At 46.5% G+C, this 241418-nt stretch overlaps 2 protein-coding genes and 3 long non-coding RNA genes across 14 annotated transcripts; 4 read left to right on the forward strand and 1 right to left on the reverse strand.

Annotated features, from left to right (window-relative positions):
* Positions 1-1617: 1617 nt before the first annotated feature.
* Positions 1618-45922, forward strand: LOC142055926 (uncharacterized). Its single transcript, XR_012660134.1, has 3 exons — positions 1618-2022; positions 2116-2230; positions 45809-45922. It is a non-coding gene; the product is annotated as an uncharacterized LOC142055926 (long non-coding RNA).
* A 6420-nt stretch (positions 45923-52342) lies between these two features.
* LOC142055925 (uncharacterized) lies at positions 52343-67899 on the forward strand. Of its 4 annotated transcripts, none has more exons than XR_012660132.1 (4): positions 52343-56159; positions 59329-63266; positions 63361-63522; positions 64286-67899. It is a non-coding gene; the product is annotated as an uncharacterized LOC142055925 (long non-coding RNA). The 4 variants fall into 4 exon arrangements; XR_012660133.1 differs by having other exon boundaries at positions 59329-62980; positions 63117-63266; positions 63361-67899; XR_012660131.1 differs by having other exon boundaries at positions 59329-59606; positions 60691-63266; positions 63361-67899.
* A 1516-nt stretch (positions 67900-69415) lies between these two features.
* On the forward strand, positions 69416-202924 carry ADAMTS3 (ADAM metallopeptidase with thrombospondin type 1 motif 3). Of its 4 annotated transcripts, XM_075089955.1 has the most exons (24): positions 69416-69512; positions 70808-71058; positions 73587-73648; positions 77508-77535; positions 85722-86122; positions 118112-118268; positions 166227-166426; positions 175840-175923; positions 177097-177253; positions 178448-178553; positions 179502-179645; positions 181174-181306; positions 181779-181892; positions 182994-183139; positions 183697-183872; positions 185056-185189; positions 185724-185847; positions 189576-189656; positions 191242-191405; positions 192000-192165; positions 192914-193046; positions 193315-193522; positions 194247-194364; positions 200082-202924. In XM_075089955.1, the coding sequence occupies exons 3-24, from the start codon at positions 73625-73627 to the stop codon at positions 200657-200659; spliced, it is 3576 nt and encodes a 1191-aa protein (XP_074946056.1). In that variant the 5' UTR covers positions 69416-69512; positions 70808-71058; positions 73587-73624; the 3' UTR covers positions 200660-202924. The 4 variants fall into 4 exon arrangements, with proteins under 4 accessions (XP_074946056.1, XP_074946058.1, XP_074946055.1 ...); XM_075089957.1 differs by lacking the exons at positions 69416-69512; positions 70808-71058 and adding an exon at positions 71942-72214; XM_075089954.1 differs by lacking the exons at positions 69416-69512; positions 70808-71058; positions 73587-73648 and adding an exon at positions 74387-74520.
* A 6714-nt stretch (positions 202925-209638) lies between these two features.
* On the forward strand, positions 209639-211108 carry LOC142056896 (uncharacterized). Its single transcript, XR_012660458.1, has 3 exons — positions 209639-210314; positions 210409-210588; positions 210923-211108. It is a non-coding gene; the product is annotated as an uncharacterized LOC142056896 (long non-coding RNA).
* An 8504-nt stretch (positions 211109-219612) lies between these two features.
* Positions 219613-224665, reverse strand: LOC142055924 (uncharacterized). 4 transcript variants are annotated; one of them, XR_012660128.1, is made up of 12 exons: positions 224597-224647; positions 223805-224051; positions 223500-223654; positions 222983-223277; positions 222710-222873; positions 222285-222384; positions 222075-222206; positions 221172-221305; positions 220934-221072; positions 220682-220849; positions 220285-220414; positions 219613-220053 (listed from the first exon to the last, which is right to left on the reverse strand). XR_012660128.1 is itself a non-coding variant. In XM_075089965.1 (10 exons), exons 6-10 carry the CDS (start codon positions 222099-222101, stop codon positions 219838-219840), a joined length of 675 nt encoding a protein of 224 aa, XP_074946066.1. In that variant the 5' UTR covers positions 222102-222384; positions 222710-222873; positions 222983-223277; positions 223500-223654; positions 223805-224051; positions 224597-224647; the 3' UTR covers positions 219613-219837. The 4 variants fall into 4 exon arrangements, 1 of the variants encoding a protein (XP_074946066.1); XR_012660127.1 differs by having other exon boundaries at positions 222075-222384; positions 224597-224665; XM_075089965.1 differs by lacking the exon at positions 220934-221072 and having other exon boundaries at positions 222075-222384.
* Positions 224666-241418: the final 16753 nt, after the last annotated feature.

The raw sequence follows: 241418 nt of genomic DNA on the forward strand, positions 1-241418 counted from the left end.
TCAAAGAAACATTTGGAAAAGTTCTCTGCAGCATTTTTATTGTGTTTTTCTTCATCAGTTTCATTGCCAAAATAATTTAATGTGGGCTGAATACTTGCTCTCATTCTCTTCAAGTATTTTTGACATAAGCATCTCATCTCAAAAAAAAAAAAAAAAAAGGCAACTTTTATCTGTTAGACAATTCAGGGCCTTTATTTGGAGCACAATGGCAGCAACTGTAATGTGCTGTAATCCAGACAGATTTCTGAGGGATCCAGACCAAGGCTCTACATCCCGTGGCCCAGGAATCCTTTTGCTGCTTCAACGTGGTAAGGAGAGACGGCTGTTCCCTAGTTAGGCAGTAGTGGTTAGCGAGGGTGGTAGAAGGCGTCCTGACTTTGAGCTCTCCCAGGAGCTACAGAATATAGTAAAACCACTTAAATATCAGTGGTTAAAGTGGTTAGTGATTCGTAAGGCACCAAACCCGGTAATAATTTGGAATTTCTGTTGAGCAAAGGCGTATTTTTTAAGAGTGGAAAAGTTGCATTAGCAGAACAGATAATTGTCCATCTGGCCTAATATCCCAGTTGTGGCTGCTTTGAAGCAAGGTGTTAATCTTCCTTTCCTCAATATACTGCTAATTATCTAACACTATAGCCATGGTGGGGTTGGAGCGGAGGGGATTTCTTTCAGATCCCAGCTGGTGATCAGCTTATGCCTTGATAAGGATTGATAGCCCCAATAATTCTTATATAAGATAACAGCAGTTGATACTTATTCCTTTTCATAATGGAAATTATGTTTGTGTCTTGCAGACATCAAGCAGATGAGGTGGAATCTTACAAATATTCCAGCAGCTTTTTGAAATTTGCTAACCAGTTGGTCTCAGTAGTCTAATTCACTCTTCTTTAAGTGTTGTAAAATTGCTTAAAGCACAGCTGAACTGATCCTCTTGCCATAACAGTAAGATCTGAATCTTTTCATCCATAATGAATAAAGTCCTATTATGTCTAACAAGATTGACCCCAATCCTCCCACACATGACATGCAGCACTCCATCTGTACAAATTTCAGTAAGTAATATCCCTCTTCACTCTAAAAAGTCTCTAATTCTGAGTATACCCAGCTCTGCAATTTTTTTGCAGATAATGCGAGCAGGCACCATAAGCACAAGCACTTATTTTATTTGCTGGTTCAATTCAAGAAGGACACAGAAAAGTAGTGATGGCCCTTTGCGGAGCTACAGAGTCTCCAGGTGTTTTTTGGTAGGTGCCTTCCATGGTTCTAGAAGAGTCACTGGTAGCTGGGGTCAAATATTTTGGATTTCAAGGCTGGGATTTCTTTACAGAAGCAAGATCTTGATCTACCCTTGTAATTTACTAATGCTCTTGCTTCCTCCTGTTTTTCGGATTCCTTCCGATATAGTCTCAGCAGCAGCTGTGACCAAATATGTATCTTCATTAAGCTCATTTTACAAATAATTTGTGCCGTATCCCTTTTTGAGTACTGACATGACATCTGATCACAGTTGTCTGTTCCGGGCAGCATGGCTGGATGCGGCGGTTTCTTGTGCTGGGATGTGAATGAGCAAACAGAATTCAGTTCTGTCCCATTTGTGCTTTCTCCCTCACAGTGCCTTTGGCTGAAGCGTCTGGGCTGTTCCATCTGTATGGTTTGAAAGCCAAAGTCAATGCCTTCCTTATCTCTGAGGGAATGTAAGGTTGGACGAGGCCACATGTCATTGGAATCTAGCCTTGCTTCGACTACGCAAGAGGGAAACAAGTTCAAGATGTTGTTTTGTAGCATTGGCAGCACCCACTTCAATCTTGCCTTAGGTCTTCAAGATCAAAAGAAAGAACTGTCAGGGGCAACCATATCGTAAGCGTCATTACACTTCACAGGCAGGCTTCCATCTGTCTGAAGGAGATCAGAGATACGAGAGAAATCTGGCTGTCCACATCCTGGAAACTCAACACAACCGAGGCGACACGGCTGCAGCGTTTGAGAGGCAGCCATATGGCACTCCTGTGCCTGGCCTTAGGGGTAAGTATTGAGTTTAACGTAGAGATGCTACAAGCATACCTGGAGAGGAACTGCGTTGTGTGGCACGTGTTAGTGTGACATTTATTTCCACAGCAAGGTGGCTGACTGCGGGAGGCTCATGGGGAATACTCGCGTTAAAACAGAGACAGAGGAATGGCTTAGAAGAATGAAATGCCAGGACTGGCAGCATGCGCTCTTCTAGCTCATGGTAAGCGCAAATTAAAATGTATTTGCTTAAACCACGCTCTAGAGAATGAAGAGGCTTAGACTATGAAATGGTTTTAGTTTGTTTTGGGTTGGTTTGTCTTTTTTTAAGTTGACATTTGTAATTAAATGAGACTGTCCCTATTGACCATTACCACGCCTCACCTGCATGCAATACCTTCTTAGGATGTCCTCATGGAGTTCCTTACAAATATGCAGTAATCCCTCCAGGCTTCTGTCTGTAAATCTCATGTGTATCATTCTCCATCAGGTGTTTGTTTCTTTCTTGTAAGTAGTTGCAAATGGACGTGATTTTCATTGCTGTACAAGTCGACAATCTCAAGCTCTTACAACAGGCGTTGGTTGGCTTTCTGATAGTAAAGAGCAGTTACCGTTTCTCACACCTGCTCTTCATTTTCTAGGGGTCGCTTTCATATATGGCAAACTGAATCCCAGAAGCCTAATCCAAAGTGTAGCAGGATTTCCATCAGGCCCCAAGTCCCTATCGTATTCTTCTCTTTCTGTGCTTCTCGTGAAACCGATGTTCACCAGGAACTGAAATACATTGTGCGTTGGTACCATGGCTGTATGAAGAAGTCTCTAACACTGCATGTAGCCACCCAGGTGGGCAGTGATGAGTAGTTCTTCCTTGCAGTACCTCACCCACTCCGCTACCCCCTGGTAACAAACTGCATGGCTGCTTCAGTCATTGCCTGTATGATGCCAGTGAAATGACATAAACGTAAGTACTAGCTGACGTAGCCATATGCTTTTCATATCTGCAAAATACTCAATTTCTAAATCCGTTACTTACACTCAAAATGGGCCCCAGTACTGTTTGTACCTCGTTTTTTTCAGTCCTTCGCCTTCCCTCCTACCTTTTCAAATAAGAGCAACATGGGAGGCCTTTCATTTTCTACATCAGAACTGGAGATGGCATAAAATGTAAACTGGTTTGCCTTTTTCCAGCATGTGTTGCATTCACAGACCATGAAGAAGCCTGTGTTCTACCAGGGCCATGGTAACCACTGCCAGATTTTGACTTGATGGACCAATTTTCATTTTCACTGTGGCGCTATTATCGGACTGAAAAACAATCCTTTTATATGCCAAAGCTGGCCCTCACTCGGGTTGCTACTAGGATTGGCAAACATTCCAGGAATCTCATGTTCTGACTTAATTCCAGCATTCCCCAGTGACTCAGTGATTTCTTAGAAAAAATATGTTCCATTTGAAATTAAGCACTGGCCATGGTAGTGTGCATTTGTGCAGCAACTTTCCCTCTGAAAGATCCCGACTTCTCTTTCTGACTGCATATACTGGATCGCATTCTCGCTGGCACAGCAATCACGATGTGACCAGGGGGATTTCCACCTCTGCTGCCCGTGCTCAGCACCCACTTCTCCAATGCAGCCGTTAGGGCTGGAACGCAGCAGAAAGGCAAGGCTGCTTAGCGCTTTGGGAGAGGAAGTAGAAATCTGCTGAAAGCAAAGATGGGGGAGTCCGAGGGTGACCTCTCCCTCCCCTCTCTGTTTGAGAAATGCAAGATGTTCTTTGGCAATTAAACGTGATGAAAACTGCTGTTCTATCTCGCCCTATGTCAGCAATCTCCCATCCTCTTTAAATAGGATGTATGGCAGTTTTTTAAGCACTGTTTAAAATCAAAACCAAAGCTTCCTGAACTTAGTACCCTCCAAAAAGTCAAGTCAACCAGAACGTCAAGGTTTGTTGGGAATGTGACCTGTAGACGGTAGAGTCAGCTGTAAAGGGATAGGATGGCCTTTCCCCGTGAGTGGAGCCATGCTTATCAGTGTGCTGCCTTCCAACATCAGGCGGTCGTTATCCCGCCTAGTAGGCTTGGAGAGTCAGTGCGCTAACTTCATGTTTGGGGAACAACTCTCTTGTTTACAAACCCAAGTTAGGGTGCCTCTGAATAGCACTATTTAGCAATTCAGGTCACTGCTAAGTGAATATTGGACCAAATGATTTTGGGATTGTTGTTTATTTTGTTATTCGCATGATTGGAAGTTTGCCCTCGTGAAAACTCAAGGCAACCTTTTTGGGTTGCGTAATGCTTTGTGAAAAACTTACAGATACGGCCAGGGCTGGAGATAAGGCAAGTGTTTTGTCTGGGCTTTTGTTTGGTTTTTTTTGTTGTTGGGGTTTTTTGTTTTCTTTTTTTTTTTTTTATAGTTTGCTTTGTTTTTTTGGTTTGTTTTTTTATTAAAGATTTAATTCTCATATGTGGGTCTGTTAGGAAGCTTTGTTCCTTTTTTTTTTAGTTTGAGGCCATATTTCCGTTCTGTTTCCTGGTATGTCTCAGCATATTCACTTGATTGTGGCACACGGACTAAATTCTGCACAGCAGCTAAAGAGGCAGACTGACAGAAACTATACCTGTGTATCTTATTTTTGGTCTGTGCCTACATAGGATGGGCACATACTAATAGTATGCTACAGGGCTTGTCTGTATTTCTTCATACTGGTTTCTCTCAGGTATACAGGGAAAACGCCTCTTGTCGTATTATAAAGAGTAACTTCCTTGTCAGCCTTCAGCTATAAAAGAATGCAAGATTCTTTCATTCAAACTATTTGTATATTTAGGCAGATTGATGGATCTGTTTGTCTTGACACCAACACCAACATGAGGTAAAACATTAAAAGGTTTACAGCAAATCGTGCCTTTCTCCTTCTCGGATTTAGATGAATGGCTCTCTATGGCTTGTACAACTGCAAGCATAAGTGTTTAATTTGCAAGGACTGGCAGTATACAAAGAAAAAGTACCATTTGTTTTATGTGGAAACTTAACTGCTCTTAGAATCAGCTATAGTAAAGCTGGAAAATATGATAATGATATTTTCATAACACAGTTAAAACTGGGGCCAGCCCAGGTGGCACTATGCTTTCATACACAGTGCCCGGAAGCACCCATTGCCAAATTGTACAGAGCCTGATCTTGCTGGGGGGAAAATCAGGGCAGCGCTAATTCCGGTTCTGTTAATATGTCTATAGCCTCTCCACACATGCCGGCGCTGGGTCAAAGAGTGCCTTTTATTTGTGATCAGTCATGAAGCGAGAACAGAGCTGTGAACTGGTGAGGATCTCCAAAAAGGTTTCAACACCAAAGGGAGTTAAGATGGGTCACTTTTTGACAATCACACTCATGTTATATCCATAAGGGGGTTATGGAGTTTAAATACAAGTTAATACAAATATTTTGTTTCTCTGCTACTTTAGAAATTCGCTGTGGTTATTCACGAAGTGAATTAATAATTTCCCATAAAGCTACAGAGTGGCATTTGGAGACTTTGCATATTCATGTTCGTTACACGAAGCAAAGGCGGTGGGAGTTTTGTCGGAGGGCTGCAGAAGTGAGGCGTTGTGCACCCGAGTCCAAGCAGCTGACAGATGGACACTTGTGGACAAAGCTGCACAGCAGTCAGTATAGCAAGCTCTACACCAGCAGGAATATTTGACCAATGACAATGATGTTGCTGTCTTTGCTGGCCTATGAAGCATATGCTTAGTATGGTTTCCATCTCCTTTCCCTACATCCAAAGTCTTCGGGTTTTGCTAGGCTTGGGAGAGATTTCTACACAGCAGTCCCTTTATTTGTATTTTATTTGGACTGGGTAACTGGAAGGAGGCTTGCTTCTGAGTACGGTGAGCCATGCTAGAGAGACATGTTAGCTTCCAGCACCTACAAACATGTTGCTTGTCTTTGCTAAAACCACATCCCCAGCCACTCGCTAAAAGGCCCTTTTTATCAAAAGTATTGCAAACATGTGAGCTGTCAACAATCCTGCTTCTCTCTAACGTTCTTCCTATCAGTCCAGGAGAACCAGGAGCTGGAATGGCAAAACAAATATAGACGAAAGAGTTTCTACGCCTCTCTTGTGTGTGCTGCTATTGTTCTCAGGCCCAGTACCTCCTCCCAGCCTTAGAATATTTTACAAAGATGCCCTCTGAAACATAGCCATCACATGTCCCCTGTGGTGGACTGTATGGTGTTGAGTAAAGAAGATGTGGCCAAAATATGCACAAAATTCTACAGGGCTGGAAATTTTGATATTTTTTGTTGTGATTGCCATTTTTGGTGAGCTGTGAAGTAGATGGTTACTATCTTTAAAGCTTTTGTGGAATGTTATAGTTACAGCTTTTGGTTGTCTTCTGTCTTTTGTGGGAGGTTGAAAAGCATTTTCTGGGGCTTGTAGCAGACTAGATGTCTCTTGAGGTGTCCTTTGGAGGTATCTTCTTGTTGCACAAGATCATCAAATTAGACATTACTTGTTCACAGAACGTGATAGTGAAGAAGGCTCAGACTCCTCTCTGTGATTCTTTCTGTGTGCTCATGCCAGAGGCCAGGGACAGGTGATACAGTTGTAGGGGTAGGTAGGCTGGCCTTGTTACTCTTTTGTATCTCATTAAAACCATTGTGTTTATCACGTAAACATTGTGGCTGAATTTAAACTGACCAGAGCTCCCTGTGATGAGAGCAGCATTTGAAACAGAGCCGGGGAACTAAGTTCCTGCTAGTGAGATATTGGCAGTACAGTATCCACGTGCGATAGAAGCTGCAGACTCCTTGCTTCCTGTTCTTCAAAGGCAGCGCTAGTTACACCCAGCTGCCACTGTCCAATGACCTGCTGAGACCAAGTTAAAGGATCCGCCGAAGGGTATGTGACTCGTATGGACAGCTGCTGCAGCGGGGCACAGCATCCCTGCACACGAGGAGGCGGCCTCATTTATCTCACTGCAACCATTGCAGCTTCCACCATCTGTAAGACAGCGAGTGTCTCGCCAAAAGCAGTTGCCGAAAGGAGACAGAACGGGGAATGAGCTGCTCAGGGCCACTGGCTTCGCTATGAAACGGCAACCATAGTGGATGCTCTTGCTCCTGTAACTGCCTATAAAGCTACTTTGATAGCTTCTCATTTTCTTTAGACCTCACAAAGGAGTTTGTAAAGTAAGTTTACAGTATCATCCTCCCTAAGAAATGGCATTACCTCAGTTTATAACGTTTTTCCGTATGGATTCTTTTTCTGGCGTTGAGAGAAATTGATAACCTTTCCCTCATGTGGTCATTGCTGGAGCAAATTCAGTAGAAACTGAGAGCCTTAGGATAAGGTTTTGTAGAATGGTATTCCAACCTGGCACAATCTTACTCATTACGTGATTCATCAAGGTTTTATAATTTCTACAGGGCTTTATTAAATCCCATTAACAACATCTTGCTTTCATTCCTCTTAGACTGCATAGGTCTGTTGAAAAGGTTTCTGGTCCTACTGTGCATTTCTAATAATGATAAATTGAGTTGATCTCTTAGGACTGTTGGATTAACAGACAACTTACAGTGATGTTGACATTTGAAGGCAACAATTTGACAAAAAATCTGATATTTCAAAGTTCAAGCAACACATTTTCAGGTTTTTAGCCTGATTTTTTTTGCACGTTTTATCCAGATCTGTCTACATTTTACTATTACAAAGTACGTTTCAGTTTAAAAATTGCTTAAAAATAATTGTGAGAAACAGCTGGAGCAACTTTGATTAACCAGATGTAAACGTATTTCTGAAAAGTTGAAAATTACAAACCTAGGATTTGTCCATGCTTCCTTACTAGAAAAAGACCCGTTCTAATGCTTCTCTAAGTGACAATGGACCCACGTGTCAAAAGGGGTGCCTGCTTTATGAGCTCCCTGGCTGCAGCCACCTCTGAGCTGGATCTCATGGAGCACAGTGACAGCCAGAATAGGGCAACACCTGAGGGAAGAACAGGGTTTTGGCTTGTGCCGTGTGGCCAGTGTGCTGCCGGGGAAACTTTTGCTACCACAGAATATTAAACAGTCTCAAAATGAGACTGGCGGGGCAGGTGAGGAGCAGCTTTAGACTTCTCAGAACAAACATGTCCCCGATAGGAATTTGCACTGGGCATTATTGTATCTTCTGTCGAAAGGTGTAGCACCTTCAACAGCCGTGTGCGTGCGTAGTCACTGACTGAGCTCTGCCTGAGAGGAAGAAGCTGCTTCTTCCATTTTTCTGTCTTATTTGCATGCATGTTTTCTTAGGATTTACTCATCAGCTGTACTAGATAGACCCAAAATAGCTCATGCCAGGTGAGTGAGAGCAGAGTTTTCAATCCCTTTATGTTTACATGTTTTGGTGACGGGCAAACTTAAAAACATGCGGGTTGAGTTTGGCTTCGGAGTCACTTCCCTGCAATTTGGCTGCGTGAGCAGCATGGCGTGAATTGAAATACCTAAGAACCCACCTTTGGTGCGTTTGTGGCGAGTTACTGCACGCTCTGCTGCGTTGATTATGCAGTGCTGTGAATCTTAATGTCATGTTCAGAAAGCACTTCTAAGCTGCTATTCTGTGTGGCTGACCAAGGAAGGGCTCAGGAAAACAAGAAGCAGAGTTTTTAGCAAGGAGAATTTTAACAAGTTCATAATGATTCAGGTTAATCTATCCAGTATTTGGTCTCTTTTGCTGCTGGGGAGTCTTCTCTATAAGCAGCTAAGGTAGAACAGAACAGTGTTGCCTGGAGATTAAAGCATACCCAGAAGACATGAGATTTTTAGGTGACTTCATTAAAAACCATAGAGAGCTAGGGTTTTCGAGTTCTTTTTTAAATGCATTACATCCATCTGCATCCTCCCCAGCAATGACAGTGGAACATTCCTTTAGCTATTACATGAGGCAGAATCTCCTTTCAAAAGTGTTAGAATGTGCAGTCAGTCCAGACATCTGAACTGCTGGAAAAAAAAGCAGGGGCACTGTGCGATGTTTATTATTCTTTTTTTTTTTTTTTTAATCAAAATACTCCGGATTTGTGGGGTCAAAAGCATCTGGCCTCTCTGCAACGAGCAGATAATTTGCAATTAATGAACGAGATCAACGCAGGTGCCAATAGAATGAAAACACTGACCCCAATGTTTTGATGGAGATAGCAAGAACACTTTCCAGCCCATATAACGCTCTTGTGAAATATTGCAGTAAAAATCCTTTCCGTTGTGCTCGTGGAGTGTGCCAGCAACCAATGGGTTGATACACTGTAATATGTTAACACAGAGAAATCGAGTTATTAAAACAGGATTAAAGATACTCTGGCTTGAAGGCTGAAGCATTCTGCTTTGGTTTTTCGATCATCGGACAGTTCCAGGGTTTCAGGGTTAATTCTAAATGCCATATTTTACCACTATTCATTGACGGTTGCAAATAGCTACGTTTTAAGGGGGGGGGAACAAAAGAGGTTTCAGATATCACAGCCTGTTCCAGAAAAGCCTGCCAAGTCTCCAGAAAACTGAACTTAGTAACTGAAACTATTAAAATCATAAAGTTTTATAGATTTTTCATTTTATTATCCTTTCATCCTAAGGTATTTAATAGAAGACATTGCACATAGGATGTCATACGCTTTTCAGGCTTTATCTGCAAGGTCACTGTTCGTATGACTAACAGCAATTTTTGCAGCAGATTCCGCTATCAAGGTACAGGGGTGCAGCCCTCTGACACGTTCACTGTGCGACTCGGGAATCTGTGATGTGCACTAGGTCGGTGCAGCCACGTATTTTCACTCCCTCCATCGTCAGGAAACTCCTCTGCTCTCGCAGTGATGTTCCTCATTGTACACAACCTGGGGGAGGGTAACAAAGAAATAAACCAGCTTCTTGGGGGACTGCAGATGGAGTGTGCCACACATTTTTTTAGTAGTAGTTAAACAAAAGGAACGAAATAGTTTTTCGGAACGTTAGTCTTACTGCTAGGGCTTCAATTAATGCTTGCCTTCTCAGGAAGAAGAGTGTGGGACACAAAAGGAAACAGTGTCCCTAGGCACAGTAAACTTTGCCCATTATATCTGATAGTTAAGGGTAAAGGAACAGGTGTTATTTCGTAACAAATCCAAAAGCAGTAGTGTAATAACAAGAGGGGCAAGCTAGGTGATCAGGGCATTGCACAGAGACTCCGAGTTTTTTGATTCTTTTCTCTCTCGGGGTAGGTCAGTTAGACCAAATCCTTTCCTTACTGCGTTACCCATGTGAAAAGAGCTGCGGGGGTACTAATCTGGGTTGAAGCACAAGCTCTCCTGGGCCTTAGTTTCACTGATATGCTTTTCTGTCCTCCTCGACTGGGTGTGAGAAGTTGGCTATTGCTCCCTTCCAGTGCAGAGACAGGCGTTCCTGTGACAAACTGTGTCATAAGAGCAGAAAGGAGGGAATCTGGTAGTGGACATTTAGCTCCTGGCAGCACCACGGGAATACAACTATATATGTCCAGAGGCAAAAATGGCATTGGCCTGTTTGCTCTGGGCAAACCTCGCTATCGCTGTGACCATGTAAGTATTTGGGAGTGTTGCTCGCAAGCGGCTATTGGCATCACCGTGTTGTTCCCGTCTCCGCGCATCTTCTCACAGACGTTCATGGGAAACACTTCACGTGGATCAGGTTTAACTTGCAGTTGCCAGTACCTGGATCTATGTGGTGAAGAGGATGCAAAAGGAGAGGGTCTGAGCAATATTAATGGGGGTCACTTAATCTGGCGTGTCTAAAAATGAGAGCGGAGCCACGTGTTACACCCTACTATGCTATGCTGTATCCAACTTCTGTATGAGCAATTTGAAAGCAATGTCCTTCATTAGCCCTAGGATTGTGGCATGGTGTGATTCCCCCCCCCACCCCGTTTCCCAAGTGCCACTGTCCTAAACAGTCTGGTAGAGTCTGCAGCTGTGGCACGCTAGCTTTTCCTTGCAGTGATGAGTGCCTCAAGCGAGGGGGGACTTGCTTACAACTCTGGGCAACCCTGAAAATGTGGAACTCGTTCCCTCTGGAGTTATGAAATGTGGACGGACTCCTCTTTTTCTTTATTTTACAGTGGAAAAGCATGAAATCATAGCCACATTGGCTAGCGTTATTATTCATTTAACAGTTAAACTTCCATTATGTTTTACTGTTTGCTACATGCCATTTTTATGTGCTTCAGTTTTATGTATTTTGCAGTTAACTGTTTGAAAGGAGAAGTGATTTACCAGGACTGCGCCTTTCTCGACACTAGCTCTGTGCTTTTCTTGTTGCTAGGATGATATTTGTTTCAGAAGGCATGTGGGCATATTGGAAAATGTAAATGTGTAAAGCTTTACTGTCTCATTGTTCATAAAAGACTCCTAGAAAAAAATAACTCTACATAGATTGTGGTGAAGCATCCCTATCTGTGGGTATAACCATTGCTGTAAGTACTGTTGCTTGTTGGTTTGGAAGACAAATCGCTGAGGGTGATGTTGTGTCTCACAGTTACTGTTCAAAAATGCTCCAGGCATGGTGTTTGCTTTTTAAATTAGTAACTTTCGTGTCTTAGTCTGGAGAACTGGAAAAAAAAAAGAAAGCAGCTGATACTTGTCATTCTTTGAAATCAATAGCAGCCTTTCTGTTAACTTAATTAACCTTGGCTTATGCCTATTATCTCCTATTTATTAAGCTGAAAAAGTTTCCTTAATGATATTTGCTTTGGTTTAACTGGAAAATTTGTGCTTTTTTGCAGTAGTTGCATGCTGCTTGGTGAAATTATTCTCTGAGAAACCCCTTTTCTGAACGAAGATCCGTAAAAGCAGGTGGGTGTGACACCATTACTTTGAACATTAGCTTGAGTCTGCCAGTTGAACGTGAGCTCCCACTGAAGTAAGAGGATTCTCCTTACAGGAACCACTGGCCCATCTGGTAGGGGCCCTCATTTCAAATTCGTAGCAGTGGCATTTAGTTAGGTAAATTAAGACTGCCTGAGGGGCAGTGCCAAGCAGGGAGGAAGGGCATGGGGCACTTCTTCCTCAGCCCATCCATGCAGGTGGCACACATGGTGTGGATGGCTTTGTTCCCAGAACCCCCCCAAACACCTGGAAGAGGAGCCTGGTTTATGCAGTGGCTACTCTGCAAGTAACAGAGGAAAAATGTCCGGGTCGTGGCTACGGATGCGTTCCCCCTGCCCTTCTCAGGCACCAATGTGACGCTGTAAGCAGAAGGAGGTGGAGAAGTCTACCTAGAAGTCTGTGGGTGAAATATCTCTGTGGTGTACCTCCACAGGGACTGGATAGGTACTAAGGATAGGTTATTAGAGGCGCTTAAGGCAGCTTTCGCTGCAGTAACGCAACTGTAGCAAACCAAAAATTGAGACTATATGCATGCTACCGTAATATGGTCACAACTGATAGAATCTGGTGTATCGATGGGATTGGTATACAGTTACAGCACTTAAAAAAGATGCTTGCAACAGGGACCTAAAGCCACAAGCTACAGAGGCTGCAGTTAATTCCAGCATACTGGAATTAGCACTTGTCTTGTATTTGTGCAGTTTTTGTGTCATGAAAATGTAACCAGACTGACCTCCTCTTACATAACATATGCTCCATGGGTATTATTTTACATATGTAAAAATATTTTTAAAAAGGTGGTAGAAACTCTGCTTGGTTTTTTGTCTTGCTTCCTTCCTGTGAAGTTTGTTTTGCTCCTGTGAGGAGTCTGTCTGCTGGGCTACTACAGTGAAATCATACCATAGTCACACACTTTTGTAGGAGCAGCAACTTATTTTTAGATCTCTGTTTTTGAGATTCTAGTTTGGGAGTTAACCTGAAGGTAACTGGTGTTTCCCCAGTTGAAATAGGGACGTGGTGCCCCTAAAAATTGGGCAGTTCAAATTCACACTGATAAATTACATGCAAAAATAACCAAAGTATTTTATTAGAGCCTGTATTAAAATGTTCATTGATCTCCAGGATAATTCACAATCAGGGGTCCCAGAGAACAGTGAGCTGAACTTGAGCCAGGAATGCACACCCGCAGCAGAGAAGGGCCAGCAGGATCCTGGGCTGTATTAGGAGAAGCATCACCAGCAGGTTGAGGGAGGTGATCCTACCCACCTACTCGGCCCTGGGAGACACGCCTGGGTGTTGTTTCCTGACCTGGGCTCTCCGGTACGAGAGGGACATGGACATGCTGGAAAGGCTCCACTCACAAAGATGATGGTCTGGAGCATCTGTGATATGAGGAGAGACTGAGAGAGCTGGGTCTATTCACCCTAGAAGAGAAGGGTCAGGAGGATCCTATCGTTGCATATAAATACCTGATGGGGCAAGTGAAGAAGATGGAGCTCTTCTCAGCCGTGCCCAGAGACAGGACCGGGGCAACAGGCACAAACTGAAATACAGGAAATTGTGTTTAAATATAAGAAAAAAATACCGTGAGAGTGGTTGAGCACTCTCGCAACAGGTTAGTTAGAGTTGTGGAGGGTCCGTTGTGGGAGATAATTCAAAACCCAACTGGTCGCAGTCCTGAGCAACATGCTCTGGTGGACCCTGCTTTGAGCAGAGGGGTTGGAATGGATCATCCCCACCGGTCCCTTCCAGCCCCGGTGACTCTGTGAGTCTGTTTGCCAGTCTGGCTTGTGCCGTGATACGCTCATCTGATATTAATGAAGGTTTGTGTTGAAGTTCCTAGCTGTTCTTTAAAGCATTTTGCTTAATGAATGTTTTGTGAAGTACAGTATACATTGCAATACTCTTCTAGTGGGTTTTGGTGTTACACAAACTTCCATTTATGTCTGTTTTTTTGTGTTTGACTGTTTTGGGGTTTGGGGGTTTTTTATATCACTGTCCCTAACATAAGTTAAATAGAAATTAGTAGGAACTGGGCTTTCAGAAAACCATGTGACACAGCTTGTTATAAAGCCTGTCTTGGAATTAGCTGTCTTTTACCCACAATTGTACCTCTCAAATGATTCGGGGTTTAGTCTCTGAAAAGAAAAACAGAGATGGCATAATAGTTTTGTTTTTTTTTTTTTTTTTTTTCATTAAATGGCTAGCAGGCTGACCCTGCTTGCCCAGAAGTCAAGAAAGTATTTGGGGTTCCAGCAATACTTTCTCGTTGAACACCTAACAGTCTTAGTAGTTTTTGAATAAATAGGGAATGCAACATTTGGCTAAAAGGTAAGGAGGAGCCCAGACAATAAAACGTGTATCTGGGCTTAAACTTTCCAAATATGCACGGTTTCCAGTTATGGCCGTCTCTGCTGTGAAGGAGCATTTCAAGAATGCAGGGTTTTATCAGGGTTGGTTTCATTGCTGATGCACGCAGAGCTCGAATTTCAGCTCTGGGTTGGCAGTGCCTCGTCAAGACTCAGTGTTTCATCTGCTAGCATGACCTCACCACTGTAGTAGTGCTGCTGAAATAGAAATGCAGGATAGGTTTCTGAAGCGGGGCAGGTTTGCAGAACCCTCTCGCCTGGAGCCGCTGCAGAGGGCGAGGACCAAGCCTGATGGAGGAAAGGAGTGGTGCTTGCAGTGCCAGCTGGGAGATGGGGCGCTTCGCTGAAAGGTTTAGGGGATGATGGTGTAAACCATGGAGCGTAGCTCAGCCCAGCCCATTGTGCTTCGCGGGCGTGGGATGTGACCCGAGGAGCAGCATGGTGTGTCTCTGCTGTGGTGGCGGTAACGTGCTCTGCCGGCTGGGTGTTCTTTGGGGTCACGGAGGTGGCTTGTAGGTGCCCAGCTGTCAGTGGTGGTTGCTGGGGTTTAGTTGTCTCATTTTCCGTAAGCTGCTTGGAAAATCACAGTCTGAGAAGTCGGACCCTGAATTCCAAAATGGCAGCACATATTGTAACCACCTTATTTGAAAATATTCCCTGTCATGAAAAAGAAGTGTTGCCCACCACCTTCCCTTTGCGCTTTTAGACAGAGTTGGTGCATAACTGAAACTTCGTGCTGAATGACAGCCACGGTCTGCAGTTTGGGACAATCCTAAACCATGGTGCAGGAAAATACAGAGGAGACTACGAGTGTCCTGGAGCACCGTTAAGTAATGTTATTCTAAGGGCAACCGGCCGTTCATGGACTGGGAATGAAGGGAGAGAGCAGGAATTTGGGCAGGTTTGATTTAAATGTCAGATTGTTTTGAAACATAGTCTATGCAGTATGTAGGTCAGTGCTAAAGGGATAGACTGTATCTGCAGAGGTGCTGAGAATGATTAATTTCCCTGGACAGAGTTCTAGGGGTTTGGGTTTTGTGTTGGTTTTGGTTTGGTTTTTTTTTTTCAGTGTGCGCTCAAGTAAAGCTGCACATTCTCATTCATGATGGGCTCAGGTTTCCGACCGTCTGCCCAAAGGGGAAATTTGTCCTGGCAACTGCTGAAAGGGGAACTCTTGTGGACTGGCACCAGTTTGTGCTTAAAAAAAATTAAATTTTTTTTGCCACATTTAGGGTAGCTTTTCAAGGATGGTTTATTTACATTTCCTTCTGTGTTCTCTAACCATTTGCATCGTCCAGAGTTGATATTTGCGTTCTTTCCAGCAGCTGCCAAGCACCACGTGAGATGCATATTAGCCTCCTTTCGCTGCTGCGAGCAAGCAATATCTGTATTCCTGTGCAAAACTGCGCCCGCAGTGCTAGCCGAGCCCTGCTTCTGTGTGGGTAGCCCGACTAAGCCCTTACTCTGAAGGGCCCTGTTGCTTGGCAGAGGCAGTATTTTACTAGTCAAATTCTTGCTGGTGATTTTGTTCCTTATAGCTGTCAAATGACATGGGAGGGAAGGCCTCCTCTTGTGAGTGGAGAAGCTTGGGCCCCATCTTCTCTGAAGCACAAGGGATGGATCACGTAAAATCTCCGTGGCAGTCCTGACCGGGGAAAGCTGGGTACCTGTGCCGGGCTTTGTCAGTCATTAGCTCTTTATATGATGCCTAGCCTAGCTAAAGTCTGTATTGCTGACCAACAGATACTAGTGTGTGGTATTATTTTAAACACAATAAAAGGCAGCCTAATGGAGTATTTAGGGAAGACTTAACAAAATCTCATTAACAGTCCTTTAAATGAGCATGAGCCTTGTATCCCTTCTCCCTCTTGATCTCAAGCAGTCTGGACTCTTGTCAGGGCCCTTGCAGCCTCAAACAAAACACTTAAGACTTGGCTGATAAATGACAGTAGAACAAAGTCTGGAAACATCATACAATATTCTAAAATATTAATTTTAAATAGTACTTTATTACTTATTTTCTGTTACTTTGGCACTTGTATATGCAGGAATAGATATTTTAAAATGGACTCTGTCATTGTTGTGCAATCCCTCTTCTCATGGTTTGCAGATTAATACTGGTCCTCAAGTTGTAATGAAGGAACGCATCTTGAGGGCCTGAGCTTCTACTGTGATTGCCAAGGCGCCTGAAAACAAGGCCTGCGTTAGCTCCTAGTCGTGCTTTCCTATACTGTCAGATATGCAGAGTCCCCGATAGACGAGAAGCAGGTGGAGGGATTATGCACGGAGAAGGCACTGTCTGTATTCTATGCAGTATGCTGCCAAGATTGCTTAAAGATGGTTTTGCTCAATAATTATGTCAGCCAAATTTTCTAGCACAATTTGGCGTTTGGTTCCTCCAAACACTTCTCCTGGTACATGCAGGCGCAGCTTGTATGTGCTACGTATCTTCAGAGTGCAACTTCATAATTTAAAAGGAGGCTTGCAGAAGGTGCTATTGACGGAGTAAAATGTATCTTTCTGGAATCCTGATGGATCGATTTATTGCTTCTGCATTTTTTTCCGGAAGCTGCGACATCGTGGAATTGTGCCTTCTGGGTCAGAGATGAAAGGAGTTGGCCAGTAACTCTGTGGAACTGAAACAATTTTTCCGAAAATACAGTAAAATTTTAGCCGTTGTGTTCAAATGCACTGTTTTGCCTGGTCAGTAAAGGCTACTAATTCATACTTTCACAGCAAAGAGAATACTTGGATTCTTTGTTGCAGGACATACTTGGTTGCTGCTGAATTTTTTTGAGGAGTCTGAGTCAAAAAACACTCTTCATTTTGATCTCTTTTTCATGAATCGTGGAAAAAAAACCAAACATGGTCTGGGGTTTGGGTTGTGTGTAAGTGTCCACTAAAGAGCTTGGGTGTATATGATTGTCCAAAATTTGTTCGGGAGCTAGTCAAAACTGACAAATTCTTCAGCATGGGAGACCGGCCATGTGGTTGCTTTTGGACGGCTGGAATTAAAAAAATATAAATAATGCTTATATCTTAACATTATGTCACCTCTGAAGTTTGTGAATATCATTAGAAATCCCTTTGCTAAGCTGAATGTTCCAGAGAATTAGAAGCATTAGCACATCAAATCAACAGCTCTCCTACTGCAGCGTGACTGTTTCATTACTATAATGCTCAGTGTTGAAATCATTCCCAGAGCTCGCAGTCTTGAATAGGTGAGGGAAGTAAACAGGGGAAGGAAGTGCAATGGAAGTAATTCTCTGTGGTATCAGTTTAGGAGATGGTTTAGTTTCACATTCCTCTGCAGTGCTGTGTTACCTCTAACAGTATTTTTATCTTGGCTCAGCTAGTGGCAGGCGCTGCCCTAGGGAGGGGGAACATTGCAGAAAGCTTCCGCTGCATTTGAATGCAGTCTGCTGGACTTGGCTTAAGCAAAAAGCAGGCGTGCTAGGTTTTTTTAGGCATGCTAGTAACAGCATAGGCAGAGAAGAAAGAAAATTTGCCAAGTAAGGAACCATTATGGACCATCAGCAAATCAATAAATGAATGTTCTGTACAGGTGTATTTATTGCTACTTATAAAGATCTGAGGCTGTTCTGCTCTTGCATTGTAACGTCAACCAACACAGAGTGGAAGGTGTGTTCAGAAGTGTGCAAGAGTTTAAAATTCTCCTCTTCGTATTTAACTCACTGAAATGTATGCATTTTTTTGAAATTTCTCACCTTCCCACAGATGCTTCAATGTGTTCGATTCCACTAAGTCACATATTTTCTTACAGGGGAAGAGTACAAATGAAGTAGCTCAGATAGTAGCTGTGTCTCTTGGTGGTACTCCTTAGGTACAAAACAAGGGCTAAACCGCCCTTTTGAGCTGTGGATCGGTAAGTCAGTTCTGGCGCTGTCAGTGCTCCATGCACGTGGCCGTAAAAAAAACTTTACATCTGTTGGTTTGTCCACCGAGGTAACTTTGCAATTCTAAAAGCAAGGCCAATTGTTTCTGAGTTTCTCTTATATTTTTAAGCTATTTTGTAGACATCTTTATCACTGACGTGGTTTTGCTGAAGCAAGGGCTGTTATTCTAGTAATTATCTTTACCTAATTTTGCGTATAGGGATTGTATCAGTAAGAATAATAGACCTTAAACATCTTTCCTCTAGAATTCAGTTAGGTAAAAATATTTCTTGGTAAATATTCTCTTATATTCTATTGTTCTTGCTGTCTTAAAGTATTATGAAAAATAAAGGAAAACCAAAATGAAGTTATAGGTTAAAAATCCTAGGGCATTCATACTACTTAACCAGAACTTTTTCACAGATGTAGAACTGTGACACTGAGACAGTGGCCCCTCTCGGAAGCCTAGGCTTTTCTTGGGATGTGCTGTTTAAAATCCCAGCTCTCTTCAAAGCCTGGCACCCGTCTGGTAGCTCAGCAGGCAGAGGGAGGGAAGGCAGGCGTTAGCAGGGCCAAAGGAGCTACGCATGCACTCTGACGTTGGAAGGCTCCTTATCGTCTGACAGCTGCGACAAGGAGCGGTATAGAAAAAGTGTAGGGACAGGTCAGTGTCAGGAAGCGTGTTCTTCCTTTCTTAGGTTTTGCAGCTTTGCAGTGTTTTGGTTTATAAACAAGCAACAAAAAGTTATTAATTACTAGGAAACGATGCAATCAAATGCAGTATGTGATCTAAGTCTTCATTGTGGACAGGAAGTTTTAACTTCCTGAAGAGATGATTTCTATGTCCACTGAAATGGAGGTTTTAATGGGGACGACTCCAGAAATGCCGCATTGGACATTGAGAACTTACAAAACATTGCAGTCCAGACACCCCACGGAACTACTGCAGATGCTAGTTCTAATAAAATGTAAATTGGCTGGAAATCCTAATAAAATCAAGATACTGATTCCAATGTTTAAATGGCAGCATTTGTAAGAATCAAGTGAAAGGAAGAGGGGAAAAAGCACTGGTTCTCCTGTCTCCCTTCCCTGCAGCAGTTCTTGGGCATCTTCCTAGTTGTCGTTTGGCCAAGGAGTCACACTCGGCCCTTCAGGCGATTTGTGAGAGCGGAAAATGTGGTCAACTTCCAGAAGGTTTTGGGATAACATATACCACGAGGTCACCAGCCCCAAGCTACATCTGTGCCGCAAGCAGGAGTGTGATGGAAGTGCTGGAGGCACGGCGGCGAAGTTGGTGCCTTTGTTGCTGGCGCTGTCAGCGCTAGCTGCAGGTGTGAGAGCAAACAAGGGTGTTTGCCCTCTTTTCAGCAGTCCTCTCTTCAGGTGTGCGCTTTTAAATTTCTGTAGGACAGCTGAAGAAAAATAAAATAAAAATTCCATGTTCCACTGTCCCATGTTTCTTAAAAGGCTTAGGGAAAGACCTGGATTCAGATAATCTCTCTGCAGTTTTGCCAAACTAGCATTGTGGAGTGGCATTGTCAAGAGCCTTAAGCATCCGTAGTTTGTTCCAGGATTTTGAAATGGACTTACGTGGGACAGCTAAATAAGATTCAGCTTTTAGAAAATGAGTTGTAGCAGCCCTTAGCTTCCCGGGCAGTGCTCATTGCAATATCTTGAAAGGAAAGCTCTTGAAAACCTTTACACTTAATGAGGATTCTAGGTAAGGGTCGAGCACTTTGGGGACAGTTGCAGGTACTAAACTCAGAGTGCAGGACAGCACGTCTCAGAAAGCAACAGCAGTGCCTTTGAAGCGGTACATTTCGAATGCAGTGGTAACAGCTGGTGGTCCCAACTGTGAGTGCTAACAGTTAAATCCTGATCTCTGGGATGGCGCGTTGCTATTTTCTGCCAAGCATTCGTTGTTATTAAAGAACCTCTTCTGGCCCAGCCAATAACATTTTTCCAACATATGAATATTTCTACTTTCGTAAGTGTAGAGCCCCTTAAAAAAAAAATCACCTTCACATCAAAGCTGTTGGAAAATAGAAGTTCTTCTCTCGAAGGTCATTAGTTTCTTTAATAATTAGTGTTTTAGTCTGGGCAATATATTCAGTGACATAAGCAGTTTTTGCCATGGAGATTTTGTAATGTGAGCACACTGTAAATTGTGTTGGGTTTTTTTAATCATGGTTGCTTTGCAATACTGGAGCCCCCCCATGCTGTCTGTCTTTGTGCCTCCCTCTGGTGCCTTTCTGTACCTGCCACACTTCTTCTGGTAGGCTCGGCTGCGCCTCAGCTGAGTTTTTGTTGTGTAACGCAGGTTTACACACCGTATTCCCAACCGCTCTAATCCTGCCCCAGATAACCTTGTTCTCTCCTACGCCTCTCTGATTAGTGACAGAAAATCTTCCTTTGTTCTTAATTGTTGTCTGCTTAAGTTTCAAAAAATGAAGAGTAGTTAGCAGCCATGTCCTATGCAAGAATGCTGTTGAAATGGGTGACTATCAAAATCCTCAAATGTAAGAAAGCAGCTGAGCCCATTTCACAGGGAACTTCTCTTCAGTACAGAAAGAAAGAGCCCAACACCAAAAAGAGGTTACAAGAGGTATGTAAACAGCTGCCTTAGTTCATCACAATTCTTAGGTCAGTTCGTATAAAATACTACTTCCATTGACTAGAAATCACTTCACAAGAAACTCTGCATCTAATCAGAAGGTAAAGAAATGAGGGCTTTCAGTTTGACCAGTCTATAATCTGCAGAGGATGTACAGGAAGTATATTATTGGAATTAAATATTTTAATATGAGAGCATATAATTTCCTCTAACCCAATAGAATCCTTTTTGTATGGAAAAAAATTATTCGCTGTTAAGGATGCTTAAAGTGGTTTTACATTGAGGACTGTCAATTTTTATCAGCCCTGCCTTCAAAGGTTTTTCATTCAGGTCTTGGAGTCTGATATATTTTCAGCTTGTTGAAAGTATTTATGGTGGGAAATGGCATTCCAGTGTTAGGATGAATGCTTCAGTCCTGCAGCATGGCTTGGAAGTTAAGTGACAGCGACAGGAAAAAGTACTGGTAAAGAGTTGAGTTTTGTACGTGTTTTGTAACCGCTCAAATCACACCCAAATCCAAGTGCTTTATGATTTTAAAGGGGAATTTTAAAAAGTCTGCATATGCTTTTAAAATTCCAGATTTCAGCTGAAACTCAAACTATTAAAACAGTATAAAAGAATCTGTGCTGGAGAGATTTCCAGCCAGGTTGAAACACAACCAGTACTGGAATTTTCATTTGAAAAATCTGATCTTGCAAAGCTGCTTTGTGTATTTCCAGGCCATTAAAGTCTGGACGATCTAAGATAAGCAACTAAACGACATGTATTTCTTACAGCTAAATCTAACTAGCGGAGACTCACTCACAGCACAGACAAACCTCCGTGTTAAGAGGCGTGTACAGACTTGGAGTCCGCAGTGTTTGATCACGATTCCTGCGTGTTACACATGTCACAGAGATGTTCTTCCACAATCTTAAGTGACCCAGAGATGTACTTGAACAATCACTCTGTATGGTGGAGCAGTTCCTGACTCCTGCAGGGGACAATGGCTTGAACTAAGAGGATTAGCTATACGTATAAATTCATAAGTATACACGAATGTTTGTAAGGCTGGAGCCAAAAATATTAAGAGTGTATTCGTATACTCCGTTTCCTGCATCTTGATTAAAATGACATTTTTAATATCCAGGACACATGGCTGGTTTAGCTGAAACTGATATAAGTTTAAATCAGGTTGCATTGAAAAGGCTGTTGGCAATTCATATACAAAGATCTCTAACAAAAAAACCCCCAGCCCACAAAGTTGTTTAAAAGCCCTTCACCTGTTTTTAAATCATGAGGTTTTTTTTCAATTAAGAATTTACCTATTTTTTTCTGTTGTTTGGATAGAGGAGTTATGTTGTTCTTAACAGTATCTGTACATCAATTTAACAGCAATAGACTCCAGAATTTTTTGTAGAAACCACAAAATAAGTGCAGCTTTATTAATTTCAAAAATTTCAGAATTTCTGGAACTGTGTTCAGCAATATAAAACTGGTTCATTTTTTCCTGAATTTGAGTATCCTCCTACCAAACTGTAAAGGAAAGAATTCTACCAGAAAGTGCAGACGTGTCCATTTTTCGAGGACAGCAGGGAGGTGCAGACCTACAATCACATCAGGGACGGAGTGCAGCCATCAGTGAGGAAATGAGCTTTTTTCTTTTCTTTTCTTAGCAGCGAGTAACATTCCCAAGAAGTGTCCAGGTTTTTTTTTTTTCCATTTTCAGTGAAAGAAGCTGAAAGGCAACCTTGTGAAAATATGTTCTGATCTGCTATTTCATTAAAAGAGAGGAAAGTGCTTTGCTGCATAGTGGTCGTGGATCTCACAATTTGGGAGACAGAAGCGCTTCAGGAAGAGGATGCAGTGCCATGTGCCGGCTGCTTGCTTATGTAATGGTCGGGACAAGCAGCAGGAAGACTGTTCTTCCAGTGTGTCAGCGTGGGTACAGTGAGCCTAGAAACCCTCAGTTCCCTACAGATCGGTACAGCAGTCGTCTGAGGCAGAGGAGCACGTGCGGTTGCAGTATACCCCTGACCCTTTTCCACGAAAGCGTCAGTAGTCGAGGCGGTGGTTCTGCATTTGCAGAACTATGAGCAGATACTGAAGTGTCACGGCTGTCCATGGCAAGTACCGGTACACAGAATATTTTCAGTGTATTTCATAATCAAACTGCAGCTTGGTTTGGTTCAGGTTTTTTTGAATTCATCAAGGTGTTTCCTCCTTCTCCTTCCCTTACAGTCAGTTAAAGTTTCTTGGAAGCCGTAGCAGTGTGGAGGCACAGCTAGCAAACCTGAGCTAAACTGGTTTCATTTGGTACCTTCTGCCATCTCCCTTAGTCTCTCCGTACAGAAACTTCAGCATTTCACAATTAGGGAACATATTTGCCCATGTTTTGGGTTTTGAATGGGAACATTCAGAGTATCTTCTGAATGAACACAATGACTTGGAAACGCCCCAGTTTTAGGGAGATGAGTGCTTCTGCAGGTATGCTAGTTGTTTTGTCTGCCAGCAGTCATAACAGCAAATCAAACAGATTTGAACCTGATTCTTCTCTTGCTTGGAAATCAGAAGTCATTTCTCTGCAACGTATGAAGAGCTGCACAAATGCACAACAAGTAGCTTTGGCACTAAAGCTTCAGTCAACATTGCTGCTTAGAGAATCCCTGAGAGGCAGGGCAGGGCCAGGCCCCATGCTGAGCAACTCTGCGTTGTGCGCTTGAATCTTTCTGAAGGTCATGGTCATGGGAACATTGCTGCTTTCTTACACCCATGTAAATGAAGAATGGAGGAATCAATAGGGTCTTTGCTGCATCAGCTGCTAATTTTTATGAAATGTGTCAGAACTTTGAGACTTCGATTCCGACTCTAAATTTGACTAAGATTAACCAGTGGTTTCAAAAGGGGAGTGGGAATAGGAGTGCAGACAGAGCAGCATACACGATCCACAAGTGTAATTTCTGTCGGGAAGCGGACTAGAAATAATGCATGACTGGTTGTCTCCTTTTTTGGGGGTAAAATGAACTGGAAGTTAAACGGGCGATTGAGCTCTTTTATGAATAGGGAAGAATTGATGTTGAAAGAGCAGACGGTGAGCATTGCCAGTGGATCTGGGACCGTTTGCTGGAACTCAGGAGAATTTAGGGATTCATTGTTGCAAGAAGAGATCGGTCCATGGGGATGATTTCTGAGCTCTAAGTGTGTCCTGCAAGGATGCCTTTTTCTCACTTCTTGCCACAAAGAGAATCCTGATTTCATCTTTGCTGGCTTGTTTTAAATTAAATCCTCCCTCTGCAGGGAATCCGTATTGTAAGTTCACCCTGTGTGAATTAAATTTGAGTTCTGAGGAAGCAAAGCATGGTAGTTTAGTTCTTGCTCCCTTAGTGAGTAATCAGACACCATCTTCAGGGCTGAAGCAAAACCATGTGAGCAAACTGGGTTACCTCGTGGCCAGTGCATGGTAATTTAGCAAGGCTTAGCATTAAGTGAAAGACATGAGTTAAGCGTGCTGGCGACCTTGCATTTCCTTGCATGGGAAATCCTGCAAATAATGAGGTTATTTAGTCCAGCAGAGATTAAGTATTTATTTTGCATTCTTTGCTTTAAAAGAAGAAAAGTTAGTGTGAAAAAAGATCTCGTTTTGAGTGATGGATCTCACAGTCTGCAAAAGAGTAACCACTTAAGTTTAGCCAGAAGAAAATTATGTTTTCCTCCTAAGGATTAGATTCTTGAGATACTCATCAACGCGTGCAAGACTATTACATTGCTGCCATCTGGGAATAACCATTTCAATCTTCTGCCCCATTCTGTAAAACGCTCTGTGAGAATGAACCAATTCCCTGAATGGAATCTCATTTTCTCTGGCCTTTTCCCTGCTGAAGCACTCTATAAAGACAAAAGAGAATTAAACAGAATATAGGAAACAAAAGTTATACTTTTTTATTTAAATAAATCAGTTAATCCATGACTTGCTGTTTCCATGGCGCTCAGTCAGAAATCTCATTTCTTGTTATCAGCCGATCTATAATAAGCGAACTGACATTCCTGTTTTGTAGCGCAAAAAAAGGTTAAAAAAATGCTGCTGGCATTTTCCACTGGCACCCATGAGAAGAGCAGTTAGCCTTGCACTGGCAAACACAAGTAGTACACGCAATTGTAAAGATGGTTAATTGCGTCGCTACACTGTTCTGTGGATGTTGAAGGCTATTCTGTGTGTTGCTCCACTGTGTGTGTTTGCGAAGAGACCTCAGTGGGGGCCTTGGTTTGTTTGCTTCGCGTTCCTTGTAGTATTGTGTGAGGCTTCTGCATCTGGGAATGGTTATTACATGGAGTCTGGGCAGCGGCGCTCATTTTTAGAGGCACCATATGTCAGGTTTCCATATGCACAGCAGATGGCTCGCAGACAGGAGGGAGCTTTGTGTTTCGATACCTCGAAGGAGACGCTTGCCCATAGGCTGCCTAGTAGTTCGGCACTTCCGCAGCATTCAAGGGAAACAGAAAACCCTGCTGGCACAGAGCACGGGTTACACCCCACTTCTGCTGGGTTTATATAGGCAATAATGAAATAGTCTGTTAGAGAAGGGAGAGAGTCCTCAGTCCTGCAACTCTCAGTGCACGGGTGGCTCACTGCGCTTGCTGTTCCATCCTGATGCCTGTTGGATCAGTTTATCAAAAGAGGGGGTGGTTTGGGCTTGTTTTCCCAAGAGATACGCTACAGCTCAGACAGGGTTGCTGAGTGGGTTCCTGTCATGTAGGTGATAGGTAACTCTGTTTAACTGTTAAAAATGCATGACCAAGACTAGACTCCTAAGGAAGTAACCATTATATGTTACAGTGAGCAGTCGTCGCAGTTAGCCATTACTGGTCGTTTCACGGAGGTGCAAACGTCATGCGCTGACGTGTATCACCACCTTGGTCTGCATCACCAGAATCATTGCGAGTCTGCAGCCTGCTTTAAATTACCCGTAGACTCCAGCCTCTGCAAATATTTTAAATATACCAAGAAGGTTAATGGCTGTCGTGCAGGATCTGAGCCTGTCATTGCTTGGATTCAAATTGGGAATCTTATTCAGAGGCCGCTGAAGTTTTTGGGAAGCCCGAGGCCTTGATTGGCAGCGTGAGCTCCTGTTGTTCTACCTGCAGTAATAGCTAGTGATGGAGATGAGTGGCCTTGTGAAATTTGTTTGAAGCCTCAAACTGTTTTCCTGTTAGTAGAGCGTGCACATCAAGGAAACCACCCATCATGTTTGGCCATTGGAAGAGGGAAAAAAAAAAAGAGAAGAATGATTTGGCATGTAATGCAAGTTATCCTCCCTCTGTTGGTCTTTTTGGTAAGCGTGGGGTGGGATGTAGCAGCAACGACAAGGGTCAGGTTCATGCTGTCACCTTGGAAGGCGCCCAGTTTAAGAGGGGTAAATCTGCCAAATTTTATAAGCATCAGCAAGAATTTTGAAGTGCCTTCAAACGTGAGAGACTAATACTACAGTCTTAAAAAATGCAAATGAAGAACTGCATGTTCTTATGGAGCTTGTGAGCATCCCCGGACACGATTTTGACTGGGATGAACTTACTGATGAACTAATTCCCCTGTTGATACCAGGGATGTTCATGGTGCCGAGGATGATGTCTCTAGGCACGATACGCATCGAGGCTTTCTGAGTGAATGTAGCCACAATGCTGCAAAGTCTGCGTAGAAGCATCATACCGTAGGTTGCTTTGTTTTAAATGACTTTTTGTTAACATTTCCTTGTAAATGAACGGGATCTAGCAGATACATAAAAGGTGGTGTTTCTTTCCCCATAGTGTCTGTATTATCTCATGCTATCAATAGGTTTATAGTAACACCAGGGGAAAGCTCTCTTGGAAGTGAAACTTTCAACATTTTATTCAGCAGCAGAGTAAAGTTTGATCAACAATATGCTCTGGACATCCAAATATGTATTTCGTGTGCTGATTATACCCACTGGCTGGAATCTTCATTTTAGAAAGAAAAGCTATACAAAACCTATTGAAAGGAAATGTGATGTAGTCTGGAAGGGTAGTTCCTTCACACACCTATCTGTTGGGGGTCACTCTTCCCTCTGATTTGTAGATGACGTAAATTGAAAAGCTGTGAGATTTCACTTTGCTTAGCTGCTAAGAAGGAAATGCTGCTGGGTTTTCTGGGGTGTGTGCTATTGAGTAGTGTTGATTAGAGTTACTAGTACTGGGAATAGTAAAAGAAATGAGAATGCGTAGTGGAAGTAGAAGAAATCATGACCAGCTGTTGCTTTCTACCAGTCAGTCCCATTAACCTTTCCAGAGACAGCATCCTCATGTCTATGGTTGATGAGTTTTGCATCAGAACTAGGCTGCAGTACTAGATGAGATATGATGTTTGGGGAAGGAGCTGTCATAGAAGTTAGATCTGAAAATTCAGAGAAGAGTATTCAGTAGCTCCCTTAGATTCCAGAAGATGACAGTATAGATCCTTTAAGGTATATATCTTAAAGCCGCAACTCTTTGCTTCAAAGCCAGGCTGGCTGAAGTCAGAAATAGAGAGCTTAAAGCATTGGTTTCACTGGACTTCATGAGGCTCTCCATTATCAACTTGAAACTAGTAGCGCTACCGTGGTGTAGTACTCATTTTCTGCATTGTTGGCACAAAAATACCATTTTATAAAGGGCAGGCGCTCTTGGTATTAAGATGCACATTTTCAAAATGTTCAGCATTCAGTATGTTCTTACAGTTATAGTCAGATAATGGTGGTTCTTTTTTTTCTTTTTTAAATTTTTTTTTAAAGTCTGGAAGTACTGGCCTTTAACCGAACCTCACAGGGAGAATGTTTCTGTACTTGATGGAGAGAGGCGTAAGTCAGGCCCTTTGTCTACTCTTATTTGTATGTTTGGAAGCATTATGGGAATACAGTAGTAAGTTGTTACCGTTGATGTCTGAATGTAGGTGCCCTGTGGATGCGGTAGGTCCGATTGTGAGTGGATCACGTGGGCACAACAGCTGCTCCAGGACTATACAGAAAATCTATGCTTGCTTTGCTATTTTACAAGCTCCATGTTAGGCACAAAAAGGTAACTGTTATTTCCATGGGTTTGAATAGATTCGTTTTACTAAAAGAATGGTTGCATGATTTTTTGCTGTACGAAGTAAAAGAGAGGTATAAGAATAACACCCTAGTTAATATGCTATGCTGGTCTTTCCATTCCACTGTTCCGGCAGCCTTGTCTTGCTGTCAAGACACTGATAATGGAAATAGTATTCCAGTGACATTACTAGAGTATATGCTAGGCGTAGACTATGCTAACATTGTTAAAGAATCTGTGCCAAGGTACAGTACTGAAAGAGGAGAAACTTAAACTCATGCACATTGTTAAGTGCAAGTAGAAACTAATAAGGCTTTTCCCAGACCTGTTGAAATGCCAGAGGTGCTGTCCTAGGAGCAGCCGAAGGGGAAGGAGGATGGTTACCCTCAAATAGGAAATGATAGTCCAAGAATGTGTGAGAGAGAAATTACCGAATCATCGTTTATTCACTTATATACCCCAGTGGAGTTGTTTATGTGTGTATCTGTCGATACCTATACGCATGTTAAAACAGAAAACTCTCCCGTAGTACTCTGATTTTTGGTAATATGGCTGTCTTCTTGTTCCTGATATTACTGCATAGATGTAAAAAAGTCATGAAGCCTGACTAAAGAATGCATGGCCAGTTTTAGCTGATCTTTGATCAAATTTACAGATACACCAAAAGGCAGTGCATTCATGTGGCCCTGGACATTCAGACCGCTCCGTGGAAAACATAGTTCTAAAGCTTATGGCAGATTTTAAGCTATTTTTTATTTTTGTTACAGATACTTTATAAAGCTGTAATTTAGTAGTTGACTCTGGATTGAATTTATATGCATCTATTCAGTGAGAAATCAGGCCTGGAAATTGCTGGTGAACAAGATTTCTAACAACTCCAGGTTTTGACAGGCTTGGAAGCGTAACAGGAGTAGCCTTTCTGGTTTCCTAAATTCCTTTGGACTTCAAAAGAGCTTTCTGTCATTTTGGTTTGGCTTTTCAGGCTAACACGAACTCCGGTTCTTCATTTATTTGAACTTTGTGTGCATCCTCAGAGTTGGTTCTGTTGTTTTGTTTTCTTCACAGTGCAGAAGATGAGAAGTCAGGCAAGGCCAGCTTGCGCAGAAAGTGGTGTAGGAAGTTTGTTTCTTCGCTTGGCAGTCAAAGGCATTATGTGCTGGTAACTGGTGCTTTAGAGGCTTAGGGCAGGCCATGTTGTATGTGGCGGTGGGTGGGAGCGAAGGCCAGCGCACAAAAAAGAAGGCAGTGTCTATCCTAAACCCGTGAGAACAGCGGGTCTATAGAAGCTGTCTGTTCTGGCGTAGGGCAAGTGGGTAAGCGTCTAAGAAAACTAGGTATTGTTTCCTTAGGAAAGTTTGCTTAACTAATATAAATAATTTGCCAACGGTTATCTTTGAATTAGAGTTACAATCCTTTGACTGATTGCTTCAAGATGTATTTTTTTTGCCTGCAAGGACTCTTAAATCCCAAGAGAATCCCTTTAAACATCTGTTCCGGCTTCACTAGAGACACTGATGGGCAACTGCTGTGATACTGTAATTAGAGATGGCTGCTCTGTTAGCCAGGATTCTGGTGCCCACCTGGTGCCATCTTTTTAATGTGAGCAGTTAAACGCATCCGTTCAACAATCTGAAATGGGATTCAGGGCTTGTTTTCCCAGCAAATTTTATAATTCATCAAAGTCTCAATTTGAAAAGCTTAGAATGCGCATACGAGTATTGAGCTTTCCAAAATGGTCACGTTCAGAGTACAAACATAACCTTTAAGACAAAGCATATATACACTTTTATGTATATACTTTTTATGTTAGATATGTATACTTTTTATGTTAGCTACCCTCATACGTTAAGTAAGTTAAGGTGTAAGCGAAGCGCACAGTGCCAGTCGATTTTACAACAGTAAATCCAAAATGCTCTTTGAAATTATTACTGGTGGTTCACGTGGTTGTAACTAAGAATGGGAATGTGGTAGACGTTTTCACAGTTTGTCTCTTGGAATTTTCTAGAGAAGTATCTGACAGTGAAATAGTAACCAGAAGATCTCACCAATTCTGTGTTATTCAGTCTCAACAGCTAAAAATCACAAGTAACTTTCTCATCTGTGCAAACGCAGTGGTATATTTTATTATTGTACTGGGCTTAACGTTCCCTACTACTTCCAGTCAGAGCTTGTTTAGCTTGCAGGTTAGTTATATGTCTGAAAAATGGAAAGAAATAGAAACAAAAAATTAAAAGCCACTCTTGCAGTAGTGTCTTAGCATGCTTGAGTCAAAGACGTTTTATTTTTGGCAAATCCTTTACTACTAGTAATAAAGGTTCTGCAGTTGGGACTTGGTTACCCATTCCATTAATGATCCGTCATGAGCCAGGATAACCCAACTCATTGTTGTGAAGGCTGTATTATCTCCGTGTTTTCCTGGCTGAGCTGAAGACATCTTAAAATAACAATATCTGAAACATAGATCTTTCAGAAAATGTACCTGATTTGTGTCAAAAGAAAGATTTGTAAGTCAGAAGCTACCATTAGTCATACCCCATGGTGCTGCTAGGGGGTTGGTTGGTTTGGGTTTGTTGTTGTTTTTTTTTTTAAAGAACCCAACAGATTCCATCACAAAGGTCTACATTGTCTTACCCAGAAACTGTAGACTTATAAACAGATTTCACCTGGATGCAAATAAGAATACCTCCTATCCAGTGTAATTCAATCCATAGTGTCTCTGGAAAATTAAATTAGCCCAAGGAAATCAGATCGAGAATGATGGGCAGCATTACGCTGCTGTCACCACAGCTGGTTCATTTCAGTTAAAGCCAGTTTCACTTGTTAGGTCACCGAAGCTGCCTTGCTGAAGCAGTGCAGAAACATAACGATCCGTTCACCCCATCTCTGCTTCATCTGTCACAAGGCTGTGGCCGTAATGCCATTCGGGGGACAGTGGGGATGTTCGTGTTTTGTGCAGCTTGGGGGGGAAAAAAAAAAAAAAGCCACCACCAAAAAAACCCAAACCAAATCTATCTGCTTTAACCCCTGCTGTTTTGGTGCTTAAAACAATTTAATTTATTTCTGAGAATGTAAAACTCATACTTGTAGGAGCTATGTTTTGTACTTCTTGAAACATACAGACTGTTAAGGGCCTACTGTTACCTTAGTTTATGTTTTAACATCTAACTTCTTTTATGTAGAGACATGAGAAATCATCACAGACTAAGTTCATGGTTTGGTGCAAGTGCATCCAGAGAAAATGTTTTTACCTGCCTCATAAAGGATAAAATTCCAAAATACTCAGTTTTGATCTAATACTAGTCTACTAAAATTGCCAGCCTGTTTGCCACGTGTTTAAGGGATAGTTCTTGTGGTAAAATTGTGTGACGTTGTGTATTACTTCTTCCTTGCATCTTTTACAAGAAGGTTCTGACCGCTGCATTTTGAGAAGCGTGTGATCTTGCTGATGTGTAAAGCACCAGCCTGGGATTATTCAGCAGACTGAGCTCTTCTTGGAATTTAGAGGAAAAATATTTTTCTGAATCCTGAATAATTATAGAGGAGAGTTGGATATAGCAGCTCGTCTCTGGGCGGGCAGGTTTGCGTCTCAGACCCCTCAGTTCTGGCCAAGTAATTTGGAGCCAGTCCTATGTCTTGATGTATAGCTTGATCTAAATGTCTGTTCTTTTTGACCTACCTGGTTGGTCTCAGTAGAAGGGAAAAAATGAGCTCTTGTTCCTGCCTTTGCATTGGGATTGTTCACAAAGGACCCGTTAGATTTCCAGCATGCAGGCATTTCAGTGGAGACAGTTGGCTTTCCAGAAACCTCCTTGCTCCATACCTCCCACTGGATGTCATTCCAGTGTTTACGTGGGACTGAGCACTCCGGGATATCTGGCTGAGGAGTCTTTTCTGTATGGCTGGCGAGACCGGGGCGGGGAAATGTTCTTTCTTCCTTTGCATTTTGGATGCCTTTTGAGTATAAGCTTTACCAAAAGCTGTGTTTTGAAGCGACTCTTCCTTTCTGCTTTCCAGATGTCCTTTCTCTGCCCTCTCCTCTTTCTCGTGTTTTGTGAATGCTTTTCAAGGATCAGCCAGGATGGCCCTCCAATAATACAAATGCAGGGACTGGACAACAAGATCATCTAATTATTTACCTTTCTGTTTCTTTCATTCTTAAATTTATGCGCCTGGTGGCAAGAGTTAAGTAAGAGGGATAAGCAAGCGTAGATGTTTCTTTTATGAAAACGTGTTGGTGGTGGACTTCTGCCGTGGATTTCAGATCTGGGCCTGAATCAAACTGAACTCCTCCGGTGTTTGGTGATCATTAAATTGGCTTGGAGTCATGAGAAAATGCGCTGGAAAACTTGGAGCTGTGTCTGAATTCTTCCAAAGAGGTGCAATTCAAGCAATACATGTAGGTAAAGGCTACCCCGTATTCACATTTGATAGTCACTTATTTGCTTCGCTGGAGGAATGGGCGCAGCTCCCTGGCTTAAATGGAAGTAGGCTGTTTGTGCCAGGTTATCTCTGCTAACACCAGAGGCCAATTTCTAATATAAAGAAACAAAAATAACACACTGGCATTGTTGCCGCAGGTAGATATCAGGCTAAGTGGCAAAACCTGTCACTGAGACAGCAAGTAAGGGAGAGTAGGGATAGCAGACTGCACTGCTGTGCTCTGAGGGGTCTGAAAGGCTAACTTGGCTTCTAGTCCAGGCCCAGCTGTTCTAAACTGGGGATTAAAGGAGCCTGCCTGGTCCCGCGGAGCCACAAGCAAGTCCTCCCTGTGGATTCTGCAGAGTCACAGTAGTGTCCGTGAGGAGCGCATCACTGTGGGGATGGTGGCAGAGTTGTTCTTCAGCTAGTGACCATCTTTTCTGTTGAAGAGACTCAGCTTAGGAATGCATTTGAGAAAGGAGGAAATTCTTAACTACTGGCTGAATCCTTTGCGCAGGAAAACTAGGTTTGTAGATGAAAGGACTGAGTTTATATTCAGACCCTCTCAATAAGATGTTAAATACACAAGAGGAGCCGTGGCATATGGGCCATATTCCACGTTTTCAGAGCATATTTCAGAATTAATTGTGCCGACAAAATTTTATAAAGAGCAGCTCCAGACTCTCTTCTCTTTGGCAACAGTCAGTTCTGGCTGCTGTCTAGCAGATGAACATGTTTTTCTGGTTTTATTATTTTGGGCTTGGCTCTCGTGCTTACTGTACAGATGACTGGGGGGGGTGGTGGGGGGAGAATTACCTACATTCATTAACCAGACTTAAAATACTTGCAACAGTCAACAGCTTTTGAACATGTTGCCCTGAGTGCCTGGGGAGTCAGGAGGGGGAATAGCAACAGGGCTAGATAAGGAGAGGTGGGAGCGAAGCCTGGAATAGGATCCAGGCTGTGTTGTTGTTTGCAGCCAATATAGATGGCTGTCCGGGATCCAGAGGGCTGAGGTCTAGTCTGTGGAGAATTCCAGCGTGGTTTAGTCTAGACTAAACATTCTTGGATGCACTGAGTCTATCACTCTTGCTGAGACTCCTCTGCCAGGGACTAATAGGAGCTGATGATCACCTACCCACGAGAACTGTGAATTCCATTTGGAAGGTGCTTTTTTTTCTTTTTGGTTTTTTTTAAAAAGCATTTTACAGGTTTTGGCAGGAGGATATTTTTGGCTCTAAAATTAGAAAAATTCTTTTAGCCTAGATCCAGGTATAAATGTTAATATTCTCCAGATTCTTTCATTTTAAAATGATGCCAATTACAAACAAACAAAAATCCACCCCTCTTTCCAATTTGGTTAACCAAATTTCCTTTCTGTTCCTTTCTTTTCAGACTTAAAAAGCTCTTTCCTTCAGGCCTTGTGATACAGAATGCATTCGTTTTTGCTTTGATAGGCTTTCGTTACAGGTTTCTCCCACAAAATTTGCATGTCATGGTATAGCAATATGGGTGGAATTTCCAAAGCACTTACTCTCAGCCTGATGTTTCTCTCGTTTCAGTCAGTGAGCTGGCTCTAGGCACATTTGAAATCTCCTTGTTGCTTAGGCAGTTTGTGTTTGTTCCTTCATTTCTTATAATACACTTTACATGGATGGACCTTGAATGCTTTTACTTCATACTGAGTTTTTAGCATATATTGCCTGACGCTGTGAACAAAAGGAAGGCAACATGTAGTGTAATATAATGAGTATTAGGAATTATTGTAGATTTTCTTTCAAATTTTATGAGGAGAATTGAAGCATCTTCTCACCCCATCTTTAACGTTGTCAGGAAAGGTATAGGAAGAAACCGTGAAGGCACATATTTTAATGGTTGCCAGCCTAACAAAAGGGGTGGGTTTTTTTTTTTTTGGAGATGTCAAAAGGCAATCATTGTTAAAATTAAGGGGGGGGTTTAATTAGTTCTTTTGGGTATGTTTACATAATGCTAAATCAGAAACAATGAGATTTTGTAAAAGCCATGAAGTTTTTAATAATGCAATTTTAATCAATGCGCATTTCCAAATCCTTTTGAAATCAAAACCAGATCCAGAAGTAGCAGCGAGGGAGCTGCAGAGCGGGTGAAATGTGAACAACAGAAGCTTTGCAAAGGAAGACTACTTATTGCATGAAGATCTTCAGGCTCTTGCCTCAAGATACAGTATTTATAAGCATAAGGCAACCTTGCTGTGATTGGGATGAGATGAGAGGTTGCTGTGAGATGAGGTGTTAGTGTAACAATCGTATTAAAGTTAATAGGAAATCACTTGCTTTTAGTAAAGGAACTGGTGGGCACGTGTGATGCGGTATTTGGGACTCAGTAGCCCTTGCATCTGATGAAATCCAGTGTTGCTATTTTAGGCCTGAATAGTTGTCTTTGAGATGACCGGTCGGACTTCTCAATGTACGGATCCCTCTGGTTGCAAAGATCCACCTGAAGCTGGTAGAAGTTTAAGGACTTGGAGTTAAAAGATCTGATAATCACGATCGCATATGTTACTATGAGAGTCATAAAACTATTGTCTTCTCTTTGTGTGGTGAAGTCCGTTTCAATGCTGTTTCTGAAAGTCGTAGCTCAACTGTCTGGCATGGGAAGAAATGCGGACTCCAAGGAAAGTTCTCCTCACTTACTCATGGTTTCATAATTTCTGTGGTAAAGCCTATTTTGTCATCAGTTGGTTAGTTCTGGCTCCCATTTTGTTACAGCTGTCAAACAGCTCTATACTCAACTTGTCTGTCCTTCTGACCGGAGCAGAGGCTCCCTGAGGGGCGCTGCAGCAGGTCTCCTCGCAGGCACAGGCAGTCTCCCCTGGAGGACACGAGGTAGCACTGGCAGGGATTTTGTCGGCAGTCTGATCAGCCTTGCCAGTAAGAACCCTGCTGCGTTGCTTGTTTGCGGTTTTTTGTTCAGATCCATGCTCCTCCGCTATAGGATCTACAGACCAGTCCTCCAGCGCTGCCAGTCAGTTTCAGAGGAGGATGCTCACTGCTTCTGAGGAAATTTCTATATGCTTCGTATTAATTGTGAAGAAGCTTTTAGGAGCAGTTATAGCAAGACTTCAAATGACAGGGAGATAAAACTCCCAACATCCTGTATTCCTCTTGTCACAGTTGGAGCCTCTAGAAGTCTTGAAATCTTACAAGGAGACCTTTCAGATATCTGAAAAAAATTCTCCTATAGAGATTTCTACAGGGGTCTTTGGAGAAGTCTGGCTCTTGCAGAGAGATCTCCTGGAGGGGTAATATTCCTGCTTACTCCTGCCTTGTCTGTGACCTTCTCATTTCTTGGAAAGGCTTCTGAGAAAGTGGCAGCTGACTGACTCTAACAGGATCAGCCATCCTCCAGTTCTGTAACCATCAGCTAGTTGGTTTTTTTGGAAATTATTTGAGGAGAGGTGGATGAGGACTTGCGAGCAGCGTGTGGTGTTCTCTGAGAGGGCTACTAGATTTTTTGTGTAGTCTTCAGCAATGCTGACTATATGATGCTGTTGAACAGGCTGTGGGATCTGGCAGGAATCATTTTTTTCAACAAGCTGAGGGAATTGCTGTCAGTGAGCCCCCAGACAGATGTGACGGTTGGTTGCTCTGTCTCCTGTAAGGTCTTTTAAGGGCTGAGTTTCATGAAACTTAAACCTGTCTGCTCTCTTTGTTCAGTTTCTTTCCTAATTCTCCAACAGTGAACCTGAAGTTGTAACGCTAACAGTATTGGCTGTGCTTAACAACCTGTCTTCTTTTACCCTGCATCTTCATATAGGAATTTAACTCTTTGTTCCTTCTACACATGAGGGAAATTATTGAATGTAAGTACACACAAAAAAGAAGTGAGGTACAGTGAGGATTTTGTGAAAACAAATGCTAAATCCAGTTTCTAGACTGTCATCTGTCAGTCCAGACAGCAGTTCCTCTTGAGTCAACATGTCTCAGTCTTGTGGTCTTTTGACTCGCTTTCTGTGGACAGATTTCAAATGCCTGCACTGAACATGAAAGCCGAGTAAACAGTTGAGATTTGCTTGCAAGACTGTCTCGGCTGTTTCATCTGCCTTCCTCTGCCGCGAGGATTTCTGCTGTCCTTTCTGCATCCGACCAATGTCAGCTCCACAGGTCAGTAGAAAGAAGGATGCTGTTTAGTGTGGTTTGACAGAGGCCTTCACTGTGAGGCTGTGGCAGGTGCTGTTCTGTTGTCAGGCCTTTATTGCTCACTAGGAAAGGGGTTACATGGTGGTCCCACAGATGCTTGCAACTCCCTTTCTCTGGGATTAGGGCAACGCAAAAGTTCTGCGTAGTGTAAAATTTGGCCATTTACTTTAGTGAAGGAGAGCACCTGGCTTTTCACTGAACACCAGATGAAAGTCAAGGTAAAAGGCCGCTGTTGTAATTGAACTTTTGTTTTTTTTAAGAGTCCAGGGTCCATCTTTAAATAGAACATTTGCGCTCACTTGTAAGAGCTTGTGCCAGAGTGTGCCCTCTAATTACATTAGCCCAGGAACTGAGGTGTTAGGAACAGCACCAGATATTACAGGAGCTGCCAAGAGTGATTTCTTCCAAGCATTGATGCATAATCTCAGCCTGTGCTAAAGTCAAGCTGTATTTTAACAGTAATTCTTCCCCACTCCTGCTATGGTGTTATTTCAGTCATGTCCTTTTAACAAGAAAACTAGAAAATGCTGGAGAAATGCCACGTTATAAAATACATAATGCCAGGATGAAGAATATTGGGGTCTTACATTATTGTAAAAATGAGGATATGAGAGACCTAAAACAATAATCCAACGAGAATTTCTTCTCAAATAGTAGAAACAGCAACCTAAATAATATATATTAGCATCACTCGTTTGAAATCAGTGATGAATTTGTTTTGATTTATATCAGCTAAGCGTCTTAAGAGTAGTACCAATTCAGTATTGTAAGGTTTTATGGAGAGAGGGCTGTCAAAAATGCAATCATGTTGAATTTTTTGCTCATCTTAACTCATGTGCATAATTCCAGTTCATCAATTAATCATAATCAAACCATTAATCATAGTTTATAAAATTAAATATAATTTAATATAGTAATAGATAATAATAAACTAATTCCTAATTTAAAGATGACCTTTTCTGGTGAACTATGCTGATGAAAAAACATATTTTCTACCAAGGCAAGCTGTACTTGGGAGATACGCAAAGTTTTTTTTTTTTAAATAAACCTGGGGTTAAAAAAAAAAAAGAAGCAATAAAATGTAGACGAGGCCTTGTCACATGGTTTGAATTTACCTGGCCCATAGCCAGCAACCATAGATTTGATTTGTATAGCAGCAGGTCACTGGAGACGATAGCATTTGTGTTAAAATGCACTTAACTTTGTTGAAAGGCACATACACAGATAGTGTGTGATCGGTTACCAGTTTTAATAGAATTACCCTACAGAAAACTGGCAGGAAAACTGCTGCATGCATCGATGTGTCCTGTTTTGCTATTTCTTCTGACCTTTATTCTCTTGATTTTTTTGATCTACTTGAATGCATTGCCTATTCTTGATTCTTCCAAAATAGAAAAAAAGATGACATTTTACATCATTGTAATAAAACCTGAAATGCACTGCAACAGAAATAGTCTAGTTATTAGGAAAAGGTTTTAAGGAATCAATAAATACAATTATTTCAACTAATTCCATAAAGGAAAAAGACCAACATGCTGGAGACTATTCATTGGCTCATGCTTTTGACTGACTTCATTACATTTTGCGCTGGAGGAATATACAACTAATTTTAATAGAAAACACACGAGGACATACTTTTGTTGGAGAAAATGTTGTAATTGGTTAAAACAGACAAAAACAGATTTCCCAAACCAAACATGAAATTCAGTATATTATATTTACTCATAATAGAGAGATGCTTTAAACTTTAACAGACAGTTTATGAGCAATACTCTTGCTGTGAAGTGGTGGGGGAGGCAGTGGGAGGACAGAAGGAATGAAGTCGAAAGGAGGATTGCCAGGTGTAGGAATGAGGTGGGGAAACTGTAAAGGGCTGCTTTCTTTTCTTCTCTTTTACACAACAACTGCCAAGTAGTTTCTTGACAAGTATTCTGCAGGGCCCGGGTGAGACGTTTCGGGTATATCCTCGCCTCAGTCCGTGGAGTAAGATTTAAGTACAAAGCTGTGCTCAGCAAACTAAAAATATACTGCTATGTCTACGAGATGCTTATGTTGAAGAATTGTGTGAGTTTTAGTACATGGACCAGGCTTTATTTTTTGTGGGTGGAAATATAAGGGATTGAACTAGATGGAATCTGAGAGCCCAGCCTCCCACCGTGGGACTTGAGGATGTCATTGTCACTGGTGGGAAGGAAAGACCGTGTGGCGGGGGAAGGTGGTCGCCCTCTGGGCATGCAGGCTTGCAGTACCTGCACCAGTAGGTATCTTCAGAAACGGACAAGAGAGCAGTCACACGTACATGGCTTCCACGGTTCTGCCCCTCGCACCCCGGGTCAAGCAGGGAGCCCTGGAGCCCTTGGCTGAGCGTCCTGGGGCTGTGACCAAGCTGCAGTTACTGGTTTGGGTCAGCTCTAGCTTTGTGTTTTCTGTTCGCTGCCTTGGATTTTCTTTATTTTCTCTGCTACAGCATTTGTGTGCATTATAATAGTTTTATTTGCACAAGCACTGAATTAACCTTATAATCTACTTGGATGATTTCCAGTTACCCATGTTCCCTTCTACCTTGCTATCCCAGGAATTGATTTCTCTTGTTGGGGCAGTGGCGTGAGAACGTCAACTGTTGTCCCTCGTAAGTCAGAGAGGCTTTACGTATCCAGAAGCCAACATTCCCTTTTTTATTTTTCATAATCTCCCTGAACATATTGCCAGCGTGTACATCATTTCCATCGGCTGACACTTCCCTACTGCATGTTTCCATTTAGATAATGTGAAGGAAAACAAAGCAAGCAGGCACCGCTGAAAGCGCTGCTTTATCTGTGCGAAGTGATCGTGCTCGCTCTGAGCTGTCTAAATGTGAAGGCGTTTCTGCCTGGCTTCAAAGCCGCCCAAATACCACGCATTTGGAACATTGATTGCCGGTTCAGACGGGGTATTAGATTTCACTTAAGAGGATGACTACAGGGACAGAGGTTGGGAGGGGAAGAGTCTAATGGGAGAATTTCATACCAGAGTTTAGAAGCGTAGAAGAGAGGAGAATGACCAAGCCTAGAAAAAGATGGATGGACTGCGAGGGGAAGAAGAGTGTAGGGGCCGTCAGAGGAAGCACGAGGATAATCAGAGGCTGCAAGAAAGGAATGGGAAAGGGAGAAGCATGGATGGGGAAATAGTAACTTGGCAATAGTAAAAATTCTAGAAATGGTGCTTATATATGATCCCTTGTATTATGGTAATTCTCCCTTTGTTATTGTCACGGGCTTCTCCCACGTTAAACCATCCCTCTTTTCTGTGTCTTTTTTTTTATTTTTAATTTGAAAGCCAGTATGGTGAAGAGTCTTCCAAATCTAACAAACTAATCTCTTTCCTCAGAATAAGTCAGAGAGAGTACTCGCTTTTTAAAAAAAGTGCTTAGCACGTTAGTAATTTATTAGTGTTCCTTATTTTGCCCATGTCTTGAGTGTTAGAAATCCATCAGGGTTTTGACCTGGCTTTCCATAGAAGCAGGATTAAACCTGCTAAAAGAAAGCAGTGGTATAAAAAAGAGTAACAGGCAGGCACTAGCCTCTTGGGAAAAGGAGTTCCAGTAAGGAGCGCTGAATTTCAGAATATCATAAAGCCTTCCTTTAAATTGGAAAGTTCTAAGTTTAAACTGCTGAAACTGATGAACATCTTGGCCCCGTCTCAGCTGATCAGCTCCCCGGGGGCTCTTTTTTATCCTTCCTGCCCATGATTTTATTACATCGTATGATTCTGGAGGGAAACCTGAGAAAACTACCTTTTTAGGTACATTTATAGATAGGTAGCGTAATATTTTTCCGGAAACCAATTGATGATAATGAACAGGTAGCAGCAGCAGCAGCAGCACACTTCATTGTACCGAGCAATAACTCATTTCAGGAGCAGTCAAAATTTACGGCTGATGATAGGATTATTATGGTGGAAAAATGTAGGTGTCAGTGCTGTTATGCCTATCAGATGGGGAGTGAAATTCTTGGTACTAACAGCAATCAGGACAGAGTCATTAATGTATTAACAGAGAAATAATATTTTCCTGTCTCCCCGCCCAGCTCTGTCCCTGGCTGTGTTTTGATGCTCAGACCACCCAGGCTCAGAGATGATTACTGCAGCTGAAGTCTCAATTCAGTCCCAAAGCATGGCCAACAGCAGTAAGAGTGACAGAACGAGTTACAAAATCAAAAAAACAATGAAACCTGAAGAGGCCACTAGTGTTTTGTATTGCTGGGATGCAGCCAGGAGGACGGGATTCAAATACTGAGGGAGAGTGGGTGAAGGAGAGTATAAACCCAGAGTTCACCTACCTCGTCTGGAAAGGCTAAATACTAGATGGGATGCAAATAGATAGAGTGATCAATGCTTACGCTTTTCTTCCATCCGTTCACAGGCGATGAGAACAAAGACATACCTGATAAATAAAAGGGCAATGGGCTTTGAACAGATGCTGACTTAAACATCTGTGGGATGTTTAGGAGCTGACTTAAGCATCATATAATAAAAGGAAACACTGAGGTTAGGTTTTCTAGTGGGCTACATATTTTGATGATTACTAACCATGTCTGTAACACTGTGATGCGGAGGACAGCCCAATCTCAGCGCTGGGGAATGCCTAAGTGACTTCTGCGGTGCGTGGGTTGAAGAGTGGTTGCCGCCTTTGTCTGGAGCATGTAGTGCTCAGTTTTACCACCAGCCAATGTTAGTAGGGGACTAGGAAAATAAGTTATGTGATTCAGCTTGGCAAATTCTGAGTTTCTATTAATCAAGGGTAAAAATTGTTTAATATAAGTGATTTTGTGTTATTAGTGGGATGGCAGTAATGTCTGGGATACGAGATGTTTGCATACAGCTGCTGTGGGAGAGGCATAGAGATATGTTACCTTGGGACGGAAAGCCCTGTGCATGATATGTTGCAGGGTATTTATGGCATGTGTGGGACAGCTAGAGTGTGTTAATCTTCACCCCTTTTCCATCCTCTGGCTTCAGCCCGTTCTTGCAAAGGGAGACTGCTATTGGCATCGTCCTGGGCTCTGTGCAGGAGTCGTCGTCTCGCGTCCCTCCCCAACAGAAAACAACCAGTTTTCTCGTTTGTGCCTTCTTACGGGAAGAACAGATCCTGTGGGACTGTCACTGGTTCCTTTTGTTCTGACGTGACGGGAGTTGAGACTTCTCTTTTAAAAGAATAACCAAAGAGAAGAAATCATTGCTGGCCACAGAAACGAGAGAAAATCGATGACTCTATCTTGTGTAAAGTGAAGAGGCAGGAGCAGCAAAGCTGTGTCAGCAGCTCTACCCAATGTTAGTCTATAGCGCAGTGCTGTATTGATTGTGCTGTCTTTGTCCTGTGGCTGGGGCTGGCTTCCTTTGCTGTATGGAAGCGTGAATACTACTTTACCAATGCATGGGTACTAAGATTGACCTCAGTGGGGGCGGAGGAGGCGAGTGGATTTGAAAAAAAAAAAAATCCAGAACTTATTGCAGTTTACTGGATTGAGGCCATCAGGTTCAACTACCAGTGTGTGTCAGGAAACAGGAGTGCCTTGGTGGGGAAAAAGGGGATGGGAGTTGCTCAAAATGTTGTCCTCTTGAATTTTTAAAAACAGTATCTAATCTAGTTTTGTAGAGGTAAGGCAAGGATTTCTGAAACAATCACCCCAGTGGGGGTGGGACCCCAAAACCTAGTGTACAGTGGGAGCAGTCTGGGATCCATTCTTTGATGGTGTACAATCAAAACTGATAGAAATATCTGCTCGTATCTGAGTCACCTAGTACATTAGCGTATAGCTCTGAGTGTTTGCACGCGCTTGCAGGTGAGCTTGGAGAAGAATTAGTTGCTTTCAGTTAGTTAGAGCGAATTATCAAAAACACGAGCACTGATATCCTTTACAGAAATAGCAACACCATTGCCAACCTCCTTTTGCTGCTGTATCACAGCCTCAAATTGTCTTGTGATTTCACGCAGCCTTGCATGTACAACCCTTTTATTGCTGAAAAGTCAGGGCTGCTTAGTGAGTGGAGATTGTGACAGTACTGTGAATTTTTTTGAGTGACATCCAATTTGAATGACGTGAATTTTTCATTAAATGTTCCCTTCACTCTGGATTAGCTAAACACAACATAATATATCCCTAAGAGCAGGCAAGCCTTTTCCAGTTCGATGAGAACGAAGAAAGTCCACTATTGCCATTTACGGTCCAATCTTTCAGTAGTCTAATATTGCCCTAAGCAGACCCTGAGAAAAGTATCCCGTATTTCAGAGTCTTCAGCTCTCGTGGTACAGGAGCACCCAAGTTGCTTCTGCCTTCTCTATTTTCTTTTGGTTTGTAGTTGCTGAGACAATGTCTCTGTGTTAGTGGAATCTGAATGAAGTCAGATGGTGAAGCCTTAAGAAAATCCTGCCCAAGAATCACAGAGTGTGCTGCAGGGGCTGCTCAGACATTTTGAATATAGTCACTTCTAATATTTTCAGTAGGAGTACTTTGAGAAATACCAGCTGTCTCTGACTTAATTTTTATTTTTCTATTGATTTTTTTCTTTTTATATTCGTGTTTAGATTTTTACCTTCTAAGTAAGTATCTCTGCCTTTTTCATATGTCCCTCTCAGTTTTGAGATTTCTGTTCCCCTTGCTGTTCTCTCCTCTTATACTCCCTTCCTAGGGAAGGACGAAAATTCAGGTGTTAATACTGGAATGGTTTTTAGTACGACAGTTTCAGCTCTTAAACTCACAGCTTTCCCTTGCTTTCCTCAAGCTGATGAAACCTTCTGTGTTGATCACAGGGGAAGCAATTGTTTAACATGACAACAGTGGAACTGAGTCTTAAATTTTTTCATTAATCTAGTCATAGCTGAACTGGGCAAGGTGCTGAGCAACTGTTCTGAGTTAGACTAGAAATCTCCGGAGGTTCCTTCCAGCCTCAGTTATGCTGTGATTTTGTGGTGATCTACTTTTGCACCCAGCAGACAGTGAGAAGGTGGAATATGTGAAGCTTTTCAACCTGCTAAGATACTTCTCTTCTCTAAAAACCGATATTAAAAACCAGACTTCTCTGCCATGGACCTCCACAGAAGTCAGTATTTGATGCGACCTTTTTCTTCCAAATACATCCCTCCTCAGCCAAGCCTTTTGAGATTTATTGTCAGTCAAATGTTTGGTCAAATTCTTCCCTGAATGCTTTTGGTCAGCATGTGTTCTTCATATATCCAGAGTAAAATCCACAGTTGTATCACTTCAGCACAGCTCCCCATCGTTCTAGTAGAAACATCCATCTGAAACAGATGACACTTAGACAGGATGTAAAAGAAATCTTCCTTAGGACAATACTTATCCTTCTTCATTTGAAGTTGTTATCTTTTTCAGTATGATAGTACAGGCTTTTCAGCTGCTTGTTTTAATAAATGCTGGTTTGTGGTTTTTTTTCTGAAGATTAGCAAGATTTCTGTATGGTGTTTTTATTTAAAATATTTTAAGATGTAAGACACAGATCCAACTTCAAGCCTCATTACAAGAACTTAGCCAAAAATGGAAAGCCTTCAGAGGCCTATTATAGTGAATTACAGTAATTAGAAGCATGAATTCTGTCTAACAGCTCAAACTGCTTCAGTTGATCTGGAATTTTTCCCAAAACCTGCAGAAATTTAAGGACCGCCGCCTGTCCAGATAAAACACACTGTCTTGGCTCAGCAGTCAATACGGTTAATAAGTACTCTGGGTTCAGGTTCAGGCGTGCAGCACCTCTGTCAACAGCAGAAGCGGCAGTATCAGGTTGGTCCAGCTCTGCTTAGGTTTCTGTGGATAAGTTGTTCATAAGCGCAGATGTATCATCGTTGTGACAATGCCGATGTCTTTCACGGCTGGAACTGCTGTTACAGAAGTGTCCTATGGAGCCACCCGCTATCGAGACCCCTCTGTTGTCAGTTCTCTATGCATGCAGAACAAGGATTCCCTGCCTGGCTTCCACGTGTCTTCTAACGCGGACAGAGAGCAGCGAAGGGACAGCAGAGGTGTCTGCGCTAGCTGTATATTCAGAATAACATTTAAACAGAATGCTTAGCGAACAGCAGAACCTTCTTTTTGGCTTTGCCGAGCACACGTATGATGTTTTAGTTGTGTATGTCTGAAGCGGTGGCTTGAATTCTCATTATCATTGCTTACAGAAAAGACCTGCTGAACTTTCCAAGGATGAAACAGAGTTCACAGGGTCCATTCCTATAAAGACAATTTTTTTTGTGGTGTGTTCTTTCGGGTGACTCCCTTTTAAGGACAAATAAGCTAGGGAATTCTCAAGGAGAAGGTAACATTGCTTTTAGAAAGAAGTTATTTAAGTATTTGAAGGCATACAGAGAAGCCCAATTAAATGTGTTAAATGCTTGTCTTGTCATGATTGTGTGTTACTCTTTGCAGTAATCCCAGTCTGCTTTCTGCAGGAGAAGCCATTCTGTTGAGAGTAAGGCGACAGTTTGTAAAGCTACAAACAAATGGCTAGTTAGATTAGCATTGGTAGAAAATGTTTCTGTTAAATCTGGTTCCTTCAAGAGGATAAAGAGCAGAATTTCACTTTGTGCTTGCGTGGTAAGAGACAAATTTCATCTTTGTGCTTGGCCGGAATCAAACTCAGCTTTGTCTCACGGGCCCAAGTAGCGGCATGTGGTTTTCCGACACGTTCAGTTAGATTTTCTAAAGAACTTGTGGCTATGCTTTCAAGGACTCGGCAACTACTGTCGGGGCCAGACGGTACTTGTGCATGAAGCAGCTTCCACTGGGACGGTTCAGCCTGGCTTGTCTGACCTCCCCCGGAGGCACGGCCCTTGCTGTGTTGCTAACTTCCTCTGAACCTCCAGCTGTAAGATGCAATTACCAAAGATGTGAAACGTTTCATATTCCTTCAGTAAATCAGCCTCCACGGATGTATGCTCTCAGAAACCTTTGTCCTCGTTACTCCTTCTGAAAAAACCCTTTTCTTCCTGTAATAACTTCATACAGGTGAGCAGTGGGAATTTAAAATCGTATCTTAGTCTCTGCTGTGAACCATTCAGGATAATGAAAAGCACAGAACTGAAGGTCCAAAGCAATCTGTATTGTTATTTTGAATGTAGTCTCTCCACTGTTCCTGGCACAAGGTTTTAGGTAAATGTTTCCAAAGAAAACGGTCGCTTTGTGTAAACTATCTATATATTGTCTGCTTTAATTATAAAAGCATCAAGTGGCATTTCCTTCCCCATAAAATTTCCTAGCCTTTTATTGCCAGATGTGGCAATAAGTCATAGTGCTGTAAATCAAACCAGTCCCTTTCTTGGTAATACTAAAAGCTACGATTCTCAAATGCCCTTTGCTATTGCATCCCCTCAAAATTAGAAGGTATTGCTACAAGATGATCTGTAAAATTATTTTCTGGTTCTTTCTCAGTTTCTCAGAGGCTGATAAGAAATTGGAAATGGTGGTGTGTTACTGGTATTGCGCAGTGCTCATTTGGAGTCGGAACGGCCTGGAACGGTGCCCTGGAACCGATTTCTGATGTACCGGAACCGTGTCCCTGGCCGTATGTATTAAGTCTTCTGGCACCGCCTTCCTTGCAAAATTAGCTAGGTTTTTGCATCTCTGTTTCATGATGTTTTACATACTGCGTACGTTGATGACATCCATCTGTTGATTTACTGTGATTCTGAGACCAATAAAGAGCTGAATATAAAAGCTGGAAAGGTAACTAATCCTTTTGAAACCAGGCACCCACTTGCAAATTCAAGTGACTTTCCATGTAGGATTATTGGACAGAGCAATTTTTCAATTCAAAATTTAACATGGAAGTTGTATTTCTTACTTAAGAAAGTAAGGAAGCTATTTTTTACTTCTTGTAAGTTTGATTTTCTCGTTCTGTGCAGAATAACATTGTTTCTTGCTGCTTCTTTGTGTTTTCTTTTGGTAGTAATTCGCAAATTCCTGGGTAGCAATTCGCAAAGCGCTCATTTTAAAACAAAACTTACTTTCACCTCTGAGTTGCTGGAGTCTTCAAGAGACGTCTAGCTCTTCGTAAGGTATAAGCCAAAGCAGATTTTCTCTTTAATTCCGCGCATTCACATCTGTGTACGCCAGCTGAGGATATTTTGATTCTCGGTCCTTCCTGAAGAAAACAAAATCTGTAGAGTCGGAAGTATTCAATTCAGGATACCCCAACGGTTTGTTTCCTAGAAAGAGCTGATGTTTAAATGACCTCCAGGAGAGGCTGAAAGATTTAGCTTGTACTCTGTTAGCACACAAGTACACGAAAACCAAAGGGTTGTTCCTGTTCATCTTGCACATCAGCCTGAAATGTTGTCTTTTGACCAACAGGAAAACAACACCAAAATTGTTAAACATCCAAATAATCAGTTTCTTGCAGTGGGAAACTGTAGCAAGTATTAGGCCCTTATCAGCTGGTGCTCTCTTGTCAAAGCCGGTTGCGCAATGTTTGCTGATCAGGAGGCAGTATTTAAATGTTTCCCTTTCCATCTTAGATCCATTGGTGTCAGCAGGCCAGCAGGAAAGGAAAAGGGAAGACTCTTGGTACAGAGTTCAGAGAGGTATTTTGAGTACCAGCTTGAAGTCAGTGTGTCTCCTGACTTAGAACAAAGTCCATGTTTAATATCAGTGGATATTTATAAGCATAAAATCAAACAATGGAGTACTTAAATCCATTGCAAAGTGGACCCAACCAAGCTGCCAAGGCAGCTGGGGTACTCAGGGTGTATCTTTTTTTGGTGGAACTGGAAGAGTTCTTGCTCCAGTATGGACTGATGAATTCCTTTTTCTGTGGAAGGTGTAATCTGTATCATTGTATCCCACTATGGTTTGTATCTTTCTGATACTCTGCATGTTTTATTATTCTACTCTGCCAATGTTATGGTTTTGGGTTTCACTTTGACTAGACGTAGTAATAAAAATGCAACTATGTAAAGCTTTTTGTGCATTAGCCAGGCGTTATTTTGTCTTAATCTGGGATCAGGTAGAAGGCCCTTTTTGAAGGACACTATTGGTTTTGTTTGTTTTCTTGTACAATTTTTACTAATAATAATATTTCTGCTCAGTAGGGATGTTATAGTAAATATTTAGGGTTTTTTCCCCTCTGGGACTAACATTTGCATACATTTGTTTATATCTCTAGTTGCATAGTGGCAGGCTTGAACGGATTTTCAAATAATTGGGTGCACTGTTTTTAAAGGATATCGTACATCCATCGTGACCGAAAGAGTGCTTCGTGGAACTGTGAAATGGCTCTTAGAGCTCATTTGCATGAGCAGACACCTGGTTTCAGGGCCGAATTGTGACGCTGCAATATCAGTAGTAAAGCGGGAAAAAGACGGACTGTAAGAGCAGGGAACTGCTGCAGATGTTCGGAACTGTTGGTCAGATACGTGTCAGGAATTGCTTCAGTGATTATCATGTAGGTGGTTTAAAAACTGCCTTGGGAAAAGGGGTGCAGCTACAGGTGACCGCTGCAGCTTTGTCTAACCCTACCTTCTATCTGTTCTAGGGTAATTGAGATGGTTGCACGTGTGTTTATGCTGAACAGAAACCCACCTTTTTCATTGCCTTTTGCTCACACTGGGTTCTGCCTCTGTCCGAGAAGACTTTGTTCCATGAATGAACCAGTCAGAGCCTGGAACTTGAAACTCAAACAGAATAAAAAGGTGGGCACGATCTCTTCATACCGGTGGAATAACTGCCCTGAATTTAGTGGGGTTAAAGTGATGTGAAATTGTGTTAATGAGATCAGAATGCAGTTTTAAACATTTCAAGTTGAGTGGATTTTAAGTGGCTGCCTTTAAGTCATTCGGCAAGGGCCTTTTTACTACACAGTTGCTTTGCACAATTTTGACGCTTTAAGGCTAGCTAGAAAAACGTGGTTTTTCCATTTTCTGCAAATAGTGTTTTATACAGAACCTATGTATTTGTTAAACCATAATGAGTTAATGGGGGAATTTCTTCAGTTAAATTTTGTACGGGAAATGCTGTCCTGAAAAATGGTGTCCCTTGAAGGGATTCAATCAAGTAATGTACAGAAATATGGGAAGGAACAAAGGTGCAGATAAATGTAGTAATGTCTTTAGATTACTATGGCTCAATGTCGGATGCTGCCAAGTAGGTTAAGTACCATAGTCTTGCAATGAAAAAGCTGCTTGAAGCTGATAATTGTCATGCCTTTGAGAAAGCAAAGTCCATTCATTATAGAATAAATGGTTTATGAGCTGAGTCTCTCTATCTCATGCAACACTATTTTAGATTAAATCTCTTTCCAATTTGTATTGTTCAAATAATTATGTTTAGCTGGGGTCAGAGTTTGGATAATGCATTCCCAGCCCTTGGGTTTATTAACTGGCTCCGGGACCAGACCACAATGTCAAACAGCCCAAAGAGGTTTCATATTTACTCTGTTTTGGCTATTTTCAGTGGTGCTGCTCCTTCCTGCTGCAGTCTAATCAATGTAGTCATTTGATAAGTGTTTCTCTATTATGCGACTTGCCTTATTTGCTGAAGCTTTGCTTTCCAAACAGAAACGTCCATTTAAAATGCAGTGTCTTCATTTAAGGCTACATTCTTCAGAATGAACCACTTCCTGGTTCCAAGTAGTAAACCACAGTTAAAACAGTAACAGAAAGATGGTGTACACAGCAAGGATCAAATCTGAGAGTAACATCTGGATTTGTTAGTATGAGCAGTCAAAGTATGCTCAAGTGTTGCTTTTAGAGCAGGATTTTCTCAGTGTTTGGCATTTTGGTCACCATGTGTACGTGCTTCATCCCATTAACTGTGACGGGACGTCCAGGCAGAGCAGGGTAAGATGGCAACAGAGCTGAAGTCTGTTGAGGGATTAAAAAGGATTAACTTTGCAAATGCAGTTATCTCCATATCATAGCCAGCATCCTGATGAAGCCCAAGGCCGTTGCCTTACTGTGAAGTCAGGCGTGCTCTGTGAAATGCCGGATAGTTTCGGTTTTGTCGATGTGAGCCCACGTTTCACCTGAAGACCGCTTCCTCGAACAGGGTATCTTTCAATGTCCTCTGAAATATGTGGAAGTTTTAAAAGAACTTCCTCAACTCATTTCAGTCGGGAGGAGAGGCTGTTTTCCTCTCCAGAGCTTTACAGCCATGAGCCGCAACGTCACCGTTCCTCTGCTCAGTGCTGGCAGTCTGGAGCTCTGCTTTCAGAAGGAACAAGGATGCGTCAGCAGTTCCTTCACTGCCAGTTTCTGTGGGCGCTGAGTCACTTAAGCAAGTGGTGTGACCTCTTAAGGGTCACCTCCCTTTAGTCGGTGTGATGCTGCAAAAGTTTGAAGTGTCAGGCAGTGCTGCTTTTACTGACCATACCCTCAGCTCTTCCTGGCGCCTGCGTTGTCAGTCCATTGTCAGTAGTCGCAGAGAATGAGCTGCCCACATGTTTCTGGAAATGTAACTTGAACTGGATGCAATTTGCTTTTATTCAGCCAATAGAAAGAAAGAAAGAAACAAACAAAAAATGCAAACCAAAACCAAAAAACCCATCAAATGGTCATTTTCCCTACTGATGAGACACCTTTCTGGAGGCAGACGAATCAGAAAACAGGACAGATGTGGAGTGTGATTTGGGCTGTTCTGCAAAATGCCTGGTGCTGGATGACATACTTAAATTCTGTGCACCTCTAATTCCATTTTCTTTCTTTTCCTGAATTTTACTTGCAAATTTTGCAGGGTTGTCTCTTGTCATGTGTGTACATACAGTACCTTGCGCAATAGAGGCATAGCCTTGGCTAGCAGCTCTAGCCACAGTGCTGATGAGGCTGAAAAATCATGGATTACTTGCCTCAGATGTGGTTTAATGTCAGCTCATGTATCTTTGAGATGTTAAAGTAGATTGCTGAACATGAGTTAATTTCCTCTCTTCTGCTAAATGAGTTGGAGCTTTTGAGAATCACGCAGACTGTCTTATTTATGAGAAGATGATAAGATAGGCATTGTTTGAGAGTTCTTGTTTAAATCTGCTTCATAATAGCATTCCCCCTGCCGCCATGAAGATGCTACCATCAGTTGCAATAGTCATGTAAAACAGCTCTGTAGTACTGAATAAGGCCTTTATGTCTGGAAACATGCATGTTTCCTCTTCCTAGAAAAACAGAATTCACAGCTTACGCTGCTAAGTGGCATTTTTTACAGATGTTTTCGCTGTTGAACAACTTGTGTCTTTTCTCTGTAGCTTGAGGAAAGGACGTAAAATGAGACAAAAGCATCGCATAAGTCAAGACACGCAGAAGTGCTGCCACGCAGAGATCCCACAGTGATAGGGCTTCTCTGGTGGGGAACTGCGAAGAAATGGCTCTGCCGGTGTAATGCTGGAACGGGCTGCAGCAGGAAAGTCACACACAGAAAGGAGTAAGTCATCGGGTAAGCGTCTCAACCTCTCATTAATTCACCCAGACACTCTGTGGTTTTCTCGTCTGTGGTGCAGGGGAGCACGTCAGCAGGTTGTCACTGGAACACTTGGGCTGCTGAGCAAAGTAGGGAAGAAGGTGAGAGTGAGGAACAGAGAGAGGGTGAGTTACTGATTTGGGACTGGAGCCATAAAAAGGGAGCCAGGCATCTGACTTCACATTTTTTTGCCATGTTCACAGAAATTAATAACCTGAGCTACAAAATTTTTAACACATTTGGCATTTTTTTGTGCAGAATTATAATGAGATATTTCTTTGTCCTCTCTTGGCTTCTTTCAGTTCTAAACAACTATCCCCATCTTGATCAAATTCATTCCTGCCCCCACTGCTGCTGCATTTGGCACTGCCCGCTTGTTACAGCCTATCAATGGCTGTGTACGCTCTGATAATCGAGCGCCTTTACGGCCACGATTCGCAGAAGCAGCTGCATCACCTCCCCATTTGAAATGAGGTACTTGCAATAATCTTCAGTTTGGTGAGAATAAAGTGTACTTAATTCCAATAAAGTTAGGCTCTGATTTTTTAAGCTTTCCTAAGTCAGTGCTGTCCCCATAAGTTTGTATGCATCCCTTCAAAAGCCTGATGCAAGCCAGGAAACCCTAGCCTTGTGTCAGATCTTCCTGAAGGATGCCTGCCTTGAGTCAGCGTAAGGGTCGTGCTGTGGCAGCAGTGTAAACTGGCAACATCAACATTCAAGAAGGCCCTACCAAGACTCCCTTGTTCGACTGCCACAGCCATTAGCTACTTGTCAAAATACAGTGTGTTCAACTCAGGATTTTCATAAGTCACAGTCTTGGCACCAAATATGTTGTGGAAAAATCTCATTTCATAGATTGGAGTGCACCCAACTGTGTGATTATACCTAGAGTATCCGACACATCCTGCTTCAAAGTGCAGAGCATATTATAGTGCATATAGGTGAAGAACCAGCAGGCCAGCTTTGCTCTTAAGTGATGAAAACTCATTTCCTGGAAAGGTAGCTGTAAATTTTCTCAGAACTTTAGGCAGTGGAATATTAAAACGTATCACTTCTGGACATGCAGGTTCATATTTGCATTTTTGTTTCAACTCCTTCGTATAGAATCACTTAGGTTGGACAAGATTGTAATCCTAAAATAGGATTTAATTCGAAATAAGAATTTTAACCAGTATTGAAACTGAAAAAAAAGCCGACTTCTTTTTAAAAATGATTTGATCAGTTTGGAGCCGCAGTTGAATTAGGAAAGCCCTAGGACAGGATTTAAAATCAGTAAGACTTCATTGGGTGTTTTTTCCATATTCTTAGAAAAAATGCAGGATGGTTAATAGTACTCATCTTGCTTTCTCTCATCTAGAGAGCTGATGGAGGAGTGCCCTTTTCCTTTCAGTGCAGGCAGATCAGTCCTGAAACACCTAGGCAGGAGCAGAGCAAGGACTGTCAGCGTTTCCCCAGATCCAGTCCCCTCCTGCGTTCCTCCTGCTGCCTATTTCCTACACCCACCTCTGGGGAGTGCGGGGCGGTTGGAAATTCTGCCTTTTCCTCTGCACTCTTGAAGTAATCACAAAACAGGGTCAGGAGCTGAAATTGGTAAGGAACAATGAGCAGCTTAATGACAGGACATTGTAAAATGGAGGAAAAATATTTAAAAGCCTGTGATCTGAGAAAAATCGAGAACTAACAGAGATTTACTGAGTCATGAATAAACATCCCCTACTTGAAGTTACAGGGAGCTTGCTAGACTTGAAGAAGCAAACACCTTTAACCTGCCATTAAAGGAAGCACAGGCACATAAGCTATTGCTTTTACACATAGGGATTTTGATCCTGTGCTGACATTTAAGCTTCCAGTCTAGGACCATCGCTCGGCCGAGTTCTGTCTGCAGCAGCCTATGTCGTACTTCATACCATTGTGGATGCTGGATTTGGCAGTATTGTTTGCAGGTCTAGCTCGGCTCTTCCAGGTCTTGCACGTGTCAGCTGCTAGGCACAAATCTGGAATACTGTTGACTTTGTTTGATCTCTGAAACAACATTATGTCTTTAAGGCAGCATCTTTTAAGATGATTAATAGTTAAATAATTTATTTTTCTCGCTTCCTGCTTTTACACATTGAATTCAAATGATTTGTACCGAATGGGGTTAGGCCTGCCCTTGCAGAGCACTCAAGAAGCTGCAAAAATGAAAGCACTTATGGGATTATATATATTTCAGGTTCTTCATGTGCTGAAGTTTTTTACTGTAGCATGGGACTTCATAGATTCCCAAGCAAAACTTGTGACAAGTATTTTAGGGGTAATCTGGTTTATCTACATCTCTGTGAGTACTTCTAGCATTTAATCCAGAATTATTAGTCACTGTGTACCTGTGTAGTCAAGACTCAATCTCTGTAGTTTTCAATTAGGAGCTGTTCTTGTGCATGTGATGACATTGTTTCAAAGAAATATAAGCGTTTAGCTGAAATTTATCATAGAAGTGTTAAGCATGTCTCCCAAGACTCTCAGAAGTGACTTCTGATTTTAGATGCCTATTTTGAAACACAGTGTATGGTCAAGAGCTTGGTTTTAAGCTTTCTTTCGTGTGCCCCAAACTGTAATTATGAATAATCATTTAAATTTATCACTCCAGAAAGGAGGCCTGCCTTCTGGGCACCTGTACGCATTCCGTTAGTGAACACGTTATCCTGTTGTCATCTGAACCTCAGATGAAGTTCTTCAAGCCGGCGTTCTGAGGAGTGGAGTTAAATTCCTCTTGCTGTGGGAGGCTCCAGAACAACGCCAGCTCTGCGCTCCAGTCGCGCAGTTACTGCGTGAATTATGGCAAAGTCCAGAAGAATCTGCTGATGTGTCCTGTGCGGGCGCTGTCTGCTGAGGGGTTCACCCTCAAAATCGCCACCTTGCCACCTGTGTAAGCCAGCACATTTCGATTCGTCCATCAGAAAGGATCCCTTTAAAAAAATGGAGTCTGTTTGGAAAGGCCCGTCTCCTGCCACGGAGTGGGGTAAAAATGCTGCTTTCTGACTGCCAGCATTTCAAGGTTTCAGCTCAGCCTTTTTTTACAAAGCTAACCTTCACTGCTGTCTAATAAAGTGAAATAAGAGTGAAAAGTTCAAATATTAGACTTTCCTGTGGAGCTGGTTTCATGGTAGCCTGACAGCCAACATCAACAGCATGACAGTATGGGGTTCGTGTTTCTGTCTAGTCTGTGGTGGCCTGCTGAGATGGCATATGCCTGGGAGCGAATAAAAACCCTCATGGGAAAATGGAGCATGTACCTCACGGAGACCACTAGCTCAGTGACTGGATGGGATTTTTCTTTTCCTCCTCAGTATCTCAGAGGAGGTGTCATTTATATGTCTGCATGGGGGAAGAATGGGAGAGCCCATCATGGCACCAAAAGAAAAGTATTTTGATTTGTTTGAATAGCTACAGAAACCTCAGTCTTGGATCCTAAATTCACTTCTTGGTCAGATTCAGGCGATTGCCCTGAAACGCAGAGCTGGCTGGGAGAACTGAGAACAGAAGCTCACGCAGGTAGTGCCGGTGAGGGAGCAGCCTTTGTTGTTGTTAAGGTTGTGCATACGTGTGTTGAGGCAATAATAAAACCTAATTATTTTACCTCTTTAAAGGCATAGATTTCTGCCCTGGAAAAGCAAGTAAATTGGATACATTGGAGCTGGCAAAATTGCATGTGGCTTGGCTTTGCTATCTGGAGGAGAAGAAACTCAAATCAAGATTTTGGAATAGAGGGGGAAAAAAAACCCTCAATAGGGAGAAATCGTTGTAGCAGCAGTCAATTAGAAAGCTTCCACGGGGCCTTTTTACCTGTTTGCTGTTTGGTTTTTGGTTGGTTGGGTTTTTTTAAAGTGAGATTAACTACATTTTCAGTGCGTCTGCTAAAAGTGGTATGTGTTATTCCAAGGGAGGAAAGTATCGGGACAAGCACCTTCTGAAGATCAATGAGAAACTGCAAGCTTGCCAACTTTTTAAAGTGTTTGACTCCAGTGCTTGCATTATTTATGGCTATTGTCTTTTTCATAAGCAAGATTTGGCCTCATTGCATGTGCTGTGGGAATGCAGAAAGACCCCAAACCCGTGCACATAGTGCATGAAGGTAATTGTGCGTGTCTTTTATCAACAGAACCTAACGCACAGGTTTTGTGAAAATGATAGTTAAGGGGAGAAGCTTGTCCTTGCTTTTTGTTAGGTGTGAAATGCAGAAGAAACGTGAAGGAATGCAAATCCATGGGCATCGTTCTGAGGAGGCACCTGTGGGGTATGAGAGGCGGATCTGTAGAGTCGTTCCTGTTCATCAGCCTTCTCCTCTGGCAGTGATGAGCTAAATTAAGTGGACAGTGATTTCTCTTATTTGGCTACATAGACAAAACATAACTGTTCCAGAGCAAAGCAGGCAGATACCTCACTTGGCAGCAGACACACTTCTTTTTCAGCTCCCTCCTGAGATTTTCCTTTAAGCAACTAAAAGCAAAAATCCAAAGGTTAGATTTTGTTACAGGTGATCAGTAATTCAGCTATTTTCTTGATCATTTTGGAGAAAAAGATTCTATTTCTTGCAAGGAAGATAAATCACTTTTATTTAAAAAATCGAGATCATGGTTTTCTAAACTCCCGTTATAAACCTACACTGTACGGTCAGGGCATACAGTGAGGGGGGGATGTAATCAGTAATTACTGAAGTTTAAAATTACCCGTGTGCTCCTGAACCCAGTTAGAGGGTTTCCAAAGGCTGCATCTGGATCTACATTAAGCAACCACACCAGTTTAGTTCAGTGATTTCTTTTCCTTGAAGGAGGTTGTTCTTGGGCTCAGAAAAAGGTTATAACTATATCTGTAAGTAAAAAATAAAAAGAGAGATTGATGTATATGTTAAAAATCAGGCTGCAGTAAGATTTCAGTGTGGTGTTTACCTCGAAGCATCCTCCCTATCAGTGAGGTGCAGCCATATGCTGGAAGATAGGCCCAGGAATCATAACCGCAGGAAAATTTGGCTCACCAGTTGTGCTCTCCGTGAAGTTATCATTGAATGTGTCGTTGTGTGAGCACCACAAGCCAGATCTCTAACGGATTTGTGTCTCACTGGTGACTGGCTTTGGAGGCTAAGGTGACAATGCTTGAATTGAGGCTTTTTCAGCAGATATGGCATTTTCAGGACTTCTTTCCCTGTGAGGCTGGTGTTGCAGCTTTTCTTCTAGGTCACTTGGACAGTGTTCTTTATCTCTGCCTATATTGCGGAATTTGCAGGAACCTGGTCATCTCGGAGATCTCCACCTGTTGGACAAATTCTGTGAAAATTGGACAGCAGGACCAAAGCTTAAGGAAGCACGTATGTATACACAGTGGTAAAAGAAGTCTTGTTTCTGTAGTAAGTTAGCAAAAAATATGTTTGCTCTTTTCAATCGTTGAGCTTCCATTTAATCAATTTTCAAGAGGTCTTAGTAGCCTGTGTGTTGATTTCTAATAACAGAATGCTGCTTCTGCATGATGTGAGTCTGCCCTGATAACTCCAATGAAAAAGAAGAAAAAAATATCTAGAAAACTATTTTGTGTGTCTGTGTTGTCTCTGATTTAATGCCCCTACAGGAGCCCACATGAATGTGAAATACAGTGGAAAAGAGGACCAGGAAAAGGAATGAAGAATTAATGTTGGCAATGGCGTATGGAAAGAGATTAATAGGAATGCAAAAACAGCCACCCTTAATGTGAGACAGAGACCTCTCCAATTCAAAATAATGAACAGAAGCGAGTTTCCCCCTTAAAAGATGTTGAAGGCAAAAATTGTTAACTTAGACAAATACTGGAGCTCTGGCGTTTCAGTACATATGTTTTGAAGTTTTCCAGTCACTGGGAGATATTGGAAAAACATTTTCCTAGATATTAATATTGTCCTTGTTGTAAAATGTAGTCCTAGGCCAAGTATCCATTTTAGAGGACCCTAGCAAGTCTATTTTTATTAAAAAGCCAAACAAACAAACACCTTCTTTCTATTAATGGCAGATGGTAGGCAAAACGTGAATCTGCAAGAATAGGAGCGCCCCGGGCTCTGCTGTTATAGTTGCAGAAAAATGGACCTTGAGTTGTACTCTAACTGGCAGGAAAGCTACTTAGTTCAAAAAGAGATCTTTTTAATAAGAAGTGAAAGGCTGCTTATCTTATCAGTAAGAACAAGAAGGCCAAGAGTCCTTTAATAAGGAGCTGTACCGATCAGCAGAAGGTTTTCCAGATGTGTTAGCTTGGGCTCTGTCTTTTTTAACTGTCTAAGAAGTCTCCTTTCCTACCGTACTTCTTTTAATGCAGGGCCTCTTTTCCTTTTCCTTTTCTTTCGTCTTGCTGCAACAACATCCTTTACTGACCTTTTTTCTAGGGCCCTTTGATGTACTGACCCCTTGGTGAGGTCAGATACCCGCCTGGTTGCAATCCATTGTTTTCTAAGGAACTGCCCTAGTTTATACTAACTGAGGATCTGTCCTTCTCCTAGATCATTGTATAAAAAACATGAATCCTTTGGTCTAGGTAGAGTAGAATTAATCTAAATAACTACACTGATATTTGGAAAAGTAGTCTGAAATAGAGCAGTATGCAACTGATGAGTTGCTGACTCATGCGGGGTGGGCAGTCAGAGTTATCGCGGGCCAGCTGGATGCAAGCAAAAGTGCAGATGGAGAACATCAGTGAAAGCTGAGATGAAAAAAATGCGAGGATGCTGGGCTGGGACAAGAGAAGGACTGTGAATGATATTATAGCACAAATAAAAATGAGAATAAAACTTCACTGCGCTGTCAGCACTTAAAAGCAATCGAGAGCGCTAAGTCTAAGTCCAGGGAAGTTAACAGCCCCCTGTTGCCGGCTACGGTCTTTGGACCGGGCCCGCCAAGTGGACTCAATTTTTGTTTCCAAAGACTATGTAGAAAGGCAGCTCTTATCCTTCAGCTATTTTAGAGCCTATTTTGGGCAAAAAGACAAATATTTCATTGGACAAATGTGATTGTCAGTCCAGAATATTTCAGGATATTTTCAATGCTGGCTGCTTTTTTTCACTGCAGCTGGTTGAAAGGATAGTGTTTCTGCACACTGTCACAGGGCTGGCGTTTGGGCTTGGGTTTTTTATGTTCACCACTTACCTTGATGCCAAACCATAACTTGGTTTCTTTGGGTTTGGACAGGCAGCTGAGTAATTTGCTGCAGTTGAACAGAGTATCTGTGTATAATGCAGGTGGAGGCTGAACACGTCCAAACAAGCAGGCCAGTCAAATCCTCAGTGCAAGGGAAGGAACCACGGAGCTCTCTTCCGAAACAGTCAGATATATTTGCCTACTGGAAGATTTGAGCAGGGAGAGGAAAATCAGTGCTCTTAAGAAGTGGGGAGTGGGGTACGTTTCCAGGAAGATGTAAGGTAGAATTTAATTTTACACGGAGCCTCCCATACTTGAGGTACAGCAAAGTGTTTTATACAGCAATGTGTTAAATATAGAAGGGTGACTCGGTAGGCAAAACAGAGCAACCACTAAATCCGTTCACACGTATAACGTTGGACAGTAAATGAAGGGCTTCAGCAGTAGCAGGGCCGTGAGTCCTGACCTCTAGCAGCTCCTGCTGGGGTGCTTTTAAGGCGTCGCTGTTTATCGCTTTCCGCTCTGCCCCTTATCAGAGGGGAACAGCTCACTTCTGGCAAAGATGGCTGAGGAAGGTAACCCCATGTGCCTAGCCAGAGCTAAGTCATCCCCATGTGCCGAGCCAGAGCTTCTGACTGTAGGAGCCGTGTGGTACCTAAGAACCGAAACATTAAGAAAAGACATCAGCTCCTTTTGGAGGGAAGCAGCTGCAACACGGGCCAGTCAGGTTATGCGCAAGCTGCGATGATGTTGTTGTGGGGTTAGTTCCAGCCTGTGTCTCGTTAAACAGCTTGCATTGCTGCATCCTTGGTAAAACAGCCAAAACGTGAAGAGGCAGAGTTGGTAAATAAAAAACTGTTTAGCCTCAAGAGAAGGCTCTGAGGGGATCTTACCAATGTACATAAATATCTGAAGTGAGGGTGCAAAGCAGATGGAGCCAGGCTCTTTTCGGTGGCACCCAGTGACAGGACCAGTGGCGGTAGGTGCAAACTGAAACACAGGAGTCCCTCTTGAACATCAGGAAATGCATTTTTTCTTTGAGGGTGACTGACCGCGGAACAGGTTCTGCAGAGAGGTTGTGGAGTCCCCCACCTTGGAGACAGTCAAAAGCTGTCTGGGCATGGTCCTGGGCAACAGGAGGCTCTAGGTGGCCCTGCTTGGGGGGCGGGCACGGTGGACAAGATGACCTCTAGAGGTCCCTTCCAATCCCAACCCTTCTGCGATTCTTCTGATGGCCACGTTTTGTTAAACTTAAATCTGTTAACAAGGAGACTGTAATGTCTTTCTTGGATTTGGTTGAAATTGGAGTCAGGAAGCAGTAACTGGGTCTACTGCTTATCGTTTTCACAAAGCTGATGTACTTTCTTTTCCTATCATCTTAAGGATTGGTGCTCTCCTCCAGCCCCAGAAAGGTACCATCAGTGTTGTACAAGCCCACTGACACAGAGCAGCCACTTGAGAGGAAAGAAACATCTGCCTCGAGATGCGTATGAGGATTTCCTTGCTCTCATTCCCTGACCCCTTAAACTACAGGTTTCTGCTTTCTCAGTTGTGCAGAGTGCAAAGCTGATGCTTGTGGGGGTATTTAATTACATACGAAAAGGAAAGAGAGCCTGGGGAAGGACACTCGTTCAATCTATGCTGTTCTCCTTGCTAACAAGGTAAAATTAACAGTCCCGTTACAATTTACCTCTAGGATTCAAAAGACGTGAGAGACAATTCCAAATTCACAAAGTATGCTCCTCATTATACACTTGGTTCCTGTAAGAAAACAGAGAAAACACACGGATGAAAATGAGGAAATGCGGTGGGAGAGTGTGCTCTGAACTGGGCCGGGGGCGGGCTGGTGGCTTCACTTGCCCCAGTTCTTGCTGTGACAGCTGAGAACCTGGCTGGTGTGTGGGAGTGGAGAAGGAAGGGGAAGGAGGCTACGCTTTCCTTCCAGGCTTATGCAAAACCACTTAAAACTTCAGGCAGAGCCCAAGAAATGGCGATTTAGCCAGCATTGAGGGAGGGATCCTGGCCTGCGCCTGCCTGTGCCTGAGGTTGGGTGCAATGGGCGTTGCGTATTCAGTGAGCAGCTGTGCACAAAGCTGTCTGCTGATTTTGTACTCTTCATGCGTATGGAACCCACAATTTCATTATCTGTTATTCAGCCAGTTCTCAACACTAATATCTGGGCAATCTTCTCGAAGAGCTAGTGTCTAGGGTAACTCTGGAGGTGTTTGCTTCTTGTATTTTCAGTGATCAGCTGAGCAAGTAGCATTTTTTGTGTGGGCATGTGACAAATTTGCACATGTGCCATTTTTTTATGCTAGTAAAAATTGTATATCAAATAGACATTCACGGAATCAATTTGCTACACAGGCAGTGGCTGAGGAGGCTGTGTGTGCAGCTGCAAGCTTGTCTGCGCATAACAAGTTTTTTGAACGTTTGTCTCTTCATATCTGTGCAGAATCTGGTTTACGTGAAATGAAATGTTGTCCTGCACCGCTTGTTGGTAGTAACGAGAACTACACAAAATACTCACAATTAAACCACAGACCGTATATACTTCATTCAGATTTCATTATGGTCTCAATTTAGGAAAGCTTTTCTAGAAGCTCTGTCTGATACTTGAAAACCTTTAAAATTACCTGAGCTGATGAGCGGTTTTGCTGTTTAAATCGTATGAAATACATAGCTTTATAGAGTTGTAAAGAAAAATAGATAAAATCCTGCGCTTCTTATTATATTTGTCTTCAGGTGTCAGATTCAGTAAAACCTGAGATTGAAAGGAAACTCGGGGCGTGCCAGCCCGTGTGGATCACCACCAAAAGTCATTTGTGCATGACTTCTGCACACTGTAGCAATCTGTAAGGCACGAGGGGCTGCTTAGTAGTCTGTTTCCCTGGACTCCTGTAAGAAGAAATTCCTTGTTCGTCTAGAAGGGAATGCTGATACTGTGGTCACAGAATTGCCTGCAAGGTATTGCAAAGATTCCTGAGCTAGTCTGAAGCTGGATAACTGCGATTCCGTGAGCAGTCTAGGCGTCACAGTCTGAACCTCAGCTCAGACTAATTTATCTAGTCTTTACATTGCTACAGCTGGTCTTCTAGCTAAAACTGAGTTAACATGAAGGTACCTTGGATGCAGTGCTGCATTGCATTCATTCCTGTGCATTGAAAAGAGGAGGCATCTTCCCAGTTGAGGAGGAGTACTCACGAGGCTTAGAAACAGTAACTTAGCATTTGCAAAAGACAAGAAGTCATTGTACTGCGAAAGATAGGAGTTACTAGAACATGCTACTGCTAGCCCAAAGGGTTTGAGAAGCGAGCTAAAAATGACTGAGAATCACCAAAAAGTACTGAGATTTCCAGTCATATCTCAGTATTTGGTGTGTTTGCTTTTTAGGCTTTCCACTTATAAGGTTTAAAAACTCAAGTTGTAACACGTGAGTCTGAAATTCAGGAAGTCTTTAGATTTTTGTCTAAGGAAAGTTGAAAGTCTATGTGCCTGTGCTTCATCTAGGGCAAATAGAAACACCGTGTCCTATGAGACTTGCCAATACTGAGGATGGCTGAAAGGCACTTTATTTGCTGTTTGGTACATGTCGGGGAAGATTTACAGCAACTGCTCCTGTCGTATTTCCAATAAAGATCACTGCTCTGATGGAGAGTGAAAAGGATGCATCGGGTAGCAGTGCTCTGTCCCTCAGAATGGGTGACTTCTCTTGCTTTTCCTGCTGAGAGAGTATCTAACCTTGCCTCCTACTAGAAGTAGTCAAATATTTATGTCTTTTGCTTCCTCCTTCACGTACCTGCCTGTCTGTAACCCCTAGCTCCTTGCTCCTTGTTCCATTACCTCCTGTCTTTCTTTGCAATGCCCCTGCTTGGCTACTCTTAAACCTGCTCCTGCAGCTGGAGCTGGACAATGTCGTTCAGCAAAGTTTGCTCTGATGCTCTTACGTTGGAAGACCAAGAGTGAAGGGCTCACCTATTTGGCTGATGTATCTTAATCAGTAGTTTGTGTAAGTAATAAGTGAAAAGGATCAGCCAATGTCCTGGTGCTGGTAGAATTAATTTTCCACATCTGGCTAAAACAGGTGGGGGAAGCAACAGTGAAACATGATTTCTAATTTTTACAGTATTTTTGTGCCGGGGACTCTGTCTAGGTCTGTAATTTGTGTCTGATTTGTAAGCCCATCCCCTGCCCTTGCCAGGTTTACGAGTTAGTTTTATTTCTGTTTGAATGAATGGAAACACAGCAAAGATGAAAAACTATTCCCCTAAATGAAGACGACTGTTGAGAGACCTTAAGCGTTTGTTAGTTCACTGCAGCAGCATTTGTTGCGCTTTGAATGTGGAACCAGCGAGCTGTAAGCTGGCACTTAAACGTTGCCCAGCGGACTGAATTCCCTCTTTCTCCTGTGCTGAATTCAAAGATCCAGCTGGGCATAGAATGAAACCTCTGAAAAGACCGTGGTATCGAGTGTCTCTTCCAACAAAGCAGCAAGGGAGCAAATAGCCAATTAACAGAATAAGGATCATCTTGCATGTTTCGTGCTACCTGGCACTCTAGAAGAATTATTAGATCAGAACTTTCCTAAGGCATTTCATATTGAATGGTATTCACCATTGAAAGGGTAATCAAAGGCTAAGCCCTTCTCCTCCTCTGAGATTTTAAATATATTTTTTTCTTTGATGCAGTTCTCTGCTGATAAGAATCCAAGTTTACAAATTCTAGTTATTTGGATATTTTAATGAAGGGCATTGTGCTATTGCTCAGGATCTGACAAGGGAAAGCTGGGTGAATGATGATGGCAGCGAGTGAAACAAAGGGGTGGTAGCAGTTGCCGGTATTTTAAATTTGTCTTGAATTTCCTTAGACAGTTAACTTGCCCATTAGAGGCTGAATGCTACACTCGAGTTTTGGACCTCTTCCTGTAACTTGTCCTGAAGTCAAAACCTGTTCTGCTGAATGGGGTGCTGGGGGGAAGCTGAAGGCAGACACTGGGAAAGATAAGAATTCAAAGTCAAGTTGGAAAAACTGTCAGGTACGGAATATGCTTTAATCATCCTTGCTTCATTAACACTTAAAGCCCATTAAAACCAGCAGAATGCTCGGGCCCCTCATGAGCTCATGGTTATTCACGTTCCTCCACAACTTGTGAATTCATTGGCTCAACTCAGCTGAATCTGATAAATGAGCACAGGTATCAGAGGAAATGAATTTCCTACAAACAACATGCGTGGTGTGAGTTCGCACGTTTCCGCCCACAACTTGAGAGAGAGCCTTTTTGCGTTTCCAACCAAAGGAGAAGCTGCCGTCGGAGCTCAGCGGTAAGCACGCGATACGAACCTGCAGGAGATCAGGCTCGATTAGTTCCAGTGCTCGGGCAGTCGCGTTACCTCCCTTCTTTCCTGCTTTTCTCAGGCTCCCTCAGCAGAGTGGAGAAATAAGATCAGAAGACAGCAAAGTTCTGAGGCTAGAGCTACACGGAAAAATGAGGTCTCCTGTTTCTACTTAGTGTAGTAGCTCTCTGAATTTAAACTCAACTTAAACGCGACTGCTAGGAAGAAAGGCAGATAAGGCCTAGTAAGTTATAAGCCTAATGTACCAGTCTTTGGCATCAGGTGAAAATGGCGTACTGTTTGGAAATTGCAAAACGTACTGTGGTTTCGTTTGTGAAATATTTAAAATCTGAATGGGTTTTGTGGAGAAATGCTCATGGGGTAAGGGGTTAGGATCCAGAGAGACTTTTGTGTCTTAGTTCGTGATGGGTATGTGTTTGCTTTTCATCACCTGGCATTCCCCTGAGGACTAAGTGTCCCTGGTTTGTAATAATTTCCTGCTGTCTGAGTACTGTTTGTGAAACAAAGATGGGAAGGCGAGCGACTGATATCCCTTAATTATGCTGCTATTGACAGCGTGAGGTCCTATTAGGAATTACATTGGACATGAGTAAACCTGGGAGCTTTCTTAGCCTTCAGATGCTTTGCCATTTTCAATTGTTTTTAAAACTAAGTGCTGTAAATTTCTTACTGTAACTGGGCACCAGTGAAACCATCCAGTCTGGATAAAGGTGTGCAAACCAAAGACATTGAGTAAATAACTACATTTTAAAAGTATTTTTCCATATAGTTATCATACAAAAGTGAAACTGCTATGCTTTAAAAACCCAGAAAGAGGGGGGAAAAAACCCAACTTGCATAAGTCTGCATATAGCACTTCTCTTATTTGAAAAGGGTGCCTCAGGATGTATTTGTACTACTTGACTATAGGCACAGAGCTGCTTTTATGAGATCTAACTTTGATGGTGAAGCTGTACTGGAGTTCATGGCTCCTACTTTTCCCTCAGGCACTCGTTTTCCCCTTGAGCTGTGCTGGAAAACCTGTGGGTAATCTGCACTTCCAAATCGGTGATGGGATTGATCTGAGCTGAACATAATCTTCACAGAAAAAAAAAAGATAAGTGGAGGAGTTAGAAGGGTCTGCCTTCTCCCTCCAGATGACTCTGAGCTGAATGTCTGTCCGGTATGAGTTCAGGGCAATGCTGCTGCAGCGAGGGATTTTAGTAGAGAGTAACTTTTCACCGTTGAAACTCAGTGCTTAGCTTTTAAAATTTATTTTAAAATGTTGTATGCAATTATGCGTGTCCATTGTGTTTTATGTGATAAACAGCGATGGGCTTGACTAACAGAAAAGGAACAATAAGCCACAAAGAGGCGCTCTGTTTATACGTGTTTTCCCGTATATTTGCATGCGTGTATATCTATGCGTATCTGTGTGTAACTACACTATTAACTTGAGGTGAATTTTCAGATATTATCCTGCCATTTGTTGCAAACAGACTGGAATATAAATGAAATCGGCCCTGAACAGTCCTTAACGAAGACCCTATTTAGTATTCTAATCCTTTTTAAAATGCAGATAAGAACATTCAGCCATCCTGTGCTGTCCTGGGGACTTCTGGGCAAGCATGAGAGGGAGAAAATACTGCTGTTGCAGGCCTTGTGCGATAGCATAGTGCTGCAGAATGCTGAGGTGATGACAAACTCCGTCACACGTGTGAGCTGAAGCTGGCAGAGTAGCCTGCTCTAAGTTCACCGGGGCTGATCTACTTGAAGCTGGCCGTATGCATCCCCATTGCAGCCCCCTCTGCCAGAGGTCTCCCCTTCTGCCCTCCTCTTCGGTGCATGGGGTTGGAAGATGCTGCTACTTCTCCTTTCATTAAAAGCTGCCTAAATTTGAGCAGAAATATGGGCTTCTAAGCTAGGGAGCGTGCTTTGCACGTGAGCTGCTGCCTGCCGCTGCCTGAGCGTGGCACTCCCACCAGAGAGGGGGTGTTCCTGCGGGTGGGTTCATGCAAAGGCTGTTTTGAAACCACTGCTCTCTTTTTCCCACTCGCTGTTCAGCCTTTCCGCAGCCTGGCAGCTGGGAAAGCATTCTCGGTTAGACACTTGTTCCGTTTTTTAAATCTTCCTTGGCTATTGGCCACCTGCGGAGGCACGATACTGGGTTGGACGGATGTTTGGTCTGATGTGTTCGGCCGTTCTCATGTTGCCATAGCCTTACCTGCCATTTCTGTGGGTGACTGCGTGGTGAATCGTATTGCCTTCACCTTGTCAGTTTCTTTTTCATGGTACCTCTTTACAGATACGAGGTTCAGGAAACTGAATTTTGCAGGGAGCCCTGCTTTTCCTAGGAACCCGGAGTACATCTCCATTTCCTTTGAGCCTGGAATTTGCTCAGAACTCCTTGAGTGAAAAAGTATTCACTGGATAGAGGTTTGAAAGGAGAAGGCCAGTGATGAAGGAAGAGGTTTGTCTTCTAAAAAGCTGCTTCCCCCTCTCACTTGAGTGTTTCCTTGGCTTAAATGCCGGTAAGAACAGCACAAGTCCTTTGCTTTACATCTGTTCAGCCCTTGCTTATGACATACTTTAACGCTGCTTGGTCCGTGTTGGATTTACTCTTTCCTCTGGCCCATGTAAATTCATCAGCTACAGATTGCCGTGGTAGTTTCCCCGTCATAAACAGTATACAAGTTACTGTTTCCTCTTGCAAAAACCCTTCTTTTCCTTTTCCCAGAAACAGCGAGCAACTATGTTGAATGGATTTCTCTACAAGGTTACTTTACAGGTCAGGAGGTTAGCTTACTTTTGTCTTTTTACTTGAACTGTTTCCGAAGAAATCCTCTGTGTGTTCTCCTGAATTGTAAAGGCTGGTGAGAATGAGAAGCCTAAGTCATCCATTAATCCACAGGCAAAGTACTATTCAAGCAGGTGCAGTGAAAGCTCTCACATGCTGCCCTGGAAATAACCCCAGCCTTGACGTGGTAAGATGACCCCAGGTAAGGTCAGATGCTCACTTCTCATTTTCAGTTAAGCTTCTGGCTTTTAAACAGTATTTGGAGTTGTCCCTTGTGGTTGTGTTGATCTCTGAAAGCAGATGCATCTTCACAGGGAGAGAGCGGACAAGTGGAGTCCAGAGAGGCAGAGGTTTATCTGCTGAACATTGCTGCTCTCTCATCTCAACTTAGTGTTGTTTTGGCTTAAATATTTAATGGCCATGACCCCATGTGAGAGCAGCAAGTGGCATCAGGATTTTAGCTTAAGCTGCTTTGCAGAGACAAGCACCTGTTTTAATTCCTTCTGGAAATGGAAGTGATTTGGAAGTGTCCCCACAAATTCAAGTCAAAGGGGTAACACTTGCCTGCTTGCATACTTTCCCATGAAGTGCGTGAATTTGAATGATCTGTGACACGGTGTAAGAGATTAAAGCTCATGGCTGGGATTTTCAGGAGGGCATAAGAAAGCTGGATGTCTCTGTCCTGATGGCCTGAACACTAACTGAGTGTGGCACTTAAATGAGCCTTGGGTCAAACCTCTTTCAAGTTCTTTGAAAATCCTGCCTGTGCTAGCCTTCCATGTGCATTGGGGTCAATGTGCGGCGCAGAAGGCGAACCAGCCTGAGTTCAGTGGGTTTGTGCATAAGGCTGACTGTTTAGATAAAACACAAGGGACAGTGCTGGAGTTAGACTGTGACTTCGCCATCTGGTCCAAGTAAGGACCAGTGCAGCATGTGCGCTGGCACAAAAGCGGCGATGACGCAAAAAATCCACAAGTAGCAATTTTTTTCCCTATTACAGCCCACCTCTTTCTGGGGTGGTGGTGGGGGAATCGCAAAGCTCAACCAACAGTATAGCCAGTACTTCTGGCTTAATTCTGATATTACTACAAATAGACCATTAAGGTTTCTGGAGATGGTAGATATGAACGCTCATTCCATCCCTAAATAATGATGATTCCAAAAGAAAAAGTTTCAAAAAGAGCTGTCCCCACCCCCAGTTGAAAAGTAAAGCTCTCTAACGTGTAAGTTAGCTGCACTTAAGCAGTCTTATCTAAGTATCTGTAGTAGCAACATCCAGGAAGTTCCAGCAGTGCTATAGCCTGCCTGTGGGGCTTTCTAAATAACAGTGATCTCTTTCCAGCTTAGTCACATATGTTCCATACTGAAAATAGAGGCTTAATAATGTCTCCTGTCAATTAAAAGAGTTAAGAAGGAAGTGATTGCATAGGTGCGTATATGCAGCACGTGCATATCCTACAGTAATATTAGCATTTCAACTGTCTGGTTGCATGTAACTGTAAAGTTACTGAAGGTTCTCGTATGCCATCAGTATTTTCATAATTACTTACTTTTACCTGATGTTTCTAATTTATGCCTAGATAAGTCTGCTCGGAGTGGTCACATCTGCTAGCAGCTCTGGAAGCTTTCTTCTCATTTTCGTTTTCATCCAGGAGTCGTTTTACGTGAAACCTATTGAATAGGTCAGTATCCGTAAGATTTACCGAAAGCACTTTGTACCATGGTTCTGGTACGTTTATTCATGTCAGATAACTTTCCTGCTTTCATCCAGAATTGGGGTTGTCCAGAAACAGCAGTGCTCAGCCTGCTCCTGCCATTGCGTCTATAGTGACAGCTCCTTCATGGTGCACGCTCCTCACTGCAGAATCTCAGTTCAGCTTTTTACTCTTGGTGTTGACTTAAGTGTATTGACTTTATTTGTGATATTTGAGTGAATGAAATGTTAATTCCATATTATCTTAATTATTCCTTCTGGGGAATCCCAGATCAAATATATGTAGCAGATAAGCATAGTTTGCACTGACCTCTGTGAGATGGATGGCCCATCAGTCTGCAGCAACACGGCTCCCACATGTTGTGCGCAAGGAAGAAGTGGGTGGTTCTTTAATGGAGAGTAACCTAAAGCATTTAAAGCACCTGATGAGAAAGCTGGCCCTGCCCTAAGTATAGATTTACAGACTTTCCCGCTCGTCCAGGCGTCAGCTACGCAACACTGCCAGCACGCGGGGAGCGGACCGATGTCCGAGTTGCGTTAACGCTGAAAATGTGGTAGCCCTCCCAGAACTGCTCCCCATTCTGCTTTGGCTCTAGGTGAGTCATTTGCATGCTGAGTCTGCCTGGAGGTTAAAAGGGTGGGATGCATCCTTAAATTAGAGATGCCCATCCCAACTGTGGGGGGGTCTTAATAGAAGAGAGTTAAAATTGACTTGGTGCTTAAAATAATCTAGCTTTCTTTTCACTTAGGAGAGAACCACCACAAAGGTGGTGCGCAGGGATCGCAGTTAGTCTACATTCCTAATAAAAGCCCAGTTTTCTCTTGGCTGGTTTTACGTCTTTCAGCTTAAGAGCATAACAGAAACGAGGCTATGTGTGCTGGAGGTTGAGCATCCGCTTATTCTTTGCTAGGTTGCAGCTGTAATGCCAGATGCATTTAATGCAAAGATAGCGGCATAGACTGTTTGCCTCTTTTCTTTATTGCCACTGACGTCATGTAATGCAAAGCTGTGTGTAGGGGGTGGGAAGCAGCCTGCAGCTTCCCATGGGCCCGGTTAACATGCCCTTTGAGCCACTGGCCGCTTACAGGAACAGTGGTGTCTCTTGGGTTCCAACTGCGGTCGTTATTAAAATGCTTACAAAAGGGGCTACTGGCAACCGTCCTCAAGTTGCTGGTTTTACCCTTGTGACATGGAATGACCTTTTGTAATAGAATCAAGGAAATGGAAGTAACAAAAACTACTGACATGATTGACTTGAAGAATTTTGTGAGGTAATCAGGAAACATCATAACCCCTTTGGGGTAGGCAGATTCAAACTGGAGCGGAATCAGACATTCTCATTGGCTTGCTTAAGGAACAGTCTTCCAACAGGATAGTATTGATTTCTACATTTAATTTCTCATTTCTGTGGTGCAGTTTCAGTCTTTTCTCATTTTAGGGAGTCAGTCCAGGAGGGTTGATTTGCATCATGTTTGAGAGGTAAGGGAATACTTAAGTATGCAACCTCCCTCCCTCCTAATGGGAACATCATTTTTGGGTTTTTTATGTGCGAATCAATGGCGGAAAAGGAATCAGTGTGCTGAAAAAATATGGATTTTTTCTCTCTGCAGTCACCCCCCCCTCCCCAGAAGTTTCTGCAAGAAAGTGACTAAAATGAAAGCACTTGTTACAAAGCAGAAGTGTCCAGCTGGTGAAGCCGACGGGAGGTGTACACCTGATAGGGTAAGGTGCTGCTGCAGTTCGTACTCCATTCTGTCTGATCTTACAGCTTTATGGGATTACTCATGAGTCAAACTACTTCATGGAGGGCATTGCCTTTATGAGAAGGCTTTACAGTATCTTTGTTGTCAATCAACAGCTTGTCTAGGCGGCCACAGGTTAAATTTACGTAGCCTGTGCTTTGGAGTAGGTTGATTCAAGGCAGACGTTACACTGATGTGCACCAATGATAAATAAAAAGCTGCAGACAGCAAGAAGCTGCAGCCGGCAGCATGGGGTGTGAATAGCTGTCGTCCTCACTGGGAACAAGTCTTTTGTTGATTGGTGGTGGCTAGGGGAGGGTCAGCCACGCATTCAGCACGGTGGTTTCGGCCGACCACAAACTACTTCAAAAAAGGAGTTATTTGAAGGGTTTCTCTATAAACCTCCTGACTAGGAGGAGACTTGAAATTATGTGGTGTATCTCTGTTCTGTGACAGGCTGGCCGTTACACTAAAACCCCATCGTTTCCCAGTGTAATTTTCCTCTACAGTAAGCTGACATGGATGGCACTGCTTTCCACAGAAGAATTCCTAGAGGGGGCTTCAGACCTTCTGGTACCTTCCTCTTCTCTGTCCCTTCTGTCCTGCTTATGACAAGTTTAATTTTACGAGCTAATATGTGAATTCATTCCCTGTTCTTTCCAGTAACTGTTTTACGTGCTATTTTTGTAAAATGCAACTGATCACCTTTGCATAAGAATGCTAGTGTTCTAGCATATTCACGGCTGTCTGGTCGGGCAGTACTTGGCTACAGAAGGAATGAATGTTTGCACCCAAACGGTTATCTTAGGTCATGAGCAGCGCTGCAACATTTGTCACACTTCCATTACTTATGCCCTTCATTGGTTATGAAGTCCTGGGAATTAAATGTTAGTGCAATCCAGTTCCCTGGGCAGCTGCCCTAACAGAAAGGTGTACTTTGACAATTCCAGAAGTTCAAACATGCTGTCACGCTTTAGCTTACAATAAATGCTCCAGAAAGAACAGCCGCTCTGTGGTCATAATAGTTATAGCATCTCTCCCACTTTGCATAACTGGGAGGAGATTTCCATTTCAAAGAGAGTCCTGGGCAGCATTTTCTGCGTTACTTAAGTCCTCAGATTGAGTACTTCCTGGCGGAGGGTACTGTTCTGCCCAGACCGTGGAATATAAATGGGGAAATGGAAAGTAAAAAAAAATCCCTTGCAAACATAATCCCTGGTTAAGACCTCTGAGTGCAGATTCCCAGAAGCCAATAATTGCTCTTTCTTTTGTCAGCGGAAAAAATCATTGAAGAGTGTGAGAGCAGCCACTTCTGTGTATCCAGCAGGTGCTCAGCCTCACCAGTTACCTACAGGTGTCTGTCTTCTGTCTGTGAGTCCAAGGAGATTGCACAGCTCCCCGCTGTCCAGAAGGACGTACGTATAAAAGCGTAAATCCACAATGTTTACAACAGCAAAACGCTCGCAACAATGAGCGTGGATAGCGCACGACAGCGCCCATCCCTGCAGTGCACAGGTGTCATTCAAGTAAGTCTATCCCTCGCATAGAGGCAATTCTCTATTTCAGGACGGAGCATGTGCCCGCCACGTGCTGGCCGTGCAGGATGAGAAGGATGTTCTCCGTCTGTATTTTCTTGTGAGGGCTTAAGGCAACCACGGGCATTGAAACGGGCCTTCGGTGCTGTCACAGTCTGTGCAGCGCGTTGGGGTCGCTGCCTCGGCAGTTCCAGGAACCTCTTGCAACACACGAACCGCTGATTTCTGTATCAGTACCGCAGGCCTTTACGAGCTTGGTCTTACTGGATCTTATTTTTAGAATGATTTATGGGTATTTGTTTATTCATTTCTTTTGAGGATTCAGAGTGGTTTTAATTGCATTTTATTTGGCACACATTGTTTCAAAATTAACCACCTTAAAATAGCAACGATTTTATGGAATGTATCTAGTATACAGAAGCGCTGCCTCTTTCCATTACTTTTCATTTTTCATAACGTACTTTACAACTATAATTTTCATGTCTCGCATTTTTTTTCTCCCGTTTCCTATGTCCCGTGGTTAAATCCTGACCGTAAATCTTAATGCTGCTTTGTTAAAAATAATAGGTCTACTATGCTTCTTCATTTAACAATCTGCTAGATTAATGGTGTCTTTAAAACAATTAAATATGGTTGTGTGGTTTAATATTCCCAGTTTTAATGCACCGTGAAGGAGAAACTATAGCCGTTTTCATTTATAGAGTGCCTGCATTTCCCGTGCTGTCTGGCAGTTCTTGTCTGACACCTTGGTACTCAAATCCCTCTCTTGCACCGCTGTGGTAAACGCACAAGGAGGGTAATATCAAAGAAATCTTCTTGGGCAATTTTGGAAACGAAACGACAGATGTCATTGGATGGCAAGTAAGACTGAGATTTTAAAGGTGGCATCTCGGCAAGAAAGGCCTTTGCAGGTTCGGAATGCACGGCTCGCGTTGCCATATGTCGGAGCCAGAGAGGAGGCAGCCTTTCGGACTGTCAGGGCGCTATTAATACGCCTGCGTGACCACAGTGCCAAGGTCTGGAGCTGGTGGTGGCGCCTTCGTTACCTGTGATGCTGACAAAGTGCCCGGCGAGCAGGGGAGACGCTTCGGCTGCAGCTGAGACTCTGTGTGTGTGGACGGCTGTACAACGAGCAGTGCAGGAAGGGGTGGGTTTCCATTTAAGAACATAAAGTTTGGTTCTTGTACATCCAGGCTTTTTGGAGTTTGGGTGGTTTGGGTTTTCTTTCAGTAGTATGACTACAGCCCTTCAACTGAAAGGTCTTTGTGCGTGGCCTTTTTATTGTGTGCACTCACAATGCCCGCTACAATGGGGCTCCGGTCCGTGAATGGGACCTCAGGCATTACTGAAATGCAAATAGTAACGAATTTTAAAAATGAGGCGCAGGCGTTCTTTTCAGCTGTATCCTGTGATAAGAAACCAATTTATATTGCCTTAGGTTTAACGATCACGCTGTAGGCCTCCTGCATCTCTAATTACTTGGAAAAAAGATATTTCTACTTTTCATTAAGCCAACAGTTAGCAGGCTGGAAACCTGACCGGGTCGTGTACGCGTACTCTGGTTTCACCGGAACAAGAGCTGGGTCTCCAGTCTCCCTGCCTCACGGAGGATCCTGCCCTTCAGTTGTATTCAGATAAGGGCACGCTTCATTGAGAAGGAGAACCTGAGGCCCAGTGTATCAATCATTAAAGGAAGTTAGGCTTTGACACCAAAGCAGAGCTGGTATCTGGAAGTAAATAGCAAACTGTGGTTTTAATGGTAAAGATTAAAAGAGCAAAAAAAAGGGAGGGGGGGAGGTGGAAAGCCCAAGCATGGTGTAAGGGATGTGCTCTTCAGTTTGTGGAAGTGGCAAGGAAAGTAAATTAATCACGAACTAGCTTATCTGGGCTGTCCTGTACCGCTTTCTGAGCCAGCCTGGATGATCTTTTCTTAAAGATAGATGTCCTCCGGGGTCCACTGCTACAGCCGTTCCATGAAAACAGGCAACCATCTGCAGGATGCTTATAAAATATTTCTAGTTTTCTAAAACAGGCACTCAAAGTGGCTATCTCTGCCATCTTATATAGGCAGTGTGGTTTGCCCCGGCTAGTTTTCAGTGATATGTCTGTTTTGGAAAGGCAGAATTAATGCTTTCCAAACTGGTCGCTATTAAGAAAGGTCATCGAATGTGGACTGGCAAAGAATGGAGTGGATCAGAAACTCAGTAAATTCTAATGATATCTAAATATTGGGAAATGTCACTGAATATTAAAACTGAATATTGAACCATGTGTGTGCGTACATGATTGGTGAAGACTGCGATTTGTCTAGACTGTAGATATTATTCCTGTATGTTAAGTTTACAAGTGCTCTTGTCAAAAAAATGTGAATATTTGAAAGCTTGTATTAAATCGTACTGCAAAAACTCCTGTTCCGTTAATTTCTCTTGGTTCCGTAGAGGGAATATTCTTCTTTAAAGTTTCTCAGTTTGAATTCTTGTTCCAGTTAAAACTTGCTTTGATTTTTTTCTGTGTTGCAGGCACTTCTGCTGTGAGAGAACTTGAGGCTTCAGAGACCATGTTCCAGAGCCTTTCTCATCAGGTAATCGTACATTTTACTCACAGCATTGAGTGTTTAACTCCCCTAAGTAATTATTCTTGCCATGCAAATAGTGCGGCAGCTTCACAGCCCAGAAGCTGGCCCTATGCAGGAGTTTTAGAGCTCAGTGCCTCTTTGCGTCAGGGCTTAGCCTCAGGTTCGTAAAATAGTTGTAGCTGTCGGTCTAGTGCATCAACAGAAACTGCACAGATGCAGAAAGCCTATCGGATGCGGTGTTAGCAAGAGTCATTTTAGAATTGCAAATACTTAACAACTTTTTAATAGATACACATATATAGATATGTGTGCGTGCATATGTAAAAATTATATATATACATATGTATATACATCAGACTTGAAATACGTACAAGAAAATCTATGATTTCTTTGACAATAGTATGTCCCAGCTTGGCTGTTAGAGGTGAGAAACCTCTTCGAACTTTCAAATACTGTCTTGAGTTATGTTTGTTACAGGTATGGTACTCAGCCTTGTTTCTTACAGCTGAGGAGGCATCTAATTCTCACACTTGTTTTTGCTCCCTTTTGATATTCCCCTCAAAGCTGTGTTCAGCAGTGCTCCGTGCTGCGCCCGGATGACAGGGGGCCATCAGAATGGCTTTTTCCACAGAGTTCCTGTGAGGTGCCGAGTGAATCGCTTGAACCAGCTCCTCCCGTTGCGGGGAGCCTGACCCTGTACGTTTGCAAAATTCTGGAGTGGAATCAGAAAGAGCCTGGCTTGGAAATTTGCTAGGTAAAACGGAAGGAAATTAAATTCAAATAATGAATTGCACCTATAATTAGCCAGCATGAAGCACCAGAGATTGTGCTGGTCCATCATTCCACCACAGAAAATGGATGGTTGGCAAAGCACACAGGTATGTCCTATTACGGAAAAGCCCACAAGGAAATCGATGTTGTTGTTTTCAGGATTTGAATGATGTGCAATAAATAAGGTCTGAGGTCACCTAATGAACATCAGTGAGGGAAATAAAATGTGCAATAGCTGCATGTTGTGAATGGTACCGGGTTTGTGCTCTGGGTGAGGGAAGAGCCCTGTGGGAGAAGCGGCCTGCTGTCAATCAATACCGGTCGGCGTCTTCATTAACACACGGACGAAAGAAAGCTTAGGCTGGTATCCCAAGTTTGACAGTTCTGAATCGACAATTCTGACTCCGTGGCTTTGCAAACTTACTGTCCTCGACTTGCCTTGCGCTGTGTAATTATGTAGCTAACAATTTACAGAGCCTCAGCCATTCTGACTCCGGGCTTTCTAGAAAGTGGCTCTTGCGCAGCGGGCAAGTGCCCGCTGTTAGAGCCTGCTGAGTGCAACAGCCCGCTTGTGTATTTTACGTACAGAAGTGGTCTTACACTTGTAAAAACAGAGACCTGTCCAGGCATTCCCGCTTTCTCAGAAAAAAAATCCTTTTCACGTAGATACAGTGGCTTCTGGCAGGCAGTTCAACTTGAAAGATGATTATAGTTAGGCTTCCACACGTTTATTCTGAAATGTTGTGTAGCAATGATCTGCTTGTCTGTGCTAGCTGGAGGCCAACAGAAAGTTATTGACGTGGGTCATGACGTATCCCATGAGCGGCGATCCAAAAGGTAGGCCAGAATGGCATGATTTTAAACTGGGATCCAGGCGTTCCCATATTAACCATCTCTCGTAACACTAGATAATCCTCACCCTAACAAAAATCAGTTCTTGCCTGGAATACTGCTGAACTGTTCCGAGGATGGACTGTTTTATCTCTGGGTGCTAAAAGTGTTTGTGAATTGTTTTGTTTCCCCCTTGGGGATACCCCTGGAGGTATCTGTTACCAACTCGTCGTTGCGCACCCTCAACTTCGTAACATTTTCTAGGCAAATATAAGGGACCAAGAACATACAGAGCATGGTCTTCAAGATTTTTGTCTGTGGAAGGCCCTGTACGAGTGGATTTTGGTCCCTGTCCGGGCCAGGCAACATTGCCTGTTGCGCAGCGGGGATTTGGTTGCGGGCTGAGCCCCCAGCTGGGGGGAAGAGAAGCGGCATTGCGACCGGGCTGCAGTCCCGCTGGAGCCTCAGGGCCTCTGCAGCATCTGCTGCGCTGCCCTGGGTTGAGAGGCGATGCGGGAATCTGGGGCTCAGAGCTCTGGATCTCTTCCCGGAGCTGCCACCACGGTGCAGAGGCAGGAAGGGTGGGCAAGTTTTGTATTCGGAGGTAGCCTGTGGATTAAAGCAAATGCACGGTCGGGCAGGAGGGTGACGAGGTGGGGAGCCTCGAGGGGCAAGTTGGGGAGCACTGAGGGTGTAATAGGAAGGAGCTCCAAGCGGGGAGTTGGGGAGCACGGAGCATATAGTGGCGGGGAGTGGGGAGCCCTGAGCATGTAGCGGAGAGCACAGCGACGGGTCGGTCGGTGGACGAGAGCTTTTCTCAGCGTTGCGTGGGCGATGTTAGAAGTTTCCACGCCGACGCCCTCGCGGCCGGGCCGGACCGCCTGAGCCAAGCCCGGCCGGGCCGGGGGCGGCGGCGGCGGCCCCTGACGTCGGTGTGCCGGGCCCTGCCGAAGGCGGAGCCGCGCCCGGGGGCCGGTGCGGCTTTATTAGCGGCGCAGGTCGGGATGCGCGGCGCAGGCAGGGCGCAGGCAGCAGCAGGAGGCGGCGGCGCCGCGGTGACTCGCCGCCCCACCGCCGCCACCCGCACCCGGCCCGCCCGGCTGCCGCCGGCCCCGGGGCCCCGCCGCTAAGCCGGGGCGGGGGGGGCCGCCACCCGCGCTCCCCACGGACGGCCCCGGGGGCTGGGGCGGCGGCGGCGGGAAGGACCGCCGGCGGAGGGGACAGCAGGAGCGCGGCGGGGCGGCGGTCCGCGGGCGGGCGGCCGGCTCGGGATGGTGCTCCTGCCCCTCTGGGTAGCGGCAGCCGCGCTCCTGGGGCTCCGCGCCGCGGCCGGCCGGCAGGTGAGTGCGGGGGGCCGGGACCCCCGCCCCGCTCCCCTCCCTTGCCCTCCTCTCCCGGGGCGCGGGGCAAGCCTGGCCGGCCCGCGGGGACTCTCCGCCAGCGGCCCCGGGGAGCTGCGCCCCCTTCCCCGCTCCCCCCGGGGGCCGGTCCCAGCCAGGCGCCCCCGGCGGGACGAGCGGCCCCGCGCTGCGGATGGGCTTTTGACAGCTCGCAGGGGGCGGCTGCGGGGCGCTTCCCCCCGCCCGCTGCTGCTCCCCGGAGCCTTGCTTCCCTTCCTCCGCTCCACGCGCCTCCGCGTCCGGCTCTCCCCGCTCCGCCGGGGCCGCAGCAGCCTTCAGCCGGGCCCGCAGCATCCCGCAGGATGCCCGGGAGTTTCGCCTCCCCGTACCATCGCCCTGGCGAGACCTGGCGCCGGGCCGGGGCTGAGCTGGCGTTGGCGTGGGACTGCTGCCTCTGTGCCTGGGGACTCCGGTTGACTTTGCTGCTCCCTGGCACGGAGGCGAAGGGGAGCTGTCAGCGCTCCCCTTCCCCTCTCAATTTAAGGAGTGCCTCCGTACTGCCCTGCACCCGCATGCATCAGAACTCCTCGCCCTCATGGACCTTAAGGCCTTTTGTCAGCTGCCGAACTTAATTTTTGGCACGGCGTCACAATATGTAGAGTGGGTCATTCAGAATCAGGATTTCTTAGCAGCTCTATTTGTGTTAAGCTTACTCTGGACACCGGCAGTATATTGGTGGGTGGGAACTGCTGTTTATTCAGTTAAGGAAAAATGCCATCCCTGGAAACCAAAAGCAGAAATGTAAAAAATGGAGCAATACAGACCAAGTGATGTTTCAGCCTTTTAGAAGCGCTGGGCTGTCACGAGTTGCATAGTAATTAACACTCACAACTTTGTGCATGTGTTTCTTTTTTCTTCTGCAGGCTGGTAAAGAGCAACAGATCCAAATAGGTAAGTCTTTTTAACTACTATTGCTGCTGTCAAAGCTGAAACGAAAGATGCAATCTCAACAAACTAGTTTATTTGCTGGAAAAATGATCTGTATGCAGGCAAGCACTCCCTTGTGTACCCCCATGCTGCTACCACCCCGGAGCATGTGTCATTTCACGGTGCTGTGGCATGACCTGAATTTGCATGCCCTCGCATTATGTGTTTTTGCATCCTGATACATCTGTGCTTCCTTTCTTAAATGTAAACCACCAAAAGTTAAAATAGCAGTGCGCTTAAACTAGTCCTCTGAATATCACTGCAGATGAGCTCTGGGTCGGACTTCTGAATTGCGGAAATGTCTACTCCATTTGGCTAGGGCAAACCATGTCTTCGTGCCGTTCCTCTCCCGCGCCGGAAGTGTTCAACCTTTGCTTTTAGCTGGAAAAAATTTGTCTGACGCCGAGGCCTCTTGGCATTCCGTCGATGGCCCAGCGTGCTCGCCGCACGCCTAACGAGAGCTGCTGGCCATGGCCGTGTAGGCTGCCATGCTCACGTAAGAAAGGGCAGTGCAGGAAGGTTGCTGTCTGGGATGAACAAGGGCAACGAGGTGCAAGGGACTTGGTGGTGCCCACGGGGTACTTCACTTGGAAACTCAAGCCTCGCTGACTCTTTTCTGAAGACGGGAAGCTTTGTATAATTGAGAGCAAGCACACAGTTTAGTTTCAGAAGATCCGCGTTCATTGAAATTAATGGATAATTTAGTGCTCCGCAGGATGGAAGAGGCTGCAGAAAGGCGCGGAAGCTGACGGCCTCTCTCCCAGGGCGTCGGTGCGAGGGCCTGCTGTCTTACGCGCTCCTTAGCTTACCCCGGTGTGAAATGAGCCTTTTAACAGTTTGCTGTCGAGGGCGAGCGTCTGCGCGCTGGAGTGTGCTCGAGAGCTTTTCAGTGAGAGGGGCAGTACCGGTGGGGATGGACCCTGGGCAATTCCATTTCCAGTTGCCGTTAGACCTCCAGTTTTGAGGTTTTTGGTTCAGGTTTTGATCTGAGGTTTTGTTGAGAAAAGAATTTCAAGTATTTCTCTAAATTTTGGAGTTCTTGTCTCAGTTTCAGGTCTGGCACTGCATTCTGCTGGGCTTAGGTTGATTTCCACTGCGATCGGTGAATAACGGGAATTGAGGCAGTTGGGTACATTGAAACCTAGCTGGCAAACAGGCTTTTTTTTCCAGCAGTATGCTGATCAAGTGCTTTATTTCTAGTTGTTTCCATGAGAAATGGATTGTATCTGATTTTCAGAAACCATAAGCTATACAGGAATGCGTGTTTTAGATCATACAGTACGTGAGGCAAAACTCCTTACCCTGGAAAATAACTCTTTTCCTATAACTTTTTCCTTTCTTTCACGGTCCCAGCGTTGCTGTAGTCAGGACGGCCTGAGGCGCGCAGGAGCGAGATGATATCGCGTGGCAGAGCGTGAATCGGGCAGCCCAGGCAAAGCCCCCGGCGCCAGGTCTGCGTGCGCAGTGGGGGACAGGCTCTCTGCCTGCCTCTCCCGGCACCTTGGCAGCTCATCTCGCCCTCCCCTCCCTGGGAAGGCGAAGAGGATGCTGGCTGGTGGGCCTGCCCGCTCACGGCTCCGTGGTCCCCGATGTCCCGCTGTGCGGCTGGGCAGTGCAGGACCCCCGTGGGATGGGACTGGGTGTTGGCTGGTGCCCAGCGAGAGGGAGCTGCTGCCCCGTCCATGTCTCCTCGGCGCAACCACCACGGCATTGCGCAGGTTTTGGTTCAGGCTATCAGGGCTGAGGGTCTGATGGCTACCAAGACCAGGCCGTCTGTGAGTAGCTCTGGCTTTCAGGGACTGATGCTGTTTCATTGGGGGAAAATCTGTGTTATCAAAGCACGAATAGCTAGTTAACAGAGTCATCGGGATTTGCCCTACACTTTCTGTTTTTAAACTGTTAATATTTAAAATAATGTTTGATCCTGAACATTCTGATTCAAAAAGCATGACTTACTCAGCGTGGTGTTCTAATGACGACAGTAAAACCTGCATTAGGATTGCCTCCAAATGGGCTGTCCAACTTTTAAGTCTCTCTTAAGCGTCACTTTGCATTCGTGGTGTATATTTTGATTTGGTCCAGGGCTGGCTGCTGTCAGCAGCTAATCTTTTCTTGTCGCCTGCAAAGTCACTTAGGACAAATTAAAGCATATAGGATTTTATTTAAAAAAAAAAAATTATCAGTACAGAATGCGTTATAGAGATAGGGAGTTACCCAAGCTTAACTACTTGCATTAATGCATAACGTACTGCAAATGCCTGGAAACCGCCAGGCAGAAATCATACCGTTGTCACTTGTGACATAGGAAGGCTGAAGGTGCTGGCACTCGGGGCGCTGCTCCATCATCACTTCTCCTGCCTCAGCCTCCCACACAGCAGAGCTTCGGTGCTGCTCCGTGCTACTTCTGGAAGAGAACTGGGATGTCCAAGCTGCAGAACGGCAGTGCCGGGCTGCCCCACAGCCGGGGTAAGACGCGCTCACCTGCAGTTTGGCAGAGGCTGGGGAGGTACCGCAAAGAATTTCTGGAGCTGTCTGTATCCCTGGGTCAAGTTGACAGCGCAGTAAAGGAATGAGGACACCAGAGAGAGGCATAGCACGCGAGCCTCCCTTCTTGCCGTCCCTTATTTTATTCATCCAGCTTGCAGTTTCTCTCGCTGCATCCCTGTTCAGGTGCACAGCTGTGTGGGAATTGTCACCAAATCCATCCCCCTTCTGTCTTGTCTTTCTCTCTGGGCATTTCTGCCACCTAAAGGCAGCCCAGTACAGAGTGATGGTAGTTCTGAAGCCATCCAGTGTGTTGAAAGAGAGGGACCGAAACTTAACTTCCTTGTTCTGGAAGCCACCAGCAGAACGGTGAAGGCAGAAAGCAGTGACGACGAAACCCTGCTAGGGCTGTCTCTTTGTCGCTGCACCACCTTCTCGCGTTACTGAGCGGTGCTTTGCCAGGTGACTGGAGCAGCTCTGTGCCCAGCCCGTTGTGGTTGCCTGTGGGATGGAAGGGTAGTCTCTCAGAACACGGGACAGCCTTTTTATCGAAGTGCTGTCCTCCTAATTCCTGCAGCAGCAGGTAATGATTTGTTGCCCGGTACTTCACTGCAAAGCTGGGTGCCTGCCGTCCAGCAATCTGGCTGTACCTTAGCTCGTGCAGCCCGTCCTGAAGACAGAGGCACAGCCATGCTCTGGAGGCGCTGCATTAGATCCAGTCCTTCTGCCGAGGTAGCTGAGCTTCCTGACCCCACACGCCCCTCGCAGGTACCACCTCCAGGAGAGGTGAGGGAGCTCTGGGGGCTGACCACAGCTCACTGCTCATCCCACCGTGTGGTGTGGGGCAGCCTGGGACTCAGCGTGCAGCCCCACGTGGGGCGACTTGGTATCAGGAGTTCCCACCCAATAGTTTCTTCGCACATTACCAGCCAAAAGGGTTGTGCTTTTGCTATAATTTTGATAGGTTTCCACATCCCATCTTCCTAATTGAAATATTTGCTAGCAGTATAGAGAGACAGGCGTGGTTGCTGCACACAGTGATTAATCTGCAGCTCATTGCCATGGCTCAGAAGAGCGGCCGCTGCCGACGCTTTCACGCAGTGGACGTGATTTCACACATCACAGTGATTGTCAGAGGAACTCCTGTGATCAGAAAATGAATTTGTTCACAAAAGCTGGTCCTTCGGCTGCAACGCAGAAGCTTGGAAAAAAGAGAGTCCCGTTATCAAAATTTATTTCCGTGCAGTGTGAGCAAAAAAAAATAATCAGAATACTGAACGCTAAATGAGGTTCAAAATTTTTTTAAAAGAAGAAAAAGAAGGTAATGTCTTTGAACTTGGGTAGCTTGGATATAGCCGTAGCAATATTTTTATTTCTAATAAATATGTAAATATTTAAAAAGTTTCTAGAACTATGGAAATATTTTGTCTGAACTTTGAGAAATTTCTCCTTTTACACCGATTTCAATTTCAACTGTGCTTTTGGAATCTTCTTGCTTAAGTAGATGTTTGTGCATTTGAAGTTCTGCTGTGGACAACTACCTGAAGAATTTTTGACCCATGTATTTCAGACACTCTTATGCCTAAAAAAACCTAATGCTCTTCCAAATGCAGGTGATTAAAAAAAATTAGTTGTTGAGGATTTTTGAAGCGGCATTGTGCTGCACAGTTGTTGTACAGTGCAAAGACAACTGCTGTGAGCCAGTGGTGTTAATTCTTCAGTGTGTTTGAGGGGAAGAAAGTCCGGACAGCCCTCTTCAGAGGCATTCTCCAGCTAATTGTGTTTTGGCACACCATGAAAGAATGTGATGTTCTTTAAGTGCTTCCTTTCAACTTAAACATTGTGCAACTGGAGCAGCTGTTTAAAGCCAGATTAAAAAAAAAAATTAAGAAAATTAGAAGCTAAGTGCTTTTTCTATTGCTCTGTACTACTTTTCTGATCGTTACTGTAAGCTTTGAATTATCAGAACAGATCAACGCTGAAATTTTAGCAGCGGAAAGAGAACATCTACAGCTGGAATAGCATTTCCTAAGACCATACAGTCCATGGAAAAAGGGTAATATAAGTCAGTGGAGGAGTTTAGATGTCTTCAGTGTTCAGTCATGTCACATTTAATTTTAATTGCCTTTGAACAAAAGGCATTTCCTCTTCTAGCTCAGCATTTAGAGACTCTGGAAAAGGCTTTTGCTGACTCAAAAACTTGACAGTTCTTATTTTCCACCCTTTGTTCCTACCTTCTTGTGGCTAGCTGGCTGTTCTTGTTATTAGCAAAATAACCTTTTTTTTTTTTTTTCTCTTGCCCCCGCAAGCAGAAGTCTGGGAATGCTGCTGCAAGATGTGCAAAGCAGTTTCTCAGTTGTGCGGTGAACACAGAATTTGATCACCAGACTGTGGTCTCTGGCACTGAACGTCCCGCTTCAAAAAAAACCCCCAAAGCCTTGAAGAATCTCGGCGAGGTAAAAGGAGGGACCTCAGCCTGTGAATGAAATCTCATCGCTGACGCGCAGGGAGCGTGAGGATCTAGGTTTTCACTTTGACCCCGTTAGGATATACAACCCGGCAGCCCCGGCTCTTGTGCGTGGCCTGGTGTCTTATTAGTAAAAATGAGTTTAGAGTTTTAATTCGGTCCCTTCTCTGAGGAGAGGGATTAGCAATTCTCACTCAGAATTCCCACTGTTTTAGATGGGAGTTATCCTAAGGATAATGTCCTAATTAGGATACCAGTTTTAGAACCTGATCCTGTAGGTGTACAGCAAAATAGGTTGACTTGGCTGCTGCTGCAAAACTGGCTGTGACTGCTGGCTCTAGGGCGTGGGGTACGTTTTCTTAACAGTGAACTTGAAAATGATAAGGAACCTTTCACTCACCCAAATGCTATAGCCCAGGCATGATGTAAAGCTATTTATAGTGCAAGAATATAAATGTCCCTGTATGTCCTACCAGTACCATACGTTGTTTTTCTGTTAAATCCCTCAGTAACTGGCATAAAGGAAAACTGGAGGAAAAACAGTTGTATGAAGCCATTAGGAGCATTTTCCTCCTGAAGTTATTCGTTGAACGTGTGAGCCTCTTAAAATAAGCAGCCACTGCTACCAGGAGAGAGGAGCAAGCTACTGAGCTTTCTCTCTATTAATTCTCAGTTCAAGTGTGATTCACACTGGGAGTGAGTAAAATTTAGCTCATTTAACTCAGTATATTTATTTGAGGAATTCTCAGTGGTACTTAGTGGTAACATCTGAGCTATCCAGTCATGCAGTTTTTTAAATGAAAAGTATCAGTAATAATCACTCTAATAAGGCTTTGGCCAATTCTCTCGGGAAGAGAAAAGCTGAGGAATAATTATTTCTGTGCTAAGTGTCTTTTTAACTCTCGTGTAGTCTAACACACAGTCATTAAGATGTAGGCTTTGGTCCTGTTCTTAGCAGCAGTTTGGCCCACAGCTTGACCTGGCCCGGGCACATCTCGTCTCCTCCTTTCACAGGATGAAAATCAGACACCGAATGTCCTGATTACTTCCAGATTACAAAGGTCTCACAGAAGAGATAAACTCATTTGATGGACTGGCTTTACAGTGGTGTGAAATTACTTTAGGGCAACGGGAAACACATGTCTGTGTCCTGATGCGGGGCTGCAAATGTGATAAGTTATAACAGGAGAAGACCCTTCTCTGAGCAAAAGAGAAGATTCTCTTCCTTTTCTCACCAGTGCCGAAGGACAGCAGAGAGCGGAGGGGGATAAAAATGGTTTTCTTGGGCTGATAATGCTATTTTCAGTATACAGGCAAGGGACTACACAGAAAGAGGCTTTTTTGGGGGTAGCAAGGTGTTGTATTCACTCAGGTAAACTCAGAAGCCACTTGGAAGGTTTCCAGTCAGCTAACGTTGCTGCTCATTAGGCAGGAACCCTGAGCTGACCGGTGGGCACCACAAACAAAGTGACAGGCAGAAGGGGCTTTCGTTGCTGTTACCTGTTCCCTACCGTGGCTTGGCTTGCTTGGCCAGTGCCTCTGCTACAGCAGGTCACCCTCGGGGTAACTTCTGCTGGTAAGTGGCTGCCCGCAGCCTTGCCGGGCCGCGCGGTTCAGGGATGCGGGGTGCTGTGACACTCGGCAGAGGTGCTACAGCAGGGACTTCCCCTTGGAAGCACACCTCCTGCGTGGGGCGCATCGCCTTAGCCACGGGTCGCGCCGTTGAGCCTCTAGAGCGTTACCCAAGGGTTTCTGGAGCGCCGCTTGGCTGGTTTTGTAGCTGCTCTGTATTGTGTAAAGGTGCAGGATTGAGGTACACATTTGTGAAGTTCTGTGTTGGTTTTGTTTTGGTTTTTCTTTATTTTTCTTTTAATGATGGGCATCCTCGTTTTTGAACTCCGTTACTTAAGTTATACAAAGAGGAAGGGCAATAGCGAGTTGCTGGGTGAGGGGATTTGGATGAGGAGATCTGCAGAGGGAGAAATTACTGTTTATACCACTGCTGACATAGAGCAATTTATCAGCGGTGTGTGATATCCACTGGATTCTTTGCCCTGTTTCAGTTTTGTAAGACTGCAGAAATATCTACGCACATTGCAGTGATAAACAAGCATGGCACTTCATTTTCAAAATCTTAATGGGGGTCTTGATGCAGGAGCAAGCCGTTCTGTTTAAGGTGTATGAAGGGGTTGCATGGCATTTCTTACAGGAGAATTCAAAAGGGTCGCTGCCTCTTCTGTGCCTATTAAGTAAACCTAAACCCGAGGAAACTCCCCAGATAAATGTAAATGAATATTTGAGGGTTTCCTCTGTAACTTTTAGGAGTATACAGTCATGAAAGACCTGCTTCTTGAAAATTTTGGCACGTGGAGGGTATTTTGCATGCGCTTAACCTGTATCCCAGCATCTGTGGTGTGCGCTTACTTGAGGTGCATAGCTGGGTGCAGCTTCTTGTGTTCGTCCATATGCTTTCCCTGAAGTTGAAATGGCCTTTATCCCTGGTTTGTCGTACCCTGCTTAACGTGGCATGTCAAGCACTTTTCTTTTTCTTTCTTACGTGTCCTGTCCTTGTCTGTGTAAAAGCAGTACAAAGCATTTTTATAATAACAGCTGATAGCGTTACGAGTATTAAAGGCCTTGCCGTAGGGAACCTAAGCGAAGATTTATAAGCCGGAGTGTTCCAGCTAAAGGGGCTAGTGAGGCTTAACTTACGTTTGCCTACGTTAGGTTGATGTGCTCATATCAAGACTAGCCATCTGGTAGGGCATTTAATGCCCACTGGTGTGGTAAGTGGTGTTGTCCCCTGTCCTTTTAAAAACTACACTGGTTTTCATCGTTCTCCAGCTGAAATTGTCGGTGGAGTGATTTAGAGCAGCTCTAACAGGAATCATAAACTGGGAATTTTGGAAGGGGACATGTGAGGCAGAGGGGTCCCTGTTCCCCCCCACCAAGGCGCTTGACGTTCAGGCCCGAGCATGCCGTGGTTGTGGTGTGTTGTACAGTAAATGAGCTGCAGCTGGAGCGCTCCCTGAGTGAGGGTAGCCCCTAACAGTCAAGGCGACGGCCTGTTGCGTCCTCGGATTTACCGTTTGCTCTGGTGACGTGCGCTTCTGTAGCTGCGCAGCTGGTCTTCAGCCTTCAGGCTCCTTCCATGCTCTTGTTCTAATTTTAGTTTGGTTTTGGGTATTTCTCTTGGCAGAATTACGAAAAAGCAGACCGAGACCGTATGGGTTAGTGATTCCAATTAGTACCAATGCAGATGGAAGCTACATCTCCAATATCCTCTCTGCGAGTCACCAAAGAAGATCAACACGGGAGGTATCCCAAAGCCCCAAACAGCTGTATTTTAATGTCACTGCGTTTGGAAGGGAATTCCATCTCCGGCTGAAACCCAACAGTCGTTTAGTGGCTCCTGAGGCCGTAGTGGAGTGGTACGAAGACTCTGTGGAAACGGGAAACGATGCTGGTAACGCGAGTCAGACTAGAACTGCTACAGAGAGACTATGGAAGAGAGAGCCCCTGTGGACCAACTGCGCCTATGTGGGAGACATAACTGACATCCCTGGAGCTTCTGTTGCTATTAGCAATTGTGATGGTCTGGTAAGGCTAATTTAATGGCATTAACGTCTGGTATTTTAGCACTTTGTACACAGCTTTCATTGCTTTTAACTACACGTTGCTAATGACATCATTTAAAGAACTTAATTCCTTAAATCCCTTATAAATCCCTTAGAGTGCGTATCGATGTATGCAGTCCTACTGCTTTATTCTGGGATAATTTCTCTGAGTTTGACGAGCAAAGTCTTTAATCTCACTGGTGTGAGAGAGAAATCAGGTCTGTGTCTTGTTGGGTTTCCTTTTTACTTTCACGAGGTGCTACAAATGGGAAAATTAATAATGAAGTCATTTTAAGACTTAAAAGACGACGTTTTGGTGAGTGAATGTAGAATTTGGCATCTGGGGAGAAAAATCGAGGGCTGCCCTCTAGTCCAAGAATAGCAACAGATTCAAGTGTTAAAGGGTTTATTTATTTACGAAATAAGCGTGCTTTTTCTTTTCCTACATGAAGTTTTGTTTTGCTTCATCAGAAGGTACCGTGAGGGAATTGAGTGGTTCACATCTATGAAGGGTTCGTTCTCAGAACTGCGCTGGCCTGGTTGCGGTGTTAGTTGAAAACGAGAGGTATTTCGTTGTGGCTGCAGCAGATGCAACGACTGCCTTGGTACACAAATCCCATATTGAAAGGCTGGGCATATATTGAGCACACATACCATTCATTAATTCAATCATGCGGTAAAGAAAGCTAACAATACGTACCTTGTACTCTTTAAGTAGCAGGAGCAGTGGTGGAGCACGACTGCAACATCCAGGAAGATTAATGTAGTGGTTACTCCGCAGCTATTCAGGAGAGGAATCATATGAACAAGGCTGCAACAAGTATCCCTTCTTGGAAATAGGTTTCCCTTTTCCCGTCACATGCTGCGTGTTAATGATTTTATTCCATTCTGCGATAAGTACGGGCTAGCAAACCTCCCCACCTCTGCAGTGTGCCTCAGTCACCGTGTGAGTAGTTGCGTAAATGTCTCAAACTCCCGATTCAGAGCTTAGGGCTATGCATAGCCAAAGCTCCTTCAAGGAAATACTGGTGGTGCTTACATCTGAGGTGACCAACTGATGTCAGTCTGGTGCATTTTGTTTGGGGTTTTTTTGGTTTTTAGAAGAATCTGTTGGCAGCGTGCTGTCTTTACAAAGGCCGTGCAGGCATCTGCCTGGATCAGTATAGCTTCAGATGTAGTTCTTCCAATGAATGAGACCCTTGGGCTGACAGCTGTATTCAAGCAGTAATCCTGAATGAAGTTCTTGTGTTAAGTGAGACAGCACTTGAAGACAATAAATTGGATTAAATGGATTTAGATTAAGGAGTAGAGCAGCTTCGGCAGAGATGGCCATGTGGCTGACAAGCTGCTCGTGGTGTTTTCAGTTTACTGAAATGAAGTAGTTGCTGTCTTCACAAACCTCCGCATGCATATAAGGTGGTGGATACCAAAGGGGTCCTAAGTAAAGAACAGGAGATTTCTCCGCTCTTAAAGCTTATTGCCATGCTTTTCCCATAGCACCCCGGAGAAGACCTTTGTGTGCTTTCTGTAGTTTTAGGGACTGGACTAGGAGAACATGTGCTTTCTGGTTTGAGGAGAGCGGGTAAATGCTCCTGAGTCGCTCTTGTCTTTGGTCTCAACCCAAACTGTCTCGTGCAGTCTTTGAGGGACTTCTTCAAGCTCCTGAACCACCCACCGTGTGGCAGGGCTGGAAACCAAGGCTGGAGCACAGATGTGGTATGAAGCTGTCGTGACTCTGTTCCCTGCCCATGCTGCTTTCGCACCCGTGTTGCCAGGAGCCAACCTTAGCTGCCGCTCTAGCTGCTGCGCTGCATTTTACCTTGCTGCCGGGGGACGCCCTGGCTGGTAGAGCGCTGCCGCAGTGGCTTTACTGCTCCCTGTTTCGGGCAATGAATGTGAGAACAGCTCTTGTGCTGAAAACCATCTTTTTGAGGACTTTTCCTTGCTTACTTCACCTAGCTGTCGTCAGTGTCTTTCAGAGCTCTAAGCAAGGGAGTGTGAAATAAATAAAGAATCCTGAAGATTGATGGGATTTTAGGTTGTTTGTTTTTGTTTTTTTTTTTTTCCTTCCCGCCAGCTCCAAAGTTAGCAGAAGTAACTTGACGTTCGCATTTCTGGCTTCTCTGTTGCGGTACTACGCGTCTCTCAGCCGAGCTAGAATATTTGATCCTCAGTGAATCCTAAAGATGTAAAGAGTGAGATAACATGGCTTAACAGAAACTGGAACAAGAGTGAGAAATTCTAGGGCCGTGTGTCTATTGAAAGATTTATTTTCAACTTCAGAGGAATTTAGACTCTCTCCAGTGTAGCAAGCTAGGTTCTTATCTCTGGGGAGAAAGTAAAGGGAATCACTCTGGTAGCAATTCACTCAACGTGTAGCTTATGAAAGAAGTTTGGTATCGTAAGTAACAGAAAAAGAACATTTGGCTTGCCACAGGGTAATGAAGGACCTCACAAATTTTATTTTGTGCGTAAGGATATTTTTAATCATGACTCGTAAGACACCTGCTGATCGTGGGGCAAAGCTGTGTTGTGCTCGCAGGTACTTCGTAGGCATTACTGAAATTCATATCGTTTAGGGTTTGCTCTCAGCACTAGACGTGTGGTTATTAGGAACATAAGGGGGCTAAATGTTGATTACTTGATTGTAAATATGTGGAATAACTGGCATTTGCGCTAGTAAAGCAAGATTTTGCCCGTGGTCCCTGCCTGAATCTAAACTCAGATTTAAAAACCAAAATATTTGAACACTTTTGTTTTGAAATAGTTTACATATCTCTTTTTGCAGTAAGTCATCTGCATGCCATCAGTTTTGCAAATTCCTATCTTCACATCTGCTTAGTATCCATTGAAAATAACCCTGTTTATTTTAAAAAATTGCATGCATGTGCATGCACTTGTCATTGCAAAAGAACACTTAATTAGTCTTGTAGAAGCTGCCTGTAGTTTTTATTACTGTGTTTCAAAAAGCTGGCGCTTCTGCAGGTTTCTGTTGTATATTTCTGCTGTTGTTGTGGTCAAAAGAGCAACATTTACTGTCACAATATTTATAGAGTTTATCAAATACTTGCTGGAGTTGCAGCAGAACTTGTAACTGAGTTAAGAGTCCTCAAGCAGGATCATCCTTCCGGAGATCAGCCAGCCCGCGGAGAGGTCCCACCTTGTCTCGCTTCAGGAGGATCGAGTTGTTTGTAGTGCCTCATGGAATTTAGCCTTCTGGTAACGGTTGCTGGTACCTGCTCTAGTTACTGCTGCTTTTAGCTACTCCGTGTGTTCATGTCACTAAAGCTTGCCCGGCAGCGGCAGTCTTCTGCGGTTCGGGTGGTGCTGGCGTAATGCAGAAATGTTGATCCAGCATCGGGAAGGGAAGAGCACTGGTGAAAAACCTGATGTTTTTTCCAGAGGTTTATCCTAGTGTCATGCTGAGACGCATGAGCTGAAAGGATCAGCATCCTTGGGCTCTCTGGGCTTGAGGAACTGGAGCTTTTATGATGTCTTAGCAGAGAAAGGAGAGAAGCTTCTAATAACTGGTCTGCCAAGGGTAGAATTGCCTAGATTTAAGTCTGTGGATTGATCCCTTGCCTGTTTTTATTTGGCTTTGGTCTGTTAAGTGTTCGGAGGCAGTATATGTTGTAGCAATGGAGGGACGTACAATTGTGCGGGCACGACGAGGCCAGGCAGAAGGCTCTGCTCACCCACTCGTTGTCCTTAAAAACTTGTGTTCCTGTGTCTCATTCTGCCTCCTTCCTGCTTTTCCTTCCTTTCAGTGCCTGTACAGTGACATCTCGCCTCCGTATTCTTCTGCTGTCCATCTCGTTAGGCTCAGACTTACTAGTGGGAGTGTGTTATTAAAGGGTACGGCAAGCCTTCCCACGTGAGTTCCCAGCCCCTTCCCGATTTACTTCTGAGTCGCGTCCTCCCTTTTGTTCTCCAGGTAAAGGTCAGATCGTTCGAACAGTCATAAAGAACTTCATTTAATAAATCTGATTTAACATGTCAGATTGTGTTAATGGTGCCTTCTCTTCTGGATAACTGTGGGAATGTTTTGTGTGTCTCTGCACTAAATGAGATGTTTCGTCTAAGGTGTTACAGGAGGTTTAGTGGCTTAGCTAATCAAAAGTTCCTAAAGTTTATCTGACCTTGGAGTTTGCTGCTGAGAAAGTGTTGGTATGCATCTAGAGAAGCATATGGTTTAGAAGAGTAGGGAAGTTAACCACAAGATGTTCAAAGAGGTGGAACTAAGTTCAAAGCAGGCTTGGCAGGTGGCAGCTGCGCAGGTTCCCTGTGCCTGGTGCAATGCGGTATCTACTGTGGAAGATGCAGAAAATGACCAGCCTCAGAAACCCAGTACAGAAGTTTCCGACTGTAAATAAACAGAGCATGGCAAACTTAGCGTTTAGAAATAACCAAGTAAAAGTTCCAAAGTAAAAGTTCCAAAAGCTCTCTACCTTTTGTTGCAGAGAAAGAGGCTTCAGTTTCTCAACTGGCTTTCTTCCTTTTGCAACAAAACCCAAACTGTTGTTGGTACGCAGTGCCTTCAAACTGTACGTATGCTTTGAACTATGGTTTTGTAGACGTGTGCTGCCTTGTTTGATCTGGTTTATGTTCACATACATGCAGCGTCGAGTGTGAATGTTGTCTTCTGTTTCTTGTAGAGCATTAACCTTACTTGTTTTAAACTAAAGGGTCAGATCCGGTATGATGAATCGTTAACCTTTGACTTCAGATACAGAGTTAAATGTGACCTGTATTGTTTACTGGAAACCCCTGGCATTCAAGTCCAGGGCTGCATACCCTCATTTGAAAGTACAACTGTGCGCAAATGAAAGACGGTCCATAGTCTACCTGCCTTTTTGTGTTCAGCTGCCAGCCAGGGAAATCCTTGAAGACAGGCCAACAGTCAAGAATAAAAAACCCCAAACCTGCTCAGATCTATCATTTATGAGGGATTGTTCCTCACTTGCTTATTGTCATCCCTTTTTCCTAAGGATATCGAGACACGAAGAAACTTGTGTGTGTCTTTACGATCAGTACTTTCACACAAGTTAATGTGCAGCTGTCAGTATTTTGGGAGTTTTAGCGTATCCTCAGAGTTTGGTTTTGATTATCTGACATGAGAATCCCCTAGCACAGACCTCTTGAAAGCAGGGACTTCTTAAATATCAGCCTTTAACTATGTCTTAATTTCACCCTTTGGGAAAGGAAGCTGATGAAAGTTTCCTACCCTCGGTGGTTTTGGCGTTCTTCTCATTAATGATGATAGAGTTATCTGAAGCGTCTGAACGGAAGGAAGTACAGAGATGCGCACAGTTGATTTCCTTTGGCAAATATGTTTGAAATACAGGCTGGAGTATCTCAGACTAGAGATACTTGCACAAAGACTTAAGCCTTCATTCAGAAAAAGCTTTAAAAATATGCCTAAGTTCAGGCACATGATTAAGTGCATACCGGGATCTAAGCAGTTTCAGGGTGTTTTGATTTGCTTCAAATGCTTTTTTTTATTACTGCTGTTCCATCAAGACCGAAGTATTAAGGCTTATTTTTTGTTTCTGTGTTGGTACTGAAGTATTGCTTCAACATTATTTCCCCCAAGCTGGCAAGACAATGTTACTAAATGGAGAAACAGCTTTCTAGGAGCTGGTGGTATTATATCTCAGTGTATTCAAATAGCGTTTTGGAGACAAACACTTGAACTGCTGCTGAGCATCTGGCTATAGCACATGGGAAACTCTCAATGGGGTTAATTCCAGCGTCCTAAAGAAGACATTATTAGGGTCCACTGTCGAGCAGGGCTGCTGTGGGAAGGCAATCAGAGCATCTCGACTTCTGGGTGCGAAGGCAGCGTGTAGTGCGGCGCAGCCACTGTGGGCGTAGCTGCAGGCACTCTTAGGAGCGCTGGGATATGCATCGGGGATCAAAATGGGACCGTCCCCTCGGCCCTGGGCATCTGGTAATTGGGTACCTTCTGGGAGCGCAAAGCACAGGGAAACAGAACAAACAGCTAGGGAGCTAGAACCGCGTCCCAGCCGCGCGCTGCTCCGTGCAGATGGCAGCAGTGTCTTAGACTGATGTAACGTTCTCGTGTTTGTGCTACCCTGCCCTGTTGTGCACTTCCCACAGTAATTACATCCTTGCAGTGAACTCCCTTAACCTGCCATGCCTGTTCTTGCCACTTGTGTTTTGCTGTACTTGGCAGCCCTGCAGACTTATTAACTGGGCTTGATACATTGCAGCTGCCTCTTTGGATAGACAGACCCCATCTGGTAACCCCGGCCCGTCCTCCCCGTTTGACTGAGCAGCCTTTGGTCACTGTCAGGCTGGGCTTGGACTTCATCCCTGTCACCTCTCCAGTACGCAGCACTTCCTAAAGGCTAATACAGACTTTTCAGACGTAGTAATCCACACTAAAGAGGATTTCTCAAAGTCCAGAAGCTCGAGAAAACTCGGAAAAATGCCGTGCCATCGTGTCGCTTAATCAGGACTTCAGGCTCCTTGCATAAATCACGGAAGGAAGGACTATTGAGAAGGGAGGTGATGGTGATTGAAGGAAAATGTCAATGTAGTGTAAAAGAATATAACACAGAAAACCTTTTACATGTCTTGTTTGCTGCTTCTTGAGGTTGTCACTCAAAGCAAGCGGGTGCTTCATCCTTACTTCATGTAGTGTAGCCAAGGTTTATGCAGACGGTTGCTCAAGCTCCACTTATTTCTTGTTTGTTTTTAGAAGTTCTTCTAATGGGGCCACATTTGGGCTAACGATAGATTTGCCTCGCTTCTTAGCCCTTGCATCTCCTCTCTCCTCCTGCCTTGCATTTCTCCCATTCTTGCTTAGAACAAACTGTCCTTTCCCACGGAAACCCCCCGTTTTCTTTGAAAGCTCTCATAGAAACTCATTTTTGTGAAGCTTTCTCTGTCACAGAATGTCAAAGCATTTGCACCCGCAAGCCAGGTACTGTAGGTAGATGGCATGGATCACTTGGAAAGAGTTTGCAAAAGATGATGTGAGCAGGGAGAAGATCTGGGGCCTTCCGTGTCCCAGCACAGCTCTTGCCCCTCTCTGCCTCCTGCCCTGTTCCTCTGGGAATATCGGCCCATGACCAAAGTAAGGTTAAACCCAATTAAAGAAAAAGCTCTTTTTTAGAGGTGCAGAGAGAATCTCTTTGCTTCAGGAGATCATTTTAGAAACTATCTGGCAAGTGGGGGAAACCTCCGTGCTTTGTACTCAGTCTACAAAGTAGGAAGTAGTAAAAAGGGTTATGCTCTGAGTTTCCACTTGGTTGCATGCTTTACGTTTTCGAGGCTGATTGAACTGCTAAGTCCTCCTCTGAAACGATTTTCCTGTGGGCTGCAGCTCGGTCTCCCTTCGTTCCAAGGATTGCGTGGTCATAGGAAAAACTGAATAGATATACAGTAGTACTGCTGTGGGCTTAATGTAGATCAAATCGGGCCAAAATATAAGGAGCCACGCAAATATCTTTCATAGCACGGAAATATGCGATCAGTTTGGGTAATAGGTTTTCCAAATGGAAAAAGATGTCATGTATTTTTAAAATGGAGCACAAAAGCAAGAGGCCTGATGGTCTCACTGACCTGAAGAAATCCCTCCTGCCAGAGCTGTTCTCCTCCTGCATGGAGAGGGATGGAAGCAGCCCTGTCCGCTGCTGCTTCCCTCTGCAAAAAGTGCTGAGAAGAATCCCAGGTAAGGAAAAACTGGTTAACTGAATGAAATAGATGAAGTACATGGTGCACCCCTGCACCACGATCCCTGTCTGTCCAACCGACGATACAGCAAAGAGACCAGCCCCTGCCATACAGAGAGCGAGGGGACTGCAGAGAGATTACAGATCCCTTGGGGCTGGGAGTATGAATTGGGATTTTCCCTTGGCTCATGGATGAATTTGAAACACCTTTTTTCCCCTCCTCTTCTCCGGTAGCCTTCCCCAAGCCTGATTTTTCAGGTGGAGAAAGAGAGAGTAAGAACTGGGTCTGTAAGCAGACTTCAGCAAGGTATTTGAAGCCTACCTTCGAAGTAACTAGGTTTTCCCCTCATTGCTTTGATTACAGTAATTCCTTGCTTAAAACTGGGGCTCGTGATTCCTGACAAAACACTGGGCTGCTGGAGCCTGTGTGGTTCCTCTGGGCCCCAGCTGGCATTTTTAAGCAACGCTGCTGTCATATAGACACTGGAATTAGTCGAGGTGTCTGTACACAACGCTGCAGAATTTTTAATTTCCTTTTTTTCAAGGGGCTTGAGAGCATCCTATATAAGCTGTCCAAAGATTAAATACTTTAAGTTCCTTCTTCATTTATGCCGTGGTGCAGGTGACGTTTGATCAGAAAAAAAAAGGGGGAAAACCCCTTTTTCGCTCACTTAATAACAGCCAACTTCAAAAAAAGTAGTTATTTTTGATTGAGAAATGATGTTTTTCGTACTTAACAGCACATCCATTTTGAAGATGAGGGTATTTATGGATTTTTCTGCATTATTAGCCAGGTAAAATATGTCTGAACACATCACTTAATGCTGTGCACATATGGCTCGAGAGTAGTCCATTTAGCAGCACAAATCCGAGATAACACAGATTTAAACTGTGTGTAAACCTACTGGATAATAGTTATGTATGTATCCACCCCAAATCTAGAGGAGTGTCCCAGCCTGGTTTTATTAAGATGACTGCATCGGTTGTGAAGATCCTGGGATTGGTGACACTTTGCACATTTTAAGACAAGCGTTACATCGCCACAAATGCGATTCCTGGGCCTCTGTCGCGGGAGAGAACTTGCATCCCTTTCTCTATCAGAAAAGAAGGTATTTGAAGTACAAACGTACCGAGCAGTGCTTTGCTCGTCCGTGAATTGCCCTCGAATCCCTTGCCCGCTCGGTCCTCCCGCCCTGTTGCAGCGAAGCCGTGTGTCTGCTCGCTTCCAGCTTCCCCACTCAGGTGTTTGAAGGCGACTGCGTGGGCACACGCGTGTACATGTGCACGTATGAGTATTGGAGAGAGAGAGAAACCTGTTGCTCCTCAAGAGTAGTGTAGCAGTTAAACTTGGAAATAGCATTTATTAATTCTTAGTTTATTTTAAAATATTTTTCCTGGGGCATATTTTAAGGAAAGGAAGTCTGTGTAAAGTGGTATATTTTAAGTCTACGCGTCCCCGTCTGGAGGTGTTGTGCCTCAAAAAGCAGAATGACTGTGTTCTTATCGTCTGTCTTCGCTTACTCTTCATTTCACTGATGGAGTAGCTTACAGAGGTGAGAAAGTGGTTAAGCTGTGAAAGGGATGCTTGTTTATGGCTATGAATATGTGAAAATAAACATCTCTCATGCGTGGATTTGGACAGGTTGGAGTTTATATTCCAAAAACGTGTCCCTGCAGAACAGTTGTGGTTTTACAGCCCTTCTCGAGCTAATCTTAACGGAAAATAAATTCTGCTAAACTGCTCGTTTGCCCTTGTACATCGAGCACATCTACACTAGCGTTTCTGTGGTAGGGGTGCTCTGTGGAGGAAACAACAAAAAGTTGCCCTATTTCTGTATAATCCAACAAAAACAACATCCCTTCATTGCACCCTCAGAATACCGGTGAGTCTGCTCTTGAGTCCGGACTTTTCCAGACTGCGCAGAGCCCAGGAGGAGCAGGAGTGGGTGCCGAACGCGTCGCAGCCCCTGTCAGAGGCAGCGGTGGGTGCGATGGAGGTGGTATCGCTAGTGCTGCCGCTGGTGTCGCATCCGTACCCGATTCAGAAACTCCCCGGTACTGCGTGTCCTCATCCTGGCACTTGCTGTTCCTAAATAACCTGTTTCATGAAACAGTGAGATTCAGTATTCGTTTGATCAGTGTTCATTCCATAGGTATCGCTGTGTGGTAAATAAACGCCTGCGGGCATTTGTGATCAGGTAGCATGTGGCTGAAAAACTGAGGTCGGGTCTGAGACTTGAGCTGCTTCCGCTTACTGGAAGGAGCTCTGCTGAGGGTGCAGCAGTGGCTTGCTGTAGCATCCCAGACACTCTTTCAGCCTCCTCAGGAGTAATTTGCAGTCGCTCCATGGCAAAAACAGTGGTGAAGGGTACTGTAGGATGCATCCTTTCCTCATCTTCCCTTGCTGACACCATACCACCCCCTACTTTCGAAGAGAGAGCAGGACTTAGGGGGACACGTCCCCCTGCGCGGGGAGGCAGCAGGAGGCTTGGGCTGTTGAAGCTTGCCGCTGTCATCTAGGGCACTGCCTTAGGATCCATCCTCCTGCTTTTTCAGCTCTTTGGTGGATCAGAAGCAAGTCAGCACGTGGCTTGAGTTTCACCTCTTCTGCTGCATTTTTTAATGTGGTTGGTTTTGCCTCTCTTTGGCTTAGGGTATCAGAGCAGGCATTTCAGATCAGCAGAGGGACTTGTCCATTCCTGTTAGCGAGAAGTATTTTGATGAGGCCTCGAATGAAGGTCCCTTGGGCTTCCAGAGAGCAGAGATGCTCTGCTAGAGCAGAAGCAGCCTTGCTAGCCTCACTCAGGTCGTGCCATGCTCCTCTTGAAATCGTTGTTACAACATGTGGTTGTAGAAACTGCAGGAGACTGTAGTCCAAGACATGGTCCCTCAGTAGGTTCCTTTTCATCACCTGCCTTGCTTTGCTTGTGAAAACAAGATAGCTAGACAAATTAAGATGATCTGTCCCTTCGTGGCTTATGTGCAATCCAGGCTGGAGCCAGGGAGTGCAATAGGCAAGGGAACGATGCCTGCATGGTCGCTGCACGTGTGCCTCACGGTCCCGTCCTGGAAATAGTCCTGGGTCGCAAACACCGTCCAGTCAGTAGCCCTGCGCGGGGAGGTGATGCCGCGCGGATGGCGGCCGTGGGCGGACTCCGTGTTTTGGGAATTGTTTGCCTACCCGTGACATTTTCATTCCGCAGGAGTAAATTAGTTCCTTGTCGCAACAGACTAGTTGAGGAGCAGCCATCCTCAAATGGCCGAAATGACTGAGAAAGCACTCCTTGGGCAGTTTTTTGATGATGAAGTCTAATTCTGGCCTATAATAGGTCAGAATGATATTTTGGCCTCTGGGTTTCATGTCATTTGGTAATTCTGGTTCCTCAGAGCAGTTGGCCTCTGAATTATTTTCCCCGACCCACAACTTCATTCGGAGACCTGAGAGCCAAGGTTGTCTGAGGTTTGTCTCGTTTTTCTGATGGTGTTGGACTGAAGAAATGAGCCTTGGAAATACCCTACGTGCTGCCTCCAAGCTCTGCTGTTTTCTCTTCCCTCTCTGGAGCTTATTTCCTCGGCCCAGGACAAAACTCAGAATGTAGATGGGATGGAAACTGTGCAGATTTCTCATGGGACCTATATAGAAATGACATGTATAGTCAGCCTGTTGCTTTCCTTCATCTCCAGGTCCCTCTGGAAGATCACTGGGCAGAGGGGCTCTGGGTGGAGCGGTTTGAGGGGATGGTGTTGTACAAGGTGCTGGCATTCCTGGCCTCTTTTTTCCTGGCAGGCTGAAAGGATATTGCCCGCTTGGGAGTTCCTTCTGCAGATGGATCCTTGCAGAATGAAATAAGGTTGGAATGAACAAGGGAATAGTTTCCAGAAGACTCCACCTGAAGTTGCCAGCACTGGCAGGTTCTGAGGTGGTGTTGGGCTTCTGCCCAATCCACCTGTCCCTCCTGTGGCTGTATCTTTTGCAAGAAGGTGTCGGTTTATCTATAAGCAGCTGTATCAAATACAGCTTTTTCTGGGGAAGGATTGTATTAGTTGAATACCTTCCCAAAGGCGGAACTGAAGGATTCTGTTCCAGGTAGGATTATTTCCATCCGTATACGGCGCAAGGGGTTGGGTGGTACACCAGCAGTGCAGTGGATGGGCAGCAGCAGTAAGAAAATAAGAGATTAGACACTAAGACTGCTTGTGAAACACATCTTGGGGGCTGGGGAAATAAATAAGGGAAACAGGAGAAATGTTTGTGAAGGCATAAGGCTTCCTTCATTGCGTTAAATCAGTTCTCTTGCTTAATGTTCACAACTGCACTTACTACCTTCCCTTGTCTTTGTAAGGTTTGTCTTGTAAGATTTTTTTTTTTTAAAGTCCACATAAATTGTAATAAATGTTTGTTAAAATATCTTGGGCTAATTGCTGAGCCCCGGCTCTGCTGTGGCCAATCTTAGTAAGAACCGAAAGCCCTCAGCACCTGCTGGCACCTCAAAGGGGGGCAACCTTATTTCGTCAAGCATTACTTGATTTAGCAAATGTGTAGAGCCTATGAAGGTTTTGGGACCAGGCATCCCTCCATAGGTGGAGACGGACATGAGATTTTCTTGGTTGGTAGCAGAGAGCCCAGTTTGTGGGAAAAGGCTCTTCCCAAACCTGCGCAAGATCAGATCTTTTCCTCACCTGACTGGAAGCTGCGAGAGCCGCTCACAAGAGCAGGAAGCCTTTCTTCTACCTGAGTGGGGGAACGTTATGGATAAACGCTTCGTGCTGTAAAGCAGCCTCCTGGCCTCCGGGGGATCGGAGGCACTCGGAGGAGCAGGGGGAAATGCTCCTTCTCTGGGGTCCTTGGAAAGGGGTGGGGTTTGCCTCTGCTGTGTCCAGGGGGAAAGCATGATTTTAGGGCCTATTTGCTCCCTATTATGTATTTCTGTAGGTTTTGGAGGAAGTCAATCTCTGGAGGTCTTTTGTGGCCTTCTCCCTTGAACTGTATTGGTTCAAAAAAGATGGAGGTGGTTTAGCTTTTTTTGGAATGGGCTCGTGGGAGGCATTTGTAGATCTTCCTGGGAACTGAAAGTAAATTTTTGATATTTGTCTTAAAATAAGGTCTATATTTTCTGTTCAGGAGAGTGTGGCAGCAGGTTATCAAATAATTGAAAGCAAGGATAAAAGTAGAATCAATCCCATCCGTTTTGACGGTCCTGCATAATTCCTCATCCTTCAATTAAGGAGAGCTAAGGTGACTGGCACCAAAAGTGTTTACTGCTGTGTCTTACAGGCAACGACTTCACTAGTATTGATTTTTTCCTAGGCTTTCTGCTTGTCTTTTGCTGTAGCAGCAGCAGCGAACATGGTGTCCTGCCTGAAAGTGCATGTTGGAAGGAAGTAGAAGTAATGCTGGCTGATGATTGAAAAGCAAGCAGGTTGGAGACTAGAAAAAAGAGCCTTAACTGGAATTCACAGAAAGGCATAACTGTTTAGCTGGCTTTGAATAATATCCCATCTGATTGTAGAAAGGTGCAATTCCAGAACGACCGTCTGCGTAACGAATCGGCCAGCCTTTTTGCCTGAACGGGGAGTCCATCAGAAGCAAACGGCTGGATGAGCTGTTGCTGCACCAGGTGATGCAGCTCTTACCTCAGCAGCTGGCTTTTCAGAAGCGTTAAGGCCAAATAGATGGGCCAAGTGCTGCCCGTGTGCTGGGGAGCCAGGAGGTACAAGGTCAAGGAGGCGGCTGCCTGCCTTGGGTGGTGTATTGAGGGGCTGGAAGGAGAAGAGGAGATGAAGTCGGTTCAGGCTGGCACCTGAGTGGCCTGAAGTGATGAAATCCAAGTGGCCTTTGAACTCTTTACAAGAGGAGGACTTCACTTACGGAGCTTCCTGGGGGCTCTCTGGAACGTCCAACAGGACTAGCCCAAAACGCGTGATTTGGGAACTTAAGAACGAACCCAGGTTTGCCAAGATTTCTATGTGCTACGTAGCCACAAGAGGAAAATGTGGTGCTAAGAAGTCTAACACCGTTACTCTCTTTTCCTGTTTTTCTAGATTGGAGGGAATATTTGAAGGTTAATTAAGACACTTCGCAGTATGTTGTGAGTTAGGCGGAGGTGAGAACAACAGCAGTTTGAATTTCAAGCTGCACTGGTTTTGCTAATGCTGAATATGGAGGTGCTTTAATCAGGTCATCCGCTCTAGAAAGGGATTTAGGAACAGGCATGTGTGGAAAGTCTCTGTGGAAGAGCTTCGACTTCATAAAACTAAGATATCTCAGCATTGATTGCTGCAACTTCTAGACTTTTATTTATAGTTTATTTCCAATTTCGCAAAACTATTCTTTACAGCAGAGTGTGGGTTTCTGTGTAATCCATACCTTTTTAAGCAATATATTTAGGGGCTCGAACTGCTATTTCCAGGTCAGTATAACACTTGCCAGTTCGCTCCACCTCATGCGACTCAGAGTAGAAACAGTCACTGGTGGTACAGCAGCCCGCAGCGTGCTGTGGAGCTGAAACCTGGGCGTTTCCGTGGTGCCCCTGTTTGCAGCTTCTCGGCTCTGGGTACCGCTGCTTTAGCGCTCTCTGCTAGGTAATGTGCGAAGACCTACTCCAGAGTCAAGGAGGCGGCAGCCTAGTGCTGCTTCCCTGCTGGGCGCGTGGAAGAGAAGCCCGCGCTGGCAGAGGCGGAGAGCTGTCGGTCAGCGTCTGAGCTCAGCTAAGCGATGCTGTCCTTCGTGTAGGTGGTTAAAAAATGGCCTGAAACAAATGGCTGGTGTCTGGGTGCTGCTCTGGGTATCTGCTTTGTAGCTGTTATTGAATCGCACCTTCTGGTCTTGGCTGTGCGTTTTCACAAAACAGTGCTTTTAGGGCAGTTTGACAAATAATTTCCTTTCTGGATTTTTGCTTTTTGTTACCAAAGTAGCATATGCTTCTTAAATATTTTTTTTTTCTTATTCCTGGAGGCTCACAGCTCACAGTTTATAAAACAGCCCAAGCTTATTAAAATTACTAAGTACAACCCTTTTTTATAGCTTTAGTAATAAAAAACAGATTGTGTAACTTCTGTGGACCCTTGATAACACACATAGCGCACATGAATTGGGCTCTCATTCACGTTCTGCCTTCACGTATCACATGTGGTAAAGTATGTGTCTCAGTAAAAGAAAGTAAATAGATACTGAAATAGTCAAATGTTCTCGAAACTTAATCCTTGTAACCTCTCTCAAAGTACTTATTGACTGTAGAGTTTGTACTGAATCTGAAACTGCGTTTTGTAGGGTAGAGATACAGAAGCTATATTCAGTAACGCTTTTTTGATGTTCCCTGTTTATTCAGCACTGTACTTGCTTGTATCTGGAATTCGGCCTCGGAGCCGCGTGGTCTGAGGTTTGTAAAGGGGGCAAGAAACCAGACTGGACAGAAAACGCCGCACAGGGTAATTGAGGAAAAAAGGGAGAAGCGGAAGGCAGACAAGGTGGGCTTGTCTGTTGGAGGAACGCATCATCTGCGTTCCGGTTCTTGCCTTTTTCAGGGGTCGCACTGCAGCTCCAGTCACCGCTCGCTGATTCGGGCCCTGAAAGAGCCGTGCAAGTCCAAGTCGGTCAGTTCGACCTCCTCACCTCACGTTTCATCAGGAGTTTCTTGAAATGATGGATAAAGCTGCAGCATTATTGTCCCTGTTCATGGGGTGAAATATTTGCTTTCACTTTGATTTTAAACTGATACTTAGTTTTCATAGACTAGTTCCCCGACTTGGCTGATAACTTTAATAAACTTTTGATATTCTTTTTTAAAAGCAGCAATGATGCGACGGTGAAGTAGCTTTCCAACCTCACACAAACCACACCATCGTTTGGCTTTCTTGGTTTATGCCTGACTAAATCGCTAATGTGTAAAACTACTGTTCCTTTGAGAGATTTTACCACGGGTGTTTTCGCATGGAGATGTAGAACCAATTTAAAATAGTGAGTTCGATATAACTATGACTAGCTTTGGCGTTTCAGTAGTTGAAATGGTGCTTCCTAGCTTTTGCTCAACAGAATATTTCCATTCAGAGTAAAATAGATCAGGTTTTTGTTTGTTCTCTAACTTGTATCTGAGGAGGTGACTGGTGTTCACCCTTAGTTTTGATTTGAGTTTTCTATTATCTTGGAAGGCCTTTCAGGTAGGGGCATCTTCGTTATCTACATCGGTAGCTTGCCCATAGCGTTAAGTCCTGTGTAGCGAAGGGCCCATGAGCGCAGCCCTTCCAGCTGCAGTGAAAGGCCAAGTGCTCTGCAATCCTCATTTATGTGCTCTTTACAACATAAATTAGCAAACCCTGTCAGCTGATATTTGTGGAAATGGACTCTATTAAGGTTGAGCCAAGCTGCCCGGTGTCTTATTGTTTGTCAGGAGCATGTGAGTTACCACACTTGATAGTCTAGAGCTCTATAGTGAGTCGTCTGTACCTATAGCGGAACCTCCATGGGGGAGAGAAGCTACAGCCAACTGCAGAGTTAAGCCCGCAGTTACGTCCCCATACGAGCCCGCTTGCCTCCAACCTCAGTGAAGATGATGCAAAAATATAATGAATTCCTCCATTATAAATACAGCAGAGAATTGCTGGGAGGAGTCCAACAGGTCACCTGAAGTGCCTTTCTGGGGGCGTTTCTGATGGGTGCCAAGTGGGGGTACCCGCCTCCCTGCTTCACACCAGCTGTATGTTAGGGCTCGAGGTACCCGTTGCCCTGTAGAATTGGCAGAGTCGATGCCAGTGCTGGAGCACCTCAGGGCGCTCTGAATTCCGCAGCACTGGATGCTGTGTCGTGGTAAGTGCGCCGTGTAACTGGGGAGGTGGCAGCCTGGGACGTGGCCGGGCAGCTAATGCCGGCTGCGTGGGCACCGCGGCGGTGCCGAATGCAGTCACTGGGGTGGTTTGATACCTGGAACATTTGTAATCGGTGATAGTTCTGCGGCGTTACTCATGACCGCTGGGTGCGGGCAGCGGGTAAGTAAATATTCCTTTTCTGCGCCACAATAGACATGGTGCTGCTGACCTCAGGTGTCCCCTTTTCCACCCTCCAGATCATGAGATGTTAATATTTTGGGATTATTTCATTTGCTTTGTAGTTTTGGAGTATTCAGCACTTGGTTTGAAGTTCTTATTTTTCCTTCTTTGAAGGCTATCAAATGTCCTTGCTTTTTGTTTTCCTTTCCACTTCTTAGAGGAAGCTATGACTCTCATGTAATCCCATGACTCCCAGAGTTGCGAAAACGCCAGATTTACTGCAAGAAGCTGGCAACCCTGCGCATATAAAACTTACCTGTGGCCTGAGCGCCCCTTACCACGCACCCACGTTGGGGCTCCTTCCACAGACGCGGGTTTTGCCATTGCCCGTTCTGTTCCACCATGAACTGGCTACTTCCACGGAGCTTCTGTAATTGCCGCAGAGACAAAACTTGCACTCAGTAAATATTCCTACAGAGATATGCTGGGCGCAGGGAGATACTTGACTGCGCCGAGCATGTTCCACGCATACTTTTCAGTTTTTAATAACTGATATTTTAAAACCACAATTCCTTCTTTAAGGACAAAGCATTTTGCGTGCCAGTTTTGCACGGCAGTTTGCCGTTAAAATGAATCTGTGTAGGTTTTCCAAGAACAAAAAGAGACGCATTTTTCCACATAAAAATCAAAGTTTGTTTTTTCTTTTCCCTTTCATATAACTCTTAAGGGGTTCCATTGATTTTTCTTAGACTTTCTGAAAGGGGAAAAAAGAAACCCAACATTTGGATTAAAACCAAGCATGAGAAGTTTCAGCATAAAGGAATTTTCTTGTGTGTGTTTATAGAGGAGGCTAAAAAGCTTAACTGCAGTCCCGTGCAATGGCCCAGTAATGTGTTGCCATTTTCTTTTCTCCTGTGCAAATTCAACAGAATATTGGCTAGTTTGGTGGCTCTTCCGAATATCTCTTGCTTCTTGAAGCGGTGCATCGATTAGTGTACGGAGAGAGCTTCGATTCCTTGGAGGAGCAAGCGGTAATTGTGGGAAGGGCCACGCGTTTCCCGAAGAGATTCTCGCCACCAGCTGAGGAGTCCTTGGTTGCACCGGGCTGTAGGGTTTGCAGGGATGTCTGTCCCCGTTCGAGCCTACTGTTTCAGCTCTGTTTTAGGTTCCTCACAGCACCGATCGCTGATTAAGGACCGCATTTTTGAAGAGAGACATGAAAGACATCGTGTATTTCCTATGTGAATTCATATAGTGTCATTCTCTGTTCTCTTTTTTATTTCATCTTTTACTGAATGAATGCACCATCTAGAAATCATGATCCCTTCCTTGTATTCTTCGTTCTTACTTTCCTACTACGGTGCAGAATGGTCCGTTGTGGGTGGCTTTGCACAACATAGCGTCAAATTAGATTAGTAATCTCATAGCGATGGTTTTTATTATTCAGGCTAGGTGTGTTTAAACACACCGAGTGTGCTAGGTGTGTTTAAAATGAGGAGCATGGTTGTATTTCAGATTATTTTATTAGCCACAGGAAGAACTCTCCTTAGTTAAGGAAATGAGCGCATTGTTTCTGGTCAGCGTGACTTTCGGTATTTCGGTATGAGTATATCATAGCTTCTTATTCCTAAATTGTGTCCGTAGTTTGGAAGAGGATATTAAACATTCCTATGTTGTCATCCTGTTTCTGAATCTTCATCCTGCTATTCATTTGAACAAATAATATTTTCCTTTGTAGCTGCAGAAGATTTTTTTGTTTTAAAAATCTGGTACTAGGTGATTAGTCACAAACTTCTGCTGTCTGAATAGTTCAGCTGGCTGTGAAACCGGAGCCATGTGTGCTGTTTGGATATTTCATTTGATTCAAAAATCGGTTTTCAGGTTTTTAAATAAATGCTACCTCACTCTTAGCACTTATTTAATCAGAAGAATCTTAACAGTGCTCTGTGCTGTCTGTTTAATAGCCTTCAAGAACTGAGACTAAAATGATTCAGGAGCTCTTGCTTTGATTCTGAAATGCTTTGCCAGGAGTTATGCAACAGATAAAGCATGTATATAACATGGATTTTATATCACATTGGTCTTCCAAAGAGGAAAAATGAGCTGTTGAATTCCTGCTTGCTATACTAGAAATAACTCAAAGGGTGCCGGTGCTGGGGGAGCCGAAAGTGCGGATGTTTTGCCTCGAAGCCATGGTGCCGGCCCAGAGCCCAGGAAGCCTCAGAGGGTCCACGGGGGCTGGAGGCCCATCCACGGGGGAGAAGGAGTTTCGTCTGCAAACCTCCTCTCTCCGTCTGTAGGCACCCAGCAACTGTATCGATAACATCTGTTTCTCCGAATGTGCAGAGCGCTGCCATATTACTTTTTTCCAGCATTCTTCTAATGTGTAGTATTTTTTTATATGCCAAGTATGTCGAGGCCATAAATACTTTAACATGCAGAAGATGTGCAGCGAGAGAAGTATGTCCTTTTGGACGGCTTTTCCCCTTCCCTGCCAGCCCTGCGAGACGGACCTTGGCAGGAGCCTGGATCCCCTTACGTGACTGAGAAGCCGGCTCTGCCAGAGGCGCGGGTGGCATCCTCTAAGCGACGAGCCCCCCACCGCGGGTCCCCGGGGACAGCCCCTGCCATCACAGGGGGCTGGAAACCCTCCGTGGTTCCTGGTGCCATCTCCTGGAATCACACGTTCCTTCTGAGGTGGCCTTGTTAAGCGTGTACCTTGGTCTGCTCGTAACTTCACGTGGTGGCAACGTCTTTAGCCTGGCGTCGTCGGAATCCGGGTATGCCGCGCTTCCTGCTGCACGGGCACACGCACGAGGGACGTGCCTGTTGGATCGGCGCGGAGGAGCGAGGCTGCGTATCCGTGCTGCAGGCTTCTAACTCCAGCTGTTTGTCCGCATGCTTCCAGGCCTTTGCGCATCCATTTAATTTTCTGCCACCTTTATTTCTATTTATTTATTTATTTATTTATTTATTGAGCCTACTCAAACCATGGAGGACGGTTGATGGTGGCGCCCGTTTCTCAGGGAGCACGGCAGTTCCCCACGCTCCGTGGCAGCGAGGAACGGCGGCCCCGGCAGGGTCAGGCACCGCCAGGAGCTGCCCGCCGTCTCCTCGGTCTGTCCCGCAGGCGGAGCAGCTGGTTCTTTTTCACTTAGTTCTGGTAGCAGCTCGCAGCGACACACGCTGTGGGCAGAGTGGCAGCCTGTACCGTTCTCTTTGAGTGGGCTTCTCTCTTTGCATTTTTAGTGAGGTTAAGAGAAAATGTGTTATTTTGCATAATTGCTGGAATTTGAAATGAATGCCGTTTACGGTCACTTTGGTAAGCTTTCTGCATTGGTGTCAAATCTTGTCCGTGCTGTATGTAATTTCAAAATTATCTGTAGCCGCTTTTGTCAGATCAGTGCTGTATGTTGTACGCAACGTTGTGATAAAATAATACAGATCAATGAGTCCAAGTTACTTGGAAGCGTCATAAATATAAGAAAATGTGTGATACTTGGTTGCTTTCACTTTATTTGGATTAATCGTTGTATACACTGACCTATGCAAGTTAGAAGAGCAATAACTACAGAAAGTAGAACAAATGGAAAAAGAGAAGAAAGCAGGTAAGCATTAGAGGTATCCCGGTAGCATTGCGAGCAGAAGGGGAACTCTCCCCTCGTTTGCCGGATGTGTTTGGTATACAGGTAATGGGGCTCATCTGTACGTGTGAAGTTATTCGACTGCGTCTACCCGCAGAAGTCTCACTGAATCGACATTGATGGCACGTGCTGCGAGGGTATGAGGCGGATGGCTGAGCTAATCACTTTTGTTTGGTACAAGGCGCTAATGTTGTAGATTCCAACTACAAACCGGTGCTTTGGGAAGCTAGAAAAGGAGGGTCTTTATTTACCAAATCTTCTAACTAGCAGTAAAGTGTGTCTGTGCTGTCAGAAAGATATCTATAGGCATTCTGTCACAGATTTTAACCCCAGCAGATGATGGACATGCTTTAGTACGAGGGCAATGGGTGTGTGTCCGTGCTAGCTTAATAAATGAGGCCACGGGACTATGCAGATGTGCTTCTATTTGCCAGTTGTGTTTAGTGGTAGTCTATACTCTGATATTCCTTTTTTATTACCGTTGTTTTTTTGTTCATATGACATATTCTTGGCTAAAATGTGACTCCTCTTTCCTGTGGGTGTCAGGAGTTGGCTGCGTAGCTCAGTGGTATACAGCTATTCCAGCAGGGTGATGGCTTGCCCCGCTGTATTTATCTAACAGATGTGATACTTGACGGGCACGCTGTACACAGTGCATGTCCTTGGGTAAATCACCCCTCCGAGTCGCCCCAGCAAAAAAGGGGCATCAGGGACGGGCTGCTGGTCCTGCGCCCCCCCAGCGCGACTTGCTCTTTGCCTCGGCTCTTATCAGGAGCGGGTTGGCCTTTCCCCCGCGTCCAGTGGTGCCCCTCTCTGGCGTGGTGGGACAGAGAGAAAGGCCCTTGCAAAAGGCTACAGCTAGCCTTATTGTTGTTCATTTATCTCCTGAAGGTTCTCAGAAATGTGGCGCTCCCCAGCCTGCCTCCACGCTGGGGTGTACGGGTCCCTGTCTGCGGAGCAAGGGGTGCGCGCAGGGCGCTGCCTTGCTCAGGCTCCGAGGCTGCTTGCCTGCCTGCCTCGTCCCTGAGATCAGGTGCCTGTTTGCAGCAGAGGCTGAGAAAAGACGCCGTCCGCGTAGTGCGAGGTGGCAGCCTGCGCTCGTAACGCTGGCTTCGCGCGCGATAACCCCGAGTGAGGCGTTTTCTTGTGTGCTCGTACCTAGAGATGCGTGCGTGGTGCATGAAGAAATCTGGAGAGTAACAGTCCAGTTGATAGTCATGAACTGAAGAGGGGCATCGTGGGGCAAACTTGACAACTTCAGAAGTTTCTAGAACATTTTTGAAGGAGAAACCCAGATAATCAGTGGGTTCTTGACAAAATACGGATCCCATGCGGCATGAGAAATAATATCCGCCCAGTGAATTGAAGGTGTAACCCTGGAGCTAAACGTGTAGGAAACCTAGAATCAATTTCCACCCACTGTAGCTCTGTTTTGGTGGAGGGAAGCAAAGGGAAATGTGCTGCAGGCAAAGCATCCTTCTTTGCTTCTATTTTCCTTCCAATAAATCAACCAGTGTTTGGTGCGACTCCAAAAAGTTCTCGTCTGTGGATTAAAAAAGCGAGCAGCAGGTAGCTGTGACGCAGGTTTTGCACAGTCATTGAACTGAACACACCTTAAACTAACAGGGAGGGTGAAAGGTGGTAGTGTTTTTGCGCTGAATCTGTGTTTTTAGACGAGGCAGCACCTTTTTTATAAAAGCATGTTTATATCGACTCCTTAAGAAGTTTAGACTGGAGGGCTGTCTCCAGAACCTGCCCCCCTCCCCTTTTGCCAAGTCCCATATGTTTGTCTTGGCAGGGTGCGGTGTCTGCTTGGCTGGTGCTGGGATATTAAATTGAGGGAACACAGAGCTCTTGATGCTTTTCAATAGGGCTTCTATTTAGTTAGCGGCAGGATAGAGCTGTCAGCCACCTGTGATTGTCCAGCAGGGAAAAAGGGAGAAATAGGAGAGCTGGGGGAAGAGCCCTGGAATCATTTCCCGATTTCATCGATAGACTGCTCAGAAGAAAGTGTTTTCCGGGAGGCAGCAGCTTTGTGTTGGTTTGAGTGTTGAGCCCGTTTGCTGCGGTTCTGGCTCGGGCAGCACTGGTGGTAGGTGAAATAAACGATGGTGCTGGCTGAGACTACTCGGGTCAGTGCAAGCAACTTTCTTATTTTAACTTGCCATGCGTGAAGAATCTTCTAAGAGATTTTGTTATGAGCTGAACAAGCGATTTGTGGCCCGAACTGAGAATAGATGCAGGTATCCCAATTCTGACTCTTAGGGATGCTGCACATATTTCTGCATTTCGTTCTCTAAGGCATGTCTGGCGATCGATTCAGTTGCTGTGTAGGAAACCAGGGTGGTGGGAGTCATCTCGGGTACTCTCAGAAAATGCTGGTGGAAGGTGGAACTGGACTTGGCATGCACAGTGTCCTTCTTTCTTATATGGCGCTTCTTGTGAGGTCTTCAGGAGAGACAATGATACTCCGCTTCTCTCAGTCAACAAAGCCCTCTTCTGCCCCCACCACGTGCTTTGAAGAATGGAAGGAAAAACAAAAGTTTGGGAGAAATCTCTGGGAGGAGAGTAAGTCGTCTGCATTTTTGCAAGGTTGGACAATATGTCACTGTTTGTCTTGATTCCTTCTCTGCCTTGCGGCTGCCAGGATCCGACTTCTCTTCACCACTGCCTGTGCTGTTCCACTTGGAGAAATGTCTTGGTCCTTCTCTGCTTTTCAAGGACAGACGTCAAGACGGTGGAGGAACCTCCTTCTAAGCGGCTTTTTTGAACATAAGCTGCAATCCTTTACAGCTGTCATACGCGCTCATAGAACAGAGAGGTGTGTAAGTTCACAGACCAAGTTTAGGCCTGTGTCTAAGCTGTAGTCTGTGACTACACCCCTAGGTTGGGCCCTGCTCTCCTGACCTTGGGTATTTACAGTTGCTTCGCTCGCACTCCGGTGACAGCGGATCTGAACAGTCGTGGGCTCTGGAAGTCTTACTGTACACCTTGCAGACAAATCAGTCTGTGTTTGCCCGTGTTGGCTGCAGTCACTGGATTTAGGCCGTACTTTTCTAAGCAAGACAATTCATCCTCCTGAGCATAAGCCTCTCCCCTAAACCAGGGGTGGCTGTCCTGTGTGGGCAGTTTTCCCTTTTCCCACTGAATTTTTAGCTGTCCTTGGACTGGAGAGTAACCGTCTGGCTCTTTTACACATGCCTGCTTCCACACGTGCTCTGGTGAGAGCTGTCATCTTCTCCTCATTTCTGCTGCCCTCCTAGGTAGAGTCCAGCGACGTAGCCTGGTTTTATTACTCTGTATTTGCACCTCTGTGCTACTGAAGGGTCCCAGGTTGGAACTTTGTTGTAGAGGGAAAGGTGATTTTTGTACCCTCAGACCCCTGCAGTTATTCCTATTTTTTTTCCTTTTTATGTATCTCGCTCTTTTCTTACCAAGGACTATTACTGCAGCCCGGCTGCGTACAGACCACCTCCTGCTGCTGTGCAAAGTCCAGCCTGCTTATTAATCTGCTTCTTATGTTATCTCCATCTAGAGATGAATGCAGAGCCTTGAACATGATGTTAAATTTCAGTTTCGTAAGCTTTTAATCTCCTCTGTTTCAAATCTTCACAGTAAAGACACAGCACGTGGTATTTCCAAATTACTCTGTTACAGAAGGGTGCCCATCTCCTAAGCCAGGTAAAAGGTGCCTGCAATTCAAATGAAGAGTCTCACGTACAGGGATGCAGCGAAGCTGTATTGATCACCTATCCCGTGCAGTGCAGTGTAATCAATTATATGTTGGGTGACTGACTTTTTTTTAGACAGTCAAGTTTTATGCCTCGGGTACAGATAAAGCAGGGCTGTCATGTATTTAGCTGGAACAGTGTTGCTGAAAGGCTGTATAATGGTTAGCTGCAAGAAAGCCACATGAAATAGGTAAACGTTTCACTTCAGGATATTGTGAAGGACTTGGACTCCTCATTGACTGCGTTCAGGGTAGTGCAAAGGCTCTGTGTCTTCATGAGAGCGACCAAAGCAGGCAAATAAGGCCTTTAATCGAAGAGTGTGAGCTCTTGCAGAGGAACGCAAAGCAAGTCAGCACGGCATGGAGCGTACCCGCGTACCCAGTGCCGTCAGAAGAGAGTGGCGTGTGGCGTTTATCCTCCCACGACCCGAGTTAAGCACCGAGGGACCAGGGATCGCGTGCTGCTCCCCAGAGCTGACGCCAGCTCTGGGCCTGATGTGCCTAACTCGGTGCAGTGCTTATTGTCCTTGGTTTGTAAAAGAGGTGCATTAAATGTATAATCCCAATTAACTGCCAGAAGTGTACTAAGATATTTCTCCTAGTTTCTAGCTGGAACTGAAGAAGCGGCAAAATGCAAAAACAAATTTAAAAATCTGGGTTTTGAAGTCTGGAACAAGTCTGGTGACCAAGGCGTTGGTTGGAGAAGCTTGAATAGAGCATGGACAGCAGGTGTGGTGCGAGAAACAGCTTGTCCTGTGAGGGTCATTTTCTTTCTCACCTAAGTAAAAAATGAAAATATCAAATAAAAAAAACCAAACCCAAAATAGACACCTCCACCCCCCACCCCACCCCCCCAAAAAAAAAACCCAAAACCCAACAAACCCAAAATGAAAATGCAAGAGAGAGGGAGAAAACCTGGTGTGAGCAGCCTACAAAAGCAGCTTGGGAACAGATTTGCTCTTGGTCTGTACACTTTGCCCCCGTCCCTGCCACGTCGGTCTGGGAGCGGCCGCATCACAATGTGCGAATATTTCAATATTGTATTTCTGACTTGCTTAAGGCAGCCTTACCTGTTCGGTTCTCTCGCTGCTCAAAGCTGGCTTAGGAGAAGTAGCTGCTAATGAATGCCTCAGTTCCCCATAGTATCATGGCAACGTTTTAAAAACTGTTTCTGTGTACTACAAAGGCACTAAGGGCAGTTTAAAAATGTAATTGGTATCCTTACCTTTTCTGTGGTAGATTCATTATATCTTATAAAAATGCAGGGTTTTCAAAATATAGATACTAGCTGAAATATATGATTGTGAAGATAAGTGTGTACACAGATTAAAATAATAGTAAAGCCACAAAAATGGGAATGAAGGCATTTCTCACTGAAAATAATTACTGTGTGCTCCCTCATTGCCTCTAAGTCAATGGAGGCTAATTGAACCTGTTAGTATTTAGCTATAATGCAGTGTCATTCTGCTTAAATGGATAAGTTTTCAGTGATACGAGATCGGACAGCACAGAAACCCTCGTCGATGACAGTACGTAGAGCTCGTTGTGATCGTGGTGCTGGCGTCATCCTCGCCGGCGGGGCGGGTCTCTGCGTGGCTGGATGCTGCTACAACTCGTGGCTCATTGACAGGTAGTGTCAGGGAAATGCATCCTGAGCCTTTACAGGCCAACCTGAAAAACGGAGGAGTCCCACTGGTATCCTTTAAGATTCCCTGTGCTTCCCCACCACCACCGAACCTGACCCCTTCTGATGGAAACCTGAACCGTGCCGGTTTGTGTCCTTCAGGAGTCGGCTGTCTCTGAGCACCGCTTGATGCAGCCAGCCACGGAGCAGCGCTAGCTGAGATTCGTAGGGAAAAGGGAGAGTGAGCTCTCTCCCAGGAGGAGCTGGTGTGGCATGTGGTCACCGAAACCGCTGCTCAGCCTCTTCTCTTGGGAACTCTTATGCTGGTGTCTTCTGACGAACCTCTGGAGCAGCGGCACGGTTTCAGTCACCCTGCTCCGGTAGGCGCTCCTTGCCGGTGAGCTTGAGTGGTATTTCGGTCACACCTCTGGAGTTGTTCAGCCTTCTTTTCCAGTGTTTGTATACAGACGCAGATGCGTGCAATGCCTGCTTTCCGCTGGCAGTGTGTCTGTAGCGTGTTTGCTTTACACCGGTACCCACTGATGGACCGGGCATCCTACCACGAGCAGGCACAGGTCATGAAGACAGCTTGTGCTGGGAAGGGCTTACGGAGTTCAGAGACAGGAGGGAGCAGATACAGGCAGGACAGGAGGCGGGAAGGGTAAGACATGAGTGATGAGTACAGCAGAGAGAGGTCTCAGCACTTAAGAAACCTAACTTTTGTCACGCTATTTTCATAGGCAGTTAGGGAAATGAGTGTTTTATAGAGGGACTTGCATGAGAAAAAGAAGCTTTCATGTTTGGGACACCATGTCCAGTCAATCAGAGGACAGGATGAAGGAGACAAACCCAGGACTTGCGACAGAGCTGGGCAGTGGAGGCTGGCGTCAAAGGAGGAGAGCGTTTATTGACCTCGCTGTATTGAAGACGAGATGACAGGGAGGGTGGGGATGCTCTGTCGTAGGTTTGTTTTGTAAAACAAACGCGCTGTAGACTTCAGCAACCCAAAGCGTTTCCTACTGTCCCATAACGCTCGGTGGCACGCATTGGCAGCACTTGTCCCGGCAGCGGCCGGTAGTGTGACGCTGCTGCCTTGCTAAACACGCTCTTTCACACTCTGACATTTGAGGGTGGGCTTTTCAAAACACACCTGAGAATTAAATGACTTGCCCTCATTGCAAACCGCTAGAAATGGGGCGTTTAACTTCCTAAAATACTTTTGAAAATCCCACCCGTAATGTTTATTCTAATATTGAAGTTAAATGTATCCATTCTTAATGGCCACTCCACAGGTCTCTGTTGTGCTCTCTGAATGAACGTTTCTTTCCTCTCTTGCAGCTAATACCCCACGCATATTTATGCGGAATCATGTTCCCCCTTAAATGCTGTTGGTTTTGGCTCAGTAAGTGATTCTTTAGTTCAACCTGCCCTTGTAGGTTATTTTCTCAAGGCTTTATATTGTTTGTAATTGCCTTATTGTCTGCATCTTTTTACGTTTGAAAGAAAAAAAAACCCAAACCACGCTTTTCCAGGTTTTGCTTTATCGGTGGATTGTCCAGCAGAGAATACATCGTTTGCCGTCCGCTGGGAAGCCCTCCTAGGTGGGCTGCCTGTGCCAGACTAGATTTGGCCTTGGTCCCGCTTCCCTTTTATTACGAACTCAGGCAGGACTTGCTCCCGCATCGGTTTAATTCGGCGGAAAGGTTTTCCCGCAGTTTGCTATGCACCATTACTTCTGGGCTGAGGAGGACGAGAAGACCTGCAGGGATGAAGTGCCTTAATGGTCGGGAGCCGTTTCAAGACGAGGACAGGTATTACGCAGCCAGGCGGGTGCGCACAAGGTGCACAGCGGGTTTCCCCTGGGACACCCCTCGGGGAGGGGAATTCGCTCCCCTTTTAAAAAAACGGGAGAAGGGATCCTGTAGGAAAGGTGAGGAGTCAATCTGCTTCCCCCGAGGCTCAGCCAAGGTTGAAAGGGTGCTGAGGACAGGCGGGGTTGTTTCCAGCCACGCTGCCACAAAGGCTTCTTTTTGCTTTCGGAGGTTTTGGTGCGTTCCTCTTCTCACACTTTAAGAACAGCGAGGACAGTTCTAGATAAACTTCACAGAAGCACAGATTTCAAACTGCACCCTTCAGTTGATGGAAATTTTGAACGTTGTTAATTTACAAGAAAAAGTAGTAAAACTAACAGCATTCCAAGATTTCAGACTATGCTTTCCTGTATTGCTCCATAAATGTGCTTTTGTGGAAAAAAAGAATTTCCACTACATACTTCTTTCTTGAAAATCCACCGCAGACTTGTCTCCAAGTGAGCCTTTAAAAATATGTGCTCTAAACACCTGCTTGCTTTTCTCTCTGGCTGGTGGGGGAGAAAATGCTGGGTTGACAGTGGAGTTCGCAGTGAAGATTGACTTGAAAATGCAGTACCTGCTTATGCCCCTCACTCTCCATTCATCTGGAAAATTTCAGGCTCATTTTATTCGTGACATTTGGAGTGGGGGGAAGTCAGAATGGAAAGCAAGCTGGATTCTGCATCCGTGCTTGCCTGTAGGCTTTAAAGTGGTCCAGAAATGTCCCAGGTGATTCCAAATATCATTTTCCAATAAAAGGAAAAACAATACAATATTTATAAATTTTTTTCTGCTGTTATTTACAACACGCTTTGTAAATACGGCACCATAGTGATTTTAAGTCTTATGTATTAAGTGTCAGAGTATGTTAATAGTTACGTTTACTGTAGTGGTGAAGCAAAGCAAGGGTGTGTGTCTCCAAAGCGTGGGCAAATTAGTCATTCAAAAGCATGGGAAGCATATCCAACCTCCACACAGGTGATAGAAAACCATACGTGCAAACGAAGCAGATTAAAACAAGGCTGAAAGGCGTGGAAGGGATTTTTCCTTCATCGGCCCTTCAGGTTTGGCCCTTTGACTATAAAACCGCATTTGCCTCCTCTCTGTTGTAATTCTTCCTTGGGAACTCTTGGGACTGTGGGGAGCACCGTTCACCCACCAAGCGTGGTGCCACGTCTGGTAGATGGTCTGTGTGAGCAGCCTTTGGTCTGCGGGAGCCGTTTGGCAGCTCGTATGTTCAATTAACTACTCCGCGGTGCCGGGGGAGGTTGTGCCTGGTGCTGGAGGTCATTGCTCTCGCGCTGGATCTGCAGGAGATGTTGCTCTCTAGGAACCCCGTGTTGGGGATGACTGCTTGGAAATCAGCCCTTCAGCTCCATCTGCAAATTTTGCGGAGAAATTGTCACGTTTGTTCGTGATTGTGGGCACGAATCCCCTCAACGCAGTTCAAATCACCTGGAATCACTGGGGTTAGCCACTACCTCAAAAATGAACAGAAGGTAGGGAGATACCTTATGCCTGTATAACTAATCATCCATAACAGCTGGTTTAGAAGGGGAAAAAAAAAAGGTGGGTACAAGATACAGTCTGACTGAAGTGGGATCCAGCTGGGAAAAGGGGCAGGACCTTATTCTCTGCGTGATTCCAGGCGTGTGCCAAGGCAAAGAGGCTGCCGTGCATCTTCTGTAGAAGAGCCCGGGTGTGCTGCAGTAGTGGTGCCCGATTGCCAGGCGCTTTGGAGGTTTAGGTTTGCAGGGAAAGGTCAGCCTGCACCGATGCCTTTCATCTCAGTGGTTTTACTTTGTAAATTTGCATTATTTTATTTTTTCTCGTGAACCGCGTGATTAGGTGAAAGGGGATGTTCGCTCTGGGTACTGTTCCTCGTGATGAGTAATTAGACTTTTAAAATAGCAACTGTTTCTGTGTCATACTGATACGTCCAGGTTATCAGCGTCTGTGAAGTTAGGAGGCGTTTGAGGAGTAGACAGAGAGTTGCGGCTTAAGCGGGGTGGAACGTGTTAGGTCTGTCAAAGTGTTTTATGGAGAGCTGTGAAAATGGAAACTGGACTCGATGCTTGCAGATTATTCCTATATTCCTTTCACAGCAAGGCACACCCATTCTCAAAACCATAATTGTGGCTCCTCCTTTGTAGATCTAACACGGAGAAGAAAAAGTGTACACATGGAAGCTGGAAAGCGAATCCAAGCTTCGCTTTTGCACTGAGCGCTGCTTTTGGATAGAGCTACTTTCAACTCACAGGCCACAGCTTCATAGCAAATGGGTTATTTACAAAAAACCCTGTATGTCTACGCCAGTAACATAGCAACTGTAGGTGCGAAACTTAGTTCTGCTCAGAAAAATGGCAAGCAAGCCAGCCATTAACATGCAAAGGGGACGTGTTAATTCCCAGTCTAATTATGTGTACTAGCCACATGAAAAACTGAGTTGTGATGCTAACCTGAGTTATTGCAACCAAAAAATCTCGCTTACTACTGCTGCTCACGTAACAAAAACAAAGGAAGAATGTAGTGTTTAGATTTATGTAGTTTAGCCAATATTTGAAGAAATTGATTTAACTGAGAATTTGAGTGTAGTTGTAAGAAAACACACAGAGCATGGAAAGCTTGCGGTGAAGTACTGTTTGTGACATTCTGAATATCTGTATTAAAATACTAGCTTTTATACTCTGTCATATACCTTCACAATTCTGCCTACTCGCATTCGGTAAACTGTCTAAGCTCGGAGTGTGACGATCTCCGTTTGTTGAGGAAAGAAAAAAAAACAACTGTGTAGCATTGCCTTAAATAATGGGGCTGGGGAGGCCCTGGAGCAGTTTGCAGAACTGTCATGTTCATCTCCTTCGGGGATTTTGGGGGTGGGTTTTTTTTGGTTCATACTTTGTATGTGTCTCTGGTTGCAGTCAAAGCCATAACTGTAATTCCTACCTTACCTGTAGTGAAATCTTCAGTTACTTTATGGTAACTGAGCTCTCTTGTAGGGACTTCTTTGGTTTATGGAAAAAACCAACGCATCACTCGGCTGGTAACAAGCAAGGGGCGGCTGTAACGCAAGGTTCATCCTGCCCTGTTATATATAGATGTACAAGACCAAAGCTCACCTGTGGGACTGGTGCAGGTGGGACGAGGACGGGAGGCTTTGCACGCCTTGGTTTTTAGCCGAGCAGAGCTCGCGCCTCAACTCGAGCACAAAAACTTCGCAGGAGCCTCGCCTTAGGTTGGCCGTGGGGCGCCCGCCCCAGCACGTCGGACGGGCCGGCCGGCACGGCGGGCCCCGGCGCCGCCGCTGCGCAGGACGGGGCGCTGGCACGCTGCAGTCCCCGGCAGGCTCGCTCTGCCCGGCCCTGCCCGCAGCCAGGCAGCCTCTGCCGCCAAACCGCGTCGGTGGGGTCTGGCGGGGTCTGGGGAGGTGCTCTGGGAGCCGTCCCGCTGCCCCTTACTGGCAAGATGGAGACAACATTGCATAAAAGTCGTAAGGCTAATGCCCGTTGGTAGGTGCTCTGCTGCATTTTGTACAAACATTCATGTTTTGTATGTTAATGTCTAATGCAGATTCCTCAAAATACTGTTTTCCAGTATTTTCAAATACTCTACATCCATTTCTCCCCTATGTGATGTTCTTGCTTTCGCTGGCTGTTGCAGAAGAGGTTCAGTCTTGCTGCCCTTAGATACAAGCAGGGGTTTTTAAGTGGCTATTTCCTCAAGCGTGTCACCAGATTTCCTTCACCATTATTTGCTGTGACTTATATTCAAGTGCCAGCACAGAAATTTTTCCTCCTGAGCATGAGTCTCTCTTCCCTTAAACTGGACTTAGGCGGGTGTGACTTACTCCAGTGAGTTTAATTGTGGTAATCACCAGGATAAATCTGCCTTGTCCACCATCCTGTCCCGCAGCTTTTACAGGTGGAAGACGTAAGGAGAAAGGGTTTTGAAGAATTGTCCATAGGCTCATAGTTACAGGGAGAACAGTATGTGATCATTTAAGTAGGAAACCCTATGGCTTGTGCTGATTTTGGTGAAGGGCCTGAACCGTAGGGGTTTCAGAAAATATATGAGTGCTCGGCGTGCCATGCTTATGTTGCACAATAAGCTATGCATAATGTACAAATGGTAGAGGCCCTTATGGCTTCAGTCTTGGTTCTGTTTTTGAAGGGTTACTGTATGTCACACATAGACAAGGTCTTCTCTTCATGTCTTCGAACAGTGGCCTCAGCCAGATGAACATCCTCGGAGTGCAGGGGATATTGCCTCTGGCAAGAAGTCCACGCAAAGGCAACCCGGCGGTAATTTGAGTCTTACAGTGCAGTAATATGCTGAAAGTTTTATGCTGCTTCACCCCTCTTGATATTTGTTTTTTAAAGCATCGGGCCAGGTCTTTAGGCTCTCAAATGACATATTGGCATGCTTTCTCTCTTCCTCACCAGGCTGGAATGATAAGAACTGATAAGGATGAATACTTCATTGAGCCTTTGGAAAAAGGAAAGCAAATGGAAGAGGAGAAGGGAAGAATCCACATGGTGTACAGGCGATCAGCTGCAGCGCAGCGTCCCACCGACACGCTCCCTGACGTCCATACAGAAGGTACGGTACCCCTGTGTTGACTGTTTACAAATCTCTTCCAGGTAACTCTAGCCTGCGGTAGCTTTTGAAAGAGGCGGGTTTGACTGAGCTGTTTGAAAAGAAAGCGTTTCAGCGTTTTGCTGAAATATGCCGTCAGTGATACAGGCAGTACCTCTGTCAAGAGCAGCGCACGTGTGCTTTCATCTAGAACAGAACTCAGCTGCGAAGCGTTCGTGTCAAGAAATGTTGCAAAATGCTTGTGAATTCCTTCATTAAACCAAGGGCAAAGTTTGTACTCATTTAACTGGAAACAAGTCTGAGCTCTGCATACGTTGGGGAGATATTGTGGGACATGAGATGTTAATAGAAACACCCATATGACTGCCATGTTCTAAGCTGTTATTAAGGCTCGCCTGTCCATGCAACTTCTGTTTTAAGTTAGGGTCCTATTTCTTTCTGAGTAATAGCTAAATTATGCCATGGCTGATACTGTTTTCCCCCTTCTATTCGTTGCAATTAATGCAGTTTGAAGGCAGCTGTCTTGATCGGATATGTTTTCACATATCCAAGGATTCCCCTCCATCTTGAAGATAATGTGGTTGGTCCATCTGACAATAATTATTGTGTAGTTTAATTCATTTGCTTGTACGTTCCTCGTCCCATTTCTAATATTATACATATCCTTACAAGCCAACGCATTGCATAGTGAATGTTGAGGTGTTTGACACCGTGGGCCGAGGATGAAAGGGCAGCTCCATTCCCCTTCAGTGCTCTGCCTTTTTTCCAACATCTCTCAGCTTCTCAAATTCCTATTTGTACTTCACATGTGTTCATGTGTTCTTGGAACATAAAAGGGTGTGAGAACAACAACTACATTCAACACACAGACCTAGAATTAGATACAAATATTAAACAGTGAGGAATCAGGCAGTCCCTCATTGTCAGTCCTTACGGACTTAAATTATTTGGTGTGGTTTTGGAGTTATGCCTCTGAAAAAGCAAGCAGGAATTGACAGACATTTTGAATTAAACCCTGTCAGGCTGTTATTAGTCTTTCAGAAGATAAGTCGGTGCTGCCAACTGCAGTATGGCACAGGGGTAGCACAGCAAGCTTGGGGACCAGCAGCAGTCTGGACCATGCAGGCTCATCGACCTGGCTTTTCTCCGAGACCTGTGCTGCCACAAGTCCCTTGCTTTTGGTACCCCATAAGGTCATTCAAATCTAGCTCGTCTGTCTCTGTCGTGTGATGGACTGAGCAGTGCGAAATAAGCCTTTGTGGTAGTGGCAGTGGGCTCAGCGCCGTGTTTCTGGGCTGGCAGACTCAGACTGCAGTTGGACAGAGTGCGTACTTGGTGATGGACCTTCTGGGTCTGCTTCGGCGGGTTCACCGTGTCTTTCCTCTGCAGTCTTCCGTGTGCTCACAGACTTTATTTGTATGTGTTTTGAATCCATGGAAGCCTTTGCAAATTCTGGGTAGCTGTGATATGAGGAAGGTTAGCAGGAGCCTGCAACAGCTGAGGCAAATCGGTCAGGAATTTCTGACTTGCAGTTCATAATATATGAAGATTAGTGAGACAGTAAACATGTAAATGATGAGTCCTACCTCAGAATCCTTGAATGTTGTTTGGGGTTTCCTTAGTCCATTGAGGGTCTTCATGTCTTCAGCATCTTCCCATCTTCTTTTGTCTGGTCAGAGGGAGCACTTAAGAACAGCAGTACCTTTTTGTAACTTAGAGCAATCTTTTTAGTTAGTGTCAAAGCCACGTGCCTGTAGCTGATTTCTTGTTTTTCAGGAAGTTCTGACCAAAAAGGCTTGTTTCTTGTATATTGCTTTATTTCATCCTTTGGCAGAGGGGATCTCTTTCTATGCTGCTGTGCATTGTGATTTGAGCATTTGGCTGTAGAAGATCTATGTGGTGTGTAATACAGGACATGCTGGCATATGGATCCGAAAACCAGAAGGGTGGATATGGACACCTCGAGGGCATTCAGTGAGAAAGGAGCATCATGAAAGGAACCAGAGATTTGATGAAACATAGGCAGGCTAAGGGAACTTGCTGCTTCCCATATAACTCTGAGAAAGGTAGAGCTTTTTATTTTAAGTGGAAGCGGAGGTTACGAGAGGAGAGGCGCTTGTGTCTGCCACTCGATTACAAGGCTTGCCAGCTTTGTCCCAAAACGGCTGAATGTAGCATGATGTGCCAGGCTCCGAAGCCCGTCTGGTGCTCTAGAGAGCTGGGCTGCGCAGATCCTGGGTCACCAGCCTGTCCTACCCCTAGCAAAAATGAACAGACCTTTGGCTATGGTACAGTCCAGCAGTCTGTGTTCATGATGTGCTCTGGTAGGTGTTCTACTGATGCATTGCACACGTATTCATATGAAATATGTCTATATTTCAATCTGCCTGTCAGGGAGCTCAACCCAGGCTCTGTCACTGTATCCTACTTTCTGTAACTAGTATTTTAGCACTTATTTTCTGTCATCTGCAAGATACTTCTCCTCCCTCCCCTTTCTTCCATAATTCAAAATGCTTATTCAAGGAAAACTGTTCACTGACTTCTGTACCACTGTGCTTACAACTAGCTTGTTGACAGTTTTTAATTTAAAGTTCTTAGAGTAATAGCCACAGATCTGTGCAAAACTCACGTGCATAACCATACCTAGCTGAAGGTGCCCCATGATGCCAAGGTATGGCCCAGCCCTCTAGAACATGCAGCTTATCATGGGAGGAAAAGGGAGATGTTTTACGCTTGCTAGACTGCTGCTGTATTTTAACCAAGCTCTAGTCCTGTAAGGCACCCAGACCATTCCATCCTGGAAGTTTATATTCTTGGTTAAAACCTTACCTAACATGGAAGAACTGTCACTACAAAATAGAAAATGTTGTATGGGTTTTTTGGCTTCCATATTGATGTGTTCTGGCACTCTCTTGGTCATTTGCTAATCTGTGAGGTCATTTACAACATCAGACGAGCGGTGCTTGCATGTCCATGTCTGTGCCTGTTGACCTAAAGCAAATGCGCAAGCCTTATTGAAGTTTGCCTTTGCTGAAGACTTTTAACCTCCTTTCTAATGGACATTATACACAGAAAAATTCCTCTCAATTATTGCCTTGCCAAGCAGTTCGATGTACTAGATAAACTGCTTTTCTGTACAGCTCATTTTCAGTTTAAAAGCGGCCGGAGAACCTCTGAGCCGCCCACGTGGAAGAGCGCTGGCTGACCCTGGCACAGACGGTGGGCCTGGGCTTTCGTGAGAACGCTGTAGGTGTTGCAACTACTGTTGGTATCTTCAACCTTCTCCTAAGAGGGTTTCTTAAAATGTGTTAGATGGGTTTCCTTCTAGCGGTGAGCTTCCATCAGTCTTCAATTTTCAGATGTGTCTAAAGGTCTCCACTTGCCAGTGCGCTGTGAAAACTGAAAGTCTTTCCCATCTTTCCTGTTTTTCAAGGAAAAAGGTTAGATGGAGGTTGGCTGATTTTTCCCTCCTGGTTACTTTTCAGCTGGAGTTATTTCTTTGCTTTTATCTACCTCTCATGATCATTTACTAAGCCCAGTTACTGACTACTCCCAGTTGGGGTAAAGCCTGATCTTTATGGTACTTGTTATCCTTATCATATAAAGCAGGCTTGTCTGCGCTGCTGTTTGGCATTTCCACCTCGGCTCGGATTAGGCACAAGAAAGGAGTAAGTCACATTGCCTTTGTCCTTATATATTCAAGATGCTTTCAAAGATCCAAGCATGATCCCAGTTAAAGCAAGGTGCTGAAACCCATGGAGCCTGAGGAAATGTTTGGCCTGTGTGATGGGTTAGCATTGCGGCCCTTGTAACTAAATAAATGTTAAGTGTTACTCACGTTCACAGGAAATCTATTCTACTTTGGACAGTTTAAAGCTTTTGCACACATTGGAGTTCAGGAAATAGATCTGGGTGCTATGCCACTGTGAAACAGTTTGCAGGTAGGCTGCTGCATCTAGATGCATGAAAATCTTCCTTGATCTCTCTGCCCCTGCTCCCCACCCCTTGTGCCCCGTGGCCAGGCCAGAGGCAGAAGTGCAGAGCACAGTCTGCTGGCGGTGTAGAAGTTCAGCCACATCCTGAGCCGAAGCAGACAAGAATCCAAGGTTTCAGTAATTGACGACAGATGACTCAGTGAACTAGACAGTAAGATAAAAAAAGTACTTAAAATTGTTGTGGTCAGTGAAGTTGTTATAAAACCTGGGAACTGTGGCGTAAAAGCCTTTCTCTGCGATGAAATAAGACGTACTGTGTTGTGTTCTCTCTACAAAAAGTCAGTTTTATAAGATACTGTTGTTGTGAAAGCTTTCATTCTGACAGGACATCTGCTCTTGCTGCAGGATTTTATAACATTTGGGCATTTGTGGGACATTTTTCAAACAATGGGACAGGACAAGCGTAGGAGCTCTAAGTCAAAAGGTATCATCTTAAGATCCAGGTTTTAGCTGCATTGGCAATGTAGTGGAGCATGTGTTGGTTCACGTACTGTGTTCTCATAGAAAAAAGCACACACGTATGACCTACCTACTTCTCTTTCCTGTTTTCCTTTATTGCATTTATCTGTGATGAAGTTTCAGCGAGCTTTCTTAGAAAGGTAGGAACCAGAAATCCATGTTTCTGGAGGAGATATTAGGATGCCTCAAGCTACTGGATAGTGCGGGTTTAGCCTTTCCACTTTTGCAGCAGCATAACCCTACCCCTGAAGCAGCACCCTGTGCTGATGGCTCCTGATGGTACCCGTGGCTATCCATAGCCTCTTCAGGGAATGATGGCGCACGGCGGGCGCTACCCCGTTGTTTTCATCGTTTGCTTTGTGGAGGTTGCTGTCCTTAGAAGTGCGTTACATGAAATGCTCAAGAAATCAGGTGGGAAATCCCGCCTCATTCATTTGAGGAATGCTGTAGGATTATTAACAGTTAAGGGTAGGCCTCGGTTTCCCTTCCCTCTGCATGTCTGTGCTAGGAGTGCTGGGGAGCTTCTGCATCTTCGCACACTGAAATGCTTACAAAGTCTTGTTTTAAGGATCTTTTTTTTTAACCTCTTTCATTAAGCATAGGGAAGAGCACCTCAAAACACTTAGCAGAAGATGGGAAGAAATGTTAGTATTTCAGAAATAGAAGTGAAGTGGTAAGATATGCTTTCCCACCCCTTCTTTTTTTTTTTCTTTCTTTTTTTTTTTTTTTTTCACATTTCATCCTCTCTCAATGTAAGGAGCTAGGGAAAATACGCCAGAGGCTGAGCCTTTAAAGAGGAGGCACAGATACCCTTTGAACTGGTGGGTGTCTGTTGTCCTTCGTGTCTGTGTGCACCCAGTTTAGACTCCTTGAAGGAACCCTTCATTAATTATTGCCTCTTCATACCCCACTCTTTTTAGTCAGTCTGGTGTGAATATGATCTCTTGCGTATAAATGGCCCTGAATACTTGGTGGCTGGTTTATGCTTGTAAAATAGCTACTCTCTCGCTCTGTGATAGCAGGGAAATGTGAATAATTTTCCGTATTTTGACAGTCTGGTGGCAGGAGCGGTTATTTGTATTTCATGGGTCATCTGTCTGCTAATTCACGGGATCTTGTCTTACTGTATTTCTTGGAACCTGGTCTTTCTTGTGCTCGTGCGAGGCAATGCAGGGACCTGCAAGAAGCAGTTAGTCCTGGCTAGCTAATGTTAAAATAATTTTACGAACCAGCCACCTAACTGGTACCTGCAGGCCCCATTGCACTGGATAAGCCTGCTCGCTGGTTTAAAGTGCTGAGCCTGGGATAGTTCTGGGCAGAGGAAGCTCTTCCTCTTCTGCAGGATGGTAGTCAAGGCCTCCCTCGGGAAGCCCCAGCTATTGAAAACCACTTAAACATAGTAGGATGTGACACGGCATCAAGAAATGTCAAGCGGATTTCTCCCCTGGGAACAGAAAAGGCTCTTGATTATCCTTCCTTGTGAAGAGCTGGGTCAGACAGCAGTCACACAGGAAACCATGTGAAAAGTGGTCAGCTTGTAATGTTTAATGTAGTCATGACCTAGAACAAGAATACTCAGACCACATTTTCAGAATACGTGTGCTGCCCTAACTTTTGTCTGAATTTGAGAAAATGGTTGAAAATTTCTATCTCTGCTCAGAAGTGAGGTGGAATCAACCATCGTGAACCTGGTAGGAGGATATGAATGAACAGGTAGATGGTTACAGCAAGTGACAGTGGGCTGAGACAGGCTGCTCAGGCTCCAGAGGATCTTCTCACTAGGCTTGGTAGGAATGCAGAGACAGAGGCGGCTCTCAGAATTTCATAGAAATTCCTGGCTGGTGGAGGGTGCTTTTGTTTGACGTGTGCTGGAGGAGAAGCAAAACCTAGAAACACTTTCATTGTCGGTAGGGACTTAGCAGCCCAGCAACCCTGATGGATATTTTCATCTTTAGAAAAGGTGATAGATGTGCAGAGGGCGGAGGAGGTATTATTTCCGCAGCCAACAGCCTCTGACGTCCATTAATCCAGCCGTATGAAAAGGGGGGAACTCCTAGTTTGAGCTATGATGGGTTGCCATGTTTTACCTACCAAAGGGTTATTGTTAGACTGAAATGAGTGAGATACTTGGAGAATAATCCTGTTCCGAAGTGTTACTCCTTTAGCATCGTCCGTGTCTGGTACTGCATCATGAAGGCAATTTACGGAAGGCTCTACACTGTTTCTGAAAACACTTTAAGTAGTTGCAGTACTGTAGAAGCCATATGAAAAGCTCTGTGACTTGGCATCCCCTGCTCGTGCGGACATGCCTTGTGGGGCCGCAGTTCGCAGGATGCCACCAAGCACGTGCTCGGCTCTAGCATTTGACTGCTCCCGAGGGTCACTCCTCCAGGGAGGGGAAGACGCTCTGCTTGCTGTGTGAGTGTCGAGGCTCAGTAAAGGAGGCTCTGCCGGGCCAGGAGGAGGGAGGAGTACAGCTTCTGAGACTGTTGTTTTTTTTTTTTTTTTTTAAAGACACTGGATGTTTGATTTTAAACATCTGGGATGAGCATCTGGTCAGGTATAGTCTGGGAATCCTATCATAGAGCAGGACGATTTCTAGAGCTCTTCATGGGTGTAAATACGCACGATTGTGTCCTAACGGCTTTTCCATATCAGACTGCCCTGGGATGACGTTTGGTAAGCTCAACTTCCCCAGTAATTTAAATGTTGATCCTAAAGACACAACATCTGTGCTTCTCATTTTAGTTGAGTGCTACAGGTACTCACGATCAGTGTTCACGTCATGAGCATTATTCCCAAATAACATATGTTAAAGAAAAAATACTTATTCTTAAGGGCAAAAAAACCCCAAAGATCAAAAGACTCCGTACGGGGGGTGAGGGGTCTAGGGGACAGAGAGCGAACGAGCTACGCGTACAAAGCTGAAAAAACTAGAATAATGTATGAGGCTGTCATGTTACAACATCCCTTAAATAAATCTTTAAGATTTTATCACCAAAATAGCTTTTCACTTGGGAACAGAAAGAAATGCTCTCCGGACAAGCCTGAGCTTGGAAGGTTTTGAAAGTATAATGATGATATCATTCTGTCTGGACAGGATGAAAAGAATCTGTTCTCCTTTGTTAATGAGCTGACAAACATCACCAAGATGTGTGATCATTAACCTTATTCTTGAAAGCATTCAAGAAACAATAGGAACAGGCAAAGAACCGTAGAGTTTATAATCAAATTTGCACCCAGGAGGCCTTCTTTGCAAGTTCTACTGAATCAGGCTCAGGAGTATGGTAATATAAAATCCAAATTGTGTTTCTCGGAAACATAAAGGCCTGATCCAAGTCCGCTGGGGTCGGCGAGAAGACTCACATTTACGTCAGTGGGCTGATGAGGCAGGTTTTGGATCGTGTTCTGCCTGAGCTGATCACAAAGAGTTCGATTTATCTTCCCTCCTGTTCATTCATTTATTTTTTTTTTTTCCATGTACTTTCTTTTCATATAGTATAATGATGACAACCAGCCTTAAGCTTGGAGAGTACTCAGCGTGTTTATGTCCTCGAAGTTTTCCTATTCTATCTTCATCTTCACATCATAGGTTTTTTTTTTTTTAAATGACAACCTATTCACCCAGAGAGCACTTGAGATGAAAGTATTTTTGTAATTACTTCCTAACAGTGGGAAACAAGGAATAGGAGCCTTTATCTCCCAGCTTCCTTTCAGAATTTTCATTTTCCCTAAAGAACCAAAGTGCTTGTGTGGCTGATGGGGTTGCCATGGCACTGGGTTAGAGTGTCTTTGTCCCAGGTGGGAAACATGTAGGAGGAAGAAATGATTTGGGAATTGCTCCTGGTTGCCTGGGAATGAAACCCTGGAATAGAAGGTAGAAGAATGGGAAGACTATTGCCTTCTCTGGAGACCTCCCTCAGCACTTCCCCAGGCACATTTGTGTTTCTTAGAGACGTCGTCGTGCCAGAAGGTGTCTGAACTCTTTCTCAGCAGAATTTCTCATGACCTGTGTTCTGATGGAGGATGTTTTAGATACCACACAGCACACCACCCGAGCTTGTGCACCAGTAACAATGGGAAAGACGGAACTGATTTTGGCGGAGACTTAGTACGGCACATTCTGTAATATGCTCTGTTACAATATAGGCATTCTTGTGTAAGTTGTATTGGTGGTCATAACCTGTGCCTGTGCTCATCTAAAGATATCCTGCCTCTTTATCCAGATCTGCTAGAGCTTTTGCTTTTAAATCAGCTGCCTTCTCTAAAATTGGAACATAATAGGATTCACTGAGGTTCTCGATTGAATATTGGTTTGCCCAGGGTTAGTTTTTTTCTTTTTTTCAGGTAACAGTTTGCTTAATGAAAGGAAAGGCAGTCAACAAAGTACTTTTCAAGCAGGGACAGCACAGCACGGTAGAAAGGAAAATGAGTATTGGTGATGGATGTATTTACTATACATGGGGGGGGGGAAGAGAAGGGATCTAAGGAGGAGGAGAAGTCGGAGGAAAAATAATGAGAAAACCATCAAGCCCGTGTAGAAATGGAAGTAGATGAGTAATATCTTTGAGTGCAGTGGAATTACAGCCCTCTCCAAGGGTTTGAGTGTGTGTTTGCACTGCAGACGGCAGTGTGCTCTCAGCCCAGTTAGGCATAACCTGAAATTAGAACTAACCTCCCTTCCTTGGACATCAGTGTCGGTCAGTACAGCCATGGAATCAACGGATTAACGCAGAATATTACCAAGAAGCTACTTGTGTTACTGGGATCTACGGATCCACTCTTGCTTTGGTCTCAACCCAGAATGCCCCCGGCGAACACGGCCGGGGACGCGTGTCCTCCGCATGCTGCAGTCCTGAGGGCTAGCCCACGATTCGGTTTCAGATCTGCTTTCTTTGCCCTCACTGTTCTTATTGGCCTTGGCCCACTCGTCCTCAGGTGGTCTTTGGGATTCATGTTGTACTTGGAAAGTGTCTTTGTTTTAGTATTTGTGCTCTCGCCTCTATTTTTTAATGACACCTGTCAGCTGAGACATGCAGGGAGACTGGACAGTTGGGTATGGAGTTGGCTCAGTGCGGTGTTTCTCCTCCCAGTTCGAGTCAACTCGGGGTCGTGTGGTTCCACTAATGTGCTGGGCAGTGCAATTTAGCAATTAGTTGCCAGAGCTCAGTGATGAATGCTGGTGTCTGATGTGTGCAGTTATTTACATCCATCTCCAAAAAATAAAAGCAATCCAATTCTTCCCTTAGATGAGCATCCAAAATTTGTGACAGGAATGGAGAAAAAATAAGGTGGTGGTTTGTAGGCTGTGAATTAGATCCTGTATTCTGGGACACCTCTCTGTTCCCTCTGTGCATCTATCTGTTTGGCCTCTATGTCTCAATGTTTCATAGATTCAAAGCATAGTAACTCAGCAGTTGTGTTTTCAGTATTTCCAAGGATGGAGATCCCATGAGCTTTCTGGGCCTCTGTTCCGCTGTTTCATTACCCTTGTTATGAGATTTTTATTTTTTTTTTTCCCCTCTCCTATCTAATCGGAATTTCCCATGTTCCAACTAACGTCCATTACCTCTCATTCATCCAGCAAAAACTTCCTGGGCAGTAACGATCACTGTGTCTAGAAATTCAGTAGGGAATGAGGTAGCTGGGTGTTGCCAGGCAGATTCAGTCTCCAGCCTTGAGTTTTCACAATTGATTTAATAATGGCTCTACATTAAAGGCTGAGTTAATACACGAAAAGCATTTGCAGGAATCATAACTGGACATGTTAGACAACAGGGCTGGAAAGCATAGGTAGGCAACAAGCGGAGAACGTAATCTGCTGTAACCAAACAGTTGTTCTCTGGCAAAGCGAGGAATAGAAATAAGTTTGCTACAAACTGTCATCCCTCACTTTCAAGAGAGTTGTAAGAGTTAGTAAGATGTATAGAAATTATATTCAAGGTACAACCAAGAAATCACATTCGTGAAGTGCACTGCTTGTCAGTGAGGCCGTGATGACAAAGCTAAGGTTCAGCGCATGGGGAAAGAGTCCCTAATGATAAAATTAAACATACGATCCACAGTGCCTGCCCCACAGGGTTTATTGTCTCTGCTCTGAAATGTGTACGAGTAAAAGAAAACCTAGACTTCATTGCTGAGAAAAAGCTTGTACAGTTTTTTTAAGAAAAAAAAAGACACTTGAGCAGGAATGGATCAAAAAGTGCTAGAAAGTGACTTGTGCACTCTGTCTGTGTCAGGGAGGTTGCGCTTACCTCCCGGTAACGGGAGTAGGGGCATCCATCTGTTTAAGTCGTCTTCAATTCTTGGCAATAACAAAGGAAAATCATTCTTAAATAAAACCAAGCATAAAGGCTTGATTCCGACCGCAGGCACCCAAAGCCAGAGCGGTGAAACACGCAGAAATCTGTGTGAAGGGAAAATTGAAAAAATGGGGAAAGATCAGTACATGCAACTTGCAGCCATTCCAAGGCTTGTACAGTTTCCCAATAAAAACTCCTAGTGACCCCAAATTACATAGGAAGAAGAAAACTTTCTACAAACAGTGGTGATAACGGACGGCAGAGATTTTTATATATTCTTTGAGCAGCTGTTCCCACGTGAAGGCGGCCTGTTTTGTTTACAGATGATATTCTTAAAGTAATCTCCTAAGAGGTGAAGACATGCCAAGGTAAGGGCCACCCTTTGTGCCCTTCCGGCACGTGTCCAGCGTGATGGACAAGTCCGGTGTCGTGGCAGAGAGGGGCATCACACGGGGCTCACTGCTGCCTCCTCGGGTAAGGAGATGTTTAACCCCGCGTGTGGTACTTTGTCTGTAGTGGTAGACGGTAGCCAGCACAACTCCTCCCTAGCACAACAGTCGCCAGAGCTGGTTTTGTGGTGTGTGTCAGCAATGAGTAGCTAACGAGCTGGAGATGATGCTTTTCAGAGCAGTTTGATTGCCAAAAGGAGATTCGTAGCAGCTCATATCATACACAAAGCAACATATCGTGAAAGAATAAGTACCTCTTGCCCAGATTTCCTCTCTGCTGCCAGTTTCTTTCCCATTGTTTCAGGTGGGAGGCGAGGAAAAGCTTTAAAGGGAAGGATAATGTTAATTTACATCAATAGTCAGTGTCGGAAGTGCTGGACAGCATTGCAGAACTGAGCTCGCTAGCTCGGGTGGGAAGCAGCTCATGTCTCCTGCTGAGCTCGGTAGGAAAGATGCGTGTGAGATGGTTAAACGTGTTTTGAGGTTGGCTGGGTGAGGCAGCAAGGAGAGCAGAGGGCCAGGGTGGTGGTACCCGGCGGTGTGCGCAGGGGTGATTCCCCATCTGCCCTTCCCCAGCCCCACTCGCCTCCAGCTGTAAAACAGAGTACGTCCCCGAACAGCTGCCGGCTGAGAAAACATGCTAATGGAAGCAAAAAAGCTGCCTTATCAGGATGAATTAATGCGAATTAGAGGTCAGGAGCATGAGGAAATGAATCCTCCCACAGCTGGCGGGGGATGATGCTGTTTATGTGTTTTACATACGCATCATACAAATTTAGTACTGAAACGTGATACTGTGAAGGCACCAAGAGACTCTCTTTCACCAAAGGAAAAGGTCCTTTTTTAATCAGTCTGCATTCTACAGCTGACTTTTTTAACCTATGTCTTTGATGGCAAAATGAATTAAAATGCAGCAGTTTGTATCCTAATACCAAAGGGTAATTTTCATGACATATGACTGTTGCTGGGTTTTCTTCCCCTGAAATTTTATGTGGTTTAGGCATTTTTTTCCCCGTTGTGAGACACCTGGTTTTAATGGGTTTGTTGCTCAGTATGTTTTTTTAAGAAAGATTTTAGAAATGCAGAAATAGGTAAGAATGCAAACCGAGGGGGAGCTAAGCAACATAATTCGGTTTATATTTTTGAAAATTTCTGGATACAACATAGTCACCCCGGGTTTGCGGTAGAGAAGGAGAACGACTGATCTTGCACACTTGGAGTGAGCGGTTTGGATGCTTGCAGGGACTGGCTGGCAGGCTGTGCTCCTCCTTTCGGTGGTCGTTCCCTCTGCGAGGGCCGCGTGGGGCTGCGCGGCAGCTGCTGCCGCGCTGTGTGGATTGCACCGAGATGTCCCCTGGAGATCACTGCCCGCTTCCGTTTGTCCCTCTGAAGCGCTGCGTAGATGATAAGTGCTCGATGATAAGCGTTTGTCTCGCGTGGGATGACAGGGTGTTGGGCAACCGAAGCCGATAGGAACGCGTATGGAAATGACTAACGTGAGAACATCATCCTTGCGGTTAATTTTGCTCCCAGCGGACCGAGTTTCTTCAGATCCATTTCTGGGTTACAGAAGTGCGTAAATCTTTCCAAAATGCAATAGTAAAACACTGCAGAGTAACAGCATGACCCAGCTGTTGTTTGCTATGAAAACAGTGGGCTTTTTTTTTTTGCCAGAATGCCTTGCCTAATAATTCTTTCAAGTATTCTAATAACATGGGATAAGATCATCAAGATAGTTAGGGTTCTGGAGGTTATTAAAAGACACACAAGTCTGAGTCTGCAATTCGAGTTGGAAAAGAGCGCATTGCTAGCTAGGGGAAGCTGGCTTCTCCTGCCGTAGCGGCGGGGAGAGGCTGACCTGTGGGAAATCTGGGTTAGACTCTGTCAAATACTGTGTGGTTTGGGAAGAAAACCCAGCCAGCGATGAAGAGCTTCGCTGGCTTATACCTTTAGGAGTAGCCTGAGGAAAGCTTTTTGTTTGTGTGTCTTCCTTTGTGGTGTGACTGGCGGTGCCTTTTTTCTAAGATGGCCTGGATAAGTCCTGTCTGGAGGAGGGATGCAGGTAACCGCTGAGGTGCCCCTCTGGTGCATCCCTTGGAGTCTGAGCGCTCCACCCGCATAACAAGCAGGCTGCTTCGTCTGACAAGCGAGCGTGACACGCATGCCCGAGAGCAGGTTTATCCCAGACCAGGATGGAGTAGCTAAATGATTCGTAAGAGTAATGAAGGTGGTGTTGACGCGCAGTTTCCTCTCCTTGCCTCTCTGCTCTGCCTTTCTGTAAGCCAGGGAAAAATGACCATGTGGGGCATAGCGGGCATTGCGCTTCAGAGGCCTTTCTCACACTCAAATATTTACTTACGCTGGGCTCACGACTTATATCTGTAGGTAAAAGCTCTCCTTTTTTTTGTTAATGGCAAAGGGGCTTTGTCCATCAGGTGGCAAGAAACAGTACGATTTTCTTCTTTCTCCCATATTTCTGCATGGGCTGCCAAACTGTAGACCCAGGCACGTGGAGAAGGTTGGATTCATGCACTCACATCCCAGATGAAGAACGGGGAGTGGTGGGGTGTAAGTGCAGAACGGGCCCGGGGGCTCGGATATCTGGGCCAGAATGAGGGACAGATAATGTACTGCTATTGCTAAACATGGACAGGTTGTGGCCTTATAAGTAACCTTTTATTTGCTGTAGGAACAGAAACAGAGATTTTTCCTGAATAAAGCTTTGGGGTTGCTTGCTGCTTTTGTCCGAACAGACAGCAGCACATGTCCTGCTCCTGTCTCTGTAAAGGCTGCAGTAGGCTGTGAAGCATTGAGGGGCTGAGCTAAACTGGGTGATGACTTGCCACGGTCCTGTGTTAATGAAAATCTCCTACAGAATTAAATGCAGTAGTGTGAATTAGTGCCACCTGTATATTAAAAAGCGCGTTGGAGACCTCGGTACAGTCTGACTGCTCGTGGTCGTGATGGTGGGAGAAAACATTGGAAAGTCCTCCTGTTCCAGGAGGAATTTAGTTGTGCTTCTCTCTCCTCAGCAGGAAATCTGTTAGTGATGTTAAGGTAACAGGCAGTAATAACTCTCTTAATGATTTACAAAAGTCGAAGAGCGGTGTGACAGTCCGCAACAGGTTTGTGGCCATTTCCTGCCCCGGAGCGTCTCATTAATCCTCTGGGCCTGAAGTTTTTGGGCTTCTTTTCTCCCTTTCATGTGAAGGTTAATGTTTTAATAGCTTACCAATTTAGTATATGCTCTGTTCCTTTACACTGAATCTCTTCTTGAATGTATTTCATTCAACATGCTGTGAAGTGGTGTGCTTATACTCGAGAAGGTCCACGCAGCCACGTACCGAAAGCCTGCATTTTTTAGGATGCTGATTCCTGCAGTCTGCCATTTCTGCTACCTATTTCTGCTTGCAACAGTTGATCAAGTGGGAGTGAGCTAATGGATCAGGACAAGCCTGCAGGGCTCAGCTTGGAACAGATCTGCGGGAGCTGTGACCGGCTGGCCAGGCCGTGCCTACAGCTCTGGCCGGTGGCTCGTCTGGCAGCCGATACTGGGGTGCCGGGAGCGAATTTCCTCGGCATCGGAGGGTCGTTTGTCCAGCAGCGTCACGCGTGATGGCATGCCGAGGCGTATCACCTCCGCCCCTCCCAGCAGCTCTGCCGGGGTAGCAGAGAGGTATTGAAGTGCGTGGATTAGAGAGGGCTCTGGGGAAGAGAAGCTGCTGCTGAGGATGTTCCTTGCGAGCTCTGAAAGCAGCTTCAGCAGAACCGGTGGGGATGATTGCAGACCTCTGCCAAATGTCACAGTCCTCGCTGGCCTCTGGAGGAATTTTATTTTAATTAAAAAAAATAAAAATGCCAAGAACGGCTGGCCCTGAGGAGGCTGTGGTTTTGGCGTGGTGTGCTGCTTAAAGGGAAAAGAAAAAACCAACCGAGAAACCCTTCTGGCAGCAGGAATGCCTGCCTTTCTGTCTCTCTGGTGCTCCCTTAGAGAGCTGAACAGAGTCTGGTTCTTCACTATGTTTTCGTAGCAGTAGCAGGGAATTAGACCGCTAGGCTCCCTCACCTCGGGGGTGCATCTGTTATTTGCCCTGCTGCCTACAGCTGTTACCTTCCAGCGGCTGAGTATGGCTTAGCGACGGCGGGGCGGGACATTTACTGCTGTGTTTCAGTATGGGGGGAGTTAACCTGGGAAGCTCGTCAGGAACAAGGCAAGAAGCCGTCCCAGAGAAGCCAGTTCCGAGAAGCAGCTTGAATAAATGAGATAGTTGCAACGTTATTGAAATGCTTTTGAAATTTGAGTTGTTAGGAAATTATTTTGTCCAATAGGGAAAGATTTTTGGATTGTTGAAAAAAGATATTGCAAAGGTAACAATTTCATTTTACAGAGAACTTGAGAACGTATGGTTTTAACAACTGAAAGCAGTTGAAAACGCAACATAAATACCTCTTCCAGATCACATGTGCTTTACCTTTCTTAGAATACAGAACGCGTTTAGTGCTTGATGCCTTTTGTCCTGTTTGATTCAGTTCTCTCTCACATCTTGGGCTTCCTAACTGACTCCAGCCAGAAATGAGTGTCTTTTGCTTCTTCCATTTCTGCATGTAGATTTTCATTTGGCTTTTTTCAAGCATCTGTGATTTGACCTTTTTTTTTTTTTTTTTCTCCACTCGCTTAGGGCAGAAAGGAAAGCCTTTAGCGAGAGGGAAGCACTCTTGGAGTAAAACTAGAGCTTTTTGTTTCCTAAACAATGTGCACAAACTGTGGTGTGTGCGCTGCAGCCGCCTTGACGACGGCGTGCACCGGCTGGCCAGGCCACAGCGCACGCGGTCGAGCGCCGGCCGGGGCAGCGCAGGGTGCTGCTGCCTCTGCAAGCAATACCTAGACGGAGCTGAGCAACGCCCGCCCGGCGGGTTAGGAAGCTCTAAAAAATTCCCTACGCCTTACACGTGGGAGTTTTCAGGTTAAGTCAAACTGCTTTCTGATCTTCCAGGTTGTCTCGTGGCATACAGCGAATATCTCAGGCTTAACTTAAAAATCATGTTGTTGAACATTTCTGGATGCGTTAAGGATGAGATATTCGGTCCTTTGCACCCGTGTACTTTCAGGAGTCAAACGTCGTTCACTTGATTTTCTCCAGATTGTGAAAAAGGTCTCCGTTGCTCAATTTACACACGTGACCCCTTTCACGTGGAAGCAGCGTTGTTGCTCAGCTGCTCCAAATTCCAAGCATCAGATACAGTATGCTTGTTCATTTTCCTAATGCTCTTTCTTTCTCACAGGTTGTTTTCTCTTGATAGATTACCTGGTTTAGGTTTCCTTTATTATTCACCAAAGCTTGGTTTGCTGTATTTCTAGAAAATTCATCTGGTGTTCCTAGACGGAGAGTAATTCGAGGTGTATCAGTGGCTTTCGTCTGATCTGTGGTAAAAGCTGTTTTGAAAATGCCTGAAAAATATCTTAGAATGAAAGGGCAACTCGTTATGCTCTGTGGCTTATGAATGAAATATAATTAATATCATCACAGATTATACGACTAATAGCATCATAGATGATGTTGATTTTCAGTGAAGGCCCTCAATGTTATTTTTTAGGTCTGTGATAGCAATAGAAATCCATTTCACAGAAGAATTTATTACCTTTGTGGTTTTTTGGTGGTGGGTTGTGGTGGGTTTTTTGGTGTGGTTTTTTTTTTTTTTTTTTTTAAAATCCTCAGTTTTAACCAACACTCAGTGAGTATCCAGGAGCCACATAATTTGTTTTGATAACTATTGTAAATAGTTTGTCCTTAAAACTGCCCTGCCCTATAACTGGCTTCTGCTCAGGTTCTTCCACAGCCAACTCAGTGGGGTTTTTATCACTAATCGTAAGTGAATTTGCAAACATTTGAGGCTGAGCTTTGGTGTTTTCATGGTATTTCTCAATTTGCTTTCGCAGGGTTGATTCTTGATTTATTTTGAGTCCTTTTTCTTAATCAGTTTGCAGAGCTTTCCCTGCCAAGAATAAGTAACAATATATTTTCATTACTTCCAGCACTTTGAAGGTTCCAAGTTCCTGATGCCCAGAACATATACTACTAGAAGAAAAAAAAGTCTTCCTTTAGTTAACAGTTGCTCTTTAATGGGGAACACGAGGTGGGATAAATCAATTCAAAGAATCTGGTATTTGAGCGACCAGCAGATCAGTTCAGGTAACGCCATGCAACGTTTCGGTGGCTGATGATACGCCAGCTTAGTTGGACGGAGGCCGACGAAGTTCTGACCTCCGCAGATCTGCCTCGTTTGCTTTTCTTTGTCAAACATGCTTTTTATTTTCGCTGGCGAGACAGACCCATCGTTCATATTTACTTTTTTACATCTGAAGTTTGTCAAGCTGCTTGGAAAAATATGACAATGAAAGACATCTGGGCATCCCATCCACTTTCTATTTGGAAACATCTGCATCGTTATTAGGAACTTCTTGCGAGCGCTGCAGTGAGCAGATGCGTTCCCTTTCCGTCTCCAGGCTAATTTACAATTGCTGGCAGTGAAAGAAACTCCATAGGCACTAAAACCCAAGTACCTGCTTCTTGACTGGGCCTTTTAGTACCACATATTTAGGATGCCTTTGTGTTTGTTCCTGGGTAAAGAACAAACTGGTGGTGTTTGTGGGGGGAAGTGATGGAGAAAAGCCAGCGGTGTCTCCTTCAGGTTATCTGTCGTCTGTATCTATATGACTTTAAAAGCTGAGCACTCGTGTTCTGGAATCTTTGCCATGCCGGTTGATTCGCGGCTGTTCATCAGATGTAATGCTCCTTGTAAACCCAAAGTCCTCTGTCTCAAGCTGCCCTTTCTCCGCTTTTAAAGCCTGAAGAGATCTGCAGAAATACAAAAAAACCCTCTAGTCTTTCTTCCCTTGCTTAATATGGGAGAGCCGCTGAAGTGTAGTGGCTACAACTAGAAAAAATTATTGGTTGGGCCTTGGCTTTGACTGTGGTACAGACTATATATGCTGAATCACGTAGTTACGGGAACAAAAAATCCTGCATACTGAGCTCTAGTGAAGGGCCGTTCGGCTCGGTGGCCTGGCTGTGGCGTTGGCCGGGAGCTGCTGCAAGGGAGCAGCGCTCCGATGAAGCCCCCCTGCCGCTCCTGCATCCCCCCAGCGCCCCGCAGAGCGGGACTTCCCAGGGCGCTCTGTTCGCCAGCCACCCACGGACCTCTCCTACCCTCACCTGGTTGATGCTTTCTGAACTTTTCCTGTAGCAATGACTTAGGTAATTCAGTTTGGTGCTGTGGAGCGCTTCTGTTCATTTTAGCCCTGTTGCCTGGCCGTTTCATTTGATCCACGCTAGCGCCTATGGCAGGAAAATACTCCTCAGCCTTTCTTTGATTTTTTTTTTTTTTTCCAGGTTTTATATCAATCTTGCTTGTCCCTCCCCATTGCCTGTTTTCCAGTCCAGAGGGAAATGCTTTATTCATCACTCGGGGCCTGTAAGCAGCTCCTTACCTGTGGCCATCCCTGCCACCTTCTCCGCCGCAGCCTCCCGCCCGTGTCCTGCGGGCGAAGGCGGCACGGGCGGCTGCGTGCTGTGCCCAGGCCGTAGGCACGTCGTGGGTTTGTGCAGTGGTGTCGTGTTTTGTTTCGGTGCCTTTTGTAACGGTCGGTGCCTTTCTGGATTACCTGTTGAACACAGTTGTTTTTAGAGAACTCTGAATTTGGAGAATTCTCTGGAATTCAGTGTCCCTTTCCTGAGTGGCCGTAGGTAATGACACTGCGTATGTGTGCGTTTTGCTGGGCGTTCTCCTGGGTATTAGTTTTCAGCTGCCAGTATCTCCTAATAACTCAGTATTTTGAAGTTCTTCACTTACCTTTGGGTGTCACCACGTTAATGATCAGAAACTTTATTACCTCCGTGCGTATGACCTTCCCGGATTAGCGGTGAATATCTTGAGTCGCACAGCTTCCAGCATGGGTTTGTATGGTTCTTGAAGAAGCGTGGCTGTTACACAGAAGGGAGATTGCATTGCACACCACCTGGCTTGCTTTTTATACTTGCAGAGAAAAAGCACAAGTCGTCTTACCGGGGAGGATGAACAAACCATTATTACCTTTAGGGTGAGCAGAACTGAGTTCAGGGAGCACCTTCCTTTGCGACCCTTACTGATGAAAGGCAGACGTCAAGCAGGGAGTGGAAACCCGCGCTGTTCCATGAGACTGCCCTTAGAAGGCAGTTGAGGTAAGGATTTCAGGTTACATATTAAAAGATACTTATATCAGGGTAAAATCTTCCTGTGAATTGTTATGTCTGAACTCAGATTCGGAAGAGAGTAACTTGGTTTGTCTGTGAGCTCTTAGCGCTTCACCTGTTTTCATTCATAATCTCCAGACCTCCCATGCATCATTTAGCATAATATAAAATAGACCCATTCTTCTCACGGAGGAGCAGGAGCCACACTGGATATGTATTAATGGCACGAATGGTGCTTTCAAACTTTCTGCTGCTTAGGGAATTCCTTTGTTAATACATAGTTGGTCTCTACATGGTTTCTCTTAGACCATTTTCTTTCTAGGAGGTTTTCCAGCGCACATTTGGCGGTGAGCCTGCCACCTGATCACAGGATTTGGGAGAGCTTTTTCGGCAATACCTTGAATATGTGTACGCTGTGTTTACAGCCTCCGCACACGTAACCTGATGTGAATCTAGCTAGCTTAGCGGCTGCTAGCGGTGAAATTGCGGCGGCCCCCAGGCTGGGCTTGGGAAGCCGGGCAGCCCACGGAGCACAGTCTCGTGCCAGGAGATGCTGTGCGTCTGAAGAGCAGCTTCCTGTAGAGCAGGCCCACCACGGGGACACACACGGGGTCTGCCTTTAACTTAAAACAAGTAACATCAAACACGAAGCAAAGCAAAACCATGATGTTTACAAAACCATGTTGCTTACATGATGTTTTCAGAGCCATGATGTTAAAATTCCTGTGTATTTTTTTGTTTCTTGTTCAAATGCTCCGTCAGGTAGCCTGCACTTGTATTTTTTTTTTCATTTCATCCACTTCTAACCATTTCTTTTATATCACAGTCTGAACAGGCTGTGTTCTGGCTTCAGTAACAGCATGGAATGGCTTTGAAAGCGCGTGTACGTGGCACTGAGATCAAATTTTTCTAACTATGTAAACACAAGTATTTCAAATTACTTGATAAACACATATCTCCACCTGACTCGCGCCATAAGAAATACTAAAAGCTATTCGTATTACAGGCTGGCAAACGTGAGCAGCCGAGCTTTTCTAACCCTCTTCCTTTCCTTTTCCTGTGTTAAGGTAAGCGAACAGTTTCCTGACCTGTTTTAAACTGCTCCAAAGGTAAAAAATGGGATTCTGGCTCTGATGTCAGGGAAACTGAGGCAGCAGCTGGCTTCCCAAAGCAGGGAAGGCCGGATTCGAGGAAGGAGAGCCAGCTGCTTTGCTGGGCGGGGAGTTCCCTCGGGAAGGCAGAGACTTCAATCATTTTCCTCTTAGCCAGTCCTCCCTCTTCTGCGCTCGGTCCTTTTCTTCCTTAACACAAGGAAACTCTGTTTCCCATTTTTCCTTGGAAGAGCGGAGCAGGACAGCAAGAGCTTCCATGAAACCTTAGTTACTTCGGACATAATAAGCTGCGCTCAGCTCCTTCTCTGAAGTTTTATTTGGGGCGAATGTAATATTTACAGCAGGAGTGGGTTTTTCAAAGACGCTGCAAATTATTACCCCAACGAGAAGTGGGTAAGCTGATACCCAAGGTTAGGAAGAGGCTGCTCCACAGTCAGCGGCAGAGCTTAAAACCAAACCCAAACTTCCCCGTGTCCCAGGCAGATATTCTGTCTCGCTAATGGCCACGTTGAGTTTCAACTGGCATAGCTGAGAGCTGGCGGGGATATTATTTGTTTTTCAGTTCAGAGAGAGAGTGATCTTTTTGCTCGAGTGGTTTTACTGAAGCTTTTTGTTGTCTTACTTGTTTAAACCCAAGGCCTCGTTTGTGCAGTTCCGCATGTTTTGTTGGTGCACCCCCTTCCCCTTTTTATGTGGTGCTAGAGGAGAACGGCTTCGTACATATTTTTGCCATTATCTTGGACGATATCGTGGTACATGTACTGTTTGGAAATAGCTTGGGTTTGGAGACGTTTGTTGGTCTTGGAATGCTGACTTACAGTGCATTCATGGAAAAAGAGCAGGAACCCGAGTTCAACAGCATTCAGTGATAGTTTATAGTTGGAGCTTTTCCTTTATATTTATGCCAGTGGAATTTTGAAAAAATGGCTGAAATTCCATGTGGCAAGAAAGAGAGGCTTATTATCTTATTATATGACTAACGCTTTGATGTGTTTTTTAAAATTGGTATTATTTGCTGTCGTGCCCCTTCTACGCTTCTGCTATATTGGTTGCTTCTGTTGCCGCATCATTTCAAAGAGCTTTTCTTCTAGCTTAGACAGTTACTTTCACATTACTCAGGGTGCCATCCTCCTTTGGGGATCTGGCCGGGGCAACCACACTGTCAAATCTGAAGCCAGAGTAGGGATAAGCTAGCCTTTGTGTTAGTTAGTAATGGAATCTAAGCTGAAGTCTGCATTTTTTGGGTGACAGTACTGAAATTGTGTAAAGCCTTTCAAAAACAAAGAGCAGAAATACCGTATGGACCTGTTCTGTTCATTCTCTGCCCTACTCATTCAAGGTAGGTATTTTTCAAGATTAAGCACTCCCACTTTTAAAAGTAATTTTGAAGTCAAAAAAGAAAAATTAGTTTCCTTGTAACTAAGAATCCCAGTTCACTTCTCGATCTAGCTGTACTCCTCTATCCAAATACCGGCCGCCTTGATTTTGTGTGGCTTGAGACTGCTCTGCTTTTATCTGTGTTGACGTGTAGCAGCCAGGAAATACGGAAGTTTTGCCATTCGTCAATAGTATTTAGAATTTAATTGAGGATAGAAATTGGGTTAACCTTCTCAGAAAAATTCCCAGAGGAGGACCTACGTCTGCTCAAATTAAAAGGCTTTTCCTTCTGTGTGTCGCTAAGCCCTTCTGGAAAAGGGACGGTCTGACACCCCGTTACGTGTGCTAGGAGAGGCCAAACTCTGCGCTCCTTCTGCTTTATCTCCGTTAGGGATGCCGCTAGGCAGTTCTTGCTCCTGCCGATGGAGGTGACAGTGCAGGTACTTGTTACGTGGGATGAAGAGCAAGGGTAGGATTCTTGCATTCGCAGCGGTCTCGCCGCCCGGCAAAGGCAGAAGGGCAGCTCAGCTCTGGGGGATCCGCGACTTGCGACTGAAACTGTGCTCGGGCACGGTGTGATGCCGCGCGCGGCGGCTTCGGGCGCCGGAAGCGTTTCAGCAGGAGAAGGAAGGTGTTGCTGCTGCTGCGGGCATTTGGAGCAGCGCGGCGCTTGCAGCTGCAGCGAGTCTCTGGGCTGAGTTAGCTAGGTGGGAGACCTAGGGCCGGGAGGGCAGCAAAGCCTTTGAGAAGACTTTCGGTCTCTCTGAGCGCCGCTGCAGGGTGCCCCAGCTCCGAGGGAGCCTCGTGACTTGCCGTCAGGTATCGCGGGCGATCCTGCAGCAGCTGAAGGCCTGAGCAGGACTGCACTCGCACCGCAGATGCCGTGGGGGGCTGTGTCCCAGGCGGCTCGGAGCCTGGAAAGGCAGCACGGTGTAGCCTCGTTAGTGGCTGGAGGGAAGAGGGGAGGGGTGAGGGAGGGAGGGGTGAAATGGTCAGCACTCATGCTTTGATAAATCAGGTCCCCATAGTCACTTACGAGTTGAAGGAGGCTGTCATTGTCATGCTGCTGAATGGGAGGAGAGGTGCAGACCGAAATGGCTGGTGGGGAGAGTCCAACACCTGCAGCTACAGTGTTGTTGCGCGGATCAAATTCCCGATGCTCGGGCTTCTCTTTACCTGTGTGCAGCTCCGTGCGGTGCATACGCGTATGCCTCGTTGTGTTTTCTGCCGTGAGCTCGTTAGCACTTACCAGCAGAGAATTTCAGCTGCCAGCATCGCCTAATCAATCTATACGACCCGGTCCCTGTGCAGGTTCTTCAGCTAGTTTTCCATGCTCCTGCTTTGCTAACCACAAAATGCATCAGAACTGTAACTCCTGCGTTGTTTACCATGTCCCTGTCCTAACTCTGTCACACAAACTATCGAGCTACGTGGCAAAAAGAAATTATCCCCCACACAGCTCGTGCTTTCTTCTAACGCCGGCGTCGGCTTTCCATAAACCGTGCTCTTAATTTCTTTTGGTGCCTTGGACTGTCTTTCTGGCTGCTATTCCTGTGCAACACAAATAGTATCAACACAAATAATATTTGACTAAGCATTTTTTCTTTCTAATTTTGTTTAAAAGTCATTAAATTTACTGATTAACGTGAGCTGAAGAGGTTCCTTTCTCTGTCTAAAATTGTGAAAGGGCGGACTAAAATCTCGGCAACAGATTTGACCACAGAATGCTGTCTGATCTGGACCTCTGGTTTCTCCAAGTCGGAGATAATCCTCAGCAGTTTTAACTTGGTATTATCTGGACATCTTAACCATCCTTATTTGGTAGTAGGTTGTTTCCAGGCTGTCTGCTAAAGTGAAACCTGCTGTGCACTCAGGTCCAGAGGTCACTTACGTACACGTTAAAACAGTTCTTGTCATATTCTGTCCACCTCTCTGCCCCTCCTTCACCCTCGCCCGCCCCACAACAGTGTGTACCCTGGGGCTGTTTTTCCGCTAGCATTTAAACCTGCCTTTTGAGGAGGACTGCCTCTTTTTGTCATATTTATAGTCAGGCCCATTGTATATTCCATGGAAAATTCTTCCTAAATCTTCTCCCGTCTCAGGTTACTCTTTTTTTTATTATTATTATTTTTTCGCCGTCTCTGTTAGCTTTCCACCAGACTGGAGGGCTCATTAAAGCATACTGTACAGGAAATCGAGAGAGGCGCAAGAATGGGACCCTGCTCGCCAAATGGGGAAAGTTGGCAACTGTCCTCAAACAGGGAAATTCCTTGGCTTCGAGGAGCAGCTTCGTAGAGAGAGCGCGCTATTGAGGAGGCACCCGGGGCACGGAACGCGGCTTGGAATGCCGTTCCGCGAATAGATGGCGTTTTTGGATACTCACACGTTGCAGCGAGGTTCCATCAGTAACGTTCAGATGTTGTACTCAAATTAATTGGAATGTAAGAGGTGGACGTTTACAGTTTTAGCTGACCGGTCTTGAGATCAAACTGCGAGCGTCAGGAAGGAGGAGATCAGTTCTGGGCGTAAAGAAGGTAATGGCCTGCGTAACGATCGCCTACAGAAGGTGTTCCCAGCAGGCTTCACCTCCGATGTCAGGCAGCACGGGCAGAGCAGAAACAAACCTCTCCGAAAAAACTCTCTCTCCTTAGTTACCGCTTTTTCAAGCAAACGTAAATGGCACCATCTTTCAGGCCAGAAAGAGATGGAGGTCGGAATGGGAGAATTTATGACACTCTGCTATTTTGGACGGGATTGGGATGGGGAGAAGGAGAGGGGAATGATCAAAATATCCTGTGTGGAAACACTGCGAGTTATATTCATAACACATCTGTGCGAGGTGCAGTCAAGGTTGGCTCACTAATAGGAATTTGGTGAGATGGAAAGAAATAAAAAAAAAAAAGTCCTTCTTTGTATAAGAGTCTGTATGAAAAAAGGAAAGTATCGAAGGGTAATGAATCCATAATGAAATAACTTCTGTTGCAGTGGCTGAGGGCATGGTGTTTTGGGCCTTGCAGGCGGCTTTCTTCCCCTCCCTGAAAGGAAGCAGGAAAGCTACTGTGGGATTTCTGTCCGGTTTGCAAACCAGTTTTGTGGTGACAGTCAAAATTAAAGCTCTTAAGCTGCATATTGCCTGGGTTCTTCACTGGAAACGCTGTGACGTCAGTATGTATGTCTCATCAAACTGTATGGTTTTTACAAGTATATCACACTTGGGTCACATTGTATATAATTATAGCCAGAGCTGTGGGTGGGAGAGGTTCTGCTTCACAAGGAATTGTGAGATTTGAGAACTGGCTTTCAGTTCAGGACTGCTCCCTCCCCCTTCCAGCCCTTCCAGTTCTGAATTTCTCGCTTACAGAAAGTGTGTGACTAGGAGACAGGAGAGGCTTTGACTGACTTGATGTGATTTCACAAAATCTATGGTAGCGTGTGCGTGTGACGTGGAATATTATTTTGCTATGAAGAATCAGAATTTGTCAACCCAGAACGGTTATATGGAATATATTTCTAATCCCCTACTTAGATTAATTTTTTTATTAAAAAAATACTTGATCTTCATTATTCCAGCCAGTTCTTGTGTACAATTTAGTTAAAAAATGAAGCGTTTCAGCCTGAGATAGGTTTGAAGGCCAAATGGAACAGTCCTCAAAACCTTAGTTTTATGTACTTTAATACCTAAACATTGTAATCTAACATCCCTGTCTGATTGTAGTGTGTATATGTGTGTTTGTACAATACATCCAATGGTGCTCTTTAAGAAAGATGACCTGTATGTATAGTTTCCCGCTCAGAGGGCGGTGAGGGTGTGCGGTGTTTACTAGAGGATGAGATGTTGGCGGTTGGGGTGTTGAAATGCATCACTCAGTATCTTAGATAACCCCCGCACGTAGCCTCGACCCAAATGCAGCAGGAGTCTTCGCGTTGCAGTCACGGGGCTTTAGATTAGATCCACGATCTTATGTGTTTGCCCAGAGTTTGCTGGGGACTTTCAAGTAGAAATTGCCACGCTAAACGTTGAGGAACCATTTTTCAGTTGCTGGGAAAACTTTGCCAAGATCATCCTCGGTTGCCATCTGTCGGGGTACGCGCATAGAGCGGGCAGCTTTGCATCCTTCAGCAGCCTGTCACGCGTGCAGACTCCTACCCAAACCCCGGCTCCTGGTGCTGCCTGGCACTTGGTTGCTAGCGCTGGGGGAACCCTGCCCTGGACTCGCGGCGCGATCGCTGCAGGCGCATGGGCTCATCGAAAGGCCAGTCTCCAAAAAACAGGCTTTCTAATGTCACAGGGTTGGAATCCGCTTAGTGACAAGCGAACAATTAAGGACAATTACGCTTTCAGCTACGTTAACGAGTAAACGGGCAGCAAGACATTGGAAGGAAATGACCCGTTGTTGAACACACGCGTAATTTGTGGCTCATGGCATCGTTGGAAGGGTGTTTGAAGTTCTCTTTGCTTTGGTAATATGGACTGCATAAATATTTACCCACGTTTGTTTTCCAGTTTTACACACTCAGTTATTCCTTTTATGTGACTGAAACCCGTGAATTCCGTTCTTCTCTCTCCTTTCAATGCTTATCTCTGCATAAGCCATCTGAGGGCTGAGCCTGCCCATTATGTTCGCAGCCTTGGCTTTAGTCTGCGCCGGTGGCCGTGTGAGGGAGGCACGCCTGGAGTCGCGAAGCGAGCGCTGTTCCCTGAAACCTCCTCTGGAAAAAATACTCTCTGGGGCGGGGTGGCGACTGGTGGAGCAGCGGCACGTCGAGCTTCGGGAGATGAAGTTCACTGGAGAGGCAGGAAAGCGCTCATCGCTGGCCTGGAGTTGCCCAGCGCAGTGACTGTGCACCAAACACTGTCTCAAAAGTATTTATAGATTTAATTGGAAAGCACGTAAGAAGCGACAAAGATCGGGCGAGACAGATGTTTAAGGAACCTCTTTAATGCACTTCCCATGTCATCGTTTCATAGCTTCTGCCAAGTGGATGTTATGTCTTCCTCTTGTCTTTTCTGTCTTTTTAATGAATTAATAACTTAATTAGCAGTTTTTATCTGTGGCAGTAATGCTCCAACACTTGAACTTTGCCAGAGAGGAGAGCTCTTCAGTCGAGTGCTTCGCTATATATTGCTCTTAAAATGACTGTTTCTTATTCGCGACAGCTTGAGCGAAGCACTTGAAAACACGGTTTGACGTGTTCACCCGCGTGTGCTGAGGTGACGCCGGTCGGTGGGCAGGTTCCCTCTTAAAATCTGATCTCGAGAAGGCATTAGCCAAGGCACGGTGCTTGCTTATGCTGCTCTTGTCCATGTTAGCGTGCTTGAGGAGGAGAACATCTTTTTCAGCATTTAGGTTAACTCTTTTCTCCTTTCAGCTTTACCAGCTCAGCTGAATGATTTTCTCTCTCTTGTTTTCCCTTAGAAATGAAGCTGAATTCTTCTCATTAAATTCACTGACACAAAAAATAAGTCTAAATCTCAAGATTTAGTGAAAGTTGAAAATCTTCATTCAGCAATTGAATTTTTGAAGCAACTGACAGTCGAAAAACAATATTCAGTGAGATGAAAGTGAAAAATTACTGGTCAAACAGTGTTTTTTGCTAATCTAAATTGGGATATGATTGCTCCTGCAGCTGCTGGATAGCTATTGTAGGATATCACATAATTTACCTCATTCCCTTCTGTAAGCAGTGTTTTGTTGAAATGCCACCACCAAATATTTCTTCTGAAACAAAATCTGGTGTTTAATAATACGCAGAAATGCTCATTTATTGTGACCGATGCCTTCCATATATGACCTAACCTACCAAAGCTATTCTTTTACAGACACGTCAGCCTTCCTGGACGAAAGGAAGACAAGTGTCATGTCTGTGCAGCCAGGTCAGTAACAGCTCATACCTGGGCATACTAAAAAACCAGCAAGCCCGGCCCTGTGTCTGCTGCAACCACATCAGAAGAGAGGCTGGAGATGCTGAATAATTTTGCCTTTTACACCTGTAAAGAGGTTCATTCGGTTTAGAAGGGAAAGAGGCCCAGCTGTTCCTTCTGTTACACCTCTTCTGTGGACAGACGCGAACGTATGAGAACCAGAAAGAACTTATTTCAGTCCCAATAAATTCAGAAATCTTCATTCATTCCTTTATGTGCAAAGCTCCTAGCTTTGGCGTTTTGACCGAGCTTCATCTCTTCCCTCCTCCACTTCGCATTTGTCCGTTTAGACTTCAGGTGTTTCATTCTATCAGGCCAAACATCCGCTCCGGCCGGTGTCCCCCGGCTGTATCGCCCAGGTTTCAGAGCTCCTTGTACGCGATCAGCGGCACATCGGAGGAAGGCTGCTAAGGCAGCAGGGAGTGCCGAACTCTCAGCATTAATGAGTCATTAATGGTAGTGTGTGGTGGTAGTGGTCTGCTCAGACCCCTGGGTGTTCAGGGGAGCTCAGAGCAGTGCAAGTCAGCGAGAATTGTATTAGTGTCTCTTCCCTTACACAGAAAAAAAACCAAATTTAAAGTACCTTTTTGGGTTTTCCAGTGTGTTGCCATCAAAATGTTCTCGTACTTCGGCGTTTTTAAAGTAGCAGGTTACCATGCCCCACCTCTTCACAACTCACATTTTTTCCTTGGATTTTTACGATGTGTTTTTGCTGTTGGTAATTACATTAATGGAAAAGCTTAGCTGCGTGAGCTTTAGCTCTTCACAGCCTTCCTCTCCAGCTGGATAGCAATTTTGGCTCAGACTGTGCTAGTAATGCATAGCCCCTCAGCTGGAAGCTCTTTAGCAAGGGAGCCGTCCCTTCTGCTTCTCCGTAGGCAAGAGACCTCAAAAGCTGTCCTGGAAAAGGGCAAAGAGTGTGTCCTGAGCAGGTGAGAGAGCCTTCCCCTCGCATGGATCAGACTGTCGGGCCTCCACTACGGGGGTTTTATGGCATTTGTGGAGCTGGTCCACAGCACAGATTTTAAGATACTTATTTTTAGGGGAACCATTGAATTGCACGTCGGTGGCGTACAGAAATCCTTCCGCAGTAGTTACCAGGCTTCCCACCTTGCATCAGCAAGAGCAAGGGAGAGTCAGTTGTCTATTTACTACTGCTCTGCTTTTAGCAAGGCACAGCTCCCTGCTCCACCTAATCCCGTATCAAACGGAGCTGTGTTCTGTCTTGATGCCTTGCTGCTCTGACTGGGCAGCGTAGTAGGCTTTGCAGACCTTCAGAGGCTTAAGGCAGATAAAGCGATGATTAAGAGTGTAATTGTTGTTGACAGTAGATGGTGAGCTGCTCAGTAAAGGTAATGGCTGTGGCTCAGAGTACAGATGGGCACAGGCCGTGCCACGCTCCTGTTACACGTTTACCATAGCAATAGCGGGTTCCACATGTTTAGAAACAAATTCCTTTCACAGCATTTAAAACTGTGTAACTGCACATAATGCATCTCTCCCTTCGTCAAAGGGAAACGAACAACCAACGTTGTATTTCAGTATCCAACAAACCAGAAGGTGGAAGAGCCCCTTTGATGAGAGAAAATGATACCTAAGGAAAAAACAGTGAAGAAAATCTGTGCTGAGAAGAATTTTGTTAAGCTTTTATGATTACGAAACCGTTCTTTTCCTGGTTTTTGCTTTTCCTCTTTCCCTTGCCACCCCCTGGGAGGTCCGAAGTAGCAGTGGTAGTCAGCCCTGGCACGCCCACCCCTGGCCTTTGCATGGATGTGTTCCCAGGTTAGCTTTGAAAGTGTACAAGAAAGCTCAACGTGTCAGAGTTGAAATAAAACCAAACAAATGTCGTTTCGACTAACACAGGTGGCATCCAACAATGAACAGCCAGCTGTGACTGCTTCAAGAAGGTTGCAATCTGTCCGGAAAGGTCTCGTGTCCCCTCATCTGGCCAGACCGTGGAGGGACATTGTGAGCTGCCTTTAGGGACAGTAACTGTAAACATCCTGGACAATAGCGTTCCTTACGACAAATTCACTAACAAAGCTAAGTAGTGAGAAATACTCTTTTGAATGGATCCAGGGAACTTTTACTCCGCTGGGGAGATGGTTACTAAAAACCCTGGATGCAAAGATGTCTATAAACAAAGGATGACCAGCAAGGAAAATATGAGCCAATGCTGACATGATGACCTCATCCTAGAAACTAATTCACCTTTTCTGTTATGGAAGAATAGCAGGTGGTGAACTGGAGGTTAGCAGAAGCTTTCCTCTCTAAGGAGAAATGTTTTTTACGAGGGTCATTGGTGGCACACCTCTGTCCAAGAATGGAAAGGCAGATGATGTGGTCAATTTTAAATGTTCAGTGACCCTAGGGGTATTTCTGGAGCTAGGCAGTACAAGCTTTTTGATATAAGTTCTGTGGTGTTAAATGTGTTTATATATGCAGGGACTTGTAAAGTGTGACTTTGATAGCTTGCTTCGAGCTATGTTTTCTGCTGCGGTTATTCCTGTTTTTACTGATAGTTTTTGGGGACTGTTCTCCTGCTGTCCACCTCCCTCAGCCCCCTGCTTTGACGTTGGCGCGGTCTTTGGTTTTTAACCTTCCCTTAAAGATCAGCTGTGGCCAGAAGCCAGCTGTGTGGTGGGTCTGTTTCCTCTTCTAGTGACATGTAGAGTTCTAGGCTGGCTTACGGATGCATCCTGGTATCGAGGTGTGGGATGAGGAAATAATCTTCCTCTAAGACACATGACAGTTATGACTTTTAGTCCTACCTGAAGCTCACTGGGAAGAGCCCTCTGTCCCCTGGTGCCCACTGGTGCGTACACGTGCTGTTTCCTGGGACTGTTCTGAATTAGGTGTCCCTCTCGTGCTCGCCCTGGGCTGCGGACGACTGACCATAGGGCTCCCGCCAGCCCCCTCCAGCCCCCTTCTCCCAAATAGGAAGCTTCGCTCTTTCTGTGCTTTCCAACAGCTGACAGGAGCTGGCTCAGATGCCTGTGAGGGAGGAATCCAAACCATGACTGAAACAACTTTGAGACCTTATTATAACAACTTCGTTAATGAGCACTGGGGGGGCTCAACTTCCTTGAGCACTAAAAATTCATAATACTTATCTGCTACTGAAAATATCCATTTAAAGAGTTTAGGCCCTGGAACTTCTCTGAAGCCTTTAGGGATCTCAGGGAAGCAGCCCAAAAACGCAAACTCAACCCATCCAACATTTCTTCTCCCAGCAAGTTCTGAGTTAGCAAATAAATTACGAATGCAACCCATGTTTGTAAAATGTGGTGGACTTTAAAGGTACCCCCCTTTCTGACTTGCCCTCTCCTTTTATAATGCATCATTCAAATTATGAATCCAAGGACTCCTTAAGTGTTCCTCTCTGTGAAATGAAAATTATTTTCACATTGATTTATTGATACATGAAGGCATGAGTACTTTTGGGGTAGTTAATGCAGAGCTCTCTGATGTTCCCAGGAGAGTGTCTGACTTCGGAATTCACGCACTCTGCGCTCTTACTAGCTGGAAACTTCGGAAGCAAAGGGCTGGCCACTCTGAGCTGTAACAGCTAAGAGAGTCCTCACGTGCCCAAACATGGGTTTAGTTCCAGCAGACCAGGTATCCAGGTATGCATTTCAGCAGCGGACCAGCCTGGAAATTGTCGCTGACTTACTTTTTCTCATCCACAAACTGAATGCCAGAGCCTCTAAAGATGCTTTTTCCGTCCTTTTAGACATTGATACATCTGATGGCTTTGCAAAATGTGTCTTTTTTTCTGTGTTATTTTTCATCTTTTACTACAGCTGTGTTTAAAGGGCTCACTTCGTGACTGGTTTTAGTGTTGCGTATAAAGGCACAGTTCTGGTCTTGGGCTTGTTTGGGCTGTACAGGCATTACACGAAGCCATGTCGTTTGTCTGCAGTTATGGCACGAGCTGTCATGCCAATACACTTCTTCGGTATTTAACCGAAGAACTTGGTAGGGAAGTATGGGGAAGTAGGAAAGGAATGGGTTTGCTTGCTTTATGTGGATCTAATGTGTGACCCACAAACTTCGGCTCTTTATCCTGTAACTGCCAGCATAAGGGATCAGCCAGGTCTCTTAAAGAGCCAGACCCAAATGCTCAGGTTTTCTTAATGTATAAAAATAAATTACAGCCCTTACCTGATAGGATGTTCTCATGCTATTAAAGCGCAAAAACTTCAATTTATTATTGACCAGGGTCATAAATGTAACTCGCCCCACTAATCTGGAGAGAAAAAAAAAAGGTAGATTTATCACATATTGGTTTATCAACAGTATCCTAATTCATGGTAAAAAGCCTCAGACGATGCAGAGATCTTTCCTGTCTGCCTCTCTTACCCACCTCCACTTCCATCTCTTGTTCTTGAGTTGTTTATGCAAGCTATATATGCCAGCTCCTGCGCGCCATACTCCAGCGTGCGCTGGAGCTTAGCCAAGGCCATACGTTAGCAGCAAAGCACACTGAGAAAATCCACACGTGTATTCACTCGTCGTTCTCTGATGAAGGAAACAAAAATGAACTGTCCCCACTCCTAGGAGTAATTGTTGTGGGGTTTGTTGATCGATAAATGTCTTCTTTAGTCAGAGCTTCCTTTTTTTGAAAGCAGGAGTTTGTTGCTAAGCTGTTAAACAGGGGAGTTACTTTTCTGGAAGGTGGCTGGAAGGACCCTGCTTTTCGCTTCTGGAAGGTGGGAGAGCCTTTCTCCACAAGCAGTCTGTTCCGTAGCTGCTGCGTTTCTGTGCCCAGGCACCACAGCCGTGCCGCTCTTTCGGGTTATCGTTACACGCAGGCAGAAGAAAACGCTTCCTGTGTCGACCCAAACCAATTAAAATTTGTCGTTAATCTAATTAATGGTTTAAAAATCAAAATGCAGCAGTTATTTCTAGTGCAGTAGCAGTGCTGCTATCACGTGTAATTCATATTCCCTAATTATTTAACAAATGCAGCTGGAACTGATAGGCACCAACTTGCGAATACGTGCCCCTTCCCTGGCTGTTTGGCCCCGCCGTGCTGTGCCTTGTGGCAGCGGGTTCTCGCTGGCCCAAGTTCCTCACCTGCCGCCTTCTGCTCCTCGACGGTGGGGCTTTGTCCTTGGTCTGCTCAGCGTGGTCGACACGGGCCGTCAGGCAGTCTGTTTCTAACTCTTCTTTCCTACTGCCGGTAGCGTTACGCCGTGATTCGGTAGTTTCGTCAGCTCTTTTCCTGTGTGTAGCGTAACTCCTTCTGGTCGTACAGCACAAAGGGAAGCTACCGCTAAAGCACGGTACGCAGCAGTCTCCAGACTGTCGGCTAAGTTGACTGTTACGGCTGGGCAAGCCGGGCAGCAGTCACCTGTCCATGGGCAATGCCTTGTTACAGCTAAAACCAAGCTAAAAATAAGGTCAGGAGGAGATGAGCCAGGGCAAGGCCGGACAAGTCCTGTGGGCCGTGTTAAGCTAATGCAGAGCTGTGATCTAGTATTAGTGGTGGCAAGGCAAGGTGTTACTGCATTCCTTAGGCCATGGGGCTATACGGAAAGTAGGCTGTGATTTGTTACTCTCTGTTACTTCTCTTTGCTACAGTAGTGGATGTGGAGAGTGTCCTTCCCGTGCTCTTAAGCTTTTGATCATCAAAGTAGAAGCCAATAGTCCCGGAGCAAAGGGTGGCAGCATGTTCAAAACGCGCTCAGTTTGATCCTGAGACTTACTCATCATCTTTTTGACAGTCATCCACTAAACCGAGGGTATCTGAGATGACTTGTGTTTAAAATCTCACTGCACCTGTGGCACTTCCTCAAGTCCATCTGAGAACCTGACAAGTGCCTCGCGGGAGCCTTTGCCGCACTTCTTGCGGCAGAGTGGTGACAGCTGGTTTTACTTAAAGCTATAAAACGTATTGAAGGAGTTTGCAGCGTGCGTAAAAACCAAACCAGTTTGTACCGTGTCAGGACTATGGAAGGAAGGTCTTCAGAGAAATGATCTCACAGGCACTCTTTGGTGTAGATCTGGCACATGCTGTGGGTTTCATTCTTTTCTAAAAACAGCTCCTGTCTTTCAAAGTTGGTGTGCCTCAGACATATGCCTCCTGCTTGCTTTACATTAACCAGACTCACTCTGGCTCTGGAAGTTAAGGGCTATAGATTTATTCAGTAACTCCGATCTCCAGTGATTTACAAGAGCGCTGTGCCTGCTAACGCCCCTCACCCAGGTATGTTTTCTAGCTGCTTCTTATCTGGGTGTGACTGTATGATTGTATGTGTTAGAACCTCACAGCGACATTTTCGCTTCCAGCAATATTTCTCGCTTCCTTCTAAGACCTAGAGCGTGGCAAGTTCGTAGAGAAATCTAAAAGCGCTTTCACCGTGAATCAGCTGAATGCAGAACTGTTGCAAAGGGAACTATCTATCCTCTTAGTGTGCCAGGTGCCAGTAAGCTCGTATTCTCCAGTAGTGAGGACCCTGGAACTGGCAGAAGTTCCTCTTTTGCTTTTTGTGTTACCAGTTTCTGGTCATGGGGTGGAAAAAGAACGGTTAATAGTTAGCCCAAATTCAGACATTTAATTATAGTTTCCGTAATCACATTTAAATTCTGGCTTTGTTTTGTGTATGTTTGCTGCCAGGTAAGGATAACCTTCAGTTCTAGAAAACCCTCATGCGAGGTAGGGAGGTGATGACAAGAAAATTAGGGGGTGAAATTCTAGCCATTTCCATTGGAAAAGTTTATCCTGAGTTGGCTCTAAGCATATTCAAATATATACAGAATTATGCCTTTGATGGTTCTACGTGGCTTCCTAAGTGTGCTGTTGGCATCGATCCGTCATGTAAATGAGTGCTAAGAACTGTTTTCACTGATGATGCATGGAAGGGAAGAGTCCTTCCCGTTATACCAGAGCAAAGCTGGCTCTGCAGAGCCAGCACGGAATATAGTGCAGGAAATCTTCCATCCTTCCCAGAATTACTCTGCAGCTAGGATTGCTAAAGAACCAGAGAAACACATTTTATGGAAGCAGTCAGCACTTCAAAATATTTTCATCTCTCTTTTAAGTCTAACAACAAAGAAAGATAATGTTTGTGTTTGTGGCCCATTGAGCTCATGCATTTGATGAGTAATCCTGCAACCCAGAGATCCAGACCTTCCTTTAATCCCTGTTTGTTTGTTATTCTCCCAGCCACTGTCACTCTAAGGGTCCTACTGAAGAGAATATAAACAGAGCTAATTCTCTAAGCTGTAACTTGCCTTATCAGCTCAGGAGGGTGAAAGATATCCAGGCTGCATATGAAGTCACAAGCCTTTTTTTCTCCTCTCTTTTCTTAATTCCTCAGTGTGGTTAAGCTACTGTGAAAGTGGAGTTGTGTCTGAACTTAATTGCAGCTGGTTTTATTTCACAGAATATTTCATCAGAGCAGAGTCAGCGTTACCTTGCAAATGCAGGCAGTCCTGCTGTAGGCTGGGAGGTCCTTCCTCCATTTTGGTGGAGTTTCTTCTTCCCAGGCTTCGCCTGCAGCCTCTTTGCTGCATCACCACAGCTCTAACAGCAAGTCACTCATCAGATGACTGGTCACATTAGCTCTTTCCTCCTTAGCCCATCTCTAACACCAGTCAAGCACTGGAGCAGGGACTGGACTCAGTGATCCTTGCAGGTCCCTTCCAGCTGAGGACCTTCTATGATTCTATGAAATAACCTGTAGCAACTTGGAAGGAATCTCATAGGTGACTGATGAAGAACAAACACTGAGGGGGAGGCAGGAGGGTATTTCTCCAAAAATCTTGATTACATCTCTGATGTCATATCCCTGACCCTCAAGGGAGACCTTCAAAAAAAGATGAGCCTGGAAAAGAAAAGGTCATAATCTTACTAGGTAAAAAAACTCATGCCCTCAATAGAATACTGGTTCTGTGGCACATTTTAACCCCTCGCTGCCAATCCTTATTGTCCTAAAGCTCTAAAATTACCTATCAGGACATGCTCTAGCATCTTTGTTCTCTGCTAATCGCAGAATCCCAGACTGGTGGGGACTGGAAGGGCCCTCTGGAGCTCATCCCGTCCCACCCCCTGCCTGAGCAGGCACCCCCAGAGCAGGGGCACAGGGCCGCGTCCAGGCGGGGGGTGAATGTCTCCAGGGAAGGGACCCCACAGCCCCTCTGGGCAGCCTGTGCCCCTGCTCGGGCACCCGCACAGGGAAGGGGTTTGTCCTCATGTTCAGGTGGAACTTCCCGTGTTCCAGCTTGTGCCCGTGGCCCCTTGGCCTGGCGTTGGGCACCGCTGAAAAGAGCCCAGCCCCATCCCCCTGACACCCACCCTTCAGATATTTTTAAGTATTGATGAGATCCCCCCTCAGCCTCCTCTTCTCCAGGCTGAACAGACCCAGGTCTCTCAGCCTTTTCTCATAAGGGAGATGCTTCAGCCCCAGAGCATCTTCATAGCTCTCCACGGGACTTGCTCAAGCAGTTCCCTGTCCTTCTTAAACGGGGGAGCCCAGAACTGGATGCAGTACTCCTGAATATCTTCAGTTAGTATTTTAAACACTGCATTATTTAGTCTGTCAAGTGATGCCTATGTTTGTTTAGGTTTTCAGTATTTTCAGACTACTTCTGTGGTTGTGCTGTGTGACAAGCTTCTCTTTTGGCCTTTCACAGTCCCTGTGGCTACCATCACGTGAAGATTACTTTCTAGAAACATACTTAGCCCTTAGCTCAGTTAGATTTTGACAGGCAAGTAAGTTCATAATCTTTTTAAGATAAACGTATTTTTCAAAGCTCAAAATGGTATACATTCTCTGTTTAAACTGTTTAAACCTAAAACTGTTCACAAACTACAACGCGTGTTCAAGTGATGGAAGCACTTCCTTCTCTTTAGGATTCTCTGTGGGTTCCTGTTAGAGCGTAGGTGCGGATAGATAGGTGAGGATCTGACCCGTCGTCCCCTCCCTGCGATAGCAGCCATGTAATCCCTTTCAGAAGCAGCCCTGGGAGGAGGAGAGGGTGCAGACGGCTCCTGGGCTGGGCTGCCCGGCGAGCTGGGGCTGCACCAGCGAGAAACATCACCCACAGCCCTGCATTTAGATGAGAACCCCAGGGGGGAAATAGGAGCAAACGCAGGACTGCTCGCTCAAACAGTGTTCCCAGTGTCATTGGCTTCAGCGGGAGCTGTATGGTTTTCTGTGGGTTTTAATTTCACTTCTGAATTTAATGTGATTTCTGTTAAAAAGTAGCCAAAAAGCCTGGAGGAATTATGCATCTGAAGATGTGCTTACTGTGGGGCCGCAGTTCTCACATGGGAGGCATGGCTTCTACACTGGTTTTCTCTGCCTGATGGTGCCAGTGAAAGGAATAGGGTGTTACGAACTTCAGGTTCTGGTTTTTGTGTGAAATGTGCTGATGTTTGTGTGCAGGTCTTCAGGTTCATCACAGTGCAAACATCACTGTGGAAAGTTGCACATAGAGCCTTGCAGACTGTTTTTTTTTTTAATAGAAAAAGTTTGCATCTGGGAGGTTCCAGTTTTCTTCACCAGCCACGCAGTGCCGTGCATCTCGGTGCCTCTGTCATTCATGCTCATGAAGAAAAAGGCTGGTGCTTTTCTAAGGCTTTTCCACCCCTGTCCCTTTTCCACCCACGCTCGCCATGATGCTGAGAGCAGCTCCGTAAAGTAGGAGACACTGAAATCTCACCCTGTGTTCCTCCTTAGCCGCGAGGATCCTAGCAATCGCTAACGCTCCGTCATCATTTCAGCAGGACTTTCAACAAGCAAGCTAAATACCTGGCTCCCGCCGCAGTTTGTGGCGGATGCTTTCGGAGCCCTGCCGGACTGGTGCGGGCCAGGGCTGGCTGGCTGTGGTACCAGCTTCCCGCTGGGTTTGTTGGGAAGCAGACCAGCAGTCGCACACCCAGGTCATATTCTGATAGCTTGGTTTTTTTGCTATGCCTTTCGGCCTTTTGCTAACTAATTTATGGCGGTCTTCAGAGAGGAGGAGGAACGACTTGTGGTTTGTTCTGGGTTTTTTTGGTTTGGTTTTTATTAATGCTCAAGTGATTGTTCCATCTCTCTTGAGGGAAAGGTTAAATCTGATTTTCTCCTCTGTGTAACTGCACTGTGTTTCTGCAGAACAACTGGCTTGCTTTGTGTTACCAAAATTTCTTACTTATTGTGAAACATCCCAGAGAGACACCTTGGAGGGTTCCCAGTGGCTTCTGGAAACGCTTAACAGACAGAGCCCTTAATGTACAGTGAAACATAGAGTGAAACCATCTATTTTTATGGCTGTCTTGCTTGATCAGCGTTGCTTCAGATACAAACTCTGCCTTTCGCTCAGCCCTCCCAAAAAAATAACCCAAGCAGATGTTTTGGCAACACTTAAGCAAAGAGTAACGACGAACCCGCGCACGCATTCCATCAGAGGCAACACCACCATGGAGGAACCGCATTTCAGAGGCCAGATGGCAAGTCCCGCTGTCGGTGTTTTGTGTGGGAAGGGGGCATTCGGGGCAGTGACGCTTAAGTAAAGGCCAGGTTCTTATCATGCCACCAAGGCTGTCGCGGTACTGTTAGAAAGTCATTCTGACGCTTCTGGAGTAAAAGACAATTTCATGCAATTCTTCAAGAAAAGATAAGGGAGAATGCTTAACTCATAGAAGATTTATTTTTTTCCTTTCTTTTTTTTTTTTTGAAGGACCTAATAAATCAAAGCACACAAGTTTCAGCACATCCCAGAACCTAATGAGAACATCCTGTCATAATATTTTCCACTTGACAACCTGGGTGGTTTCTTTTGCAAGCACTGATCCCTCGTAATTAGGCAATAGAAGCAGCGCCACAAAAATTCTGCATATATGCAGTTCCTGGGGAAATAAGCTAGAAGTCTGTTGGAACTGGTGGGAATCAGTGTCTGACCTACATGATTCTTCCTTTCTTCCCTGGCTTTTCAGAAGGCGCACTTCAAAATAAGCCTTAGCAGGCACACATCAGGGGCTTTCGCAGACTTGCTGAAGTACATATATCAACGTTTTTCTTTTAATTAAGCAGCCTGCGTTTCTCATATGGGTTTTTGGCAAAAGCTCCGCAGAAGCTAACAGGTACTCTTGTGCTGCTGCTGAAGTGTGGGGGGGCCAGCTGCCAAAGCATCTGGCCATCCACTCCTGGTAGCTTCTTGTTCCACATCTAAAGGGCCAGATATTTAGAAGGCATCAACATCTCAAATTGTTCTTTAAAGATAGTTAGTAAAGAACAACTGAAACAGCGACGTGTGTTGTGGAACTGTTAAAAATGCACCGTAATACTTGAAACTCTTCTAAATCTGTCTGAGTTCCGTGGGCGCGTTCAAATGGTAGATGAGCTTTTTGTATGAAGCAGGTTGCTGAGGACCTTTGACAACCTGATCTGCATTCAGCATAGATAAAATCTGGATTAAATGTCAGTCTTTGGCTTTAAGAAGCTTGAAGCTACAGAATAACTTTATCACGACAGCTTTTTAATGTCTTGAGGACAGTCGTGTTTATGAGTGCTGTACGGGCCCCTGGGAAGGGGGAGGCAAGGAACATGTGAGTGTGTGGTAATAACGTCAGATACAGGGCTTATGGAGAAGGTGTCTCAGAAATGTTCGACAAGAAAACAAGAGGTAACAGTCACAACTCAGAACACGGAGAATTGGGGTAGATACTAGGGAAAAATGGTTCACTGGGATGGTGGTTTCCTGGATTGGGGCCCAGAGAGGCGCTGAGACCTCCATCCACCGAGAGTTTCAAAGCAGCCAGGATGAGTCTCTGGGCAGCCTGCTGTAACCTTGAGTTTGGCCCTGCTTTGGGAGGTCTCCAGAGGGCCCATGCAGCCCCGGTGCTTCCATCAGTCAATCTCATTCTAAGAGCAAGGTGGGAAAAGGTCATTTTCAGCTAGTTTCTTCAATTAGTGATCCCTGTTTCTACCCTTATTCAGTTTTTTTGACCTGTTCATCAAAGACATTGATGGCCTTCCTGCAGAGTCAGCTGGAAGCTGTAAGTGGCTGACTTCTCTGGAAAGGGTGTGAGATGTCGTCACCCAGCCTGGCCGCCGACAGCCCCGAGTCCCAAGGCCCATCCAGATGACCTGCGAAATACCAGAATCAGCCCGTTACCTCTATGCAGTTTGTGCCAGATGTGTTCTCTGTAGAGAATTCTGTGTTACAAAGGGAACTATCCTCAAAAGCAGAATTCTTTGGGGTACCTTCACTGTTTACTTCACATCTCGTGCTTTGCAAAATGAGCAAGGCTGCCTTCAAGGGTTCTAAACATTATCTTCAGGGTATAATAGAGCCACTGCTGCCACCAGCTGCCTTTCCGAAGGGAGCCGTCCTTTTCTCCTCACCCTTCTTGCGTTTGATTGCAAGAGGAGCTTACAGCTCATTTTTTGTGTCCCGTAATTTCTCTAGTCGCTGTCCTAGATGCAGATGCACAGAAGTTCAACAAAATAAAATAAATAGACTACGCTCTGTAGGAGTCTGAAATATCTGAGCATTAAGACTGGAGAAAAGGGCAGGGGAAAATGTAGCGAGAATGCCTGTCTCCACCCTGGTAACACAGGTTTTGAGAGCTGAAGAAAATACAGAGCTTCAAGGAACTATAACTAGGAGAGAAAGCAATCATGGAAACTCACATTCATCCGGTGGTTAACAAGTAGGAGAATGTGCAACGGCTGCTTAGTGCAGCTTTAGGAGTGACATTATAAGTTGGCCTAGTTTCCTTTCTTTGAAAATAGCATAATGGAATTTTTTAGTCGCTACAGAATACAGCCGTCCTTGGGGACACTTTATACATTAACACACTCGTTAAGAAGGGACGTACATTGATCTCAATTTGTTCCAAACTGACTTTTCATTATTTTCATTTTGACCTAGCGAAGTTGTGGAGCCTCCCCAGACACCGCTGCCAGCTGTATTTTCAGGAAAAGGCTAAATTAGGCAACCGAATGCTTGCTTCTTCTAAATTTGTCGGTGGCTCATAATCTTTTGCCAAAAAGAAACTCTAGCTTATGGCTGGCTCGGTGACGTCATCCCGCTCCTAGAAAGCCTGCATGTGTGGCCTGCATACCTGCTGCGCGGCCGTGCCTCGGTGCCGGGGCGCAGCCCTAGCTCTCCCAGCTACGGGCAGCTCACCCGGCCGGGCTCACACGCCGGCCTTGCGGGCAGCTCTGCCAGCGCGCCCCGACATACAGCTGCCCTCCGCCGGCACCGCTGCCGGGTCGTCACCCGGCTCGGAAGAACCTCGCTCGCATGCTTGCAACCCGGCCATCTCCTTTCTGTCTTCGCTCGTGCTTCCTTTCTCTCCGCGGATCTGATGCCTGTTGATCAGCTTGCATGCTTGTACTTAGGATCCTTCCTGCAATGCAATTCCTCCTTCTCCCTTCGGTCTTTTTCTCAGGAGACAGTAGAACACGATTCCTAGTACGAACGTGGGTATTAATTAGGAATTAAATTAATTAGGAACTAAACCTGTGCCTAACCGACTCCGGCCGCCATAAGTCAAGGCAGCCCTGCCCACCGAATCTGTTGCTTTCCAGCCCTGCGGATGCAGGCGTGTGGCTGCAGGGGTAAGGGGAGCCAGGCTTCTCTCCAGCTAGCGGTCAGCGCTTGGGAGTGGAGCATGAGTCACATCTTGCTCTGCCGCTGATTCGAGGCATCTTCCTTTCTGCACGCTAATGAATTTGAAGCGCTTGTCTGCTAGCTCAGACATCTGTTGAGGTGAGAAAAGCGCCTCCGAAAGAGACACAGGAAAAGGTGTAAGTCTTTAGGCCACAAGTGCAGCAGCTGTTGTATCGATTCAGCAGGATTAGTTGAACGCAGATGTCCTGTCTGTGAGTCTGGCGTCCTTGAGAGGCATCCCCTCGCTCTTGAGCGCGTGGTGCGGCTTTGAGTAAATGAGCACCTCGACAATGGGCAGGTTTATAGTTACACTGCATTAATCTCCGCCTTATACTCACAGCTGTAAAGCTCAGAGCCTCTGTGTTCTCTTCTCTGCTGGGTTTTCTTAGACACAAGGGAAGCAGTCAGGGACTAAGCAAGGCGCCAGGCTGTAGCCATCTGATTCTGAAGCGAACCCCATTGTTGCTGCTGCAGAGCAGTTCCTGACCTGTCTCACCTGCTATACGGCTAGCTGAGGTCCCCGAGGGTCTCCAGTGCCCACTCAGAAGGAGCGAAGGGCCAATACGTCCCACTCAGCTCAGTGACACTAGTGAAATGTGTCCAAAGGAAGGATGCAATGCCAGATAGACCCTGTTATTCCTTAAGCAATAGGCACATATGAAGAGTATATATACAGCGAGATATATGGATATATAAGGGATGCTGCTGGTATCAGTGGCATTGTATCACAAAGTTCAGCCCACATATTTTAAAAATATAGAATAAGTTTGTAAGAATCTTCTGTGCGGGAAATGCTTAGGGTTCTCTTTAGACGTACAGAGGTTTGGTTGATGGCAACATTCATGAAATTAGACTTGGCAGATCGCGGCTTTATTTAATAGTAGGGGAAGAACTGTAGTTTCATTCTTTTAAAGTTACGCTCTAGGAAGGATGCATGCTGTAACCCAGAATATCTTTTTTTCTTACTTTTAATACAGGAAAGCATCGAGGTGGGGTACTGTTATGCCTGATTTTTGACATAGATGTTTATGTTAAGAGTTCATTGTTCCTGAAACAGGATTTAGAAGGGAGGCAGACTTTATTGGTCTGCAGAGGGGTATGGCTTTTAGAATACGCACGTCTGGGTTCGCAGGGAGGCTCTGTAGATATACTTATGCCTGACAGAAACCTACCGTCTGATTCCAGCAGCGCGGTTCCAAGTCTCTAGAGGTGGCACAAGGCGAGGTTAGCAGCCGTGGTTTTCAGCGAAATACAATGACAGAGCGTGTGGGGGAGGTTTCCTTCTGGTGCGTCTCTGTTCCATTTCCACGACTTCATCTGCTACACGCACAAAACTCCTCCTGCCTTTTCTTGGCAGAGGAACCCCAGCGGGACTGGAGGAAGATGTTGTTCTTTGCTCCCCTCATTTTTGCTAGCTGATGCGTGGTAGACAGGCTTTGATGTGTGCTGTGGGAAAAAAGAAGAAAAATACACACCTGCACACGTGCATCCGATGCCGTATGTTTTGTCTTCCTACCCAAATGTTTGCATAACCGTTTCACTTGGAGAAAGAGCATGGACTAATCTTTTTCTGACAGGTAAGATCGTGGTGTAAAAGACGCAGGTAACGCGTGAAATAACAAAGGAAGAGATAACGAACCAGCTAATTCCAGAATAAGATTAGGAAGGATTAGTGTGTCTAGCACAAATCCACGACAGACAGATGAGTTTCCTCTGCGTATAACAGAGGATGTTGCCTTTCAGCGACAGCCAGCTCTCTTTGCTGGGTAGGCATTGTAGATTAACCTGCAAAGAACCTTTGTCTTCAAATGATTAATTTAAATAATTCACACCAGTCAACGTTGCTGTGATCTCTTCCCACCCACAGGAAGGGGGTCGTTTCTCCCGCTTTCGCTTGTGTCTGAATTACTTGCTCTGTGCTCTAGAGAGGAGTTTTATAAGGGAAGATTGATTTCTCCATCACCTGGTGACAGCAGCTGCAATATGGAGGTAAGGGAGTGTCCAAAGGCACTCCTGAGACATTTAGCTAGCAGATCTGCAGGACTGCCTACGTGTAAACTATTCATCTCAGCGCTGAAACCACCCCTGGATTTAAATATTTGCAGATGATACGCTTCCTGCGGTGCTGGTGCGCAGTAGAGTGGCGGCAGCTTCAAGCACCTTGGGTTTTCCTAAACCCTGGATGAACATGCAAAGATTATGATGCATTATTCTTGGAGGGCCAATTTTCTTTATAAACCCATTACGTGCAAAGCCTGTAATCATACACAGGGGAGGTTTCTTTACCCTTGCATAACGGTCTCTGGAGGCTTAGCTGTGTCTTGTGCCCTGAGTTCCAGTAGTGTGTGGCACTAGCTGTAGGTAGTGCACATGTGCTAGCGCTGCAGGTGTCTGTCTGTCTGTCCCTGAAAGTCAGCAGGCACGTGCGGGTGTGTGTGAGTGCGCAGTTTGGACTGAAGAAAACAATTTGCATACCTTTTGGCGAGAGGGAGGGTCAAAAGGAAAAGGGTGGTTGCATTTGTTATTTATGGCAATACAGAAAGTCTGCAAAGGTCTTGCCAAGCATAACCAACAGTTTTACTTCTGTATTAACGAAGATGATGTGCAAGAAGCATTCAGGCTCAACTCTTCCCTTCTACTATGAGTACCTCTAAGTACCTACTGAATTAATTGGCTGGAGAACGCTGTCTTCACTGGTTGTAGCACTCATGCTGCAGTAAATAGCTCCCCGCTTTTCCATTTTTTCCATAATGTCTCCTCCTGCTCCAGCATCCATAAATTTTTGAAAGAACTCTGAATTGTAGAGGTTTTGGTGTTCTGAAAAGCTCACCCTTCCAAAGCCAGGAAGCTCTCAGCACAGAAAGGAGATAGAAGATGGTTTTCGCTACAGCTTCACAGTAAACATGGGGGGCTGGCTTTTAATTAGTCTCATTTGCAGCAATGTGATGCATCAACCAGAGGCAAACTGGGCAGCCTTCTGTGGAGCGGATTAGGCAAAATATGCGATGTGTCGGTGTCTGTCTGCCTGGGAAGTTCTGAATTATGTGTCTGTATTTTGTATTTGTAAGAAAAATGATGCCATCTCCTGACCAGAACAACTCATCTGAGGATGGTTTCTGTGCTGCTCAGAAAGGATACCTGCTGATCCCCCTTCCCTGTGCCTCGGCTGAAGCCAGTGAGCACAGAACAAACTTTTTAGTATTAACCAAAATTATTGACGATCAATTATGGTAAATAACTTCAGGTATTTGGAACAGGCTTCAATGCTATGAAAAGGTTCATTGACTCTGTACGCTCTTTCAAAATTTCCACTAGTGCCCTAATACTCAGCTGAATCAGGAGCAGCGGCACGAAGAAATGGATTTAATGACTGGGCTGTAGGAGTGTAGGCATCTTCTCCCTTTGCGCTGCTGCTCTGACATGTCACGCCGTCATCCCTTTGCCGTTGCATTCTATTAAGTGCTTGGCTGTGGATGTGGATTGCAGCGTTTGCAAACAGAGCTATCGTTAGTATGCGTAGCCTGGATTCGATTCTGATTTTCGAAGTCACTTAAGTGCTGGATTATGGAAAAAAGACAGGGGAATCGATCATAGAACTGTAGAACAGTTTGGGTAGGAAGGGACCTTTAAAGGTCACCTGCTCCAACCCCCCTGCAGCGAGCAGGGACATCTTCAACCAGACCAGGCTGCGCAGAGCCCCGTTCAACTTGGCCTGGGATGTTTCCAGGGATGGGGCATCTACACCTCTCTGGGCAACCTGGGCCAGGGCTTCACCACCCTCATCATAAAAACTTTCTTCCTTACATCCAGTCTAAATTTACACTCAAGAGGTGTGGGAAGAGAGGTTGCCAGTGAAGCTGAGGCAAAGAAGTCGCTGAGCACCTCAGCCTTCTCGTCGTTTGTTACCGGTTTGCCAGTCTTGCTCGTCGGTGGGATGGTACCGGGAAGCGTCCCTATACTCTTGCCAGGGTACCTGTCCCTGCTTCTATTCTCGTATATTCTCGTCCTCCTCGTATTACCCTGTGTTTTCTGGACACGGCGTAGCAGTTTATAGTGGGTGCGTTTAGGGAGAGGACCCCACAGCTTCACTTCCCAGCAAGGCATGGGAAAAGGCAACGCACAGACTGAGGCTTGCTAAGTAATGAGTAGCTGACAAGCAGCTCAAATCAGCCTTAAAGTTGTTTTCCGATGTTAGCGTTTCTGTTAAAGAGTAACGTACTTGCACAGCGCCAAGAACAGCAGATAAAAAAAAACTAGCCAGCACCAGGAAAACCGTAGCTCGAGTGGGTACTGCCTAATGTCCTCAGAAGTGCTGGTACATTTCATGGAATACGCTGCATGCCAGCCTGAGTGAAATGGTTGGGTTTTTACCACTGGGCCCAGTCAGGGGGAGGCTTGGGGTTTCTGTGGAAAGAAGTATGCAAGTTGCATTTCAGGAGGTGGGAGGCCTAATGCTTGAAAATGTTTCCAGTATTACTTTTTCTTTTTTTTTTTTTTTCAATTCTTGGCCAAAAATGGTCATTACATTTCTTCCTAGAGAGAGGTTATTTTTTCTTGCTTTGTTGGGATTGCACACTTGAAAAATATTCTGTGGGTGCACGCATGGAAAATATTGGCATATTGAGAATACCCTCTGTGTGCCGAAAGTGGCTACGCATTAGAGAGGGGTGAAAAAGAAGGAATCCTTTCTGACTCGCTCTGCCTGCTCACACGCACACAAAAAAGAGATTCTCCTTTTCACTTGAACCGCAAAACCACCTATTTAAGGAGGGAAGTGACGGCCAAACCGAAGGTGCTGCGCAGCGCAGATAGTTGGTTCTTTCTGAAGTGCTCTCAAGCTATTCCATTCATGCCGCGGGCGCAGCGGTTCGGTGACGTTGCTGGTGTGTTTCCGTTGGACGCTGCGCTCGGCAGCTTTGCCAGCTGCAGCAATTTTTAGAATTGGAGCTTGTCTGTGAATTTCCCGCTTGTGTGCTATCACAGCGTTCGCATTCTTGAGAGCGAGAGGACTTGCGGTTGAATTGTAAAGCTGTTTGCAGACCTGGTCTCTCACCCACAGCGGCGGGCTAAGCTTCTGAAAACAGCTGGGGACAACCTTGCCATTTGATGTGGGGTCTGGGGAGAGTTATTTATGTGTTGCTGTGATACTTAGGAGGGAGAGGCTTCCCAGCTAATTCAGCCAGTAGTTGAGTCTGCTCAAGATGAATTACATTACATGGCCATCCAGCACGTTTTGCAGCGTTGGCCCTGGTCCTGCTGTCCTTCCTCAAGCAAAACTTACATCCAGTTTACTGGGAGTCTTGCCTAAAAACGCGTGAAGGGCCAGTTTGTGTACTCGCAACCTTGGCTTTCGTCAACCCCAGCGCAGAGGAAAAGGGACTGAAAGCTGCGCCATCGTTTGGGGAAATGCCCTGTTACAATATGAGTCAACGCGAGCGGAAGGCAGGAGCGGCCCTCCTTTCTATCCGTTGGATGCTGGTTGCTCTTGCTGGGTTCATAGAGCTGGAAGATCCCTGTGTACTCATGGGCTGTATCGTCTCCTCCTTCTAAATGGAAGAGTGGGGGAACGGGGATGCTCCCTTACTGTTGCAGAGCCAGAGACTCAAGGACAGCCTAGATCCTTGTGAGGACTGCAATATGTAGCTAGCGGTTTACACCTCAAGATGGTCCAAAGAGGTCTCTTTACTGTTGTTTATTGCTTAGAGCCTGTTGGTGTGCAGGCTTAGATGTAGGAAGAACTAAGCAGCCTGCAGCTGTGGCTTTTTTCCTGTCAAAAATCCATGGTGGTGTTTTGCTTTACTGTCCTAAGCGGAAGAAACAGCTTTTGAGTCATTGCAGATATGGGCTATTGAATGCATCCCCTTAAAAGCCAATCCAGAACAGTTCATCTCAACTCTGCCCCTTGACCCATGTCTTCAAGGGACCCTTCTAGTATTCTGTGATAGTCGCAGGAGAGGATATTCCAACACCTACTTTTTAAACAAAGAACTAAACCATCAGTAAGTCAGTCAGAAGTTCTAGCTTAGCTGTTCCAGTGATGGGGGGTGAGGGGGAAACACACAGCACTGCTATCTGAGTTCTTTTCAATGTGAATTGGGCCTGACCACATTACTTTTGAGTGCTAAAGCCTCAAGTTAAGTGTTGTACAGCGTCCCCAGGGAATGCCGAGGCATCCCATGTCCGTGGCATGTTATAAACCATACCTGATGCGTGGCAAAAAAAGGAGGGGGGAAATTCTGCATTAGGAAGTGAAATTTTTGTCCTAAATCTCCATAAGGATTAATCTTGTGCTTGAAATAAGAACTGTGTGACAAATTGTAGAGCCATATGGTTGAATGCATTTTTTCGTTGGGTATCTGGTGATTTCTCCTACCCCTACACCACTAGAATAATCTCTTCAGAGTTCCTGATTTATTTTATCCAAAGAATTGGTGACTCTACAGATGAGGATGTTTCTGAAATGGAATTGGAGTAGATGTTGATGTCTTACTATTTCTTGTAGGGTCTCTTCTCGGTGGCCTCGGAGAGCTGAGTTCCCTGTACAGCAGCGTAGAGCAGCAACTGAACGAAACCCTGAGGCGACGCAGGCACGCGGGAGATGACGACTACAACATCGAGGTGCTGCTAGGGGTGGACGACTCTGTCGTCCGATTCCACGGCAAAGAACATGTGCAAAACTACCTCCTCACCCTCATGAACATCGTGAGTATCTTCCCCAGTGCTGCACCGCTTGTTTTGGAATGTGGAAGGCTTTTGTAATCTCTTGCAGGAGTACCTAAGAGACCATGCTTGATACAAATACGAGCATTTTGTCTGCTGTTGTATAGAGTCCTCTTTTCTCAAGATGTTCCTTTAATTGATCTTTTTTTTGCAGTAGTTTTCTAGGGCACATTCTAGGGTAATTCCAGGAATTTGGAAATAGTTGAAAAACAGCGAGGGGGGAGTTGGTATAAACTTGATCCATTTCTATTAATTCCTAACTTGTCCTGCAACACAGTGCTGAACGAAACCTGGGTAAAGAATAAATATGCAGAGCTAGAAAGCGTTCTGAACACCTAACAGCTCTTTGAAAGAAGGCAAACCTTCTAGCAGTCTGTTCCTTGACTTGAGTGGCAATACCCAGATTTACATAGAACCTGCAAAGGAACAGACAGGCATAGAACTGCTTTATCATGGGGTGTCTTATGGATTTAGCAAGTATTTTTTGTCTACGTACACATTTCTGGCTGTAAAATCAGTGGCGAGATACTACGTTTCAAGATACAGTCTTGACCTGTGCTATCAGACTCTAGGGAAACGCATGTTAAAGAAAAGGACAGTTCACACTGTGCGTTAAAAGTTATATATTATACCAGCACTGAACGCTAGGATTGCTCAAGCTTTTCTGGTTTTTCTAGTTTAGAAATAATCTAAAAATAAAATACATGAAAGGAATGTAAAGCAGATGTATAATCCCTTGCAATGTGTGGCCTTTTCTTATGCATGTAAGTCTAAGACCAATATGGATACATCCTGGAAGCTGTGAGGATCATAAGGTTTTCCAGGGAAGAAAAACAGTGCCCTAAGGACAGACTGTAAGAGGCTAGGCTTACAATTAATGATGATTTGATGAATGTAGTAATGATTCTTGTATTGTTTTTACACTCACCTTTTTATTCCTGGAATAATTTAAAAATGATTCCTTGGGCTTACAGATCATCTTTGTGGCCTTTCTTTATTCTGCGTCACACCAGCCGCCGTCGCTCCTGACCGAGAGAAGGCAATCCTTTCGCTATTGCAATGTATCAGAAACACCTCTCCCCCTCATCCCCCAAACCCCGCTTTGGCTCCCCTTCGTACACAGCATTCCACTTCGGGAGGGACAGCCAATGTGAATAAGTCACATGGTGAATTTGGCCCTCAGTCCTTCTTTTACGGTTAGTTTGTCTGCTTGCGCTGGGGATTTTTTTCTTATGCATTTTCTGCTCTTAACGCCTTCCCTTGGTCCGAACTTCATAGCATTTGACTGCAGTGGCGGGCAGCGAGGGTATGCGTGGGGCTGGCCCACCAGAGGTTAATTGAGGCTCAGTCTTTCACTTAGTTCATTTAAGCCTGACTTACATGAGGTGTGGTGGGTGGGTGACAGGAGCAATCCCCTCGCACCTAATCAGGCCAGTGGAAAATCTGCTCCCAGTGGGTGGATGGAAGAGGTGAGATTGGTGATGCCGTGAAGGGGTGGGAGGGCAGGTAGCAAGAGTCGCTGTTATATACAAGGCTTCTTGGGACAACACCTTTGTGTTAGACCTCACGTGTACACAGATAACAGAGAAATGTCAGAAATGCTGCATTCAGAATGACTGAGGCGTTACTGCTTAGGTACAGAGGAGACCTCTCAAATATTGAGGGGGAAGCAGAGGACCAGGACCAAAGTGTACCCACAGGTATGGCCTCGTTGTCATAAGACCCCAGTGACCTTTTAGATTGTTAAAGCCAGGTCCTTTAAAAAAAGAAAACAAAAAACCTCGGCACAAGGCAGCTTTTGCCTGCCCCAATCCTGTCCCAGTTTTGCAAGTGCACAAACATGCTGAGCATCTTTGAATATCTGCCCCACCTGTTCTAGATCCCAGCATGAGGACCAGCAGTTCAAAAATTTAATCCGTAGAATTGGAGAGGGAAAAAAACTAAATCTAGATTAATTTAAACCAACTGATATCTTTTCCAGCATAAGGCCGAGTAGAATTATAACAACTCTGTGTAGAATTATACCGTGCTATAAATAAGAAGCTCCAGACATACGCACACATTGTAACTGAAAACCGGAATTTAGTCTGCTACATTTACAACCTGGAGCTTGGTTCAGCCTTACGCCTTTCCTACTGTTTCTGTAATTGTGGGCTTGTGTGTGTTTAGGTCACGGTGGTATTTCAGCATGCCAGCGGGGTTGCTCTCGAACAAGAAGCAAATGGATGCTGTAGAATCTTGGTTTGATGAAGAGGGGCAGTTGAGTAATGCCTGTACGTTTGGTTTTTGGAGGCCAAGGCGTTTAATCGTAACTTCCTCCCCTCCTCTGACACGCACACAGAGAGCCTTTGACTGTGGTGTGTTCGGAAGCTGGGTGTGGAGATGTTTGAGGAGGAACAAGCCACCAAACCTGGGCTGCACTCTGGGTCACCTCTGGGAGATGAGTGAATGGACAGCAAGACTTCCGTGGCCATGAATGTACGTCTAGTAGCTGTGTATCTGCGTTGTTAGTAGAAGCTGCTTTTTTAGGCTTGAGGGAATCAGAAAGCACAGGAGCAAGTCTTTGCATGTTCCCAGAAGATCATCAGCCACGGGGACTGCAGCTGCTGCGGTCCAGTCCCCTGCTGACAGCCACAGGCACAGCTCAGCACGGCTGAATTTGCCTGGCAGACGCGAGCCTGACTTGTGTTTCAGGTTTAGGTTTGCATCCAGTGGTGTGAAGGTCCGAGAACTGAACGGTGCGTATCTAAACTTGCATCTTTTACTCTTCCTAAAAACGGGAGGCTCTAGAGGAGAAAGAATTTGTGATGGGCGTCCATGGGGATTTTTGCAAGGCCGATGGTAACTCGCCGAGCCTTGCCTTCCCAAGGAGGGAGGCTGAGGGCACTTTTGCCGTGTGTAATGCAGCATATGCAAGAGAGCTGCAGAGTAGCTTCAAAAGAACAGATATATACGGGCATCATAAGCAACACTATTATGCTCAAGTGCAAAAAAGCAGTGTTAAATCTCATTCATTGAACTCTGTGCCAAGACTGGTTATCCTGGGCACAGTGCCATGCTGACACAGCTATACTGCTCTCGGTGCCAGGGCTGGCTTGCTGGCAACCAAGCGCTGCACGGCCTTGCCATGCCGTTGGGAGCTCCCGGCACGGAGGTTCAGTTTCAGCTAAAGAAATGCCTGAGATGTTTCCCTATACTTAACATTTGCACGTACTCTTGGCTTCAGAAACAGGCTGGAAAACCCAGCGTTAGCAATGCATCTAAAACAGCTGTTAAGGGTCAGCGCTGGAAGTCAGAAGCCCAAATGGGCTCATCTGGTCCAAACCAATGAAATCTAGCGTGGTCCCTAGCTTTTAGGCGAAGCTTTACCGTTACCTCCCAGCGTGAACTGCCAGAGTCACTGCCAGCCTGCCTTCCAGAAGGGCCGAGGGCTAAAATCACCCCTTGGCGAGGGTGTCATTCCCCTGGAGTTGTTTCGGGTAGCTCGGTGACCTGCCCGTCACTGGGCAGTTTCAGCTGAATTCCTTGAGGTGACAGAACCGGCACTTTCGTCAGGTTGCCTTTGCCAGGAGCACATAAGGAGCTGCAGCCTCCACCTCCCGAGCCCCGCCGTAGCGTTGGCGCCGTTCCGGATGCCCAGGGGAGCGTCCCTCAGGGAGCCTGCACGAGTGCAGCGGGAAAGCGAGCAGAGGGAAAACTGGCGGAGGAGTGGGAAACGGAGCTCGAGTAGGACCACGAAAGCCTAACCCCCTGTCCTCTGCCCCCCAACCCTGTTTGTTCCCCCACCCTGGTTATGCCCCAGGGCCAAGGCAGCCCTTCTGTGACCCTCTGGGTCTGTCAGGAGCTGGGTCCTCTCTCTCACGTGGTGGTGTGCTGTGCTGGTGTTGGGCCCGCTTCTTGCAAGAGGAATTGGTTTTCACCAGGTTATTTAATGTTATGTGGGAATGGGGCACCGTCGGTGTATCTGGTGCTTTGCAGCTAGCTCTTCTTTTGTATTACGTTGTCGCTCATAACATGCCTCTCCTCTCCTCCGCACTACCTAAGCGAAGCCTCTAACAAAGAGGGAGGATCTTGAAGGCACTGCGTTCAGTTTAAAGGCATTTAATTTTCCAGCTAACAAAAGGCAGAACGATGAAACATTCGTAACAATCACTTTCAGCAAGAGGTAGCTAGGACACTTTCTTAAGTGGGTGCTTAAAAAAAGCTTGCTGCTTTCCGCACTGTGGCGCGAGATCTGAAGTTCAAGGTCTGCATCAGGTAACTGACATTTGTTACTCCCTTGGGCGGTTACTTAAGACAAAGCTTCTCTGGATTAAAGTAACTGAGATCAGAAAGATATGCACAGAGGGCACCAGGTTATACTGAAGGATTCGAAGCAGGTTTGGATTTGGCAGCATTTCTATCCTTCAATATTTTTTTTTTCTTGAGAATAAATCTGAGTCAGCCAGGAGAGTGGCACTTCCTTGCATCATTCGCTCTCAGATTGGAAGTTGCTTTTGGCAGAATTCCTCTTCTGGTGATCACTGTCCACTCAGCATTGCCGTTTTGTGGGTATCACCTTCTCTCTAAACAGCAATTTTAGTTTGCTGTCCACATGCTGAAGTCAATGAGAGCTTTATTATTAGCTTCAGTAAGAGCAGATAGTGCTAGATATGTCTAAAAATTCTGCCGCAGGTCTCCATGTGTGCAGATCTTTCTCCATCACTTCACTCTGCCTCTGTCTAGAAGAGCAGAGCAGGGTCTAAACACATGAGTTAATTGCAGGATCCCTTGGCTTTTTCTAGTCTCTAACCTGATTCCTCGCCTTAAAGGTCAGACTAGATATTCCCTGACATCTCTTCCAACCTGGGATTCTGGGATTCTGGGGTAGTTACTACCCGAGATAAAGGAGAAAAGGCTGATCAGCGCTCATTCTTTTCTGTGCCGTTCCACATGGAAACGAAGAGCCGACGCTGGTGTCGGAGCACAGCGCGCGTGAGGCAGGCGGGAAGCCTGCAGCCCGTTCCCGTGCAGAGCTGCTGCCCTGCGCCTGCCAGCAGCGTTTCAGAAACGCCACTTACCCCCGAGCAGGGACTTGTGGCCGTGGGAAGCTGCGCAGGTAATCTGCGTTGCTGAAGGGCGGGAAAGGGGAGTTCGCACTGGTTTGCAAACATGAAAGCAAGTTAATTTTTGCATACAGAAAGTTTGAGATGAAAAGTTATTATTTGTGCGAGTAAGGAAATACTCTCGACACAGTACTTGCAGGGAATCATTTCCTTTTTACCACATACCTCATGAAACATCAACAATAAATCTTCGTTAAAGATGATTTCAGAATATTGTCTTTTTAGTTAGAAAAGCACTTCAACTTTGTAAACAGCAGAGCTGATAACACTATCCCAGAACGCTTCCATCTTTTCTTGAACGTCTGCGGCTCCATCTAATGGGAGCAGATGTCAATACAGAGCCTGTGCAAGCTGAAGCACCGCTTCCCTGAGAATCTGTACGTTGACTACAGTGAAGATCGCTACCTGTTTTAGGAGGAATGCTTTTGTAACGATCTAGTCATTCCTGTCAAGATTTTAACAACGGTAGCCTTTTTTATATGACTTTCTAAACAAGACGCAGGTAAAACAGGAAATGAGAAGAAGACACGATGCAAAATGAATTCAGGGAGAGATGACAGATGAGTATTGAGCTTTTAAGAATTCCCTTAGCAAAGAGGCTGCCAGAGCAGCCCGAGGTCAGCACTGCTCCTGCCAGCTCTTTCGCCTCCGCTCAGCGGCGTTCCTGCAGGCTTGTCTGCATCGCAGAGCCTGGGCACCTACGAAAGGCCTCGCAGCAGGCGGCGGGGGAGTCGCTGCCAACGTGACTGGGCTGTGGGATGGGTGTTGAGCTGGGAGAGGAGAGGGTGGAGGCAGCCCGCGTTCTCTCACTTGAAACCTTTGAGCTGCCGTCTCCCAGTCCAGCCGTCTGTGGCAAGCTGGCGTGCTGGAGTAGCACAGTTCAGAAGGGAATCTCTGCTTTATTTCCTTGCATTTCAATATCACGGTGAGCACTGAGGCTGGGAGAGCTGGGGTTGTTCAGCCGGGAGAAGAGAGGGCTGCGGGGAGACCTTATTGCGGCCTTCCAGTACTTAAAGGGGGGCTGTAAGAAAGATGGGGGCAAACTTTTTAGCAGGGCCTGTTGTGACAGGACAAGGGGTGATAGTTTTAAACTAAAGGAGGGGAGATTTACACTTGATAAAAGGAAAAAAGTTTCTTTACAATGAGGGTGGTGAAACGCTGGCCCAGCCTGCCCGGTGAGGTGGTCGATGCCCCATCCCTGGAAACATTCAAGGCCAGGCTGGACGGGGCTCTGGGCAACCTGGTCTAGTTGAAGCTGTCCCTGCTCACTGCAGGGGGTTGGACTAGATGGCCTAAAATGGTCCCTTCCAACTCAAACCGTTCTGTGATTCTATGTTTGTTACAGCAAATAGCCTGTTCTGTAAGGAGTGACTTTTTCTTATGAGTCTGGGAGTTGTCGTTCTTGCCTCTCACTTCTCCCATGTATCAGTTTACATCAGTTTTAATCTAATATTGCCCTTGGCCTGTGGTAAAGACTAATGGCATGTGAATGTGTCACCAAAAGAGCACGACTTACTCCTTGCTATTTAATCTAGTGATTTATACCCATGGCTGGTCAGCAGGCCGGTAATCGACTATTTTTTTCAAAGCTGTTTCATTTCCAGTGGTGTGAGCAGTAGAGCAGCTGATGGCGTTAATCATTAAATTCTGAATTATTCAACGTTTCTTCACTGTAGAATATTAAGAAACCGCTCTTTCCCCCCATGCAAGTCAGACACAGCGAAATAAGTAGTTTCATCAAGGCAGAAACAGAAGGTCATTGAGGCTATGGGGTCCCCAAAACCCAGGGAAGCCGGCTGAAGCATTTGGTGTAAGCGGAGAGGAGCTTGCGGTGAGTGAGCGGGCCAGGGAAACACCAGCAGAAACTTTAGTAACCTGTCTTCGTAACCTGTTGTTTCTTGGCGCAAGGGAAACTGAACCTTTTTTGCCTGACGCACGCCTTTGTGGGAGCGATGCGATCCCATTAATGGGGAGAAAATATGAGAGGAATAACTGAACTTTGGAATAACGGCTTCACAAGACGGGCAGCCTGAGTTACGCGCTCATCCCTTGTAAAGCTGCCCTGCTGACAGTCTGTTCTCAGCTGGTCCTAAAAGGGATTGCGTTTTTAAAAACCATGGGCTAAAATCATTGTGCCAGGTCCCACAGCCCGGACAACTCAGAACGACCTTTTTTCCCCTGAGGGGAAGGGGGAAGCTCTGTTTAGCCTGACTTAAAAAAAAAAAAAAAAAACAAAAAACAAACAAACCTCTAAATCCTGCTCAAATATACCAGCCTCTGCACAGTGGTATTTATTTTTCACCAATTACCCATAACATAACATTTATTTTGTTTTTAGGGGGATGAGTAACTGCATTGATGATCTGCAGATGTTTTAGCCCCCTAATTTATACTCTGGTGGCAGGATATTTCTCACCTTCCCAAACACAAGAAGAACGATTTTTGACCCATCTGCATAATTCTGGTTTTTTAACTTCACTTCCACAAACACTCTTTTTAGTACAAAAGTGACCACATAATTCTAATTTATCTCTAAAAAGTAGGGCAGCAGTATTAGTTGCTTCTAAAAAAAAAAAAAAAGTCCTCCAAACAAAAACCACCATGAAATATTTCAGTTGTTCGGTGAGCGGAGGAGCTGCAGTGTTACCTGTGGACGCCCGGCTTGTGGCTGGGCTCTCTCTAACGGGACATAAGCTCCTCTTGTGCTGAGAGTGTTCTCCGAGCTCCCGTTACGTGTGTGCGATAAAGGATATGCGGACTTTCCTTCCTTGTGAGCAGTAATAAGACAGTTATGTCTGGTCACCTGCTTATTTTCACAAAACTTGTGGCTACTTAACTTCTTTGAGGTCTGTGTTGTTTTGCAAGTGTTGCTGCAAAGTGGTAAACGGAGCCAAAATTTATTGGGGCATTACAACTAACAGAGGGAGTGACTGTCTAATCTTTGTTTCCTTTGGGAATGGCGCTAAAAACACTTGAAGCAAAATTCTGCCTTTAAGTGATGTGTAGAGGTCTCATTGCAGGCCTCTGCAGACCTAATTTGGTGCAAAGCCACGGACTGTTTTACGAGGACACCCTGTGGGCTTTGAAGTTCGCTCTTTCCTGTTTGTTTTCTGAAGTCCTCGAGGACTGGAGTTTTGAGGTCTCATGAGGTTGTCTTATGGATGGGCGTTTTCTCGGGCCAGAAGTTGTTTTTAAAGTAGTAAGTCTTTCCAGACCGCGTAAACGTTACATGCTTTCATGCAGCTGGTGAATTTTTTTAACGGAATGTGTTGACTTGCAGAAATCAAGTATATTTGGAGATATCGTTACCCTGTAAGGTATCCTACAGCGTTTATGTGTCTGGCAGTGCTGTTGGCTTTAAAACTTTCAGACAAAAATTTCCAAAGCATTTCTGGGATTTGGAAATGCTGTGCCCATTAATTTTAAGATGGATTTAGAGTCAAGAGTACTATTCACATCTTAAAAGCTAAACACGTGCCTACATGTGTGCAGAGAGGAAGCCTTGTTGTTTGTGTCATTGTCTAAATATTCTGCCTTCCCAACCGAGAGCTTCAGAATGAAAAAATGGCTTTAAGTCAAATCCTCAGGTATTTTCCGAGGACAAACGTATGCTGACGTTAACGGCACATTTCCTTGAGTGAGAGCTACTGGCAGCAGAACCTGTGACAGAATGAACAAAAATATGCTCGCTCGCTCGCTCTCCCTGCTAAAATACTCATCCCATGTGTTTAAACTGATTGAAGTGAGAGAAATGGTTGCTGAAACAAATAGGAACAGAATCTGGAATTCATCCGCAGTTAGAGTGGCCAGATGGCATAGCAGAGGTGGCCACATGGGATGCATGGTGATGGGTTTATCTGTTGTTAAAGCAAACTCTATCTGCTTTTAAATCCCTCGGTGAACTTGAACACACTGCTGTAGCCTTGCTTTCAGGAATAACCTCATTTCCCTCATTATGTTTATCTGATGAGTGAACTTAAGCGTTCAGAGAAGTATTTGCGGGGTCTGAACTTGGAGTCTTTTTTTTTTTTCCCCTAGTCATCTTTTCTGTTGACCCTGACCCAAAGGCTGTTAAACTTGAGAGGAGTCTTGACATGAGCTTCAGAAAGTTCTGTCTGACGGGGTGTGCGATGACGGGAAGCCTAGTCTACGTTTCTGACCGCATGGAAATAATTTGAGACTTGAATCCTCTTCTGAGAAGACTGTAGCGGTATAAGCACTTGAAATACCATATATGTGGCCTTGGAAGTCCCCTTTTTAATTTTTCCTATATTTTTTTTTTTCCTTCAGGTGAATGAAATTTACCACGACGAATCCCTGGGTGTTCACATAAACGTTGTGCTGGTCCGAATGATCATGTTGGGCTATGCAAAGGTAAGCAAGCCTCCGAAGCAGTTGTCTGCCGTTATCTGCTTTGTAATTGTAGTCCGTGTGAATCACGTGCAAGGCTGTGGGAAGAGAAGCCTGCTGCACAGCTAGTTCCAGAGAGCTGCTTTCCCTGCTCGGCGTGTGCCACACGTGCTCGTGCCCTCATTCCTGAGGCTGGGGCGTGAGTGTCCCTGTTGTGACACAGGTGCGGACTGCCTCAGCCTGCTCAGCCTCGCAGCCTGAATTCCTGCCCTTTGCAGTCCTGCGGGTATTAAATCTGCTTCGTAGAAGCAATCATCTTGGTTGACCAACACAGTTTGCTGGTGCACCCCCTCCAAGCAGCCTGCTAGTGTAATTATCTCTTCTCGTTTTGCGTGCGCCCCTGTTGCTGGCTCGCAGCACACTCCTCCGCTCTGTGCCCCGGACAGTACTTGTAGCAGTACGTTAATTTTGCTGTTTTGAAGCAAATGCTTGTAAAATTGTTCAGGACGAGAGGAAAGCAGTAACGTTTGGGTGGTTACTGCTTAGGGTTTGATAAAGATCATATCCGTTCTGTTTAACTCAGACAATGAATTTGGGCTAGTCAGAAGACGAGTTTGACGTTTGTAGTTAAATTTACTGAGCTTATAGGCACACGCTGTAGCAGAAGCCTCGGATGTTTAATCTGTGTCCCATCAGTACACATTTACTGGCACCACAGTGTTTTGCACCAGTTGAGGCATTGCCCTGTGTGTTTATATTATTCACTTCCTCCACACGGGCTCTGTGTGTCACTAGATGCTCATTCGTCTCAGCTGAGTCACGTTGTCGCCTGGCAGTCCAGAATGAAAGGAAGTTCCAATAGAAGAGAAAAAACTGTCCTTAACTCGACCCTCCCATCAAATCCTGTGTTCGTCCCGCGCATTACAGGTGATACGCAGAAACGCAGTTCTTCTCATAGATGATGTGAACACTCGTTAAAGTGTCTTCAAAAATTGCCCTAAAGATGTACTATTGCACATGCGTGGTGACCGTTAACGTGCACATTTTCTTTTCTCACAGGAAAGGCGGCTGTCATCACTTAGAGAGATAGGGTATTAGGAAGAGAGAAACGGGGGCTTACTGGTGCTCCAAGAAAATCAAACTTCTCTGAATTTCCTACCTTTAGGAGGTCCTGGGTCTAACGTGTTGCTCTTTCAGTCCATCAGCTTGATTGAACGGGGGAATCCCTCAAGAAGCTTGGAGAACGTTTGCCGCTGGGCATATCAGCAGCAGAAGTCGGACCCCAGTCACTCTGAGCACCACGATCATGCCATCTTCTTAACCAGGCAAGATTTTGGGCCTGCTGGTATGCAAGGTAATGCAGCTGACCTGGAGCAGAACTGTCTGGGCTCGGTGTATCTGGCTAGCGTCTGCCAGAAAAGAGGAAAATTTGAAAATTGCATCCTTATGTGATCCTGAGACAATAAGCAACATAGGGCCTTATTTGGCAAATACTTAAGGAAGTGTTCAGTTATAAACCTGACCCACCTTTCTGTTGAAACCTGGTCCTGTTAGGGAAAGCACAAACACTCATCATAACTTTCAGTTCCCTGTTCTAGCTTTAGAAAAGGCCCACGGGGACAGCCTTAGCATGTACTCGTTACTCTGCTGTGCACAGAAATCCTTCCTCCCATGCATTTTATAGACTTTTTAAAAAGCAGGTAGATCTTGCCGTGGTGGTCCCTGCCATTTATATCTAACTGTAGAAGATTAAGTTTCTTACTTGAGAGATATAAGTAAACAGCTATTTACTTTCTTCAGATCCGGGCGTGTGCGTGTGTGCGTGCATGCAGAGATCACTAGGAGCGCTCCACGCACTTCGCATTCAACTTTGCTTGTATTTTGTTGCATCATTCACTGTAGATCTCTTTTTCTAGGTAGCATACCAGCTACTTTGATACCTGCATTCATCTTTATGACTTAAGGAACTATTGATAATGGGAAGTAAATTCACAGAGTGTGACTTACATTAGCACAGATAAAGAGGAGTGTGGGGGAGACCATGCTTTGGCTGTCCAGTTGTGTTCAGTACCTCCGTGCTCCCTTCACTTTTCAGGGGCAGATAAGGGTCTGAGTTCTTCTTCAGGTCTGGCCCTGCAGTGAAACTGGTTGGGTTGAGATGTTAGGCAGGATTCCCTGTAATCAGAAAGATTTTCGCTTTTACTGAGGAGAAGGCATGCAATAAGCACCAGGCAGTATGTAGATGAAGGTACTAATAGGAACACATGCAAAAAATACCGGCCTGTGACTCTACGTTTTAAATGAACATGGGTCTTGTGCGTTTTTGGTGATAAAAGTGTAAGCGCCTGAAGTAACACAGGTGCCCGCGGAATCAATCCCAGCAGGTCAGAGCCATTTATTCTGTTTGACAGCAATTGCAAAGACGGAGGGAAAAATGACGATGAAAAAAAAATAACCCTAGGTTCTTCTCAGGTAGTAACGTTATTGGGGGATCTCTTTTAAAATAAGTGTAATGGGTAAAAGAATCAGACATGATTTCTCTCAACAGGATATGCTCCTGTTACTGGCATGTGCCACCCGGTCCGAAGCTGTACTCTCAACCACGAGGATGGGTTTTCATCAGCTTTCGTGGTCGCTCATGAAACGGGTCACGTGTAAGTTTAACTTTTACCATTAGATTGCCAACAAAATACGGTACTGCATCTGCTGCGTGCTTCAAGTGGTTTAATTTTAATGGCTGTACGAAAGCTATCCTAATTCTACTTCCGTCCCCTTGAATGCTTCAGTGGTTTCAGCAATGAAGAGATAAGTGGGGGAAGAAAGGAAGGGGAAGGGGGGGGCACTTGTTTTCTCTAGGGTGAGGGAGAGGTCAGCAGGAAACCTGGAAGGCCCAGGCAGTGGAGGCAGTAGCTTGCCAAGCATCCTAACTTCTTTCTTCACATCGACTGAAAGTGCTGATTTGTTACATCTGGCACCTCTTCAAGAATGGTAATGTGTTAAGTTGGGAGTAACTGATTAAGCAAAGATCTCTAATAGCTGTCTGGGCGAATTAATGTCAAGCACTGAGGACCCGATTTTTGTCTTCCTTAAGTAGTGTGGGCTACTTGTTCAGGTCACTGGGAGGAATTTAGCCCAACTGGGGATGACCAGCTCACTTGCACGTTAAGCTGTACCAGGTGCACGCTTGGAGATGCGACGTGCTAACCTTGCTAGCTCATTAGAGATGCTACAAGGTAACTATGTTAGCTCTGCGTTTAAATAGGTGCTTTTGATAAATGAGTATACTAACAGTGCAGCGTCTGTATACACGGCTCCCTAATGTGCAGAATTGTTCTCCTGTATCTGAAGCATAAGAGGTTGTCATTATCTAGTTAGTTCGTTCCTGGTATTAACAAATAAAGTATAAATGAAGGGGTGTTCAGGGAGTCAGTATGTTTTGGCATCGAAGAAGGTCAGTTTGAAATGCAGGTTGTATCTGTAGAACGCGAAGAACAGTTTCATTTTGCGTGATTCCATGTGCACGAGAATCTGTTGTCTTTACCATGTGTTGCCAGTTGAAGAGCAGAAGCTGCCTGGGCTCTGATACCGATTATTTGTTACAGGCTGGGAATGGAGCACGACGGGCAAGGGAACAGATGTGGGGACGAGACAGCAATGGGGAGCGTTATGGCTCCCCTGGTGCAGGCTGCCTTTCATCGCTACCACTGGTCCCGGTGCAGCGGCCAAGAACTCAAAAGATACATACAGTAAGGACCTGTCAGCACTCGGCGGTAGTTGTTTTGCTAAAGGAAGTGGAGGTCTTTGCAGTTCCTGGGATGTGGGGCCAGTGTGCTGCCCTCTGCTAGACAGCGAAGAGGAGAGGAGAGGCGATGCCAGCGTGAAGGAGCAGGCATAAGTGTCTCAAATGGGACCTTTGACCGTGGAAGCCCTTGGTATAAACACAGCAGTACTGGGGCCTCGGAGGTACCGAGGAATGGGATCCTGCGGAGTGGCCTGCGCTTGGCGTCCAAACAGGGATTCAGCCTCCAGAGGCGTTCGCTCCGTGCCTCAGTGCAACGGCAGCGGGACACCGCTGTCTCCGCGTCTGGCCCCCTGCGGTGGAGCGGTTTCCTGATCACCTTTTTTGCCATACTTTTTCCCTTCACATCTATATTAGAGAAGCGATAAACCAGGAGCAATGCTTCCTCACATTGGGCTGTACTCAGAGCCCGTTGCATCCTCTGAGGCATGGTTGCAGGAATCTCTCTGGCAGAATTTACGTCAGGTAGCTGGTGTTTTCCCTAGGTTTTTGATCTCTCTAGGAGTTATGCTGTGAAGCTGGCAGGATGAAGCCCTAAACTCAGACAAGGAACTAGCAAAAGTTGTGGGAGAGAGAAGGCAGCTTGCACGCACGTGTATCTGAACTAGGGGGGAAAGGAGAACAGATCTCTACCCTGCTGGCTCTAGTCTTCCTCCATGTATGTACCCCTTCATCCAGTTGTTACTCAGGCTTCCCGCTCCATTGCAAATAGCTGCTTTTGCCAGTCAAAACCGACTGGTGTCTCCTACAGAAGAAACCCTATTCGTAACATAGAGCATGAAATAGTAATTGACTGAGACCTTGGAGCTCGAAAAGAAATGCCCCGGTGCAGGAGGAGCAGCCCACCGGTGTTGCTATTTTAAGACATTAGGGTTAAACAGCAATGAGGAAAAAAACAAACCTTATTCTTGCCCTTTGCGTAGGCAGGGCTTCATCCCTGTGAATACAGGAGATGTCAGGTAAGAAGGCCTGTTGTCAGGCTACTGTCCCTGTTTCAAAGCTCCACAAAGTCCATGGAAAGACTCCCTCTGACTACAGCAGGCTTTGTGTTAGGCCTTGTGTTAGGAATCATGCTCCAGGTGGAAGCGCATTGAGATGTTGCCCTTTGGCACTGAGAGCGGAGGAGGGTTTGTTTTGTACCTCTGGTGTCAGGAAAGTAAAGCACAAATCTCAAATGTACTGCTAGGGCAGGGAAGGGCTGGAGGTGTCTCTCCACAGCCTCCGGCAAACGCTGGGATTTTGCGGTAGCATCTTCCCGTCCAGTGCTCAGTCATGTTGTGCTAAGCAATGCTCCTGCCAAAGGGCCTGTCTGTGCTTTGGGGAGAAAAAAACTATGTAAACAGGGCAGAAAACAGGTTGGAGAAAAGGAGTGTTGCTTTACTAAGAATAGGTACTTTGGTCCTGCTGATCAAAAAAAAAAAAAAAAAATCATTACCTCTTCTCATGATTTTTTTTTTCTGGGTGTCTTCCCACAGCTCTTATGACTGTCTTCTTGACGACCCTTTCGAGCATGACTGGCCCAAGCTTCCTGAACTGCCAGGCATCAATTATTCCATGGATGAACAGTGCCGCTTTGATTTTGGCGTCGGCTACAAGATGTGCACAGCGGTATGTCCAAGGCAGGCATCGCAAAGACAAACGTTCATTCAGCAAGTTGGTGCCTGGCCTTATTAAAGAGCTGCAATATACGCATTTTCTCATAACTGAAGAGCAGTGTAAACGGATCTATAAAGAGGAGAGAGATATTTATAGGTGAAACCCAGTCATCTGGGTCATTTGGTTTAATGGTCAGGTGGACAGCAGCATGGTCCACACGACACCACACTTGCGGTAGTGATCCCAAGGAAGGAGGGAAAAAACCCTCATTTTCCTCCCACTTTTGGGTGTTTCCTCCTTTCCTCTTCTCACCAGCTCCGGTCTAGGGGATGCAGGGAATAAGCACTGCCCTTTTCTTTCGGAAGATACTGTACATATTTGTAGCTGTTGGTGTGAGATGAATTGACTGGGTGGGTTGAATCCTTATCTGAAAAGTATTAATAATCTCATGTTGAGTTTTATTCATAAATGTTCTGCGTTTCAGTTCCGAACGTTCGACCCGTGCAAGCAGTTGTGGTGTAGCCATCCAGATAACCCGTATTTCTGTAAGACTAAGAAAGGACCTCCGCTTGATGGGACAGAATGTGCCCCTGGAAAAGTGAGTATTGTGTCTTTCCTATGTTTGTATTGAAAGTAAAAGCCCAACAGTTGCATTCGTTTGGGTTGAAGGGCACAGAGGAAAACGAGGAGTTGCCCGGCGTCCCCTGGGTGGAGCCAGAGGAAGGGAGAAGGGGGAGCTGTGCCTTCCCACTGTGATGTTCTGTGAGCTGTACAAGGTTTGCCGTAGCACGAAGTAAATTTTGGACATAGAAACCCCAGCTGAGGTGTAACCCATTCTCAGCCTCTTCTGTGACCTTTTTGTTCTGTTTTTTGCGATTCTTGTCTCATCTGCCAAGTGTCTATAAAGTGCCTGTAGGAATCCACAGTAGCAGATAATGCAGTTACTGTAGGACCGCTTCTCAGTGCTTGTGGTCCAGACATACTGTGGCTAAATGTTTGGGTAAGCTTAGGATTAGCTCTTTATTTTTTCCTTTTAATATTCCCGTTGGTGGGTGTCCTGCTGCTAATTCATTTTTAATTATAAAATTATACTCAAATAAATGTTTATTTAGCAAATTCCGTGTATTTTGAGATACAGGAGAGCCCCTTATACCATCTGAGTATGCCCTAGCCAGCAGCAAAACAACACCCTGCCTAGTGACTAGCCCTCTGTTCCAGCCTATTTGCATAAGTGTGACATTTCGCCAGTATGAGGAAGAAAAAGAAGAAGAAACCCAATTAATCCTCAGCAAAAACTTTATCCTGCTAATGTTCAGGACGTTGAAATTCCTTCAAAAAGGTGGTAGCGACTAAGGTGCCAGTGAAACAAAGGCTTACTTAAAATTAAGTGGAGGGTGGAACATGTTGAGCCTCGTGTGTCTGCCCAAGGAGGGGTTCAGGCTCAGGTTCGGCAGTGCTGCCAGCTCATTCACGGAGCAGACTGCCTTTGGGGAGGGGGATTGCGTACGCTTGGGCCCAGAGTACATAGACCCTCATCCCCTTTGTCCCCAGGACGGTCTCTGCTTGCAGCCTGTTCTCTGAGATGCCCCTTCCCAGCCCACGAGCTCACCTCTGCGTGCTTTTAATTTTACTGCAATTATACATTTGGTTCGGGTTTCGTTTCTGTTCTCACCTGTTTTCCCTGCCCGGTTTCCCTCAGTGGTGCTATAAAGGTCACTGCATGTGGAAGAATGCTAACCAGCTGAAGCAGGATGGCAACTGGGGACCCTGGACAAAATTTGGCTCCTGCTCGCGGACCTGTGGAACCGGAGTTCGCTTTCGAACGCGGCAGTGCAACAATCCGATGTAGGTCTGCTGGCTGGGCGGTACTTCCAGTCAACGGGGAAGCGTTATAGGTGCCCGTTTAAATGGCATTTACGTTTTGGGTAGAGTCGTCCAGAACTCGCATTCTGTTCAAGCCTCTTGAAATACGGCTTTTTGCAGGGAGCCAGGATCATTTTTGGAGAAACCAAGAATTTCCAGAGGAAAGCCTGTGGAAAACCATCCCAAGGATTTAGCTGATGTGTAAGAGAGTGAAGAGTACATAGTGTGTGAGCTCAGCAAGCTGCAGGACAAACTTAGATAACCCCTAACTGCAAATCGACTGCTGGCAGCATACGTGTGCACATGTATTAGCTCTGCGTTTCAGCGTATGCCTCGGGAATGCATGGCCGAGCGCTGAGGTTACGCTGCAAGCGTATCTGTGCAGCGTAACTGCTGCTTCCATTTCTGTCGCTTCACACGCCTTTTTTACAAAATTATCTCTTAAAATAGAGTGTGAAATTTCACCTAAGGCAGAAGATAGATCCCGAGAACTAATGTCCAGAGGGTTTTAGAATTTCTTCAATGTTTTCTCTTCACAGGCCCGTTAACGGAGGTGAGGACTGTGCTGGTGTCAATTTTGAGTTTCAACTTTGCAATACAGAGGAGTGTCCGAAGCACTTTGAGGACTTCAGAGCGCAGCAATGTCAGCAACGCAATTCCCACTTTGAGTATCAGAGCAGCAAGCACCACTGGCTGCCATATGAACACCCTGACTGTAAGTTCTGCTGTTTGCCTTTATTAGAAGACAATCCTGGAATCTCCCAGAGCTTGCGGGGGTCTTGTTCATCAGCCGTGCAGAGACCAGAAATAATCGGTGCCTGAGCAAGTGTAGGCAAGATGGAAAAGCAGGACAAAAGGATGGCCCCAGAAGGAAAGATAAGTGCTATGCAAGACAGGTGCCATTTTCTCAACCGTAGGCCAGCTAGCTTCCCCTGACTTTCATCCTCCTCTTAGTGACAACATGATGTAGCAAGAGGCTTGAGGCGCTCAGCTCCTGCTGGAATAGTTGGTGGGTGCTCATGGCATTTGGTGCGCTGCCGCTGTTGAGCTCTGGCTCTCTGCTGGTGGGGCAAGGTGTGGAAAGCTGCTGGTTGGGTCCTGAAAAAATCTTCCTGCCCTCTCTTCTGTACAGCTCTCTGTCTACCTGGGTGCAAACGGTCAACGTTTGATCGCGGCTGCTAAAAGTATTAACGGTGTTTTTCTAATGGCGCTACTCGAGAAGTCCTTCCTGGTATTCTCCCATTCCTTTATAAATCCCTCTGCCTTGGCCTGATTCTGTCAGTCTTCAACACTGACATTAATCTAACCCAGTAACTACCTTGAGGGCCAAGGACAATTCCAAGCACGAAGGCAGATTCCTAGTTCACTGAAAGGCGTTGCGGTCTTGCTGGCATTTCTCCCTCAGGTATCTCCTGAGATACCCCTTACACGGATGCCTAAGGAGTTCGGTTCAGACGTTAACCAGGAAATATGTGTTCAGATGGTGTTTTCAAAAAGGATAAAGAAAGTTGGAGACCCAAATCCGCTGTGCTTTTCGCCTGGCTTTAGCACCATCTTCTCACGGACCCATTTTTCTGCTGTCATTTTTCTGCATCCCTGTGATTCTGTAAACTCAGCCCTGTTGCCAACAGGATGGGAGCGAAAGCTGCTTTCAGAATAGTCAAGAGCCCAGTCCTAGGAGCCTCTTTAGAAGGAACTGATTTCTGTGAGAATATCTCAGTGAGAGGCCCATAATTCTCAGAAAAGCAAATTAGTTGCTTTTTTCCCCACACAGCTGCCTGTTAAAAGTCTTTTCTATCTGTGTTGTATTCTCTTCACTCCTTTAATAGGATATTTTTCTGAAATGCGTCTGGACTGCTGTTAATATATGCAGTTACTTCTTTTTCCTTCCTACACAGCTAATAAGAGATGTCACCTGTACTGCCAATCCAAAGAAACCAGAGATGTTGCTTATATGAAGCAGCTGGCGCACGACGGGACTCGCTGTTCCTATAAAGATCCCTACAGCATTTGTGTTCGTGGCGAATGCGTGGTGAGTGACAGCTTCCCAAGGTCATCACCGAGTTTGAGCTGTGCTCTCTTACCGAACAGCTCTGGTTAGAATCCATCGGAACAACTCAGTCAACAGCACAGAGACAGACTTTGCGGATGTTTCTAAATGAAATATTTGCAGCATCATATTCCTCATAATTCCTTGAGATTCAAATTAAATTAGAGCAATGGCACAGAGCTGTTCTCTGGAAATACTCCATTTCTCTTCAACTGATCGTTTCACTTGCCTTTTTTGCGCTTAGTTTCATGTCTGAAAAGAACTGTGGGTGTTTTTCTGTCTTTCCCATCTTTCTTAGTCTTGAAGTACAGTTGAATATAAAGCAGGAATCACTTCCTATTTTTCACGTGAAAACCATTATCCAGCACCAGATTCGCAAGTAATTTGTGTTTAAATAAGAGAGATCGCTGTTGGGTGGCGTGAATGTTGCGATGGCTTCCCACCATAACTTAAGCTGACAACTGATGACAAAGCCTTTTTTTTTTTTTTTTTTTTTTTTTTCTCTTCCTTCTGCAGAAAGTGGGTTGTGACAAGGAAATTGGCTCCAATAAGGTTGAAGATAAGTGCGGCGTCTGTGGCGGGGACAATTCTCATTGCCGAACTGTGAAGGGAACCTTCACCCGCACTCCCAAAAAGCTTGGTAGGAATATTTTCCTGCGTCTGGATGTAGTTTCTGTTGTCCCTGGTGTTTCTGTCATGCTTACTGCTTTCGCAGCCCGGTCAGAAGCACAACCTTCTTTAAGGTAGCAGAACACAAGTAGTGAGCTGATGTGCAAAACCGGTTTAGTCCCCGGTAAAGAAATGACATCTTTAAAAGAGCGTACTGTTTCTGCCCTTTGAAGGACCCGTTAGAAGAAAGCTTGATCAGTCGCTTGTAGCGAGAAATACTCGCCATGCAGAGCATGTTTAGTTCTTTGTGAACCTCGAAGCCCAACCAGACAGCGGTTGTGATAAGTGGGGATACACGGAGTTCTGCTAAACAAAACCAAACTGTTCTTCTCCCAGTGAAGTGCAGAAGAGATGGAGATTCTTTGCCTGACACAAAGCTTAGCGTGCCTCTGCCTGTAGGAGGACTAGAGGAAGCATTTTTTTCTCCCGATAAAGATTAAGCTTTTCCCAAGTTTTTCCTCTCAGACCTGAACTCAGGAGTTTTAAATGGAAGCCTGAATTTCTGTGCGTGTCAAGTGAGCATGTGGATCCTCATGTCAAACGGGTTTTTTATGATGCTTTCTCACAAATTGCAGCCCTTCAGTGAAATAAACAAATTAAAAATAAGTTCAGCTGAATTCTGAACCAAATATAAAAATGTTTGGGCAGCGATCCTCATTTCTCACACCCTTTCAGTTGTGTGACTGAGATCCAGTGGAACACATGCTCGCTCCGAACTAAGAATGACCTGCTTAAAATTTTCAGACTGAGCTCTGGGGTATTTTGCAACACATTTTGTATCGATAATAACTCAAGATCTCCTTGGCCTTCTTCAGAAATTTCTATTTTGTCAGTTATTTGTTAAGCCAGGGCGGTATTATCTCGTACATTTTGCTGTGCCTGTTTTATATTTTAAGGCTTTCCTGGATTGCTTGGGTTTTTTCCAGTCTGGGGAAGCTACTCAGGGAAGTGTATCTTCTGAATGACTGGGAGCAGTTACTTCAGCAATATCTCTCTGATAGAACTAAGTGTTTTAAGACAGAGCAGAGGAAGGCAGAGGGACAGATAATGCAAATGTCCACATTAACAGTTTCGAGGCTGGCAATTGCTGCCATGAAGCAAGCTTTATTGCAGCATCAATCTTTAAATTTGGACAGTGAGCAGACAAACTAAACTTTGGCCGCCAAAGATAAGTCGATGTGCGACTGCAGATAGAATACATAAAATATTCTGCTGAAAATACTTATCACAAATCTATTGGAAAAGTTTACTGACGGTAATTATCAAATTACAGCAGAGAGCCTTTCTGAAAGGGATGCTTCCTTGGAGGCTGATGGGTTGGACATGGAATAATGCAAGAGTCATTCGAACTGTGGAAGTAATGGACTTAAGACTAAGCCTCATCTATAAGCCTGTTTATTTCTGGAGCTGGCAGCTACTGTGCTTGTCTTAAAAAAAAAAAAAATAGCAGAAAAAATTGTTCGGCCTTCTAGGAGCGATTCTGATTTTTCACTAAGGGAATGATTGGAATCTGGGGGGCAGAGAGGATATTCATGTCTCAACTTCAGATCCAGCCCAGTAACCTGAGTCCGGTTTCTGTTGTCCATACCAATGGTTTGCAGCTCCGAGCTCGCAGTCCATGTACCTAAGCCTGTGATTTGGCTTACTCCCTGGGAGAGGAACAGGGCAAACAAGAGGCCAGCAGAGGCCAGAACGTGCTACGAACCCCACGGCGTTCTGGCTCGGCATTTCTGCCCGTGGGCCGCTGAGAAGCACCGCGTCGTCTGCCGGGGTGCCGGCCCGCGACTCAGCGCTTGCACGGTCCTCGCAGCGCCCGGAAAGCACGACGGCGCGAAGGGACCGCGCTGGGAGCTAGTTCAGGGAAGGCTGCTGTTAATCAGCCACTTACTTGCAAATGTTAATTGAAAGCGATAGAAGTGTTTATGAAATGCTTATTGTTTTACCGTAACTCTGGCAACCTAGTCATTAAAAAGACTAATTGACCTCTTCCAACAGGAAAACATTTAAGCAAGAGGTGCCAAAAAGAATTCAAGTTTCTGGAAAATGAAATCTGCAAGTATCCAACTTAAAATCACCTACTTGAATTTTCACTGGTCTGACTTTCATTGACTATTAACATTTGCTAGATGTGTCTAATTCTGCTTTAAATGCATTTGAACACATAACGTAATTCATACTTTACGCTTGTAAAGACCATCTGGCTGACAAACTTAGTCAATGAAATAATAAGACTTGGCTCCCATAGCACTAATTACAGACGTTCTATTTAAGGGAAGGCAAGAGGAGCATTTACGTTGCCCAAAGGAGCTCGCAATATTTCCCTTTCTGAGACAAAGGAGTCTAAAAATACTCTGGGTAAGTTTCAAGCGCTTGCAGAAAGAGAGGCATCCATGCAACTGGAGAGTTCTTGCTGCGGTTCTCGTCTCCGTTCAGACATCGAGAGATAACGCCAAATCAGGCAAAAGCTTTATGTTTCATATGCTCAAAAGACGATCAATGAAAAGATTGGCAAATGCTGTTCGCGCAGCCGCTCGTCAGCCAAGATGTTACATATTCATAGCTCTTCTTTTCCTTCCCTTAGCTTCTTGGAAAACCTGCGGTGTGTCGGGTGCGTGACAAACTACCGATGCACTCGTTAGTCCCAGAATCCCCAGGGTGAAACAGAATTATTTAAAATGCTGCGTCTGGTGTTTGCAATGCGCAAGTAATAAAACTCTTGTCACATCTAGGCTGCTTCTGCAGCAGGGCTGGATGCCTCGGGACGGTTGCATAGCAAAGTACAAGGCGGAGAGAAACTCACTCAGCTCTTTAAAAAGGGATCTACAGAGATTTGTCGTAACTAAACCTGCAGTGGTTAAAGAGAAAATAAGGGAAATAGGAAAATACCATGCGCTCAGAGTGCTTATGATGCTCTTGTTTGAAATTCAGTATAGCAGTACCTGTTGACAGGTCACTAGGAGAGATTTTAGTCTTCCTAATGATAGTATTTGCTTAGCGTTGCTCTAATTAACTGTGGCCTGGACTGATAAATGAATGAAATACAAAATAAGAATTATTTTCTTTGGGAGCAGCTTTTTACTTTCAGCTGTAACAAGCTGAGTTCAGCCCCACCACTTAGGCAGTAGCAACTTAATTGATGCATTTTCCACTCACAGCTGTAAATAGTTTGGGTTAACTTCCATACAGACAAGCCTCTTCTGACGTGTAGCGACACTGGGCTCTGTACCGCGCCCACCTTTCTTCGGTCTTTGATGTCTCAGAAGTAAGCAAACACTCTTAGGACACGAACATCTAACATGACAGAGAGGAAACTCAAATCTAATGCCCTGGCTGATGAGTGGTTTGGAAAAAATAATCAGGAAGGCTTGTGTTTTTCCGCCTCGCGTGCTGAGGAGCATAGGAAACACATTTTTTGCCTGAATTGTTAGTTGGTATGGCCTATAGCAGCGTAGCTAGTCAAGCGACAAATAGGTTTGTAACTGGCTTCTCTCCTCTCTCTGAAAGAGGAAAAACACGAGGAGGTCCTGTCGAGGAGGTTACAAAACTATTTGCTCGGTTTCCTTCTGACGCTGCCCCTCAGTTGGTGATGGATGCGCTCTTCTGCAAGTAGGAGCTGGATCATGTAGCGCGCTCCTAACCATGGCTATTACTTTTTCTTTCCGTCTCTGCTTTCTCCATTGACTACTACACATGCCAAAGGGTACCTTAAGATGTTTGATATCCCTCCTGGTGCTCGACATGTGTTTATCCAAGAAGACGAGGCTTCTCCTCACTTTCTTGGTAAGTGTTTCTCCCCTCAGGTTTGGCTTTGAGGCATGACGAGACGCGCAGGGTAGTCATGCCAAAGAACCTGAGAAATGAGATAACCAAATTGAAGGGTTTCGGTTAAATAGGTGCATTCAAAATCGCACGTTAAGGACCGAGTCCTACAGCTTAAGCTCAGCAAACAAGTATTTCCTTCCCATTTGAATTCTTCAAAATATTAAACTGATCCTAATTTGCATGTTTACTAACAACAGATTGTCATCACTCACATCTAAGCGGGCACTGCCAGGGTGAAAACTATGTATTCTGTTATTTGAATCAAATTCAGTGTCTTTAAATACTCTTATGTGCTGCAGATTGTAAGCTTTTCTTAATGAAAGACGACTGGGGAACTTGCAATACATTTACGGTCCACTTAATTTCAGGTTTTTCTCACATAGGCCAGTTCATACTGTTGTCAGTGAGGTTGTGTGTTACCGCTTACTGTTTTTTAACACGTAAGGGATTTTTTCAGCTCACAGGAAAGGGGTGAGATCTTCCATGGATTTCAACAGCCTTTTAATCAGCTCCTCATGTGCTAGGGCAACGTCTGAGTTGTAAACCCTTCAAGCAGAGTTAGATTAGTTACTGAAAAGAAGTAGGAATAGGAAAGGAAAATAGAAGGAATTGTTTCAACTGTGATAATGTCCAAGGGGAAAACATTTGATGTCCAAGAGCTTCATTTTGGACCGAGCATAGGCTGATAGTAACTTTCAGAGAAGCACAACTTTGCCTTGGCAGCAAGTGGCTTCGTGAAGCTACTCGCTAGGCGCTGCAGAGCTCCTGCGTGTGGGTTACTATAATCACAGGGACTTGTAAGATTCCTGCATAGTTTTTTATCGTGTTTTACAGTGCATTGGAAGAAGTTGTACAAAGGTAAAAATGAGAGTCCATCTTTCAGTTTTCTAATGTATTGGCTTCTAATTGGAGCACATTAATAATCCCCACGCTGCGTGACTTCAAGGTGTGGTGCAGGAACCCAAACCCAAGTAGTTTCCCAGGGGTTCAAATGCCTCAGCTCTTTGCTTACTGATGTTGGCGTCTAGTCCACACACACATACACAAAAGGAACTAAAATAGGATGAAAAAGTTGTCATTTTCATAATCTGAGGAATATGAGAATTGCCCTTAAAGTCTGCGGAGGTCTCTGTTATATGAACAGGCGTTCCCAGTAATACCGGTTTTGGTCTTACGCAAATAAGGAAGACGGGTGACTCTCAAGATTTGACCCGAGTTCCTTGCTACTACCCGTGCTTCTTGGGAACTAAGCTAGTACGGGGGACGTGCACGTTACATAGGGAGACACGCTTCCGTCTGTCTCTAGTTCTATATGTAATTCACGTGGATAAGGAGGTAAAAATTTAAGCAAATAGGCGAATGCATCTGTCATCAAACTGGAATTTGGAGGCTGCGGGAGATAGCCTTGGATACCACTGGCTAGCGTGTTGGGTTTTCTTGCAAAAGGCCTTCTATAATATCTCGTGTCCAGTTTCACCTAAGCCACCGTGATTGCTGACGATATGATGTGAGGCACGACTGGCACTGTTTCCAATCCTTTTAGCAATTAAGAACCAGGCTACAGGACACTATATTCTGAACGGGAAAGGGGAGGAGGCCAGATCCCGATCTTTCATCGACCTGGGCGTGGAGTGGGAGTACAACATAGAAGACGACATAGAAACTCTCCACACCGACGGGCCCTTGCACGATGCAGTGGTTGTGCTGGTAGGTTACACGTCAAGCAGCGGGAATACGGTGGGGTTGTCTGTTACAAAAAGCGCACGGCCGGCGCGGAGCTTGCGCCGAGGTGAAACGCTGCTGTGTAACGCCTCTCTGACAGGCGCCCGCCGGTGAGGCGGCTGGTAGTCTGAAGCCCTTTTCTCATGAGCTGTTACCCTCTCTTGTAAACTGCTGCCTGTAATGTGTCCATCAGAAGCCCAGTATTGCACTGTCGGATGCCGGGGGGACAATTTCAGTGGGCCAAAAAAGGCCATTGCGTGTCAAACCCCGTCTGAGACCAGCCCTACCCTTTAGCCAAGGGAATGATGTGGTCACACCGTCCTTTCGTCCTAGGTGATGGTGTCCTGCTTGGCCAGCTTAGAATGCCAGCCTAGAAATGTATCTCATTTTGAGTGGCTCTGTGTTGATCTTGCTCTTGTTAGTTCTAACTGTGAAGACAAAAACTGATTTCCTCTCCCCAGTGAGTGAGCTAGCCATTTCCATGTTTCCCCTGAGAGCCAGGCCTTGGTTTCTTTACTTTGCCAAGCAATGAATAATAGCTCTGGTTTTGTACCACTGTTTACATTTGATTCTTATTAGATCATCCCTCGGGAGAATGACACAAGATCTAGCCTGACTTATAAATACATCATTCACGAGGATTCGGTACCAACTATCAACAGCAACAACGTCCTACAGGAGGAAATAGATACTTTTGAGTGGGCGTTAAAGAGTTGGTCGCAGTGCTCCAAACCCTGTGGTGGAGGTAAACAGATGATGTAGCACCTTCTAGTAATGAATGACAAATTACCCAAAGTGGAAAAGTAAAAGGTGGGGGAAGTGAAAGCTTTAGAAACCTTGGCCTTCCTGGTTTTTTTTAAAAGCAGTTTGTTATTTTGGGTGCCCAAGCTTAAAATAGCTTAAGTGCCTGATTGTTCAAAAGCGTCACACTTCCAGCCTAGGAAGAAAAAGTGCATTGAAGGTGTTTAAATTCAGGACCCAAAGCCACTTTGGAAGTACACACTCAGACATTTATGCTACTGAACATTCACTTTACTTACAGTGTGTACATAAGCGTCAGGCAAAGAACCGGGAATGCGGCTGTCAAAGCAACTCTTACACTCAGCAGTCGAGCAGGTGATGTGTTCTGGTAGCAGAAGCACCAAAACGAGACCTGGGTTCATTCCCAGGTTAGCCGGTGACCTACTGCTTGATGTTAAGGAGGTAATTTCTGCCCTCTCTATGCCAGGATTTGTGTGTAATGCAGAGATTAGACTAAGGGGTCATAACTGGCCCTTCTGGCCTTAAAAACCTGTCACAGTGTCGTGTTATAAATAGCATCCACAGAGCACTGTGCAGCAGTCTTGTGCCTGACAACTGAGCAACGCCTGGGCGCGTTTAATACTTTGTAAATATCTGTCACGCAAAACCATTTAATAGGCCATAAAACTTAGATTTAAACCAAAAATCTAAAAAGGGCCTGCCTTTCCTGATTTTTCTGAAATATTTTCCAGGGTTCCAGTACACCAAATACGGGTGCCGCAGGAAAAGTGATAACAAAATGGTTCATCGCAGCTTCTGTGAAGCCAGCAAAAAGCCAAAGCCCATTCGTAGAATGTGCAATCTTCAGGAATGCACGCAGCCTCTGTAAGTGTGTGTCGCATAAAGATAGAAACGATTGCTCCCTGTCATAGGTGTGGAAATGAACCCCGGCCAAATTCGGTAGGAACCTGACAGCGTTCTAGCCTCGAGTTCCTGAGTTCTGGGTGGATTTTTCTACCTGTGTAGGAATGGTTACTGATCTTACTGAGTGGTTTCATCACGAACATATTGTATACAAAGGGCTGCCTGACTGGCAGCAGTATGGCTGATGGGTAAGACTTGTGATGGCATCTTATTCCGTTTTACTTCCCAGCTGGGCAGCAGATGAGTGGGAATACTGCACGAAAACCTGCGGGAATTCAGGCTACCAGATCCGTACCGTGCGTTGCATTCAGCCCCTTCACGACGGTGCCAACCGCTCCGTCCACTTCAAGTACTGCAGCGGAGATCGCCCTGAGAGCCGCAGGCCCTGCAACCGGGTACCGTGCCCTGCCCAGTGGAAAGCCGGACCCTGGTCGGAGGTAGGCAGGCAGCGGTCGTGAGTGAGCGACGGGCCTTTGTCTCGCGCCTGCCGAGTCCGATCTGTGCCTGGGCTGGAAGCTCTGGGCTGCACCGGTCAGTTTTCCAAAACCTGAAAATCCGTAGCAGATAATGCCCTCCTGCTCCACGGGCTCCCGTAGCCCTCCGGACTTCTCCAGAAACCAGCAAGGAAAATACAGTATCAGATACACCATCCCGCAAAACAAACGCTGAAATTTGGCTTGGTTTTCTCCAAGTTTCCAACTTCTCACTTCCCCGCTTCTGCGGATAGCGTAACATTTTTTACCAACTTGGACTTTTTTTTGGAACCACAGAGTTTCTGCAAGGGTTGGTATTGTTACAGTGGCTTAGGAGCAACCAGCTGAACCCGACAGCCAACTCAGTGAACACTGAGTTTTCTCTGTCTTTTGTGTTCTCTTTATGTCAAGATCAGGTATCGGCCACAGGAAGAATAAGTAGCAAGATCCATAATATGCTCTAATGATAAATTTAACATTACAGAAAGCAAGAATCAAGGGAAATACCGTCCTTCTCCTCTGTAGATTTCTCCGTAACATCAGCCTTCACTAAAGGCTTCATTCAAAATTAATTGCTGGAAAGCATCTCTTGCCCTGAAAGCCAACCTTGAGCTATTTTAGTCACACTGATCTTTGCCCACCGCTGTGAAAGCTGAATGTCCTGAATTGTCTTGTGCCTGTTTCGTAGTGTTCTGTGACCTGCGGGGAGGGAACCGAGACCCGGCAGGTCACGTGCCGTGCCGGTGACCAGTGCAACGGAGACAAGCCAGACTCGGCGAGGGTGTGTAAACTCGCTCCCTGTAACGGTAAGAGAACATCTTAAAATGACTGCCGTAGGTGAGGGTGACAATCCCTGTCTCGGTGCAGCCTGTCTAGTGAGCCCAGCGCTGGGTAGAGATGTGAGACACAGATTGCATCCTTGAGTGAACTCCATTGAGAAATAAAAGACCTATATTTAGGTCTAAATAGAAGCTAAACTCCCTGTGACCTTGCTGCGTGAATGTGTACGGGGTTCTGAGACCGGGCAGAGCCTATGCTCACGGGCGGGCAGTGCGCACACCAACCTTGCACTGTGCTTCAAAGATATTACACTCTCAGGAGACAGCCACGCAACACCGCTCATCTCTTGCGTGCTAGAAAACATGCTCTTCCTCAGAGATTCTCCCGGCGCCCTGTGGTTTAGTCCAGCACGTCGTTGATATCATAGCTCCAGGTGATCGGTGCTTCTCACACACCGGGGTCTGTCTTGTAAACATGCTGAAACGGGGGGTTTAAACACGTTAGGCCAGGGTGCATTTGCAAATGTTTGTGCTAGAGGTGAAGGTCAACCCAGAGTCAACCCTGCTCAACTTCTAAATCCCAGGGTAAGTTTTACAAGCCTGCCAGTTGAGGAAATGAAAAAAAAAAAAAAAAATATAAAAATGGAACCACAGAGCATTAATAAGGCTCCTGGGAATCTCATTATGTTGTTCTCGTATAATTTTTTGAACAGGTTTTTTAAGTTTTGTGTGACAACAAAGCCTTTCTTCCTTTAGGTCCGTGACACTATAAGATTTGGGGTTTATTTGGCTTTTAAATCCCTCATGGAAGTCCTAACACTCTGGTCACTAGCTGGTAGAAAAAACAGAGTAAGAGTCCTTAGAAGGCACAGTGTGTTTTCCCACAGAGGGAATCTAACTGCTTCCCATGAGTCTGATAAAGATGTCTGCTTTTGCTCTTATTTGTCTTCTGCCACTGAAAGAACTCAGCGCAGAAGACAGTTCTGGGAGCAATGAAGAGTTACAAAACGCTGTGTCCACTAGGTGGGATCAAATCACTGTCTGTGACTCTGTAAGCAAGTACAAGAGATAAAATCCTGTTTTTCACTGGTGGTAAAAATATTTCCAGAACTGAAAGAACCAAGGGCTACACCTTCGCAAAACCATTCAGGTAGTTTTGATCTTATGCTTTAAGCATCACCTTAAAGAATCTGTACTTCAAGCATCAGTTGGAATTTTCTTGAATAGCCACTGTTCTGTTCCTACCTTTCAGAATTAAGCAGCACAGAGTCTTTTTTCTCCATGTGAGAGTACTACTTCTCTCTCACCATAAGTAATACCCAGAGCCGAGAGCCACTGACCTACGATCCACTTCTGTGGGATATAAGCAATAGACGGCCTTGCGCAGGCCCTTTACAAATGGCAGTTGAATCACACTGGTCAATATTCACTGTATTTTTAGGGTTTTGGATGTTTAATATGCACCCCATCTTGCATGCCCCAGGGAACGAAGGGTTTCTGCGGTCACGTCTAGGCGGGTGCCTAACAGGGCTCTGAAACCCTCGGTACGCTTCCTAAAGAGAGAGGGCACGGCAACGCATCTCAACGGCTATTAAAAAAATGTGAATTAATGGCCATTAATACACCTGGCCTTGATGCAGCAGACCTCTAGCACGACCGGAGCTTTACAAAAACACTGTGAAGTGCTACAAGGGCACAGACTGCTCCATCCTGGCCAAGTCCCCCATACCTTTGACAAAACCACAGGGTCCCTGTGGGCTCTGCCCCTCGGCCCGGCTACACCCACCTCGTCTCTGAGCTGAAACCTCTCTGCTCTGCTCAGGGTTCTGGGCTGTGACCTTCACCAAGCAGTAAGTAGCCGCCAGTATTCTTTCAGATCAAATAGTCTCTCTCTTTCGCCACGCTTTTCTGATGTGGTTTCCACCGCATTCTGTGTTTTGGGGGAAATACAGCTAAAGTATCGATATTTATGTCATATTTATGTAGATAAGCTCTTCATGCATGGTCACACATGGCATTCCTTTACTTTTAAATCCGTATAGCCTTGATTACTATTTTGATTTTCAGGGCTTTAGGCTTGGCAAAACATTAGTCTCTGTCAGGTGGTTTTGACAAATGATTTACTGCCTACGTGCAAGATCGCTGAGAGTTTAATTTTAATGGAGTTGTTGGTGTGAACGTTTGCCACAGTCGGTGTGGTTTCTTTCGTGCTATGTGGCACATAAGCACGCCTCTTCCATTTAATGAAAAAAATTATGTCTGCATACAGAAGAGCCACCACCTCTTCCACTATATGCCTCGTTGGAGCTGAGTCTCCTCGTGTGGAAAACTGAGCCCGCCTCCTATAGATGTTTCACTTAAACTTCATGTGTGTCTCTGATTAGAAGGAAACAGGAGGCCGGACTATATCCTGCAGGCCCGTAGCAATAATCTGAGCAGCAGTCACGTTCCTGTGACTGTGCCAGATTAGAAGGATGGATTTTGTGGTACTGACACAGATAGATGAGCTCCACATAAGAACCTGTGTAGAGCAGACCCTTGAAAAGTCTTGACATGAGCTACCCCTGCTTTGCAACACAGGATACAGAACGAAGGAGAAAGCACGTGTTGTTTTCAAGTTCAGTCCCCAAATACCAGCTTTCAGCGAGGTTTGTCAATGGGATGCCCTCAGCAAGCCGCGCACTTGGAGTTGCAGTGACGCCTTCTGTAAGAGCCGTGCCAACCCTAAAATGTAACGTGGAAAGGTTTTAGTTGCTGTGAATTATAGTCTAGTAGCTTCATCCTCTAAAGATTCCCTAGGGAGCCGATATGCTTTCTTGTCTCTTCTACTCTTAGTTACCGTGAAGCAAGTAACAAATTGTGAGAAGGAGGATTTTTACCGTGAGCATCAGCGGAAGGATACAAGCATTTACATACTGAATAGGAAATGGTTGACTAGATTGTGCAGAATTCACCTAAAAAGTAAAAAAAGGGGATTCTGTGAGTATACAGCTGCAACATTGTACTTATGGAACCTACTGAAAATAGATAAGTACAAAACCAAATCTTTGCACCATCGCTTGAGTCACAAAATCTCAACCATCACAAACCGATACCACAAAAATTAACCGCGAGAGAAGAGGGGCAAGTAAGATGCGTCGTCACTGTGGAGAGGCAAAAATAACGGTTTGGTACTTTCTTTTTTTGGTTTGTCACTTCAGGTGATGCTATTTGCTTTGACTTATATAGTGACATAAATCACAGTGTGTTGAGATGACGACTGCCATAATTTTCCAGATCAGGTGCTTTCATTTACGCAGAAGCATAAAATTGTTCTATGTAAGATGCAAAGATTTGTGTTTCAGTATTAGCTTTTTCTAGTTTAGATGAATTATAAATATAGCCCTTGAATCTCCCGTGCTAAATTCCTGCTGAAAATAGTCTTATAGTGCCTTCGTGGAGTATGTCTATTCCCATGCAAAGCTGCAGATGTAACGCTAGGTTTGTCAAGCACCAGCAAACATCTATCCAAGGAAGCACATTGGGATTAGGAGCAAGGAAAATGTCTATATTGCATGCTGTAGTCATACAATTAGCTATTTATAAACAACATCCCACAACCCCACTGATGCACGTGTGTGTAATTTTCACTGAGTCCAGTGGAATTAAGCTGATTTACCCGGATGGAGAGGTTGGGCTACAGTTAATATTTTAAAATAGGAAAGCTTGGTTGCCTAACGCACTGTTGACATGTGGTGTGGCAGCATCTGCACGCAGGTGAAAAAATAACACGGTAGAGAAAGCTAATTTAATTTTAGAGCTTAATAAGTGGTGTTACACGCCATCTGTTGCTTATTCAAATTGACTACGTTCATTCAAGTTGACTCATTCGACTACGTAATTGCTAACTTTGAATGGAGGACTAGACATGGAACAGATCTTCTCAACAGCTGGGCTTAACTCGTGGCTTTTCACGTAATAATTTTGCATACTTCTATTTTAAGTAAAATCCTTCAATACCATTTCAAGCCAGCTGTGATATCTTGGGAGAATTCTGCTAGTGGAAACTTCCTGCTGGTCTCTCCCTGCAGTGTTCGAATAGCGACTGGATGCACCGAGCTCCTCGTTAGTCCCCATCGCTGGCTTTTCGTCCCGTGACATGCTGGTGTTTGTAGGCTCCTGGTCTGATTCCGGAGCGTTGCCAGGGCCGTAGCACCCCGTTCAGGAGGCTGAGGGGAGATGCAGACGCCCCGCGTTTCTCAAGAGTCCCAGCCGCTGGGCTGAGCCCTCGGTGGGAGAGAGACAGGTTCGGCTGGAACGCAGCGCTGAGACGCGGGGTCTGTTTTGAGGGTCCCTGTAGATGCCTGTGGGGAGGCAATTACCCCTGCCTGCCTGCAGATGCGTTGAGTTCAGAATACCAAGATGCTCTTCTGAACAGCGCTGACCCTGCAGCGAGGCTGGACGAGGTGACCTTGCGAGGTGCCTTCCCACCGTCCCCTGTTGGCTGTTCGTGCTGCCGAGGCACATCATGTTCCAAACTACACAGATCCGTAACAGTGTAAAGGAGCGGTAGGATGAGTTAGACACAGGGAGGAGAATAATAAGGAGCTATTAAATCTCCTCTTTTTAAAATCTGCAAATAGTGCAGCTCATTTCAAATGCCCAGAGCCAATCTCCTGTCACCTGTGCCGTGATGCAGCTCTGGTCAGATACTAACTGAGAATTTGACGTTTTCCTGTGAAATGAGAGCGAAGTTTTAATTTAAACTCACATTCCCATACAGAGTCCCACGGGAGCTTGGGAACTACCCAGGGAGCCTGTACCTTGATATAGTCAGTACAGCAGACTGCAAGATTAATAATACAGCTCTCAACGGTGCCACCTACGCACGAGCGTTACCGGCTCTCAGGGTTTGTCCCAGTCCTGGCAACAGTAAAACTTAGGACTCCGCCTCTCAGCTCACGCGACAGTCTGAAGGAGCCCAAGTACTGAGGTGCTCTTTGCTCAATATCAAAGCGTTATTCTCCTTCTGACTTCTTGCGTTACTGCTTTCCTCTCTACCGGTTTCATCCAACGCTGCATCTCCGTTTGTGAGGCCAGCAAATGCTCAAAGAAACAATGGCATATTTGGGATCTCTAACGGATCTTTGACCTCGTTAACGTCTTTTCCCTGACTGAAAGCAATGCCACGCTCTTAACACCAAGGCATCTTATGTCCGACCTATCTGTGAAAAGCCCGCCGTCAGTACTCCAGTTATGGTTAGGTCACTGATAAACTCAGACTTTACCTAAATAAAACTTTATCCAACTATAACATTCTATTTTAAGACATCGTATAAAAGGCATCATTGAGAGAGATTGCTTGGCATTTAATGTCTTTAAGGGAAGATTGCATTGTTTTTAATGCTGTTGATAGATAATGTCCTCAGGCTAGAAGCGGAGGTGACTCGGGGTGGGTAGGACTACACCTGGCCGGGTACGTGCCCCTCCGCAGATATAACGTGCCTTTCCACAGCTCTTCGCTCCTGGTGCGCACCGAAGCTGACGTTTTCAAAGTGACCACTGATTTCGTCGGTTCCAACGAGGGTTGGTTTTTTCAGGGTGGCGGTGAGTTCTGTCGGGACGAAGCACCTCACGTTGCCTATTCAGAGTTGCCCATGGTTTATGAAACACAGGCAGAACTTTATGAGTGCCCATCTCAATGCTGTCCGGGCATTTCAGCGCTCTTCGCTAGGTTTGCAATCAACATCACGTTTCTTTTGCAGATGAGCCTTGTATGGGAGACAAATCTATCTTCTGTCAAATGGAAGTGCTCGCGCGTTACTGTTCCATCCCCGGCTACAACAAGCTGTGCTGCGAGTCCTGCAGCAAGCGCAGCAGCACCCTCCCGCCGCCGTTCCTGACCGAAGCTGCTGAAACTGAAGAGGAGGTGAAGTTTGAGAGCGATCTGCCTGGGGCTTTGATGATGCCGACACCTGGAGTGCCCCACTACACACAGTTCCTGCCCGGGAGAAGTCCTCCAGGCAGGTTTTCTTTCACAGAAGAGGACGCAGATGCGCACGGCTCCCCGTCCATCCCCAAGGCTTTCAAAGGTGCTGAATTTCCGCAGCGGAGAGCTCCTCAGGCGAGGAAGACTTCCAGGCTGCTCGCTTTGCTGCACCAGCCACCGGCCAACAGCAGCAGTCTCAGTGCTCGTAACGCCCTTGCGCTGGCAGCCGCTGCTCCCGCGGTGCCAGCTAATGCCACCACAGCGGGTGCTCCTTCTCCATCGAGAACCTCAAGGGAGAGCGAGAAGCGCCTCGAGAAGAGACGGCCTTCGAGGCCCTCCGCTGTGGAAAGATGAACGTGAATGCCTCGTGGAGGATAGCCACTGAAAGAGGCTTTGTTTGGCCCTCCGGGTTTAATTCCCCCACTTCTGGACACTGTGGCGCACGCTGCTTTCCACAAGCAGGACACTGCAGGTCATCAACTCATTTTCCTTGTAAATACAAAGAACGAGAAGTGCTGGTTCACTTTCTAGTTGCTCCCGTCCTCCTCCCGTACCGCGTTACCTGGCTAGCTTGAACGCGACGGAGGAAAGCACCAAAGAATATTCCTAGCAGTGAGCAGGAGTTGCTGAGGGCGTCAGTCGAGCTCTAGTACAGAAAAGTGGCCCTGACCTCAGCACCCACCTCATTATTTTTGGTTTTCAAACACTCACGCGTAGAAAATGCCCCGCTACAAGAGGTACCAAACGTTTACACTATACAAAATAGCAGCGGAACAACTGAACCCGTAAGACTTGTTTTGCTAATTTATCTATATAAACGGATATTGTATGAGCAAATTTGCAGCTGTTGTGTAAATACTGTATATTGCAGAAAATCAGTATTATTTTTAAGAGTTTTGTGCTGTCAGACAACTGTTTACCTATGTTGCGTTCTGGACAATTGCTAGGTGCCTGCCATTGAGTACTGCCTTATTTACGTTCCGAGAGTTGATTCTTAAAGCAGCATTATCATAAAAGGAGGAGTCCCGTTTTCATATGATTTACACCTACTGACACTAGGAAAGGGTGGGTTTCTTTGAGTATCAACAATGTGATGCTTTCTTTTGATGGGGGTGGGGGGGTGGGGAAGTGTAAACCTGAAGGCATGAGTCTACTCATAGCTACCCGCCCATTAAAAGCAGGTTTAGAAATTTTAGCGTCATTCCCATCACAGGTTGGAAAACCGATTGTAGGTGCCTGTGAAGGGAACCCCGACACCCGCAGCCTGCGCTGAGCAGGCATTGCTGCGCTTGAGTGCCGTCCGTCCCGGCTCCTGTTGCCGAAGAGGTCAGGCCAGCGTAGGAAACCCTGTATATACTGTAAGTACTGTAATGTTCACGAGTCAAAAAAAAAAAAAAGAGTCCTGCTTTCCAGATGATCTGTTTGTTATTTCTGAAGCTGAAGAGGCGTCACAGAGGTAGAAAGAATAGGCGCTCACAAGGAACAGCTGTGGCAAGACTTAAAACAGATTTTGTTTTTTTCTTTTTTTTCCTACTGGAAGCATCGGTTTAAAGGTGAGAGAGATATTTATTTTGCAGCATGGTTCACCTCAAAATCTCCACAACCACAATGCATCTGACTGCAATAATGCGCTAGTAATTTATGTCAATAGCCATCTTGTTCACAGTCCACCCGACCGCACTCTCTCCTGTGTGTTGCTGTAAAGTACTTGTATATAGGATTGAGAACTAAAGATATTTATTAAAAGTTGATTTCTTGATAGTATTTTATGTACTAAATATTTACACTAAGGGCAGTTGGCTATTCTTTTTGCCAAGATAAAATAGAAAGATGTAATTAGATACCTGTACGTGCTATGCCATATGGATAGAACAGAAATTTAAGCTAACTAAACTACTGTAGAGAAAATGTTGATCTTATTCTTTAAGAAGAAAAAAAAAAAGGTCTTACGACAGCTTTTTGTTACAGGCATCTTTCATTTCTAAATAGGTTATTGAAGTTTCACGTGCAATTTTTGCTTCCCCGTAAAAAGTCCTCATTATTGACCCAGTTAAAAGAGCAGGGAAATATGTACCTCTCAAACGCCGTGAAGTAAATTAGGACGCCAAAGAGGAAATTCTAGAAACACCCGTAGTGGTTATGCGGAATCACTAGGAAGAAATAAGGATGAAAATGGTTATCGGAAGCCTTATAAAGTAAATGAGAGTGTAGGTAGGTTCATCCCGTTCGGGGAAGTATAGGGTCACGCTACGCAAGGCGCATCTTGCGTCGTGGTGCGCGTAACCTAACCCGCTACAGTATTGACGCCTCTAAAGAATTGCTGCTACCTTTCTGCAAGGCTTTTGAAGGTCCAAGAAATTAGTATTAAGCAGATTGTACAGACAATCCCTGAGCCTCAAACAGACAAATAGGGTGTGTTTGTGTCTTCAGAATCCCCCAAAAGTCAAAATCTCTTTTCTCTCTGTCTTTATCTTTTACATATATACAATGTGGGTGTAGATAATCCTTGTACCTTTTTGATTTCTTTTCTACCAAGCTAGTTTCTCTTTCTATAAAGTGTACACTACTGATACTGTTTGTTGTATTGGGGAGCACGTAGCAATAAAATCTTTAACGTAACGACTCTTCTCTGGTTCGATTCACATGGGAGGGTCTGGTTTTTTCGTTTTTCAGTTCGTCTTCTGCAAAATGAAGGGCCGTTTACATCCCAGGCGTGACCTTTACCATCTGGGGAAGAAAAAAGAGCTTATTTGAATTTAATATTTAACTTGATTTCTAAAAACAGAGGCCCTGCTTTTACCATCGGAGAGTGCGGGTTGCAGAGAAACTGGGGAGAGGAAGGAGCGCACTTCCAGTGATCCAAAGGCTTCTTGGTTCGTGTGTGAGTGTCCAGGTGGCAGCTCCGACCCTTTTGTCAAGAACACGTAACGTTTTTGGGCTTAGCTTTTTGAGAAAGGGCAGCTTAGGGACCCCGTGCCAGCCGAACCGGAGGCAGCTGCTCTCCTCTCCTTCACCTGGAGGTGTTTTCTGAGCTGATGAGAGGGTTTCAGGTCTGCACTAGTCATTAAAAAAAAAAAAAACAAAACCACAAAACCCCGACCTCGCCCATGTTATTTCAGTACAGGTGCATGTTCTAAAAAAGAGTCCTGGCCTTCTGGTCCATCTCTCCTTAATCAGCTTTGAGCCCACCCACTCTGAAATGCATCCTTTCATCTAATTGCTGTGTTTCTCATTTGCCAAGTCCAGGCTCGCCTCTGGAGCTGGTATTTACCTAAAGCCACGACTTGCCTGCGACCACGAGGTGATGCGACGCGGGGGCAAGTGGGGATGCGTGACGGGCGTGTGTACTTGCGGGCAGGCACACGGACGCGCCGACTCACGCTCAGGCTTAAGGAAGGAAAGCTAGCTTCCGTCGTAGCGCCCCGCGCTCCGCTTTCACCACCTGGGTAGGTCATTCCGGTATTGTTGCAAAAAGCTGATGCCGGTTTTTATCCACTTCTGGTCGCCTGTTTTCAAGAACGATGGATCCGGACGGGAACTTCGAGAGAAGAGCTAATCTGGTAAGAAAACAGGGAGGTCTTCATCTCAAAGGTGGAGTCTAGGGAAACGTGGGGGTTTTAACAGAGTCAGGAGAAACTTTGGGTGTTGAACCCAGCAGGAGAGAGGGTGGGAGGGACAGCTGATTGCTGCATAGATGAGCAAGGCAGGAAACACATGCCACTGTTAATGAGCCAGCAAGCGCCCTGGGTCGTGCGGGTGCCTCCAGTGGTCACCTGGGGGGTCCCGCACGATGCCCTGCAGTCCGGGTGAGGGGGGAGGATTTCCACGCACTTCTGCTGCTGTGGTGGTTGGTTCTGGAATTTGGCAGTAGTATTCTGGTATTGGGTCTGTAATTATTGATTTTAATGCTAAATGATGTTAACAAAAATAGGCAAAATGGAAAAGTAATACTACGAGGCCAAATTTCCAACTCACTGCATTGTCAGGAGAAGTTTGCGTCGCTCTCTTTGGCGTCAGGTCTCCGCTAAACCTCTGTTTTCGTGCATTCTGCCAAGAATTACGTTCTCCGAGTACGCTCTTGACAGTTTTAAGGTGGGCAGGTAAATCTGAAGTAAACGACTAGCTGAACTGAAATTCCTGTAGAGAGCACCGATACTAACATTTCGTTAGCAAGACCCTTTACAAAATCCTAAGATCCATTTAAGCACCCCTTGAGAGCGCTAAAAAGCTCTATTAATCAATGTTCAATACACAAGCTGTTAGGGTAAATCACTTGCAACTGGCAATAACAACAGTCGCAAACTGCACTGGTTTTCCACTTCTGGAGTGGGTTGCAGAGCAACAGTCCCTGAGAGGTGTCTATTTTAACAGGAAACTGCAGCTTCAACAAGGTGAGAGTGTGTTAAAATACCGCAAAAAAATTCTGCAAGACTGCTGGGTGGTGTTTCATGTGGCAAAATTCAGTTGTTAACTCTGTAAAAGTATTAGAGAGAGGTACCTTGGAAAAGACAGTTTGAGCCTGTCACCATCTGAACTGTAGTTAAGGCAGAGATTCCAGCAGCCACTACCGGTACCTTAGGAAGATGCCAACCATCTGTATTCAAAACAGAAGTCCTTTTACCTCTCGAGTTTTTAAAATGCACAAAGGAAGTTCAGGCGTAGGTAAATCGATGTTAACGCAGTGCAAAACAGGCTTGGTTTCTTCCAGGGGCTTCACACTTCGTGTTCTTCACATGGGTTTTTTGATAATTCTCTGAAAGAAGAGTTGTGCCCAAGGTAAGAGCTCTCACATGGCAGGTGCCCTATGGATTGGACCTCATTAACTGCAGTGAAAAGGGGAAATAAAATCATTCTTTCAAATTTCATGTGGAAGTATCTCAGCCGTTAAGGGAGCGCTCGTGGCAGAGTGGGAACCAGCATGTTATTTAGCAACAGCCTGCGAAGCGTCGGCTTCTGGGTGAAGTCAGGGCTGCCAGAGCGGGACAGACGGCTGCTGCTGAGCAGTCTCAGGTTTTCACAGCGGGACAGACAGAGGTGCGTGAAAGATCCTGTGCGGGAAGGCAGTGCTTCAGAAGGATCAGTCGGCAAAACCACATTTTATTGTTCAGAGAAATAAACCACCATCTGCCAACCCACAGAAATACCTGCTGTTGTGTCTTTCTAGTGTTTCAGGCCCTGAGCATTAGGTCCTGGTTGGAATGATTTTGTTTTAGGACCAGGTGACTCCGCTGACGTGGAAGAGAAATCCCTGTCCCTGTTTAAGGAGCACGTTCTTTCCTTTTGCACAGATGAAGAGGATTACGAGGCTGCTCAGAGAGAGACTTCTTTCCCTTCAGTGGCAGAAATGTATCATACTCGATAATACATTATAAAGAAGAAGGGGAGGGGGCGTTTTACATCTCTCTATTTTTTTTGGCCCTAGTTTTTTTCAGCCCACGCAGCTACTGTGCGTTTCGTCGAGAGACGCAGGGATTACTTAGTCCCTGGGGTTACTTAGACCCCTGCAGGGTCTCGCGCTGTTTCCTTTGGAGTCAAGCCAAAACCCACACGCCAGGGATGCTTACGTCCAGCACGTGGAGTTCGCCACAGTTTCATAAGAATCTGGCCGGCCTCACGCTGAGAAAACGTCGAACCTGGTGCTGCGGATGGCAGGGGGGTGTCGCAGGGTGCAACAAAGCAGAGCCCCCCGGGACAGAAGTGGAGTGCGATGGAGTACATTCCAGCACCAATCCCAAATCGCTTAAACTGCCTCTACACAACCTAAGACAAGTAATGCACAGACCTTCCTACATTCGATTTGTCCCAAACTGTTGCTACGCCACTGTAAGAGACTAGAGGGCATGCTGCTCTCCAAGCGAGAGCTGCTCTGTGGGATAAGACTCTTCATGTAGAAAGACACACATTTTAATAGCAGCATTAAAGAAAAAAATATAAAACCTGAAGTAGCAACTCAAAATTGTCCTTTTATTTTCTAGGAAACCTAGTGCAGGGGGACGGGCACACTGGAACAGGCTGAGCACGTAGCCCAGGATCTTCTTTCTCGTTACAGTCAATAATGGACACTTAAAGAAAATACGAGCAAGGGACGTATAGGAGGGCCATCTGTTCCCTGGCAGCCTTACCCTTCCACCCTTCCACACGTTGTGTATTCACAAACCATTACAAAATGTCGGTTAGTTAGAGTTAACAAATCTGAAAATGCGGGACCAAATCCTCTTTCCCCAGTGGTTTTACATCAGGAACTCCTCAGACTTAACACGGGCACAGGCAGCTCAGGTTATTTCGGTGCCAGCTGAGGAGGTTTATGCTGCTGAGGAAAGGCATTTGCTTTCATTGTGCCTTTCTCCGGTAACCATTTATGTTTAAGATGCTTCCAGGTTCCCATAACTCGGCAAAGAGGTACTACTCTAGATCACTGGCAATAGCATAGGAAATCTCTTTAAAACCGAGTACTGCTTTCTAAGCCTAAGTAAATTCATTTGGAAATTCCTAAGTGGCTTGCTTAACCTCCCGAGCCATTCGCAGTGCACTAGAGTCAGGTGTTTCCAAAGTGTCCCAATGCACTTAGCAAGGGGAAAGAGTCATTAGTGAAGAGGGGTTAAAAGCAAAGTGATTCACAGTAAGCTCCCTTATGAGAAACACAAAGGCCTCCCGCCCAGACCTCTGCAGTCAAATGCAAACGCGAAGCTTTCTCTCACCTGAAATAAAAAGGACCCATGAAAGGCTAAAAGTGTCTTTACAGGAGCCTCAGCCTTTGTTTTTTACATGCTGGGAAAAAAAATAAGCATGCATCTAACTGTGCCTCTTGGTCTCTTCCCGTGACCCTCCTCCAACTCTGAGCACTTGAAAGTTTCCTCCCGAGTGTGAGTCTGACACCACTGCAAGGGCTGTTCTTGATTTGGGGCATCCTGGAAGGATGCAGAGGCACGGGAACCGGTCCTCTCAGGATCCCGAATACAGAATGAGGAGGAATGAGGGGAAAGACTGGTTTTCCTGCCCCCCTCACTCCCTCCACCCTTTGATACGTCCTTCTGATTAGAGACCAGACCCTAGCTGCGTGGTTTCCAGGGAGCGATGGACAGCAGAGGCAGACTCGTGCCCCGTGGGGGACAGCCTGGCACCAGACTAGCAGGGCTCGCAGCCTCTCTCCTGGCGAGACCCTCACCCTCTACACCTCAGGCTTCTGCCGTGCTCCGAAGAGCACCTACGTGCGTCCATCCCCTCGCGCTGCCCCACGCAGCGGCCGGTGAGCGGGATGCAGATGATGCTGTACAGTCAGTGCTGTGGAACATAACTATTCACAAAGCAGGCCAGCCCATCCCCGCCACCCCTCCAAATCTTCATTTAACCTCTCCCCACGGTGCGCTCGAGCACTTGGGTGCACGTGGGGCAGAGCCGAGAGGAACCAGGAGGCCGTCCGTGCTTGCCCTGAAGACAGAGGAACCTGTCGGCAGCAGGTGTGCCTGCCCTTTCCTGGAGAGGGGAGTTCATGGTGGGTAAGAAAATGAACGTGGTATCGACAAACCTGGAACACAGAAGAGGAAAGGAGAGGGATTAAGGATGTGCTGCCTGCTGCTTTCTGCTGTGTATCAGCACTCAAGGGCGCTCCAGTCATGCTGTAACACGTTTGAACTTCGTCTTGAAAGAGTATAGAAATGTCTCTTGTTCTGGGGCAAGCCGACTTGCTGAGAACATGTATGAGAGAGCTGGTGACCGAGCAACCGGTTCCCATCAATTCAGGGAGGGTTTCTGCACACTACAGATGAGTATATTACCCTCTTTGCAGTACAGTCCTTCCTGTCTTGAGGGCAGCGAGGTGTCCTGGAGCGCGGCAGGTCAGGGCATCATAGGACACAACCTCTGCAGCCTGTGACTAGTCTGTGATCACAATGGGTTTATTCCCCTCTGCTACGGGTATGAAGTACCAATAACTTCACCTTCCATGGTACTCTGGAAGCAGAGATAATAGTGTCTTGGTAAATACGTCTTGCCTGCCAATGGGGCATTCTCTCTTTTTTATGCATGAAAGACTTGGTGCGAGCAAGTGAAAAGAAGGAAATGAAAAAATCAGCATGTAATTGGAAGAGTCTATGCTCCTGGAAGGAATCTCCCTGTCATATGAAACAACAAAATGCAATCACTCTGCATTATGTGCCTATTTCCTCACTAACATGGTAGATTCCACAACAATATTTATAGCTATTGTTTGTAAACTATCCAGTAATGTTTACCTTTATAAAGTACTCAAAGCACACTGGACTGAAAATATTCCTGATGCTGTGAAGAGACTTGAGTAAGTGTCTCAGTCTTTATTTGAGGGGGTTGCAGCAGCACCTACGAGCATGTTGGCTGAGCCCGAGAGTGCTCGGGGGCTCTCCCAGCCGCCCCGGGGGGTCGGTCCTGGCAGCCAGGCTTCAGCGGCCAAAGCGTGCCCAGGTACGTCTGTCCCAGCCCTGCCCCAGCTGTCTGCTGGGAGCGTTGTAGAGCGCTGCGGGGTCTCCTTGGAGCTAAGCTTTCTATTTACCCCCGGAAAAATGAAAATTCAACACAGTATCCTCTTCCAGCATCCAAAGTCAGTCCTGGAAACAGGAAAAAAACCAGCCAAAAAGATCCTGGCTGGTCCTGCCTGGGGAGCGCGTTGCTGAGAGGGAAGCGGGTCCGGAGAGCTGGAAGCGCGACTGCTGCACCGTGCCCTGGACTCCGGATCCGCCCAGCCTCTGTGCACGCCATGCTGCAGGCAGGGTCTCTTGGCCCTGCTGCCCCCGCTCCCCTTTAAATCAGATGTTCCCCCCCGAGATCAGGTGGTCCCCGTTTAGACCCGCTCCTCCGGGGCGAAGGCAGCGAGGGCTAAAGCAACGGAGGTGCCCAGACGCGAGGGAGGGGCCCGGGCCCCCCCGCCTCGCAGCGGCGCCAGGCACGTAAGCGCTGTTCGCTCCCCCCAAAGCCAGTTGGTCATTTAGGGCGGGCAAAGGCGCACGAGCCGGGCTCGGGCCGTGCCCGGGGCCCGTCGGCGGGCTCCCTCGGGGTGTTTCGGCCGACGAGGCCGCGGGTACAGGCGGGAGGCTGAAGGCAAAGGGCGGCAAGAGAGAGCCTGGTTCTGCTGCGAGGCAGCGTCCCGGGTTTCCAGGGAACCACAGGGCTGGGCTCTTTATACGGCTGCGATTTGGCAGCTGCCGCTGCCCCGCTCTGTGCAGGGTCGTACGTGACGTGGGGCTCTTCGGAGGCACGCGCGGCTTCCCTGCTGCGCTGCGGCCTCGGGAGAGCCCCCTTTCCCCACTATGGAGTTTGAATTGAGGGTGGGGAAAATCCCGGCCTGGGTGCAGGTACGTGGCTGCAGAGGGAAGGAGAGCGGGGACAAAAGGCTGTGAAAACAGTTATTTCCTCAGCAAAGAGCTGGCAGGAGGCGCGCACGTGTGTGCAACAGGGAGGCCTCAGAGCCGCTCCCCGGCCCCCGGCGCCCCGCGCCTACTGGGAGCTGCCGCTTGGGCCCGACCCCTGCAACCAGCGACCCCGCGGCAGCGGCCCCGCGTCTCAGGCCACAGTCCCCTGCCGCCCGGGGGAGGATTTGGGGGCAATCCTGGGGCTGCAGGGCCGGGTCTGGCTCCTCCCGGCCCCGCGGGCGCCGGGGCATCAGCAGCTGGGGAGCCACGGGGCTGCGCCCGGAGCCGGCCATGCCCACCCCGGCGAGCAGGACCCCGGCGCGGCCGCGGCGTTCGTCGGTCGCTCGGCAAATATACGTGGGCCGGGGCTGGGGGAGCCGAGCCCTGTTTTGCCGCGTCCAGGGCTGTCGTGGGAGCGAATGCCGCCTCTCCCTTTGGGATTTGCAGGCTCGGAGGAGCGTCGGGGAGATCCCTTTGCAGGGCAGCACCGATGTTTGTGCCGTTCAACGCCGTGCTCGTCACCAGAAGAAAAGCAGGAGCCGCGACTTCTGCTGAAGCGCAAAGGTTTCACCCCGGCGTGGGCCCGGGGGGCTTTTGCTGCCGAACCGGCCCCTGCGGCGGGCGCGCAGGTAACACCAGCCCCGGCTGTGTATATAGGCCTCAGCACCTGGACGCCCGCGGCTCTGTCACCGTGCTGATTTACGTTCCCCTCTTCCTTTGTAGGGTGTTGCCATTAGAAAATAAACGCCCGGAGCTGTTAAAAAGCCTCTGCCTTGCCTTGGCTGTAACGCCCGGGGTGCGGGACCGTTGCAGCCTCCCAAGCCCTGCGCTGGGGAAGCTCGGGCAGCAGGGACGGGGAGCGCCTGGCCCCGTTTCGGTGCCTGGGGGAGAAACGGGGAGGAGGTTTGTCCCCCATCCTGCCGCTGGTGGGAGAACTGCACCGGGCCCCTTATCGGGGCAAACCCCCTCCTCCTCCCGTAGCACCGGGGGCTGGCTGGCTGCCCCCCTGCACCACCACCCGGCGCTGGGGTGTCGTCGCGTGCCAGGGCCTCCTGTCTCCGGGGGGGCCCCCACAAGGCCCAGGGCCGGCACCAGGGTGGGGGGGTGAAAGGGGGGGGCGACACGTGTCCCCAGCGCCGCGGGGATGTCCTGGGGACGCCGACGGCGGGCGATGGAGGGGTGGTGAGGCCGGAGGGCGTGGGGTGGGGGACTCGCAGGCGGCTCTGTTCTCCCACAGGTCGCCGGTATCTGATGCAGACGATGAGGAAGAGGAGGACGACGGCACCATAATTATGGGGCCAGCCCCCTCCCGTGCAGGGGTGTCCCGGCCATCGGCTGCCGCCTGCCCCGGGAGGTGCCAAGCGACCCCTGGGAAGCTGGAGCCGCCTGCCTGAGGACGCCGCTGGCAGCCCACAATAATAAACCAATTAATCACTACTAATAAATCGCTCTCTTTCATTACTGCGTTACTGTAGCCTGCCAATGAACTCGTGAAACCCCGGTCCTGTCTCAGCTGGTCATTAGCTGGGGGCTGCGCATCGGGGGGGCTGCGCCTGAGGCAGGGGCGAGGGGCCGGGGATGCTTGGAGCCCCCCGGCCCATCCCCATGGGGAAACAGCCCCAGCGACCCACCCGGGCCAGCGGGCACCCCAAAGGCCTTTTTGTGCCAGACGGACCCCCACGAGCCGGGCGGCGTAGGAGGAATGACTGTATGAAAACGGCCTTTCACCACGGCGTGCCCGGGGGGGCCGCTGCCGCGCCAGGAGCTGCCTCGAGAAGAAACCTTTTAAACAAATATTTAGCCCAGACGACAGGAGTGGAGTTGGGCAGATGTGGGGGCTCCATCCCATCACCCCGCTGGGTGCAGGGGCAAGAGGGGCCCAGCCCGGGCACCAGCGCCTGCCCGGCCGGTGCTGTGGTTGTGTCTGGGTCTGGCTGGGGTACCCCGAGGGGTACGGGATGGGGGTGCCGCGGGTCGCCCCTCGGGTCTGGCTGGGGTACCCCGAGGGGTACGGGATGGGGGTGCCGTGGGTCGCCCCTCGGGTCTGGCTGGGGTACACTGAGGGGTATGGGATGGGGGTGCCGCGGGTCGCCCCTCGGGTCTGGCTGGGGTACCCTGAGGTGTACGGGAGGGGGGGTGCCGCGGGAGCAGCTGTCACCGCTGCAGCCCCAAGCATTGGTGCCGCCGGCGCTTGCAGCAGTGCCTGGGGGTGAGGGGTCCCCGCCGTGGGCTCACAGTGGGGTGCCCCACGCCCTGGCAGGCAGCTGGCACCCCAGGAACAACCAGCGCTTTTGTAACAAACCCTGGGGAGGAAGAAAGGTGACAGCAACATGTGGCACCATTTGCCGGACGGGGGATGAAAGAGATTCGCATTTAAGAGGGACTTAACAGCGCCCTGCGCAGGTCATGTCACGGCCTTGTGTGAGCCCAGACGAAGGGACTTGGCTGAACAAACCCAGCCCGTTGTTCAGGCCAGGGCAGCCGGCGCAGCCGGCGATGGAGGCGCAGCCGGCGATGGAGCACGTGGAAAAGGCGACACGTCCCACAACACACGGGCAAGCGGCATCTAGGAAAGATGCTGTGGCGCTCAGGGCATCGCCCTTGGCCATCACTGCATGAAAAAGGATTCGAGAAGGATGGCTTGCTGAAGAAAACATGTTTTATTTTTTAAAATTCAGTTTAATGTCATTATATTTACTTTCACGACCTCACCGCGTTTCTGTGTGAAGCCCCACGTGCTTCAGTCTCACGGCGTGTGCCCGCGACAGGGAACCTGCACGCCTGCACCGCGAACTGCTGCTGGAGGAACAGCTGAGCCCCTGACCCGTCCCATCCTCCGCGGGGCAAAGCCCAGCCCAGCCGGAGCCGGACCCCCCAGGAGCAGCCCCGGCCCCCGCCCGGCACCGGCCCCACCGAGCACCCGCCGCTGCACATAAACCCCTGGCCGCAGGGGTGGCACTTCCCAGAAGGGGTCTGGAAGGGAGAAAGGGGCTGGGACTCCCCTGTCCCGTCCCACCCAGCCATGGGGCTCATCGGGTGAGCCCCTGTCCCCAGGGCTGGGCCCCGGGGCGGTGAAATGGGATGTAAAGCCCACAGGGCCGCACAGTGGTGTCTTCCCCCGGCACAAACCCCGCAGCAAGGGCCGTGCCCTCCAGCCCCTCGCCCAGCGGGGCACCCCCCCCGCCCCTCGCCCAGCGGGGCCAAAGCCACTCGGTTGGAGACGGGCACCAGCCAAAAAAGGGCCCCTCTGCGGCCCAGACCCCCCCTCCCAGGGCACATGGACGCTGCTGCTGAGGCCAAGCTCAGCCTGCAGCCACCCCGTGTCCTGGGCCAAGGCCTGCCCCTGGGCTGGGGTCCCGCACGGGGCTGCGGGCGGGGGTCGCACACCCTCGTACAGTGCCCGCAGCACGGCGTGCACAGCCTGCGGCGTACGTGTGAGCTGCACACAGTGAGCCCTACAGCCGTGTAGTGGTGTACAGCTACAGAGCCATACGCCGTATAGCGAGGCACCACTACAGAGCCCTACAGCCCTATAGTGAGGTACAGATGTAGAGTCGTACAGCTGTATGGTGATGTACAGCTACAGAGCCCTACAGCCATACAGCGAGGCACAGCTATAGAGCCCTACAGCCCTACAGCGAGGCACCGCTACAGAGCCCTACAGCCCTACAGCGAGGCACAGCTATAGAGCCATACAGCGAGGCACCGCTACAGAGCCCTACAGCCCTATAGTGAGGTACAGATGTAGAGTCGTACAGCTGTATGGTGATGTACAGCTACAGAGCCCTACAGCCGTGCAGCCGCCTGTGCCTGAGGCCCAGCGGGTGCCGCCCGGAGGGGCGCGTTCAGGCCGGCGTTACCCGCAGGGCTCCGGGCCCCGGCGGGCCCAAGCAGCCCCCAGGGCTGCCGAGCGCGTGGAGCCCTCCCGGGCGTGCCCGACCCCCTCCCCGCCTGGCACCCCCGCCGGGGGAGAGGGCTGGCAGCGATGGCTGTGCCCCAGCACCGTGAGACCCCCGGCACAGCCGCGTGTCCCCATCACCGCGCGGTGCCCCCATCACAGCAGTAACCCCCGATGCAGTGGAGCCCTCCCCACCCCCTCCCCAGCCTTTGTGTTTTCATGGTAAAAACCCCACGACACGCGGCACCGGAGGCGGGCGGCAGCCGGGGACCCGGCGCCTTGGGCTCGTGGGGCCCGAAGCAGCTGGGCGGCTTCGTCGGTTTTTTGGTGTTTTTTTTTCCCCCCTTACTGAGCATCATGTGTTTGTGTGGGGTTTTTTTGTCTTTTTTTGTTTCGTTTTTGTTTTTGGGTTTTTTTTTTTTAGGCAGGTGGTTTTGGTGTTTCACCAGCTTTTCCCCAGCACCAGCTGTGGGGCAGCGTCTTTGGCACCCCACTTTATTTTTGTGCTTTTTATTTGATTTAGTATTATATTTACATGTTTTATTTTTTCCTTTTGATTTTTTAAATTTTTAAATGTTTTTTCTTTTTTTGTTTTTTTTCACCTTTCCCACTTTTTTCTCTTTTTTATCTGTTTTTTTCCTGTTTTTTTCCCTTATTTTTTCTTTATTATTATTATTTATTATATATTTATTATATTTATTATTATTATCTCTTTTTTTCATTGTCTGTTTGTTCACCCTGCACAGGTGGGGCCACTTCCCCACTGATGAGAAAGGACCCACACCTGGGGTGGGCTTGGCTGGGGGCGGAGGGGGGAAGGGCATGTGATGGGGGTGGGGGGCGGGGCTGCTTTTGGGCAGTCGGGGTGCAGGGAGGGGGCTGGGTGCTGCTGGACCCCCCCCCAGGCCCTGGGGGAGCTGGGGCTGGGGTCTGGGATTTGCTGTTGCCCTCCCGCACCCTGGGCCAGCTCCTGGTCTCGGGGGTGGCCGGAGCCTGCGGGCATCGCCACGGCAGCAGGTCCCCGGGGCTGGCTTTGGGGTCCCCGTGCTGGCCGTGGGGAGCCCCCTCACCTGCTGCGGGGCTGGTGTGCGGCCCTGGAGAGGGGCTGTGAGGAGCCTGGCCGTGCTGAGGAGACCAGCCCTGTCCGTGTGTCCGAGCCCTGATGTCCCCGTGAGCGTCCCCGGGGCTGGCTGGGCTCGAGCTTCGCTGCGGGGGCTCGGCCCGGGGCACCACAGAGACCCTGGGCTGCATGTGGGGGCTGCGGGACCAGCCTCGGGGGAGCCCAGCACCTCGCTCTGGGCGTTTCCCACGGAAAGCATCGCACTGTGCCAACCGAAAGGATGCAAGAGAAGTGATTTCTCCAGTGGGGAGTGACTGTGGACCCCCGAGAGGGAGCTCCATGCCCCGAGGCAGCGCTGGGCAGCACCAGCCCCCTGCCCCGGGGGTGCTCGTTTGGCTCGTGGCCCTCCCGGTGACAGCACGGCCACGCCGCATCTTCCTCCGGGACCCCCGGCACCGCACCGAGGAGCTGTGGGACCGGGGACACACCGGGACTGGCCGGGCTGCCACCGCTCCCCCCGTCAGGATCCCCCCGGCAAAGGGTCCGTGGGGGCCGCACAGAGCCGGGGGTCCCTGCCGCCCCTGCAGAGAGCTCTGGGGACGCTTAGAGGGGGGAAGAGGCGATCAGAGTTGGTTAATTCTTAGCAGTGTTAGTGCTTTGCTGTCACTGAGCCTGGGCACCCCCAGCCCGAACAGGGGGTGAGGCTATTTCTGCAGGGGGAGCTGGGCTTTCCCCGGGCGGGTGGGGGGCCCAGACCTACCCCCAGCACTGCAAAGGGCAGCCCCTCATCAGGAGGTGCCCAAACTCTTCATTGGTGTCAGCAGGAGCCCCTTAGGGCTGATTCTTAGCCTCTCCCCACAGGTGGGTGGCTCTTCTGAGCCTGCTCAGAGCTCAGCCTGGGCTGCTGGGGGTGGGCTGGGGTTTGGGGAGGGACCCTCCTGCTCTCCAGCCCCCCTGCCCTGCTGTGGGCACCCGGGAGAGAGACTTCGCCATGGCTCCCGTCGCCCCCCTGCCCCGGAGCACGGTAAGGAGGTGGCGCGAGCTCGGGGGGCTGCTTTGGGCCCTCGATGGACTTGTCTGCGCCCGTGGCATTTCTGGGGGTGCAGGGCTGTGGGGGGGCTGGGGCTGGGCTGGGGCGGCGGGGTCGTGTATCACTTGTTACTGGTGCCCCAGACCTGACTTGCCGGCCGGGCCCAGCCTGAGCCTGGCTTTGCTGCTCTGGGCTCTCTGTAACGTTCTGGTGAATAAAGCTCGTGTCGCACCCTGGCTTTGAGTACAATGTCGTACTCCACGGGCCGAGCACGGCCGCTCCCGGGACGCAGCGGGGTGGGTTTCCCTGCCAGGGAAGGTGCCGGCGGCGGCAGCACCCAGCCTCCTAGGGGGCTTCAGCGCCCCCCCGGCCACGGGGATCCCGTAGTTGCCAAAATAATTCAGTTCAATGCCCCAAAGGCCAAGGAGAAGCTCCCCGGGGCTGTTCGCCTGCAGGCGATGGCACGTGGGGTCTCCTGGGAAAGCCCAGAGGCGCCTGTGGCTCCGCTGGGGAACACAAGCTGCGTGGGGGGGGTTTGCGGCACAAAGGGCTTGAGGGGGGCAAACCCCTGCTGCCATCTCCCTGCCCTGGGCACGGCTGGTGAGGGGCAGCTGCCCGGCCCCCGGAGGGGTGGGGGGCCCAGCACAGGAACCCCCAAAGCCCCTTCCCACTGTATTCCCCCAAACAAGAGTAGCTCGGGGTTTAGGCTGAGCCTGTGCAAAGTCCTAGGGCTGTGTAGTGCAGAGAGAAGCCTCTCCTAAGCCACTCCCAAGTGCTCCAGCTGAGCCTAAATAACACCTGAGCAGTCCTGGGTAAAACCAAGGTCAGAACTGATTTTGGGGTTTTTTTTGCACTTGGCATTTCCCCCCAGGCCCCCCACTTGGTGTTTTTTGCCCATAGAGCAAGGAAAAGGAGGGAGAAGTGGGAATGAGGAGGAGGACAGCGGCTCCAGCGGCTGCTGTGGCCCCTCTTCCCCTGTGTCGTGGTGGGAAGGGCAGGCTCGTGCGAAAGGCTGATTTCTTACACTGAAGAGGTTGGGTTTGTTAGTCTTAAGAGGGAAAAACACTTACTTCCTCAGCCTGGAATGATTGGAGCCTTATGAGGCACCTGGGACCCCCCTTCTGTTTCCTGGGTTGAATTTTGGTCACTGGGTAAAGGGAAGCCTCACAACTGCTCTGTTCTGTTCTGCACCTAAGCTCAGGCCATAGGTGTGATGTAGACTCTCAACACTGCCCCTTAGACGTGATTAGCTGTGGGGAAACCCATCTGAGAGAAAAGTGGTACCTCAGCCAAAGTCCTATGTGTGTTGTGGGGTCACGAATAAGCTGCTGCTGTTGAGGGTGGGTTTATTCTCCCCGATTTCCCCCCTCCAGCATTGCTGGCCCCACTGCGCCGCTTCTCCCCGGGCAGAGCAGCCCCTCCTGCTCACCCTGCCACGTGCCCGAGGGTGCCGTCGCAGCCCCCCAGGGGGTGATGCCGCTGATGCCACAGGCTGGGGATGAGCTGGCAGCCTGGCCTGGGGGTGCAAAGCCAGGCCTGGGGCTCAGTGGAGCTGGATGCCAGCTCTGGTCGGGGGCTGCAGAGCAGAGGATGAGTCCCACAGTGCTGGGCAGTGGCTGCTGGGGTCTCCGGGCTCCGAAACAGAGCCTGGTGGGGCTTGGCACCAGGCCAGCGTGGGGCTCAGCGGCTGGTTTTGGGGCTCATGAACACGGAGATGAGGCCGTTACAAGTGTTCAAGTCTGGGAAATGGAGACCAAGACTTGTGTTTTGGGGCTCAGAAATGAAGTACTGCCTGTTAAGGGCTTGAAACCAGGCTCATCTGGCCAGGGTCAGAGCTTAGAAACAGGGACCAAACCCCGTGTTTCGGGGGTCAAAACCAGAGACTAAGTCCTGTGTCTTGACATTGGGCTCATTTGGCCAGTGTTAGAACTGAGAGAGAGAGACCAAGAGCTCAAGTGCTGTGTATTTTGGGCTCGAAACCAGGCCCAGAAACAGAGACTAAAAGTCCTGCGTTTGTGGCTCAAAACTGGAAACCAGGTCCCGGGGGCTTATGGGGCCAGTTTACAGCTCAGAAGTAGAGACTAAGTCCTACGTTTTGGGGGCTCGAAGCAGAGACCAAGTCCTACATGTTTGGGCTCAGAAACTGATACTAAGTGCTGCGTTTTGGGAGAACAAAATGAGGCTTATTGGGCCAAGTTTAGAGCTTAGAAACAGAGATTAAGTCCTGCATTTGGGGGGGGGCTTGAAACAAGGCTCATGTGGCCAGCTTTAGGGCTCATAGCAGAGACCCACCCTCTACTTTAGGACTTGAAACCAGGCTCACCTGGCCTGTGTTGGTGCTCACCAGCAAAGCCCCTGACCCCCAAGGCTGAGCAGCCCCTCTCCAGGCCCCGGGGCACAGGAGGCCAGGCCAGCCTTTATTCCCCGGCCCAGGCCCTGAAAGACCCCGCACCCCTCCCCACCACAGGCCTTTATTCCCCGGCCCAGGCCCGGGACGCCCCGCGGCTCCGTGCCCGGGGCCCCGGCACGGCGGGCAGCAGCGGCCAGCGCGGGACTTGGGCCTGAGGGAGGCCCGGCCCTGCCCGCCGTGTGGCCCTCCCGCCCGCGGCGCCCCGAGGGAGGCGGAGACCGAGACCGGCCCCGCGACCCGCACCGCGCCGGGACGGGGCGAGGCGGCCACCGCCCGGAACCGCCCGCCCACCCCGCGCGCGCCCGCGCAAGGCCCAGAGCCCAAACTGCCGAAACCGACTCAACAACGGCCCAGAGCGCCGCGCCCCGGGCAACCGGCCCCTCCCGCCGCCCCGGTACCAACGGCCGCCGCGCTCAGTGACGGCGCTGCTCTGGCGGCGGAAGAAGGGGCGCGTGCGCGGGGCGGGGCGCGGGGGGGCGGGGCCGGGCACAGGTGTGCGAGTGGGCGTGGCCCAGTGCGCATGCGCGGGGCGTGACCGCGAACAGGTGGGCGGGGCCAGGCTCAGGTGCGAGGGGCGTGTCCCAGCGCGCCTGCGCGGAGGGGCGTGTCCCGCCCAGGTGCGGCCGGGCGGGGCGCGGAGGGCGCCTGCGCGGGGCGGGGCCGAGCACATTTGAGCCCCGCCGGCGGCCGGCGGCCCCCATTTGGTTGTTCGCTCTCGGCGGCAGCGGCCGGGCCGGGCTCCCCCGGCGCGGCCTAGGTGAGGCTGGGCGGGGGGCACGGACGGACGGGGCGCGGCGGCCTGTCGGTCGGTGCCGCGACCCCGGGGGCGGGTGTTGAGGGCCGGTACGCGGTGCCCCGGCGGCCGCGCTGCCGGTGCCCCGGCGGGAGGAGCAGCGGGCGGAGCCGCGGTTCTCTCTCGGGGCGCCGGCGAATAAAGCCCGGCGGGCCGGAGCCCGGCGCCCCCAACGCCCCAGCGTCACTTCGGCCCGGCCGTCCGCGGCCACCCGGGGCCGGGCCCGTCCTGCGGGTCCCCCCGGGCAGTTCCCAAGCACCGCCCGCCCCGCCGGGGCTCCCGGGCCTCCCAACACCTCCCAACATGTCACCGGGGCTGCTCAGGGGCTGCGGGGACTCGGGCCAGGCGGGTGTTTGCCGGGGCTGGGATGGGAGTGGTGGGCTGAGCCCTGGGCTTTGGTCTCAGAACTGGGGACCTGGTCACTGTTTCTGGGGCCAAAGCCCAAGGCTGGGTTTGGGAGGGTGTTGGGGTGTATTGGGGGGTGGGTGGGAGGCAGGTGGGCATTGGGGTGCTGGTGGGTGGCTGCTGGGGCATGGGAGGCAGGTGGGCATTGGGCTGTGGGTGGGAGGTGGGTGGACATTGGGGTGCTGGTGGGAGGCTGTTGGGGCATGGGAGGGGGGAGGGCAGGGGTGTGGGCCCTCACCAGAGGTGGGGGCCTGGTCGCGTTGCTCCCCAGACTTAGGGACACTGGCATGCACCAGGCAAAATTAAACGCATGAGATGATAGTCTCTGGGCGAAACGGCACTTTTCAGACCTTTTTTCGTGAATCTCCAACTCTTTATTCAAGGTGTGCACAGCTACTGGGAGGGGCATTGGGCCATATTTAGACCATGTACAATTATGACAGTTCATATTCATAGAGAACTTCTGACAGTGATTGATTGATGACCTTGGCAAAAAGCCAGGAGCACTTGAGAAAGCACAAGCTGGAATGGGCTGGAGCCAAAGTGGAACTGGAGCTCAGCTGGAACCAGCAACCAACTGGAGATGAAGCACAACAGGAACTGGAAGCAGAGGAGATGAGTCCAAACTGGAGTCTGAAACACAGTGGGGCTTGTTCTTCTTCTTTCCAATGAAGCAAGAATAAGCTGAAGCATTTGATGAGCTGAGACAGAGCTGGAGCCACATGAAGAGGAGCTGAAATGAGTCTGAGCTGTCCATAAGCTGCACCTGGGCCTGAAAGAAAGGGGAGCCTGAATCAGCAAACCAATCAACATGCACACAGCAAGCTGGACCCAAAACAAACAGGAGAACAAACATAGCACACACACAGAGAAATGGGGGGCTTAATCTAACAAAAAGACCCAGGAGCCCAAAGCAAGTAACAAAACACAAACGAACAGGGCCCAAACCCCTCTGCTGCGAATGAGCCCGAGCCATAAATGAGTTTGGGCAGAAACAACCAACCTGGAGCTGGAGTGACAGTGAACAGGGGCTGAAAGGGGTCCGAGCGATCTGTGAGCTGCAGCTGTCGCTGTCTGTGAAGCTGGACCTGAAACAGGAGCCAAAAGTGACCTGGAGCAGCCACGAGCTGGACCTGAAACAAAGGGGAGCACCAATCAACAAACAAATCACACACACAAAAATGGGGGTCCAGATCTGGACCCAAAACAACACAGAAAACACAGGACCAAAACCAACTAACCAAACACACACACGAACAAATGGGAGCCCAAACCAACTAACAGAACACACAACAGGGCCCACACACCAGCAGACAAACCAAAGCAAGTGAACAGAAACAGGAGCCCAAACCAACAGACCAAACACCCCCACACATAAAGGGGGGACCCAAAGCCCTGACCTGGAGCCGCGCAGTCCAGGCAGCATCTCCGGGCGGGCGCAGGCGGGGCTGTCCCCAGCCAGGAGCGGGGTCGTGCGCAGGGCAGGCAGCAGCACAGGCAGCCCGGCTTCTTCTTGGGGCTCCGCACCCCACACGGGTCTCGGCGTCCGTCTGTCCGTCCACCCATCCCTACACAGGGAGAGAGATGTGGGATAATCAGCTCCTGGCAGCGCGGCCTGTCCCAAAGAGCCCCCGCAGCTGCTGCCCTGCAACCTGCTGCCTGGAGCAGCTCCCAAACTGGAGGTGGAAACAAGCTGGAGCCCGAAGCAGCAGAGCGAGCTGGAGATTAAACTGCACTGGAGATGAACAGGAGCTGCAGCCAAGCCCGAACTAGAGCTGCCTGGAGCTGGACCTGAAAAAAATGGGTGCAAAAACAGGGACCTGAAGCTGCAAACGAGCCAGAGCCATGAAGGATCTGGAGCATCCACAAGCTGGGGCAGAAACAACCAACCTGAAGCTGCAGGTGAGCTGGAGCCACAACGAACAGGAGCTGAGACAAGCCCAAGCCATCCATGAGCTGGAGCTGTCCATAAGCTGGACCTGAAGCCAGAGCCACAACTGACCTGGAGCAGCCAGGAGCTGGACCTGAAACAAAGGGGAGCACCAATCAACAAGTAAGTGACACACAGAGAAACAAGTGTGAGGCCAGACAGAGCTGGACCCAAAATAAACAGGGCACAGACCGACTCCAGCAGCCCCGGGCTGGGGACAGGGCTGGCACTACGCTGGTGCCAGCAGCATCCGGGCCAGAACCCTAGAGCACCCACTCCCACCTCCCCAAATGCCCCTTGCAGCCACAGTGTCCCAAAATGGGCAGCCCAGACCTGCCCAGCCGTGGCTCAGCGTGGGCTGTGGGGATGGGAACCACCCCTGTGCCCGCAAACCCTCTGGCCACGGGGGGGACCCTGCCCAGGCAGGTGCGGACCCTGGCCCTGCAGCGCCGAGCTCCTGGGAGCCCCAAGGGACACACCCTGGCACCCTCACCAGCACTGCCCCAAAGGCTCCAGGAACCCCCTTCCCCAAAGGCCCTGCAGGGAGCCCTGCCGAGGTACGGCACCCGCCCTCCCCATCCCTCACCACCCACAAGCAGGACAAGGGGCAAAGCTGAAGTGACCCGAGCACACAACTGCTCCCTGGAGCTCCTGACTGCCTGACCCCCCCGAGGCACGGCACCCCCTGAAACCTACCTGCAAGCCAGCACCCCAATCCCACGGCTCATGGAGGGCTTGCCCCCCTGCAACCCTGGTGCCTCCTGCAGCACCCAGATATCCCCACCCGGTGCAGTTAGCCCCAGCAGCTGAGCATCCTGGTTCCCACCGCACAGCTCCGCTCGGCCGCACCTCGGGGCGCTCACCTCACCCGGCACGTCCTCCGTGGCCATTGTCCCCTGGTGCTCGCCGCCTCGGGGCCGTGCTCCTCATCCAGGCGCCCCGTTGAGCCTTCCCCAGGCGTCGGCACAGCCACGCCTGTGCGTCGGTCCCAAAACCTGCCAGGAAAGTCAGCGGGCCCCAGCTGGGCACACCCGGGGATCCCGTGCCAGGGGAGCGGGGAACGGAGCACTCACAGGCGGTGCCCCGCGTGCCAGAGCTGGAGCAGAGGAGCGGAACAAGATACGGCATCTGTCAATGAATTCCCAACCGGCCCGTGCCGAGCAAGCTGAGCACCTGGGACACAAAGCACAGAATCACAGGAGGAAACACTCGCTGATGCGCATGAGGTGTGCGGCCAAACTGCAGCACCCCAAACGTGGGTCCAACCCCTTCAAATGTCCAAGTCCCACACGTTTCACTAGTCCCTGGCACCCACGCTAACGATGCCCATCACAGAAACGCTCGGCAAAGCCACTTCGTTTCTGCAGCGGTCTTGCTGCTTGTCTGTTGATCCAGACAACCCTGGAGTCCGTCTTTATCAGAGTCACATCTCTGTGACACTGGCCGGTGCCAGGAGTGTTTCAAAGCTGCGTTGGAGGGGCTGGGATGGCAGCGTTACCTTGGGCGCCCGGGGGTGTCCCTTATCCTTCAGGGACTTCCACGAAGCAAAGTCCTTGTGTCCAAGGCTGGGCCGTCCTTCAGTGTGTTTCACTTCACCACAAACACTGCCCATGTCTCCGGTAAAGCTCCACCACCTCATCGCATTGCGGTGTAGAATGGGAACTAGTACAGATTAGCAAAGTTAATACGCTTTCAGACCCCCCGCAGCTCCGCTCCTCTCCCCCGCACCCCCAGCAAAGTCACCGCAGCCACCACCAAAGTCCCCACTCACCAGCGGCGGCGGCCCCAGCGTCACCTGGTTCCCCCGAGCCGTGGCTGCCCCGACGCCGGCAGCCCTGCGAGCGAGCGGCCGTCGTACCGGCACACGGCAGAGCCCCGCGGAGCTGCCGGAGCACAGGCGACGGCATCTCCCGCGGTCGGGAAACATCACGGCCAGCAGCCAGCGCCGCCTCTGCCCACGGTCACTCGTGGGCTCCTCCAAAAACCCAGCGGCTGAGACGGAAGGGTCAGGCACACGGACGGGGAGGGCTCGCAGATGGAAGGGGGACCACAAACCCCTCCATTTTCTAGCAGGGAGAAAGCAAAGCACGGTAAACATCAGCGCACAAACATGACAACTGCCGTACAAAGTCAAAACTTGCACCTTTTATCTTAAGTTTTACCTCTACACCTTAACCATAGCCCCTGGCTGGCAAGCACACGCAGGGGACTGGCAAACAGCTGCTTAAACACGCCAGCTAATAAACCGCATTAACCAAAGGGAGACAAAAAGGCATTTAGTTACGCACCCTCCACCTCAGCAGAAGCTCCTGCAGAAAGGCTGCTCCTGCCTGCGGGAGCTGAAGAACCTCCGCAGCGCTTCCAGTCCCAGCCCCGTTGCCCCCAGCAGCCCAGGGGACACGATACCCCCCAGCCCTGCTGGGAACCAGCTGCACCTCTCGGCCTTTTGGAGGAAGAAACAAAAACCCTTCATCAAAGTAACTGCCGACACCCGAGGCTGAAAACCAGGAGAAGCTGTGGACAAAGCCAGGCAACACAAGGCAGGTGGAGCCAATCCAGGTGCCCCCAGGTCCCGGTGCCTCCTGTTACTCACCGTGATTAGGGCGGTGACGGGCCTCTCTGCTGCCCCTCTCTGGGGAACCCCTGGGAACCCTGCCAGGCCACCCCACGTCCAGTCTGGGGGTTTGGGCGATGCCCGGGTGCCCCGTCCGCGCAGCCAAAGGCACCCTGGCCCGCCCGCGGCGGGAAGCGGGTGCGGCCCCGAGCGACCAAGGCACAAGGTCTCGCTTTGGGACCCCGGCCGGCCCAGCAGCGCGTGCCTTACCCGGGGACCATCCAGCCTGCACGAAAAAACACGTTACCCGCACCAAAGCGGCGGCGAACCGGACGGGTTTGTGCCGCTGGTTACGCGGTGCAAAGGGCCCCGTGACCCAAACGGGGGCGGGCCCCGCCGCCCGCCCCACACGCGAGCCGCTACCGACCGCCAGACCCGCAGCGCCGCGCAGGGAGGCGCGTGACGTACCCACGTGCGGTTTGGGGACCCCGCCGGGCGCGGACCCTTGTGCCGACAGGCGGGCCCCGCGCCCCCTCCCCGCCGGACGGCACCTGCGTGCGGGGATCCCACGCTCCCCGGCTGAGCCCCGTGGGGTTGACCGGGCGTCCCCCGCGTCCCGACCCGCCCGTGGCGCGGGACGGACGAACCCACGGACACTCACGAACCCCCCGCGCACCGCCCGGCTCCAGACACTCCCTCGCCGAACCCAACCGCCCCCGACTCCTGAGCAGCCCCAGGGCTTCCCAAGGGTACGCGGGGACCCCGCATCCCCGACAGAGGGCCCCGAGCTCGGCAGGGCACCCCCGGACTCGGGGACCCTCCAACACCTACCGGGACGCCCCGCAATTCCCACACTCGCACCTGCTCCCGCCGCCACAACCCGCCCCGCCCTCCCGCGGCGGCGAGCGGGACTTGGCGCCGGGACTTGTGAAACCCTCGGGCACTTGCCGGGCGGGGCCGGTCCCACCCGCGCCGGCCAATCAGCGGTGCCGGCGCCTGCGGCCAACAGCCAATAGCGGGGCGGGGCGGGAAGGAGAGGCCGCGGCGCCCCCTGGCGGCGGGAGGGCAGCGCCGGGCGGGTGCCCCTGAGCCGCCCCCCACCTCCAGCCCGAGCGGCTGCCGCCGGCGAGAGGGCGTCACCGCGGCCGGATCAGCTTGCCTTTACGTTGCCATCCGTTAAAGATGGAGAGAAAGGGCAGCTGTGCCAGGCCGGGAGGAAGGGGAGCACGGGGGTAAAAGCTGGCCCGCGGAGGCTTTGAAAGGCCCCCCAAGAAGCCTCTGCCGGCGCTTGCTCCTCCCTGGCCTCCCAGGTCAGAGCGCGTGTGCTCCCACCGGGGAACGTCACCTCTCAGGGCGGCTGCCCAGGAGCCTCTGGCCTCACTCAGAGCTCACAATTCCCGAGGCAGCGTTTCTGCCAGGCTGAAAAAATCCCCTATGAAACACACTCGGGGGGACTGTTTGCTTATGGTTTCCCTATGAAAGTGCTTTCTGATTGCCTACCTAAATTGGCTCATTGCCAGCTTATCCGCGACAGGGGCCCTCGCAATACTTTCCTGTAGCTAAACACGTTGGGTTTGTTTCCCGAGCTCCTGCCCCAGCATGCGCTGCAGGGGCCACTCCGCGGGAGCTCTTTGCAGGCCCTCTCCTACAAAGGGCATCCTCGGCCAGTTTCACATTAACCTTTCCTGAACGCGGGGGCTTTGACTGCTACAGACTATCGCAGGGGAAGGCTTTCTAATGCTCCGGGGAACTTCCAAAACCACCCCCTATCAGGAATACCTCGTGTCGTGCTGCCCTAAGGTCCCACCGAGTTACTAACTCGCGCTTCCTGTCCTTGGGCTCATAAACCCAGAGCTTCCTTCTTCCCTGGTGTTTGTGACTGAAGAGCCCCCAGGCTTAACAGCCCGAAATCAAACCATGGCCCCGCGCTCAGTACAGAGTTTGACACCAGAGTCATTGCCGTGCCTGCCCAGGCCACCCTCCCCTCGCGGCAGCCCGTAGCGCTGGCACACGCGCCTGCGACACGGTGCCTGGGAGGGCAGGTGACCCCTCCGACAGGCGCAGCGGCCGGCAGGGAGCAGGCAATCTGCCGCTCACACGCACGCACGTTATTGGCAGGTGCAAACAACAGCACTCGCCCTGCACTGGGTACATTTTGGGAACGATTGCTCCGGTATACAGAGGAGAGGGGATCATTATCCTCTGAGGCTATCGCAGGCAGCTCCGATGACGCCCCACGCAACAGCAATGTCCCAGGCTGCTTCAGGCCCTACAAGAACAAAGCCAAGTCTATAACCACAAGCCCAAGCATAGTTCACCTCCTGCACAGCAACTTCCCCTGTAACAACTAAAAGACTTTCAAATTAGGAGAAGAAATGAGGCCACAAGACAGCCCCGCAGCGCATCAACACCTGGTGAGCCCTTCTGAGGAGAAGGCAGCAAATAGTCACCCCGTCACACCCGTGAGCAACTCACGCGGGACACAAATCGGAGTGCCGCTCTGCCGGCTGCAGGCTCCCTCACCCAAGGCAGTGGCACACCTCAGTGCACGCACACTCACACACAAAATCAGCACTACCAGCTGAACAGGGACATTTCAATCTTTCCCTGGCAGAAAAGGCTTCTTTGGAATGAGGTGTTTCCAATTTCAGATGATATTTTTTCTTTGTCAGGCCAGATGGGACCATTACAAGCCTCACAATGTATTCTGAGGCGTGTAACAAAATGTACACACCTAATCTAAGTGCGAGACTGACGCTGCCAACCCCATACAGAATCCACAGAGACCTCCTTGCTTCTGTGCTGCTGGCCACAAATCCTGACAGCCTGGTACTTGCACTTAATGTGCTTGGGATGGGTCTGGGATCTGGAAAACCTGAAAATATTTCTCCCTCCTCTGTCTGTCCTCACATTTATTATTTTAAAGGGGTCTTTCTAATTTCAGCTGTTGTTGATTGACCTGAAGGACAATAGGCAAATCAAGTAGTAAGCGTTCAGTTCATAGTCTGTGCCCATCAATTTTTTCCTACTGTCGTGAGAAAAAAAAGGACTGAACTCACCACATAGTCAGATCTAACAATACAGATCACAAAGACCACTGGAGATGTCAGCGTGGTGTCAGAGCCGCTTGGTTCCAGCTGCTGACGGAGGCATTCCGAGTGCCCAGCAGGTCCCCATTGCCCTGACGGCCTCACCTGGAGCCTCCACCGCCCACACGCCCTTCCCCATTGGCCCCAGCTCTGCATTTAAGCTCAGGCCAGGGGCATTGTTTCTTAATTTAGTCCTAGCTGTATTGTAAATATTTTTTTTTTTATTATTTTATCCCCTTTTTTTATTTTTATTTTTTTTTTTTAGGTAGTATTAATTGGCTGCTTTGGACTCCTGCTTAGGTACTGTGTGGCTGAGCGTGTGGAGGGGGGTTGTGGTTTTGTGCTGTTATAAGGTTTGAGTTTGTCTTCTGGTTTTACTGTGATCTCTATGAATTACTTAAGTTAGTGGCAGTATGTGACTTCTACTAGCTGATAAAACAAGGCTGCAGTATTGTCTTAAAGCCTATGCTGTAAGACAGGTTTGATTCATGTGGAAGGGACTAGCTTTTTCATTGGTAAATTTAGCCTTTAGTGAAACTAAGGACTATTTACATCCAAGGCATGACCTCTGCTGTGTTACAAAGAAGTTAATTTTAATTAATTCAAGTTGAGTTTTAAAAAAAGAGGTCCTGCTTCTATGATTAGAGAGTACAGATTGCAGAGAAAGTGGTGGAAGGGAAGAAGTAAAGCACTGTCTCTATTAAAGGCTATGTGAGAGAGACTTCAGATCCTAGTCTAACAACCTTAACGTGCAAACACTTTAATGAACATGTAAAAGTATGGCCCCATTACAAACACAGGGCTGCTGTTGACATCTATAAAAGGCAAAAAATATCAGGCATACCCTGGTTATGTAGCTCAGTTCAGTTATAGTGTTACGGCAAAACCCTTTGTTCTCCTGATCTCTGGTAAGGCTCCTATTAGCTGTGGAAGCTTAGTTCAGCTAGAAGGGCTGGGTTGGTAACCTGTGCCCCTGGAGGGGTACCGTGGGGAACCCCTGGAGAGCAAGGACGCTTCTTCCAGTGTAAGACAGAGCCCTGGAAGTTCTTTTCTTGCTCTGGATGCAGAGAGGTAAGTTGGGCGTGGAGCACTCGCTGGCCTTCCCGAGATTTCTTTCCTCTACCCTTTAGCCGTATGAGGAGAGAGAAAGCTCCTGGTGATGTTGGTGGGGTGACTGTTACAGACTTTAGCTGTGGGGTCTGGGTGGGAGTTGGATTTTGGGGAGGCAGAAACAGGCAAAGCAAAAATGTAGTCTTGAACACAAGGGCTAACTGATTTAATCTGGGCCATACAGACTGTTCTTTTTCTCATGGTTCCTGCTGCTGATTGAAAAGCTACCCTTGCCCTCTCTGCAGAGGGGCTTGGTTTAAATGCTGTAACTTGGCATGCAGGACAAGAGCTTGAGAGTTGCAGGCTGTGCTGGGGAGTGCTGGGTGCATGGGGGATGGCTCCGGATGATGGCTCCCCCCAGCTGTAATGGCTGGGGGTGTGTGTCAGAGGGCTGGCATCTGCTGAGGGAGCTGTTAGTGCATGACCCTGATAACAAGCTTCCTAAGGTGAAGGGATGCCTCAGAAAGAGCAAAAGGGTGAGGCTCTGCAATGAAACATATGGAAGAAACCCAGCCCTAATGTGCAAACCAGGCATCCCCCTCCACCCCAGGACAGCGGTGGCTGCGGCTGACACCCCTCTAGCCCCAGAGCTTGGCTTTGGGCTGTTTTGTCTAGTCCCTCCTTCTCTCCCTCCTCCCTGCATCAGGCAGGAGCTGCAGGGTCTCTTCCCTCTCTGCTGTGCCTGGGGCTGCAGTCTTCCTCCTCGCTGCACTGAACAAGGAGCTGCTGCAGAGCTCTGGCGCCTGTAAGTGGGGGTATCGAGTGGGGTGGGGGGCTGCTTTTAACTTGGGTTGGGCTGTTTCTCCCTCTCTGCTGTAGCTGGGAGCTGGGGTAAAACTGGAGGAGCTTTGTGAGCAACAGGTTTGTGTGTGGGAGGTGGGATGCTGATCCTGCTGCTCTGAGGTGGGAGGTGCGTCCCAATTTACTTGAGGACATAACACAGCCTACATGGGGCTCCTGGGGATGCCAGGCATCTGCTTTCTGGCAAGCAAGTCCCCCCTGCATGCTGCTTAAGTTGGTTCCAGGGAGTGCACTGCTGCAATACCGACCACTTCATGCGCTGGGTGGGGATAGGCGGTGGCAGTAGATGCCTCTGACCCAAACGGCTTTGTTGTTCAAAACCTGGGGGCAGACATGACAACGCTTCCCCCCACCAGCAGGGACAAGGCAGCTGTATGGCCAGCAAGGGTGACTGTGTGTGACGGGGACAGCATCTGTGCTTTTGCTGCTGAGAGTGCCAATCTAAATGGGCTGGCTGCTTAATTGCTGTGCTGAGCTCAAGGCTTTTATTAAGGGCCTGTGGCCACTAAGAGCACTTCTGTGGAAGAGGGGTGAGTAGAGTCATTTGTGTCACTTGCTTTGCTCTTTCCTGATTGATTTTTACGAATGGTTGTTGAGTTACAAGGGCTGAAATAACGTTTTAAGGGTCAGTTGTCAAATGCTGCTGGTTAACACAGTTACTCTGCTGAGTCTGGGAAACTGCTAAGCCAGGAACGAGTTATATTCACCTTGCTGTAAAAGAAGGTGTGGAAAGCTTAGGACAGTGTTTTAGAGCAAGTTTGTTGGCTCTACCTCTAACAGTCCACACGGTGTTTCTGCTAGTGCTAGCAGTGTAACTGTGTTAAGATCAGACACCAAACGTGTCCAGAGGAGAACTAAACCTCTATGTTGCTTGGAAGGGAATCAACATGAAAACTCTCACGAGAGATATATTTGGGATGTTTTAGGTCAAGGACAACCCATTTTAGTCCCATGAACTACTCATTTCCATCAGAATGGCTCTCCAAGGTGTCACTTCATGTTTTTTCTCAGTGACTAAGTTTTACATGCTCTTATCTTGGTTTTGTATCAATAGCAACAACCTGCAGTAGGAAAAAAAGCATCTGGAGCTTGCAGTACCTTTGTTACCTAACTTGATCTAGAAAAGAATAGTGCCTTGTTATTTGAATCTGAACCGTACTCGGGAGCTGTGAAGTATAAAATGCTGTGGGATCTGTCTCAAGTGTTTTGCTGGAGAAAGGGTAATTAATTGAATGTAACTCTCTACAATGGAGAACCATTTGTTGAGGCTTGCATTTAGGTACCTGTAAGGTGGCATCTCAAACCTAAGTAATGGACCTGTGTTGCTGCTTCTCTCAAAAAGAAAATCTTAGCAAGGAAAAGTTAGTTCTAGTCCTTGCTGCTTGAGGCAGAGCCGCTATCTGATTATTTTGCCCTTATGGCTATTGCAGGTCCCAAATCCTGGCGTAGTTCACCTTTTGCCTATGGCACATCCTAAATCCTGTGTTGTGTTGATGTTCATATCCTTCTAATGAGCATTTTGGTGTAACCTGGTTGCTTCCACAGAAATCTAAGATTCTTGAAGATTGCAGTTGAATTTATGTACTACGTGATTTGGTAAGCAATCTAATTGTGTAGACCTCAGACTAAAGCGCCTATCCTGCAAAAAGCATATATCCTGCAAATCCTCATACGGTGGCCTTCTGTCACCCTCATTAATTTTGTTGGCATCTGGACCTAAACCTTTGAATCCACTGGGGCTAATGGTACAGTGATGTACAGCCATGCTAAAGGCAAAGGCAATCACAGGCTTGTTAAGAGGGCTGTGGAGAGACAAGTGGGTAGCAAGCTGCCGGGGGTGGCGTGGGTATTGCTGCTGTATGAGCTTGCAGAGCTCCTCAAAGGAGGAACAAGAAGATGGGGAGAAAACATGCAGCCTTGTACCAGTCAACTGAGCTGGCTCAACTGCATTCACAGTATTGCTCTAGTCATGTTGTGACCTGTGATCTGACCTTATCAAGCTACATCAATGGGTAGTTACTACATGAATCACAGTGCATGAGACGACTGACCCTGAACTTGCAGTTCCTCTGCAGATGAGGATGTGTGTACAGTACAGCTACTGCCACTGAAGAAACAGAACAGGGCTGTCTGTGCTGGCTGTCGCTGCTCATGGGACTGAGGTACCTCAAGGGGGAGCTCAGTGTAGGATGAGTCTAGCAGGGTCATAGCCAACAGGACAGCTGTGCCTTGAGCTGCTGACCTGCTGAATGCCAAACTCTTACAAACCAAAGGCATGGCTTCATGTGTACGGGGTGAGAATTGCTTTATTTATGTGGAGGATTAACAGTTGTAGTCCAGTAGTAGCTTATGCCAGATTTGATGCGTTAATGCCTTTAAACCAGGAGAGGTGATTATTTAATTGTATAACGATAGGTGACTTGATAGACTAAAATTATTTCCCACATGGCATTAAAATTGAAGGATAAGGTTTTGGAAAGTTTTGGCTGATGTCTCCTTGTAGCAGGAGGAACCTGACAATTTTAGCTTTCTGACAGGGTAAATGAAAGCTATCAAGAGCACAGCATTGACAGAAAAGAAATTCTCTCTCTTGAAGTCATAAACTCTGCATTTGGAAGGGAAGAGTCACTGTACAGTTTGTTTTCATCTATGACTACAGCAGAATTCCAAAAACCCTGAGGGTTTCATTAAAATGGTACTACTCACCAGGTGATGCTAGTCAATAAGGGTAGAGGGGGCTTGTTTTGCTGTTGCCTTCCAGTGGGTAAACCTAGGTGGTTAGAGCAACTTGCTGGTCCGTGTTACAATATGGTTGGTACAGGTAATGTTAGTTAAGGTATATAATCACACTAACAGATACGACAGCTTAGTGGCCCATCAAATCTACTTCACTTTCCAGCATAAGCTGCTTGGAATACAGAAGCAAATGCTGTTGGGAACTATTGTGGCACACCTGAGTTACAGCTATCACTTGTTGAACAGAATTGGCTTTAGGGGAGTGGAGAATGCTTTGTGCAATATGTGAACTCAGGTTCATTGTGATGGAAGCCTCCAGAGTGCAGGTGTGAAACAGAATAAACCTCTTCAGAGCTGCAATACATAGGCATGGCTAACTTGTAATAGGTAGAGGGTAGCCTCCAGTAGCTACTTTCATTCAAGTCCTGGAGCAGTGGTAACAAAGTTAAGTAATTCTTGATGCTAATCAGTGACTACAGGGATCATCAGCAGAGAGGAGATGACAAAGCAGGACAGCTTACCAATGCTGCTGAGACTGCTGGGTTCATTCATGTCACTCAGGCTGCATGCTGCTCTCCCTTTCATCCCTGACAGGATGCAGTGTGCCTGGATGAACACAGGAAAGGGGGAATGGATCACGATAAGGTGGCTTTCTGTACAAACACAGGCTATTGCCTACAAACCTGACAGTTTGAACCCCACAGGTTATTGAGAGGTTACCTCTTGGTATGGTAGGGGTATGTAAAATTTCTGACCCCTGTTAGAGTTACATATCTATGTTATCCAGGTGAGGCTTAATATTTGAGTGGTGTTAATTACCCCATGCATAATGAAAATCAAGTCTCTGAGGCAGTAAATGGGAGTTTGAGAGTAGTGATTCCTGATAAAGAATGCAAACCATGTAAACACTACAATTAGTTTGATATGAAGCGTGCAGCTGTCTGGGCTTGAACTAGTATATACCAAGTGGTATAGAGGGGGTAAAAGGCTTTCTTTTTGAGTTGTTCCCCAAAACAATGTCAGTATTAGACTTAAACTATTTATTGCACGTAAGTCACCCGAACAGCAGCATTAGCTCAAGCCTGGGCTGAGACCATGCAGGGCTTGTAGCTGTTATTCTAAGACTTCGTTCTACTTCCAGTAGGCTGCTTTTTTGTGCAGGGAACATCTTATTCCTTTCCAACAGTAGTTCATTGGGAAGTTAGAATGGTAATTCAGTGGGTAATTGCAGCTAATATCTGGAAGGAGGGGGGCTTGTCTCAACTCTGGACCTGCCACTCTGATTTTTGTCAGAAATGGATGCTTATTTGGTAGCTTCATCTGGTTTTGATATATATATTCCCATTCCCCAGTAAATAAAATACCTGTGCTCTCTTGTACACCACATAGATACTTTCAGCACAAGTTGCATTGAGGTGGGCCTTCTAGAGAAGGAAATAAATGAATATACCTCAGATAATGGTGTGTGATTTCATGCCTATCTAATATTGGGCAATAACATTTCCATGCTAAAATAGATTTAAAACAAATGATTATAGGGCTCTTGCTCATTTTTCACAATAAGCATAGATATAATCTAGAGTGAAGAAGCCTTGTGATGTGCTATTGGTATTATTTTTGTCTACACTGCTGGCAGCTCACATCTGTTTAAGTGGGAGAAAGGAGGCTGAGAAGGACAAAAATTTTTGTTCCACTTTGATAAGTCTAGCTGGAAACCAATTTTATGGGTAAAATAATAAAGAAAATAAAAAACATCTTTAAGTGTTGTTTTCGCTTTTAAAAAGCCATGCAGGAGGTCATGTCAAACACTGGCAAATTCTATTGCCCAAGCCCTCAGTTTCAGGGAAAAAATGCTATCCTGTTTGGCTTATTATGAAAGTGCTTTGACTGGGCTGAGGATAGCAAGTGAGGAAACAGTCACAAGCACACTAGTTCTTGAGTTTAGCTCTTGTAATTTATGCTTGTATAGTTGTGGTTTTCTTATTTAATGCTGGTCTTCTCAGTTTGCCATAGTGAGAATAGCTTTTTTGTAGCCAATTACATATCCTGTGTTATTAATGCTGAACTCCACCTGGAGGGATGGCTGCAGTGATCTCTACCTGTATTTGCTTTTCCAATTACTCTTCTGCTGGTTTGAATCTTGTCATCTGTGGTTGCCCTCAGAGCAGTAGCTGTGTGACAGTAGCTGCTGTAGTTATTTAATAAAATTCTAACTTGGACACAATTTGTTTGTGACTTAAGGCTTAAAATCAGACTGTTTTAGTGTTACCGTTGTGTTTCAGTGTAAAGTTGTATTTCAGTTGTGTGTGTGTTTGATCCAAGGAGCACTCTGACAGTCTGAGCAAATGGTTCTGTTGTGGGACCTGAACTACTTGCACTGCTCCCTGCTGTCTGGGTGTTGACTTGTAAGGCAATGCTGGCCCTTCAGCTCCCTGGAGGGGTTGACAGCAGGGAAAGGATGGGGGACAGAGTAGGCTAACATGCTCTATTATTGACTTAAGACCCTATCTTCTCAACAGCATCATCTCATCCCACAGAATGGGACTTGCTGTGGGGACACGTCCATGCTTCCTGAGCAAGCGCTTAGCTGCTTCCCGCAAGGCTTGCTGCAGAGGACACAACACCGAGCAGATTTGTTTGCCACATCTCTTGGTGGTTTGCTGTTCTGCAGTGGACTAAAGTAACACATCCACACTGCACTTCTGTCTAGACTAATAACTTGGTAACAGCAAACCTCGGGCTGAGTTCTGGTTGTTCAGTCTGTAGCTATGACAGGATCCTCATACTCCCCCATTTGCGCAGGGGACACATACACATATAAAATACATCAAGGCAGTGCCTGTTTCTTTGTGCCGATTGAATTAGCTTGCAACCTGACAGATGGGCTCTGAAATTGCCTATTTGGTTTGCCAATTTTACTCTCAACTGGGACCATCTCCTTGTTGTGCCACCTTTCAGCTTCTACCTAAACTATGATTACCCTTGCTTCCTCCTTTTACTTATTCCCTCAAATACTCTGTTCACTCTCAATACTCCAAATGACACGGCTGTCATCTCTACCTGAGTGTGCTGACAGGGAGTGACTCATGTACAGAGCCTTAACATGCACCTAAGATTAGATGATTCAGCTCTGTGTCTACCATCCAGCCAATATTGAAGGACTGGGGATAGTGAAAATCAGCTGCTGTGCTGGAAGGCAGTAATTTAGGGGGCTCATTTCCCATTAGTGTGGAATTTAGTGCTGCAGAAAGCCTGGCAGTGATCATTTAACTGTTCCTATAGCAATAAGTGTTGTGGATTAATTTAAGTGCTCACTGGAGCACTCCAGTGAAAAAAGCTCAGACCAGTTTAGATGGGGTCCCTGGCCAATTTCTCATGATGGATCGAAATGTGCTACTTAAAGATTGGACCTTGGGAGAATTTAACTGAATATGTTAACTCTACCGAAAGCTTCTCAACTAGGGATTGTCAACTTCCAAATTCAAGTAATATATTACAATGGCCAAACACAAGTAAGGTAGGAGGGGGTAGCAGAGGGCACCAAGAATGTCATGCCCGGTGGCTGGCTCACAGGAGTAGTGGTGGGTTTGATCAGCCAGCGTTAGCAAAGGGAAGAGCAAGAGCTGATGGGTTTACTAGCCTACTTTCAAAACACTGTTAATGCTGCTGCGTGCGGGGACAATGCGTGTCCTGGTGAACAGGGAGAGCGCTGCTCTCAATGTATTACCTTTTTTCTACATCACTTTTGTTGAAGTTTTACTGCTCAGCCACAGAGACCCACTTAGTTTAATGAGAAACTCATCACTTCTCTGCTGAATGTGCGTCTGAATAGCAAAGGCAAGAGGAAATGAGTGCACTTTGCTTTCTGCACCGTTCTGGCTTGTACAGCATTCATTCCTTTATTGTAGCAAGCCCTGTATTCCTCTTTATAGTGCTAGATGATACAGTGGGGGTGTGTGAAGCCTTTAAAGGGAAGATAACCTAAGTATTAATATCTTTGAACATGGCCTAAGCACCAGGTAAATTGCACTTACTTACAAAAGGGTATTTCTCAGCGTCCTTGTGATTTCAGTATAATACTACACCAAAAAGACAAGAACACTACCAGGCGGCAGAGCAGAAAACACAGGAAGCGTTTTCTAATACCTTAACTTCGCCTCAGTAAGAATTACAATAGCTTTCAGTTAGGTATTGTGCAACTTCTATACAGATATTCTCTCACGTATCTGCTAGGTTTCTGACTCAGCAGCTAGGAATTTAAGGCTTGGGTTTAAGTCTGTTATCACGACCAGGCCAAGCCCTGCCCTGATTGTGTTGTACGCTTTCCTTGCGTTCTACTCAACTGATCGCCCTATGATTCTTTTCCCCTGTTCCTCTAACGTTAGAGGTAATACCATCCTTGTTTCTCCTCCCCTGCTGCTGGCCGAGAAGACTAAGGCTGAAAAGACCCCTTAGATTCCACAGCTTTGAGACTTAGGTTGTGAGGGTCTGAGGGGAATGCTCATGAAGATGGCAAAAAGCCATTTCCAAGTGTAAGGGAGCTCAAACCTTATGATGACTTCAGGCTTCTTAATAAAGGGGCTGGGTAAGTGCCCCTCTTTAAATCTTTAACCTTATTTCAGGGAAGTTGGCTGGTATTTTGGTTAAAAATTAAAACAGCCTGTGATACATCAAATAGAAAAAGTTTACATTTGGAAGCTTAAAGGTTGACTAAGCATTAAGCAGAAATAGGAGTATAATGACACACAACGGATTAGCAGCCTAAGCTCCAATTCTCCAAGAATTCATGTATGTTATGTTACAGCTATCATAACATAACATGCATGCAGAAAATGATTTCTCTGTGTTTCTGTGCTAACAAAATGTTAGGTAACTTACACTTTACTGTGTAACCAAGGACTCGCTCAGCTCACGTTAGAAGCACTGTGACTGTATCTGTTTATGCTATCAATCCCCGTTCTCCTCGTGCAGTGTGTCATACAGCTTCATGATGGGTAAAAAGGCAAAACAAGCAACTTCTACCCCGTATTCAACTATTAGCCAAATGGGATACTTCAGATTTTGAATATTTCTGGGCAAACTGGTAGGAGTGCTTGGAAAGGCAAGGTTTTGCCTTGGTCAATTTTCAGCTTTACTCTTCCTTGTTTAGCGTGGTAACAAAATCAATGTTTGACCTGAAAACTGTGTAACATTATTTGATGTCAGAAGAATGAACTGGAGTAGAAAAAATTATCTGAGAGGAACACAACAAACTTGCTGTGAATGCCTTACCTGCCTTTAGCATCTTCTGATTTACATTTGAGATTTGGCTTTTTGGCAAAATGTCTTATATTCCTAACTCAAGCGGATGAGTAATCTGCAACTAAGTCTTGCTTTATTTGTGATAGCAATCCCACTGACAGTGTTTTTCTTTATCATCAGACAGGATAGGAAGAGTTTAAGGTCTTTAAAAATAAGTCCTTTGACAAAATATTTTTCTTTGGTCCTAGCTCAGATAAATGACTGGTAGGGGAGGATAAACAGTTTAAGTCCTTTCATAAGAGCTCTGCATGCAACTTCAGGCAAGATTGGTATGTCTCCCTGGGACTGCTCATTTAAAAATGAGAAATTTGCTTCTCATTGCATATTTGTTTTTCTCCATGGAAGTAAACGTCAGTAAGGAAAAAAAATTTTTTTGCAACTTGCTGCTTTAAGCGTGGCTTTTCTCTCGCAGCTCCTTTCTCCTAGCTGAAAGCCTACCGTTTCCATGTGATAGCCAGTGCTTGTTTAGAGATAAGATGGTCTGAGGTATTTCAGATAAAATATCATGGAAATTCTGATGTATGAAAAAGTGAATATTCTGAGTAAGTTCTACTACTCTAAGTCATAAATAACCTCAGAGTTTGTACTTTGCAGTTCAAATCTTATACAGGGTGAACACCTCTGCTTGTATGGGAAACTGACATTAAGTGCAAAATGCTGTTAAAACGTACCTTAAAACGATTTCCAAGAAGTTAATGATACTCTAATGAAGTCTTGACTTGGCAAACAGGCTGTCTTGCCTGTGGCATTTATGTTGGCAGACCCAAGCGCTCCAGTTTGTCAGTGACACGGTCTGCACTTCTGCCTGTCACGTACTTGAGCCTCAGTCTGGAGCTCATCAGTTGGCTGTGGCTGAAGCCTCACTCCTTCTCTGGAAGAGAGCAAAGATGAGCTCTGCTTGCAACAAACTGCACACAAATAGCTTTCACGTCTAACCTATTGAAATGTATAACACACTGATAAAGCATTTCTGAGGTTTACAGCAAAATGGGAGAATATATTGCCACGTTTTACCTTTTTAGATGAAATGACCTCGTATCTTACAATATTTCCCTGTGGGTCATACTTTTGAGCCTCTGATCTTGCCTGTGACTTCCTATAGACTTCCTGCACTTGATCCAAATCTGTGTTGAATTAAATTGACCAGAACTAAATGCAACAAATCAAATGAGCTCTGAGTACTGAAGAGCATGGAGGTATTTAATCTGTGCTGTAAGCTACTGTCCTGCTATTAGGGTGCCTGCCATTTTTGTATGTCATGCTGCTGTTGCCTCCCGTGCAGCTGGTAACCTGGTACAAACCCAGACCCTTGTCCACAATACTACCGCACAGCCAGTGGTTCCCCGGAGTTTTTTTTTCCTGCCTCACTGCATACTGCTGTGCAGTGTGGCCCTGTTGAACAGTGTTTTGGTTTTCAGCTGGTTTCCATAGGAAATGGTGTTTTGCAACCCAAGTGCCTGGCTGGCAATAGGACCCCTTTCCCTGCTCTCGCTTCCTCCAAAAAATATTACTTTTCATCAAGACAGAGGTCGTTTGTGACCATTGCCCATTCTCAGACTACTTTATTTTTTAGGCAAGAACAAGTTGTTTGTCTTGGTCAATAGCTTTTTCTGATCCACCGAGTCATAGGATAATCCATGCATTTGTCTCTTCCCGATTTCTAAGACACTCCCAGAACGAGATACTACTATTTTTGCCAGCCCTCAGCAGCTGCGTTCTGTAAGCAGGATTTTCTAACCTTTCAGCAGACCTGAGATGCTACCGTTTTCCAGGGTCTCCAGGGAATTTCTCTAGTTGACCCATGACTGGGTATAGAGCTCAGGACAAGGGAAGAACAAATTTTTTAGCACTCACCACATCAAACTTTCTTCTATGACAACATGCTTCTGTTCTTTCTGTCGCTGAAGGTTCCTTATCTTTGTTTCAGCTTCTAAAGCCTCAGAAGAATCTGTCGTGAGATTTCACAAGCACAAAAATCAAGATGATAAAACCAGAGAGCTGTGCACAAAGGTGAAGCAGTGCTGGCCAACTCCAGTGGTTACTAGATTTCCTCTGTGTACACAACAAAAATAATTGCATTCACTTTGTAATTACGTTCAACTGCTATTGTAAAAATAGGAAATTGGTTTTCCATATCCAGTGGCATGCGATTGTCCTGGTCACACTACGAGACCTGAGGCTGCATACTTGTACATGGGTGCTGCTACTGGGATTTCAAGAGCGTATGAGCCTTGTGTCTTTAGAAAGTGAGTGTGTGGGACTGGGCAGTTTTTCATTAGTGGCGGCTCTTGCTTTAATTCTTTACAGATTTTCCTCTTGTACATTAAATTAAGTAGGGAGGCCGTGCCCTTATCAAATTACCATGTGGAAGCAAATTACTTCTATTTATTATCTTGTAAGATTAATGCATTGCATTATTTTCTTAGATGACTTACGTTTCTGTCCGCTGTGCCTCTCAGTTATTTATCACTGTCTGTTTTAGCTGCAGAGAACACTGTGAAAACACAAGGCAGTGCCTTTGCTTCTCCTTCCAGCCAATCCTTTTCCACCTCAGCTTCAATATAATAAAACACCATCTACCTCTTTCATTTCCTCTAAGTTATGGTATTTGTACAGCAAATTCACCATGTTTGCTACAGCCACAATGATATAAATTTCATTAATACAATTGTGATCAGACTAATACGACAAGCAGACACAGCTCCACTTTTGCCTGGAGGCTGTTTGCAACTTCTTGTTTATCCGTTATGAACAAAAACTATTCCGGAGTTGATTACTGAAAAGATTGAAAGCTGTTGCTTTACAATGCACTGTCAGGAAAAAAGAGAAATTTTAAGATATGCATCCAAAAAATAACTAAAATTATTCACCTTGTGTTTAGTGTGATAAGGTATCATTTCAGTTGTCTTAATGAACAGAACTTTAATTCATTTATTCACTAGAACTCTTCCATTGCCCAGGAACGACCCACAAGAGTTTGTATTCCTGGGACCAAAGCCCAAAGTACTATATTAGTACTACCTGCATAACAATTTGTACTTGTAAAAAGCCTAGCAAAGCCTCTGTAGCCTGTGAATGGTTGTGTATATAAGGTGCAAAGCCGCAATAAAATCTGAGCCATAGATACTCCCTCTCTGTTCTTGCACAGAGGAACATTGCTTCTCTATCACGGAATGACAAAGAACTACTCCCTCATACCATCAACTACAGAACTACTGCCAAACTACAGAAGGCAAGGACCGAAAGGCACCTCTACCTCCTGTGCAGGGCTGCTTCGTGACAGCGCAGGTCCCATTGGTCACGGGGACTCAGAGCACAGCGTGAGGCAAAAGCCATCCTCCCCAAGCTGGAATGTCTTTCTGAAACCACCGCCTCCGGGAAGCAAAGGTTTACAGAAGAAAATTAGTGTTAATTTATAACAGTAATAATAGAAAGAATACATTTGTGGCTGTCCTATTTGCTGAGAAACGTTAGAGAGCATGAACTTAGGTGAGACCTCAGAGGAGCCAAATACATGTTTATTTTTGTTAGAGGATGAGAAGGGGCAGAGGGCCTGACTTTTTCCAAACCCTCGGGATTAGATGTGTTTGCTACTCATTGCTAAAATCTTCAAAACCGAACCAGGAGGAAAAGTCTTGGGCTCGCTCTGCACAGAGCAGAACTCCGTTTTTTTTCATAGAGCTGCATTTATTGTCTGAAATGCAGCCGTTAGTCTAGGGTAGCTCCATCCCTTGCTTTGCTTGCTCCAGACATGTAACAAGCGTCAGATTACTGGCACTGCCTGCTCCATTTCTTGCTGTTTGCCTTCCCCTGTGTTAAACCAAGCTCCTTGCTTACTCTCATTACTAGCATTCAGGAAAAGAAGGCTTGAACCTCGCATTTCTAACCTGATTAATACCATTGGTTGGAAGCCTCAGAAAGTGACTTAGAGCTACGGAGCAAACACTGGCGTGTTAGATTCCTTGGGACAGATTTGGGCCTCATCCAGCATAGCCACGCCAAGCTAGGCACCCCACTGCCTTTCCCAGTGAAGAAAGTTCCTGTGGTAAGCTCTGCTTCTCATCCAGAGGGCCATCTCCCTGGGCAGGGAGAGCTTGGGCTCCTGCTCCTTGCTACCCTGAGAAACTGGCTGGGGGAAGATGAGGAAAGTGAGCAACAAGTCTATTTCTTGTCACGGGTCAAAAGGGAGCGCGAGAGATGCTGAGCTTTAAATGGGCTATTTGTGATGCAGCATCTCCTGGGATTTATAAAGCACAGCTCCAGATCTGTGATTAAAGGAACAGCGTAAACTACTATTGTCAAATATCTACGTTTGAATTCTGTCGATGCTCTTCATGTCGGGCATGTTTGTATGCAAATGCATCAGCGCCTGCTATCTGGAGGGAATAGTAAAATTGGCATTAAAACACCTTCTACGGCAGTTGAGTCTGATCTCTGGCTAGTTAAAGCATTTGGCACATACATTTGAATAAAAATATTTTCAATCGTTTTGAAAACACGTTACTTAAAACACCAAAGAAATAAACAGCCTTTCTCCATAAGGACAGCTGAAGAGAATACACAACTACTACAACTAGCTCGTATATACTGCTTTCTTAAGACATACAGGCAGCGAT

Source organism: Phalacrocorax aristotelis, chromosome 4 (genome assembly GCF_949628215.1).
Source record: "Phalacrocorax aristotelis chromosome 4, bGulAri2.1, whole genome shotgun sequence".
Classification (NCBI taxonomy): Eukaryota; Metazoa; Chordata; class Aves; order Suliformes; family Phalacrocoracidae; genus Phalacrocorax; species Phalacrocorax aristotelis.

What these genes read in the sequence shown, in the direction of transcription:
- ADAMTS3 (XM_075089954.1), top strand. Translation starts at nt 74,452, where the DNA reads ATGAAGCACCAGAGATTGTGCTGGTCCATCATTCCACCACAGAAAATG. An exon ending in CCCTGACGTCCATACAGAAG is followed by an intron (nt 118,269 to 166,226) that starts GTACGGTACCCC and finishes TATTTCTTGTAG; the next exon opens with GGTCTCTTCTCGGTGGCCTC. An exon ending in TGGGCCTGCTGGTATGCAAG is followed by an intron (nt 177,254 to 178,447) that starts GTAATGCAGCTG and finishes TTCTCTCAACAG; the next exon opens with GATATGCTCCTGTTACTGGC.
- LOC142055924 (XM_075089965.1), bottom strand. Translation starts at nt 222,101, where the DNA reads ATGGCCACGGAGGACGTGCCGGGTGAG. An exon ending in CGGAGGACGTGCCGGGTGAG is followed by an intron (nt 221,306 to 222,074) that starts GTGAGCGCCCCG and finishes CCTTTGTTTCAG; the next exon opens with GTCCAGCTCCTGGCTGCTCC. An exon ending in CCTGGACTGCGCGGCTCCAG is followed by an intron (nt 220,415 to 220,681) that starts GTCAGGGCTTTG and finishes CCTTTGTTTCAG; the next exon opens with GTCCAGCTCGTGGCTGCTCC.